The sequence below is a fragment of the Culicoides brevitarsis genome, chromosome 1 (genome assembly GCF_036172545.1).
Source record: "Culicoides brevitarsis isolate CSIRO-B50_1 chromosome 1, AGI_CSIRO_Cbre_v1, whole genome shotgun sequence".
Taxonomy (NCBI): Eukaryota; Metazoa; Arthropoda; class Insecta; order Diptera; family Ceratopogonidae; genus Culicoides; species Culicoides brevitarsis.
In genome coordinates this window covers 6,663,545-6,880,776 of record NC_087085.1, presented here as the reverse complement: position 1 = coordinate 6,880,776, position 217,232 = coordinate 6,663,545, and the positions used below count along the sequence as shown (strand labels likewise).

The following is a 217,232-nucleotide window of genomic DNA, read 5'->3' as shown; positions in this document are numbered from 1 at the left end:
ATTTGAGACACATAATAATGAGGATTTTGAAAATTTTTTTTCAAATCAATTTTTTTGCTAACATCTTTAAATGGCTCCTGTACATTTTAGAAAAAGTCCAAAACAAAAGTTGTTTCTAAATTCAATTTGAGACGGAGAACGGTAATTCAATTTCATGCATCAAATGGGCTTCATAATAAGAGGATTTTGACTTGAAATTTTTTTTGCTAAAATCTTTAAATTCTGCATAATAAGTAAAACGCAAAATTTTTTTTAACTCAATTTTCAAAAATGTTTTTTTTTTGCTAACATCTTTAAATGGCTCCTGTACATCGAAAACGCAAAATTTAGAAAAAGTCCAAAACAAAAGTTGTTTCTAATGAAAAACCTTCAAAAAAGAACCATTAGACAAAAATTGAATCAAAGATTTTCAACTTTGAAAAATCAAATGGCCCTTAAAAGAAAATTTTGAAAAAGTCCAAAACAAACCTTCAATTTTTTTTAACTCAATGCCAAAAATGGGTAAAACATTCTAATAAGAATTTTGAGTTTAAAAACATTTAAAAATTCCATCAAAATTTTTTCTAATGCCACTACCTTCAAAAAATTTTCAAAAATTAATAAGGATTTTGACTTTTAAATGGCTCCTTTTCAAAAAAAAACAAAAGTTTTTTTAAAAATTTTACATGAGCCCTCATAATTTTTGACTTAAATTTTTTTTGCATTTTAAATGGCTCCTGTACATCGGCAAAATTTAGAAAAAGTCCAAAACAAAAGTTGTTTCTAAATCAAAACCTTCAAATTTGAGACGGAAACTGATCTTTAAAAAATTTTCCATGTAAAATTTTTGCTAAACATACTTTAATTAACGTTTAGAAAAAGTCCAAAACAAAAGTTGTTTCTAAAAAAATTTTGATCTAAAATTAAATTATTGAATTTTAGAAAAAGTCAAAGGAAACGGTTTTTAATCTTAAAAATGACATGAATTAAAATTTTGACTTAATTTTTTTTGCTAACATCTTTAAATGGCTCCTGTACATCGAAAACGCAAAATTTAGAAAAAGTCCAAAACAAAAGTTGTTTCTAATGCCAAAACCTTCAATTTGAGACAAAACCTTCATAATTGAGATTTTTGAGAACCGTGATCTAGCTTAATTTTGAAAAATCATTTTTGAGACGAGCCCTTAATAAGAACTTAAAATTTTTTTTGCTAACATCTTTAAATGGCTCCTGTACATCGAAAACGCAAAATTTAGAAAAAGTCCAAAACAAAAGTTGTTTCTAACATCAAAAAATATTCAGAATTGATAAAGAAACATTTTAATTTAGAAAAAATTTTGACCTTAATTTTGAAAAATTTTAACGACCCAAAACAAAAGTTGAGATTCTAACAATTTTTCGGTACATGAATAAAAGAGGATTTAAATTTTTTTTGCTAAAGTTTCATGTAATCGAAAACGCAAAATTTAGAAAAAGTTTTGAAAATAACATCTTTAAATGGCTCCTGTACATCGAAAACGCAAAATTTAGAAAAAGTCCAAAACAAAAGTTGTTTCTATATAATTCAATTTGAGAAGAACGGTGATGTAATTCATAATAAGAGGATTTTGACTTAAAAATTGATTTTTTGTTTCTAAAGCCAAAATTTTTTTTCGCTAACAAAAAATTTACATGAAAAAAAATCATTAAAAAAAATGGCTTGTACATCGAAAACGCAAAATTTAGAAAAAGTCCAAAACAAAAGTTGTTTCTAATTTTCAATTTGAATCCTTGAAATAGTTCGAAAACGCAAAATTTAGAAAAAGTCCAAAACAAAAGAAAAAAACCTTCAATTTGACAAAAAGTGATCTAACCAATTTTCAAATAATTGGATTTTGACTTAAATTTTTTTTGCCAAAATTTTTTTTTAGTAAAAATCTTTAAATCTTGATCGGAAACGCAAAATTTAGAAAAAGTCCAAAACAAAAGTTGTTTCTAACATCAAAACCTTCATTTTGAGACGGAGAACCTTTATCTAGATCATTTTTGAAATATAGGTATGTGAGCCCTCATATAAGTTGATTTTGACTTAAATTTTTTTGCTAACATCTTTAAATGGCTCCTGTACATCGAAAACGCAAAATTTAGAAAAAGTCCAAAACAAAAGTTGTTTCTAAAGACAAAACCTTCAATTTGAGACGGAGAACCGTGATCTAACTCAATTTTCAAAAATTACATGAATAATAAGAGGATTTTGACGACATTTTTTTTGCTAAATTTACTTTCGATTTTTTTTTGCCAAAACCTTGTTTGAGATCCAACTCAATTTTATCCGAAAATTTTTTTGCAAATCTTGAAATGGCTCCTGTACATCGAAAACGCAAAATTTAGAAAAAGTCCAAAACAAAGGTTGTTTCTAATGCCAAAACCTTCAATTTGAGACGCAGAACGGTGATCTAACTCAATTTTCAAAAATTTACATGAGCTCATTTTTTGACTTTTTTTTTTGCTAACATCTTTAAATGGCTCCTGTACATCGAAAACGCAAAATTTAGAAAAAGTCCAAAACAAAAGTTGTTTCTAAAGCCAAAACCTTCAATTTGAGACGGAGAACGGTGATCTAACTCAATTTTCAAAAATCGGTATGTGAGCCCTCATAATAAGAGGATTTTGACTGAAATTTTTTTTTGCTAACATCTTTAAATGTCTCATGTACATCGAAAACGCAAAATTTAGAAAAAGTCCAAAACAAAAGTTGTTTCTAATGAAGACGGAGAACGATTTAACTCAATTTTCAAAAATTGGTACATGAGCCCTTAATTTTTGATGAAATTTTTTTTGCTAACATCTTTAAATGGCTCCTGTACATCGAAAACGCAAAATTTAGAAAAAGTCCAAAACAAAAGTTGTTTCAATTGATAAATAGCTCAAAACATCTTCATTTGAGAAAACAAAAGTGGACAAAACCTTCAATTTGAACGGAGAACGGTGTAACTCAATTTTCAAAAATTTACAATCATTAAGAGATTTTGGAAATTTTTTTTGCTAACATCTTTAAATGGCTGTACATCGAAAACGCAAAATTTAGAATGCCAAAACCTTTTTGAGAAAACGGTGATCTAACTCAATTTTCAAAAATGGTTACATGAGCACTCATAATAAGAGGATTTTGGCTGAAATTTTTTTTGCTAACATCTTTAAAAAGCTCCTGTACATCGAAAACGCAAAATTTAGAAAAAGTCCAAAACAAAAGTTGTTTCTAATGCCAAAACCTTCAATTTGAGACGGAGAACGGTGATCTAACTCAATTTTCAAAAATGGGTACATGAGCCCTCATAATAAGAGGATTTTGGCTGAAATTTTTTTTGCTAACATCTTTAAATGGCTCCTGTACATCGAAAACGCAAAATTTAGAAAAAGTCCAAAACAAAAGTTGTTTCTAATGCCAAAACCTTCATGAGACGGAGAACGGTGATCTAACTCAATTTTCAAAAATGGGTACATGAGCCCTCATAATAAGAGGATTTTGGCTGAAATTTTTTTTGCTAACATCTTTAAATGGCTCCTGTACATCGAAAACGCAAAATTTAGAAAAAGTCCAAAACAAAAGTTGTTTCTAATGCCAAAACCTTCAATTTGAGACGGAGAACGGTGATCTAACTCAATTTTCAAAAATGGGTACATGAGCCCTCATAATAAGAGGATTTTGGCTGAAATTTTTTTTGCTAACATCTTTAAATGGCTCCTGTACATCGAAAACGCAAAATTTAGAAAAAGTCCAAAACAAAAGTTGTTTCTAATGCCAAAACCTTCAATTTGAGACGGAGAACGGTGATCTAACTCAATTTTCAAAAATGGGTACATGAGCATTTTAAATGAAATCATAAAAACACTAAAAAGAAAAAGTCTTTGGATTTTGGCTGAATAAGATCTCGAAAAAATTTTTTGCTAACATCTTTAAATGGCTCCTGTACATCGAAAACGCAAAATTTAGAAAAAGTCCAAAACAAAAGTTGTTTCTAATGCCAAAACCTTCAATTTGAGCTGGTGAACCGTGATCTAGCTCAATTTTCAAAAATTGGTACCTAATTCTTAGTTATTTGAGGACCCTGAAGGTCTGTGGGCAGTCTCTTGGGTTGTGAGGTGTATGTAACCGTGAAATGGTCATGAGGAGTACATAAATGTGAAATGAGAGGAATGAACATGTGACTTGAGGAGTATGAAAATGTGACTTGAGGAGTACAAAAAAGATCGAAATGCGGTACAGTATGTCGTTCTTTAGACGACTACTTTGTCTATTTTTTTTATTTTTTAATATTTTAAATATTTTTTTTAAATATTTTTTATTATTTTTTTTTAAATATTTTTTTTTATTTCTTTTTTGTGTTTGTTTTTTAATTTATTGAAACCAAAGTACAAATGAATTTTTACTTTAAGTTTACAGAAAAATGTCAATTGAATAGTAAAAGTATTATTAATTTGAACGATATTGGATACAATAATACATGTAATTAACGAAAATGGATCTCGTTCAGGTATATTTACGAATAAAAGACAATCAACTTAATCATCTAAATGAATCGGTCTAATTATTTGTCTGCATCTCCATTGCCGACGTCTTTGATTGATTTTGATTAGAATTGAAAGTTTATTAGATAATTAATTTTAATTGGCCTTATAATGTTGTCTTCTCCATATAAGAGAAATTGAATTCAGTCTCAAATTGACAACTCATCCAAAAGCTTCGAAATGGATTTGTGGAAAAATAAAATTGCAGTAGTAACGGGCGCTTCATCAGGTATTGGAGCTCAAATAGCTCTGGATTTAGCAAATTCCGATGTAAAAGTGATTGCTTTAGCACGTCGAAAGGAAAGACTCGATGAACTTGCGAAAAATTCAAATATTTATCCGCTCGTGTGTGATGTTTCCGATCAAAAATCCATTGAAGAAACATTCAGTTCCATACAAAAAAATTTTGGAAAAATTCATATTCTTATCAACAATGCTGGACGAGTTCGTGACGGAACGATTTTAGATATGTCAAAATCGAATGATGATTTTCGAGGTACAATCGATGTTAATTTGACTGCTGCGGTTATTTGCACACGAGAAGCTTTCAAACTAATGGAGACACATGAAGAGCCTGGATTTATTATCAATATCAACAGCGTTTTAGGTCAAATGACACCGCAAGCTAAATTTTTGCCTTCGAACGTATATCCAGCTACGAAACATGCCTTGAAAAACTTTACTGAAACAATAAGATTGGAATTGGTAGCTAAAAATTTGAAGAGAATACGGATTTGTGTAAGTAGAGTTTTTTTTAATTTCTTAGGCCGCTCCAAATTTTTTTCGAACTTTTTGTCCCAAAATCTTTTTTTCAAAATGGGGGGGGGGGGCAAAATAAAAAAAAAAAATTTGAAATACTTTTTCATACAAAATGACAAAATTTTAACAGTTTTTTGTCATAAATCAATATTTTAGTTGATTTTATGGTATCTACATTTAGATTTGATAATTTAAAATTTATCTTAGAGTATTTCAATTTAAAAATTTAAACAAAAAAATTTCGTAAAAATAACTGTCAAAAAATTTTGAAAAATAATTTTTTTTAAAAAAAATTTAAAGAAGAAAATTCATGTTAAAATACGATTTTTAATACAAAAATTCTTAAAAATTGAAAATTTTTTAAAAAATTTTGGGAAATTCCTTGAAAAAATATGAAAAAAGACCAAAAAACGGTCAATTTTGATGAAATTTTTAACTTTTTTTTTTATTTTGCCCCATTGGATTTTCGACTTTGAAATGGGGCATGGGACAAAAAGTTCAAAAAAAATTTGGAGCGGCCTTACCATATAATTTTTATTTTTAGAACGTCACTCCGGGACTTGTGAAAACCGAAATAACAGAAGCAGCAGGACATCCAAAGGAATTGTGTGAAAAAATCTACAAATCTTCGTTGCATCTTATGCCATCAGATATATCCGCAGCAGTTCTCTATATTTTAAGTCAACCGAATTTCATCAATATTACAGAATTGACTATCAAACCAACGGGAGAAACCTTTTAATTAGAGAAATAGATATTAAAAGTAATGTTGTGTTAAAAGTAAAAAAAAAAAAAATAACTTAACGACCTTCACATGAAATTATTTAAATATACTATTAGAATAGCGTGTTTGCCATTTTTAGTATAAACAATACTTATCTTATTTTGTTGTATCATTGCTTTCAGGAAACTATTTATTTGTTTTGAATCTTATTTTTCACTTCAGTCATTTTTCGAATTTCACAGTGAACACATAAATAATTTCCTGAAAAATGTTTACTTTCATCTTGATAAGTCTCATATTTGGACTTGTGTCATATTTATACTACTTTTTGTTTAAACAACAAACTTATTGGAAAGATCATAATATTCCTTATGTGGCGTCTCCATTATTACTCGGGAATTTCTTTAAAGCTACAATTTTAAAAGAAAATGTAGGAGATACCTTGACACGAATTTACAACCATCCAAATGTTTTGAAAGAGCCTTTTGTTGGTTTTCATCTCTTTCATCAGCCTGCTTTGATGATACGTGATCCGGAATTAGTCAAACAGGTACTAATTAAAAATTTTCAACACTTTTCCAATCGTTACACGGGTGCAGATCCCGCCGTTGATCCGATCGGAGGCTTAACTATGTTCCAAATCAAGAATCCCGCATGGAAACCAATTCGCACGAAGCTTTCGCCCGTATTTACAAGCGGAAAAATGAAGCAAATGTTGTACATGGTAGAAAGATTTGGAAACGACCTTGTAGATGTTGTTACGAAAATTGTTGAAACCGGAGATGGAATTATAGAGACTCGACATCTTTTTGCTATGTTTACCGTGGATTCGATATCATTAGTAGCTTTTGCCACAGAAGCGAATTGCTTGAAGGATCCGACGAACTCGGAATTTTTAAAAAATGCAGAAAAGGCTTTTCAAGTGACATTTCGGGACAAAGTTTCCGGTAATTTGTTGTTCTTCTTGCCTCCTTTGATAAGTTTTTTAAGAGTAAAAACTTTCAATTCTTCCTTTAACAACTTTTTGCGACGATTATTCAACGAAGTTATGACTGATCGTGAAACAAATGGAGGCAATCGTAATGACTTGATAGATTTTCTCGTTGCTCTCAAACGTCAAGAAGCCTCCAAAAACGAAGGAATATTCACGGAAGATGTAATGCTTGCACAAGCTGCAGTTATTTTCTTTGCTGGTTTTGAAACGAGCAGTTCAACTCTCGAATTTGTCTTTTACGAACTTGCGAAATATCCGGAAATTCAAAAAAAGGTTTGCGACGAAATTCGTTCTGCCATTGCTGTTGATGGAAAAATTTCGTATGAGATGATCACAAATGGTCTTCCATACACAACTAATGTTATCAATGAAGTTCTTCGTCTTTATCCGATTTTGCCGTTTTTGGATCGTGTATGCGATAATCCTGAAGGCGTTACTCTCGAAGCATCCGGAAAATCTGTTCATATTCCTCGAGGAATGCCAATTTATATACCCGCCTATGCAATTCAACGTGATCCAAAGTACTTTTCAGAACCGGAGAAATTTAATCCAGACAGATTTGATGCTGAAAAACGCAATTTTAATGAATATACTTACATGCCATTTGGAATTGGGCCGCGAAATTGCATCGGAGAACGATTTGCAATGATGCAAATGAGAGTCGCAATGGCAATGTTACTTAACAAGTTTAATGTTGAAATGACGGCAAACACTCCAAAGTCCTTAAATTTGGATAAAACAAACATCTTGTTGCATCCCGAACACAGAATCTCGCTGAAATTTGTGCCTGTGTCAAAAACGATGAAAGTAAAAGGATAAGCTGTTGGGTTAAACCATACGAGAATTTATTAGCAAATAAGCGATAAATTGAAAGTGAGGGTAGGTCTTTCGCAACACCTTCGCAAGAAACTGAAATGGCACAAAAGATAATATTAAATGCAATAAATTACAAGAAAATCAACCAACAAAGAAAATATTTTTCTCCTCGATACTTTCTCTGAAGTTGAAGCTCTGTGTTAATCGACGTTGTTGAGATTTAATTGAAAAAGTGAACTGTTATTTATTACTTCGTTCGCCATCATCCCCCATAAAGTGACTCGTTCGTTAGCAGTATCCATAATAATCGTATGAAAAGGGGATTATTATGTATTTTGTTTTGTTTGTCGTTTCTTTCTTTCACTGATTTTTGCTAACCATCTTCGTGTTGTTGTTGTTGTCACACGATAAGACAAAACTAACGAGCAACAAAATCAATTTCCAAATAGGATTTATGGAATAGCCTATGAACATTGATAATAATAATTAGCAGAGTTCAATAGCTACTCGTTTTAGGGTTACTGCAGGTGCATATTGAAAATTAGATTATACTCTTAATACATATTATCAAATGAAATGTTATACCTCTGTCTGTTGCATTACTCTATTGATTTTAGAAGATGCATGCAAATGTAGATGAATTAAATTGTATCTATAGTTTTCAAGTGTCTAATTGTTAGATAAGTGAAATTCGTCTAAATTTTCTCGAATTTTGGATTCTGATTTGTATCATTTTTCATACAAAAATTTTTTGCTTCCAATGGTTTTTTTTTTTTGCATTAAGGCCGCTCCAAATTTTTTTCAAACTTTTTGTCCCAAAATATTTTTTTCAAAATGGGGGGGGGCAAAAAAATAAAAAAAAAGTTTTGAAATACTTTTTCAAAATAAAAAAAAAGTTTTGAAATATTATTTTCATAAAAAATGACAAAATTTTAATAATTATTTATTTATTAATATTTTTGATGTTTTTTTTCTATTTGCTTTGAATTTTCATAATTTAAAATTGATTTTAAAGTATTCAAAAATTTTCAAAAAAAAAAAAATTCATAAAAAATTTTCCAAAAAAAAATTTAATAATTTTTTTTGAAAATATTTTTATTTTTTATGATAAAATATGATTTTCAAAACAAAAATTAGAATAAATTGAAAATTTTTCAAAAATTTTCTTGAAAAATTATAAAAATACACCCAAAAACGGTCATTTTTGGTTAAATTTTTAACTTTTTTTTTTATTTTGTCCCATCGGATTTTCGACTTTTAAAATGGGGCATCGACTTTATTTTTGATTTTCATTTGGAGCGGCCTAACAAAGCATAAAGAACTCGAAAATAGAAGAAATATTGTTTTTGGTGAAACTTAAAAAATTTAGCTTTCAGACCATTTGTATGCATATGTGTGATTTATCACATTAGCCCTTCATCTGATACATGAAAAATTTTGAAGAAATATTTAGTTTAGTGTATTTTCATATTTTTTAATTTTCAAGCTTCAAACATCATACAAACATTCAAAAAAAATTCCGTATTTTTTACGTATTTTTTTACTTCTTGCAAAATCAAAGTTTCACTCGAATCAGTTGAAAATTTCGAAATGGATGTCAAAATTAAGCAAATGAAGGCTTAAATTAATGCTGCTAACAAGAAGAAGTCAACTGAGTGAATCAAATAAAAACTAAAGACAGAAAAATTGAAGAATTTGCTTGAAATGGGAAATTTTGCAATGTTATAAAAATTAATGTTCTGTAACAGAAAGTCATCTGGTTTGAACTTTTTTTTTTCTTCTCAAAAAAGAAATTATTCAAAATACTCTCGAAGTTAACAGCGACTATTTTTTGATATGAAATTCAATTTTAAATCATTAAATGACCACAAATATTTAATATGAAAAAAATTTTTTAACCTTTTTTTGAAAAAGTTTCAAAGGATAACTTTATAAACTAAAAACTGGAGTTTTCAAGAGTCCTTAACTAATTAAGATTTTTATCTAAACGACAATATCATGCCTCATTTAGTGAAAATTTGTCGTTTATTGCTTTTATACACATTTCGTAAGATGAATGTTAAAGCTAATTAAATACTGCTTGCCAGCATTTCGAAGACAATCGCATTAAAAATAAAATATATATGTTTAAATAAAGTCATTTCTCGTTGTTGTTATATTGCAAAAATGGCTTCCGATGCGGCATGCAAAAAATAATTAAAATTTCTCTCGGACTTTTGTAACGCCAAGCATAACTCGTTTTCAACAAAAACTCATGAAAAGAGCAAAAACTGCTTTTAATCTGCTTATTTAAATTTATTTTACTTTCTGCCAGCATCCATCGCATTTTCCATCGCCCGTTTGACGACACGTAGTGTGAATCCGATCCCGCTTTAGATTTGAATGAGAATATGAGGGTAAGTACGCGAGGTGTTGCAAAACAAGAATTTGTAAATAATAATAATATTTTGTTTATTCAAGTTGATTTTCATCTCTATTTGAACGACGATTCTCGTGTTTTGACATGTTTTAAACATCAAAGTGAATCATTCCCCCTAATGATATTTCGGTTAAAATGGATCAAAATTTGTCCTTTGTGTAAATTGATACTTTTAATTATCTTACACGGCACTCTGACTTGAACAAATTGAAAAATGAAACGCAAAAAAAAAAGATCTTATTCATCAATTGCTGAAATGAAATTCCTTCCTATTTCAAGTGCACTGCTTTTCTCTTTGCATCGGTAACTGCTGCAAGAAAAGAATTTTATTTTAATGAATTGAATTGAACTTTTGTGTAAATATTCAAGATTTTATAGATAACAACATTTTATTTGAATGAGTGTTGTTCACTTGGAGAACGAAGAAATGGAGAAAAATAAATTGGCTTCCTCTATTATAATGATTTCCTTCATATTTTTGCTCTTTTTTCAAAACTTTTTTCATGTCTTTCATTCTTGGCATTTGAAAAAATGAAGAAGAAAAGAGGACATTCGGCAAATAGAAAGAAAAACGAGTTAAGTGTATTTGCATATAATTTGGCTGTAATAAAATTATTAATAGATAAAATTCTGCAATTTTAAGAATTTTAAGATGATGATAACGAAAATCATTCAAAACTTGCAATGAAATGTTTAATTTAACAGTTCATTGGTTTCTTTTTAAAAAAAATAATAATATATTTACTTTTTAGGCCGCTCCAAATGAAAATCAAAAATAAAGTCCGATGCCCCATTTTAAAAGTCAAAAATCCAATGGGGCAAAATAAAAAAAAAAGTTAAAAATTTCATCAAAAATTATCGTTTTTTGGTGTATTTTTATAATTTTTCAAGACATTTTCAAAAAATTTATAAAAAATTTTCAATTTTCAGTACTTTTTTATTAAAAATCGTATTTCAACATAAAATTTTCTATTAAAAATAATTTTTATAAAAAATTATTGAATTTTTTTTCAAATTTTTTTGACAGTTATTTTTTATGAAATTTTAATTTTTCAATTTTTAACTTTAAATGTTCTAAAATCAACTTTTAATTTGAAAATTTCAAAGAAGATTATTAAAAAACCAACAAAAATGTTGATCAACGATCAAAAATTGCTAAAATTTTGTCATTTTGTATTAAAATAAATATATAAAAAAAATTTTTTTTATTTTGCCCCATCATTTTTTTTCAGAATTTTGGACTTTATTTTTGATTTTCATTTGGAGCGGCCTTACATCGATTTTAGTCATTGTTATTGTTCATCAACATCTGGTCAAAGCAATTTCCTTCTGCTTCATTATTCATCAGCGGCGCAATTTGCATATATGCATCACATGACTGTCATTCATTTTACAACAACAACAACTTAACGACGCCGGCAAAGTGTATAAAGTCAGACAATTACCTGCACTTTGACTGCCTTGATTGCTGTTTTGCTTGCTACTGTCACTCATGAAAAGCGTTGTATGGAGAGAAAACATAAAACACTTAAGGCGAGGGCAAAAGGAAGCACAAGCCGTTGTTATGTAACCCAATATTCTATTCAATTATGCATGTGATTGCATTATAATCGAGGCACCTTTTGACGAACAACACAATTTATTAATGACTAATATGAGTAAATGAAGCGTGTGGCAAGTTTAAATAATTAAATTTTGACGAAAAACGAAGAATCACAACAGAATCAAATTTCCATCGCACATTCTTTATGACCGAACATAAGTAAAAATTCATGCATTGCATTGTATTACAGTAATTTTGCATTTTACAAAGAGTTCGAAGAACCAACGTCACGTTCGTCGAGTATGTGTGTCTTGTTGTGATATATCAAAGTTATATATTATTACATGTATTGAAAAATGTGCAGCAGTAAAAAAAAAACTTTTAATTTATTACCCAAGCACTGGACTGTCGAGAGAGTATATTTTGCCGCCGCCGTCATGCTGACTTAGTATAAGGAAGAGTATTTTACGAGTTTTTCGAAAATGTAGAACAAAGCGATGTAAAACCCCACACGTCACTTACACAACACGAAACTGAGCAAAATCCTTTTTTTTAGGTTAAGAAACACGACACGAGAGAGAGCAATATTCTGTTTTTCATTTTTTTTTCTCATTTTTGTGTGTTCTTGAAACATAATCTTCTAGTTTTACGGGCAGTATACTCAAAAAAATATACACTAACAGATTTTTATTATTTTTTGTTGTTGGTTTAAAAAAGGTTGAGAGCTTATGTAAATCGAATTGAATCTTCGCCAATCAATCTGGATTTGAATTTCATTAAGTAGTATTCAAATTCGTTACAAAAATGTTATATTTTAAAAATATCTCTTTAAATTTAAATTTAGGCCGCTCCAAACGAAAATCAAAAATAAAGTCCGATGCCCCATTTTAAAAGTCAAAAATCAAATGGGGCAAAATAAAAAAAAAAGTTAAAAATTTCATCAAAATTGATCGTTTTTTGTTGTATTTTCATAATTTTTCAAGACATTTTCAAAAAAAAATTATAAAAAATTTTCAATTATTTTAATTTTTGTTTTGAAAATCATATTTTAACTTGAATTTTCTTCTCTAAAAAAATTTTTTCATAAAATTACTGAAATTTTTTTTTCAAATTTTTTTGACAGTTATTTTTTATGAAATTTTAATTTTTCAATTTTTAACTTAAAATGATCTTAAATCAATTTTTAATTTGAAAGTTTCAAAGAAGATTATTAAAAAACAACAAAAATGTTGATCAACGATCAAAAATTGCTAAAATTTTGTCATTTTGTATGAAAATAAGTATTTCAAATTTTTTTTTTATTTTGCCCCTTCCATTTTATTTTCAAAAATTTTGGACTTTATTTTTGATTTTCATTTGGAGCGGCCTAAATTTAAATTAAAAAAAAAATCGAAAAAAGTCACGTGATCTATCATACAACACATAAAAAGCCTAAAGCCATTGCAGATATAAAAATTTAATAACTGAATCCTTACTGAGATACGAAAAGTATAAAATTCAACACTGAAGTTAATATTTGGCGTCATGTTTGCTCGAAAGCATGCCACAAAAAGAACACCGATGATGAAAACTGATCAATATTTTGCGTGTGCAAACTTCGTTTAAAACATAATAAAAATAGCTGTCCATTTTTTCTCTCTTTCTCCTCATTCCTCATCCTAAATTTTTAAAAAATCAGACGCTATTACCGTGAAAAAATGCCGACTTCCTTACAACATCGTAGTTTTTTTTTATGTGTTGTGTTACTTTTATAACACCTAGAAGACTCGTTCGGATGCGATTCATCATATCCTTGTAGTAGAAGCAAAGTCTTGTGTATATATGCTTTGACAAGGTTGTGGGACGCTGAAATTTATGACGAGGGGGAATAGGTGCGGCGACGATAGAACAAGACAAGACGACGTGCTAAACTAAAGCACAAGCAAAAAAAAATTGAAGTAATGAAAATAAATGTCTGCATTATTGTCTGAAAAATGTCTGATAGAAGTCAACTCATTATGATGATGTATGGGAAATGAATGAGTCTTTTACCTTCTTCTTCTTCTTTAGTCTGAGCGAAACTTTTCCAATGTTTAGATATTGGGCTTTAATTTAGTTATATATGCATATTTATCTAAATAATGATATAAACATCGAACCGACGAGTGAGATATGAATATTTTATGGCATTCCTTTTCGCGCTTTCGGATTTACATGACATTATATAGATAAACTATTAAGAATATAAGAATTGGAATCCATGTGACACACAGTGACAAATGAGAATGTCTTTGATATTCATAACTCTTACACGAAAAAGACGACTTTAATGACTTAATTTATGCTTTTTGATTATATTATAAGACAACCAATGATGGTATTTTACATTTGAAGCCCATGTTCCCTCGCAAGATATAGAGATAAAAAATATCAAAGTTGACGGCCTTAATTTATTGCTGTTTGAATTAAAATTGTTATTTTCCGTGATAAGAAGCTTCAAGGAAAAAAAATTTTTTTTTTTCAAAATAGGCTCGTTTCACAGCAAGAACGAGGAAAAACTATTGTGATGAAAATTTTGTAATGTCATCGGCGCACCATTATTACTACAACTCCCATAGTTTCGTGTACATTGCGAAAAAGTTTTGTGTTGTGTTTGGGAATAAAATGAAAAATGATTTTCACAGTCGGTAAACTTATTATTTTCATGTCCTTCGGTTCAGATACATTCTGTGTGAAAGTTTATATTGTTTGGCTTTTGTGTAAATCATTATTTGATTACTGTCTGGTGTTTGTACAACTTTTCTTTTGCAAAATCCCACACAATATGTTTATATGCTGCAAAATGTTAGCATAAATTGGATTAGACATTGGACAGAAATGTTATTTGCACAAAGCTTACTTACCCTTTAGAATGACACTAACACATAAGCCTTTCTCTGGTTTGTTTCCATTTAAAGTTTGTCTGATTTATTTATTTCTACATGATTTTGATTTTAATGAAATATTTCATTAAATCAACAAATCCATTAAGAAGCATCAATTTTGATTTAGTCTTCTTGACGATTTTGATCGCGCGATACAAGATACCCCCTACCATGTGTGAGACGCTCCTTCTTTATATCTCAATGTAATAAAATAAAACTAATCATGAAATTCGAAAATTAGCCTCCTGATAAATTTTTTTGTATGTGTCGATATATGATGGGGTTATAAATATTTGAAATTATTTCCAAGTCATTAATTTATTAATTCTTCGTGATTCCTTTTAACACAACAACAGCTTATACAAAGTTATGATTATTCGGTACTAATAACGATAATAATAATCATAAACGAACATATATATAAAATTAAGAGGTAAACCCTTCAACTCTCGTATATTTTTATTTTTTCTCTTCTCTATCATTAATTTATTTTTATTCATTTTTTTATACCTTTTGGTCTAATATGCGTTCGGAAAAAAAAATATAAATTTATTATTTATTCGGTCTGACCAATTTTTATACAACTCTATTCAAGTGTTGTTGGGACAATGGCTCTCGTCGTATATAATAATCATAAAAAATGAAATAAAATTCATTATTACTTTTTTATTGGGTTTATCTTTAAACTTTTTTTTTCTCCGAGTTTCTTCTATTTTAAGTACAAGTTACTTGCATCTTTAATTTTATTTAAGCTTAAGGCCGCTCCAAATTTTTTTTGAACTTGCACCATTTCAAAAGTCGAAAATCCAATGGGGCAAAATAAAAAAAAAAGTTAAAAATTTCATCAAAAATTACCGTTTTTTGGTCTTTTTCATATTTTTTCAAGGAATTTCCCAAAATTTTTTAAAAAATTTTTAATTTTTAAGAATTTTTGTGTTAAAAATCGTATTTTGACATGAATATTCTTCTTTAAATTTTTTTTCAAAAAAATTATTTTTTTAAAATTTTTTGAGAGTTTTCTTACGAAAATTTTTTGTTTAAATTTTTATCTTAAAATATTCTGAGATATATTTTAAATTATCAAATACCATACAATTTTATTTTATTTTGCCCCCCCCCCCATTTTGAAAAAAAGTTTTTGGGACAAAAAGTTCGAAGTTCGGAGTTAACTTAAGCAATATGTATGAATCATAACAAAAAAATATTACATTCGTTATTAAAAAAAAATCTTGTTAAAAGCATTCCTTAAGGGAGCTTCAACTAAAAATGACACTGTAACCAAAGAAATTGAAAAGAATTTGACATTGACAATGGAACAATTAAGGATTTGTTCGGCTTTTCATTAATTTTACATTCTTTCTTAAAATCTCGCTTAAAGGACGTCTATCAAATCCAGAAATTAATATTTTCATTGTGTATCTTTCTTTCGTTCAAAAAAAACAGTTTCAAGTGAACAATTTAATAAAAAAAATTATTCTATTTAAAGGTCATCGGATTAACAAACAGAGACCATCAATGAAACGGAAACCAAGACGGATATTTTCTACCTTCTTTTCACAAAATAAAAAAAAATATTTGATTATATTTTTCTTTCGAGATTTATAAGATTGCTTTTATTTTTGAATTTTATTATGGTTAAAAAAAAATCCATTCATATTCAGAAATCTTGAGTAACATTTCAAAACCATTTAGATTGCTAACAATTTTTTTATTAATTTAAGGGGAAAGAGATTTTTTTGTATACCTCAAGTATTGAACGTTTTTTGCATGGAAAAAAATAGGTAGGAATGCTTAAAATTAAATGAAAAATTTGAAAAATCTTTGTGGGGAGCAAAATACAAAAAAAAAGAAAAATCTCGTCTATAATGATGACTGTAAAAACTCCGTATTTTCACTCCTTACATCATTTATTCGATTTTTTTCCATTTAAAAAGGATTGTATTGAAATAAAAATCTACGAGATATTCAAAAAGTTTGAAAGTACTCAATCCATTTATCGAGTCGAGAGAAATATTTTCAATTTCATTATAAACGAGTACGTTCTCCTTTTTTATTCATTCCGAGACAAATGACGATTTTTCAATATGCAATGCACGAAATAACTTTAAAAGCCAGACAGTGAAAATACTGAAGATGCCATTTTTGCATGATTTCTGAATGTCTGAGTGGTTTGCCTTATTTATAATTTTTTTTTTATTCGAGGAAGAGAAGTACAAAAAAGAGGATATTGAGTTTAATTGATCATTTTTTGTTGTTGACCACAAAATTTAGAGCAGAGAAGCATTTAAACAGATAATAATAATAATAGTTATTTCCTTTACCATAACAACAGCAAAAAAAGAACACCACAAACATTTATTATCTTTCATGCCATCCTTTCGAAGAAACCAACGAAGAAGACAAACAACACAACTACAATGCTACGATAAGTTAAGTCAAACAGGAATCAAAAAAACGAGTCACAAGGATATGAACATTGTACATGGTTGCATATATTGCCTTAAATCTCTCTATTGTGCAAATGTTATAAAACACAGCAATTAACATGCCACAATAATGGAAGACGACAAATTATTTTGCCATTCTAAAGGAAAAGCAGAGCAATGTCTTCTTGTGTTTCTCGTGTGTCTTCTTATGTGTCAGAGATATTGTTGTGTGCAATCATGTTGATTGTGTCTTTTAATTTTTCATTTAGAAGTAAATATTTTAAATTGGAAGAGAAATTAGCTTGGAGACTTTTGTTGTTGTGTTTTATTGTGAGCAGAACTTTTTGTCAACTTTTATGACTGACTGTCATCTGTTTGAAAGGAGGGCGCTTGATATTAAACATTATTATTAAAGACATTATCGCAATTAACGTTTAAACAGGGGCAACTTTGACATCTGGACATATTTATTTATTATTATTTTAGTTTGTGATAACGAGAAATGTTTAATCGATACTCCAATTTTCTTCGAATGCTGTGTCAAACGAACGAAAAAAATGGCAAGATTGCATTTATATTTAGGTTTACACAAAAAAAGAGAGTAAATAAATTGTTCGGAAAATGAATCCCTTGTGTACGATGAATATGTTGAGCTAAATAATAAAGGTAAATCTTTCTTTTTTCTTGCACTACCGCACTATTCTATTCTATTCATTCGCTCACTACCGACATTAAACCCATATTTTTACACAAACAGCTTTCCTTCTTTTTTTTCTTAACAAAGAAACACATTTTTTATTGTCTGTGAATTTAAAATTTATCAGGTGTGAATCCCTTATGAGAAGATAAAGCAACATAAGCAAAGGAAATATTTTTTTTTTACTTTTTGTTACTTTTTTTTACTTTTTCGCTTTCATTCGTGACGCGCACTCAAAAATAGATTAGCAAGGTGCGTTTATCAGATCGTTTTGGTTAATTACTCCATGATTAGAGATTTAGTGACTCATTTTTCATTTCCGCGTGGCTTTTTATTTCATTTTCATTCAAGATAAATATCAAAAAGCTGCCCTTTCCGTCGTTTGATTAATATTTTGTGTTGACAAAGTTAAATGTATTTCAACGGAACGGAACGAGGGTGCATTATTAATTCGGACTAATGCACTTTATGTTGATTTGTTTGACAAAATTGTGTGCATTAATCAAGCTAAGGTCCCTTTTTTTAAAATTAATTTTCCTCTAAAAATAAACCTTGAATAAAATTTATGATCTAAAGTCCCTCTAAAAGTAATAATAATATTGGACAACATTCAAACACATGACGAGACGAACGATCAATAAACAGTGGCACGCTTTTTTACGAAAATTACTGCTATTAAAGTTAATATGAATAAACAACTTATTCACCATATTAGCGTTCTTCTTCTATGTGTTCGTTTTAAATATTATGTATATTTTAAAATAATAGCAACCAACAAAAAATACAATCGAATATGTTTAACCGAGCGTTGAATTTTTGCGGGACACATTGGCAAAATTTTACGTTTTTAAAATCTTGACATTTTTTTTTTTGCTTTTTTATACTCAAAATTCTTTTCAGATAAAAATACGAAGCATAAAAAACTCCAATTTGATAATAAAATATTTTTAACTTCAAGTAAGTTAGCTTCATTAATGAGTTCAGTTCATGTTGCCGGCGAAGAGAGACATTGTAGCTCCCTCTGCTTCGTACATTCGTCATACAAAAACCTGTTTACCGTGTTTTGTTTACTTTTTTCAGACTTGACTCAGCACTGTGGAAACATTATACATCGTACGAAACGAACTGCTGAATCAGAATTGTACTCTCTTTCGTTTTCAGACCTTTTCTCTCTTTCTCATGTTGAGTGTGTCAGACAAATTTTTCGAAAAGAGACTTATTCAGACACCAATAATAAACAAATAAAGACGTGAAAGTTAAAAGTGTGCAAAATAATTATAAATAAAATACAAAATATCGCCATTTTAACATTATTTTTCATCAAAAAATTGTTCAGGTTCGTATTCTGCGCATTTTATAACAGTTTTTAATGTTAAAAATGCTAAAAAATATCAAAATTTGTTTAAAATAGAACAATCTTGTGGGACCCGGAACTGAAGGAGTATTTTCAATGTTAATCGAAAACTGTTCTTTTGGATAAGAGCTTTTGGATCTCCTATATGATTGCATCTTTTGTGATACCATCAAGGATCTGGAATGCATTATTGGTAATAAAAAAGTCTCCTGGATAATTTAATAAGCAAGTAAAAAATGTATCTACGCCAGACCATGCACAACAGATGAGTGTGGGAAACAGATGTTCGTCAATTCTCTCTCCCTTTTAGTAAGTTCAATTCTCTCTCACATTGAATCGAACGGTATGCTCGTGCAATTTAATTCAGCAACCTTTCAGTAGAGATTAAATTGTCGGGCAGCTAACACGTTGAAAAAGACGTCGTTTTACTACTACTTCTGTCTGTAGTTTACTCAAAATAATAAAAAATTATAATTAATATATGCATGAGTAATGAATAAACACACGCGTTAACAATTCAGAAGATAAGAAAATATTTTATGTCTCAGACCTTGAAAAGGCACATCGTAAGAAATTAATTTGTGAATAAAGCGGAATTTAAATTCTGAAAAATATAATCAATCAGAATTAATTAAATGTTAAAAAGTGTACAAATTTCATTTAATAAAAAAAATATGATTACATCCAATGTTACAAAATAAATCAATATAAAAAAAAAATTAAATTTTGAAAATTAAATGCAAAATGATTAAATTCAGATGAAAAACATATCAAAATAAAAAAAAATAATATTTATAAAAAAACAAAAAAAAAATATGTTATATTAGAAAAATAATTGTGAAAAAAAAAATTAAATTAAAAATTGCAAAAAAATTTCAACTAATAGAACATAGCAACAACATAAACAGGATTACAATTGCACCTTTATTCCGAATAAATTCGCTAAGAGCAAATTTAAAATATAAAATATCAACCCTTTATTATTAATAAAAATATTATAAAGGTACGTAAAAAAAATATATGAAAAGCAAATATCACGTCATAAATATTAAGCATTGTGCATTCAACCGCATAAGCAAAGGGTTCGTTGCGTTTATATATAGTAAAAAGGGCACAGTGCTTTATGCGGATCGGCGATGAAATTCATATTTTTTTTCGTTGTATAAATGAAAACATAACACAATATGAACTATTGTTCTAAAAAACGTTATTATACGTGACGACTTTTTAGAGTTAGAACTTTTGACCCTCCGATGACAATATTTTGTGCAAAATTTGAATATCAATAGAAACTTGTTTTTTTTTACGTTAACATCAGGTTTACATTGCTTTATACTTCTTTATCGAAAAAAAAAGATATGACAAGTTGTTAGAAATCTTAAATAGGACAAGTGAAATATTTTAATATAGAACGTAGTTAGCTCTCACGTTTCAGAATGGATGACGAAGCCATAACTGATAACGCTACATCTATCTCCGCCACAAACTTAGATAATGATACAATAAATTGGCAGCGCTTTCATGAATGGCTACACTGTATCTGCGTTGTGACTTTCGATTTGGAAATTGGCCAAGCAATGGAGGCAATTTATCCGGAAAACGTACGACTTACGGAAACGGAGAAAATGAACATTTGCTATTTGGCGTTCCCGGACTCGAATTCGGGCTGCATGGGCGATACACAATTTCATGTAAGGCTAAGAGTTGCTCCCAATACGCCAAACACTTACCTCAATGCAACACATGTAGCCTTTAACAAAATTTGTCTTCCAGCGGTACGAGCTGATGCAGGGCACTATTGGGGCTTTGTGTTTTTTCGTCAAACAAAAGACAAAAATCTCAAACGTGGTTACTTTCAAAAGTCAATTGTCTTGTTAACGAGACTTCCTTTTATAAATTTATTTTATCAACTGACATCGATAATTGCTCCGGCTTTTTTCGACAACGACGCGACAATGTTGAATCATGTTTGTCATGAAATTAATGCATGGCCCTCGTTACAAGTGAAAGAAACACTCACACTGAATATTCTCAAACAAGCTTTTCAAATTCAAATTCCCGCGTGGAATTCAAAGTTGCAAGTGCATGGATTGAAAGACGATTCGCCTACATATCAAGAAGTTAGTATCTTGAGTGACAGCCCGATCCCAACGAAGATTCTTTCGTCAGTTTATGAAATTGATATTTTTAATAGTCTTTATTGCGTTCTAAACAATTTGCATATGCTTTGGGAATTAGTACTGATTGGCGAACCAATTGTCGTCATTGGCACGTCCCCAACTGATTGCTCACACATGGTACAAAGTCTCGTATCATTAATTTCTCCTTTAGTTTACGCTTCTTCATCAAGACCATATTTTACTATCCATGACAGCGAGTTCAAAGAATTCACTCAACGAGCAACGGGTCCTCCAAGTATCATTTTAGGCGTAACAAATCCATTTTTTGCAAAAACTTTGCAACAATGGCCTCATATCATTCGATTATCGGATTGTTTGATGAATTACAACAAACTTCTCGCCGATGCTTCGGGAGGCTCGGGAAATATGTCGCGTTTTGAGTTGTCAAAAGTCAAAAGTACGACAATCACAAGCAAATTTCTCGACACATCGCCCGGCGTTTATACACAATACAAACCATTCTTAAAACGCGATGGAAATTTAATCAAGAAAATACTCTTAGGTGTCAAAACAAAACGACCTGCTTCAGTACAATCAGCGCTCCTTCGACGACATTTGGTAGAATTAACGCAAAGCTTTATGATACCACTCGAACGATATATTGCTTCGTTACTGCCATTACAACGTGATATATCGCCATTCAAATCAACTCCCGTGCCTAATGGTTTCAAACAAGACGATTTTATTGCGACGCTCGAAAATTCGGGACCTCATCTCACATCTACGTGCAAAGGAGATTGGGAAGGTCTTTATCGGAAATTTTTCTTGAGCAGCAATTTTCGCGAATGGTATCTCAATCGACATTTTGAACTTACTCAAACACTACAAGCACATCAATTACAAGCTTTGGCTGAAGCTGATCTCCTTACATGGACCCAAAACAAACAAGAAGTCGAAGTTGTCGATATGATCCTCAAACTCAAAGATAAACTTCAAATTTTCGACGATACACAAGATAATCTCACACAACCCGCTTCCGTTGTATTGAAAAAAGAAACGCGAGAAAACCTACTGCGACAAATTGATGGCATAAAATCGACACTCCCCGATGATCTAAAGGCATTAATTGACCATAATCTAAAGAAAGGAAAAACTAATTAATTAGATTTATTTCTTCGCGATTTTCGAAAAATCAAAGATTTTTTATCTACTTTAAGAGATTTTTTTTAACAAGACTTCATAACAATAAGATGAACTTGACCGTGAACGATATTCTCTCAATTTTTGCGTCAGTCAGCAAGCAAGCAAGCGTAACATCTGTAAGCTTAACATAATTATGCCATCTGTTTTTCTTCTTTTTTTCCTAAATTCTCGACGTATTATACGTAATTCATCTCTGATCCATAGGCATTAAAGATGGATTCACATAAAAAAATCTATGTCAGATTTGGACCACATATTGAAAATCTCTTTTTTTCTCTCTCTCAAACACAAGATAAGATACGATAATTAATTGTGATGCTTTAGAAATTATATTTCCTGAAACAGTGCCAAAAACATTCACTCGAGGAACTGGAAAACTCAAACCATTGAGAGAGTTAATTTTTGTTGGTTGCTTTTTGAAAATTTAAACGATATTGATTGCGAACGACAAGGCATACATGTCTCTTATGAATGAAAAAAAAAAATAAAATTAAGTAAAACGAGAGACTGGTTTGAAAAGATATAGAGACACGTTAAATTTTGCCTTAAATGCGAAGAATCGCTTTAATGTACGAATAACAAAAATATGGCAGCCACGAGAATGATAAAAATGTGTTAAAAAAATAAAAACATGTTAAATTTAGCGTTATTACCCATACATTATAATTTATGTGGCATGGCAGTCTTTTATAAATATATATAATATTTATACGGGAAACCGGTTCTCATCATACTTCTTTGCGCTGATAAAGAAAAAAAATGCTAAAAAAATTAAACAAGGAATAGCATTTTACGTTTAATTTAAAGAAAAAAAAATATCACAAAAAGATGACTTTAAGTTAAGGTTGGTCAATAACTCCCATTTCATTTCAAATTATACTTCTTCTCATGTAGCATAAGAAAAACAAGTCAAAAAACGAGCAAGGTGCACGATATTAAATTATATTTATTTAAGTGGTTAGATAAGAAAATATATATGTTGATATAATGATTAAAAATTTAATTCATACATATAAAGAATGGTATGTCATTCATTGATAAAAAAAATTTTTAATGAAAACTTTTATAATAAAAAAATGATATGATATGTAAGTTACTCAAACACACAGAAAAAAAATTTCTCTGTAAATTTGATAGTTTTAAGTAATTCTATAGTTAGCAATATTTGTACAAGATAAAAAAAAAGTTAAACTATATTTGATTAAAAATAAAAAAAAAATTAAAATAAATTGTTCTTTTTTGTATATTTTTCACTTTTAACAACATTTGGTATTGAATCGAAAAAAATAATCAATTCACTGACAAACTCATTATTATATCAGTTTTGGTCTATTTTTGTCCCGATATTTGTTTAAATAACTAGTTTACTCGCCGATGATATCATAAACTTTATAATTTTGTTTTCGCCTTGGCCAGTTACCCTAAAAACCTTCCAAACTATAATATGTATGTTAATTATATCAAAAAAAATTTATAATTTAAAAAAAATGAAAGTGTTTTCTGTTTGTGATTAATTTGTAATCCAATTTCGATACAGTTGAATTGAATGAGTTGTATGCAAATGAAATTTTTGGGTTAATTAATTTGACGCGCTTGCTGCAGCTTCAAAAGTAATTATTACTGATTATTGAAATTTTTATCGAAAAGTCATTGAACATGAGCTCAAAGTGTTTAAATTATGATAAAAAAAAAGGTTGTTTGGTGTGAAATTATTTTAATTACATAGAGTGCGGTTATCGTCTCACGTAAATAACAAACACATTACAAGCTTTATTTATGACCGTTTGACAGAATTAACCCAAGCCCCAAAAAAGACATTAAATGAACCATAAACTGGTCAATTAACACAATAAATTTATCGCATCATCATTATAAATATTGAAACAAGAGCAAACCCATTTATATGATGTTGTGTTTTCTAACTATCTATCTATAGCTGCAAAATTCACGAGACTCGATCTCTCGATTTCTGATATGGATACGAAGACGTGCTATTTTATCTAAACACGTAGCAGCAATTATCCGACAATTGTTTTCGATAAATATGTTTTCGCTGTTAACTCTTCATTTCATTCCTGAGCGGCAAATATATAGCAAAATGTGTATTATGCGTGTGGAAAATTTAGCAGCGCATATGGAGCAAGACTAATTAACAATTAATTTTGCGCAGAGAGAGGAAGATATTCGTGCAAGGATCCAATTCTTAGCTATTTTCAGCAGATTGAGATAGTATTTAATTGTTTTTAAGTGCTTGCTTGAAAGAACCCAAACTCGACACAAATCAATTTCAAACAAGATTTAAGACTTGCTGTCTGTGTAAAACATTTATTTCGATATGTTGCGACAACGTTAGGTACACAAAAAGAAAAATTATATATAAATGTGTGTGAGAAAGTATTTTGAAAATCAAAATATTAAAACGACCAAAATTTTTCTTAAATAAAATAAAAGTAAAAAATAAAAAAAAACAAGTTTTGAAATATCATACAAAATGACAAAGAAAATTTTAGGTGGCTTATTTTGAATCGTTTAAATAATATTTTTGATGTTTTTTTACTATTTACTTTGAAATCAAAAATTGCTTATTTAAAAAAATTTGGGAATATAATAAAAAATTTAAAAAAATTTCCGGATAAAAAAAAAATGTCAAAAAATTTTGAAAAAAAAATTAATAATTTTATGTAAAAATATTTTTAGCCAAGAAAATTGATATAAAATTTTTCGATAAAAATTGATTTTGAAAACAAAAATTTAAAATAATTTTTAATTGAAAATTTGAAGTAAATTTTCAAATTAAATAAATCTTTATTATTTACCGCTCAAAAATTGTCATTTAATTGGTTAAATTTTTTTTTATTTTGCCCCATTGGATTTTCGACTTTTCAAATGGGGCATCGGACTTTATTTTTGATTTTCATTTGGAGCGGCCTAAATGTGTGTGAGAAAGTATTTTTCCTAAACCAAAGTCATATTAAAACGACTCGTAAATCTTTTCTTTTTGTAAAAATAAAAGTAAAAAATAGACAAGAAAACAAGAAATATTAAAAAGAAAAGAAAATGTAGGTGGCTTATTTAATCGTTTATATATATGTGTATGCAATCAAAGTCTTACATCTTTGTGAGACAAGTAGGTTTTCTGTTTGTTTTGTGTTTTGCTCGTTTCTGGGTGATTTCGTATGAGAAACAGAGACACAATGCATCATGATCATCATCATTATAAATAATTGTCTAAATGTGTGAAATAAACAAGATTGATAATGAACAAAATATTTTGAACAATTTAAGACAATATGTTGTGGGATATGTACATGAGTTGTATTTATTTTGACCATAAGCTGCAATAAGCTTGCCATCGAACAATATTAATCATTGTTTTGGGGCACGTGACATTTGGCAGACCATAATAGCTATTTTGACCAAAAATCGTTCTTCTATTGTACGAAACAAAAATCACTCAGTAAATAAATAAAGAGAATCGGCAATCAAATGCAAGTTTTGCAATGAAGCAGAAGAGAAAGAAAAAATGCTTTGATGGCATTTATTGTTGAGTTCGTTTTTCTCCATTCGCATCATCAGTCGTCTGCTTATAAAAATAGTTTTAATGAAGAAAAGGTCTTTATAGATACTTATTTACTCACAAACTGCAAATAGTACAATAGTACAAAGAATGTAATGCTGAGTTAAGTGCAAAGGTGCACACGTTTCAAGAGTTGATTTATTTTTATATTTCCAACAATGATCACTTTTCACATTTTTTTTTGCTAACAACATATTTTTATTTTATTTTACAAGAGAAAAAAACGAAGGAAAAAGCAAGGGAAAGTTTCTATATTTTTATCGAAAAAGTTGTGAAAATGTTTCAAAAAGTTATTGAAGTTGTCGTCGCATTATTATTAGTTTGCTCGAAAAAAAAAACGAGTAAGAAACGGTTCTTGTGTGAAAAATTGTTGTCAGACACAATGAACTAACAATTCAGACAAGTTTCCTTTTTTTTTTGTTAGATATTTATTTATTAACTCGCAGCAAGAAGAACACAGATTCAATTACTTAAAAAGCTCCTCACCTAGTTTCATTTCTGCGTTCGCAATTCATCGAGGGAATAAGCAAACAAAAAAAAATAATCTTTCGCAAGCAATCTGCCTACCAAAAAATTCACATATATCACTCGCACGACATTCGCACGCAAATACACATGTGACCTTGTTGTGAGCGAAATTTTGTGTGAAAGAAACGAAAGAGACAATATATTACTGTTTGTCTTCCTTTCATTCTTGAGTTGAGCTAAGTTGAGTTCTGGTTGTTGTTTCTGCCATACTTTTTATTAAAATAAATTTACCGCACATCAAGATATTTCTCTCATGACGATGCGACGACTCCGACTGAATACACATATATTTTATTCAATTTTATAGCAATTTATATTTATGTCCTTAGCTTCCTCCCATGACACGTTGAAAACTTTAAATTCTCCGAGTATATAGTTTTTAAAGCTGATGAACTGCTTTTCATAATTGAAGCACGATAAAAGCAAAGTCATATCTCACTTTGTGCGGTAACACAAAACTTTAAATATTTCTTGAAATTATCTCTTCTCGTGATCGATTAAATAAATATTAGAGTGCGCTTTATAGTAGAGCAGAAAAAACGGTTAATGGAAAGAAGAACATTTGTAGCAAAGCAAATGAAACGAAGAAATGTAATAATAAAAAAAAACGTAAAAATCAACAAAAGATTGAACGATAAGTCTTTCATTTATAACTATAACTATACACGTCTATTTTGAGAAATTTTAAAAAAAAACTCAAATTCGTGTGTAATAATGGTCACTTTTAGAAGCATGATTTTTCGATATTTATTTGGAGCCATTAAAATCAAAAAAAAACGGTTAATAAAAATTCATTAAAAGCAAGCAAACGAAATGAAACGAATAAAAATAAAAAAAATTAAAAAATTGAAAAATTTTACAGCATTCTCTCCGAATAAAATTAAAAAATAGCATTCTCAATGATGATGACGACGGGAACACATGTTGAAACAACCTAATCGAACTTCTCTTTTCAATAAATTTGTTTGTAATTATTATCGTACGTTTTGTGTATTTCGTTCGTTAGTAACTTACTAACCTTTTAATAATAAAGCTTACGAGTATGAATGACTGCTCTTTGAAAATCCATCCAGATAATAATCGAGATCAATCATGCTTTATTTTTTTTTGACGATCTCGTACAACATTATTATTATTATTATAACATTATATATAGAACGGATTTTCAAGCAGAACGAACATTTTATTCCATTTAAATTTATCAGGAATTGAATTTCTGCATGACATTCGTACATTTTTTCGTAAACTGATCTATATCGCGTTTGCTTCGTCATGTCATCATCGCACCGCCATCGTTGAAAAATCTTTATTTATTTATTTTTTTTTTTTTTTTTTTTTTGAAATATTGTATTATTGGCTCATATTTCGTCGACAAACAAAACGCGATAAAAGAATTTGCATACCAAAAAATAAACAAACAGTTGACAACATTGTAAATTTTGAAAAAAAAAATTCAAACCGAGAAAAAACCAATGTTCGTGGTCACCATTTTTTTTTTGCATTTTGCAAATCATCATATCGCGTAATGTAATTGGAGGCCAAAAAAAACATGAAGCACGTTGTCAACATTAAAAAAAAAACAGAGTAAACATTAATTATTCAAGTCCTTTACGTGGTAGGAAGATGGCTTGTTAGTGGTTGTGTCTCGTTAAAAAATATCTCTCTTTGCGAAAATATGATTATTATTATTATTGTACACAAAAAAAGCCACGGCAAGGCAATTTAAAGGTTTGACATGTTTTTTGTACATCAATAAGCTCACGAAATCATTAGAAGCACGAAATTTCGGACAGGAAATGCAAGGTTTCTCATGTCATTCATTTTTTATTTTTAAAAATTCCAAAGATTTTTTTTAAAAATTGTGATGAATTCATGAGAACAGTTGCATTTTCTGAACAACAACTTCGAAAAAAATTCACACATGTTAGACATGATTTTAAATACAGAATAGACAAACACACGCAGCGAAAGAAACTTGGCGCATCTAAATACCTGTTCAGTATTCCAAAAAGTCAGTGTAATAATTTTAAATTAATATTTAATAGTTTTGTGTGAAGTGTTATCAAAATTCGAAATCTCTCCTGAAACGACTGAATTTTTGACGGTCTGATGCGTCTAATAAATGAACGAGCAAACATAATACGAATCCCATCACATCTAATTAGAGGTAACAACACACACACATCGGATTCTCATTTTTGTGTCATTAACAACGTTTTCGTATCACGATGACCTGACGAATGATCCCTTTTGCATGTTTAAAAAAAAAGGGACTCGTGATTGTTATCGCCCTTTTTTTCCTCGTAATAAATAATCATCATAATTATAATTATTGTTGTCATTATTCCAAGAGTTGGATAGAATTTTGCTTGTCCTCGTGTATATTAATGTAAAATAATTATGAATTCATGAAAAGAACAAACAAAAACCGAGAAACAAAAATGCTGACAAAATATTTTTTTTTCTCGTTGAAATACTTGATGGAATAACGGAATAACGAAACAAACGTAAAAATTTCCTATAAAATACAAAAAAATATATGATAGATAAAAGATTTAAAGAAGAAGATGTCCAAAAAACGCGCGTGTATCTTGTATCGCATACAATGGAAAGTTAAAAAAAAAATAAATTTATGTTATGTCTAAATAAACAAAAGGTGCGACTTTTATGAATATAAATATAAGAAAGAAAAAACTGATGGTTTTAACTAAAATTGTTCATGTTTCAAATTTGTTTAAATATTTCATGAAGAACGAGAAAAAAAAAAGTTTTTATCGGTAAATTTACCTTTTTTGTGTAAAAAAAAAAAGAAAAATTGTGCCGCCGCGCCGTCATGATTATAAGCACAATAACTTGAGAGAAAAGAAGTGATAAGCTTGATGTTAAATCTCTTTAGAAAACAAAGGTTTAGCACGTTGTTGCTTCTTCTCCGTATCCGTTAGAAAAGTGTAGTTGGCAAAGTTTTCGTGGTTGTGGCAGGAAAATAACACGTCTTCCAATTTTTAGTTGAAAAACAAGGATAAGCCTTGATTACTTACATTCTTTTACATATACATAATTAAGGCCGCTCCAAATTTTTTTTAAATTTTTATTCCAAGAATTTTTTTTCAAAATAAGGGAAGCGAAAAAATAAAAAAAATTTTGAAAAGTCAAGATATACTTTTTTTTTCGACAAAATTCGTTTTTTTATTATGAATATTTTGGTTTTTTTTAAATTTTCAATATTTAAAAATATTTTTAAAATTAAATTTAATTATTTCAAAATTTTAATTTTTGTTAAAAAAGTAAAAAAAAAATTAATTTTTTTAAAATTTTTGAATTTTTGAACGTTTTTAATTAAAATTTAATTTTTAAAGAATTTTTTTATAAAAAAATATTAACATGAAATTTCAAAAAAAAAATTTTTTGAAAAAAATTTTTGGTCAAAAAAATTTTTTTTTTTTTCAAATTAATTTTTAAAATTTTTTTCAAAAAAATTATTTTAAATAATTTTAATTTTTAAAAAATTATTTAATTTTTTTTAATCAAAAAGTTAAAAAATGTCAAAAATTTTTTTTTTTATTATTTTTATTTTTTCCTCTGAATTTTTTCATTAAAGTGAAATTTAAATTTAAAATGGCCTCAAATTTAATAAAAAAACAAAATATCAAAAATGATCAAAAATTTTTTTCTGGAAAAAATTTTGTTCATGTTACATTTTCGTTTTTAATGAAAAAGTTTTAAAAATTTTTTTTAAAACTTTTTTTTGATAATATTTTTTCATTTTTTTTTTATTTTGCCCTATTTTGACTTTTGAAATAAGGCATGGGACAAAAAGTTCAAAAAAAAAATTTGGAGCGACCTAACTGATGCATATCAACATTGTAAGATGTCTTGTACATATAATTTAGATTTAAAATCAAAGTAAAGCATATAAGAGGAAAAGTAAATAGTTGGTAATGATGATGCCATTTGCTAACTTTGCTTTTTACATCCAACGAGAATCGTATAAAAGTGATACAGCAAACCTGGTCATTATAAAAGTATTTTGATTGATTACGAGTTGGAGATAAATATTTCTTTTAATATTAATAATAACACGGAACGCTGCTCGTTGATGATGATGATGATTTCAATCTTATAGAGCAATGTTCAACGTACAAGCAAGCAAACTAATTGTCATTTCATTTTGTATCAACTTTTGTATTTTCAGTCGTCCTCTACTTTTTCATCATCATTACATTATTAATCATCTCTGCGCGTAGAATTGTAAGGCAACATTACCACAGAAAAACTAGAGAGAGAATAAAAACCATAATTAATGATTGTCCATTCATTTTGAATATGTTGAAGGCACACTTGCTGTTACGTATCACGCCACGCATTATTATTAAGACAAACACTATGATTATTAATATTATTATTATTAAATATTTTACCACATTTGTAAATGTACGAAGGCAAGACAAGACAAAAAAAAACGTAATAATGATAATAAATTAAAAAAGTACACGCACATTATTTGACGTTGTGTTCCGAAATATTTATTAATGACAAACATTTTGATTTCAGTCAAATATATAACTAAAATGTATAATTTCCTCCCTTTAACGCCCTTTTTCGTTCAACGAATTGAACTGATTTTTAGGTAATTTTTTTTTCTTTAAAGCCAAGCTTGAATAATTTTTAAAGATTGGATAGGATTACGGAAAATGCAAACTAATAAAAAAAAAGCAAGCAACACATTTGCCTTCGTCTCTGTTTCCTTTCGACGCCTCTCATACAAACAACCAACAGATTAATAATGATGGCAGCAAATTTTATGTCAAAAGCCTAAGTGCCAAAAATCATAAAATAAAAGGCAAGCGAAACATAAAAATATTTTTTACGACTTTGCTGGATAAACCTTTGATATTACAACACGAGAAATGGAAAGTTACGGGTTAAGAATGGCGAAACCACAGTTCGCAGATAGAACGAATGTCATGCGAGCAAATTTGAGAGATAATTTGTCTACAGCAAGGATTACACACACACGTTCGACGAAAATGGCAAAACATAAAAAGAAATTACGAAAGAAATAAAATTTTCAATTACTGTCAATTATCGTTCATAACGCCGCCGCCGCCGACGCGCACATTGTTGCGGAAATGCTTGAAGAAAACTGTCTATTATAAAGAAAAAAAAAGTTGATAAGAAGAGAGAAAGAAGGTTAAAAATTATGTTGTTAATTGAATGAAAAAGTCATTAAATTAAATGTTTCTAGTTTGTTCCTGATTGCTTTTTCTCGTCTTTCCGTTTCTCAAACAGGTAACAACAATCAGGGTCGAAAAAACTGTCAGTCAAAAAAAAACTTAAAGCTTATTAAGTTTATTTACTTTTACTTTAAGTCAATTAAGTCAAGATTAAAATCTTAATTTAAAAAAAAAATCAATTTTTTCATGAAAAATTGTTTGAAATTCAAAAAAATTTAGATTTAGGCCATTAAATTTAATTATTTCACTTTATGTCGCCCGCCCCTCCGATTTTGCCGAAAAAATTCAGGGGGAAAAATAAAAATAATTAAAAAAAAAGGATAATTTTTGACATTTTTTGGTACTTTTTGATTAAAAAACGATAATAATGTCCAGTAAAAATTAAAATTATATTAAATATGAACTTAACTTGCTTTAAAAACGCATAATCTATCGAAAATTTGATGAAAAAATTTTTGAGTCACGTGACCAAATTTTTTATTTTTTTTAAATTTTTATTTTGTGAAATTTTATTAAAGTTTTGACTTAAAAACTTAAAATAATAAAAGTAAAAATTATTTTAATGTCTTCAATCAACGATTAACGTTCAAAAACGTCAAAAAAGTAGTAAAAAAAATTAAATTTTTTTTTTATTTTTTTTCTCCCCCCCCCCCTTCATAAAAATCCACATGCGACATAAAGTGAAATAATTAAATTTAATGGCCTTATTGGAAAAATAAAGTTTTTAATTTTGACTTAATTGACTTAAAGTTTTACTTAAGTAAAAGTAAATAAACTTAAGAAGCTTTAAAGTCAAAAGTCAACTTAATTGTGACTTTTACTTAAGCAAAAGCTTTAAGTTTTTTTTTTTGACTGAAAGTTTTTCCAACCCTGTTTAAAGGTCATGAAACGACAACATCCTGTATGTGACCTACTTTAGACTTATTGTGACATTTCTTGGATTTCAATTAAGCTAAAACATGAATAGACTCATCATTATGAGATTTGAAGCAGCAACAACAACAACCGAATCGCGGGAGGTCCATTCTTCGTTTGAACTAAACTCAACTCTTCACAAATAAACATGTGTAACTTTTTCACACTTTAAATCATTTAACGCTTTTGAAATGACTTCACGACTGAACGAAACGAAGACTAATGAATGGAACTGATTGTTGTCTATTTCATCTCTTTTCTCGTGTAAAGTTGAAAAATATGTTTGTCAATCCATTAGACCTCATTCAGTGCATTGTCAACAGCACGATTCAAGGGGCAACGAGACGAGTTGAAAGCAATCGAAAGGCACGTGAAACAAAATCTTTGTTTTTGCAATAATTTTACGCACGTCTAAGCAATTCGATCTCCGAAACGAAATTTCTTCACAACTTTCGGAGAAAATATTCGTCTGTAAGAAAGAAAAAAAAACTTCAGATAAGGAGAAAGGAAAAACAGAAGAGAATAATAATCGAAATTTCAAACCACAAGACATTATTTAAATAAAATGATAGAATGAATCAAAGCAAAGTCAGATAGGATTGGATGAAATAGGACTGAAAACCAAAGTTTAATACCGACATAAAATTATTGTGAAAGACGAAGATTGATTGTGTGAAAAATTAAACTACTTTTCTTTTGTTGCTCCGTTTTTGGGCTATCTTCTTACTCAACGTTTCTCAAGGCAAACACAAAAGATGTGAAAATAAATCGATTTGTTATGGTTAGAACCTTTATTAGAGTAATTTTCATGTATTTGCCTACTGTCTCTAATGTACCTACCTGTGACCAAAGTCATTATCATAGAAGCTCATATACAGGTTGAATAAAAAAAAATTGTCATCCGGTAACTCAAGCATTATCGATATAATCCGGTCTCGTTCCGCCCCTAATCTCTTTCACAATTTTTCTTCGTCTCCCACACTTTCGAGCTTTTTTTTTGTGTAGATATCGACACATTTTACCGGACATTATAAAGCGACATGACCTATGACGACATTGTCAATTGATATTTTTACGCACGATCTAACATTTGGTTGCCATATCTTGTGTACATTTCGAGAGAAAGAGTCATTTATTGAGGATTGACCACATCGTGACATTTTTTGTTGTTAAAATAAAAAAAAAATAGAAGGAACGAAGAGTGAAGAAGGTCCCAATCATCATGATAAAAGTCATCATTTATAATTTAAACACGTTCGTTTTTTTCCCTCCTTTTCTGTTCTTCGCCTTGAGTCGAACTGAGGGCATATGCTTGCACAAGTCAAGCTTTCAAGATAACAACAACAACCATCTTTAATTTTATTTTTTTTACATAAGTCAATTAAGAATGTGCCTGCAGGTGAAAGATACTCAGATGGATGGATATATAAATATATAAAGGTACCAATTAGTTAGAAGATCCAAAATCTTTTGTTTATTATTTCGAAACATTTTTCACAACATTCCTGACTCGTTTCTTGCTCACGTTCTCCAAGTCTTTGGTGCTAAATGAACAGCACTTATTGAAAATAGAAACGAGCCATAAGTTGCTGTCGATCCGAAAATAAATTGTTTGTAACTGGGTTTGGCATTGAATACAACAACAGCGCGAAGACGACAGGAAACAAGAAATTTTATAAACAAGAAACAACAAGGATCTGCGATGAAATGAAGAAAAGTATAGAAAGAAAGTTTATTACAAGGAAAAAAAAAAGTTTGGGCACACTCACAAAAAAACATATTGTTGCGATATATTTCTTTCGTTTTTCCTTTTCGCAATTTTTTTTTTGCAATCATCGTTCGAACTCTTTTAAGAGTGAAAATTGAAAACAAAACTGGTAAAACATGGTGTTGACATTATTTTTGCCTATCGACACACTCGATACGTCGTCGGTATAATAGGATTGAGCTCTTTTCTATCTCGCAGCAGCAAGCAATACCGAAATAAATAAAACGAAACATGTCTTTATGTGTTTTGGATACCAATAAAATTCGAATGTCGATTCGAGCCAATTTTGACTTTTCAACGTTAAATAAAACTTTAGTCGCCAATGTTTTGCCATACCACAATTCCTCTCTCTCTCTTCTCAATTAAATATGAATAGAATGTTTGAGATAGATGTCAAACAAACCTTAACTCTCGTTGCTCGCCTCTTGGGAGATGAAAGAAGAAAGGCTGCGATAAAACTTTAATAGGAGATTCCAACGAGTTGATTTTTTTTTGCGATGTGACAAAAATTTATAATCTGCTCGTTCAGGCCGCTCCAAATTTTTTTTAACTTTTTGTCCCATGCCCCATTTTAAAAGTCGAAAATCCAATGGGGCAAAATAAAAAAAAAAGTTGAAAATATCATCAAAATTGACCGTTTTTTGGTCTTTTTTCATAGTTTTTCAAGAATTTTTCAAAAAATTTTTTAAAAAATTTTAATATTTAAGAATTTTTGTATTGAAAAACGAAATTAAACATGAATTTTCTTCTCTAAAAATTTTTTCAAAAAAATTATTTTTCAAAATTTTTGACAGTTTTTTTTATGAAATTTTTTTTTTGTTGAAATTTTTAACTTGGAATACTCTTATATCAATTTTAAATTATCACATCTCAATATAGACCATAAAACCAACTAAAATATTCATTAATGATCAAAAATTGTTTGAATTTTGTCATTTTGTATGAAAAAGTATTTCAAATTTTTTTTTTATTTTTTTGCCCCCCCCATTTTGAAAAAAAGTTTTTGGGACAAAAAGTTCGAAAAAAAATTGGAGCGGCCTCATGATAAAAAAAAATAAGAAAAATATGCGTTCAAGTTGTGTTCTCCATAAATGAATGAATGAACAGATGATCATCGAAACACCAGAAGCAACGTTATTTATTATATATTTTTTCACACACGCGTGAGTCACGCTCCATCTCTAAAACTATCTAAAATTCCGACGCGACACCAAAAACTTTTTATAAATGCAAGCACACACATGGAGAAAAAAAAAGTATAATTTAAAATGATTGTTCGCTTCATCAATGCAATGACACTTATTTTATGACAATTGTAGAGATGTGACGCGACGCGAGCCCTGAATTTGTTTTTCTGCTGTTTTCTGTTGTTTATTCAATTTAATTTAATGTTATTGTTGTGTGTGTGTGTTATTTTTGCGCCACGGCTGTGATGTCATTTGAATACAAAGAGCGACTACTGTTCGGCAACATAATCAACTGGATGAACGCGTTAAAAATTCTATTCGGTTTATTATCAAATCAAAACAAATTAAACCGACAAAACACATAAATTTTGTTCCCTTCTGGACCTTTTTTCGCATTGTGTCATTTCTCGCTCGCTATCTCTTCAACTGTTCGAATCGTCATCGTCTATCTACGTGTTACTAATGACAACCGATTTTTTATATCACTTTCAATACGAACGAGCGCTATACAATTAACATGTTCCGATTCGAAAAAAAAAATCTACTGAAAAGATGTCAAGTTAGATCATCACGTCATACAGATTTGATGAAATACAGAACGAAAAGAGAAGAAATAATACAGGAAAGTCTAATTTTGCCTCTAATATCGATTCGATGCATGTGTTTTTATTATTTATTATTGAGTTAATTTCAATTCATTAAACAAGAAGCGCTCAATGGCTGTCTATCTTCTACATTCAAGTAAGACAAGCAGCAGATATTAATTATTATAACGGAGGCAAGGCAAAGAAGATTACCTAATTGATTGTCACAAATTTAATAATAAACTGTTCACTGAGCTTTTTAAGACTCTTACGCACTTAGCTCGAAGTCATCCGTTGATACTGTGTAAAATGTCGAAACAAAAAAAAGTTTTACCAAAAATACATTAGATAGCAGTTAGTTTGCTATGTTGGTTTATTCGTCGGTTTTTCATGTTAAGTGGCTTTTTTGTGTGTGTTGACGTTCGCATCAAAAACTTTTTGTTGTTTGGCAAAAAAGGGGAGAATCGCACGAGTTTTGTTGCATTGCTGCGAGCAGCTTTAATAAACACATTATTAAAGCCGTCAAATAAGTCAATCATGTTATTCGATTAAAATACATCGAAAAAATAACTGGTTTTGTTCCCTCTCTCTACTTAATGTTGCTTTAATGCAGAAAACAAACAAAGTGTCGGAACAAACAGACATATTTGACGGTAACTTGTTTTCGCGTGGCATGGCACTTTTTGAATTAGATGTCAAAAAACGCGAATATTAGAACTATTCGAAACAACAGGCACCGGAGATAGAAGAGATTTATTCAGGTCGTTGTACGACACAAGCGTGGTTGTTAAATAATGATCAATTATTTACACATACGAGTCAACTGGATTTCTGTTGTAATGTAACTAACTTAGGACGATACAAATTTTTTTTTATGTTTTTGTCCCAAAAAAAATTGAAAAATTTCAAAAGTCGAAAATCCTATGGGGCAAAATAAAAAAAAAAGTTGAAAATTTCATGAAAATTGGTCTTTTTCCATATTTTTTCAAGAAATTTTCAAAAAATTTAAAAAATATTTTCAATTTTCAAGAATTTTTGTATTAAAAAACGAAATTTAACATTAATTTTCTTCTCTAAAAATTATTTTAAAAAAATTATTTCTTAAATTTTTTTGACAGTTATTATTATAAATTTTTTTTTTTAAATTTTTAACTTAAATAAAATTTTTTAAATTTTTTTACTACAAATCAAAAAATTTTCATTAATTTAAAAATTTTAAAATTTTTTATTTCAAAAAAACGAAAAAATTTGTTTTTTAATTTTAAAAATTTTTATTTCAAATTAATTTTTTTTTAAATAATTTTTTCATTAAAATATTTTTACAAAGTTTTTAAAATTTTTGGACACAAAATAAAATTTTATTCTTTTTTTGATATTTTTTACATTGATATTTTTATATTTAAAGTTGCTTTAAATTGAAAAAAATTAATATCATAAAAAATAACTGTAAAAATTTTTTTGAAAAATAATTTCAGTAATTTTTATGAAAATTATTTTTAAAAAAAATAAATTTTTCAATACAAAAATTTAATAATTGAAAATTTTTCTTGAAATATTTCAAAAATTATGAAAATAATGGTCCTTTGATCAAAAATTGTTAAAATTTTATATAAAAAGGTATTTCAAATTTTTTTTTATTTTGCCCCATTTTGAAGAAAAAAATCTTTTGAGACAAAAACATTGAAAAAAATTGAAACGGCCTAACTTACTCACTGTAATAAATAATATCCTCTATAGCGTTCAATCAATCAATCATATTATCTAAACGTCTATTATTTATACACGAAATATGCTTGTTATCAATATTTACTTTATCACAGTCACCCGTTCCTACATGCTGCACTCATTGGCGTTCTCGGTAATGCTATGAATAATTCATTATCAAAAGCAAGTCAAGTTTTAAATGAAACCATTTATCTAATATAACAATCGTATAGATGACACATTTACGTTATTCTGTTATCATTTGATATGAAAATGACGAGCGACGCTTGAAAACTTAATTTGTAACGACGTAAAATTTTAATGATTACTTGAAATGCATCTGGACTTCGTTTGATTATAATTTGCGTTATCACAAGAGCACATTCCTCGTCAAACTACTTCTTTCAAGTATGTATTAAGTTACACCTTTTACTTTGTCTCTATGTTCCTCTTCTTCTTGTTCTTTTGTCGAGAAACACAAGCCATTAACAGGCATCGTCGTTATAGAGAAAAGTTTATTTATTATCCTTTAATGCACTTTGCACTGACACCGATTTCCATTAACACCGTAGCACAATGGAAAAGAGTTCTTGTTCCTCGAGAGCGAGAAACGACACATTATTGCTGTCATTTTCTCACGTAAGTTGATAGCACTCAGCCCGTTCTCTTGTAGAAATATGACAAAATATGCAATTTCCTAACATCTTGAACGAAAAGAAAGGATTCACGTCTCAACAGAAACAAGAAGAAAAAATAAAAAAAGATAAAAAGAAAAGTTTCTGTAATAATGAAAAGGAAGTAATATCTCTTTGACATCACTTATGCGGCGTATAAAATATTGAAACTTTATCGTTCTCATCCTTTTTACAAAATACGCTCGTAATTAACTACATTTCGTTCCCAAACAAACATCACGTGAATCGGCTTTTCACTGTAATTGATTTAACAATTAAACATTCCCGAATTCAAATTGAATCATGAATAATTCAATTCGAGCACATTCATACAAAATTTTGGGAAATTCCAATCTCCTACTAACCTAATATACTGATTAGAGAGAGAAATTTAATTACTGCGTCAAACCACTGACTGACCATTTTCTATTCAAAATTCCATAGACACAACGGGACTCTCCTCATTACATTCCATCCCAAAAATTTTATTGTGATTGATTTTACGGAAAATTTTATAATTATAGCTTGTAGCAGTTTTATTTAATTATCGATATATTTTACACAACAAACAATGCCTCCTTTAAAGCGATAAAATTTTGATTTTTCATAACACACAAAAACTCGCCAATTTTGTTTCAATTTGTATTTTTGCAATGTACGACGACTAATTTCCATAAATTTAATTCAAAATGCATTTTTATCGTTCTCACTCGTTTCGTTAAAATTGGAGTGCAATTTTTCTGTGCCAACATTCGATTTTTATTTTTTTTACAAAACAATTTATGATTTTTTTTCTCAATTCCAATTCAAATGTCCATGTAATAGAATTTATTATCCATATTTAATGCGTAAAACAGTCGAAGGTTGGGAAATTGTTGTGTCAATCGATATTTTAAACAAAATAAAATTTTTCCCGAAATGTTTAAAATTTTTGTCTCATACAACGAAACACGCAAGTGCACGACGATGTAAATTAAAAATAAAACGAATTAACAAAATTAACAAATTAAAGATCTGTACTTTAATTTAATGGTTGTCATCATCATTTAAAGCGGATAAAAAAGTACGTAACAAAGTTCATTTCGTGTCTTTTAGCTATATACGAATGTTAACTTGCACTGTACTACAGTCAGATGCTGATAATAAAAACCAGTTGGAATTCTGTGCGATTGTACAGAAAGAAATAATAATAATAAGACTCGTTCGTGAAGCAGGCAGGCAAACACAGAGAGTGAAGGAGCGAGCGAGTAAATGCTATACACTACTGTGGTTAGTTGATTAACTTCCTGTAATTATATAGGTGATTTTTGTGCAAATCTCACAGTTTCTGCACGTTCCCATTTTTATTCGTTTTCTCTCGTTCTCTATCTCCTTTTATTCGTTTTATTTTTATTTCAGTTTTTTTTTCTTACAGATAAAAATAACCTGCAACATTGTGACCGTATTAAAGAAGAAACTGCATTTTTGAAAAAGCCACATATACATAAAGAAAAACAGAGCATTAAGAATTAACAAACATTTATTTAAAATTTCAGTCCAGTTTGTGAAACCACAGAAAGCTTTTAGTTTGTGTTTTTTAATTACAGAATCCTAAACGGGTTCTTTAATACCGTAATGTGGATAATTCTTAAGGAAAAAATACGTAATTATATCGGTAATAATTAAAATTCGTTCTATTAACATTTTTACATTAAATTTTTTGTCCAAAATTTTTGAAAAATGGGGGGGGGGCAAAAATAACCGTCAAAAATTTTTTTTAGCAAGAAAATTACAAAATAATTTTTAGGAAATTTAATGAAATTTTTGTTTTTTTTTTACTTTTTTACATTGAAGTTAATAAAAATTCATTTAAAATTTTTTTAGTTAAAATTTCGATTAACTTCAAAAATTTTTTAAAACAAAAATTCAATAATTTTTATAAAATTAAAAATAAAAATTTATGTTGAAATTTGATTTTTAAGACAAAATTGAAAAATTTTCTTAAAAATGTAAAAATTATGGAAATACACCAAAAATCGGTAATTTTCGATGAAATTTTTAACTTTTTTTTTTATTTTGCCCCATTGGATTTTCGAATTTAAAATGGGGCATCGGACAAAACTATTAAGTTTCATTTGGAGCGGCCTGAATAAAACTTTTGAATTTTTATAAAAATTTCGAAATTTTTCGATATTTGTAACAAAATTTTTGAGCAATTTTTTAGACAAATTTTAAATAATTTTTCATAAAATCAAAAAATAAATTAATAAAAATTCATTAAAATAATTCATTCTCAAAAATTTTGTTAAAAATATTGAAAAATTTTTGAAATTTCTTTAAAAATTCAAAAATTTTACGTAAAAATTTTAATAGAACGCATTATTTTTTTTCCATAAGAATTATGTACATTACGGTATTACGAGTTTTTCAATGACATTTTCCGTAGCTGGATTAACAAATCAACGACAAACAACAATTTTGATGGCTCATGGGGATGCATGTGCGGTGTTATTAAACATCACTCAACTAAACACACAAACGCAACTTTGGAAAATTAATGAAATTTTTCATCCATCCAGGCCTTACATGGTTCGCCAAAATAACCACAAATATCACAAAATTATTGTTATTCTGTTTTATCTCTCTGCGCTATATGCATAGAGCGTCACATTACTCATAACGTCGTTCGTTCATTCGTTAACCAATTGCACAATTATGTGTTTTATATTTGTACGGATCTCATCTACCTTTGCTTCGTTTGCTCTGATATTCACACTAAATTCAATGAACTAGCAAATTAATTTGGTAAACATTTGCATTTCATAAATTGAACCGTACCGTACACGACGATTATCTACCTTAAATTATTATTTTCTACGAAATTTGTGAAGCAAAATGATAATGACAATGATAAATTTGATAGTTTTAAAGGTACAAAAGGTTGATCGAAAATAGTACAGCAAAATTTGACCCATAAATGATTTGCTCTCTTTGTGTTTCGTCGTTGCATAACCAACATTTGTTATTAAAATATAACTCAAACTCATTGTTAGTGAAAGGATGTTGTTACATTTTTTCTTTCAGATATAAGTGTTATTGTAAAAAGCGAAAAATATAAACTTTTACAAGCAAAAAGTACAAAAAAAAAATTGAACCTACCGCAGCAAGCATTCTCTCTATATTACATAAGCTGCGAATAGTAGTTTTTATTTTCTTCTCCGCAAAAGCTGTTACAACTTCACACAAAAAAGAAAACAATAATATCAAATGTAAATAAATACTTACATTTTTCGAGACAAGTAAGCGTTCCAACAATAAAAAAAAGAGTGTTCGAATAGAAAAAAAACATCTGCGATATTCTCCCGACTTGACTTGACTTTCTTGCCAATAGTACGACAAAGAGCGTATAACGAGTTGTAGTTCCAAGAGATTGAATGTTTTCATACAACACAACACTATATACTTCAGTTGTCGTCGTCGTCGTCTTTTGTTACACAATAATAACAATAATACCGATAAAAATGGATCTCGTCATGACAAGAGTTCATGACACCGTACTTATAGCTCTTTAATGTCTAATATAATAATATGTAGCAGTTTATTTTTTCCTCCTTCTTTTTCTCTTTGCTACTCGGTTGCTGAAGTTGTCATGCAAGAGGCAAAATTTTCTTTGTTACAAGAATGGTGTATTTGCAAAATAACGAGGAAAAAACGTCTATTGATAGATGATAAGAGAAAACGTAAAAACAGGAAAATTTAGTTGTATACTATTCTAAGCGAAAAAAAAAGCATTACATACATAAGTATTTCAAGAGACATTCTTATTATTCGTAAAGTATAGAAAATGTTATAAAAAGGGACAAAATGTAATTAATGAATGCAAGGTTTACGAAGGTACCGAGAAAAAATGTTTGTTATTACAAAGCGACAAAAAAATAATTTGAATTAGCAAACAAATTCGAATTGAAGTATATTTTTGTAGTTTTTCGTTTTGAGGGTTTTTGAAAAAATGATTTCTGAATATGGATTCTGAACTGATATATCAAAAATTTTGATGAAAGAAAATTCCGTATTTTTTACGGATTTTTTTACGTATTTTCATATTTATCAATTTTCAAGCTATACAACCATTTATAAACAATTTTTGCAATTTCAGAATTAAAATCATGCAAAATTAAAAAATGTAATTTTTTGTCATTTTCATTAAACTTCGTTAGGCCAAATTTTCCGATGTTTTTGTCCCAAAACATTTTTTTCAAAATGGGGGGGGGGGCAAAATAAAAAAAAAAGTTTTGAAATACTTTTTCATACAAAATGACCAAATTTAAACAATTTTTGGTCCTTTATGAAAATTTTGATTTTTTTATGGTATACACATTAATATTAGGTAATTTAAAATTAATCTGAAGGTATTTCAAGTTAAAAATTTGACAAAAAAATATCATAGAAAAACTGTCAAAAATTTTTAAAAAATATTTTTTTTGAAAATATTTTTGAGAATTAATTTTTTATGTCAAATTTCTTTTTTCAGTACAAAAATTCTTGAAAATCGAAATTATTTTAAAAATTTTTAGAAAAATTATGGAAAATGGCCAAAAAACGGTCAATTTTGATGAAATTTTTAACTTTTTTTTTTTTTGCCCCATTGGTTTTTCGACTTTTGAAATGGGGCATGGGACAAAAACATAGAAAAAAATTTGGAGCGGCCTTAATAATTTTATCAAATTTTCGATTTTTTATAATAAAACCCAGAAACAAAATAGTAAATATATGGAACATATACTACAAAAATGTTTAAAAGGGCTTTCAAACAAGAAAAATATCACAAAATTGTAGTTACAGCCTTATCTCAAATGGATATCCAAATGGTAACGGAGACACACCTAAATAGGTTAAAAGTTTATTTCTATGTGACAAGTTTATGCTTTACTTTTTTTACGGAAAAATACAAGATCCGTTGAAATGTCAGTCGACGAGATGACGATTGAAACGAAAATTATGTTGTTGTTTTTAAAAGCAAATGGCAGAAATACACAAAGAAAATGGCCCGAAGTAACTTTGACATTTACGATCATCCAGGCTATATGCTGAATCCCAACTAAAATTGTACAAAACTGAGGAGAAAAGTAAGATAAAAGTCATAAAATCAATTTAAAACAATTTTCAAAACATAAAGTTTTGTCCTTGTTTTGCCGTATGCCATTGATGTTCCCTTAGCTGGCATTTGTACATATACATACATATTTACTATTATCCGAATGAACTGAAGTGAAGTGAACAAGAAACGGATTTATACTTTATTTTTTAATATCTTGTTATTTAAAATCCAATTGACTATCATCATCTCGAACGTCTACTGTGAGTTGAGCAATCCATAGAAAAGGGTGAAAATTATTTATTTTGAGCCTTATTCATTCAAGTAGTGAACACTCGAAGCTAAAATGAAAAAGTTTTTGGCACCTTTTTAAGTGAAAATCATAAATATATACAAGTTTTGCACACCGAAGTGAACTAAACATTGAACAATATTTTACAGAAAATTAAATTATCAGCTTATCTTCTCCTCTTCGCTACTACTACCTGCTTGCATTATTGATGTTGTAATTTTATTTTGCAGTCATCACTATTTGCTTTGCTTGTTCTGATAGGATTTAATTAAACTTTTTGTTGTTACGATATTTGTTTTGAGAATTAATAATAAACCGATAAATTTGTCGGTTTGACATGCTATAAGAAAACTTTTTTTCATAATTTTTCTCAACTCTCATAAAATATTTTTTTAATTTTTATTTGTTTCATTATACGTTTCGCTTATCAGCGCAAAACCAAAAGCCCGTTATCGATCCAAAAGCAAGAAATGAACAAGAATTTAATGATGATTCAGCTGAAAATAATAGAATGTTAACTTTCGTACTCTATCTATAAATATTTTCTTGCTTTGCCACAGTATCCAATGTTCTGAGCAGAAATATAATTTTTGTACAAATTTAATCTCTATAACATTAAACAAATATACAGAAGTTACTTGTGATACTCCCTCGTGACATTCAGAGACGGGAAATGGAAAGTTGGCTTTTTGTCATGGTTAGTTATCATAATCTGTCGTCACTGAAAATAAATCTTCTTTTTTGTGCTGCCATCAGTTTTTCAGACGATAGGGGCTCTACTCACACCAAATTCCATTTAATAATAGTAGAGAAAGTAGAAATTTAACACAAAGCAAGATATAACATTTAATTAGGTGATCATTTAGAAGGTTATTTGTAACGCAATCTCATGCTAATTTTTACTCTGCGTTCGTAAGAACAGTAGAGATTACTGTGTTCCTTTTGATTATAAAATTGGGGAGGATTATGTGGTGATGATAATGGTTTATTTTATAAATATAAGTTTTTGTGGATTATATGGTGTGTAGTTAAATACTGTTTTAATATATTTTTCATGTTCCGAGCTCTTCTTCCTTTTGCATGCTATAGCGTGAACAAGACTAAAAAGCAATTTGTCACACACAAACACGGTAAAAATACATGAAAAAAAAACGAGAGAATAACAAATCGTCACATAAACGCCTATAAATATGAACAATAATATTATTAAAAGGTCGTCGCATGTTTACCAAAGAATGCCCAACCTTATACAATCAATCTTCCGAACAATCTTCACTTGTTATTACTTTTATTATTATAATGTAACATGTTCACATGCTAACACGATTTGCCCATCGCACAGAGGCAGTTAATGGATTCTTTCATCACTTCTGCGTTGTATATCAATAAAAATTGGCTCATTTAGTTTTAGTTGTCAACGGGTCTCCTCAGTCTATTTATCAGAAATTCAACAATAAACAATAGTAAACGGTGTTACATAAGACTTTTGCAAAAAAATTTAAGGAGACTAAACTTTCAAATAATACATAAAGTAATAATAAAAATCGTGCACATAGATGTTTATCGGGATTTTGACTTGAATTGACTTAAAAACGTCTATAAATACATTAAAATGCATTACATGAAGCGGAGTAAAAAAAGGTTATAGTTTGTAAATTTGTACATACTCAAAATATATTTAAGGCCGCTCCAATTTTTTTTTGAATTTTTTGTCACAAAAACTTTTTTTATAAAATGGGGGACAAAAAAAAAGATTTGAAATAGTTTTTCATACAAAATGACAAATATTCAATGAATTTTTGACAGTTGAAATATTTTGTTGTTTTTAAAACATTTATAATTAAATTTTAAAATATATCAATTTATTTTACAAATAATTTAAAAACATTTTTTTAAAAAATAAATTTAGGCAAAAAATTTTTTGAAAAATTTTTGAAAAAAAATTAAAAATTCAAAATTAATTTTAAAATTTCATTTTTTTCATTAAATAAATAATTTATTATTGAAAATATTTTTTTTCGCAATAAAAAATTATTAATTTAATTTTAATAATTTTTTTTGAAACTTTTTAAATATTTTAATTTATTTTAATTTAAATAATTATTTTTTTAATTAGGTATGGAATAAAAAATAAAAAAAAATAATTTTTAATTGTTTCAATTTTTCAAGTTTCCCGCACTTTCCAGTTCAATTCAAGATATATAAATAATTTTTTGTTTAAAATTGATTTTAAAGGAATTAAAAAAATGAAAATTAATTTTTCATAAAAAAATAATATTTAAATTTTGAAAACATTACCTCGAAAAAATATTTTTAGAGAAGAAATTTTTTGTAAAAATATCATTTTCAATACAAAATTTTAAAAAAGTTAAATTTTTTTAAAAATTCCTTGAAAAATTATTTTAAAAAACCAAAAACGGTAATTTTTTATGATATTTTTAACTTTTTTTTGGATTCTCGACTTTTGAAATAGGGCATGGGACAAAAATTTCAAAAAAAAAAAATTGGAACGGCCTAATATGAAAAAAAAACGTTGAGTTATGAAATAGTTTCCATTCCAATTTTAGTTTTTTTTTTCGATAGTCATTCTTGTCTGCTTGTTAAATAAATAAGGAAACTTGTAATTGATCTTCGGAATAAATACTACTACAAAAGACTTGAAACGTCATCATCGTGACAAATTTCGACTTTCATGTCCTGACTTCGTGTTAGACAAACATTAACTGAACAATAAAAGTTCTTTAGAGGCACAAAAAAGAGATAAAATTATGCGGGTCAGTCAATCATAAACGTATCGTGGTTTGGTTATGCTTAAGGAATGTCAGTTTTTATATTTTTTTATAACATAAAAACATCCAACAAAACGACACTCATGTACCTTATAACAAAACGCATAATATGTATCAATCTTGACTTTAATTTCTCACTACACACAGCGAATCAAAAAAAAAAAAAAAAGAATGATAGCGAACACATGTATCGCTATTACATTAATATGAAATATAATGAACTGCCTGCTTCGCAGTAGAGGACAGCGAAGAACGGAGACAAACACACAATTACATGCTGTGCTCCATTTCAGTATATTTAATAATAATGGAATGGAGCGTTCATTGCACTTTTATGTTATTCCTTCATTCATGTACCTCATTTTTTCTTCGTATTATTTTTTTTTTTTTTTTTTCTTGAAAGAATAACGACAACGGAGACAACGAAAAAAAAAGTATGAAAAAATTGTGTAAGATGATGGTCATGATTATGACTGGCAAAAGATGAGTGAAGCGGATAACTTGTTTTATATTATTAATGCTTTAATTTTTCTACGTTTAATTTAACAACGCACTTACTAACCATACCATCATCATCATGAGTGCTGTGAAGAATATTCACTGAAGATGAATGAAATGAAGTGAAATGGAGGAAATTGTAATATAAATGCAATTTATGACAAGAAATAAAATTGCAAGAAGAAAAACGCTTTTTGAAATGGATGACATGATTATAAAAACACTTACATATATTGAATGTATAAAGCCAAAAATGAAAATTTCATTAAGGCCGCTCCAAATGAAAATCAAAAATAAAGTCCAAAATTTTTGAAATAAAATGGGGGGGGGCAAAATAAAAAAAAAAAATTTTGAAATACTTTTTTCATACAAAATGACAAATTTTTATCAATTTTTGGTCTTTAAATTCATAGTTTTTCAAGACATTTTTTTAAAATTTACTTTAAAATTTTTCAATATTTAAAAAATTTATTTAAAAAATTTCATATTAAAAATTAAAAAAAAAAAAATTCATAAAAAATAACTGTCAAAAAATTTTGAAAAAAAAAATTTTTTTTATGAAAAATTTTTTGAAGTTTTTTTATGAAAATTTAATTTTTCAATTTTTAACTTTAAATGATCTAAAATCAATTTTTAATTTGAAAATTTTTCAAAAATTTTTAAAAAACAAAAAAACGTTTTAAAAATTATGAAAATACACCAAAAATCGTTAATTTTTGGTATGAAATTTTTAACTTTTTTTTTTTATTTTGACTCCCATTTTATTTTTTAAATATTTTGGACTTTATTTTTGATTTTCATTTGGAGCGGCCTAAATGCAAAATTTGGAAATCAAATTTTTTTGTTGCTTTTTGTATAAAACGCAAACTCACTTCACGACAAACACATAAAAAATATAAAGAAGAAGCAGTGGTTTATATTTACACACAACTACATTTTATTTACCTTTGCACACATTTTAAATCAGTTGATCTCTTTCTTAATATTTATTTTTCTTTTTATTTTATTTTATTATTATATGGTCTTTCTTGGATTAACTTTTTCCGTTCGAGTGTACATAAATTTTGTTTTAACGTTTTATTTCATTTCTCAAAGCACTTCGTTCTCTCTCTCAGACTCTTGCAGTACGAAAATAAAAAAAAAAAAGATGAAATGATATACCTTTTGCACACGATTGTTTCTTTCGTTTCGTGTCTGTTTAGCTGACTGCGTGTATTTTAAAATATAACAAATAATACTCGAAGCTTTCTCACCTGACTATTTATTTGCCAAGGCAAGGCTTGCAACATTGTTCACATGTTAAATGTTAAGATTTATGTTACGAATATATGTTTAAGGTTTTTTCGTTGTTGTTGTTCGGATTTCATTCAGCTAAGCTAGCTAGCACGAATTGTTGGCAAGGTAAAGGTATGAAGAGAATTATGTATGGAAAGAGGAAGGAATACATTACAATATATTTACTATAAAATAATTTTTTTTTTTTAGAAAAGACCGACGAATACGACGCAACGTAACAAATATGTATCAAATATGTTCTCTACCACTGAATAGCAAAATACAGTATTAAACAGCAAGCAAAGTGATAAGGGTCAAGAAACTAATAAATTTTATTTTTAATTTTGCCTGCATAGTCGATATCTGTGAAAATCTTCTTCCCTCATTAAACAGCAAATTTACTACTTATTTTAAGTTGTGTTTAAGAATTATGTGGAAAGTCTCAATTAGAACACTTTACTTCATACGAACGAGGCGACGATAAAATACTATCAAAGAAAATGCAATAAAAACTAAACAAAAGGAAATTATCCAATCTAACATCTTAGAAGAAAAAAGTCTTGTCTGGCAAAGTACAAAAAGAAAAGGCACGCATTGCATTTATCTTCGCTCATCTCAGGAAAGGAAAGAAGAAAAAAAGAAATTTTATACACAACAGCAAGCACTATCATCATCATTATTATTATTAATGGTCATATTATGTACTCTTTTGTTTGCAAATTAAATGGCACAGTTGTCGTTTTTCAACGCAACTTACTACAAGGCATAAACTACGAGAGACACAACAAAATAGAAAGATAATAACAATCATTCAAATAATTTTCGCAATAAAATATACAATTTTGTAGTATATACAATGAACATTTTTACCTTATTTTCCAAAACAGACAGATTTCTTGTTGTCTCTGATACCCTCGGGACGAAACTTGAGATACGTAATGGACCGTGTCTTACACAAATTATGATTCCCATGACAATATTTGAAGCAATCCCATTGACAGAAAGGTGTTTCGAAGAAATTTTTTTTTGTCGAAGTCATCGTGCTTGTTGTCAGTAATTAAATATGACACATCATTTTTGTGTCTTTTATTCCCTCATAATTTTCATACACACGCAAATGTTCATATTTTCGTTAACAAATTTATATTTGAGGAAGAATGATATATATCTAACAAGAAACGACTAATTTATTACTTAACTCTCCATATCCAAGTTTACATCTAGCATGAGAGAGAGACAAAATTACTACATCATTATTTTCAGATAATTAAGTCTGTAGTAATTTATATCGTTAATTATTTTTTTGTTCTTCTCTAATGTGTAAAAATTAATGACCAAAATGATCCAACAAACGTAAAAATATTCCATTTCATGTCAAGTTTAGGAATTTAATTCAGTAAAAAAAACTTTTTAAGTAAATAATATTCTTTTATGTATAAAAAAGTAATAAAGTTAATGTTCCTTCAATACACAGAACTTTTCTATGCTATATTTGACTTTAATTATTTGCGTTGTTGTACTTCCATTAATATAATTATTTATTTTTATTTTATCATGAATACACATCAGACATCAATAAATTAATTTAATAATAATAAAATACAACAACCCAATAAAATTTTGATATAAATTCAATTTGGTTCGGTGATAAAAACGTGTGTAAATATTTTTTTTATCCGAAAAATGTAACAAATTATTATGAATTTTATGCATCGCGATAACAAGTTTTTGGCAGTAAATATTCAAAAATTTAATTGGATTAATTATGATTTTGTTTTGCGGACGACATGAAAACACAACGACGTGATTGTAAATGACGTTATTGACTCACCAATTGATGCGTGTGATACTAATGGCGAAATGTGATATGTGCTTGAAAATATAAGTGCGCAACTCACTTTACTTTTAAGCAAGCAACTACTATCCGTCGAAGCACTCATAAATACTCTTGACTTACATAACATTCATACATTATGGAAATAAGTTTTTGAAGAGGCAGATAGATTACAAAATTGTGGTTGAGATTGTAATTTCCGCAAGTATCAATAAAAAAAAAAATCAAAATATTTAATAAAAAAAAATTTTTTTTTTGAAAATTTGGAAAAAAAAAATTTTTTTTTCGTCAATAGCCTCCCCATGAAACTTGTCCTGAACAAGTTTTTTAATCAAAAAAAAAAAATTTTTAATTTTAGTTTATATTATTTTAAAATTTCGTCAAACGTTAAGAAAAATTCCCATGAAACTTGTTATTTCCCCCCCCCCTTCCCAGAAAATCCTCATGGGACTGAAAAAAAAATTTTTTAATCAAAAAAAAAAAAAAAAAAAATTTTTCAAACGCCTTCCCATGAAACTTGAAAATCAAAAATATGTTTTTCAAAATTTTTTTTTTGAAAATTTGGAAAAAATAAATTTATCTCTTCGTCAAACGCCTTCCCATAAAACATGTCCTGAACGATGTTTTTCATAAAAAAAAAAAAAAAAATTTTTTTTGAAAATTTGGAAAAAAAAAATTTATCTCTTCGTAAAACGCCTTCCCATGAAACTTGTCCTGAACAAGTTTTTTAATAAAAAAAAAAAAAAAAAAAAATTGAAAATTTGGAAAAAAAAAATTTTTTCTCTTCGTCAAACGCCTTCCCATGAAACTTGTCCTGAACAAGTTTTTTAATCAAAAAAAAAAAAAATAAAAATCGACAGCTTTTATAATTTCTGAATGTAATAATGATAATAACTGATGAAAAAATGATGATGATAACATAAAAATAAACAATATTATATGACATGAGAAATGATATTGGAAAATTATTGTTATTATTTTAACCATTTATACAAATTTTTTTCTTTCGGTTTTTCTTACTCGGGTAAATATTTGAACAAATAACTGCTTTTTTGAAGTGTCATGCTTTTGGGCGGATTTGCATATTATTTAAAATATGTTACAAAAGACAACGTCTTCTTCTTCTTCTTTTTATTTGCATTACATATTGTAAAGAATGTTGATGTGCCGTTAAATCGACAACTACGCTTTTTGCAAAGTCATTTGATGGCTTCATTCATCGGTTCGCATCGCAGAAAGGGAAAGAGAAAAGTTCTTCTTGCCGATCGATCATTAATGCATTTATAAGGCTATAGAAATTATTTATAATGAAACTCGTCAACAATACACTTTTTATTCGTTTCATAATTTAAATATGTTTACCGCAAACAAAATATAAAAAATCAATTTATGATATGATATTTTTGCATGGCCTCATAATAGCATGCAGTGCGCGTTGTTTTTTCTGCAAACAACGTATCAGTAGGTAGAGATCATGTTTTATGATAAAATAATAATTATCGTGCCCCAGATATAAGTTCATGGAAAAGAATCGTTGACATATTGCGGAGCAGCAGATATTCGGTCAAATATTTGAATCATTTATATTAAAAAATAATTGCATGCTGGTTGTATATCGAGAGCAACGAAATAAAAGCGATTGATCAACACGAGTAATTTATTTTATTTTTATCAAAATGCAAGTCAAGTGTGTTACCGTTTTGTATAATTCGCTACATATACTGACCATTTTGTCGTTACCTAATACGTGAAATGAATATTTTATTTGTCCATTCCATGTGATCAATGACACCCATTAATCAGTATTAAAAGACAATCAAATTAAAAAGTAAATTGTGCCCGCACAATACATTTTCTGTAAAAAAAAACTGATCCATAATTACTCTCATTTTACGCTGCTGTGCTATTGATACTGTTGTTATTGTAGGTCGTCGATGCATGAATGGAAACAACGAAAAAAATAATGTAAAACATAATCCAATGGTAAAATAATAATAAGTGTTATAATGAAAAAATAAATGTTAATTCAATTTAAAGTAATTTACTTGTTGGAATGGCGTTTAAATTCTACCTTATTTTTTCAGTTAAGAAAAAAAAAGATAAAATTAAAAGAAAGCACGAAATTTAACCACTCCTTGATGTTGTCTTAATTTTTATCAAGACATCCAACGATGTCGACGATGAATTGTGCACGATTAAGATTAATTTCTATTATAATTATTCTTGGGTTTTGGTGCTCGTTTCTTTTACATCAACATACAACACTTGCTAAATGAAAGCAATTACGCACACACACACAAGAGAGATTTGCCGAGAACGAGAGAGCACTTAATTTTAAACACAGTTCGGCCTCATTTCAGTTTTAATTTAATACTAAAGGAAGATCTTTCTGAGAAATATACCTTCGTCTACGCTAACTGAGTGAATTGCAGCGATTGTGTAACGAATAATATAACAAGTAAGGCTGATGCAAAAATCAAAAATGTTTTCGATTTCATAAACTTCCTGAATTTTGAATATTTCAAGATTTTGCAATTTTTTTAATGTTTGCAGAAAATAAGTACATTTATCATTAAAAGTTAAAAAAATAATGAAAAAATGAATTTATAACGTATTTCAACAAAAATTTTGAAAAAAAAAAATTTTTAAAAAAAATTTTTTTTAATTAATTTTTGTATCTTAAAAAAATTTTTCAAATTTTGTTTCATTTTTTGATTTTTCTTTAAAAATTTTGAAAAAAAAAAAATTAAAAAAAATACGTTTAACGAATTTTTTTTAAATGCCTTTAGGCCGCAAAAAAAAATTTTTAAAATTTTGTCCCCTGCCCCATTTTTTTAAAATAAAATTTTGGGGCAAAATAAAAAAAAAAAAGTAAAAAATTTCATCAAAATTGACCATTTTTGGTCTTTTTCTTTATTTTTTTAAGAAATTTTAAAAATTTTTCAAAATATTTTCATTTTTTACATTTTATTTGTGTTTTAAAATTTTCTCATTTTACAAGTTAAAAATCTTAAAATTTTTAAATATTTCGTAAAAAAAATTCAAAAAATTTTTTTAAAAATTTTTTTTCACGGTTATTTTTATGAAAAAAATTTTTTGTTAAAATTTTTCAACTTAAAAATTTTTAAAAAAAAATTTTTAAATTTTAACATTTTTTAAATATTCATGAAAAAATTTGGCCAAAAAATTTTTGTTAAAATTTTGGCATTTTGTTATGAAACAGTTTTAAAATTTTTTTTTTATTTTGCCCCCCCCCCATTTTTAAAAAAGTTTTTGGGACAAAATTTGACTCGGAAAAAATTTGGAAATGCCTTTAAGTGATTTAAAATTTTTCATCTGATAAATTTTCTAAAAAATTAAAAAAGTAAAAATCGAAGACATTTTTGAATTTTCTTTTAGCCTAAATCTCGTTTTTAATTACGTTAAACTACGAGGACGATAATGTTAGATATGGCTTTATAGCTTAGCGAAATGGAAATATTTTTGCACATGTATGTAATGTTCCAATAAATCATCATTATTACACAATTTGCCACAGTGTATGTCCAGCATCTATCTAATGCCATAATATCCTGTACTTACAACGATTGAGCGCCTTGCTTTTGTAAAGACGAAACTTTAATATTAAAATTGTTTTTCATTATTCGCATTATTCTGGATTATTATTACATCGTTTAATCTCGGCAGGTTACATCGTTGTTATCATCTTAATAAAACAATTTAAAGTTTGTGTTTGAGCGAGATTTCAGATTAAAATAGCTGCTTGCTCGATGTTAGACCAGCTTTAGTATAATAATAATAATGTCTCAATATATGTTGGAAGTTGTTTTGGAGTAAAAAAAAATGTATATTTTTATGTTCATATCTGTTTTCATTGCCTCCGGCCAATATACAGACTCTCCCCATATCATCATCGCACAAACATTTATTTAAGTAGAGATTGCTTCTGTTTCATATTCTACCGAGCCCGGTTCTTATCTACCATTCACTCAATCAAATTTTGAGCTCGTACAGGCAAATTTTTCATGTTTTATGTATATTTATAAATAATAAAAGTAGTGAATATTTCACAGAGACAACATATACATATTTATGACGCAGGAGATGCAAAGTATTTGTCTGTATTTGACAATTTATCAATGCAAAAAACATGAATATTGTTTTGTTTATTTTTCTAAAATAAATGTATGGTAATATTATTGTTATTGTTATGAGTACCTGCTTTATTATTATTAGCATCATCATCATCATCCTCCTGTGTATATGTGTCGCAACGTGGTTTGAATTGCGCAAAAATATTCAATTCAGAATATTAAAAGAGATCAAAAAGCTCTATTCATCGCATTCACGTCCCTGAAACCGTGAAACGAACGACAAAATAAAATGTCAATCCGAAAGCTTCAGTCTGCCGTCATTCAAGAAATAATAAAAATAAAGACGAACAATAAACTAACTTGTTTGCGAAAAATATCTGGAAGCTATGTGTGTTTTCTATATAAGAAACGAGCAAAAATAATTTTCATCCTTTTTATCATAAAATATATTACACAATGAGAATAAGTGTAGCAACAGTTCTATTCTGTTCATTTTTTCACAATTCTTTCCATTTTTATCGTCGTTTTATCGAACCAATTTTTTATTTTTTTCACATTTTCTCTGTATTTTTACATCAAATAACGTGCTACTCATAACTCACATCATAAATTGATTGTCAGAAACACCCAACTTGTAATTTTAACCGATAGAACGATAGTTTTTATGGAATTGCTTTTGTGCAAAAATAACATCAATAACACCCATTGTTTTAAAATTAATATTTTTTTTTGCAACAAAATTCCGATAATGATTGTTGAATAATATTTTAATCGATTTTTTTTTTATTTTTTCTATTTTCAGAAAACTTTACAGAAAACATTACAGAATATTGGAATTTTGCGAAGGTAAGATAAACAAATAAATTCCGTCACATATATTAATACATATTTATAAGATAAACATTATTTATATGTAATAAAAATAATATTATGTTATTCTGTTCAGAAATGTTATGAAAAAGAATAAAAATCGCTGATGCACAAAGATATAAAAAAAAAGAATACAAACTGTACAAATGCACAAAGAATGCAAATCCATGAACGTAAGTGAGAACAAAATTGTACAAAATTTATTCAAACTAAATGCCAAGCAAGACCTTGTAGTGTAGATACAAAAAAACATTCAAAAGTGTACCGAGTTATAAAATAAAATAGGCATCGCATTGGGATTTACATGAAAAATATGGTAAAACAGTAAAAAAAGCACAAGAAACACGTCGTCGTCGTCGTTATAATAATAATCATAAGTAAGAAGCATGATGTAGTTAACATACAGAAAAAAATATTATTGTTCTGTTTATTTTATTTTATATCACATGATAAATGTGTGCATTTTTGCATTCGAACGGTATACGAGAAACAGCAGCAGCAAAAAAATTACAGTGCTTAGAAAACCGTAACAAATTTATGAGAGATAGGCAAGCGATAAAAAAATATGATCGTTAGACATGGTAATTAATATACAGTATTAAGGGTGTTCTTCAGAGACAGGAAAACTCTCGAGTCTCGAAAAAAAAAAGTCAATTCCGATTTTCATTTTTAATTTTTCATAACAACTTTAAAGTATTAACTGCATTATTATTCAATGTGCACTCAACTATAAATTTAAATTATGGTAGAAGATATATTCCTTGGCATTTTCGCTCTGAAGCTCTTTTTGCAATTTTAAAATTCCTATTTATTTTATCGTTTCCCAAAGAACGCATGTAAGAGCGTCGTCGTTCCTACTTCGTTAAAATTCCGCATTTATACAGCAAATTTTTAACAAATTTAATAAAAATCCAATTCCAGCCTCATTTTTTTTTTTCAAGGGAAAAAATCATCATCATCGAAAATCATATTTTATAAAAATATGAGGAACGCTTGAGTGAATTTTCGCATAGAAATATAAATAAAAAAGTTATCTCAACCAATATCGGGTTAAAGATCATTAATGGGCTCTTAAGTGATTCTATTCTATGAGCCAATATAAAAAGTAATAAATAAAAAAACATATATTAAAAAAATATATTAAAAAAATATATTTAAAAAAAATATATATTAAAAAAATATAAAAAAAAAATAAAATAAATTAAAAAATATATATATATAAAAAATATATAAAAAAATATATCAAAAAAAAATATATAAAAAATCTGTTATAAAAGAAGTTTTCAACTTCAAAAATAAATCTTTTTAAGATTTTTTTATGTAGCCACTTTTTAAGATTTTTTTTCTTGAGAAAAAATTCGATTTGAGCCAAAAAATGGTTGTGATTAGAAATCAATTACAATGCACAAGCCACATTACATACATAATACAGATTCACATGAAAAATGTGAAAGAAATGGCAAAAGGTATTTTTATAGTTCAATAAATTTTAACTTTTAAATTGAATTGCTATGTTTTGTATTTTTATTTCATTTCCACAATTGCATTTCTTTCACATGCATTATGCATTATTTTTCCATTTTCTGAAAATATTTATCTTTTTTCTGTGTGTTTGTTGTTGTTGTTCAAAGGAACGAGAATGAGTCAAAAGTATTTATTTTTCTAAGCAGATACACATTGAGATTTTCCTTTAAGGCATAAATATGGAAATCATGAAGAGAAACGATATTTCACTTTTATTGTTGAATACTATTAGGCAAGATGAAAAAAAAAAGTTTCACAACAAAAACAATAAATTTCGAAGTAAAAAAAAAGAACAACAAAATCGATTATGGTGTATTGAAGAACATTTGGAAAAATTTCAAGTTTTCAGCAAAAAAAAAAAAAAAATTAAAGGAATACCAAAGATAATCTCTTACAAACCGACAAAAAATGTTCAACATGTCATTCATTAATCGCATCGCACCTACAACTACATAATAATTTCATCTAAAGTTCATATTTATCAAACGAAAATAACTTAATGGGCGCCGCCTTTTAAAAGACCATAGCGTGTGTGTGTCAAAAATGAATGAGTGCATATTTATTATTTTTCTCTCAAATATTTTCCAAGCATAAAAAGTCAATTTTTTTTGGGCGACTATATGAACGGAACAATTTAATGAGTATAGTGTTTGTGTTAACTACAACATAATGTTTAATGAAAGTCCATTAGAAGTGATTTCACGCGATCATCTCATTTGTTATACAAATGTTTTTTCTGTTCAAAATATAAATTTGATGTTTTTTTTCTTGTATTTTATTAATGTTACTGTTATTTTGAGAGCATCTTCATCGTCTATTCATCTTATTGTTGACGTTGTCTTGTTCTTTGATCGTTATCTTGGGCAATTTTTAATAAAAATTGAATCCATAAATTGAAACTGATGTCTCTTTTATAGAGTATTCGGCTCAATTTCACTATTTTCATTGCATCAAATGAAAATAGAAGAAGAAGAAGTAACACAAACGTGATCCAAAAATTTTGCAATTTTAACAATGAGAGAGAATAAAAGAAGCAAATTGTACTTTTCCTCTTGTTTAATACTGAATAATAATAATAATAGTTAGATAGCAAAATATAACTAAAATAGTCTTAAAATAGGTCAGAGACGAGAAACATAATGTTCAACACATGTTCCCTGCTATGAGCTACAAAATTTTTATCTTTTCACTCTAAATTTGGACAGGAAGACATTCGATATGATGTTGAATGTTGTTGATGAAGATGATGTACAAATATGTAACAAAAGTGACATAATTCTTGGGTGTTCTTGTCATGTAAATCCATATAAATGAAATAATTGATGCATGTTAATGTCAAGATTTTCGGCTCGAATATAAATCAGCAGCAGCAGCAGCGACTGTTTTCATTGTCCCACACAAAGTTTATATTTTAATTCACTATCACGCAAAGCACGACGATTATAAAAACATGAATTTCAATTATTTACTTTTCTACACTTCGCTTTGTAAGTGATAAATTGTATGTTAAAGAACCGTTTTTAGCTCTTTTTCTAATTCTCTCTGTTGCACTTTTTCACGCGTCGTATAAATTTACAGTAGAAAAAGCACACAAAAAAGTATGTCAAGTATTTCCGCTTTTTCTCACGTGTGGTAATCAGAAGAGTACAAAAGGGGTAGAGAATTTAGTGTAAAAGTGAGGCAAATGTAAGAGGGAAGGAAGTAAATATTATTATGAAAAATTGCGGAATAAATTTTAGAAAAAAGTCTCACTTCATCTAAATGATAATAATAACAAATTATATTCTTTTTGTTTCCTCAATATTTATGTTCATTTAGGCCGCTCCAAATGAAACTAAATTGCCCGAAACCTTAGTTAAAAAAAAACTAAAAAATTTCATAAAATATTTCCGTCTTTCGGTCTTATTTCATAAAATTTTAAGAAATTTGAAAAAAAAAAATTTTAATTTTTCAAAAAATTTGTATTGTAAATTGCATTTCAGCATTGGTTTTCTTCTTCAAAAATATTTTTCATAAAAATCGCTGTAATTTTTTCTTCAAAAAAATTTTGAGAGTTTTTTTTTATAATATTCATTTTTTCAAACTTAACTAAGGCCGCTCCAAATTTATTTCGAAATTTTTGTCCCAAAACTTTTTTTTCAAAATGGGGGGGGGGGCAAAATAAAAAAAAAAGTTTTGAAATACTTTTTCATACAAAATGACAAAATTTTAACATTTTTTTGTGATTTATCATTATTTTAGTTGTTTTTATGGCATCTACATTAAGATTCGATAATTTAAAATTTATCTCAGAGTATTTCAAGTTAAAAATTTAAAAAAAAAACATAAAAATAACTGTCAAAAAATTTTGAAAAATAATTTTTTTGAAAAAAATTTTAAAGAAGAAATTTCATGTTAAAATACGATTTTTATTACAAAAATTCTTAAAAATTGAAAATTTTTTAAAAAATTTTAGGAAATTTCTTGAAAAAATATGAAAAAAGACCAAAAAACTATCAATTTTGATGAAATTTTCGACTTTTAAAATGGGGCATGGGACAAAAAGTTCAAAAAAAATTTGGAGCGGCCTAAAATGTTCTTAAATCAGTTTTAACTTAACAAATATCAAAAAAACAACAATAATATTGATAAACGGTCAAAAATTGTTTAAAATTTGGCTTTTTGAATGAAAAAAAAATTTCAAAATTTTTTATTTTTCAAAATTTTGGACAAAACTACTGAGTTTCATTTTGAGCAGCCTTAATATCAGGCACAAAAAATTCTTTGAGGCAAATTTTGGAGTGTTGCTATCTAAGTAGTCTCTTTCTGATTATGACACACTCAAAATCTACAAACGAACAATTATTTATCATACATAAGAGGATGACGATGATCGAAACGATGAAAAAAGGTACCAACATTAACAATAAACGGCACTTAAGTATAATAAATAGCAGCATACCGTGTTCGTGTCTGTCGTCCTTTTCTACTTCAGAATGAAAATTTTTATCGCAACCAACTCATTCACTCACTTATTTCATTTCCACAAAATTTGCACATCAAATAAAATGTGCTCAATGACTGGTAAAGTAATAAACAATAAATATTTTTGTTAAGTGAACGCTGTTGTTGAAACGAGCACCTTTATAACAGCGCGCGGCAAACAGCACAATGATGATAACAATGCGAACAAACGAGGCTTTACCTGAATTGATGCAAAGTGTGTTATGTATTCCATAAAATGTATAACAAAACAATAACAACTGTTGTTCTCCAATATGCAAAATATAACGATGTTTCACGGAAAAGATCTGCGATAAGGCAGTAAAATAATAGAAAATAGCGGAATAATGATGATGATGAACTGAAACACTTTATCGAACGTCGACCATTATCTCAACTAACACATGTTTAACACTATTTTCAGCTGGATTTCCAAATCCAATCATTCTTTTGACGCGGTTATGATGCAATCCAATAAATCAAGACCATCTTACAACGCATTAAACGACTCATTTAATTTGTAATTAAGACATTCAACGGAGAAAGAGAGAGGAAAAGATAAAATGCATCTCATCGCCGTCGCCATTTTACGTGATAATTTGCATAAAGCACAACATTTGTGGTGCATTCGCAAGCAACCATGAAGAAGATCTTAATCACACTTTAATATATTTAAATCTGCTGTTAATTAGCCGTTGCCGTTTTTTCCTCAGTTTTTTTTTCTTGCATACGATTTCAGCGAGTTGGAGATTAGTTTTATTCCATTTTTTTTAATCCGTTGCATCATAATAACATTTTTTTTTTCGTTGTAGGAGGAAAACTCCAAAGGAAGAAGGAAGTTAAAGTTAATTAAGTTCACCTTCTATTGTCTTCTTAACATTGTCTTGAAGGAACGTTTGCTTGACTTGACAAGCAAAAAAAAAACAACAACGCAACGCGCTTTACCTCATTATTCATATTTAACGAGACTCGGTGAATTATTTATGAAACGAGTCTCTTAGCTGGTTCGTTTTTTACGTGAGTGAGATGATGACGATGGTTGTTGGATGGAATAGCAAAAATTTTGTGAAAAAAAAACATTTTTTGAGGAAAATCAATTCCTGAGGAGTATCCTGCGTCACGTGGAAACTATATTCTTGATTTATACGAAAGAGGCAAGACAAGAGTATTGTCATACCATTTTAACTCATGCATGAATGAAACTCTATTCTTGATTCGAAATTGAATGGAACTGCAAAAGACGATGAAATGACACCAATTCGATTTCACATTTTTTTTTTGCCCTGTCTTTTTCTCTGATATGGCATGTGCTATCTTCATTCGATTCGCTGCTATGCTGATCCCAAAGTCAACCTACGACTCAGACATTTCATTTTGTAACATTCATTCAATTCACATCAATTTCGCTCTAATGAATTTGAATATAAGCAGAGAGAGAATTTTCTACTTGTCACACAATGAACATTGCACATGCTGCTCGATATCTGTGTTGGAATGGCATAAATATAATGATAATAGAATAAATTTATGAAAAAGGTGAAAAAGGATAGAATGATGATGACACAGTGGTTCTCGCAGACGATTTTCAACCAATATCCATTGATTTAGATTTGGAGATTTGTAACTGTATGACATTTTACCGTAATGTAGATAATTCTTATGGAAAAAAATAATCCGTTCTATTAACATTTTACGTAAATTTTGATTTTTTTTTAAATTTTTAGAAAAATTTTTGAGAATTAATAATTTAGATGAATATTAATTAATTTTTTTTTATGAGAAATAATACAAATTTTTTTTAATTTTTGCTAAAAAAAATCAAAACATAAATGAAAAATTACTTTTTTAATTTGTAAGGCCGCTCCAAATGAAACTCAATAGTTTTGTCCAAAATTTTTGAAATAAAAATGGGGGGGGAGCAAAAAAAATAAAAAATTTTGAAATACTTTTTTTCATACAAAATGCCAAATTTTTTTTAAATTTTTGATCGTTAATCAATATTATTGTTGTTTTGAGTTTGTACATTGATATTTGTGTATTAAAAATTGATTTAAAAACATTTGAATTAAAATTTTAAAAAAAATTTTTCAAAAAATTTTGTCAAACTTTTTTTGAAAAAAAATTTCAAATTTTTAACTTGAAATATTCTGAGATATATTTTAAATTATCAAATCTCAATATAGACCATAAAAACAATTAAAATATTGATTAATGACAATAAACCAGTTGTTAAAATTTTGTCATTTTGTATGAAAAGTATTTCAAAAATTTTTTTTTTTATTTTGCCCCCCCATTTTGAAAAAAAGTTTTTGGGACAAAAAGTTCGAAATAAATTTGGAGCGGCCTTATGAGAAATAATTCAATTTTTTGCTAAAAAAAAAAATAAAAAAATAATTCGAAAATTACTTTTTGAATTTGTAACTGATTTATTTCTATAAGAATTATCTACATAACGGTACTGTAAAAATGCCAATCGCACTCAGTTATGTTAAAATATTTTCAAATAAATAAGTAAATATTGAATTTTGTGACACATTTCATTTGCAGAAGTTATCTTCTTCCTTTTTTTTCAATGTTCAACATCATATTCATTGTAGATATCTTGGAGATCAGTGAAAGAGATAAGTCACGCAATATACAATCCAACTCTTTTCATTTTTTGGGGATTTGGGCATGGTTTGAGCAAAGCATGACTTTGATTTAAGTTTTTGTCCTTCACGACGTGAAGACACGATGAAAAAAAAACTAATTTAAAGGTACAAGAAGACTTTCTCTCTTAGCACGCTTTCAGCTTGGAAATAAACTTGTCACATTTATCGTGTGCTAAAGAAGAGTTACAGAAAGAGAAAGAAGAAATCAAATCAATAAAACAAACTTACAAAAATTTCAATATCTGTCAAGCTCGTTTTTTTTTTTGGGCAAACTATGAAGAAAGAACGAAAAAAAAAGTGAGCGAACTTACTCAAATTGCCTGCCAAGATGTCACCCATAATTTTTTATGGCGAGATATTAATATCTGCTTGCAATGCAAAGCAAGAAGTTTTTTTTTGTTGCTGCTACTTGTATTTATTAGAGCGAAGGACATATCCTAAAGCATTTATCTAAAGCATGCGTATGAATAATAAACAAACAATTTCTCATCATAAAAAAATGTGTGGCGCACATAAAAAATGAGGACAGGATTAAAATAAAAATGGTGTATGAAATGCATTTGCAGCAGTTTCAGTTGAACCATAAAACAACTTTATCGTACAGGAAAAAAAAATAGTATAACTCATTTCAACATCAACCTAATTAACGTAAAAACACTCGTTCTCGAGGGAAGTCATTAGAAATGAAATAAAATCTAATCTCTCTCCGGAATTGTTAAAGTTGTTTTTTCCTTTTTCATGTCTTTTTAGGATTAAATTGGAACTTTTATATTTAAATTTATTCAATTTACTGAACAAAAAAACGTTAAATCATACTTTACACACATTCATGAAAAAAACCGCAATTTATTTTTAACAAAATTTCGTTGTATTTTTTTTCTGTGTCAGCAGTGTCAAGTTATTACAATTCCTCGCGTGCTTTTCATATTTTCCAGCAATAATTATAATTCATTCAATGAAAAAAAAAAAATAGTTCAATATATGAGAAAAAAAATGGATATTGTTCACTGTAACATATTTACTATGTGTCCTTATACTTTTATTATTATTATTTTTTTTTGTTAAATAAAAAAGAGTAATTTATTGGGAAAATATTGATTGAAATGCGGAAACGACTGGGCGCATCTGTTTTTCAGCTTTTAAGCCTATCGCTCTATTGTTGCTCGTACACTTTTTACAACAACCCGAAAAAAAAAACGCGAGAACAATTGCAAGCAAGAGCCATTATTGAAATGGGTCGAATTTTTTGTCAGATGACTGACACTCTGACAGTGTGCGTTCTTTCCCGTTCATTCTCGAAGAAGAATAACGGTGCATTGTTTATTTGTTTATTATTGCGTTCTGCACAACACATATGCAAACAAACAGCAAAACTATCGAAAAAAATGTAAATACAAAAAAAAAATCGGAAAATTGGCAACTACAAACAACTTCTCTCTGTGGCATCAAAAATATGGAAACGCGTTGTCCATTCAGATGCCAACTTACGTGACTCAAGTTTCAATCTCCATCATTATTATTATCGGGTACTATCAATGTTTGTCCGGTTAGTTAGTTAGTTTTGTTTTCCTCTCCTTCCTCTTTTTTTTGTGCTTGTTTTTATTTTTTTTTTTGCATAAAAAACATAAAATTGAATATTAAGAAAATTTGCATATCGGAATGGATGTTGATTTTTTTTTATTTACCGCTTGCTTGATGAAGCTGATTGATGCATTGCGTACCGATATGTCGATTGAAAGCGACGTTATCAGAAAAAAAGCATTTATTTTCTGTGGCAAAAAGCGGGTTTCGCGTTCAAGTCTTCGTTGCAATTAAGTCGAACAGCAACGAATTTAAATATCAATTAAAAGCGGTATGCACACAAAGTGCACAAAGTAAAGTGAAAGGGCAAAGCATGCACATCAAATATGCATCTCTGACAAAATTTAGAGTGCAGCAGAATCATGTTGAATTAATTATTATTATTATTTTATGAACAAAGAAGAATTTATAATTATTTACCGAGAGCATTATAAATATTTTTTTATGAATAAAAGTTTAACCAAAATATTGCGATACAGAGGAATTTAATCGTTTTTCCTCTTATTCAAGTTAGGCCGCTCCAAATGAAAATCAAAAATAAAGTCCAAAATTTTTGAAAATAAAATGGGGGGGGGGGGGGGCAAAATAAAAAAAAAAATTTTGAAATACTTTTTTCATACAAAATGACAAAATTTTAGCTATTTTTAAGCGTTAAATAATATTTTTGATGCTTTTTTTTTTAATTTACTTTAAAATTTTTTATTTAAAATAATTTTAACGAATTTTTTATTTAAAAATTTTTTCAAAAAAATAACTGTCAAAAAATTTAGAAAAAAAAATTTTAATAATTTTAGGAAAAATATTTTAGAAAAGAAAATTTATGATAAAACATGATTTTCAATACAAAAATTAGAAAAAATTGAAAATTTTTCAAAAATTTTTTGGAAATGTTGTTGAAAAATTATGAAAATACACCCAATAAAGGTCATTTTTGGTTAAATTTTTACCTTTTTTTTTAATTTTTTCCCATTGGATTTTCGACTTTTAAAATGGGGCATCGGACTTTATTTTTGATTTTCATTTGGAGCGGCCTTATTCAAGTTAGTAAAAAGGAAAAATGTTGTATGTACAAATATATCGTGAGCAAAAAGGTTTATTCAGGCAAAAAAACAGGTTGGCAAGGAATAACACAGAATTCCTTTCATAAATGAATTATCCATGGAATAAACGCAAGACTAAACATTTATCAGAAGCTGTGTGTCTACCTTTCTGTTGATTATTAATAATAATAATAATTGTGTGTATACCGTTGCTGGTTGCTATTATTTATTCCTGAACATTTAATATATTTTACAAGCAATATTCGCATTATTATTATTCGTACAATAAGTTATAACCATCAGATGTTTACTTTGAAATTGCTTTGTTACTATGTTTCTTTTCACATGCCCAACAATAGGGCAAGATACATGTACATTGAGAAGAAAAGAACAAAGTAATAGAATTCATTCGAATTTTCTCTCTGGCAACGCAGAGAGAAAAGCTTTTGTTACGTTATTCCCAAAACAAAACGAAACGAAACGAACGTCTGGAACTTTGTTCTCCGGAATGCAATTGATTATTATTAATTTCTTAGACAAATTCATTGAAATACCTTTAAAATTTTAACATAACATACCATAACTGGAAACGGGGATAAGACAAAGTTTGATAAATTTTAATCTAAAATTTTACAAGAAATTGCATCCTCTTGCAAGTATTTTACTTCTTAGACAGTTCTCGTTTTCTTATCAATTTATTTCCAATAGAAAACTCAAAATTTGAATTGAAAACTTTTTTCTAATGTGGCTGTGTTTGTCTTGTCATGCAATGCAATACACAGGGAAAATCTTATCGTTTCATAAATTTAAAAATTTCATAAAGGCTTGAAGTTGTTCTTGCATACAACTGTAACGAATAATACGTTCGAGAGGAAAGTTTCTTGTTTATATGGAAAATTTTACAAGGTAATTCAAACGAATTTCACACACACATCTCAAATAGTATCAAGCAAAGAGATTTATGGTCCATATCTCATCAGAATTTACGTATAAATAGTTGTTTATTTCCAAAGGGTTTTATTTTCCATTGTGTGCGGCAAATATTTTAATGCTTCGTTGTACATTTTAGACTTACGAACGCATACTCAAAGAAACAGGAACAAAGTAGGCAACTCAAAAGATAAAGTTTCGTGTTTGGAAAAACTGTAGAACTTTCGGATATATGTTATATTATGATCTATGGAAACATAAGTGATTGAATAGAATTGATGGCATACGTGTTAGAATTGAAATTAAAACTTGGACACGTTACTTGTCTACTCTTTTCAGTTTTAGGCTTAAACGAAGAGATTTTTAAATAAATAATAAACTCAAACAAAATATGCAAACGCAAAAAAAGAGGAATAAAGCGATGGTTAGAGACGTGTGTTGTCAGACAGCTTAATTAAGGCTATTTATTAAAATGACACCCTAAACGATCATTTACTTGACTCTCTCTCTGAATATTTTCGTTTTGAGCAACACAATTTTCATCCAAACAGAGAACATCAGATAAGAATTCATTTAACTTATAACACTGTCAGTCGACTGTCGTGTCATGTCTGAATATTTTTCCGAAAAAAAAAAACAATGAAAAAAGTTAAGTCAAAATTAATGCAAAAATGTAAAAATAGAAAATCTCTCGTAGATAGATAAGTTTTATTATTGTAACCCGTTTTGCGTTTCAGTGTACAAAGTAGTATTCAACTGAAAACTTTGTGCAGAAATTTACAATCACCTACCATTGCGCTGACGACTAACTAGGTTAAAAAAAAAAGATGGTGTAAAATGTTAAACTTGTATATATTATCATTTCTTTCTCTCTACATGCTACTGCCACAGGAGGGATGGATATGCATGGTATATGCATTATTTAATTTGAACACAAACAAAAGTGTTGATTAAAATATAAATTGCATTAAAAACTTTTACCACAACCATATTTGTTGGAGTTTACAGTTTTATCAAATGACTTTTGCGCATACCACTGTTCCTGAATGATTTGAAGTTTTTGCATTCGTTAGGAGTTGATGCTTTTTGTTAAAAGTCAATAAGAAGATCAAATGACCATTTTTAATTGAAACACTGAAACTTTAACTAAAAATTGTCTTTTGTGGTTTTGAGTCATTCACTTCTCGTTTTTCTTTTGAAAACGACACACGGCATTTCAAGACAAAAGAACTTCAATTAAAAATAAAACTCTATCGAAATATTTCATCGACATCATCATTAAATTTTGACAGAATGGTGATATTTTGTTTGTTTTGTTGCCATTCATCGTCATCGACGATGTCAGAAGATATTCAATGGAAGAGAGAGAAAATAGTAGGAAGAAAACCACTTTTTAAAGAAAACCACAGACGAGAGAATTTCGAACAACCACAATGTTTCGTCATGCGTCATCGTCATTATTCTTTCGGAGCACAATTCACAACACAAGGCGAAAATATTTCTCACATCAGTCACAACTTGAAGCAAATAATTGAGAGCATGAGAAATGTTCATGGTTTTCATTCAAGATTATTAACGGCGAAAAATTGCACTGTACCAATGGAAAAAACATTTGTCATTAACAACGAGCGATAATTTTCTTTATTATTATTAAACATAAAATGCCTTTGAGACATAAAATGCACATGTTAACTCGATTTTGCAAACAAAAAAAAAGGCATAAAAAAGCGAGTGCACTTTGTAATTTGTGCGATGATTTTGAATTGTTATTGTTATTATTACATTACAATAACAACGTACACGATTCAGTGATGTAAATAAGAGTGTCTGTAGTTGTCGAAATTGTAAATTGAAAAACACCTTAAGGGACTTATGGATTGCATGTTTCATGCTCTCTGTCATGAGATCTCTCGTTTGTGTAAGCAAACCAAAATTAACCCTAAAAACTTTTTTTTTTTGAATGAATCATGAAATTGCCTTTAAATTGGATAATGAGATTTCATTCATTTTTTTTTCGTACAACTTTAATGAAAAAGTGATTCATTAACGAAGGAACGTCGTTTTAGGTCATTGTGAATGTTAGCCACAAATTTAACAAATTCTTCAAATGGAGGGAAAAAAAAGAATGTTCCCTATTTATCGGTTCTCTGTTTGTCTTTCTTCTTCGTTTGCTTCATTTTCCCGAATAAGTTCAAGCAAAAAAAAAAAAAAATCTCCGTAGATACATTAAAAAATGCAAAAAAGGAGACGAGGCACAAAAACCCCAATTTAAAAAGATTTATGTCAATCTAATTTTGTATGCATGACTTGTACCTCTATATACATAAGATATCTAGCACCTCACTCTTCTTCTTTCTTTTTCCTTCAACTATTTCATTCTGTGTGAGTCTACATATAATTTATTTTTCTCGAGTAAAAATCTTTGCCATTCATTCCTTTCCGTCGTCGTGCCATGTGCGAGTTCAAGATGTAAGAGACACCATAAATTGCCTTATATGCTCTGTTTTTTTCCTACTTTAAATTGTATTATGGCCCTCTCACCGTCAAAGTGTTATTGCATTTTGGTTGCAACTGTATGTGCTTGAGTGTGAGAGATATTCAAATGTGAAAGAAAATCCTTTTCTTCAAGAAGAAGTTTAAGGCGATCATATACAATGCGATGCGACTCAGATTCACATCCAACATGGAATGAAAATAAACGAGAATCTGATTATAGGATTTAAAATACTTGTGGGTGAAAGTTGGTCAAAAGTTTTTGTTATAATTTTCCATCTATCTGACAGATTCTCTTGTTATCAACTCAACTCACTCAGATTTCTTTTTTTTTCGATTTAAAGAAATTTTATAGAATTTAAGCGAAAATGTTGTCTTTAAACATCAGATATATTATTAATAATGAGGGCATTACAATTTGTGTACGTTCAAAATTGACGCGCGACTTTTCTTTTTATCGTTTGTTATTTTCTTCTTATCTCCCATTCATTTTCATCGTGCACTTTCCGTAGAGCATGCGAAAATCTTCACAAAATAAGAAGCTTTACCGCAACGCTTAATTCCATTCTTATGTCCTATCTTTATTCTTCTTTCTCGTCTGTCAAGTCACGACACAACGCGCGCAATGATAACCATCATCTCATCTCATCACACCATACTTTTATTGCAAATTGCCTAAAATTAATTTTATTAGTTTTTTTTTGTCTTTCTTCATCTCGCTTGCCGTTCTCTTTTATACAAAATCTCATAAATCTGTTTTATTAAACTGTTGTTACATAACATTCCAAATCGCACACCATACCATCGATGTTTTAGAATCAGATTGATTTCCATTTTATGACGCGGAATTTTTCAGATAAAAATATAAACAAATTATGAGTTATAAAATATGCTAATTTATTTTATATTTTTTCTTTTTCATTTCAGCTGTTATTGACAACAAAAATCAGCTAAATGACGTACCGTCTTCGGAAAATTTTTTAAATAAAGGTAAGTTTCGTCTTCAAAAATTTGCAATATGAGGGAAATAATTCCCAAATACTGCTGACAAAAAGTTCTTTCTTCACTTTTTGAAAGAACCTAACTAACCTGAGCTAAAACGCACTTTTCTATTTCCTGCGATAACTTAAAACTACCTAACGCTCTATAGCAGAATCCCTTACATACTATTGGGGAACACAATTCCCGTTACAAAAACAATTGAAGCTTTCCCTGACTTAAAAAAAAATAAAAAAAAACTTTCCCTATAGAGCGACAAATGCTCTGAACTTAATTCTAGCTGAAAAAAACTTAAAAGCTACCCTAACGAAAAGTGCGTGAAATATTCTACTTAAAACTAAAAAGATTCAAGAACTTACTCGTTTTCCTGTCGATGTCAATTTCGTTGATCCTAATGCTTCCTGTCTTTTTTTGCGTCTTACTTCCTGTCAAAGTCGTTGATCACGATGCGATTCTCTCATCTTTCCTCTTGTATTTTATTTTTGCTAAAAAAAAAGATTTTCGGAACTCTTTTTGACAACGCAAATTGTCGCAAAGAGTTCCAAATTACAATGTATTCTATTGAAATTGACAACTTACCCTAAATTTCTGTGATCTCCATCATCTTGATCCATCGTGTCATCATATCTCCCTCTTTTTGTCTGTTTTCTTTGATTTTCGTCTCATCCTTCATCTTTTCCTGTTAGTCCTCTGTTTTGTCTTGCCTATTTTAATGAAAAAATATTTTAAAAAAGCCTTTAATATATTTAAAAAGTGAAAAATTATACGAACCTCGTGTTTATTGTTTTTCTCCCAAAACCAATATGGCGGATAACATTTGTTTAGGCCGATACAAATATCAAAAACGCTTCCGATTTCACTATCTATAAAAATAACGACCTATAAAAAGGAAAAAATTATAAATGATTCTAAATTTTTGAAAAATATTTTATAAAAATTTTGAAAATTAGAAAAAATAAATACTTCTTCTTAACAAATAATTAAATTAATTAGATAAATAAATAATTCAAAATTCACAAAAAAAAAATTTAAAAATAATTCTTTAGTTTTTGAATTTTTTTACAAAAATTTTGAAAATGAGAAAAATTTAATATTTTTTTAACAATATTTAATATTTTGAAAAATCAACAATATATAAAATTAATTTTCAAATTTATTATTTCAAAATAAAATATTTATCTTACTTTTTCTAATTTTTGAGAGCAATAAAAAATTATAATTCAATATAGCTATTGTGACAAAGAAATTTCGATATTAACATAAAAATGAAAAGATGCTTCTTCTGAAACTTCGTCTTCTTTCAACATCAGTTCGTTTTTGTGATGATTAAATAAATCCCGCTTTAATTTTTGGCATTTTATTGAATTTCCGAGCAATTTTGCGCTCTTTATTTATGTTAAGCGAACGTTGAGCAAACAATAATTCCATTCCTTCGTCGAATACGAAATAAAAAAAAAAGTTGAAAATATCTGCATAAATATTATAATAGAAGCGACAAAAAACCTTGACATGATATAAAAATAAATTGTATAAAAGGCAAAATGAGCGTAAATGTAGTAAGAATTCAAAAACCTTTTTATATGCATTTCTGTGTTTGAATTTGCAAAGATTGCATTGATTTGAAACAACATTCGTTGTTGTTGCATTGTATAGCGATAAAAATTCTTGCATGTGACAAGTTTACAAAGAAACTTGTTTCTTGAAATATTTTTTCAAAGGAATTAAAGGAGGAGACGGACAATGAAGTTAGATTGAAATCTTTTTGAGTTGACGTCTTCGACAGTTTTAATTAGTGTCAATGGACTGTCATGAATTTTTGAACATTTTTTATTGCTGCTCGGAAACACTTGTCGTTTTATTGATTTCCATCCTTGAACAACCTCAGAGAGCATTCAACAAGTAAACACACTTCGCCCAATCGAACAAAAAAAAATTTGAACAATTAATCCATTGAAAAGTAATTAATCAACCTTGCCCTCATCTTTTGTTATTTGCTATTCATGCCAAAGCACCTGAATCATTTAATGATCCAATGATGTATTAATGCAATATTTATAAGAGCATGATTCATCAATCTACTTACGTTACAAGTGTTGCCAACACACAATGTTGAGACAAAACATGGTTGGTCTGTCAATTTTTATTGTAAATTGGTTTCCTTTTTATCTTTCGTGTGTCTTGATCGACATATCATGTTAAAGATGATTGGACATCAAAGTGTTTTATTTGTGATTTTATGTTATTTCCTCTACCTATTTTCTTTTTATTTTCGCAACTTTTCATTTGTAGCGCAGTAAAAGGTTTGAGATACAGGAAAACTAATAAAAAAGCAAACAAATTCTCATCTAAATTCATGAAAAACTCATTTTATTATATTTTTTTGTTGTTTGTAACTCTTGGAGATAATATATAAACGCTATTTAAGGTAATAAAAATCAGTAAAAGTAATCAAGAAGATGAAAGTTTGTCCAATATTTCCGTGTGTGTTTTGCTCTTTCACGTATCGAACAATAACAACAAGAACGTTCGTTACTCAAAAGAGGGCAATCAAAAGTAACACGTGAATTGAATCAATAATACGCAGCCATGTATGTGATATCTACCTGGTTGATTAACTTTACTTGACATAGGTCTCTTGTCGTAAAAAAAAACGAATACGAAAACGGAATTCGCGTAAAATATTTCAAACTGACAGTGTTCTATGACTACACTAAAGTAAACTAATACAAATCGTGTCTTTTCAATTAAACTGCAACACTCCGTTATTTTTTATGAGTTCTTATATTTCATTTAAAAACTTTCTGTCTAGATAAATTTCGCATGTAATTCTATTGGAATATTTTCTTGTGAATTTATTTCATGAATATGCCCTACAAAATAACTGTCCGCTGTCAGCCTGTCATTACTTTTTGCATCGCATGTACTTGGTTTGTGTAACATTTGCATGTAAATGCAATTGAATTGGATATCCAGCAATATTAAATGCAGAGAAGCTGCCTCAGAGATGATTTCTAATCAATATATGAAGTGTGTTGTAATAATAATTGAGGTTACAAATAATTTGCCTATCAGCGTTATTGTTACATTTATTTTATCTGTGAAACGTTAGAGACTAAGGGGAGGGGTCATCAAATTTTCGAATTTTATGCGCATACAGAAAAATAAAAGCTCAAAAGATTTTTTTCAAAAATGTGTTAGAGAATTTGGGGAAAGTTATGATCGTTTTAGTAAAAAAAGTCATTTTTATGAATGTGCCCCAACCGTGGGGTTAAATTTACGACGGATTCCGACGAGGGGGGTAAACAGAAATGTACGACGTCGTAAAAATATGCCATATTCACGGTTTAAAAATTTTTCGTTTTGAATTATTTAAAATAATTTTTGAAGTATTTCAGACTTAGTAATCTTTTTTTTCAAATTTTCATTTAATTGAGTTTTTCTTTTCAAATTTTTCACGAGCTTTCATTGAAATTTGATCTGATACTAAAAATTTCCTTTTCAGTGAGGGGGGGGGGGTCATGTTAAAAAACACGTCGTTAATTAGGGGGGTTGGATTTCGACGGTTTACGATTATAGGGGGGGTAGGGGTCAAAAAATGTCCTTTTTTTGCCGACGCCTTTAATGGATGACGCCAAATGACATTTTAAATTTATTCATTCTTTGTATTGAAGTTTTAACTAGTTTTATGACTTCATAAAAATTTACTTTGAGGTCCGAAAAACAATTTTTCTCGATTTTCTCCGAAATGGCGAAATGCCTTCTGTGTATTTAAAGTGCGTGAAAAACTGCACCTTTCATAGAACAAAATTTTTTGATTCGCTCTTTGTAAATAGGCGAAAAAGCAATTTATGAAGTAGCCCCAGTTATGATTTGGCCCCACTTCCCCCTATGAGTTAAAATCAAGGGAGGAAATGAAAGCACAAGTAACAATAATAAGCACATCAACAGCAGCATTTAAAAGTTAACTCATGAAAACTTTTACCTTTTAGTCGCTCAAACTATTTAGACGAGAGAGAGATGATAGTAATGGAGTTAAGATGTTCTTCGTTGTAAAATATATATTGAATTCGATAGGATTAAGTACCTACAAAGTTATGCTCACGATATACAATTAAAATTGTTTTCAACTAAAGAGGAAACATTACTCTCGAAACAATTTTAAAAGCAGTAATTAAAGACTGTACCTGTGATTTTTACTACTTTGCCTTACTTTACTTCAGCAACGAACTAATATTAAGACAAGGCAAGCATAATAACGTAACACATATTCCGCTTAAAATATTCCTTTGTTCAAACACACTCGAAATGCAATTCATTCAGCTGTGTGTTGTTCAAATTCAAAATTGAAACCAATTTCTCATTTAAATAAAAGCAATGATGTTGTGGTTTGCCTTTTTTTATTCCATTTTTCCGTACGATGCCATGCCACACAAAACTATTTTTCTTCTTGTTGTTAGTTTTTTATGCTTTTTACCTTATTTTTTATTTATTCGTTTTGCACACTCAGAGAGACGGAGAAAAAATAGTACAAAGGAATTACGAACGTTTTTTTTTTTTCTATATTTACAACAACAACTACAAATACATTCTTTCTGATATGAACACACAAAAAATAGACGAAAAAAGATGCATTTTTGCATATTATAGATTCCCCGCAACAAACAACAAATTACCATTCCATTTACGGTCTGAACTCGTTTTTGTTGTTGTTTATAGTATTGTGTGGTGTGTGTGCAGCAAAAAGAGAGCTATATTATGCAAGGCACCGCATCATGACGGAAATATGACTCTATGTGCATGCAACGTACGGTAAAGAGGCAATCAAAAAGAAAATGTTAAATAAAAAAAAGTCGAGAAAACGAAAAAGCAATTGCTTACAAAACTATTTTTCATTGTTATGTTTCTATTATTTGACTTGTTGTTTGATTACGATTTGAACTTTGGCTTGGCTTGGCATGCCATAACATTGGCTTTCTCAAAAAAAAAAAAAAAATACAAAAAATGCATTGCATGTTTGTGAGACAGGTAAAGTAGTCCATAGGTGACTTACTGGAAGTGATTTAACAAAAAATTTATGAAAAAAAAATATATGGAAAATAACACCCGTTAGTTTCTCATACTTTTTTTTTATTCAAATTGAAAAACAAAAGTTTAGAATTTTTTTTTCTAAAACTTGACTAAATAAATTTTAATGAGCTTGAAAATTTTTATTTTAAGTTTTTATGTATAAAAACTGAATTTAATTGAAAAATTAAAAAATCATTCAAAAAATTCATTTTTTCATTTTTCGATTAAGTTTAGTTTATGCATCTGATAATGAAAACTTTGAAAAAAATGTCAAGATCATTTAAAATTATTTAGTCAAATTTCAGACAAATATTTCTAAACTTTTGTTTTTCAATTTAAATTTTAAAAAATGTATGCGAATCTAACGGGTGTTATTTTCCATATATTTATATAAATTTTTTCTCAAGCTTAAAATTTATTTAAAAAAAAAAAATTAAAAAAAAATTTTAAAAAAATATTTTAAAAAAATTTTAAAAAATTTTAAAAAAAATTAAAAAAAAAAATTTATTAAAAAAAATATTTAAAAAATAATATTTGAAATAGATTTCAAAATTTTAAGAAAATTTATAAAATAAAAATTTTAAAAAAATTTTTCTAAAAAGTAAAAAATTTTTTTCTTAAAATTTAAAAAATAAAATAATTTTGTTGAAAATCTTTTGTTAAAGTTCTTTGAAATAGTTATCAAAAATTTTATCTTTAATAGTAAAAATTTTGTCAATTTTGTTATTTTTTTTTAAATTTTGGGAGGGTCCCATTTTATTTTTTAACATTTGAAAGTTGATTTTTAATTTTGATGAGCGTACCTTTAAAAAATTCCATGTATGTTTTGAATCTACGGAGCCCTTATTTTAAAATAAAAAAGTTTTGGGACGGAACAGGATTAAAATTTAGGAAAATTAAAAAAAAATATAGAGATTTTTTGAAAATGAATGAAAATTTTTTTGATGGTTCTTAAACTTTAAAATTTATAAAAAAATAAAAATTTTACGTAAAAAAACGTGAAAAAATATTTTATGGTTTAAAATTGAATAATATGAAAAAAATATGAACCTTTTTATGAGAAATTTTCTATAAACTTCTATTTGTTGATTCTTGAAATTTTTTAACTGCTATATCAATAAACATATTAATAAAAATTATTAATACACAGAAAAAAAGAAAAATAAACATACGAAACGGATTTCCATCCGGATTTTTCTTCCATTTGTTACTCATATGTTCTTCTTTGTAAAACTTCATAATTGTGCAATAATTTAATATTTGTTTGCTTTTGTTTTAAATTCCTCTTTTATTATAAAAAAAGAAGCTTATAGTCGCTTGTACTTAAAAACAAAATACTTGTTTATAAAAAAAATAACACAACAAAAACAATGAGCATGTATGCTTCTAAATCTGGAGTTGTTTGCATGTACAAAACACAATTCAATGCAATTTGAATGAATGAAAAACGTGATAAATTGTTTGTTATTTTTTTTCGGAGTCAAGTTATGATAATAATTATTTTTGCATACAATTACAAGGTAAATTATTGTCCATTAAAGGTTAACAGCTTCTGGCACAAAGTTTCCTTCTGACACTCATTCGACGTTGTACTGCGCGAAACATGCACAACTAATACTATAAAGCAATATAGATTTTAATGGTACTTGCGGGGACAATCGACGAGCATTTAAATGTTGATGGTCGCCGAAAAATTTGCCGCAACAAATGAGCAAGTTGGATGGCAATCTAATGGGACCATCGAGAGACATTTAAATTTTTTGTCGTCGTCGTTTCGTATTTTAAGTTTATTTTAAACATTTTACAAGCCCCAAAGTTGAGTTTTGTGTTTTAATTGGAAGTATAAATACATGAATGATTGAAAATTACAGCTTCAGGACTGAAAAGCTATTTCATGACAAATGCAAAATGTGAACAAAGAACACAAATGGAAGCAATGTAAATATTAGCAATTTGTCTGAAAATTGATGACATGTACCTACTTTTTGGTTTACTTTGCGCGCGCGGAAATATCGTCATCATCATTACCATTTTTTTTTCACGATTTCTGAGAATTTAATTATATTTAGATTAGGTTAGGAAACAAAAGTACGTCGTCAGCTTCAAACTAATATAATAATAATAATAATTTTTCGCCCAAAAAAAATATTCATGAATTTACTTTATTATTAATGATGTCTTTCGTGTTTCTTTGCAGGTCTCAACACACAAACGAAGAAGATGACAAGGATGAATTCGTTTAGCATTGCATTGTTTACTGTTTGTGCGCTGTTGCCGTGTTTGGTAGTTCACGCATTAGCGAATTGCCCGTCGTCGTGTGAGTGTAACGACGATACGTTGGTTGTAACATGCGGTCAAGGCGGCTTAGATGTATTACCAATCGCATTAAATCCGTCAATCACGCGACTCATCATCAAAAATAACAAGATTAAAACGATAGATTCGTCAATCCAATTTTACGCACAACTTGTTTACATGGATTTGAGTTATAATCATTTATTCAATATTCCGGGACAAACGTTTGCATATCAGAAAAAGTTGACAGAATTGCATTTGAATCACAACAAAGTCGGCTCGATCAGCAATCGAACGTTCATTGGATTGGAGTCCCTTAACATTCTGAATTTGCGGGGAAATTTTCTCGATGAACTCGACAACAACGTCTTTCAGATGTTGAAAAAGTTGGAAGAACTCAATTTGGGTCAAAATCGCATCAATAAAATTGAACCAAAGGCATTCGAGGGCTTACAAAATTTACGAGTTCTTTATTTGGATGACAACAACTTGAATGTTGTCGATCCGAAAATTCTCATGCCATTATCTAGTCTTGCTGAACTCTTTTTGGGCATTAATTCCTTTTCAACGATACCGAAAGATGCGTTCAAAGAACTCAAAGGTTTGAATAGCCTTAATTTGCAAGGCGCAGCATTAGCTAACATTACTTTGGGATCATTTTCTGGCTTGGAAGGTTTACGAAATCTTGATTTGTCGGACAATCGCTTGATACGAATCCCAACAGAAGAGCTGCGGCAAATGACGAGATTAGAAGAATTATCTTTGGGTCAAAATGACTTTGAAGTAGTTCCAAATAATGCGTTTGAGGGTCTTTTGAACTTACGAAGCATCATAATTACGGGATCAACAAAGTTGAAGAGAATTGAGGCAGAAGCTTTCGCATCAAATGGAAATCTGGAAAGTATTGTTATTGCAAAGAATAAAGTGCTTGTCGACATTCAAGATGGAATATTCAATGGCTTGACACATTTGAAAAGTATTATATTAAAAGACAATGCTCTCAGCACATTAAGCGAAGGAAGATTTTCATGGAATGACTTGACAGTTTTTGATGTAAGTGAAAATCCATTCGTTTGTGATTGCAAAGTTTTATGGCTTCGCAATGTGCTAATGGGACGGAATGTAAGCTCAAATGAAGGAACTGTAATTTGTGCAAGTCCCGAAAGTTTGCGCGGCGCATCGTTAATTAGTGTCACAAGCGATTTGCCGGGTTGTCATCACACAGATCCAAAGAGACAAGCGATGATTGGAGCTTTGTTAGTTGCCATTGCAGCAATTGGAACAACACTTGCTTTGTTGATATTTCGTTGTCGAAAACGCATTTGGGAGTTTTTAAAAGGGGGTTTTGGAAATGGCGAGAAAAAACGGAAGGAACGTGAATATCAAAAAACATTCTCCGATGAAGAATATATGGCGAGACATCCGCATGTTTTGCGAACAACACTGAATAATTGCGATGTTCAAGCAGCTGCACACATCTACAATGCTTCTCCTTGCGGTGTCAGGGCGATTCCGGTAACGGAACTATAGCTAGAGGCCCCTCCGCCATTTCGACGAGGCGGAGGCGGTAACAGCGGTTTTCAATTCAACAACATCAATGGGACTCTTACAACGACATTCCTTCAACAGCAAGCGTCTCCTTCGACATTGCCTGCACAAACGCATCAACAATACCCCAATTATACCCCACCGATGCCTCCGAATTTGCATCAACAGCAATCCTATAACACACAAACCCTTGCCCCTCTTCGTCTTAGTCAGGAACACTTTGTTCAGTCGATGAACAACAAAACAAACACACTTAACGGACATTACCCGCATGTTCATAGCAGTAATAGTAGTAATAAATTGCCTCATGTTCATCCGTCGAGCAATCGTCGAGGCTCGTCGTCGCAGCAACAGCATCATTATGCCGAGGCAGATAACAATAAAAATTACAGTAGAAGTAATTCTTGTAGTAGCAATAATAGTAATAGCACATTGAGTCATGATAATAGTCTCGGAAGCACAGCAAGTCCCGATTCTCCGCCGGAATTGCCGATCCGAAATGGACTCAATGCGCGTAACAACAACCATAATAGCATTCACACAAGCAACAATATTAGCAAAAAGCGCTATTATTGATAACAAATCGATGTAGAAATTTTACGATTTTAGAGTCATTGTATATATATAAGTTATATGAAAAAGGATGTGATCATGATAATTTTTTTAAAACTTTCCTATTTATTTTCACTCATAATTTAGGTCAAGAGCATGTAATCATAATAAATAATAACCCGTTGTTCACACCAACATTTGACAGATAGACGAGCAAGCGACGCTTTTATTGCAACTTCACAGATAATTTATTGCCATTAAAACAAAATAAAATGCATTTGCGCATCTCATCAAAATGTAATTTTATCTATTAAATATGTGTGGCATCGTGCTTATACGAGCGACAAATATATGAATGCTGTGAAAATTTTAATAATAATAATAGTTAGCAATGAAATTTATTATTTAAAGCCGAGATAATTGCGCAAAAATTTCACACTGATACACTTTTTTGTTTTGTTAATTAATTGAAATAGAACACATTTTTCACACAAAACTGCTCTTTTTTAATCTACTTATGATTTGCCTTTTTGACTAAATGAATTAAAATTGTTATAAAAATTTTTTGTACCTACTTTTTTTTCTTTATTAAGTTCTAAAAAATTATCGAATGAAAAAGAACAAATTATATATTAAAATCATATCAAAGAATAAATTATAAAAACTGTAGATATTTTTTTTTTTTGTTAAAATTTTATTACAAAAAACGTGTAAATATTATATAAAATTAAAATTCAAGTACTAAAAACAACTAAATTATAAGCAATATAAAAAAGTTATAATAATGATAAACAAATATTTCGAATTGGTTCCTTTTTTAATAAATTTTATTTTTATTAGACTTATGATGTTCTGGCGATAAACGCCGAAACTGTGACTTGAGTGACTTTATTACTGTACTACAATACTTACAGAACAAAATAGATAAAAAAAAATGTAAATTAGTTAGCGTTTTATTAGCAACGATAAAAAACGACGAAGAATTAGTAATGGTGTAAATAGATTTTATTTTACGTTAGAAAATAATAAAAAAAAACTGATCTAAATAAAATAATAAATAAAATATCGAAAAATGTTTATTTTCATTATTTTGCGTTAAAAAAATTTAATGGTATGTTATTGTTTACTTTTTATTATTTAAAATTTTTTTTACTCTTGATTTTTTCATATGATAAACTTTCCTTTTATTCGCTTTTATTTTGTTTAATTCACATCTTTTGTATGTTCAATCAATTTGATGTGTTATGTTTTTATATTTTTTGTTTTATTTTTTTCTTATGTTTTATTTGAGAAAAATGTAACAGTTTGGCATTTTAATCAAATCATTGAACAAAAACTTATAAAACAATAAGCAGAAAAAAATAGAAAGTTAATGATGTTGTTGATAAACTTACAGTTTAGTTAATAAAAAAAGACTAACAAAACTATTGTTAATAAAATTAAAAATAAAATAAAAAATTATACGAGATCTCATTGTATATACCTTAATAATTACAGAACAAATCAATCGTAGTTAGATGAAAAATATTAAAATATATCTACATTTTTTGCACACTAAACGAGAGAAAAAAATTCTTCTTATCACTGTATGTACTAAATAACATTAAACAAAAAATATTAAAATATTAAATATAAAAAAAGGCGAAAAAACAGGAATTGTCAGATGAAAAATAATAATAATTATTATTGCATTTCAAGACTCTATTTTTTACATTTTCCATTCTAACGTATTGAAAATTATTAAAAAAAAATGTATTAACAAAACATATTGACTACATAAATACAAAAATTGATAGAACTTTTAACATGCTTTTGAATGAATGAAAATAAATAAAATATTTGGTAAAATTTTGAACTTTGTGTCTTTTCTTGTGTCTGAAAAAAAAACGGTTTTTGCTCCTCATATGATAAAATCGTACTTTTTTTTATTTGATCAAAAATCGATCAGATATCAATGAAAATCAACTTTAGAATGAATATTTATTAACTTTTAGCTTTGAAACCCATCAAAAGTTGGTTGAAAATTTACTTGAGAAAAAAAGTACGATTTTTGCTCCTCATATGATAAAATCGTACTTTTTTTTATTTGATCAAAAATCGATCAGATATCAATGAAAATCAACTTTAGAATGAATATTTATTAACTTTTAGCTTTGAAACCCATCAAAAGTTGGTTGAAAATTGACTTGAGAAAAAAAGTACGATTTTTGCTCCTCATATGATAAAATCGTACTTTTTTTTATTTGATCAAAAATCGATCAGATATCAATGAAAATCAACTTTAGAATGAATATTTATTAACTTTTAGCTTTGAAACCCATCAAAAGTTGGTTGAAAATTGACTTGAGAAAAAAATTACGATTTTTGCTCCTCATATGATAAAATCGTACTTTTTTTTATTTGATCAAAAATCGATCAGATATCAATGAAAATCAACTTTAGAATGAATATTTATTAACTTTTAGCTTTGAAACCCATCAAAAATTGGTTGAAAAGTGACTTGAGAAAAAAAGTACGATTTTTGCTCCTCATATGATAAAATCGTACTTTTTTTTATTTGATCAAAAATCGATCAGATATCAATGAAAATCAACTTTAGAATGAATATTTATTAACTTTTAGCTTTGAAACCCATCAAAAGTTGGTTGAAAATTGACTTGAGAAAAAAAGTACGATTTTTGCTCCTCATATGATAAAATCGTACTTTTTTTTATTTGATCAAAAATCGATCAGATATCAATGAAAATCAACTTTAGAATGAATATTTATTAACTTTTAGCTTTGAAACCCATCAAAAGTTGGTTGAAAATTGACTTGAGAAAAAAAGTACGATTTTTGCTCCTCAGAAAAATCGTACTTTTTTTATTTGTCGATCAGATATCAATGAAAATCAACTTTAGAATGAATTTTTATTAACTTTTAGCTTTGAAACCCATCAAAAGTTGGTTGAAAATTGACTTGAGAAAAAAAGTACGATTTTTGCTCCTCATATGATAAAATCGTACTTTTTTTTATTTGATCAAAAATCGATCAGATATCAATGAAAATCAACTTTAGAATGAATATTTATTAACTTTTAGCTTTGAAATCCATCAAAAGTTTGTTTTTTCAACGTTTTATTCAGCAATGATAATTTTGAATTTTTTTTCTTTCAGAAATGTTTCATGGGTCATTTTTATGGCAGGATTTTTTTTGCATGCTGGGGCACGTCAGCTGATGGTCAGAACTGTCAAATGCCATAACAAAACAACATTTCACAACATAAAAACTTCTTTCTTTAAAAATCTTTTAATTTCAATAAAAAATAATGGAAATTAGTGACTTACCTTTGGAGATACTTGTAGAAATTTTAACATATCTTCCTGTTGATCGTCGTCAAAGTGCATCATGGCGAATTAACTGCTTTTACGAGGCATCTACTCATCCACGATTCAAAAATGATTTTCGCTTGAATTTACGAGCTGCTCATTTGGATGAAAACACAGATCCTGTTCAAGTGTTCGAAGGAAGTCATCGAGTGTTTGGAGAAGTTGTATTTTATGACACAACTTTCGGAAATGGTTATGAAGATTTTCTCGAAGGAATTTGTAAATTTGCCGAAACAATTTCGCTCAAATACAAATGCCGGAAAGTTGAAACAAAAAACATTGTCGCTGTCATTGGTTCGTGTTGCGATTTGAAAACACTTTCCATTGAGCTCGATGAGGGATTTGCTGTGATACTGAATGCAAGTGATAAGGAAAAGACTAAAATTCGTCAAGGCTTAAAAACAATCGAACATTTGAAAATTTCCGGTCCAATTGAGGCACGTATCGAGAGTTTTGTTGAATTCTTAGATTGGATGCCGAAACTAAAAGTGCTTGATTTACGCAATTTAGATGTTTTTCGCTCCGAGGAAAGGCAATTTTATGATGCTTTACTGCCTTATATCGAACGACACTCTGCCACGCTGAAAGGGATTCTCTTCGAAAAAGATTACAAACCTGAAAATTTAGAAAAGTACAAAAGACTCGTTCAAATGAGTGATTTGTGTCTTACCCAATTTGCCGGAACAGCATTGCAAAATTGGAAATGGAGTGAAGCTGAATACGATTGTTTCCGAAAATTCCTCCAATCGAAATGTAAGCTCGACGAATTGCGACTTAACACTGCCCAACAGCTTGAATGGGGACACTTGATTGAAATTATTAAAGAACAGAAAAATTTGAAACGGCTTGAAGTTGATAATTTTTCGTTTTTTCCATCAGTTGAAGCAGGTTTGTTACATTTGCTGCCAAAGATAGAGTCGATAGTCTTTCGGGATTCGATGGATCATCAACATCAGGTTTGGCCTCTCGTTAACGAAGAAAATCTTGTACCTGCCATAAATTATACGCTCAAAGAACTCGTGATAAGTAAATTTTATGGTCTTTATACGCCCGTTTGGTTAAATTGTGAATATCGAGCCTTAACACGTTTGGAGATTCGAGATTGTGAGCTTGAAGACGAACATGTGCATTTAATATGCGAAAAGCTGCCAAAACTCGTAGATTTTACAATTACAAGCCCAATGGTGAGTTTTTTTTTAAATTTTCCAAAATTTTTTTTGAACTTTTTGTTTCAAAAAAAAAAATCGAAAAATTTTAAAAGTCGAAAATCCAATGGGGCAAAATAAAAAAAAAGTTAAAAATTTTATCAAAATTGACCGTTTTTTGGTCTTTTTTCATATTTTTTCAAGAAATTTTCAAAATTTTTTTTAAAAAAATTAATCTTTAAGAATTTTTGTATTGAAAAACCAAATTCAACATGAATTTCCTTCTCTTAAATTTTTTTGACAGTTATTTTTATTTATTTATTTTTTTTTTTTATTTTTTTGGTCTAAATTTTAACCTTGAAAATATATTCTGAGATAAATTTTAAATTATCAATATTTTCCATAAAATCAACCAAAATATTCATTAATGACCAAAAATTGTTTATTTTTGTCATTTTGTTTGAAAAAAATTTTTTTTTTCTGGAAAATATCTTTTGGGACAAAAAGTTCGAAAAAAAAATTGGAACAGCCTAAACTAAATATTTATTTATGATTTTTTTTTTTAGATAACGGATTTCGCTATCACAGGAAGACCTCGACGAAAATCGAAAGCTCAAACGGAAAAATTAAAAACAGCAATTGTTGATTTGCATCAATTGAAATATCTTGCCTTAGATTACGATTCGATCACAAAAGAAGCTTTCGAGGAACTCAAACTGGTTCATCTCCAAAATTTGAGTTTAGAAGGTTGTGAACGCATAAATCACGCCGCAATTCTAAATATTGTCAGTAATTGTCCTAATATTGAAGTGTTGAATGTTAATTATTGCAACAAGTTAAAAGACGAGTCTATCGAAGCAATTTGTAAAGGCTTACGGAAATTACGGAGACTTAAAATTAACGAACTGCCTGCTGTGACAGAAAAAGTGTTCGAAAAAATTGGAAATGCCTCAAATTTGAGATATTTGCATATGAAGGATTATGTTAAGATTAAAAATAGACACGAATTGGCTTCGTATCTTTTCAAACAGTTACAAAGTTTGAAAATTGTCAAGTTGGGAGTAAGACAAGAAATTCACCGAAATGATGTTTTTTGTTAAAATTTCTTTGTTTCAATAAACGGTCTTAATTTTTGAATGTTTCATCGATTACGGAATGACTTGTGAAGTGCTTTTGTAATGTACATTCGAATCGCTTCAAAATTGTGTCAAAAAGCAAAAGAGCTCTGACTAATCGTTCGCAAGTCCTCTATTTAAAGCTTGAAATTTCTCTTCACATTTTATCTCAGTGAACATCGTGTGCTCATCTCGCTACCCAAATAAATTTTGAAGAATCAATTGTTGCATTTGTGCATCGCAGAAATTATTAAATTCGAGTCAACGTTGATAAATCGTATGTCCAACATCCAGAATTTACAAACTTTTGATCCATTTGCAGACGCAAGTAAGGGATCCGAGGATGATGTGCAAGACGGGTTGGTGCACATAAGAATCCAACAACGTAACGGCAGGAAAACACTCACAACAGTTCAGGGATTATCCAAGGATTATGATCTAAAGAAAATTGTTCGTGCATGCAAGAAGGTAAGGCCTTGTGAAATCATGCGTTGGTGTCGTGTCTGACCTCTTTTTGTGCTCCGAAACCTACTTTCTTCGATTTTTCGAGTGAGAAAAGTCAAATTGCGTCGCAAAATGAATTTTCTCAAACTACGAACGTAAGAAAGTACAAAAAAGACACAAAAAGGAACTCACATCGCCATATTGGATTACACATTTTTTCACGACATACGTCATTTCACATACATGATATATATGTATTTACTTAAATACTAACCTATGACTTCATTCTCAACCTTGCAGGAGTTTGCTTGTAACGGAACTGTAATTGAACACGCCGAATACGGTGAAGTGTTGCAATTACAGGGAGATCAACGCGAAAATATTTGTCAGTGGCTCACGAAAGCTGGTCTGGCAAAATCAGATCAACTCAAAGTTCATGGTTTCTAAATGATGCACTCGTATTCAAACCCAATAATAACAACAAAAATAACATAATAATATCAAAACAACAAAAAATAATATCCAGAACGTGCATAAAGTATCAACAACAAAGAAACAAAACTTATCACAGCTTCAATTATTAACATGACGAAATTATTTGATTTATTTTGCGGATGAGCAAAGACAACAGAGATTGTGTGACAAACGCTTATAAAAAAGGAAAAGGACAAAGCGGAGATATTTAATTTACCAAGTAGAGAGATTAATATTTAGTGACATAGTCGATTGATTGTTAAACGTTCATAGAAAAAAAAGGCAGCAATCAAAATTAATTTGTCAGTCGTGTTATTTCAAATTTTCAAAAAAATATATATAAAAAAAATTGTAAAAAAAAATTAATAAAAACGATTAGCCAAACTCAAGAACAAATGATCAGTAGGAAGGTGTAACATTAATTTTATTTAAAAAAATGTATCTGAACACAATCGATATATTTAGGAATAAAATAATAAATACCTCCCTTCTTTGTTTTCGGTAGACTTTCTTTGTTTCTTGTAATGGCAAATCAATATTATTATTAAAAATAGTCTTTTATTTCATTTTCTTCTTATCATTATTTCAGGTCAGTATGGTTATTTAATAGCTTTTTCGAAAGTAAATCGTTCGTGTACAAAAGGTAATTAATTTTTTTTTTATTGAAAAATTGATAGAAAAAACGCAACGGAACGCTAATTTTATATAAATGAGTATTGAAAAAATATTTAAAAAATTGATATTTTTTAATTTTTTAGAATTTTATTTTCATTTACATGTATAAATGCGTCATTAATGACATTATTAAGAGAAAAATTATTTTTTTTTATTTTAATTTTTTTATTATTTTTCCATCATTTTTTTTATTACGCGAAAAATTAAAACTTTTTTATATTTTTTTTTATAATTTTATCTATTATTTTTTTTTTAAATAAAATTATTTTTAAGAGAAACATTATTTTTTTTTATTTTAATTTTTTTATTATTTTTCCATCATTTTTTTTATTACGCGAAAAATTAAAACTTTTTTATATTTTTTTTGATAATTTTATCTATTATTTTTTTTTTAAATAAAATTATTTTTAAGAGAAAAATTATTTTTTTTTTTATTTTAATTTTTTTATTATTTTTCCATCATTTTTTTTTATTACGCGAAAAATTAAAACTTTTTTATATTTTTTTTTATAATTTTATCTATTATTTTTTTTTAAATAAAATAATTTTTAATTTAAAAATTTTTAAGAAAAATACTTACCTCATTTTATTTTCAAATAACTTTTTTTTTCTTTAAAAAAATAAAAGACAGAAATTTAGTTTTTTTCTTAATAAAATTACTCAAGTTTATTAAGTATCCAAAGTAATTTTTGTTCATATTTTGCATAAAAACGTTTTTCATTTTGTTCAAATCAAAATTTATGGTAAATGATTATATTTTGATAGAAAAAAAAGAAAAGGTTATAATTATCTTCACTTATAACTAATAAATATATATGATTTTGTGATAATAAATGGTAAGTAAATATATTTTTCAAAGGATACAAAAAAATATTTACACAAGTTATCAATCATAAGAATACCACGCGTAAGATTTCATTATTTTATTCAACAAAATAATAATAATTTTTAAATTATAATATATTAACCTTAAAGAAAAATTTTTAATAGTACAGAAATGGAGTCGTCATCGCGTTGCGAATATAAAAATTTATAAATTTTAATTATTTTTTCATTATAAAATTTAATTTTTTTTTCAATTATTATGAACCAAAGAAAGTTTTTTTTAGTACGAGGCACTTTATAAGGCCCAAACTTTTGGAAAAAAACTTAGCCAAGCTTAAGCTCAAAAACTTATTCAATTTAAGATTATTCTTCGTACTTTCTATTTTAACTTTACTTCTTATATATTTTTTTAAGGATATATGATGATTAAAGTTTAAATTGATAAAAAAAATGATTGATTTTGTCATAAATGCGAAAGTAATATAATGATTTCATGTACGATCTTAAATTGTTTTTTTTTTTGTACTCGCTTTTGATATGCGTTTTTGAATAATGGAGAGGAAAATTTTAAATCGGCGGAGGACCACGAACGTATCTCAGTTGAGGATTAAAGCTATTTTGAAAGTTGTTCATGCGATCGCACGAATGAGGCTCGAGCCCGTACATTGCCAAGAGGAAAGCAAGCAACGCAAGTTGAATCGGCACAGCATATTTGAAGAATTTCATCCAACAACTCGATTGTGTCGATGGAACAGCAGCAGCTACAACGGCGGCGCCATCTGTTTCATCTGTGAGTTCTTCAACGTCGAAATCTGCGCCAGCAACGAGACTATTTTGCGGCGAACGCTTTCCTCGATTCTTTTTCTTACCTTTCGCCTTTTGTTTGCCAAATGCGATGATGGGGATTTGTACGTTTATCGGAGAACGAGCGTTTTTGTTCATCGATTCGATGAACTGATTGTGAGACGCCGTCGTTTTGAGAATGAGATCTCGGCAAGTTTCTTGTAAGGTACGTAATTCGGCTTCAGCGGATCGCATGCGATCAGCAATTGTTTTGAGAGCGTCGCTACCGGGCGTTAAATCACTCTCAAGTTGTTTTGCGAGACGACGTAATGTACCTAAACGACGTTCACGTTCAGATAATCCTCCGTCATCGGAAATTCCGCTGTCAGAAGAACAACCTGCACTCGGAGGACGAATTCCATATTGCAAAATTGCCGGGGGAAGAAGAGGATTTTCAGCAAGAATATCCTAAAAAGGAAAATTGAACATCAGAAAATTATTATTAAAAAAAAAATTGAAACTTACTTTCAAATCATTGTCAGGATTAACTTGCAAAAGTTTCGCAATAGCTTCTGCATTACTGACAAATTCACTTGGAATAGCACTTCCTGCTTCCAAAGCGCCTTTAAAGCCAAAAATAGCTCCTCTGTCTTTGTCCAACGTTTCTTTCAACTCATTCAATCCACTCTCAAACTGTTGCCATGTTTGTAAAGCGGATTCCAAATCATCCAAACGTCTCGTCAATCGTTCATCTGTTTGATCCCAAATGCCATACATCTCCGTAATGCTTTCCTTCAGTTGTTCATGGAACTGCTCATCATCCGCTAATTTGACTTCCTTTTCCTTCTTTTGTTCCTCTCCCATTTTCTGCTGAATTTCTTTCTCTTTCGCCATTCGAGTCTCTTGATGCGTGATCCATCGCTGAACAGAAGCATTGATCTTCAACATCTTCGAACGATAATAAGCCAATCGAGTACGTTCATTTTTCAAATCTTCGATTGCTTGTTCAATGGACTCTTCTGAATCGAAACAGTAAGATTGCGAGCCGAGACGCAATAAGGAACCTTTAAGTACATCAATTTCTTCTTGCAATTGACGAATAACGGAAGTATTTTCACTCCAATCTAACAAACTTTCCCAAATTGAAAGCAATTCTGAAAATAAAGAGAAAAAAAATTTTTTAATAAATTTGTTTAAAAAAAAAATTAAAATCTCGACAAAACAAAGGACATCACAAAAGTGACGAAAATTAGTCAAATATGTATTATTCCAAGTCTTAAAAAGATGTCAAATATCAAAAAAATTTTCAAAAGTTCAAAATTTTTGAAAATTAAAATAAAAAAAAAGTTTTGAAATACTATTTTCTTACAAAATGACAAAATTTCAATAATTTTTGAGCGTTAAATAATATTTTTGATGTTTTTTCAACTATTTTTTTTAAGATTTGCTAATTTCAAATAAATTTCAGAATATTTCATATTAAAATTTTTTAAACAAAATTTAATAACAAAATAATTGTCAAAAAATTTTGAAAAATAAATTTAATAATTTTATGGAAAATATTTTTGGAGAAGAAAATTCATGTTAAAATATGATTTTCGAAGTAAAAATAATTTAAAAAAAATTGATTTTTTTTAAAAATAGAAAATTTTTTTTTTAAATTGAAATTTTTTTTTTAAATTGAATTTTTTTTTAAAAATTGAAATTTTTTTTTAAATTAATTTTTTTTTAAATTATTTTTTTTAAGTTGAAAAATTTTAAAAAATTTCTTTTTTCAAGTAATTTAAAATCATTTACCGCAAGTTTCCATTTTTTTCGTGTCTTTTTCTATCACAGACTGTTTCAAACTTCACATCAGTTTTACTTTAAAACAACTTCAGTAAAAACATCAGAAACTTTTGTTTTCACTCATTTCATTCCATGTTAAATTAAATGGAAACTTCATAGGCACAGAGAGAGATCATCAACTTGCATTAACTGATGTGAAACACGTAGTCTATTTATCAAAGTTTTTGCAAACAGCAAACATTTATTTGTGAAATTTTTTAATTGCCTTTGTTTTTTTTTTTTGTTTTGTTCCGTTGCAATTATTTGCAGTTCGAAGTTAAGGTGTGTCAAATAAATTATTCGAGCATATTATTACGTCTCAATTGGAATTTGTCATGATGTTAAGAAGGCAATGCAAAATGATATAACACTCAATTTGTCTTTGAATTTTCTCTCTTGTACTACTTAGTTCAAAGATCTTCGTGCTGCTGATGTAACAACTGATGTAAAAATAACTCTTCGTGTGGATTCTTTTCATTGCCAAAAAAATGTTTTATTTTTAAAAGTCATTTTTTTAACACTATCGATTGAACTTGATATTGACTTTCGTATTTTAAACAGTTTGTATAATTAAATTATTTTTTTTTCTTTTATTTTTTTTACAGTGCATGCAACTATTTACCATCCGCGCGCAACGAGTTTCTTGTCAATACTGATGGGATATTGCTTAGTTCAATTGTAATGTTTGTAACGTGTGTAGGAAATAATAACGAGATAGTGCGACAAGTAATAATAATAACACAACAAGACGCGACGTCGAAGATTTTCTCTGTTAATCTAATTATAATGTTTCTCTGCTCTCTTTGAACGTTGAGTTGAGCTGATTGAAAAGTGTTTGATTGATTATCTATACTTATTCGTGTACATGTTTTGGACTTGCATTGCACTGCATGATGCACACGTACAAAAAAAAGAGAAGTTAATACGCGTAGGAAGAGTTCCCTCACGCAACGATTTTCATTGAAACGACATTCTTTCAGTAGTTGTTCAAAATCTGGTATTTAAATCACTTTTTATGGTTCAATGTTGTTACATGCGAACAGTTGTTGTCGGAGAAGCGAAGAAGTTGCCTCGCAATGAACGTTTAAAGTTATTGAGCTATTATAATTTATAGTGATAATTTTATTGAATATAAAATTCAATTGAATTATTGCCATAAATGGAGCTTCAGCGATGCATTATGGGAAAACTTGTTTTATCTTCACATATGACAAAGTCTCGTGTATTTGATCGGATTTCAGCTGACAACATTTGAGATGACGCGAATGCATTTATAATAAGGCCGCTCCAAATGAAAATCAAAAATAATGTCCGATGCCCCATTTTCGAAGTCAAAATCCAATGGAGCAAAATAAAAAAAAAATAAAAATTTCATGATAGTTTTTTGGTAAATTTTCATAATTTTTCAAGAAATTTTCAAAATTAAAAAAAAAATTTCAATTTTTACTAATTTTTGTTTCGAAAATCATATTTTGACATGATTTTTATTCTCTAAAAATATTTTTTATAAAATTACTGAATTTATTTTTCAAAATTTTTTGACAGTTATTTTTTTTATTTTTTTTTTAAATTTTTTTAATTTTTTTTTTATTTTTTTAAATTTTTTTTAAAATATTTTTTTTAAATTTTTTTTTGTAAAATTAATATAAAAATAGCAAATCTCATAGTAGATAGTTAAAAAAACATCAAAAATATTATTTGTAAATATTTTTCATCAAGGGCGGATCCAGAGGGCTATCAGCGGACCACGAAGGGGGGTGCAAATCTATATAAAATCACCTTTTTTGTTAAATTTTGTGTCATTTTTGTGATTTTTAGTGCTTTTTCAGCTTCAAAGGGGGGTGCAATTGCCCCCCTTGCCCCCCCTCTGGATCCGCCCTTGTTTTTCATAAAATTTTTTAATTTAAAAAAAAAATTTTTTAAAAATTTTTTTTTTTTTTATAAAATTTTTTCTTAAATTTTTTAACTTCTTTTTAATTTTTTTTTTTATTTTTATTTTTTATAAAATTAATTTTAAAATAGCAAATCTCAAAATTTTAGACTTCATTTTTTATTTTCATTTGGAGCGGCCTAACAAGAATTCAATTTGCATTTTAATCTACTTTAAGCACGAGTCAATATCTTGAAGAGAAACTTAAACCATAAAACGACACATCACAAAATGACATAAAATTACATAAATTTGGTCTGTTTCTTCTTATCTGGACATGTAAAGTCTGTTAGTTCACCTTCACCCGTTATATCTGTTAGCGTATTATTGACCATGAAATGAAACGGATCGTGCATTACTTTCGTATTGAAGACTTACCGATCGAAGCGTGTTATTGTCATCCTCCATTGAAAGAGGATACATGTGAAAAGTGTGTGTAAGTACAAGTTGAAAGTAAGCCAACGATAGAAGAATTTAGTGCAAAAAAGTAAAAAATATGGTTATTTCATATCATAAAATGGTAAAATTTATATTTTTTTTTTGATATTTTGTCTTTTACAGACTTTGTTATTTTTTAGAATAAATATTTGCATCTCGCGACAGATCGCAAGCCCTTACCAACGTAACCAATCATACTGTAAAATTTCTGTAATACGCTAACAAAATAGCGGTACAGTCGAAAATTTCGGAAAATGTTCGTGTAGTCGAGCACAAAGTCAAGAACACGTGCAATAAAGGCGGTAATTTGGGAGCACCGACATTCGCGATGAATGATGATGATGGTTTTTTCATTTTTCCGCAAGTCGTTAAAGATTGTCTCATCGTATTCTTCGAGTATGTTGTCCAACTGTTTTCTTCTAACTAATTGCTTACCTCGAGCTTGTTGGGCGCGAACTGCTGATAATAAATGATGATTGCCAGAATTTGATGGACCTTTGAGGACTGTTTCCAAACACTTGATGTTCTCTGTGCAAGTAGCAATTATTTCCGCCTACAAAAAACGAAAAAAATTAATAAATCGAAAAAAAAAATCGTTTATGTGCGAAAATTATTACAAATCACTCATGCTCAAACACCTACTTGCAAAAAAATATAAATAAACGAACAATCGGTTTTCAATTTCGTTTCGCGTTCGAGTCACAGAGCATACACAAACACCTTTTAATGATACTTTTTTTTTATGTATACACATTCGTTTATGGTGACGATCAACGATTTGTGTTGAACTGCCTTTTAAAAATGATAATGAAGTAACGAGAAAAAACGAATGTTACACAAAAAAAAGTAAGGCAGTGAAACCTGCATCGCGAAACGAAGCACACGTAAAAATTAGTATAGGGTTTTATTAAATTTTTATAATTGATCCATCAACAAAGAAATTCACGAGAGGAACATTTATTAAATTTTTTAGGTCGCTCCAAATGAAAATTAAAAATAAAGTCCGATGCTTCATTTTAAATTGAGCAAAAAAAAAAATAATAAAAAAAATTAAAATTTTATCCAGAATTATAATTTTTGGTGTACTTTCATAATTTTTCAAAAAAAAAAAATTTTTTTAAATTTTCAATTTTAATTAATTTTTGTTTCGAAAATCATTTTTAACTTGAATTTTCTTCCCCAAAAATATTTTTCACAATATTACTCATAAAAAAATATTTTTAAATTTTGTTACAATTATTTTTATGAAATTTTTTAACTTTTTTTTTTAATTTTTTAATTTTATTTTTTTTTGTAAAATTAATTTTTAAATAGCAAATCTCATAGTAGATAGTTAGGAAAACATCAAATGCTCAAAAAATGTTAAAATTTTGTTATTTTGTATGAAAATAGTTTTTAATTTTTTTTCTTTTTAAAAATTCTTTTTAAAATATTGGAATTTATTTTTGATTTTCATTTGGAGCTGCCTAAAAAAATAAAAAAAAAAATTTTTTTCGACTATGATTCAAGTTAACATTCTTTAGCGAAAGATACTATGAAAAAGAGGGGAAATAACGTTCTCCCCTCTCCTCATGTTGCGCGTTTGACTTTTTTCAAAGGAAATGGACTGAAATGAAATCAAAACTCTAAAAATATGACTAGATTTGTTATCTTATTTGACAATAAATATGGATAAAAACAAGTATAAATGTAAAAATTGTTATCAAAGACATACAAACGACAAATTTAACATTATTCGTAAAAACAATTACAGGTCCGCACAAATTAGTTTCATAGAAACTCGACTGTGAATGTGTGCTTGTGCGTGAACTTCTAAGTGACTGAGCTCTGCGACGACGAATCATATTCGGTTTCTTACGAGAACAATTTTTGCGTTGAATTGACGGACAACTTTTCGACAACAACTCATTCTTTTTCGGCACACAGTATGGAAGACAAAAACTACAAAGAAATAAATCGGTTCTTACATAATCTTCGGGACGAAGGAGATGATGACGAACACGTAATGCTTCGACATTTTCAACGCGACTTCTGCTTTGTGAGAGTAAATTACAGATATCCTGATCGTTATCGGAATCCGAGTCGGCAGACGAGCTTGAAGCACTTTTGCGTTGACGTAAGGAACGACGGCGAATGGAAGAATCACTTTCTTTACGATTTCCCTTTTCAGGAGACATTTTCGGAAGAGATGCACGATCTTCGTCTTCGTTAATTGGAGCACAATCTAAAGATTTTCGACCTTCTGTAAAACAAAAAAAAAAATTTAGAATTTTTTTTTTTTTTTTTTTTTTGTGAAAACTTACCATCATACATTTTGTTGAGATTTTTACGACGTCTTTCAAATTCAGACAATTCCAAAAGTCGTCGTTTCTTCACTTCCAATGAGCTATCTCCCTTATCGGATGGAGTTTGTGCTCCTCCGATAAATCGTCTGTGACGCGGAGGCGAAATCGAATCCAATCCTTGTGCCGCGGAAAGAGATGAACACGCATCCGATTGTGAATCCAAGAAATTACGATAATCGTCGCCGAATTCGAGTAATCGTTTAGCAGCATCTGTGTCACGATCTTCCGAATATGGTTCTGACATGTATTTTTCCTGATAATTATCCCACATTTGTTCGAAACTGCTCAATTCTTCAGTACCTGATCGTTGCGACGAATCAGGCATATCCGGAGATTCTTTAATTGGCGTATCGCCCAAATTATAACGCGACAAAGCAGCTAACGGGCCCAATGTTTGGGCATAAACTTTTGTAACAGATCCAATTTTGAAGTCGGGCTTTACAACATCATCTTCTTCTTCTTCTTCGTTACATTTTGGCGTATCAACGGAAGACAAATCAATCGATTGGGTCATAATATTCTCATGTACTTCGACTTGACGTTCGTTTGTCACGAGATTTCCGAGAGCGACTTGAACTGCAATATTCGCATCGAGTTTTCGAACTGCTCGTTTTCTATTCCGAATACGACGTTTGCGCAACGTTCTTTTGTGTACGGGAGTCGATTCTTCGCTCTTAACTCCTCCAGCTGGCATGTTTGGCAGTGAAATTGTGTCTAATGCACTTTCGCTAATGCTGAAGTTGCTATCTTGATTGCTACTTGTGAGCGGAACGGCAGTTTCGAGTTGCGATATGCATGAAACAGACCATGGGCGGTTTGTTGCTCTCTTTGAGTTCATTCGCAGCTCAATTGTTTGTGATTTTGTTGTGTTTGAAGTACTTGAGGTTTCTTTTCCGCTTGAATTTGTCAATAAATCGCCCGAAGAAGCGCCCAAACAATTGTCGACACTTGTTGCTTGACTATCATGTCGCATGAAAGTCACTTGCGAATCTGTAACTCCCAAGGAATTCGAGGTATCGGAATCTTCTTGTCGAATATCTTCGTCCGTATCGTCAGATGCTTCGCCAGATGCCTCGCAATCGGTACTCAATAATCCTGTAACAGGCATTACATTGCCCGACATTGATATTGGTTGATGTTCCAACCATTCTTGAACGCGACGAATTTTGGGACTTTGTAAAAGACTTTCTTGTTTATGGATTGTAGCAGTTGCGTGACTCATTCTTCCCGAAACACTTGCTTGGAAATTTTGAGCTTTCATGATAACTTCATCTCGTACTAATGATTCTGCGCCAAGCACTAATTTTTGAATGGATTCTTTAGTTGCTTTTGTTACACAAATGTAGGAAATTTTGCTCGTATGCCCGCTTTCTTGAACAAAGTTCGTTTCTGTAACTGCTCCTGTTACAGTACTTGTTGCTACTTCAACTAAATTACTGTGAGTTTCGCTATGCGATTCAATTATTCCATCATCTGTAAAACTCAAATGTCTCTTGAAATTAGGAATTTTCTTTTCTTCGTTTTGCTCTTGCTCGTCATCCTCGTCTATGGGATTATTTTCATCATCTACTTCTCCCGTTGTAAAAATCCATTGTTCATCTTCTGTTCCCGTTTCTTCGCCGCCATCAGTTGTCGTGACGTTTGTATGGTTTCCCTCATTATCCGTATCTGCATGTTTGAAATAAAAAGTTCCGCAATTCTTGGATTTGCGGTTTGAACGATTGAATTTTGCCGCTGGATCTGTTTTTTTCGGGCGTTTTTTCACTGTACAAAGTTTGGGGCTATCGAATTGCGGCGAACTAACTGTTGTTGTATGAGTAACTGACGTCGTTGTCGATTGCCCGATCGATATATCAATGTTATCTGTTTCCGTTGTGTTTATATCTAAAAACAAACAAATGAACAATTTAGCGAATTTTTTTTACTTTTGATAAAAAAAAAATTACCTTTCTCCATTTTGTCTGTTACAAATTTAAAATGAGGACTCATGATAGTTGGCGGGCCATCGGAATTTGTACTTGTTGTTGAACTAATTGCAATTTTAAGCAGTTGATCATTATCACTGCCCTCAGAATCAGCTTCAAACGCGTCGGTGTTTGAGATGTCTGTTAATACGTTTTTGTGTCTTAATGCAATCCAATCGTCCTGTAATGATCAATAAATTATCATGTTATTTTTTTATATAAAATAATTTTGAACTTTTTGTCCCATGCCCAAAAAAAATTCAAAAACCGAAAATTCAATGAGGCAAAATTAAAAAAAAAAAATAAAAATTTTATCGAAAATGACCTGTTTTTGGTAAATTTTCATATATTTTTAATAAATTTTCAAAAAAAAAAATTTAATTTTTTTAAACTTTTGTATTGAAAATAATATTTTTACAAAAAATTTCGTCTCTAAAAATGTTTTTTTAAAATTATCGAACTTATGTTTTCAAAAAATTTTGTTTATGAAAAATTATTTTTTAATTTTTTTTATGAAAAATTTTTTTAATTTTTTTTTTAATTTATTTTTTAATTTTTTTTAAAAATTTTTTTTTTTTTTTTTTTTTTTTATGTAAAATTTTTTAGTTAAATTGAATTCTGCTGAAATCAATTTTGAATAAGAAATTCATTGAATATTTCTCATTTTGTATGAAAAAGTATTTCATTTTTTTTTTTTAATTTTAAAAAAAAGTTTTTGGGACAAAAAGTTTGAAATTAATTTGGAGCTGTCTAAAACACTTACATCTGATTGAACGTCACTAAAAGCTCCCGTTAAACGTACGTGTTTTGCTGCGGGTTCGTCGTTTTCGCTTGAGGAAGAAGACGATGTTGATGGCGTCTGTAAGAGAGATAAAAATTAAAAATTTATTTACTATGCTGGATGATAATTCTAATCTATTAGAAGACACATATTCAATTAACCTTGAAGAACTTGTTTATGAACAACGAAACTTTTCCTCTAAACAAGCAGAATTTGCTAAGTTTTATTAGCTCGTGCTTTTCGCTCGTGACTCGTTAAATAATTGCCGCTTTAGATAAGAATATAATGAACAAAAATTATTATTTGTAGAATTGCTAACATATGATCGCCGATCATGTTCCATTACTATTGAAAACTATATTATTAAAAATCGACCGTATTTTTTTGCACCTTGTTTTACCATAATTCGAACGTTCATGTTCAAAGTAGGTATGTGGGAAGTAAATTGTACAAAAAAAGCTCTGTTAATCGATTTTTATTGCATAACACGATTAAAAGACGCTAAAAATGTTCCATTTAATCCGTTGCTAATCCCAATATATGTTTTAAAAAGTGTCAACTGAACATGAACCAAAAATTTGAAAGTGAATGGAATCCGCTTAAAACATAAAACTAAACATTGTTGTAAAAAAATAAAAAAAAAATAAAACAAAGAAACTAAGATGTTGATAATTTTTTTTTATGGAAAATGTTCATGACTCTGCCGATTAAATCATAAACCTCAATATAGCTTTAGTGTATTAAATTCTCATAAACATAAATACTGTCGTAAATTTTTTTTAGTGTACAAAAGTTTAGAGCCCACGAAATTTGCATAAAATTTTCCACAATTTTATTTAACCCAAAATTCTATTGTCTTTAAAAGCATTTTTTTAATGCATGAGTAGGCAATAGTAACGTTAACTTTGGTTAATGTGTGTACAATAAAACACTAAAATCTCCATTTTCAGTAATTTTTTAAGCATTGATGTACGACATAACAAAAGGTACCAACATGTTCATAAGTCAGAGATTAGTTGATGATGTCACAATATTGCATTGTTAAAAAATAATGTGTTTTTTATGATTTTTTGACACACAAATTGATATGGAAAAAAATTTAGATAATTTAAGAGAAGGCTAATTTTGAAGTTAAGAGAAATAATTTTGAAGTTCAAAAAACTGAATTGAGTAAAATTTTAGATTTTGCATGATATTTTAATTAAAAATACGGAAATTATCTTTTAATGTCTCGTTGATCGCTTGAAAATTAAAAAAAAATAAAAAATGTAAAAAATACGTAAAAAAAATTTAATTAAAAAAATTAAATTTACTTTAAAAATTTTTTTAAAGATTAATTAAGGCCGCTCCAAATTTTTTTTTTCAAACTTTTTGTCCCAAAAACTTTTTTTCAAAAACGTAATTTTCTTATATAAAGGTTTTAAATTGAAAAAAATTTTAAATTTTTTTTTTAAATAAAAATTATTTTTTTTTTGTATCAAAATTTTTTCCAGACTTTGAATCGAGTCGCTTTAAAATAAAAAAAAAAAAAAAAAAAAAATTTTAAAAAAAAAAATTTACCTAAAAAAACTATAATTTAATTAATTAAAAATTTTTAAAATTTTTTAATTTTTTTTCAATATTAAAAAAAATGTAATTTTCTTTACATGATTGTAAATTGAAAAATATAAAAATAACTTTTTTTCAAAATTTTTTATGTATCAGTTCAGAATCTAAATTGCGGAACTAATTAAAATTGATTTGCTTAATTTTGACATCAGGAACAGAAATACAAAAAAATTGCAAAAATGTTAAAATATCGAAATTTGTCTTCTACTTTCGTTAAATTTTTTTTTCAGAATTATTTACAATACGGTATAACTTACGGGTGATTGTTTTCTCTCCAACAAATTTTCCAAAAGGCACTGTACTTCGATTGCTTTTAAGTACAACAAGTGATATCGACGTTCTAATGCATTAATTGGAGGTTCGTCTTTATTCTTGCTGCTATTGCTTGGCGATGGCGAATTTTCACTCTCGTTTTCAGCTGATGCACTCGACGAACTGTTGGATAAATTCTGCTTGATATTGTCTTTTTCAGAAGCTCTAATACTCGCAGCTACAGCTCTTGCTTGTGATACAATCTCACGATGTAATTCCTAAAATTAGAAAAAAAATAAAAAAAAATTAATAAATGCAAGAATTCTTTAAATAGTCGACGTGTGATTGCAAAAAACGGATTTTTGAAGCATGAAGGTTTCTGCGAAATAAACAATAGTTACAGAGAATAATTCGAAAAAAAAAAAGAATTGTTGAGATTCTCATAATTATTATTTCAAAGTAATGGTTCCAAAATTGAGAAAATTATGTTTTCAGCTTGCAGGTAATATATGTTCAATTGTAACATAACTCTTAACAAGCAGCGTTACATAAGTTGCTAAGTAAACAAAGCAAACCAAAACCGTGTGTTATTTATTTTTACACTTTTTGAATGAAAAAACTGCCTCGAGCCGCTCGCTCAACGGGCAGTCAAGTGTAAAAATGATCAAACATTGATCTAACATAATTCATGTTTTATGATTTGTGTTTGAATTATGCAAACTTTATTATATTTTGTGTGGTTTTTTTTTAAAAGTTCAATCGTTCGAAACGCGCTGTTGTTGAAGGACTTTACGTCTTCATAAATAACGAAATCAATGAACATACAAAACTTTTAAAATAAATCAAAGTTCGTTCAACTAAGTCATAAATTACGACAAATTCGAACATATCACTTGCACTTTCATTTTGTATTTCATTTACAACTCTCGAACAATAAAGTAACGTTTTCCTTGTTCGTTCTCACTTTTGCCGGAACACTCAACATAACAATATAACTAATCTTTCAACGTCTTAAATCAATTATGATTTACGATTACTTAACGCATTTCATGTTTGAATGTTTCGAAAAAAAACACGCTACTTGAAATTTGAGCTCATCTTCCGTTTGTCAGTTCTATTATTGGATGATTCGAAAAATCTTGATTTTTTTTTAACAACCAAAAAAATCTGCGAAAACGTTCTTAAGTGACAAAATAATTGACAATGGTATTTCATCATTAGCTCTTGACATTGCTTGTCAAAAAATGATTGAAAAAGTTGAAAAAACTTGTTAACAAAGTCCAAATTGATGAAGTCACCGTTTTTTGTCATCCAAATGTTTCGAGCAACCTGTCGACGTTGTTTTTCTCTAATTAGACATAAATACATAATTAGACAGCTCGACAACGTTTTGTATCATATTCCGCCGGAGTAAAAAGTTAAATTAACGTAAAATCAGAAGCCACGGCGCAGCGAGAGAGTACAACATGGACATTTAAGATTAATTGATTTGCAATATCGATGAATGTAAATGATAACTGCTATTAACAAGATAGGAAACATCTTTATACTGTGCATGAAATGAGTGTGTAAAGAGCATTGAAACGCGATACGACAACACAAGACAAGACAAATTACATAAATTATTCAGGTATTTCATAGATTTTCATTGCTGCATGCCTTTTACCTCTTTGGTGCACTTTTTATATCTTTGTTTTGCATCAAAACACATAAATAATAATAAGTACTTGTTAAACTCGCACAAGATTTATTACCCGAGTTATCTAAGTATCAAACAAAAAAAAAAGTGTGAACACTTGTTTAAAACCCTTTCCCTTTAAGCATCCATTTTATGACCTGCAAACACAATCGTGAGAACTTAAATTGGATTGTCCCAATGACACACATTTATTCGCGCCCATCATCATCTTCTTCTTCGTTTTACGCACAAGAAAAAAAAACATATTGCACTACCTGCTTTACTTTTTGATTCATAACATTCGTGTCGTGTTATAGTTTTCTCTCTAATGTTTATGAGAATTGCATTCCACGCATTCCATATCGTGATGCGTATTTTTTTTTCTTCTCTTTCGCTAACATCTAACGACTTACTACTGAACAGGAAGCAACGTAATTGCATTAAAAAAATATTTAAAAAAAAAAATAAAATTAAAAAAAAATATATTTAATGAACTTTTCAACTTTATAGTTTTTTTTACTTCTTTTTTTGCTAAATAAATTTTTTTAGAAGTTAAAAACTTCATTAAATATATTTTTTCAATTTTATTTTTTTAAATTAATTTTTTTTTTTTTTTTTTTTTTTAAATATTTTTTTTTAAATATTTTTTTAAATATTTTTTTAAACATTTTTTTAAATATTTTTTTAAATATTTTTTTTTTAATATTTTTTTTAAATATTTTTTTTATTTTTTTAAATATTTTTTTAAATATTTTTTTTAATATATTTTTTTAAATATTTTTTTTTTATTTTTTTTTTTAATATTTTTTTTTATATTTTTTTAAATATTTTTTTTTAATATTTTTTTTTATATTTTTTTTTAAATATTTTTTTTTATATTTTTTTAAATATTTTTTTAAATATTTTTTTAAATATTTTTTTTTAATATTTTTTTTATATTTTTTTAAATATTTTTTTAAATTTTTTTTTTATTTTTTTCAATTTTTTTTTTTAATATTTTTTTTAAATATTTTTTTTAAATATTTTTTTTAATATTTTTTTTTTTTTGTAAATTGTATGAGTGAAATTTTTTTTCAAATTTCTTCAAATTTTTTTTTCGCGAAAAACATCGAGCCAATCATAACTAACATTTTTCTCCATGAAACATATGCTCTGAGACGTATAGTTTTCGAGATTACCTCTCATGAACAAATTTTGTAGAGCAAAATCAATATAAAAATTGTAAAAACATACAACATGAAAAAAAAAACATAAAATTGATTAAAAATTAGTGTTGGAAGCGTTTGTTATCTATTTTGTGGTAGCAAATGGAAGCACACATGCAACGTCATCATCAATTTATGATTATTTTCACTTATGGTAGAAAATTTACTGAACTTTTTGCCATATATTTAGTTATTCAAATTTGAAACGAAGACAACTTATTTATGTTCAGAGACTCGAGTTACCGTCGACTTACAATGAAATTACGATTATTAATAACAACAATAATGATGATTACACAATAAATGAATGTAATACAAAAAGAGCTATTAACCGAAGTGTGTTCTCTATTAAAATAATGAATAAAATCGTGTTTCTCTATTATTTTAACACAAAAAAAAAGAGAAGTAACAAAAGGGTACTGACGCCGTTTTTTCATATGTTTATTTACGAACATTCTGCTTTTTTACTATTATGGGGAATGTCAAAATATCACATTCAAACACACACAGAAAAAGAGGTAATAAATGTTATTAATGAAACAGGTGTGGTATTATTAGCCTTCGAGTAATATTATCAACTCGCCATATAGCACTAAAGTTAGCTAAAGTTCATTAGCATGAATATCGATCGAGAGTCTTACAAAAAAAAAAGTCCTTTTACAAAATCACTTACGAATGTCAAGCAGTTTCAACTTGAAGGTAAATGACGTTTTAATGATAGTTTTAAAGCAAAAATCACGTAAATAAACATCGAAAGTTGGCATCACACGACGACGCGACGTTAACTTCATACTTCTTTATCATTAATTATATTCATTTTGATCGCATTCAAATGCTTCCATATTGTCCAAGTTGTTTAAACATTTTTTTTTTTGACTTGACTTGCGACTTTACATGACGCGACGCTTCTCTTTTCCGTTACTTTACTAACTGCACGAAAGCAAATCACAGCAATGGCTACTGAAAATCCATCTATTTGACTCGTAAAGCTGTCTCTGATGGCTCTGCACGAAAATTATAACGGTGACCAACCATTGTAACACTTGACATGCGAAATTGCTTGAAATGGTGAATTGAAATCTGTTCACAAAAAAAAAGAATATGTCAGAAACGATTAATTATAATGACAGCTTTGGAACATTGCATTGTGAAATTCGAGTGAAATTGTACAAAAAAATTTTTTTTTTGCATGAACCTTTTGTTTTGATTGACATTCATCGTTCCATTTTTAGTTTTTTATAAAATTATAAAATTTATATTGTTTTTGCCTTACAAAAGTTGAAACTAAACACTTGTGGCAAAAACTATGCGTTTCCGAGCATATGTTTCATGGAGAAAAGTGATTCTTATGACTCAAAAAATGTTTAGCGCGAAAAAAAAATTTCAAAAAATTTTACTTCATTAAATAAATTTTTTTTCAAATTTATATTTTTTTAAATATTTTTTTTTAAATTTTTATTGACTTTTTTTTTTGTGGCAAAAACTATTTTTTTTTACATATTTTTTGATTTTATTTTTTTAAATACTTTTTTTAATTTTTTAAATATTTTTTTAAATGTTTTTTTTAAATATTTTTTTAAATATTTTTTTTTTAATATTTTTTTATATATTTTTTTTTGTTTATTTTCAGATTCAGAAACTAAGTGAAATTATGAATATGGAAATTACTCGAACGGAAACAATTTTGGTTTCCCCCTGCCTAAATATTTAATGTTAAATTTAAAAAAAAAAATACATGTGACATACGATATTGGGAAATAATTGTTCCATGTCGATGTGTGTAATACATAATTAGGCATGTCAGAGATCGGATATGGAAATGATGGATAAGAACGTGATATTAACTCAACTCGTTAATGACGAGAGGAATCAAACACGTGAATTTTATTATTTTGAATACACTAATGACGGAAGTTTCAAATGTTTGATGCGCCTTACTTTATGACTATGTATGAAAAAAAAAATCAAAAGAAACGAAAGTAAACAAATGTAAAAACGATTGTATGCAAATTATGCTTAAATGCTCATTTAATACTGTAAGAGGCTTCCTTTGTTGTCGTTGTTGCATGCCTTATCATCAAAAATAATGTAAAAATATTTTCTCTCTCTCGGCATATGGGTCGAATATATGGGTTTGTAATAGCAAAGCAAATAGCAATGAATGAGAGAAACAATGTTTTATCGATTGTTTGTTTATTTGTTTTTATATCATAAATATTTTCCATGTGACTTGAGTTGAATCAAAAGTGGGACACCGACACTTGTTATTCATGCCGTCGTCAATCTTTGATCATGTTAGAAGCCATATTTGATAATGCGTCAGTAGTAATGAGGTCACGAAAACTTTTCTACATTTAGAAGTAGGAAAGAATGCGAAGAGAAAAAGAAGAGAATTTGAGGCACTTATTGTTATATAAACGCGAAAAAAAATACGATTTCTCCCATTATTCAAAAAACCAGCAAAAGCAATCATCATTCAAAACAGACAATTGTTCAAAAAATAAATTGTTCAATTAAAGCTATCTCCTCTCCCAAAAAGAAACATTTCAACGAAAAAAACGGTCATCCATCGTTGCGCTGTCAAGAAACAAATTTTTTAGAGTCATTCACTAAATTAACCATAAATTGTTACAAACTTTATATATTTGATCATTTTTTTTAGTAAGTAACTGTACAAAAAGTATTTTCAATTGCCTCAACTCTTGCCTTTAACATGCATGCCCCAAAATTGATGGCGCGACATGATAATTGTATTTGAGGAAGCTAATGCAAAAGGAAGGCAATTCGTTCGACACATGCGTGGGTCTTCACTTAGCAGCTCCCCGAGTGCTGTTGTGAGAACGCAACAAAAATGAATTTATTCATGAATGATAAACTTTCGTATATATCTTTTTGATTAACAAAGTTTCTTTTAACGGTAGTTGGGTTGCGTGCAATACCGTTTCTTCTTTTGTTCTATGTACCTTTCTTCGTAGCATTTAACTAAAAAATGAGTAGGTTCAGAATAATTTTCGTTAATTTGTTGAAATAATAACTTTTATTGTTTAATGTACAAACATATTGATCGTCTTTAAATGAAATGTTTACAAACATTTTCGTTTGTTGGGTCGTTGACGTTAAGCGTAACCCACAGAAATGCCAAGAAAATACTAAATCAATGTAACCGGAAACATTTTCAACAAGAAATCTAAAAAAAAAATTAGTTTTGATGAAAAATTACAAAAAACATAAATAAATCACTGAAAGCAAATTACACTTACAACCTCGACGATACATAATTTAACAGTTATTTATGATACACGCTCCCGAATTTTTGTGAATTCTTCGATGCCAAAATTAGCTCGTGTCTCAGGGTCGAATCTCTGAATCATTTATATTTTTACGTCAAAACGAAGTAAAAAATACAATAATCTTCTCGTTGTCTCGTTTTTAGAAATTTATATTCAAATATAAGTCGAAATTTATTCATTAAACGATCGTTTTTGAATAAAACTCATGTTTTCACTTTAAATTAGGCTCTACAACATTTTTATCATTCACATTATTATTTGAGTTCCATTAGATTTAGGTCACTTCAAGCTTATATTTTCATATTAATTTCAAAGAAGTAACGAAAAATATTTTAATTGCCCGTAATTTGATTCATTCGTAATTATTTATCGCGTCACTCATTCCGCATAACAAGCCATAAAGTTAATTATAAATAAAAAAAAATTATAAAAAAAAATATTTTAAAAATATGCTTTTTTATTGAGGGCCTTTAAAAGTTGAAAAGAAAAAGCAAGAAAAAGTACAACAATTTTATTTTAATTACTTTTCATTTATTTTTAAAGTTTTGAAAATAAAAAAAAATCATTTTTAAATTTTTATTTTAAAAGTTTTTTTTAATCGACCTCTCATAATTTTTTCTTTTGCTTAAATTTTGAAAAATAAAGTTTATTTTTCAAAATGTAAAATAAAAATTTTTGACAATTTTTTTTAATTTTTTTTTAAAATTATTTTTAAAGTTTTTGCTTAATAAAAAAAAAATTTCTATCATTTTTAAATTTTTATTTTAAAAGTTTTTTTTAAATCGATCTCTCATGATTTTTTCTTTTGCTTAAATTTTGAAAAATATTGCTTTATTTCCAACTTTTTAGAGCCCTCAATTTTTTAATTTTTTTTAAACATTTTTTTTGTTTTATACTTTTTAGTTACATATTACAAAAGATGTCCCCATGTCTCCATTACCAAATACGTTAAAAAGTTACAGCGCCATCTGAATTCTCAGTATGAAACTAAAAGTGTGACACGATGACAGACAAAATTGGAATTTCAATAAAAAGCATATAATGAAGCAGTGTCTTGTTTCTAAAGGCGATTAGCGAGAAATGTTGCGACAAGAGAAGAAACCCAGAATTCGTTCCAGCTTGATGTCTCTTGTCTCAAGATTTAATTCGATTCGCTTTACGAAATAACACAAGGAAATAGAACAATGGATCATAAATAAATTTAGTTGTGGGTCGTGAATTGGCAACATAATTTTATTGCAATACCGTGCTCTTCGTTAAAGTTAATTATTCGTACACACACATCAATAAGTAATTTTTTTTTGTAAGATGATGCCACACTCACGCGAAAAATATCAATTCTCAAGCATATTACCTACTTTTTATTGAACATGTCTCTCTCTTTTTCTTATTCGTTACAATGTTGTATTGTCGTCGACGTCGTCAACGTGACATCGTAAGAAACAAAAAAAAAACATTGAAGTGTAAATTACTGTTTTAATTGGGCTAAAAAGCCCAGTCATGTTGAAATTTGAGTGTATGTAACGATAAGACACTTCAACACACAATTTTTAATTTAATTTACCGTATTCTGTACCTCCATATTGTAATGTTTGAAACGTGACTGCTATAAAAGTGTGATAAAAATAATAGTGCACTCTCGGATCAATTTTCAACAACTTCTCTTGTGGTCTGTGCTGTAATTTTCTTTTTGCACACAATTATTTTAGTACATTATGAAAAAAAAGGGAATGCAATAACCGAACAACATACGTTGTTAATAACAATCAACTTTAAATAATATAATAATGTAATGAAGAACGGAGAGGTTGCTATGTGTTAATCATATAAAAATTATCGGAGTTGTTAACCCAAGAGACTTCTTTGACGACCTTTTTGAACCTGATTGTTCGTTCTCTGCGAATCATTTGAGAGACATGCAAAACTCTTCTACGAAAAAAAAAATTATGTAACTGTGCGACAAAAAGTCACCGCAACGAAAACGACAAAAAATACATTTCCTTGTTCGATGCGAATGAAGCAAGTAAATTAATGTAGATATAATGTTATAAGGCCGCTCCAAATAAAAATCAAAAATAAAGTCAAAATTTTTTAAAATAAAATAATTTTCAAAAAATAAAAATAATTAAAGTTTAAAATAAATAAATTTTTGATTAAAATTATTTTAAAAATAAAAAAAAAATTTAGGTAGAAAAAATTAATTTATTATTGATATTAAAAATTAATTGTTTTTCAAATTAAAAAACAATTTTTTTTTAAATAAAATAATTTTTAAAATTAAAAATAATATTTTTTAAATGTATAAAATACAAAAAAAAAATTTTTGAAATACTATTTTCATACAAAATGACAAAATAAGCGTTAAATAAAATTTTTGATGAAGAATTTGATAAGAATTTTTTGAAAAAAAATTTTTAGAAAAGAAAAATTTGTGATGAAATATGATTTTCAACCCAAAAATTAATAAAAATTGAAAATTTTTTAAAAAATTTTTTCATCAAAAATGACATAAAAATTTTTTTGAAATTTTTTTTGAAATTTTTTTAAAAATTTTTTTCATAAAAAATGACATGAAAATTTTTAAAATTTTTTCATCAAAAATGACATAAAAAATTTTTTGAAAATTTCTTGAAAAATTATGAAAAGCTACCAAAAAATTTTCATAATTTTTTAAAACGGTCATTTTTGATGAAATTTTTAACTTTTTTTTTATTTTGCCCCATTGGATTTTCGACTTTTGAAATGGGGCATCGGACTTTATTTTTGATTTTCATTTGGAGCGGCCTAACGTTATTAGAATTGTGGTAATATCCAATGAAGCTCGCTGCCAAAGAAATAAAATAATAACAATATATAGCAAAATAAAAAGTGTAGCGCTATTGTTCGACATCGTCGTCGTCGTCGTGTGGCAAGGCAAAAGTAAAATAGATTAATTTTCTATACAATTCTGCCTTAATAATAAAATAGCGTAAAAAAAAGTTATAATAATGAATGGAAAAAGGAAGATTGATGTAGTGTAATGCAAAACACATGCAAGAGTTCAACAACCTGATTTGTATAAGCGAAAAAAATCAACAGCTAGTTGCCAACAACGCTTTACTTTACGTTTCATTAATCGATAAATCTATAATTTAATGATAGTTCTTTGGCGCAAATCAGATCATCTTGTTACTATTTCACTACCGCTAACTCGCTGAAAGCTTTTTTCATTCGGTTTGTGGTAAATTCCTCGCACGGATGCACTTATTCATTAATGTTTATAGCTCGAGATATCCTCCTTTTGTTGCTCGAACATAACAATAAATAGCTGTTGCTGTGATGATAAAAAGGTTTATTATGCGAGATATCATCTTCTACTTTCTTTGGCGTGTTTTAGCGCAAATAAAAACGCTCATTGTTGGAAAAATTGCATATGTGTGTAGGATGTTAATGAAATACTTTTTAATCTAGAAGAGAAAAGTGTGTGTTCATCTACTTAATGATCTCGTACTTGAACTCACGTAGCATTTCGAGAATGCGTAACATTCATTATTATTTTTTTATGATATGAAAGATAAGAAAAATGGAATGTTCGTTATTGGTGATTCATTTCCAAATGAGGAGATGCGGAAATGTGCATACATTTTGGTCACAATTTATAAACAAGACACGGCATGATGTATGTTACCAAGATAAAGCATTGAAAAAAGACCCCGGCGGAGTATATTTTGCAAAAATATAATAATAACATTGATATGTAAAAATGTCGGACTAAATTTATTATTTTGGATGAAAAACTTTCTTTCCTTTTTTATCTCGCAACTCGATTGTATTATCTATAGTGCGACATTTTCATAAGTATATTTATTAATAATAATGTTGAGATCGAAGAAAGAAATCTCGTTCACTGCCCATAAAATATGATATTTATGAGCTATCAATTATGTCACTTTATTTGTCCATTCGTTTTTTTTCTGTTTAGGCTGTTACAAATTTTTTTCAATGTTTTTATCCCAAAAACTTTTTTCCAAAAAAAAAATTAATTTTTTAAATTTTTCACAGAGTATTTCAAAAAATAAAAAATAATAAAAAAAACTGTCAAAAAATTTAAATAATAAAAAAATAATTTTTTTGAAAAAAATTTTTAGGAAAAAAATTTATGTTAATTTACGATTTTTAAGACAAAAATTCTTAAAAATATATTTTTTTAATTTTTTTTTTGAAAAAATATGAAATAATTTTTGATGCACTTTTCAAATTTTCAACTAAATTTTAAATTATCAAATCTCAAATACCTTAAAAATCAACTTTAAAAGGTACACCTCTCACGCCTTAAAAAATTTGAGTTCGAAATTATAACAAAAAATAAACGAAAAATTCAAATAATTTACGATTTTTAAGAAAAATTTTTTAATTTTAGGAATACAAAATGGCAAAACTTTAAAAAAGTTTTTATCATTAATAAATATTTTAGTTGATTTTAAGGTATTACAAATTTATTTCGAACTTTTTGTCCCAAAAAATTTTTTTCAAAAAAAATATTTTTTTTTATTTTTCACAGAGTATTTCAAAAAATAAAAAATAATAAAAAAAAACTGTCAAAAAATTTAAATAATAAAAAAAATAATTTTTTTGAAAAAAATTTTTAGGAAAAAAATTTATGTTAATTTACGATTTTTAAGACAAAAATTCTTAAAAATATATTTTTTTAATTTTAGGAAATTTTTTGAAAATATATAAAAAAAAAAATGATAAATTTTGATGAAATTTTCAACTATTTTGCCTCATTGGATTTTTGACTTTTAAAATGGGGGACAAAAAGTTCAAAAAAAAAAAAAAATTGAAACGGCTTTATTCATTTTTTATTAAAAAAAAAAATGATATCATTATTGAAGCAAACGTCACGCAAAAAAGTGATTCAATTTATTTAAATGGCCATGTTAATGGTCTTTATCGCGCTTTGTAAAGCATTGAACTTTACCTTCGTCATATTTTTATTTGTTTTAATTTTTTTTTATTCACTTTGATAAAACATAGAAACGCAACAATAGATCACCCGCTAAGACGTTGCTTTAAAACGGCATCAAATGATAATTAAAAACAACACGATGCACGATCTAAGTTTTTTTTTTTAATTTTTTCTCTTTTAATAAAAACAACTCTGCCCGACGTATAAATTAATTATTCGTGTGGCGTTAATTATAGGATTTGCACTAAATTTCCGAGAATCCCAAGCATTGCTTATGCAAGACTTGTTATTGCTGCAAGAAGTTGGCTTTTGTTCGTAACTTTGATAGACGTCGGAAAGAAAAGTGTTTGTAGGAAGGGCGCTTGTCTTACGCATGTAACAAACTGACATCTAATGATTTCTCGGCATGTATAAAAAAAAGTTATTGTTCAAAAAAAAAAAAAATTAATAAAGTATTTTCACTTTCAAACTCAATTTTTGTAATAATAATTACTTTTTGGTGATTATGCGTTTTTTTGTGGTTTACGAAAAGAAATCTAGCAGATCGTCATTAAAAACGTAACTTAACCGGTAATTGTTATTTTTTTGAACAATATCATTAAATAAATAAAATGCGTTTATGACCTTTTGTATCCGGCGAAAGATCGACACACTTCTTATTATGTGTTTTTAATATTTACAACAACAAAAATACATTCACTTTTTTTGCCCATCTCACGTACATTTTGAACTAGATAATGAAGAGTGAGTGATGAAAGAAAGTAGCTTTTACAACTAACAGCTACTTCGATTTGAATCGAATCCCTGAAGGCAACGAAACTTTTATTCCCGAATGTTGTTTAACAAAAAAATAAAAAAAAAACGCGATTGTTTCAAAAACAAAAATGAAACTTCAACACCTTCACTCTACATATTTTTTTATGATACACAACCGATCATAAATTATATTACCTTCTCCAATTACAATTCGAACGCTATAATTGGATGTATCAATGTAACACTTATTATTTTTTTATTTTATTATATACCGGCTAATAAACTTAAAAAGCGGAAGAAAAATGAAGTTGTTGCTTGAAAATCGTTCAATGTTAAGTATGTTAATAGTGTTATAACGACGCCTTATGTGAAAATCTTGACCCTGAAGGGTTTTCGGTACAAGTGAATTAGATTAGTGTAATTTTGTGGAGAATTCCTCTTGAAAGTCAAGATTTAAGTAATTTCGTGCAACGAGAGACAGACATTGGTAATTACATGAAGTGAAATCAATCACTTTGATATGCTCGTGACTTGACTGAATATGTCTGATCTACTTCACTTTCATTTCTTTTTGGGATCATTCTACCTTTTGCACATCGCATAACGATTGAATTGCATGTTCTGCCCAGATGAACAAGCAAAGCGAGCAATTTGACAGTCATTTTCAAGGATAGCAGAAGCATATCTGTGACGTTTATTACAAGTTGGAACAAAACCAAATGGGTTTCTCCCCTTTTTCACAAAGCTAACTTGTGTCTGCGGAGAAGCAAGTAAGCAAAGTAACGTAAAAGTAGGCCACAATATTATTAATGGTTCTTCGAGTCATGCAATGTGAAACATTGTGTTAATGTGAAGAAAAAAACAAGAGCACATGCATTGAAATTACAGCAGCGTTTGAAATGAAAGGGAAAACAATTGTGGTTTTGGGTTAAAAATTATACAGGAAGAGATTTCGGTTCGGTTGTTCACTTTTTTCGCTTGAAAACTTTAAATGTCTCAGAGAAGAAAACATTTCCTTATAGTAGTCACACTTTTATGTTGATTTCTTGCCTTAAACACACACTTTCATTTGACGTTAAACAAACCCACAATTCTTAATTGGCACAGTTCAGACATAGATGCTGAATTACGCCTGTGCGTTTCGACATTTACAACCAAAAGTAGATCATAGACAGTGCTTTGGAAATTATTAATGGAGCAGGCAGTAGCAATATTATTGCTGTTTTCTGTCGTATAGTATAGAAATAATAAAGTGTGCATAATAAGATGGAGTCGATTTGTCTACTTGTTTCTACAACTCGTGCTTCTCAAACACCTACAATGGCAAAAGCAGTGCGCATAAAAAATGAAAGCTGTTTTGCATTGTCCAACATTTACTTTGTCTTTCGAATGAAAGGACAATAAAGAAGATCTTGAAGCAGAAAATTATTATTATCGTATGAAATATTTATTTTTTTTTAAATGGAATTTAAAATTTTATCATCAAAATTATTCGGAAGGGCTGAAAAAATCAAATTAAGTGAGATTTTTAACCTATTTGTTTATTGTCAAAACCATCAAAAAAGTATAAAGAACACAAAAAAGTTGAAAAAAAATTTGAATTTGAAAATTGAGTAAAATTTGTATGGCAAAAATTATTTTAAGTCAAATTATTTGACTTAATTTACCAAATTTTTCAAAAAATTTTTGAAAAAAAAATAAATTTTTTCCAAAATTTGGTCGAAATTTCAAAAAACATTTGACTTTTGACTTAATTCAACTTTTACTTAAACTTAAGCTTTAGTCAAAAGTCAATTAAGTCAAAAGATTCTTAAGTTAAACCTTAAGTCACATAAGTTTTTGAAGCTTAAATTTAAGTCATAAGTTTTTGCAGGGATAATATTAGCCAATTTTTTTTTAGAAAATGGCAGGGCTGCAAAAACTTATGACTTAAACTTAAGCTTCAAAAACTTATGTGACTTAAACTTTAACTTAAGCCTTAGTCAAATGAATATTTTGACTTAATTGACTTTTGACAAAAGCTTAAGTTAAAGTAAAAGTAAAATTAAGTCAAAAGTCAAATGTTTATTGAAATTTCGACCATTTTTTTTTTTTGGAAAAAATTCCAATTTTTTTGAAAATTTTTTAAAAATTTTGGTAAATTAAGTCAAATAATTTGACTTAAGTCAAACTTTTGTGACTTTTACTCAAGCTTAAGTCATAAGTCAAATGGATTCGACTTTTGACTTAATAAATTTTTCAGCCCTGGAAAATGGAAAATTTTGACAATCATTTGTTATTATTGTCGTGGAAACCTCATGCATATATTGCGTTGTTGAAAAATTAAAACTTTTTTTTTTGAAATGGGAATAAACAGATGTTCTACAACTGTTATGATTATTAACGAGTTGGATTGTTTATTCCATACGAACATTAATTTCGTTGCGCACGATAATGTTATTTTTCATAAATAATATGATTGTTGTCAAAATAAGATAATGGTTGAATGAACACTCAACTGCATTCGTAATAAAAATTTTTTTTGTTGTTTCTTGACATGCGCTGACTCGTTTTGCATTCATATATGGACCATATTGAAAGGATATGAATAACAAAAGATTTCGACGATTTGCACAAAAGGAAGGAAACCCACATTTTACCTTCCTCAATGGACAAAAAAGATGTTAACTCAATCAATCTTTTTTTTTTTATTAAAAGGCCAACGTCAATATCTCACGTAAATTCTGACGATGATCGCCATATATGACATCATCTTACTGTTAATAAGCAACTTATTTTGAAGCCATGTCAAAAGAGACAACTGATGATGTGATTGCTAATTTTGGTTTCATGAACATAATGCGTGAAAAAAAAACCGCATGAGATATTTATAAAAGGATTATTCTTGACATGAGCGCCGCCGTATAAAATAAATTTGATCTGATATGAAAAATTATATAATTATCTCTCTTTCTCAGACGACGTGACTTTGTGGCAATTTTTTTTTCTTTTGTAGCATAACGGTTGTGTTAAATTTATGACAACTTTCTCCAAAAAAAGAAAAAAAAACCAATATGAAAGAATGACACACGTGAAAAATTAAAAATTGCATATACATATGAAGGTATGTCATTTTTTTCGTATTACGAGTTAATGGGCACAAAAGTAATAATATTAATAAATTTTGTGATCTCTCACGTTTTATGCCTTGTTTATCACTTTTTGGCGGAGGCTGTTGTTGTTTCCATGTAATTATTATGATTATCTTTTTAAAGTTATATTTCAGCAGTGTCATTAATGAAGGGCATGTAATCTTTTTGTCGTAATTAATTTGCAATGCGCTGTTATTTTGTTACTCAACAATGTCTTCTGTATTGTACTTAAAATTTATGAACATTTTATGGATACTTTCTAAAGGATATCGACTTCCATGTACATTGAGGAAGATAAAAAAAAATATGAACGTTACGCATGAAAATTAACATCTAACTTAAATCTCGCTTGTCTGACATAACCTTTCACAGTTCCAACACTTTTACTGATTGCGCTAACTGATATGATAAATCAAAGAGTGTTTGTTGTCAGTGAGTAGCGACACGTCTTACATTTATCTACAATATAATTTCCTGTATCACTTTGCTGCAAATCGGCTTGGCTTTACATAACGCAATGCATTCGTCTTAAAATACTCCGTCAATGTTTTGTGGGTTGATTAAATAAATTTTATATGCTTTGCTGGCTAATCTTTAATGATATGTTTCTGTAGTTTATTGCGATAGAGATTAATTAAGATGTTTTGAAATTATAGTACATGATCGTCAAAAGTTGCGGATTTTGTTGCCAATCAATTTTCTTGTAAAAGAAAATTTAAAAATTTCGTTCTTGTCAAAAAGAAATATTTAAAAAAAAAATTAAAAAAATATTTAAAAAATTAAAAAAAATATTTTGAATAAAAATTTAAAAAAAAAATATTTTAAAAAAAATTAAAAAAATATTTTTAAATATTTAAAAAAATATTTAAAAAAAAATATTAAAAAAAAATATTTAAAAAAAATATTTAAAAAAATATTTAAAAAAATATAAAAAAAATAAATAAAAATTTAAAAAAAAATATTTTAAATAAAAATTAAAAATATAAAAAAAATATTTTTGAAGTTTTCAACTTCTAAAATCAACTTCGCGAAAAACATCGGGCACGTCATAACTAACATTTTTCTCCATGAAACATATGCTCTGAGACAAATAGTTTTCGAGATTACCTCTCAGGAACAAATTTTGTAAGGCAAAATCAATATAAAAATTTTAAAAAATTATTCTAATTGTTTATTATTCATTAGATTCACGAAAGTTGTATATCATAAATAAGCGGATAACGCCCCCAAACTTTTTTGCTGCAAACATAATTTTTATGCGAAAAACTGGGTCAAAGCTATGATGACGCTTTCGAGTTTTTCGCGGGGAACGAAAGAAAAGAATAACGAACCTCTAACGGTAATAAATTGATTTTATTATTATTTTGTTTCCTCCCACAAACTGTTCGATGTAAAAAAAAAAGTCTTGAAAGTTACTTTTTATTCAACATTTTTCATTCTCTCACTCAATGCAATTACAATTTTATTATATTTTTGAACTATCATCAACAGTAATGTAATAATAATTCAAATTGAAAAAAATAACTACAACGGCGGTAGTAGACGGCATAAGGCACGGAGACTAAAAAGGGTGCGTTTCTAACAACAATCATTCATTATTTTACGTATTTCACGCAAAAAAAAGTACTTTTATTATTATTAAATTAATACAAAAATATGCGTAGGCAATGCAAACCCATGTTGCGATGAGACACAAAACATTTCTTATATGGAATACAAGAGTATACCGAAAGGCAAAAAGCAACATAAATCGAAATAAACATCGACTTGACAGATCCTTTGCTACTTTTTCATGTTAAAGATACGAATATCTAATATTAACGGTGTTTCTTATGAATGAAATGTTATTCAATTTCCACAAACATGACAAAAGCAATCAGATGAGAGAAGCGACAATAGGAAGACATTATCGTTAAAAAATGTCTTACTTAATTAAATTTAAAAATGATCATTTGAAAAAATTGCAAAATGAGATCAATTGAAACATTAACATAAATTTAACGATGATCGCCTCTTCTTAGTTGCTTCGTTATTCACGATTCGTCAAGTAACTTTGTTTCTGCAAAGTGAACGTTTTTGCAGTTACAGTTCTTTTTATTGGCATGATAAAGATAAAATGAATCGAATTCTATAAATACTCGAGTGACTCAATGACAGTCACAACAATCGCTTATAACGGTGCAATTGCAGTTTGGATCTCTGTGACATTTTATTATTTTTGTACCCATGAAAATTGAGACAATAGAAAATTATCGATAAACTCGATCATTCATTTAAATAACAAGTGAAGTGACTTGAGTCTTGTACCGAGTTTTACTGATTGATTTATTTTTATAACACAATATCGTGCTATATCATGCCAATTATAATGCCAACATATGACATTATTTGAAATATCTTTGATGGCACTTCATTACATGTTAAGAGTATCGCGCGCCAAATGCATTCATTGAATATTTGGCGTTAGATTACTTTTCTTCATATACCATGTAATTTCTCGCTCGATTTAATTACAACATTAATGTCCATTTAATATCGCCGCAAGCCCGGTTTACTGCTCCACATTAGTAATTTATTCATTTCCATTTAATGATATTTAATATTAATTTGCGTTTATCAGCTATTCATAATAATAACAATAATGGCATGATGGAAAAACCTGATCGATAGAAAGCAATATGTCGATTTTATAAGATAAATAAATCATTATTGTAATCAGATAAGCGAGTATAGCCAATAATGATGGTCATAAAGAAAGCAAAGCTTTTAATAATTCTCTGATGTTAATAAATTTAAATTGTACACGAGCCATTTTTTGCTTCACTGACGTCGATTTCTACCTTTGGACCTTTAGTTGAGAAATTCATTCAAAATCAGTACATACCTGAAACGAAACAAAAATAAAAAAACATTAATTTCAATTTATTTAAAGGTTCAAAAAAAAAAGAAGGTAAAATACACAAACAAAGTCATTATTCAAAATCTGCGATTTTTAAACATTAAGTCATTCATTAAAGCAACACGTTTTATATTTCATCTGGTTTGAAGGTTACTAAAATAGTGCAAACAAAAACAATGGTCAAGCATGTCTAATCTCGCTGTCACTTTTTTTCTCGCGCGTTCTTTTTTGACAGTTTTCAGGAAACGAAAAGTCACGTATTTCGATACAATTTAAGTAAATTGTTATACAATACAAGCAACAATTTGGAATTGAGTCAAATCAAACTATTTATTTATTATTAGAAACCTTCGAGCATTTCGTTTCATCTAAATCTGTTATTTTTATTACGATTTTATTGTGAGTGATTGGAGATTTATTATTGGATTTTCATTATTTTTCGTTCAATTCATGTTGTTATACAATATAATTTGGGAATTATAAAATAGCTTATGCGTGATTATTTTGCAATTTTTTATTATGAAAAATGTGAAAAGATTATCGTAATGGTTTCATATTTCACGCAAGGTATTGACAAATTTCGTAATTTGGGTTGAAATGAAAGTAAAATATGATGGGCAGGGTTCAAAAAACTTTCAGTTAAAAAAAAAACTTAAAGTTTTTGCTTAAGTAAAAGTCACAATTAAGTTGACTTTTCACTTTAAAGTCAAAATTAAAAGCTTCTTAAGTTTATTTATTTTTACTTAAATAAAAGTTTAAGTTAATTAAGTCAACATTAAAAACTTAAATTTTTTCAATAAATCCAATTTTTTTTAATTTCAAACAATATTTCATGAAAAAATTGAAATTTTTTGAATTTCAAACAATTTTTCATGAAAAAATTGAAATTTTTTGAATTTCAAAAAATTTTTTATGAAAAAATTGAAATTTTTTGAACTTCAAAAAATTTTTTATGAAAAAATTGAAATTTTTTGAAAAATTAAGCTTTTAATTTTGACTTAATTGACTTAAACTTTTACTTAAGTAAAAGTAAATAAACTTAAAAAGCTTTAACTTTTGACTTTAAAGTCAAAAATCAACTTAATTGTGACTTTTACTTTTAAGCAAAAGCTTTAAGTTTTTTTTTTGACTGAAAGTTTTTTCGACCCTGATGATGGGAATTCAAGTCCTTTTATTTATAAGATACTCGAAGACATTGACCCGCATCAAAATCTTCATATCCGGAAATATTTATCAAGTATCTTACATTTGTTTGACATAAACGTTCTTTACAAGAGAGAAATTTACAGCGGAGGAAGCATTGACCTAAAAATAGTTTATCAAATTTCATGTCAATAGACTTCATCAACTTTAACGAGGTTCTTACACTTTCAGTCTGTCAACTGAACATGTACACTTGAATGACCACACACATGTAACTTGATCTCATTCTTGATAATATTTCCTCCTACATTACGTTGTCACTCAGAGCTCGCTCAATGATGTGTAACAAAAAACATATTCAATCTTCAAGTCATTTAAATATTTTTCGTAGGTTTGGATTTTTGCCATAATTGATGATTAGCAAAATTTTATTTGTATAGAAGATGTTAATGATGAAAATATTCATTTATCACTTTCATGTTTAAAATTTTTTGCTTGTCTTGTTTTTTTTTCAGCTGTCCCTTGAAGGTGTCTAAAAACCCCATTATATAAGGCTTCGAATTCATTTATGGTTAACTTTCTGACAAAAAGGAAAGAAACGGTCTATCACAATTTTACAAGATTGATTTTGAAAAGCAGCCTGCAGCATTTGTTTCGGATGGAAAAATAAACATACAAGTAACATAATATATGGATATATATTAATAATAACAATCTCATGCCAGTTACAAAAAAAAAAAAATGTCTAAATATCTCTAAATGGATTTCTGTCCTATATCGTACACACACATGACGTGCATTAGAAACAAATTGCATAAAATGTGCATAAATTACCTCAATCGAAATGCAATTGCCTTATTTTGCATTTTGTTTGGCATTTCGCAAATAATTTAAATATTTCATCTGCCTTTGCAATAGTACATACAACAAACGGAGGATCGATTTCCATCAATTTATTTTCTTCATCTCGCATGTTGGGAATAAAATAGTCAACTATGTTACTTTTTTTCAATTTCCACATAAAAAAAAACATTTTTTTAGAAGTGAAAGTATGCTTTTTCTCGTACATTTTTTTTCTGAATTAGCCAAGCTTTAATGTTAGTACAAGTGATAGCGTATTAAATTCAATCAATACAAAAATGTGCTTCATTGTTATTTCTTTTTCCTGATCCAATCAAATTCTCATCATTTATTTTTGTATGTTTTCAGAGTCGGAGAAAAAAAAACGTGTGTCTTTGCTGAGAGAATGTTTTGAGGTTATGATTGATGTCTTATCGCAAAACGCGATGCGGAGATTAATCGCCGAGTAAAAGTTCATGCAACATCGTCACAGTGCACTAAAACAATTAGCATGACCGTGCAAAACAAATGTCATAGTACTGTTAACCACTTGATGTCTTTTCTTCTCTCTCTACACATTTTCACATTGTAAAGATCTTGATTTTGTGTCGAAAAACCAAACAATATTCACGACATGTTGTTTAACATTTATTTTAACAATAATGTGTTACACGAATATAATAATAATAATTTCTGTTTTGTTTTGTGGTAACATAATAATACTAAATATATATATTTTGAATAAAGGTAAATAAAAACGTTTATTAACGGCATGACACTCTATGATTTTTTTTTCGTGTATTTTACAAAATAACAATATAGAAAACTTAATAAGAAAAACTATTGCCTTTACAAAAGATTCGATCAAAATTTTTCATAAAATATTGTTATGCATGTTAAAATTAAATATAATAATATTAAATTGTGATAACCATGCATATCATTATTTATTTATGTTGCAAGCTTATGTTTGTTTAGGTAAATTTTTTGATAACTATCGTCAAAATTAATGCATTCGAAAAAAAATTTAATTGCATTCGGTATCATGTTCAGCTTAATGAACAAAATGAGTGAAGGTAGCAACAAAAAGAACTGTTAATTGTCATTTTTATGACCATTAAATATTATCATATTAACTTGATTAAACACTCGAAGATTTTAAACCTTTATTAAACAAATTTATATTCCGAGTGCATTGAAAAAATTTGTATGTTAATTAATTTCAATCATATTTTTTTATGAACTTACATTCATTTATTTGAGTATATGATGACTATTAAGTAATTTAATTACAAATAAAAGCAAAAACCGACAATAGTTGTAAAAAATCCAATGGGGCAAATTAAAAAAAAATTGAAAATTTCATCAAAATTAACAATTTGGTCTTTTTCCATATTTTTTCAAAAAAATTTCAAAAATTTTTTTCAATTTTTTAAATTTTTAAGAATTTTTGTATTCTAAAACAAAGTTTAAAATCAATTTTGTTCTCTAAAAATATTTTAAAAAAATTATTTTTCAAAATTTTTTGACAGTTATGATTTTTTTTTTGTAAAAATTTTCGAAAAAACAGCAAAAAAATTTGGAGCGGCCTTATTGAGTAATTTAATTACAAATAAAAAGTTAAAAAAACCGACAATAGTTGTAAAAAATCCAATGGGGAAAATTAAAAAAAAATTGAAAATTTCATCAAAATTAACAATTTGGTCTTTTTCCATATTTTTTCAAGAAAATTTCAAAAAAAATTTTCAATTTTTTAAATTTTCAAGAATTTTTGTATTCAAAAACAAAATTTAAAATGAATTTTGTTCTCTAAAAATATTTTTAAAAAATTATTTTTCAAAATTTTTTGACAGTTATGATTTTTTTTTGTAAAAATTTTCGAAAAAACAGCGAAAAAATTTGGAGCCGCCTTATTTTAATTACAAATAAAAAATAAAAAAACCGACAAAGTTGTAAGTAATAAATTTATCTTTATAAATTTTGTATATTATAAGGTGTAAAACATGGAAAAGAGACATCATTTGGTTCGCCCACGAGATCAAATTACCTGACATTTACAAAAATTACGAGATCATCATCTGTAAAAAAACGGGTTTTTGTTCTTTTTATAATTTTTGGGATGGATCGATTGAAATATGTTCTTTTTTAATGAATTCTTACATCTTTTGTTCCGTCTTTAATAGACCTTTAATGATATGCAAAAAATAAAAACAGAATAGAGGATGGTAAATTGTAAACTAATACAAACATGAACAAAGATATTTTCCAGCAACGGTAAATTCAAGAATTAATTGAAGATTACCTTAAAGTGCAAAGCAAAGCACATGTTCATCTCATACTTAATTACATTTCATTATTATTGTAATGAAGAGACACAGAACTTATCTGATAATTATAACTTTTTTATATGAAAATAAATAATTCGTCTTCTATCTTTATTATTAGTACAAATCTTCTAAATAACTCTCAGTGCAGTAATATGATGAACATTAAAATTATTATTATTTTTTTTCCTGTTAAAAACAGGTTTTTTGTTGCAATTCTGATGATTGGTATTCAATCATTCAATCAGTATCTAATAAAATTCTTCTTTTATTATATTTTGCTACTATTACTTGTGTAAAAATATATGTTCTTCTGTTGAACAATGTACTTGTGCATCGAACATCAAAGAATGCGGTTTGGCTTCACTTCTTACGACGCGCGAAAGAAAAAGAGATTAAATGCAATTTGTACACACTACTGTGTTATATCAATTATTATCATATATATTATGATAGTGCGAAAAGCAAGTCAATTATTTGCAATATGAAGGATAATGACCTTTCCTATTCTGTTTCGTTACTTCAAAGAAGTATTATTAAGAATACATATTAAAAAGTTTTTCAGTAACGGTAAGTTAAGATTAAAAATTTTATAAAAAGAAAACAAACAAACACTTTCATATCAATAATGAAGATTTTTTTGATTAAAAAAAATGCATAAAGGCAACTTAATCGTTTGTACATTAAAGTTAACCTTTTGACACTTGATGTGTAATAACTTGTAATGTAAGTCTGTTGCTGCGAGCCAGAGCGGAGTGTATAAATTAAATTACGACAACCAGATTTTCACTTTTTATTCATGTTGCTGCTGCGTTGATGGGCAGCGCGCAAAATATATAGCTTGTTTTGATATCATTTGTAAAATGCTTACTGTTGAATAAATATAATTTAAATGTTATTTTAATTTGTACGCAAATGTACAAATAATTTACAAACATAAATAAATAAAAAGGAAAGTAATTTTGTGTTTACTTCCTCCTAATTTAAGCTAAAAATTATTTAATTATTTTTTAAATAAAAATCAATCAATTTATTTCTCTTTAAATTTTTTTTTTAATTATAACGTCATGAATGGAATACATTTCATCATCGTTCGAACGTCATGAAATTAAAATCGAGAAAAAAAATAACTAAATTTATGAAGAAACCAAAGTTCATGACAATTTAGGAAGAGAAATATACAATTATTTGAGATTGCCTCGTAAAAAGAAGAAAAAACTGTATTATTATTATGGAACGAGAAAAAACTTTCGAATTTATTTATTTTTAAAATTAAACAACATAATATCAACAAAACATTTGTTATTTCATTTTCTCCAAAATACAAAAAAAAACGGCATCTCGACAATATTGAATGTTCAATAATGTTCATTAATTAGTAGAGTAACGTGAATAGATGGTCATTGCTTGCACACTAATAATTACTTTTTAAGTTATATAACAAAAGTGTCTTACATTGTGTCTCTTGGGCTCGTATTTTCGAAACCCGATTGATTTTAAAAATTCATTTTTTAAAAAAAGTTTTCGTTTTGAATTTTTTGTAAAGATTTAAAATAATTTTTTGAAGTAAATTTTCAGATTTTTCAATAAGTCTTTTTAAATTTTTAAATTTTCATTTAATTGTTTTTTTTAATTTTAAAATTATTTAAGTCTTATTTTTCACATTTTTGATGTCGTGACAGGGTTTTGGGAAATTATCTTCACTAAAATTTTACTGTTTTTGTCATTGTTTGAGAAATTTCGCTTTTAAAGGTTTAAGTAAAAAAAAATTAATTTTTCTTTCATTGCTTATTATTGATTTCCATCTCAATTTTTTATTGATTGTTTCAATTTTATTTAAATTTCATTACAGGGGTGGGGGTCAAAATCAATAAATTTTATTAATTCAAAAGTGTCTTACATTGTGTCTCTTGGGCTCGTATCGATTGATTTTATTCATTTTTTTTTCTCCGCAACGGGAGTTTCAGCACGATTTTAATTGTAAATATCGTTTAATTATTGTCAAACCACGTAAAGTAAAGTTAGTTTCCTATCTAATTATTTTACTTTACGTCTCATTACTATTGAGATTTTTCAAACAGTTAATTATTATCATTTCTCTACATTGTCCTATTGTTTATACTTTCGCTTTATGCTGCCGTAATAGTATCATTAATGTAATTAATTGTCGTTTCCTAATACAAATAGATACTTTGCCGAATAATCTCTCTTCGGAGCTCGGAGTGATTGTTCAATAAAGGCGCTGTTGTCATGCTCATTTATTTATTTAAAAATAGCAAGAAGCCACATTAGCTACTGGCTCAGAGACATTCAGGGTTATGTTAAAAAAAAAACATTACAAAACAAAAATATAATGACTTGATTCGTCATCCTTTCAAGACGTAAATTACATGTTTGGCAATAAAATAATGAACTTGCGTTATTTCACGATCGAAAGTTACTTGATGGAGAAAAAATTGATAATAATGTTATTTATTTCCAACATGGCACAAAAATTCCTGCAATAGTTTTCATCGTTTTAGTCTTCAAAACCGACGATGTTTTCACAAACTGTGATTGACAGAACTCCCATTTAGGGGAACTCTTATCAACATCTTCTTCATACATGCATTTTTGTAAAAATTTTTCTAACTTACACGACGACGACGATGATGATCGGAATAAGTAATGAGAGTGAAAGTAACGAGCTATTGAAAAATTATTAACTTTGTAATTTTGTGTCTCTTGATTTATTTATTATTTTATGTATTTGCAGGCAAACTAGATGCGCGCGTAACATCAATGAACTGTTGCATGACTCAGGATGAATATTTTTCAGAAGACGATGAGAAACTTCGTAACTTTACTTCCATCCATTCAGAAGGAAAAATGTAACATTATGTTGCTAAATGCACGCAAGAGACACAAAATCAAGATGCAGAAAAGAAAGCACCTACCACACAATGTTAATCGTGTAATCAATTAATCAAAACATTAGAGTTTAAAAACAAGCTTGTAGCAACACTTTAAATAGGCAAATGCTAATTTCTCAATTCCATTGAGCTTTCTTTGAAATGCTTTGCTGCGACATCGTCACTGCTTATGGACAAGAGAAAAACATTAACACTTTACTAATGACTTTTTCCAACTGCAGAAACGTTGCTTGTTGTAATTTATGGACTTTTAATTAATCAGGCATTGAATTGGGAACAGGTATGCAAATTACAACGAAATATATGCCGAAGAACTGTGTGAAAATCACTTATTAACATTCGGAATTGGAAATATGTCGCGTCTTTGATCTTTTCCTCTCGAAAAAAAATATTTTAAAAAATATTTAAAAAAAAATATATAAAAAAATATTTGTAAAAAAATATAAAAAATATTTTTAAAAAAGAAATAAAAAAATATTTTTAAAAAAAATTTAAAAAAAAAAAATAAAAAAATTTTTAAAAAAATTTAAAAAAAATAGAAAAAAAAAATTTTTTCAAAATTTTCAAAAAAATATTTTTAAAAAAATATTTTCCAAAAAAAAAAAAAAATTAAAAAAAAAAAAAAAAAATAAAAAAAAAAAAATTTTAAAAAAAATTTTAAAAAAAATTTTTAAAAATAAAAAAAAAAAGAAAAAAAAAATTTTTAGAAACTTTCAATATTCTAAAATGATTTTTATATATTTCTAAAAAAAAGAAAAACAAACTATAAAGTATGAAAGAAGACAAGAACGAAAAAAATTGTGCGTTAAAAATATAAAAATTTTGGAAAAAAATTTTGATTTGAAAAATTATGCGAATAACATCGGGCACGTCATAACTAACATTTTTCTCCATGAAACATATGCTCTGAGACTTATACTTTTCGAGATTACCTCTCACGAACAAATTTTGTAGGGCAAAGTCAATATAAAAATTGTAAAAAAATATTTTTAGAGAAATAAAAGACAAATTGTTTTGTGGAATTACAAGATTGAAAAGTAACTTTGTAACATTGACTTCATTTACACGCTAATTTTTATTCGTTTGTTGTAAAGTCGTGATCTTGATAGTCTCGAAAATTTTAACTCGAGAGACCTCACCTTAATTCATGTTTTACTAATTTATCTTCAAACCTTTGTTGAAGCATTGGAGAGTGATCCGTCTTCACGAAAACCAAGAGTATCAAGAGCGAATCATGAAATATTTTCATGTCAGTCGTAACTGAATAAATGTTACAATTGATGATCGTTGTTAAGTCATAAAGTTTATGATATTTGAAATATTTCTGACATTCGAACACGTCTTTATTTTTAGCTTTTTGCGAGACGACGTCGTGAAATTTTATGTTAATTGAATAATGTTGGAGATGGTTCACTCATGTTTGAAATTTGAATGTACGATAATTTATGACCTTTGTATATTTTTCGATACTCAAGAAAAAAAAACATTGACCATCTTTGTATCATTCCATATCTTTGCTGATAAGCTTGCAATATTTGCTCAAATAAGAGATAAGAAATGTTTTGGCAGCTTTCATTCTATTAGAAAGAAAAAAATACAATGGAATGAACAAACAATAATTCCTTCTTTTCTCATTCTTATTGTTCAAATGGACATCACAAAACAAACATAGAATGGCATTAAACATAACTTCTTATGTAATGTAGGACATTTTGAGAATTGAAACAACACACATGAACATAACAGCCCAAAATGGAATGACCAAAAAAACCAGTCTAACAAGTATTTTTGTATTCATAAGCATAAATGTTGTTGTCGAAGTCACTTGCCGGGAGAGAATGTGCTGATTTTTTTTTTTGTTAATTTAAGGAATTTGTTGGCAACATTAATCAAGAGTTTGTTACACCTGAGGATTAATGCGAAATTGATTGAACCGCATAACGATGCATGAAATTAACGAGTTTTAAAAGGATTACATGACTGCGGTAGCGAATTTAACTGAATTGGAACTAATTTGGAGATTGGATCATTTTATGTTGATCAAATCAAAGCGATTTCAATACGCAATAAGAACTTTATTATACTTTGACGAAATGACTTTAACCCATTTTCCATACAATTATTCTGTAATTTTTGACAAAAATTAGATTTTGATTGTTATTACTTTAATATTGCCACATTCAGTCAAATTTTTTGAAGTCATTATGAGTTCTCATACGTAATTTTCTTCACAATTGGTCATAAAACACGCGTCATTATCCAATTTTTTTCTATGTCATGAACTTCAGTGTTGTATGTATTTGAACTTGGTAATGTAAAAGCGTCAAAAGTATGTTATTTTGCATCGAATTCCACGGATTAGAAACGATTATTGTCGTAGGTAAGACAGAATCCATACAACTTCAAAAAAAAGAACGTCACAACTTTTGTTGACATGATTTTACCCCTAATGTAATTGTGCGGTTGCATGATGATGTTCACTTTGCAACGTCAAACAGTTACATAAGGGCATCAGAAAGTTCTTTGTTTGCCTTTAATTGATTTAAATGAAAGAAGTTGATAAAAAAAAATATTTATCAAAATGTTGTCTCGACGTTCTAATTGGTTAGTTAAAAGAATCCGACATATTTTTATGATATCAACAACATCTGTTTTCATTTTCATCATAACATAAATGGACTTTAACAAAAATTTTATCTATGATATGAGAGTGTTACAGCGCAATGTATCATGTTTCGAGTTGATGTTGATGTAAAAATAAAAACCAGTTCGTTCATTCATTCATTGAACTAATTTAAATTTTTTTAAAAATTTTTTGACGCGATACAAGATTTTTATGTATGATTAATATTACACTCAAGTAAAGAGTTACTTTGACATAGAGAAGTCGACAAACAAACAATTAAACAAAAATTAATTGAAGTTAATAACAAACCCTATTTTTACAATTTTTATATTAATTTTGCCTTACAAAATTTGTTCCTGAGAGGTAATCTCGAAAACTATACGTCTCAGAGCATATGTTTCATGGAGAAAATTGTTAGTTATGACGTGCCTGATGTTAATCGCGAAAAAAAATCGGCACAAAAAAATTTAAGCAAAAAAAATATGATTTGAAGCTTTCTTTTTACCAAAACATTAAAATAAAAGTAAAAAATTAAAAAAATAAAAAAGAATATAAAAAAAATATTTAAAAAAATATTTTTAAAAAAATATTAAAAATAATATTAAAAATAGAATATTAAAAAAATAGAAAAAAAAATTCTAAAATAATTTTAATATTTTCAAAAAAAAAAAAAAATAAATAAATAAATAAAATAAAAATTTGGGCAAAAGTTATTGATTTGAAGTTCAGTATATATGTATTTATTTTTAGAATTTTTAATTTTTTTTCTATTTTTTAATAAATTTTTTTTTAAATATTTTTTTTTTATTTTTTTTAAATATTTTTTTAAATATTTTTTTTAAATATTTTTTTAAATTTTTTTTTTTATTTTTTTAAATATTTTTTTTTCATTAATAAACAACCAATTTGAGTGTTTTAATACATGAGTGTCTTTGATAAATTAAACATAGAGAACACTTATTAGCAATAACGAATTTAATTTAGCACCAATCAACTTGTATCACAAAGAGCGATTATATTTTCCGAATAATTCACAATCAAGAGGGTATTCGTATCTGCGCCATTCAACGTCAACAATCTAGTTTATTTTTATATTTTGATATTTTTTATCGAAAATAAATCACTGAACTCTTCACAAAGCAAACGTCACATACACGCACACAGTTAAATGGTACTTGAGTTGGTTTGATATTTTTTTTTTATTAGTTTTCACATTTCAATATCAAAAGTTTAGCGTGAATAATTTATTCCGTAAAATTCATCAATCTATGAAAATTTGCATTTACACTCCTCTTAATGTACTCTATTGACGCGTTGTTTTTATTTTATTCATTTGTATTCAATACAGGTAATTCATTTAAATTGTCGCATTTGACTTCCAGATGTTTTTTGTTGATATTTTTGTTATCGTTATGACTAATTATTATTTATTGCACTTAACGTTCCGTTACCATTGCGAATGATATTATGGTATGCATGATGACTTTTCGAAAATTTTGGACCGTAACAAGTTGTTTTCTCAAACTTAGAACATGAATAATGTTGAAAGACATTAATAACTTCTTGCCTCGAGACCTCGAGCGTATTTTTTAAAAATAATGTTACACATCAATTAACATTTTTTTTTTTGCGAGACACAGGTCAATTCTCTCATACTTGTAAAAGAGAATGAAACGACAACGTTGTTTATTTTTATTACACACAAATGCAATATTATGCACGACGACGATGTTCTGTTCCCCGTTGCATCATTCACTAAAGTGAACAGACTAATTTTTTCACATTCCATTTCTCTCTCCCTGAGACAGTTCTTTCGCGACTACTAAATTGATGATGATGTGAACCCACATTTATTTAAACACAACACAGCAATAAAAAAAAGACGGAAAAAACTTTATTCTTGACAATATTGAATAATGGATTCTTGTTCTTCTTCCTCTTTGTAGATAGTAGTCGTGTTTTCGTATGAGAATATTTGTTTATTTTTTTGTTTTACTACTAAAATACACAATCGACACTCTTCTATGCTCTCGAAATGTGCATTCACAATATTTTACATTGAATGTTGTTATTACCTCACAATATAATCGGTGTTGCTCACTGTGTCGTAACTATTTTTAGCACGAGTAATGTTATGTCAGGCAAGTCGGTAGAATTTTTGTTGTTATATTTTTGTATTTTATAGCATATCACTTTAATTTCCGACAAAAATGTTTGATTTGTAGTTGTTTATACGTTTCACTGAAGATTATTTTTTATTTTATGATTTTTTTCTCTCTTATGAACGTTGTCACAATAATTGTTTTCTTTTCTTTTTTATATTTAAAGATATATTTTGCAATCACTTTTGATTCTTCTTGTGTTATATTCTTATACGATCTCTCTCTTAAGACATTTATAAATATTTATTTGACTCGAGACAGACGTAAATCATGTAAAATTCGTACAAAAATCCAGTCGTAGTATTAAAATCCTATATAATAATAAAATATTGTATAAAAAACTTCGCGCAGATGGATAAAATGTGTACTTTCAAGGCGAGTGTACGTTATAAACTGAAATGAATGTTTCATTTTCCAAAGGCAGCTGCGGCAGTTTTGTCAGCCAGACTCAAATAATACAAACACAAAACGACGTTCATTCATTTTTTTTTACATGTGTGCGTTTTTCATTCATTCAACGATGAAGTCATTCAAGTCGATGACGATAAGTTTTGTCTGCTTATGTGTTAGTTCGTATTCAATAATGTACAGAGTGATTCTAAAATCTTTCATCATACTTTATTGAACTCTATTAAACTCGTTTAAACTTTATTAAACATTGTTAAACTTTATTGAACTTTTGAGATTTTTTTTAAATTTTTTTATTGAACTTTATTGAACTTTTGAGATTTTTTTTAAATTTTTTTATTGAACTTTATTAAACTTTTGAGAATTTTTTTATAATTTTTTTCATTGAATTTTTTTTTTTTGAGAATTTTTTTCATGAACTTTTTTGAGATTTTTTTTAATATAAATTTTCAGAATTTCTTTCTTTTTTTAAGTTTGAAATAATTTAATTTAATTTATAGAATTTTATTACATGATTTAATTTTATTTCATGATGTCATTTCTTTTCATGATTTCATTTCATTTCTTTCTAATTCAATTTTTTTTCACAAAATATGAAATGCTCAATAAAAAAAATTCTCTAAAGTTCAATTAAAAATTTAAAAATTTAAAAATTTAAAAAAAAATCTCAAAAGTTCAATAAAGTTCAATAAAGTATGATGAAAGATTTTAGAATCACTCTGTATATTCACATAAAACTACATGTTCAACAAAAATATCGTTTTTATCGCTTACTCGAAAGGAGCATGAATTGTTCATGCTTTTTTTGCACACTTTTGATTATTATTAATAGTTCTGCTCTTTTTATTTCAGTTAAATTATTTTCTTGCACAATGGAAGTTCAGACAGGTAATAAAAGGATGCTCAAGGGCAAACACTCCTCAAAATGAAAAATAAACTAAAAGTCTTATGACATCACTGCTTTTAGCAGAATAATGATTGCAATAAAATACCGCTTGTTCGCGATTTGAACGTACATCGAGTAGCAATTAACAATTAGTTTGATTATAGAGTTGTAGGTAACACAATTACGTAAACATTTCAATTCAATTTTTTCGGAATTGTTATCTTGTGCAAGAAATCTTGTTGATTCTTATAAGTTTTCTATGAGGATTTACGACGGCGCTACACACGTCTGAAATGAAGGAAGGTTTTTTACAACAATTCCGGTTTCTCTTTTGTTCCTTATCGTTTAAATTTATTTTTTTTAGTTTTTTTTTTTGTAAAAAAAAATTTTTCGTTCTTTCCTTTCTACATTTGTTCCAGTTTATGTTATAAGTATGTATAAGCTGTTGCATTAAAAATTGAGTTTTGAATAAGTAAATTGTTTTTCTCTCGTCTAACATCTGCACAAAATATGGCACGTTCGTAAGTGCATTGCTTTATAGAAGAAGAACAATGGAATTTTCTTGCATATTATTTGTTACCTGATCAAAATATTTTTTTATGAAGAATTTTTTTCAATGCAAGCCCTCGAGTAAATGGGCCTTGACTTGTTCTCTTTACGGGATCATTTCTATCCTCGAGTAATGTACTTGACTTGTCTTAACATCTGCTACTGTGTAATTGGTTATGGCGTGACATAAAGTGCAGTGTGTGCCTTAAGCCAATTTATCTCGCTTATTTATTTGTATTTTTTTTTTGCAATAATTACGCAATCTAAATTCCGTAAAAGTTATTACTGCAGTTAAAGTTGTTGCGATGAAATGCATTTTGTTCTTCTTCTTCTATTTCTTTTGCTCGTGCTATTCTTCATTAGAATGATGATTTCTCAACTGATGGTAATTTCCTTTCATTTCATTATTTAGTTTACGTTAGACGTCATAATATTGCCCATGAGGCGAGAGATGACGAGAAGAAAAAATGAAAAATGCGTTTAATAATAATAATAATTTATAATAATTAAAAAAATCTTTTTTTTACATTTTTCAAAAAAAAAAATAAATTAAAAAAAATTTTTTTTTTTGAAAAAAAAATATTTACAAATCAAATTTAATAAAAGAAAAATTATTATAAAAATAACATAATTTGATTTATTAATTTTTTATGAATTTTTCTCTTGATTGTTAAAAATAAGCAATTAAAATCTAATGAAATTTAATTCATAATTCAATAAAATTTTTTAAATTCTTAAAAATATATTTTTTTCAAACTGAAAATAAAATAAAAATAAAATTTTAAACCATAAAAAAATATTTTGAAACAAAAAAAAATGTTGGCATTAAAAAAAAATATTTTTCTGAATTTTTAGTTAAAATTAAAGATGCACAATCTTCTACTTTAGAAATCAAAATTTCTTAAATCAAAAAAAAAAAAAAAATTTTTCAAAATTGAAAATTATATTTTGCTAAAATTTAAAACAGTAATTAATTTTATATTTTATAATTTATTAAATTAAAATTTAATTTAATTTTCAAGTAAGATTTGAAAGCTCAAAAAATGTCATTTTACTCAAGTTTTTGATCTTAAAGTTCAAGTCATAAGTTTTTGAAGCTCCGAAATTTTGAAGCTGTTTGAATTTTATTCAAAAAAATGTAAAAGATGAATTTAACAATCTACAAATGTTAAAATTGTAATAACTTTGAAAAGATACATCAACATGAGTCACGAAAAGGAAGCAATGTTATCATCGTTTTACAACGACACATCATTCCTTGAAGGAGAAATGGGAGAAGTTTGTGGTTTTGCATTATTAGCCCGGTTAGGGGCGATCAAAAATTGCCGTAGTGGACGGTATTTCACGTCCCCATGGCGGGTAATTGGTGTTAGTTTTCAACTAGCAATAATCGCCACTCGGATAAACCTCATTGTGTACGATATCGCCTCTGCGCAAAGCTGACGATACCTTCGCTACACAAAGTATATCAACATTTTTCGTCGTCTCGTGTTTGCGAAATACGAAAATCACAACACAGAAAACGTAAACGTTTGCTGAACGTATACGAAACGGAATGCATACATGTAATATTTCCCCTCTGTATGTTTCGTATGAAACGATCATGTTTTAGGGGAAAAACGAGAAACACAACAATTCCATTTTTGGAAACTTTACAATTTCAAATATTCAAAAGAGAATTACGTTAAAAAACTTACCGTGTGATCTCTCAGTAACTTTTGTATCTCTGCTGTTTTCAATTTTCTTCCTTCTGAGAGTGTTGGAACCTTTTCCATGCGCGACTCCATTTCACGTAACCATCTTCTGAGTCTACGAGGATCTGATAATCCAGGTCCATGTGATCGAGATGATTGATTTTTTAGCTAAAATTAAAATTTTGTATTGAAATATGCGATCAATGAAGTTAAAATGTTTTATTTTAATATAATATAAAACAATATAGATAAATAAAAAAATTGAAAGCTAATTTTGAAATTAAGAGAACACAATTTTTCTTAAATTTTTCACATTTTTTAATAATTTTTAGTTGTAAAAAAATAAAAACTAAAAAAAAATAAATAAAAAATACAAAATTTCTTTAAAATTTCAAAACATTCAGTTAAAAATAAAAAAAAATTTAATAAAAAAAATAAATAAAAATTTAATTAAAAAAAAATTAAAAATTAGAAAAACAAAAAATTTTAATATAAAGAATTTTTACTTCTTATTTCGTTAAGAGAACAGATTTTTAAATCCTCTTAGCATTATCATTATTTCGATAATATTTAATATTATACCTTTTTACAACAATCCGATTCCTGTACATTTGGAACAATATTTCCTTCGATCTCGCCTCGAGCTTCTTTGCAGCTTTCCAACAAATGTGTATCCATTATGAAATTGTAATTTGTCTGTAATGCTGCCCAAAAGTCATCTTTGCCCGTGCCTGATCCTGTAGCGTTTGTCGCGCTACTTTGCAAACTGCAAGAACTGTGTGAATGCCCGCTTCCCCATGATCGACGCCACATTTCGACTTCAACGTCGCGTTTTTTCTAAAAAAAAAAAAATTTCATGAAAAAAAATTTTTTATGAAAAATTTGAAAACTTACTTTCAAACTGTTATAAGCTCTATCAATGACAATTTTGTTCGGTGACAAAAACTCATTTGCCGCTGCACTCATATCTGTACTTTGCTGTAACAAAGTAGAGAATGTCGTGTTTGTGTTATGTTGCGGCGAAGGAAGAGACGTCATTGATACGGACATTGCATGATGCTTCAATTGGGGAATATCCTTGCCTTGATTGCTGCACACGGAAACATTCGTGCTCGAAGATTGCATCGAAGGGGCTTGCGTAAATGTTGATGTATTGTTACTACTGGCACTTTGGAGATTTGGATTTGATGCCGATGTCGAAGTATTTGCTTGATTGGCAGTGCAAGCCAGAGTTTTGTTATTGTTTGTTTTCATCCTTAAATAATTAGCGAGTTCCTTAAATATCTTAATATGGTACAATTGTTACTCCTTAAGTCTTTTCTTTACGATTTACTTATCCTAAGCGTAATTGGGTTAGTAAAATAATTTCTGAACAATGATAAAGATATAAAATAAAGTAGTAGTTTAGAGTATAACTGACAATACAAACACGTTGTAATGGCGTTAAGTTGCGTTTGTTTCGTTAAGTGACTTAAAATTAAGTTGCGTTTATGTTTCGTTCAGTTCCGTAAACCAATTGATCAGTAGCGTGATTGAATGTGAGGAGCCAAAGGTCAAAATCCAAAATTTAAACGACAAAAGAGGCTTTAGAGATTTGCATTATTTGCTCTTCTTGATGACTCTAATTTTCGCCAATTTCCTGTTTTTTTTGATAATTTGTATTTTTTTTACATTTCAATATCTGCCTCTTGAAACTAATTAACGATTCTCGTCACATTCGTTGAGTCAAATATCTAAATATTTATAGATGAGTGTTTTTTCTGCGTAACTTTACTGATTCAACGTCGCCGATGAGTTCTAAGCAGTAATACAATCAAGTGTATGAAGGTCGTTGTTTCACCACAGTGAGGCGTCAAGAACAATTTCTACACGATTTGATATGTAGAAATGTTTGATGCGATACGACAAACTGCCTTTACTTTGCTCCGATAAACTTCTTGCTCAACATTTGTATTTTGTAATGTTACCGCACACAATAACGTGCGCAAAATGCGCCGAAATGCCCTTTTTGAAGTATCAACCAATACAGCTTGTTGTCATTTATTTATCTGAAAAGATACAATAAAACAATTTATTAACATTTTTATTGATATGAGAATATTTTTGAATTGTTTTGAATTAGCATATAAATGTCATTCGATGCGATATGCGGTGATGGCGAACCAGTTGAAACATACATTCAATAAATAAAAATTTATGATTAATAATTGATGATTTTGAAGAAAAAAAAATGAAATATCAATAAAACCTATTGATTAAAGACATGTAAGGCCGCTCCAAGTGAAAATCAAAAATAAAGTTCGATTTCAAAAGTCGAAAATCCAATGGGGCAAAATAAAAAAAAAATAAAAATTTCATCAAAAATTACCGTTGTGTATTTTCATTATTTTTCAAGAAATTTAAAAAAAAAAATTTTTTTAATTTTCAATTTTTACTAATTTTTGTTTAAAAACTCATATTTTAACTTTAATTTTTTTCTCTAAAAATATATTTTTAAATTTTTTTACGGTTATTTTTTATGAAATTTTTTTCTTAAATTTTTTAATTTTTTTTTACCGCATTTCGAAGAAAAAATGCGGTATTAAATTCGACTTGTCGTCTGTGTGTGTCAGTAACGCTGTGCCCCAAAAAAAAAATGTTTTTTATTTATTAAAAAATTAAGGAGGTTTTGATGGAAATGAAAACCAGAATGAATATTTATTAACTTTTAACTGAAAACCCATTTTTTTCTTACTTTATTTTTAAATTTTTTTTTTTAAACTTATTTTTTTTTATTTCTTCAAAAATTTTTTTCATCTTTAGAATTATTTATTCAATTTTAGCTTTGAAATTTTTTTTTTATATTTTTTTTAATTTTTTTTTAAATTTTTTTAAAATATTTTTTTAATTTTTTTTTATTTTTTTTAAAATTTTTTTTTTAATTTTTAAAAATTTTTTTTTTTTAAAAATTAATTTTAATTTTTTTTTAAAATTAATTTTAAAATAGCAAATCTCATAGCAGATAGTTAAAAAACATCAAAAATATTATTTAACGCTCAAAATATGTTAAAATTTTCTCATTTTGTATAAAAATAATATTTCAAAAATTTTAGACTTTATTTTTGATTTTCATTTGGAACGGCCTAAATATCATGAAGTAATGTTGGGACAGAGATAAAAGAATTTCATAATAACGATTTTCTTGTAAGAGTTGGTTAAAATGTAAAGGAATTCAAGTGAAGTCGTTCATTTCATTTATTTTCCGCGAGTTGTAATTTATTGCCGTTGTTGGCGTATTGAAAGTGAAATTTAACATTGATAATTAAAACGCAGACAGATCCTAATGATAAATTTCGCACTGCACAATGAATGGTACAAACACCGAAATTTCTTCTCATCTACATGCCAACCATTCAATAGAGCAAAAAAAAAAAACAAAATTCACGAATACACATATCACAAATGAAAATCTTTTACTTTTAAAATATTATATCAATTATGTCGACTTTTTTTCTTGTGTTTTTGTACAAAATTACAGGCTTTTAACACCATGATGTCGAAAACTTTTGCACTAATGACAATATCGTTCAGCTCATCATCGCAAAATAAATAATATGAAGGTTAGTGCGCTTTTGTTTAACATAATACGAGTCGCAAAAAAATAAATTAACGTGAAAAGTCTTAATTATTGCATGTGATGAGTGAAAAAAAACAACTTAAGGATAGATGTGAGAAAAAGCCTCACGATATGGGTCAGTTAGTTATGTAAAAAAAAAATCCAAACCAGCATATCGCTTCACGTATCTTCGAAACAGATTCAGGGACAGCGAAACTGTGTCAGTAGTAAGTAAGTAAATAATACGTTATTGACTCATTTTTCATCTCCGAGTAAAATCTATATGAATACATAGTTATTTAGTTGGTCATATTATTTTTCTAATCTATTTTTTTTCTTTCTTTCTTTTTTTTCAGTCGCTCATTCATCGCGCATCGCCTGAAACCGTATAAAATAGCTCAGGTAGGTATCAGCATTTTTTTCACTCAATCGTACAAAAGACAGCACGTCAAAAACTATTAATTTATCGAATACACATTCAATTAACACATTCCGTTAAACAACATGAATGAATGCATTTTTTTTACGATACACTAAATCATTTAAAAAAATATTGAGAAAAAATGAAAAATGTTTAAGAAATTTAGAGTGGGTTGATATAAATATTTTTTTCAGAAGAAAAAAATTTTTGTGATGTATGACAAAAAATTTTTGGTCTCAAGATGTCTTTATGAGAAATTGAAACAAGAGACACGACAACTAAATGTGTTGTAACAGTAATTGGCTGCAATTAATATTAGAGCGTTTCTTCTGAACAAACGCAGGGAGTTGCGGGAATCTTCAAATTAAAGAGTAAAATAAAAAAAAATCGCAATATCAAAAGAAAACATTTGTAAAAAGTAGAAAATTAGCAAATATCATACTTAAACATGTTTTTCAAATTTCGAATTGAAAAAATTGGGAAAAATTAAAAAAAAAATTTAAATTTATTTAGAAATTGTCAGAAAATATAAAATTTATTTGATTTTTTGAATTTTAAAGATTTGAAAAGTTCAACTGCTTTTTGGTTTCAAAAATTTGGTTTCAAATTTGAAATTTAGGTTTTCAAATTCAAATTTGAAAAGTTCAACTGCTTTTTGGTTTCAAAAATTTGGTTTCAAATTTGAAATTTAGGTTTTCATCTGTAAAATTCAAAATATTAAATAAATTTTATATTTTCTGACAATTTCAAAATAAATTTACTAAAATTTTATAAATTTTTCCCAATTTTTTCAATTCGAAATTTGAAAAACATGTTTAAGTATGATGTTTGCTAATTTTCTACTTTTTACAAAGGTTTCCTTTGAGATTGCGATTTTTTTTATTTTTCTATTAAATTTGAGGATTCCCGCAACTCCCAGTGAAAGTATTGTGCACTTTTGAGACACTCTAAAAAACTCACAGGTCTTTCATCATTTTACTTGTTATTGAGTTCGTGCATGATTTTTTTCGGCCACACACTAAAACCGTTGATCGTCTATTTAATAACATCTTTTCGACTCATCTTTCGTACTTGATATGGAAAACTATTAATTACAACCTGATTACAGCAACAAGATAATTAACATTGTTTAGTGTGTTGTTTGTTTTGATTTGCTTGCGTTTCTTCCTCTCATCTTTCTTTCTCTTCACTCACGTTGCGATGTTTTTAAACTGGGGCTAAAAGTTACGAATATATATAAATATGGACAAGATGATGGTATTGCATGATAAGTTGTTGAGTTGATTCTATTACATGATTATACTTTTTGATGTAATACGTTGTTGATAAAGGTGTGAGAAAATTGCGCGAGTTGTTGAACTCTACGTTGACTCTTTCGCTTAAATATTAATGATGAGCAATAGAATTTAATTTTTACACGCGCCTTTTTTTATTTTTTTTTTTTTGGCAAACCTCTTTTGAAGATTATCGCTGAAATTGCTGATTCATTATTTTTAAAATGTTAACTTGGGGGTCAGTTCATTAAAAAGAAACTCATTTAGGAGAAATTAACCATGTCACGACAAAAACAATTGAAATCAATAATAAATAATGATCATCATTTCACTTTTCTTTGAGCATTTTTTTTATCAATCATCGCAACGTATCAATTTTCGTACTTATGACTCAGCATCTGACGAGCGTTGATTAATTCAATTACGGCTAAATTCAAGTAATTTGGAGGAATAAGTTAAATAACCACGTTACCATTCATCATTTAAATGATCTTTCTTGAAATGAGGGGGCTAAAAAAAATCAATTGTTCAGAAATGTAAATAAAAATGAATAAGAAGGTTAGTAGGTGAGATTAGATGCTAATGTTCGTCAATGGAGGAAAGGTCGTTAGTTAATAAATTTACCAGTTTATTGATTATTTGTTCTACTTTTGCCATAGCATGCCACATTTTTTCTTATGATTTATCGGATAACTATTTCAACATAGTTCTTTTCCTATGTTTCTAAAGATTATATTATTTAACACGATGTGACTAATGATAGCTATATAAATATTAACGTAACAAGTAAATAAGCTGAGTTTCAGACAACACAACAACTCATTAAATTAACTGTACAAATAATAAATATTACTTTACTTTGCTATTTTTGTGTTCTGTTTGTTGAATATTTGTTACTAAATATTGTTAAATTGGTTAAATTGTAACGAAAAAAAAAATGAATAATAAAACGTTGTTCAGCTGTTTCTTGCAAATATTTATTAGTATAACACTATGTTGCTTTATGTTTTAATAATAATAGTGCGAGTCAGTTGGATAATACATAATAAAAACTCACTAACATTGCCTTTTTTGAAAGATTTACTGTCAACTTCCCCGAAAAAAATTCAAAACAAAAACATTTTAATAAAATAATAATTAAGCCATAATTAAAATAACATGAGATTTGTCAGTAATGCGACAGATGGTTGTTAAAAGCGGTTCATTTTTAAAACAATGCTTCGATATAGGTGTAAACATTCACAAAAAAAAGTATCGAAAAGGAACCGATTACCTGCTACACGATATTGAAAAGTAAGTAGGAAACTCAATGCAAGAGTCAATGAATAATAATAAGTAAAAAAATATATTAAAAAAAATTAAAAAATTATTAAAAAAAAATATTTAAAAAAATATTTAAAAAATATAAATAAAATATTTAAAAAAAATTAAAAAACATAAAAAAATTATTTAAAAAAAATATAAAAAAAAATATTTAAAAAAATATTAAAAAAATTTTAAAAAAATTTTTTTTTTTTTATTAAAAAAAATATTTAAAAAATATTTAAAAAAAATTAAAAAATATTTTAAAAATATTAAAAAATATTTAAAAAAAATATTAAAAAAATAAAAAAAATTATTAAAAAAATATAAAAAATATTTAAAAAAAATATAAAAAAAAAAATATTAAAAAAAATATTTAAAAAAAAATATTAAAAAAAATATTAAAAAAAATATTAATAAAAAATTAAAAATATTAGAAAAAATTAGAAAAAAAAATTAAATCATAAATTTTTTTTAAATATTTTTTTTTAAAATAAAATTTAAAAAAAATATTAAAAAAAAATATTAAAAAAAATTTTAAAAAATTTAAAAATAGGTATTTAGAAAAAAAAAATTAAATCATAAATTTTTTGAAATTTTTTTTTTGAATTTTTTAAAATTTTTGAAATAAAATTTCATGGAACATATGCTCGGAGACGCATCGTTCTCGAGTTATAAAATCACAACAGATCTTGTAGAGCAAAGTCAATATAAAAATTGTAAAAGATTGTAATAAACAATAACAACATTCCATATCGCGCAAGAATTGATCATATTTCTCTGCATTAAAGAAAAATTATAATATCATGTTAAAGGAAGCGCAATAGATCAAATGGCCCGATTATGACCTACTGTTATAACACTTCTTAAGAGCTATCATATTATCGTCACGAAATCACAAATTTTATAACTTCATAGTTCGATGAAGTTTATGAGAAATGGTACGATGCAATGGCGCGATGAATGGATGATGAATTGAGTTAACCTAACTATGCATTATTATTATCATTATCATAAATAGGCAATTATTTCTACCTACAGTCTTCTTCTTTTCCAACTACTTCAAGGGAAAAAAAATAAAAGAAAACAACAAAAAATGTCTGATATTATGATAATCAGATGTAAATATTGAACATTGTGATATTTTGTTGTGTTTTTGTGATTTACTCAACTTCATTGCGGAGAAACAATGAATTGAAACGGAATAATGAATAAAACGCAGTGTGAGATGTTGTGTAGGACGACATTTTGTCGCAACAAGTCAACTATCAAAGATTTCCCCAAAAAATATTACTCAAAATTAAATTTGACATTAATGGATGTTCGATTAGATTTATTGATCGACTCTTTTTTGTTTTCTCACGATTAAACTCGTTTAAAAAAAATTTTTTTTTTGCGATCCATAAACAAAACGCAAACAGGGTATCTTTTAAGTCTTGAGGGTAAGAAATTCGAATAATAAATATAAATTGAAAATAGAATTGACCTTTGAATTGTCAACATTAACAACCATCGGGCAAGTAAAAGCCCGAATAGAACGTGATTCTGATTTCACTTGCATGCCCTAAAGACTAATTGAACGAATATATTTTGTTGGTTTTATTATGAGACAAAACACTTAAAAAACTTTTTTTTTTCGTTATCACGATTTTACAAATTAAATATTGACAAAGCGACTATGAGCAACTTTTTTTTTTAGCGAAATGCATTTTTTGCGTTGTTTCATTCATATTTATTCAAATATTCAGAGTTAGTTAACCCTTTTTATAGGTCTATCTGTCAAAACTCAACGTTAAAAGTTATTGAAAAGTAAAGAGAGTCCGGTAGTGAAAGGGTTAGAAACATTATTTATTGCTAAATTTATGTCCATAATTTATTTTTTTTTAAAAAGTAATAAACAAATGCGAAAATACATAATTTTGATAAAAGAATTGACAACATTTAATTTCCATGTACAATCTAAATCGTTAACATTTTCATGTTTTTTTTCTTTTGTTGCATTGCAATGATCTGTTGTCATCGAACACAATTTTTTATGTGTTTTTTCCTCTAAAACTTTAGTCATAAACGTTAGATTGGTTGAGAAATTGCTTTTTTGATTCTTTTTGTTGTTGTTGCACACAAAAAATTTCACGCACCCACACAAAACTTGTAAATATTTAACATTTAGGTTATCAAGAACGAAAGACTAACAGCAATAAATATCAATTATTACATGCGCAAACAGGAATTTTCTTGCATTTTATTCAATTTAGGCCGTTCCAAACGAAAATCAAAAATAAAGTCCGATGCCCCATTTTAAAAGTCAAAAATCCAATGGGGCAAAATAAAAAAAAAGTTAAAAATTTCATCAAAATTGATCATTTTTTGTTGTATTTTCATAATTTTTCAAGACATTTTCAAAAAAATTTATAAAAAATTTTCAATTATTTTAATTTTTGTTTTGAAAATCATATTTTAACTTGAATTTTCTTCTCTAAAAAAATTTTACTGAATTTTTTTTTTTTTCAAATTTTTTTGACAGTTATTTTTTATGAAATTTTAATTTTTCAATTTTTAACTTAAAATGATCTTAAATCAATTTTTAATTTGAAAGTTTCAAAGAAGATTATTAAAAAACAACAAAAATGTTGATTAACGATCAAAAATTGCTAAAATTTTGTCATTTTGTATGAAAATAAGTATTTCAAATTTTTTTTTTATTTTGCCCCCCCCCCATTTTATTTTCAAAAATTTTGGACTTTATTTTTGATTTTCATTTGGAGCGGCCTAAATGCAAAACTTCATAAGTCTCCTGTTAAGACGATTATTACAAATTTGGTTGATGACAACTACTGTGAAATTGTTTGTTTGATAATAATCACGTTACATTACTCCGTAAAATGTTTTAAAAGGTAGGTTTTTTGTCAATTTTCTCTCTCGTTGCAATATATTTATTTAAGTTTTCGTTTTCTTTTATATAAGTGCAGCGATAAGTGTAAATTACAAATCACATTCGTTTTCTTTTTCTAATTGTTTACCACTTTATTTAGCTGTATATGTGAGTAATGGGCTCAAATTCAACCGAAACCTACACACAAAATTGCGTCTGATATGGGAAAGGAAGGCGTCGCGTCGTCATTTATGCATTTTCAATGGCTTACCGACCGACACAACAATCATCGAAGAAAGCAATGCTCGAGTCTCGTTGCGTGTGCACTTTTTTTTGCATTTACTACCGGACATTTTCATAAATTGGAATCGAGTGACAATCGTTGAGCGCAAACAAACTCAAAATAGAAAACCATTAAAATAATAATAATAAAATAAAAACCGCCGAAAATGGGCAAATAATCCCCCTTAATTATGCGTTTAACTCTTTTTTTTTCAACGAGTTTTCACGCGTATTTCGCTTTTGGCTATTTAATTTATATTTATATCTGTAATGCTGTAATGACTTATGAAAATGTTCACCATACCTCAAACTACTAATTGGCATAAGTGATGATATTTTTTAAGTACGTTCGTTTGATTTACACTAATGATGCTAATCGGCTATGAACCTAAATCTATTTTAAGCTAAACGGAACGTCATCAAGAGAGCCTCGTTTATCGTAAGGAAAGTGAAATGATTGCCTCACATTTGGCTCACGTTTTGTTTCTCTCGTAATAATAAGTTATTTTGTGCGTCTTTTTTTAAAAAAAAAAAAGGGAAATTGATATAGGCAAGTATACATTGTGGTAAAGTGCCTTTATATGGCTTCCTTGGCAATATCAAAACAAATCTAATTTATGAGTCTTTTAAACACAATTTTATAATTTCATGTATCGCCCTATGGGCGAAAAACGGGTCAGATTGATTCTTTAAGGGATCAGGTCGACCCCTCAGAAGTCAAATTGATCCCTTAAAGAAATTTTATGCATCCTTAAGGGATCAATTTGTTCCATTAAGGGGTCAATGTGATCCCTCAAGAGATCAACCTGATCCCTTTTCGAGAAAAAATGGAACCCTTCAAGAGATTATTTTGATCCCTTAAGAGTTGACTTCTAAAGGGTTTAAATTGACCTATTAAGGGATCAAAATGATCTCTTGAAGGGTTCCATTTTTTGAGTCCGCGGATGACAAACTCGAAAGGGGATCAGGTTGATTTCTTAAGGGATCAGAATTTGACCTCTAAGGAATCAATCTGACCCGTTTTTCGCCCATAGGGCGTATCGCAACGTAAAATTTCATTTGTTCGAACGCATGACTCAGAACCTTTGTCGGCAAACAGTTTTTAATCGATAACAATAATTATTAGCATATTCATAAGTGAGCTTCTGTCGTTTCGTTTTAGAAAATTGTCTGTCACTTTCATGCTGTAATACAATTCAAATGTCTAAAACATTTTGTTATCTTAATTTTTCGCATTAAAACAATATATAAATACTTTCATTATTTTTTTTTTTACAAAAATGACTTGGCAGTTTTTTAATTTGAATCACACTTCATTTCATTAAACAAAACAAACCAACAAAATGATAAATAATTGTTTACTCATTCATAATTTCTGAAAATTATTCGTTAACTGTTTTACGGCAATTACGAGTTTAATCTTATAACACCTCGGAAGATAATTGAAAAACGTTTTTCGAACACTTAATATGACATAAGTAATCGTTCATCATGCCTTGACCTTATCGAGAGTGTTGAGAGGATCAAACATTTACATTTTTTTTATGTCCTTGTCTTTGAAACTGATTTACTTAATTCGTGATTTTTTGTTAACGATCAAAGTGTTACAATGTCGCAATTTTTTGTTTTCAATCTTTTACGTGCAATTAAGGATCATCTTAACGGAAGAAGAATCGAATCAGGTAATGTTTTAATAATTATAGAAAAAAATCTTTGATCATGTTCTAATTTTCAGTTAATTAAGACATTTTGTGAGGCGCATCTAATCTAATTATGATGTGAAGAAAAAACGGTAAAAAAAACTTCATAGTCAAGATTATCTTTTTTTTCATTGTTTTGTTTGTTTTATATGCAGAGTAAATAGAAAAGACATGAAAATTAAGACATGACAAGTGCTCACTGTGAGAAACTTCACATTATGACGCGAGTTATTTTCAAAAAGTCACATTTTTCGATATTTATTTCTAAATTGTCGTAAAAAAAAAATACCTTGTCAATATATTCATGCTTCTCTGATTTTAACATGCTGCTTACTTTACTTACGAATCGCTTAAACAAACAATCAATTGGATTTCTTTACATGTAAGTCGCATTGTCATTAAATCTACTACTTGCATCGCAATTATTTGTCGTGATGAAGTGTTTATTTAGGTATTAACAGAATTTTTACAAGTGATCTCCATCCAAGTAATTCACAATTGTTCGACAAACATTTTTTTTTTCAATCAAATGTTAGAACACGAAAGATTTACGACAACTTGTGTCTTTTTTATGACTTGCAATATGCAATTAGAATTAGGACAAACTGCAATGGACATTTAAAAGGGCGGGTTCTGCACGATTACGAGTTGACTGACATGTAAGAGTTCAAGGTTTTAAGAGATTTGTACTTTTTTTCGAGTCAATTTTTGTGTCAGTTAGGCCGCTCCAAATGAAACTCAATAGTTTTGTCCGATGCCCCATTTTAAATTCGAAAATCCGATGGGGCAAAAAAAAAAAAAAGTTAAAAATTTCATCAAAAATTACCGATTTTTGGTGAGTTTTCATAATTTTTCAACAAATTTTCAAGAAAATTTTTCAATTTTTAGTAATTTTTGTATTCAAAATCGTATTTTGACATTAAATTTTCTTTTAAAAAAATTTTCATAAAAATTATATATTTTTTTTTCAAATGTCAAAAAAATTTTGACATTTATTTGTATGATATTTATTTTTTTCAAATTTAATTAAAATTTTTTTAAATAAAATTTTAATACACAAGTATCAATGTAAAAAACTCAAAACAACAAAAATATTAATCAAAGGTTAAAAATTGTTTGAAATTTGGCATTTTGTATGAAAAAAAGTATTTCAAATTTTTTTTATTTTTTTTGCCCTCTTTTAAAAATAAAAAGGCGTCCCCATAATATCCCATGTACAAAGTATGAAAATTGATTTATTCTATTTCTATCTTGATCGAACAAAAATTCAAAACATTTTGTAAACCAGATAAATTCTGATTAACTCAAACACTTTTAACAAGATAAGCCCCATTTAATTCACAATAATAAAAACATTTATAACTCAAAACAACGCGAGATAATCAAATAAATAAAAGCAAAGTATCTTAAAATTTTATAACATTCGCAGTAACACATTCAAGTAATAGAGTAATTTACACGACAGTAATTAAAGTTTTGCCTCGTACCTTTAATATTAAGTGTTATATTCCTTTTAACGTTAGACCAAATAAATAAACATTCTTTTTATGTTTTTTTTTTTCGTGTACGGTGAGAAAAATTTACATTTAATGTATTGGTAACTTTAAGATATTTTTGGTGTCTATTTATTATTTCACTTTATTTTATTTTATTAATTTTTACACATTAGTAGTTTGCATGTTGTTGTGATTTTTTAATTACTTTTGACACTGTTGCTTTGTTTTTATTTTCAATTTTTGCATTTATTTAAATTAATTTTATCCGCAAATCTTGGCGATTATTTTAATTGCTTCTGTTTGCCATTATTATCTAATAAATTGGTAAACAATTAACGAACATTGTCGATTACTCAATTTTTGTAATATTTATTTGTATTTGTCATAACACACTCACTTTACTTCCTTATCAATTTATTTCAAATATGTTGTTCTTTTCATAGAAAATTGCTTTATATACACTATTTGTTACTATCTTATCAGTTAGACAACTCAAGGCACTTTATTTAAAAGTTTGAAATTCTTGTCTTGTATTAAATTTTATTTTTTTATGATATTTTACTTTAATATTTTTTTAGACTCGAAATTTATTCCATAACTTCGGTGAGTGACCGAATAATGTGCTGAATTTTAACCCAAAATATCATTCAAGGCACACAACTTCTTTTTAATTTTAATTATCCACAGTAAATCCTACGTACAATTGCGAGTTATAATTTTACATGAATTTTTGTCATTTATTTTTTTTTTTATTTTAACAACATGTTGAAAAAATGTTGATTTTTTGATTTAAATAACTTTGGTACTAAAATTCTTTCTTTGTGACGGATTTATTACACATTATTTAGAAACACTTGACATTCTGAAGCGTTTTTATAGATTTAATTTCATGTTAAATGCTTTAACAGCGGATCTACGAAAAAAAAAACTTTAATCTAACTTTAACATGCGAGTTATTTATATTTTTCTCTATATTCTTGTTTTGTAAAATTAATAAATTTACATTTTCTTACAGACATTTTTTTTTCTTCACTTCTCGATGCGATAGATGTTTAACGGTCAAAATACCCGCGATTACTAAACATATCTTACAAGAAATTTTACGGGCATGTGAAGTGTATACGAGACAAACCGCGTATCGTCTACTACAACTCGATGTTTGTTATGCGATTTATGTGCTCTTTTTATATTTTGTGTAGACAAAAATACGTTGTAGATCGACCCAAACAGAGAGAGACGAATATGAATGAATACACGTGCTATGGATTTTTTTTTATGAAAAACTTACGCGCATAGGCGCATATTGTTTTGGTTACAAGTTCACTTGCAGCGGAAAACTGTTGGGAGGTCTCAAGGGATTTCCTTCCGTGCACATAAATTTTTGAGAACATGAAAAAAATTTTTAGTAAGTTATGTTGCTAATTTTATAAATTTTTATGCATATTACAAAAAAAAATATAAAAAAAAAATAAAAAAAAAAATATTTAAAAAAAATATTTAAAAAAATATTAAAAAAAATATTAAAAAAATTTAATGAATTTTTCAATTTATTTTTGTTTTTTTTAATTTTTATTTTATTTTAATTTTTTAAAATATTTAAAATATTTTTTTTATAAAATATTTTTTTAAAAATTTTTTTGATACATGAAAAAATTTTTATTAAGTTGCTAATTTTATAAATTTTTATACATATTACAAAAAATATTAAAAAAGTAAATTTAAAAAAAATTATTTAAAAATTATAAAAAAAAAAATTATTTGAAAAAATAAAAAAAATATTTAAAATTTAAAAAAATATATTTAAAAATATATATTTTATATTTAATGAAGTTTTCAACTAAAGATAATTTTTTTAATTTTTTTTTTAATAATTTTAATATTTTTTTAAATATTTTTTTTTATTTTTTTTAGAACATGAAAAATTTTTAGTAAGTTATGTTGCTAATTTTATAAATTTTTATGCTTATTACAAAAAAAATGTTAAAATAAAATAAAATAAAAAAAAATTATTAAAAAAATTAAAAAAAAAAATATTAAAAAAATATAAAAAAAAAATAAAATTAAAAATATTTATTTAATGAAGTTTTCGACTCAAGATAATTTTTAATTTTTTTTTAATATTATTTATATTTTTTTTAAAAAATATTTTTTTTATATTTTTAAATATTATTTTATAAATGAAAAATTTTTTAGTAAGTTGCTAATTTTAATAATTTTTATTAATATATTACGAAAAAATCTAATGTATGATATTTTCTTTGTAGGAGACTATTAACAACATATTATTAAAAATCGTTTGTGACAACAAATATTTAATTTTACTGCGGATCTGAGCATCAGAAGGCATGAAGAGAACACAGTTATGTATCAATTTTTTTCGCATATAAGAATTAATTCACATGTGAAGCAGTTGACTTTTGTATGGCCGTATCGTATACAAGAAAAGGAAACAAAATATAAATATAATGAGATATGTATGCAAATGAAGCGCAACCCAAACAAATACGAGACACACGTCGCTCTATTATTAGCAAACAATTTTTCGCGGTATGTGAACAAAAAATGATATTCGTCGCGACGCGACATGTTTGAAGCATCAAGTTCTTATATGGATCTCTAATTTCGGTTGACAGCCATTTTAGATTCTTCGTTTGCTTTCTTTAGCACTTTTTTTTGTTTATTTTATAATTAAGTCTTTCAACCAAATATGGAAGGAAAAGAACATTTATCGAGTGTTGTTACAAAACAGAACACCTATAAATCTTGTCAATTATCGAACGAACTTTTCATGGAGGTCAATTAATGTTTTTCGATCAATTTTCACTTGATTAGTTCACTAACAAAGCTAAATTTTAACGACGTATCGGGTTGCATTGTTTTACGTGACACATTTCTGACTTCTCAAGTCTTATTCACACAATAACTCACTCGCGCTACGTCGTGCCGCACACCGTTATTATTGTTATGATCCAACATAAACTATTTCTCAACCTAACAATATGGTCGTTTAATTTAGAGCAAAGCAGTTCTAAATAGACTCAACAATAAAAATGTTACATGAATCATGACTAAAATCTCGAATCATATAAAGTTATTACGCCATTCAATTGTCTTAATGGTCAAAACATGTCCTCAAGGGTATTTTATACAGAGTTGGAAACTCTCAAACTCTTTGACTGACATAAATTTTCATAAATATTTATGGAACGCGATACTAATCAGCCCTCTGGAGAATTTTTCCTTCTTCTCGCATGCAACGTTACAAGATGACGACTAACAAAAAAAGTTGATTGTTTTATCAATCACTCTCGCAACAATATAGCCCGAGCAGCAAAGTTTCGATGTTCGACAACCACACAGACAGACCTTTGACACGCCATTTTTATGCCGGAATGGATTGCATTCAACTGATTATAAGAAGCGAAAGTTGTATGGTAAAAAATCAGTACTGCACTTTTTTTTTTCGAAATTGACAAGACTTAAAAAAAATATGCTGGCTCGATCAACGGGCTGAAGAAAGAGAAACAATAAAAAATATAAACAAATCAATAAATGCGCTTGCCAAAGCATTACTTTGTATTGTCGTAGCGGCTCATAAGTACCAACAAAAAAAAATCGAATTGATTATAAACAATTTTGTTCGTGTGTCATCGAACGGGTTGCAAAACAACATGAATGACTGTTGACCCATTTTAAATTGTTTTAAAGCACTTCTGCATTTCGATATCTAATCGAGTACTGCACTTAACGTTTATCTCCGTAAAACAAAAGCATAAAGTTAACAATGTTGGCGCATTTGCATGAATCGGGTCGCTAAAGGTAAACCAAAGTACGTACAACTTCCCATTTAATGAAACTGCTATATAGCGAATGTGCATTGGGACAAAGGTATTTAATGTGAATTGGGGTAAAAATTTTAAAATGTTAACTGGGGTGAAATTTTTAAATGTGTTTTGGGTAAAAAATTTCAATTATGCATTGGGTCAAAAATCTTGAATGTGCATTGGGCTAATTAAATTAAAATGTCAAATGGGGCAAAAATGATGAATTTTCATTAGGTCAAAGTTTTTAAATGTGCATTGGGTCAAAGTTTTTAAATGCGCTTTGGGTCAAAAATCTTGAATGTGCATTGGGCTAATTAAATTAAAATGTCAAATGGGGCAAAAATGTCATTAGGTCAAAGTTTTTGGGGCAAAAAAAATCTTGAATGTGCATTGGGCTGATTAAATTAAAATGTCAAATGGGGCAAAAATTTCAATTATGCATTGGGTCTGAGTTTTTAAATGTGCATTGGGTCAAAGTTTTTAAATGTGTTTTGGGTCAAAAATCTTGAATGTACATTGGGACAAATATTTTAAAATGTCAACTGGGGCAAATTTCGAGTGTATAATACTTTAAAAAGTTAAAATATGCACTGGGATGAAAAATTCAATTGTATAATGGGTTATTTTTGAAATTTCGTGAACACAAACCGATTCGTTGAATAGGAAGTTGTACGTATTTTACTATAATGAAAGTGAAAATAATTTCCCTTTTCATATGAATGTGAGTGACAGATAGACTTATGACTGACTTGAGGTTAATTGCTTTGGAGTTGAAGCTTAAATTCTATTAAAACTTTTTCCATTTATGCATCAAGGACAGTTAATGCCCTCACACATAATAAGATGACTCACGTGCACAAATGGAAGCAAAATGGAACGTGTTAACATCAAGACGATGAAAAATGATACCAATTTTCTGCTTCTTTTATTTAATTTTCATGCAATTTTACATGTTTGTTGTGCACGATGATGGCGCGCAATATGAACCCATTTATTTTCTTCAATTCTGTCAAAAAAATGCAATAATTTTCCCTTTCACTATTTTCGTATTGGATCGTCGTTGAATTTAACTTAGCATATGTTCGAATTTTCAACATTTTTGTTCGCGCGCCGTTTCGTATGTGATGATAGACGTTATGACAAGTGCTTCGAATGTTTTTCTCTATGCGTAATTTATTGTGTTTGTCTGAATTGTTTTGAAATAGAATTCCCAAACGTGCAATATTGCACCGGAAATAGGTCATTTCAACTCTTTTCTTGTATTCACAGAAACTATAAAGCATTTCCATTAGAAATAAATCAAATGAAGCATTTCCTTTTAAGATTTCCATTTCAGGAGAAACATCGCCAAAAAGTCTTTTTTAATTAGTTTATGAGTTGAGTGATATATGTATCTCGATTACCTTCGGGCAATGTTAGGAAACATTTAAAACATAATAAAATATTTTAAAATAATAGCAACAAAGAGAGATTACAAGTCTCGCCGTTACGCAGCTAATAGCCATTTCGATCAATTTTGTTGATCAGGACATAAAAAACACTTTACATAAAGAACTCATAATTGATACGAGATCAGGTTTCTGCTAAATTGAATAACTCCTTGTACAATGACTGAACAAAGAAAATGAAAGAGAAAGATAAAGTCGATCTGTAACAATTGAATTTGCATATTAAAAACGCGCCGCTAATGGAAAACCGTCAGAATTAATGAGTGTTAATTATTTTTATCCATATCCATATCATGGCGATAATTTTTCTAAAAATTAAGGCCGTTCCAAATTTTTTCCGATGTTTTTGTCCCAAAACATTTTTTTCAAAATGGGGGGGGGGGGCAAAATAAAAAAAAAAGGTTTGAAATACTTTTTCATACAAAATGACAAAATGTTAACCAATTTGGGCTCTTAATGAATATTTTAGTAAGTTTTGTGGTATTTACATTGAGATTTGATGATTTAAAATTGATCTCAGAGTATTTCAAGTTAAAAATTTAAAAAAAAAAAATTCGTAAAAAAAACTGTCAAAAAATTTTGAAAAATAATTTTTTTGAAAATATTTTTAGAGAAGAAAATTCAAGTTAAATTTCGTTTTTTAATACAAAAAATTCTTTAAATTTAAAAAAAATAATAAAATTTTTTTGAAAATTCCTTGAAAAAATATGGAAAAAGACCAAAAAATGGTAAATTTTGATGAAATTTTTAACTTTTTTTTTTTTTGCCCCATTGGATTTTCGGCTTTTGAAATGGGGCAGGGGACAAAAACATAGAAAAAAATTTGGAGCGGCCTAATGCATGTTTAGCTTAAGTGTCGTGTCTCGCAAGATTCGCATAATAACAAAAGATTAAGGGCGTTTTGTGCCAAAAGAAATGAATGAACAAATAATTTTAAATAGAAAGTAGCAATAAAATGCCGGGTGATAAAATGTGTGACTATCTTTGGGGCAATTAGAAGAAAATGAAAGTTGATTCGTGTCGCAATATTTTTCTGTCGTGTATCCAGAATGGAATGCGTTTCCGAGAAATATTTCACGATTCTAAATTTGTAATCAAAACAAAACAAAAACACGCCAAATGTTCTCATTCATTCTTATTTCATTAAAATTTTTGTGTTTTTAAAAAAAAAATAAAATAATGAATGAATAGAAACCGCATTCGATGCACGCATGCAGTGTAGAAGAAAAATGAGAGATAAAGATGTCGAAACATAATAATTATTTATGAAAACGATGATGATGATGCCTGTTAAACATCTATTTATTTTTATTTCTAATGCCATTAATCGCTACTGTTCAAGAGATTTTACCGTTGCACACTTGAATGAATGAATGGAAACGGCTTTCGCGTGTCTTGTTTCTTCTTCTTCTAAATTTGTTGTTGTTGTTGTTGACTGTTGGGAATCATGCAGAATGATGTGAGTGCAAGATAAATAAATACGATGAACTGCAGCTTTTCAGAATTAAAATTTTTTTAAATAATTTTTTTTTTATTTTTTTCAGATATTTTAAAATGATGTGATGTGACAGAAGGATTATTTCCCAATTATTTACATGTCGAGCCATAAATCACTCTTAATTTATTGTCAAGATAACGATCGGACATTTCTATTATTAAAATATTAGTTCTTTTCTCGATATTTGTTCAGATAACCGGCGATGCGGTCTTTTCAGAGTCAAATCTGCAAGAAAAAAAATAAGAAGTGAAGAAACTCACGCACGCACATGACACACATTCATTTTAATTTTACATGATTATTATTGACTTGCTACTTAATAACAGTACGGCGTTGCTGTGGAAATAAAAAAAAATAAAGAAAACAATGCATCGTCATAAATAACAACTTTAAGCTCCATCCACGAGAAAAAGAAAACAAAACAAATAAACAACATATTAAGGCATATTCACGTTTTTCTTTTGTGCTTTTTGCATAAAGTCGAAGAAGAAGTACCTGATGGTCGTCTATTGTATTAATCGCTAAGTCGCGTCTCTTTGCGCGATATACTTGTTTTGTTTTGTTTGCTCATAACTTTCTGCCATCAACAAACAAACAACACAAAGTAATTGTTTTTTGAACCCTCAAGTCAAACTTCTTTCTCTTCATGCGCTCTAACATTATTATCATCAATAATTAAAAAGGTGTATTGCCCGCCAATTCAAACATTATTCATACGTTTTAAAATCGAATAATGGTCACTTGCGATTGTCTATCTATTCACGTCTCTTTGCTTTTCTACAAATGTTTTGTGGTTTTTACTTTTCGCAAAAAGATGTGTCTTTGTTTTCATTCACAACTCACAAAGACACATGTATGGAAAGAGACATGAACTTTATTTATTTATGATTATTATTATGTTGGTTTGATAGTTGATTCATTCAAACGTCTGTCTGTTAGCGTTCGCTCAAACAACTTTTATGTTTTCTTTCATCATTAAGCCGTTCTAAATTTTGTTTTTGTCCCATGCCCAAAAATCCAACAAAATTCCCAAAATTCCATCAAAATGGTCAATTTTTATTATATTTTTTCATATTTTTTAAAGAACTTTTAAAAATTAAAAAAAAATTATGAATTTTTTTTGTGTTGAAAATTAAAATTTAACATATATTTTTTTTCTCTAAAAATATTTTCAAAAAAAATTGAATTTTTTTTTTTAAAATATTTTTTATAATATTTACCTATTTTTATTTTAAATATTTTTTTTAATAGTTTTATTTAAACAATTAAAAATTTGACATAATTATTTTTGACATTTTTAGTTTAAAAGCAGTTGAAAATATTTATTTTTTTTTAAAAATATTTAATTTTTTGAAAATTATTTTTTTTTAAAAAAAAATTAAAATTTTTTTTTAAAATATATTTTTTTTATAAAAATTTTTTGTTAAAATTAAAATTTAAATTTTTTTTTTTAAAATTGTAAAAAATTTTTTTTTATAAAATTATTAATTTTTTGAAAATTATTTTTTTTTATACCTAAAATTATTAATATTTCGAAAATTATTTTTTTTTATAAAATTATTAATTTTTTGAAAATTTTTAACTTGAAATACTCTGAGATCAATTTATATTCATCAAATCTCCAAAAATTGTTTAAAATTTGTCATTTTGTAAAGAAAAAAGTATTTCAAAACTTTTTTTTTATTTTGCCCCATTTTGAAAAAAATCTTATGGGACAAAAACAAAATTTGGAACGGCCTAATGATCGTAAAACATTTCTTTCGCTTTATTGGAAAAGTCGTAGAATCATCAAATAACGCCCCGAAAATGGCATCAATCATAATATTTATTATTAAAGAATTGGAGGAAATAATCGTCTACACGCCATTTATCCATCTATTATACTGCCATAAAGAATTTGTGTAACAATAGGTTACATGACACAAAAGGAATAATCTGTTCGGGGTTTAACATTAAAAACATTGAGGAAAGATTTATATGAGCTTGTCTTTCCTTTCAAACTTAATTTTACTGTTAAAAGTTATAATAAAAGTTAAAAATTAATAGTAAAGATCACATAACACGCAAAATGACTCAACTTCTGTCTTCCAAAGCAATTACCGCCTCCTACATTTAGCCGATAAAACTTACGATGAATTCGCGAAATAAAAATGGCTAAAAATTAGCTTATAATGGTAAGGAAGTTGTCATTGCACAGTCAATTATTGCGACAGGTTGTGTGTTTGTTATGAAAGTACCGCTAATTTGTGATCATGTTCTTCCTAAACTAAGTAAAATATACGATATGTCTCAATGATGTTATAAATTTCATTCATTGCACGACAAAAGAGAGCTTTAATGAGTGTTGTGACGACGTACGGTACCTTGAGAAGGCCATTTAAAGTAATTTAAATCTCTTGTGATGCATAAGAATAAATGATCGTGGAATTGAAATGGAGTTGAATTGTTTTATAACATTTTTTTCATTTAGTGAAAGAAATTCCAAACACACCAAAACAACAACGCAGCAACATAAACGAAAGTAAAAATATGAGACTGTGTCTGTCTTTCGTTGCTATTGATACAGTAGCGATCATAAGTTTTTTGCAAAAGGCTTTTTTTCATACAAAACCCTCAAAATTGGGCTCCTGCGAAAAATATTAGTTGCAACCGGAAAATTTTTTCGCTTATACGTTTTTGTTAAAATTCCGTAGGAGAACATTTTTCGCTCTTAAAAAAATTTTTACTTCACGGGTTTTATAGATATGAAGATTTATTTGAAAAAAAAATCAATTTTTTTTTATATCTATGAAACCCGTAAAGATAAAAATTTTCGTAAAAGCGAAAAATGTTGTCCTAACAAAAACGTATATGCAAAAAAATTAACCGAAAGCAAATATTTTTTTTCACAGGAGCCCAATTTTGAGGGTTTTGTATGAAAAAAAGCCTTTTGCAAAAAAACTTATGATCGCTACTGTACATACATCGACATTTCTATCAGTTATTTTACAATTCTGATTTATTTCGCATTGTCTTTGAAATGTTGTGTCTTGTTCGCAAATCATCGTGTAATTTTGCGCTGTGAACATTTTCATGTTCCTTTTATTTCTTTCTTCATGATACCTACTGATACACAACAAACACAATTAAAAGTCAATTTATTCTGCAATTGCTTTTTTTGGACATTGTAGATATGTTGTGTTTTACTTTCTCTACTACTACTGCCGATATTTCGAGATATCCGTATAAATTTCGCATATTACGTCAAAAAATTGAAACGAGAGAGAGATACGTTATTATTTATGGACTTGATTCAATCAAATCGGAGATTGATAAATTCTTGGCAAGCACGTTTGATGGTTTACGTGCATTTTGTGATATGTGCAATTCTTCGCATATTGTTCAATGACCCATATTTATCTACATGACAATCGCTAATCAGTATTTGACAGTCGATATGCGAGAAAATCCAAATGAAATAGAAAGTTGATATATCACCGAGCCAAACAGTCCTGACTATCATTATAATCTATCAATATTTATCCGCGAAAAAAAAAATTCTGCAACAACAACGCTTTAATGAATTTCCTAAACAATATAAAGGTACAAGACACGAAAACTCCATTGAAAACGCAAACATTGTAGCTTTTTTTCTCTCTCGGCTCTTGTTTTTTGTTGAAATGGCGATGAATGAATCTTTGTCAAAAAGACCATTATTTGATATATTTGAATTAAAATTTAATGTTTGCCAATTTCAATTCACTTTTGCCATTACTTACTCCTTTCCATTATTTCATCGCCGTATCATAGATGTGCACGAGAGAGCCATTACAAATAAAACAACATGAAATAAATATTAATAATAAAACAAATAAATTCGAATGCAAGCGAGCAACAAACAACACAGGAAGATTTAAATTACTTTCAAACGCATTTTACTTCGCGACGTCGTCATGAACGATGATTAATATGTAAATACGTGTGCGCGATTTTCGTGTTGTTATCCATAAAATAGTTGGAAAACATTCGTTAAACATGATGATGAAGCGATGAAGTGCGATCATCTATTTTTTTCAGTATAGATTTAAAAAATGTCATTATTGATATATATATTTTTTTTGCCCCATTTTAAAAGTCAAAAATCCAATGGGGCAAAATAAAAAAAAAAAAGTTAAAAATTGCATCAAAATTTACCTATCGTTTTTTTGGTGTATTTTCATAATTTTTCAAAAAAATTTCCTTAATTTTAAAATTTTTCAATATGTTTTATTTTAAATTTTTCGTATTTACAAATCGTATTTACATAAATTTTCCTTCAAGATATTTTTTATAAAACTTATTTTTTTTTTTTTTTCAATTTTCTTTTTTTTTTGACAGTTATTTTTATGATTTTTTTTTTATCAATTTTTTAATTTTTTTTTTAAATCAATTTTTAATAAAAAATTAATATTATGGAGAACTATTTTTCAAAATTCAAAAATAATTGATTTTCAAACGTTCAAAATTTTTAAAATTTTGTTCTAGATTTTGTATTAAAAAAGTATTTCATAAAAAATTTAAATTTTTTTTGCCCCCCTCCATTTTTATTTCAAAAAATTTGGACAAAACTATTGAGTTTCATTTGGATCGGCTTTATTGATTTTTTATTTGGATTCTGAACTGATACATTAAAAATTTTGAAGAAATAATTTGAAAGTTATAGTTTTGTTAACGATCATATTCAATGTGAAAATCATGCAAAACCAATATGACATCAGTCGAATTGTTTAATGTTAACAATGAAAATCTTTGTGCAAAGACATTTTCGAATCACTTTTTGAAGTGTTACATTTCTCCCCGCATTCAGACATTTCCTTTCGCTCTCAAAAGTCCTACTTGAATTTAAGAGCATTATATGTAAATACTATTTATATCAAGCACTTGACATCTTTATATGATTTATTTCGTGTTTAGACTATTTCGGTTGAGCTTGAGATCTCATGACGCGCGTTTTTTTGAAAACTTGCTCTAAGCTGCCAATAAAAATATTGTTATAGCGTCTTTTTTTTACGGTAACAATAATAAATAGTAATAAAGTGCTTTTCGTTCTCGTGTTTGATATTTTTTTTCTCAACACATAATTTTTTGATGCCTGAAGAAATGTGGGCAGTGTTGAATTATTTATGTATAATAATATTCATCAACGAAAAGAAAGACATAATCTGATAATTTATTTACTCATAAAGGACAGTTTAACGGTAAAACTGGGTCGATCTTTATGCTTCAACTAAACTCCGATGTCTGTCTATTGACTGACAAATTAACCTACTTCGTTATCGAAAAATTGCTCTTGAGGAAAATTTTCGAATGTTTTTTTTCATGTAAGGCCACTCCAAATGAAAATCAAAAATAAAGTCCGATGCCCCATTTTAAAAGTCAAAAATCCAATGGGGCAAAATAAAAAAAAAAGTTAAAAATTTCATCAAAATTTATCGTTTTTTGGTGTATTTTCATAATTTTTCAAGACATTTTCAAAAAAATTATAAAAAATTTTCAATTATTTTAATTTTTGTTTTGAAAATCATATTTTAACTTGAATTTTCTTCCCTAAAAAAATTTTTCATAAAATTACTGAATTTTTTTTTCAAATTTTTTTGACAGTTATTTTTTATGAAATTTTAATTTTTCAATTTTTAACTTAAAATGATCTAAAATCAATTTTTAATTTGAAAATTTCAAAGAAGATTATTAAAAAACAACAAAAATGTTGATCAACGATCAAAAATTGCTAAAATTTTGTCATTTTGTATGAAAATGAGTATTTCAAATTTTTTTTTTATTTTGCCCCCCCCCATTTTATTTTCAAAAATTTTGGACTTTATTTTTGATTTTCATTTGGAGCGGCCTAAATACAAAAAAAAAATTAAGTTAATTGTTTCTAAGCAGCAATAACACTCGAAAACTTCCTGTGCTCACTTTTCATTACCATTTTTGTACATAATTTTTCATTCTTTATGGCTTATTCAAAGTGTGTACTATAATACCATCATTAAATCAGATTATCGCGTATTTCACTTTTATTTTGGTTCAAATTTGTGTACCTTTGCTGTTACCCACGGAAATATCATAACTGCGTAAGTTTAACAATGGTGTGGTCATTATCACCCCAAATCTCCCATTTGTGTGTTAAATATCACTCTATTAAAAGCAATAATCAGAGTATACAATTACAAAAAATATTTCACTGCCAATGTTATGAACTTTATGTCATCGGTCGACGTGTGCCGTGTTATCGAACTTCTGGATACAACTAATAAAAAGGGACGACGATATGAATCATTCCTGAGCATTTGTTTGTTTCTAACCATGAATAAATGTTTACGAGCGAAAAATATAAAATAAAAAGGGAAAACTCGAAAAAAAAAATACGAAACCCGCTAATGAAAAATGTTTACCATATAGTTTTCATGGGGGACACGATATGAAAGTTTGTTTGCAAGTCAAATAATTTTTTTTATAGTTTACAAATAATAAAATTTATGTTTAAGTTCTAATCAACTTTTGTCATGAGAATGTTTGAGAAGCATTAAAAATTGGGTATGGCGAAGAAATAATCAACACACCTCCTATTTTTTTAGAACTTTGATTAGCTCATATGCTCTTAAAAAATAATTCATTCATTAAAATCGGCTTATCTAACTTATTATGACTTTACTTCTTTCTGTCTCGTGGTTGAAACAAACACCTCTGTTCACAAAACTGGTCTTATCGATCTATTTATGCAAATATTTGTATAATTTTTTGTCTCATTTATGGAATTCGAACAACATGAGAAAGAGCGCAAATTAAAACAAATGAATAACATGAGGTAGCTTATGGTAGATCAGGTCATTTTGCATGAATTTTTCTCAATATTCGATAATAATAAAATTTTTCGCCTACACTTTGAGAAATGCACCTTCAGAATATTTCGCTCATTTCACTTCCTTCCATAAAAAACAAGCAGAATTCTTGCTGACTGAAACATTTTTTTAATTCACTTTAAAAGACATTTTGTTTTTGTTGCACAATTTTCGCGTGTTTGTTATTAAAACATTTAATTTTGTGGTAAAACTCCCGGTTTTATTGCAAACGCAAGCAGATTCATAACTTTTGGAACATTATTTTGATATTTAATGGAATATTGCCTTTCGACATTATTCGCGTCGTAATCAAGGCTAAATTTAATTGTCTCGTTTTTACACTTTTAAGGCGAATTTTCACTGAATTTCTTACACAGATGGTTAAATCGACAACAAATTAATGACTTACCGAGTAAAATAATATTATAACTGCTCCAAAAACACTTTAATTTACGAAAACATGGGACAGGTTTATTTACTTGCACCTTTTGAGGCTCGTGACTGAATTGCATGAGGAAATCCATAGTGACTCGCACCCTCAATTGAGTCGGCTGAAATTGATACTGTTATATGCTGTTATAATTGAGGCTCGTGACGACTTGCACGAGGAAATCCATAGTGACTATGAGGGGGAATTTGAGACGAATGAAATTGATACTGTTATATGCTGTCAGCTAAGTATACCAGTCTGTTATACTTAGCTGACAGCTGTATAACAGTTCACTTTCATTCGTCTCACTCAGTCACTATGGATTTCGCATGCCATCCTGTCACGAGCCTCCTTGTTTTCGTGTCGCAGATGGCGCTCAAATCTTTAAGGGGTTATCATTTTCATTCGTCTCATTTTAGTTCAAAAAGTTTTCGTATTTCCGGTGAGGGCGCCATGGACAAAAGAATTGAATTAGCATGAAGGCAAATTGGAACGTTTCAATTTCATTCGACTCCCCAACATAGCGTCATTGAAATTGTCCGGCATCTTGAGAAAGCCTCTCGTCGTGTGAAAAAGCAAAAATAATCGCCGCAAAACTGGCTAAAAAGTGCAAAATAGTGACATTAGAACCTGTAATTACCATTTTATCCTAAAACTATAAGTTGGAATCTGTCGAACGAAAGAGACGAACGTTGAGATTTTTTGCTTAAAAATTTTTACGAATTTTTCAGTCCGAGTGAACGAGCTTGTAGCGTGAAATTCGATAGAAAGAGAAAAAACGCCCCGAGAATTGAAAATAAAGAAAAAAAAAGAATATTGTGGTGAAGCGAGTGTTCTTTTAAATTGTATCTGCAGGTATTTGACGAGTAATTATTTCAGTGTCAAAGTAAATATTTTTCTTAGAAAATAAGTGCGTCCTTTTATCGATCGATATTTTGCTATGCGAAAATGCTACCGACAATACACACACATAAATACACAGACAAACAACAATTTCCTCCATTTGATGTGTGGAAAGCTTCCAAATACAAAATATTAATAAGCAAGCGAGCGAAAATGAAAATGCGAGTTTTGAGTTTTCGTATGCGAGTATATTATTCATCTTATGTCTCGTAAAGTATAATATCGATGATGAGAGCTGAAAAACTTTTAGAGCGTTCGAGTCTGATTTTTTAAAAAACTTTTTGTCCTTTGTTTTTTTTTTAATTTCCTTTAGGCTGCTCCAAAATTTTTTTGAATTTTTTGTCTCGTGCCCGAAAATCAAAAAAAAAAAAAAAATAAAATAAATTAAAAATTTCATCAAAATTGACCATTTTTTGGTGTTTTTCCATATTTTTTCAAGAAATTTTCAAATTTTTTAAAAAATATTTTTAATTTTTAAGAATTTTTGTTTTGAAAAACGAAATTTAACATGAATTTGTTTCACTAAAAAAATTTTGAAAAAAAATTATTTCTCAAAATTTTTTGACAATTATTTTTATGAATTATTTTTGTTTAAATTTTAAATTAAATTTATTTTATTCTATTTTTTTAATTTTTAATTAAATTTAATTTTTTTTTTATTTTTAAATTTATTTTTTAAATTTTAAAAAAATTTTTTTTAGACAAAAACATCGAAAAAAATTTGGAGCAGCCTTAGTTTTAATTTTTTAATTGTATTTATCGCATTTTCACGAGTCATTGCAAGATACTAATTCAACTTTTGCTCATTTAGAATGTCGTCTTATATCCTTGTCGTTGAACACGAACGAGATGATCCCTTGGAGTTGCCATGCGAAAACGATGGAAGCTTGTTGCTTTCGACTTTGCAAGGGCAATATCCAACAGCTACTGGATTAAAATACAAGAATCCCGAAACAGGAGCTTATCGTGCAATTCGTTTAGCTGATGGAAAACTTTTCCCTCCAACTGATGGCGGATGGGGAAATGCAAAATTTGTTGCTGTATTTCCGAAGCCAAGTAAGTTTTCGCGTCGCATTCAACAAAAAAATCATTTTTTTACCAAAATTTTCATTTACAGCTGCCGATTCAAAGCGCAAAGTTGATGATTACGAAGATCACGTTCCCGCAGCAAAGACAAAAAAACTCGATGTCAAAACTAAATGCACTGATTTGATCGCTTTGGGTATCCCATGGAAGACAACCGACAAATTACTCCGCGAATATTTCGAAAAATTCGGAGAAGTTGTCATGTGTCAAGTAAAATGCGATCAAAAGACGGGACAATCCAAAGGTTTTGGATTTGTTCGTTTCAAGTCGCCCGAAGTTCAGTTACGTGTTCTTGCTCAACGTCACAACATCGATGGTCGTTGGTGCGAAGTTCAAATTCCGAGCTCAAAGGAAGGTATGGTTCGTGAAATGCCATGCAAAGTTTTCGTTGGTCGAATTACGGAAGATATGACAGCTGATGACATCAAGAATTACTTTGATTCCTTTGGCGAAGTTACTGACGTTTATATCCCCAAGCCATTCCGTTCCTTTTGTTTTGTGACATTTTTGGAGCCTGATACTGCGGAGAAGCTTTGGGGCGAAGATCACATCATCAAAGGCGTAACAGTGCATGTGAGTGATGCTGCTCCCAAAAATAGCAACCAAAACAATCAACGTAATCAAGGATACGGAGGTCAAGGCAACTTTGGAGGAAATAATGGAGGACGTTACGATAACGGAGGTCGTAACAGCTATGGAAACAATCAAGGATACTCGCGCAAGAACAATTATTCTAACGATGATCGCGGTTACGGGCGAAATGACAACAGCAACGACTCATGGTCCAATCGTGGCGGAAACAATTACGATTCAGGAAACGGAGGAAATATGTCGAATATGCCAAATCTCCCTCCGGCAGTTGTTGCTGCGGCATTGAGTCAATACATGATGGGAGGAAATTTGCCCGGCGGAAACAGCAATGACAATGGTTACAATTCCAATGCACCAACTACAAACATGAATTCGGGATTCAATGGAGGCGCAGGCGACAAGGGAGGATATCGCAATGACAATTTCAACGGAAACAGCGGCGGCGGAAAGCCATGGAACAAACCGAAATTGGATCGCCCTCAACAAATGGATGACTTCAATTCGGCGCCACGAATGAACAAAGGATGGAGATATTAAAGACAGATTTTTACGCATAACGTCATCATCAACTCACACACTCATATTAAAAAAAAAGTCTCAATTTGCAAAATATATATTTATACACACAAATATATAAGATAAATTCTACAACTTGACCCAAATTTTGTACAGTCTTCAGCGTATAAAGTTGAAGACGTAGTTCTTAGATTTAAACTTTCATGATGATGAATTGTTTGACGGTGAAATAAAATATAAGAATAAACAATATTCCAATAATTCAACAAAAAAGCTTATAAATATGTAGTTCCTTGCATTTTTTCTAACAATCCAATCGATTTTAAACGTCTTTCTTCTCTCGAATACGTTAGTTTAATACCCAGCTTTGCTTCGTGTATTTTCAAATGTTTACGAAAACTACTGTGATCATTTAGTATTCTGTCACAATGTTCACATTTATATCCTACAAAAGAAAAAATTTAAAAAAAAAATAATTTTTTTAACTTTTTATAAAATTGTAAAACTGTACCTTGTCCTGTATGAACTCTCACGTGATCTGTATATGTTTGTCTCTTCGCAAAAGCTTTTTCACAGAATGTGCAAACATAAGGTTTCTCTCCTACATTTAAAAAAATCGAAAATTATTTATTTGAAGGTCGCTTCAAATTAAACTCAATAGTTTTGTCAAAAATTTTTAAAATTAAAATGAGGGGGTTTTGACTTAATTTTTCCTTTCCAAAAACTATTTTTGAAAAATTTTTCTAAAAAAAAAAAATGATAATTTAATATGTCAAAGAAAAATTTTTTTTTCAGTTTCAATTTTTTGGCAGTAAAAAAGTTTTCAAAATGGCTTTGACACAGTTTTTGAACTTGTTTTTAAAACAAAACTATTTTTTTTTGGCAAAACAAAACTATTTGAAACAGTTTTTTTGCTCTTGAAAAAACAAAACTTTTTTTTTTTCAGTTTCAATTTTTTGGCAGTTTTGAGTTATAAAATGATTAAAAATGATAAATTAGAGCCCTTGACAAATTTCTATCCATTTGGAGCAAGATTTGACAAAAATTGCTTTGACACAGTTTTGACAAAAATTGCTTTGACACAGTTTTTGACCCTCTGACAAATTTTTATCCATTTGGAGCAAGATTTGACAAAAATTTTTGACACAGTTTTTTTGCTCTTGAAAAAACAAAACTATGTCAAAGGAAAAATTTTTTTTCAGTTTCAATTTTTTAGCAGTTTTGAGTTATAAAATGATTAAAAATGATAAATTAGAGCCCTCTGACAAATTTTTTTCCATTTGGAGCAAGATTTGACAAAAATTGCTTTGACACAGTTTTTGACACAGTTTTTTTGCTCTTGATTTAGTTTTCAAAACAAAACTATGTCAAAGAAAAAATTTTTTTTCAGTTTCAATTTTTTAGCAGTTTTGAGTTATAAAATGATTAAAAATGATAAATTAGAGCCCTCTGACAAATTTCTATCCATTTGGAGCAAGATTTGACAAAAATTGCTTTGACACAGTTTTTGACACAGTTTTTTTGCTCTTGATTTAGTTTTTAAAACAAAACTATGTCAAAGAAAAAATTTTTTTTCAGTTTCAATTTTTTGGCAGTTTTGAGTTATAAAATGATTAAAAATGATAAATTAGAGCCCCTTGACAAATTTTTATCCATTTGGAGCAAGATTTGACAAAAATTGCTTTGACACAGTTTTTGACACAGTTTTTTTGTCAAGTTTTTTTGCAAAACAAAACTATGTCAAAGAAAAAATTTTTTTTCAGTTTCAATTTTTTGGCAGTTTTGAGTTATAATATGATTAAAAATGATAAATTAGAGCCCTCTGACAAATTTTTATCCATTTGGAGCAAGATTTGACAAAAATTGCTTTGACACAGTTTTTGACACAGTTTTTTTTGCTCTTGATTTAGTTTTCAAAACAAAACTATGTCAAAGAAAAATTTTTTTTTCAGTTTCAATTTTTTGGCAGTTTTGAGTTTTAAAATGATTAAAAATGATAAATTAGAGCCCTCTGACAAATTTTTATCCATTTTGAGCAAGATTTGACAAAAATGGCTTTGACACAGTTTTTGACACAGTTTTTTTTGTTCTTGATTTAGTTTTCAAAACAAAACTATGTCAAAGAAAAATTTTTTTTTCAGTTTCAATTTTTTGGCAGTTTTGAGTTATAAAATGATTAAAAATGATAAATTAGAGCCCTCTGACAAATTTCTATCCATTTGGAGCAAGATTTGACAAAAATTGCTTTGACACAGTTTTTTTGTTCTTGATTTAGTTTTTAAAACAAAACTATGTCAAAGAAAAAATTTTTTTTCAGTTTCAATTTTTTGGCAGTTTTGAGTTATAAAATGATTAAAAATGATAACTTAAAGCCCTCTGACAAATTTTTATCCATTTGGAGCAAGATTTGACAAAAATTGCTTTGACACAGTTTTTGACAGAGTTTTTTTTGCTCTTGATTTAGTTTTTAAAACAAAACTATGTCAAAGAAAAAATTTTTTTTCAGTTTCAATTTTTTGGCAGTTTTGAGTTTATTTTTTATGTTTTTTGACAAAACAAAACTATGTCAAAGAAAAAAATTTTTTTTCAGTTTCAATTTTTTGGCAGTTTTGAGTTATAAAATGATTAAAAATGATAAATTAGAGCCCTCTGACAAATTTTTATCCATTTGGAGCAAGATTTGACAAAAATTGCTTTGACACAGTTTTTGACACAGTTTTTTTTTTCTTGATTTAGTTTTCAAAAAAAAACTATTTCAAAGAAAAAATTTTTTTTCAGTTTCAATTTTTTGGCAGTTTTGAGTTAAAAAATGATTAAAAATGATAAATTAGAGCCCCCTGATAAATTTTTATCCATTTGGAGCAAGATTTGACAAAAATTGCTTTGACACAGTTTTTGACACAGTTTTTTTGTTCTTGATTTAGTTTTCAAAACAAAACTATGTCAAAGGAAAAATTTTTTTTCAGTTTCAATTTTTTGGCAGTTTTGAGTAAATAATAAAATGATTAAAAATGTCCCCTTCATTTTTTTTTTTTAGTTAAATTTTTGGAGAAAAATATTGAGTTTCATTTTAAGAATTATAGAATAAAATCAAACCTGTATGATCTCTTTCATGTTCGATTTTTTGGGAAACACTATTAAATCGTTTTTCACAATACTGACATTTGTGCTTTCTCTCTGATTTCGGTAAATGCGATCTCATGTGCGAACGCAAACAATACGCACTTTTAAAGACTTTTCCACAAATGTTGCATGTTGCTTGAGGCTCTTGCCCTTTGTCTCCTTTAAGTTTTTTCAATTCGACATTTTTCACGTGTTGTCGATGATGTATCAATCCATTTTTCGTAAATGTCTTATCACAATGATTACAAACGAATTTCTTGCCTTCATGCGAGTCCATGTGTCGTCGCCAATCGTTACTTTTCATGAAAAATTTTGGCTTTTCGCATTTCTCGCACGAATATTTACACAACGACGGAAAATGATGATGTCCCAAATGCTGCAACATCATCGTTTTTCGCGTGTATTTCCTATCACAATGAGCACATTCGAAAATGTTCGGTCGTTCGTGAATCGCCATATGTTGCTTTAGTTGCTTTTTACAAACTTTCTTTTCACAAATTTCACAATCGACATAAATCTCTTTTTGTTCCTTTTGAATTTTGACTTTTTCCTCCAAATGTTTTTCAAGCGAGGCATAATTTTGGAATTGTTGCTTACAAAGGTAACAAAATCCAACACGAATTTCTTTCCGTTTTCGACAGTACAGCGAATGACTTAGTGTAAAAGCCCCGAAGAAACGTTCGGAGCAGGCAGTGCATTCAGTTGAATCAGCAGGGAAAAAGTGAAAATCACGACGATGGCATACCAAAGACGTAATTGATGGAAATTTTTTTTCACACAAGTCGCATTGACGATTTGTCAAGTCGAAATTCGTTATCCAAAGATTGTCGCCCTGACTTTCTAAATAGGCAATTGTTCCATCTGGTTGCGGATGCTTCATCGAATATCGTGTCTCTCGCAATAAAGTCGTCGATGGTAATTCAACTCCTTCCGGCACAACTTGAAATTTTGCGATATCCGACAAATTCGCTTGATATTTCTCTTTTTCTATGATTTTTTGTTGGGCTGCCTTCATTTCGTTACGATGATGTTTCAAGTGCTCGTTTTGGTATCTCGTTCTGATCATTTTTCTGCACATGTAACATTTCGTTAGCAATTCAGCGTTTGGAAGAAATTCAAGAACTTTTTTGTGATTTTCTTTCAGATGGCGACTAAGCTTTAATTGACCGTCAAATTGCTTCGAACAAATGTAACAATAACCAGCTTTAATTTCCTCTCGTTTTCTACAATACAAAGTATGTCGAAGTTTTTCCAGATTTGATTGGCGAATTTCTTGACAAGCAGCACATTCGATGGAGTTGGGTTGAAAAAAATGTTTATCGCGTCGATGAACGCATAATCCGCCAATAGAAGAGAATATTTCGTCACAAATTTCACATTTTAATGCATTCAAGTCGAAATTTGTGATCCAAAGAGTGCCATTTTGGAGTTCTTGTGACACATATGATGTACTTCCATCTGATTGATTTACAGAGAAACTAAAGGGAGGAACAAATTTCGATAAATCTGGCAATTCAACACCATCAGGAATAAAAATTTGTTGAGTTTTTGCTTTTTCAATGACTTTTCGTGTGACTTTTGAGGGCAAAGATGATGTTTTTTCAATAATTTTTTCTGTTGTTACTTCTTCTTCAGCTTCCAAGTCGATAATTTCTTTTATGGGAGATAAAATTTGAACATCTTTTTCCTTCTCTACAGTAAAATTTTTCTCAGAAACTCTTTCTTTTTGTGATTTTAAGGCATTTACTGACGAGTCGGGTATTTTAACTTCGGGAGAAACAACAGTTTTCTGAGTATTTTGTACTATTTTAACAATTTTCAGATTTTTCAAGGATATTTCCTTTAAAGTTGTTTCATTTGGTTTGATAATTCGTTTAACAACAACATTTTGAATTGGAAGAAATCTTTTTTCTGGTTTTTTAATCGAAACAATCTTCGAAAAACCTTCAAAGGGACTCGGTTTCAAAACAATAACATTTTTCTGAGACACTTTTTGAGATACAGGCTTTTGTTCTTCGACTTTTTCTTCTTTAATATCCAACGGAGTTTCATTTTTAATGAAAACTGACTCGAATTCCGCTCCTTGATCTTCGCAAAACATTCTGATACTTATTGTTTCGAAGCATTGTTGACATGTTTCTTGCTCGCGACTCAAGGGATTCCTGCTAATCGTCTTGAAACGCTTTTCTCCTGACTGCATCTTCCATGCGAGATCCGTATTCGAGAGAATTTGGAACATATATTCCCCATTTTTGTCAATTTCCAACAAAATATTCACGTTTCGAGCCATAATAATTGTTTACCAACAAATCCGAATTGACATTTCCCCCACTCAAAATATTTTTGTTCAACGTCACAATTTTTTTTTAGTCGTACGATGGCAGTCATGGAAGTAAGATTTCTCTTAAAAAAATCGAATTTCCTTTGATTTTAAGTAAAATCCTTTTTTTTCAGATCGAAGTCTTGAATGCAAAAGATTCTCGTCCTATCGGGAAATGCAGTGTGCAGTCGAAAACGACAATCGCTGAGGTTAAAGTTCAGGTTCAAAAGTTGAAAAAAGCTTTGTATCCCGATCGGCAAAGTCTCCGTTTGGAAAGTCGAGGAAAAACTTTAAAAGATGAAGACACACTCGAGACTCTTGGGATCCGGGATGGCGGAAAGTTGTACGTGAAGGATTTGGGACCTCAAATCGGATGGAAAACTGTAAGAATTTAAAAACTTGAATTTTAGTTGATTTTTTTTTTTTTTGGGTGAAAGTCCAAATTTTTTTGTAATTAATATCTATACATACCTGTGTGTAATCAATTTTTATTGCACGTGTAATTATCGATGATTTTAGGTGTTTTTGGCTGAATATGCGGGACCTTTAGTCGTTTATTTGTGGATTTATACAAGACCTTGGTTATTCTATGGCGATAAAACAGGCCCCATTAGCGCTTGTACGCAGTAAGTATTTTTTGTCTAATAATTTGAACAATTTCGCATCTCATTATCATTTTAATTTAATCGTTTTATAATTTTTTTTCTACTTCCTTACGAATGTTTAGCATCGCAGCTGGTTGTTATACCTTGCATTATGTAAAACGTTTATTGGAGACAATTTTCGTTCATCGTTTTTCGCATAATACAATGCCGATGCTCAACTTGTTCAAGAATTGCACTTACTATTGGGGATTCACGGCATACGTTGCGTATCATGTTAACCATCCATTGTTTACGTCTCCAAGCACTGTTCAAGTTTATGGAGCTTTGGCTGCCTTCTTGTTGTGCGAATTGGGCAACTTTTCCGTTCATATTGCTTTGAGGAATTTGAGACCTCCGGGTACGCGAGTGCGAAAAATTCCTGTTGCCGATGGAAATCCATTGACTTCGTTGTTCAAGTAAGTTTTTTACAGAGAAATAAGGCTGCTCGAAATATAACTCAATAGTTTTTATGAAAATTTTTGAAAAAAAATTAAAAAAAAAAGTTACAAAATTTGAACAATTTTTGAATATTAATTAATATTTTTGTTGTTTTGAGATTTTTTACATTGATATTTGGTAAATAAATATATTTAAGGCCGTTCCAAATTTTTTCCGATGTTTTTGTCCCAAAACATTTTTTTCAAAATGAATAATTTTTGACCATTAATGACAAAATTTTTTTGGGCCCTTTATGAAATTTTAGTAGTTTTGTGGTATTTACATTGAGATTTGATGATTTAAAATTGATCTGAAAGTATTTCAAGTTAAAAATTTTAACAAAAAAATATCATAAAAATAACCGTCAAAAAATTTTGAAAAATAATTTTTAGGAAATGTTTTTATAGAAGAAAATTCATGTAGAATTTCGATTTTCAACACCAAAAATATTTTAAAAAATTTTTGAAAATTCCTTGAAAAAGTAAGGAAAATGATCAAAAAATGGTCAATTTTGATGAAATTTTTAACTTTTTTTTTTATTTTGCCCCATTGGATTTTCGGCTTTTGAAATGGGGCAGGGGACAAAAACATAAAAAAAAATTTGGAGCGGCCTAAATTGATTTAAAAATATTTTTAAAAAATATTTAGAAAAAAAATTAATATCGTAAAAAATAACTGTCAAATTTTTTTTAAAATATATTTTCAGAAATTTTTGTAATTTTTTTTTAAATTTTGAATTTTAAAACAAAAACTAAAAAAAAAAAATTAAAAAATTTTAAAAATTTCTTTTAAAAAAATTGGCAAATTTTTAAATTTTTAACTTTTTTGCCTCACTTACTTTTTGGATTTTTATTTAAAAAAAAAATTAAAATTAAAAAAACAATTGAATTTCATTTAGAGCGGCCTATTTTGACACTTTTTAACTAAAAATTTTCTATTTTTTTAGTTTTGTTTCTTGCCCTAACTACACATACGAGTTTGGAGCTTGGCTTTCTTTCTCGTTCATGACTCAATGTATTCCCGCATTTTTGTTCGCCGCCGCAGGCATGTATCAAATGACTTTATGGGCTCTCGGAAAACATCGCAACTACAAGAAGGAATTCAAAGATTATCCAAAAGGACGAAAAGCGATTATTCCATTTGTCTTGTAAACGGCATTCCGCATTTAGCATTTTGGTGAAAGGAGTTTGACAAACAAATATTTATTATTTTCTACTTTAACTCAAATGGTTTAGGTTGAATAGAACAAAAATTTATTTCCCACACACAATTTTTCATGTACTGAATAATTTTAAGATAATTTTCATTCGACTCTGAAAACAAAAAAAAATAAAAATCTTTTTTTTTTAAACATATCAATTTTTATCATGAAACAAATTTTAAGAGTTAACAAAAATTTTAAGAGTAAAAAAAGTGTTCAGACTCAATTTTTTACACAATTTGCACTCCATGTTGAGCACAATATTTCGTGAGAGCTTCTTGATGAGGAATTGGAAGTTGTAAAATGCGTGCGGGCAATACGCCGGGACGTGCTTGTGAAAGTTTTCCCAAATTTTCGACTAAAAATTTCCGAGTATCTGACACTTCAGGAAGCGGATCGTATTTTTTCGGTTGTGCAAAGTTCAATTGAGAATAGGCAACTTCATATCCAGCTGTATCTTCGATGTCAATGAATGTATCTCCATCAATGTTCGATTCATCGGGCGGCAATTCGAACATTTGAACGATTCCTTGAAGCAAAGGTGTCCACAGATGCTCGTACGATTGCAACATCAATCCAGATTCGCATAAAATGAGACTCGAACCAACACAAACGATCTTTTGATCCATCTCGCCGGAGACTTTATTCATGTCGAGGACAAAAACGCGTTCGATTACCATGCCAAAGAGTCTGAAAGTGAATTAAATGTTATTAATTAAAATTTTTTTCTATGTTTTTGACCCAAAATATTTTTTTTTCAAAATGGGGCAAATTAAAAAAAAAAAGTTTTGAAACACTTTTTCATAAAAAAAGACAAAATTTAAATAATTTTTTGTCATTAATCAATATTTGAGTTGTATTTATAGTTTATACATTAAGTTTTCATAATTTAAAATTTAACTTTGTAATAATGTAAAAAAGTTAAAAAAATTTTATTTTTTTTTAATTCCTTGAAAAATTTTAAAAATTAAAAACAAAAACGGTAATTTTTGGTGAAATTTTTAACTTCAAAATTTTTAATTTTAAATTTTTTTACAAAGTTATTTTAAAGTTAAAAATTTCACCAAAAATTACCGTTTTTTTAATTTTTAAAATTTTTCAAAGAATTTTTAATTTTTTTTTTTTTTTTAACTTTTTTACATTTTTACAAAATTTTTCTTCTCAAACTATGTTTTCAAAATTATTTTTTTGTTTTTATAAAAAATTGTTTTTAAATTTTTTTTTTTTGAAATAATTTTAAAATAAACAATTCTCATTGTAGATACATTAAAAACAACTAAAATATTGATCAACAGTCGTAAATTCATTGAATATTTGTCATTTTGTATAAAAAAGTATTTTAAAAAATTTTGAGAAAAAATTTTTGGGACAAAAAGTTCGAAAAAAAAATTGAAGCGGCCTTAAAAAGTTAAAAAAAAATTTTTTTGTGAAACTTACTTTGGTTGAATACTGTCAATTAATTCCATCAATTGTGATACTCCAACTTTAGCAGCATAAAAACTCACGAGAACGATGAAACATCTAACGAATTTTGTGGTTTTCGAATTACTGAGACGTTGAAACAGCAAAGAAAATACTTGACGCATGCAAGGTTGAAGTTCAGCTCTGTTGAAAAAGAAAAATTATTATTTTTAAAAACTTCAAAAAACAAAAAAAAACTTACGGATTATAATGTGAAATCAAATTCTGTAACAAGTAAAAACCTTCATGATCGTTCGTCTTGGAAGCCAACATTTTTTGAAAAACACCCAAAACTGCCATTAATTTGCCCTCAGCTTGAATCTTATCGGAAGCTTGTCTCACGAACGCACACAAAAGTCGAATAAGAGGCGTAACATTTCCCGGACGATCCCATAATGTTGGCGACAAAAGACACGGGAACAATGCCAAATACGGATCCGGTATAGCGCCTTTTCCTTCTCGAGCTTCCAATAACAACGAAAGCAATTGGAAAACATACGGCATGAACTCCAAAATATCTTGTTGTAAAATGCCCTGAAAAACGGGAAACAAAGCTTCTTCAAAGGCATCAACTGCTTTATATTCCGACTTGCAAATGATCCGAATGCTCAACGAGAACGTTTCAAACAAATAATGATTGAAATGCGGTTTCGATGGATTTTTTGCAACTTGTGTGAGAATTTCCGTGAGTTTCGGCAAAGCATGTCCCATGAACGGAATTGAGGCTTCTTGTAAAGTTGAAAAACTTCTCATAATCGCTTTCATCACATATTCGTTTTCGTTCGAACCGACTTTATCGAATGCCCCGAACAATCCTGCAAACAAATCATTCGAAAAAGGAACGAGTTGAGGGCCTGAAACAAGAGGCGATTTGTTATCAGCTCCTTTTAATATCAATACTTTATCGAGAGCACAAGCGGCGTAACTGTGCAACACAACACTATCGGCTTGCAAGTGTTTAATCATCAATGGGAGACTTGCCATCGTTATCTCAGGTCCCAATAAACTGCGAAAAGTCATGAGAAATTTCAAAGCATCCGCTTTCAATACGGGAATTTCATTAACATTTGGTCTTTGCAGCTCCGGCAAGATTTGTTGTTGACAAAATTGCGGCAACGGGACCAATTGTGACGTTTGTGTAACTCCCATCTTTTGCGTTGAGCCTCTTGATGCTAATGCCATGACTAAATAAATTGCTGTATCCTTTGCACGCCAATTCGCAACAGGATTTTCCGCATATTTGCCTAACAAAACTTCCAAATATCGTCCGAATATCTCCATTATCTTGGCTTCAAAGTTCTGTGATAAAATTTTAACGAGATCACATGCGGCACGTCGACGTGTATCGATATCGGACCCTTCGATGTCTCGTCGGATGTATTCTTCGGGATTGTCTTCGAAAAGCTCCTCATCGGATGCACGGAAATCCATGTTAGGGATGATAACTTTCTCACAAATGCTCGATAAAACGGCGGGATCTTCAAAGAGATGTCGATAATGATTACGATCAGCTACAGTACTTAAGAATTGCAAAGCGTTCGATACAAGAGCATCATATTTTGTTTGATTTCCCGTTGTACACAGCAATTCCCAGACATCCGTAACGAATCGTGTCATATAAGGACCAAATTCTTCATCGTATTTCGTGGCATACATGCCCAAATTATCACACACTTGAGATCGAAGTTGCTCCAAAACGCCGGCTTCTTCGTCATCGGGTGTCTTTAAACAGGGAACATCAGTTACGAGCAGCGTATGAAAAATATCCATCCATGTTGCCATATTATCTTCGAAAAATTCGGGCAAATCTTGCGCATTTAAGGAATGAAAAACCTTCGCAATCAAAACCAAAGATCCGTAAATGACTTTTAGCGCTTCTGCATTTCCCGCGTGATCTTGTGTGAGTTTCATTGTAGCTACAACGAGATCCGTAAGTGGTTTCGCAAACTTATCCAAGACAAATTTGATTTCCTCCCATAACGTTTGCGACTTAAATTCGAAGCGGTAACGTTTGAACAGCGAATGTGCCGTTTGAAGCACGCCATTTATGATGTAAAAGTCTCCCGTCGCGAATTTTTCAATCATTTCATCGATCAGCTGAGGCCATTTCTTCGGGAAATCATGTTTGCCAATTATTGCTACTGCATCGCTCAGTTGTTTTTGAATGGCTGGCGGTGCTTTCAACATCAATTGGATAATGAGGGTCTTGACTGTTTCGCGATCCGTGTCATGAATACGATTTTCACTCTCCTCATCTTGTCCCGTCTTCCAGTTTCGTTTGATGTAATTTTTGAAGGTTATTGCTCCCGCAACTCGTATCGTCAAATCTTGTTCGGGCTTGTCGATCAACGCAAGCAACAATACGGGAAAGTTTAAATTATGCTCGATACTTTGCAGAAAGTTTTCAGCTGAAAAAAAGGAAAAAATAGGTATAGATATTGAAATGTGAGTCATAAGCGGGAAAAAAATTTACCGGGTCTTCGAACATTGGAATCGGGATTTAGCGTGTCTTGTAAATGTTTCGCGAGAGTTTGGAAATTGTTGTCGTTCAAATCCATTTTTGATGTTTCAGCTCCTTTTTCGCACGTTTTTTATGTGATTTTTCGAGTTTTTTGTCGGTTTTTGATGCTAAAATACGATGAACAACTTTTTGCGTTGAGCAAGGTCTTTTGTTCGTTAAAATTTTGACAGCAAAACGTAGCCCAATGTTCAATTTCATCATGTTGCATTGACAACTCTGCATTTTTTGTTTACATCGCTTCAAAAAAAAAAATACAATAATTTATTTTTGTACATTTTAAGCTTAAAATTCGTCTTATAAACAATGAATTTGGATCCTGTAAGTAAAAAAAATTAAAATATTTTTAAAAGAAAAATTTTTAAATTTAAAAAATTTTTTTTCGCAGCAAGTAAAAACAAACATTGATCAAGCATGTCGCACTGCCGAAGATTTTACAAAGCTCTATTACGATTGTATGGACAAAAAACGACATGTAAGCCTTATTTTCTTCTAAAAACGATCTCAAATTAATTTTTTATATTATTTTTTTTAGCAAATATCTCGTCTTTATTTGGACAGCGGATTGTTGACATGGAACGGAAATGGAGCAGCTGGCAAGGAGAATATTGAAAAATTTCTGCAAGAGCTCCCAACATCAGAACATACGATATCGACGCTGGATGCTCAACCCGTAATCGATGAAGCTGTTGAAGCCCAACAAACTTTTATTATTGAGGTTTCGGGAACAGTTCGATTTGAAAATAATCCATCACGAATGTTCCAACAAACGTTTATGGTAACAGCGCAACAAGACAAATGGAAGATTGTGAGCGACTGTTTCAGGATACAAGATGCTCTTTGTGTCGAAAGAAAATAAAAAAATAAATAAAATAATTTTTTTTTAAATAAAATTCAATGTTCAGGTTATTTTTTTTTTTAACAAGTAAAAAATGCCGGTTCTTGAAAGAATCATTTTTGAAGTGATTTGACAGCGATTTCTTCATGTTTTTCTCTCAATAGACAAAAGTTGATATTTTTTATAAAAGTTTTCATATTTTATCTAAACGAAAAATTTTAAAAAAGATAAATTTTTAAACAATAAAATAATTAAACTGAGACAAAAATGATTGCTGGAGGTCATGGCGAAGCAAATCCAAATAAATCATGGGTAAAAATCAACATTTACGACGCATTTTTTTCAATAAAATTTATAAAAATTTTCTTTTTTTTAAATAAGGTAAATTCCCGTGGATTTTGGCTCGCTTACATTTTAGGAGTGACAATTTTGCATCTATGTCTCCTTTGTATCCCATTTCTGAGTGTTGCAATGGCATGGACTCTTACATGCCTTATTCACAATCTTGCCCATCTATTTTTCTTGCATTCTATTAAAGGTCATCCTGTAAGTTTTTACAACTTTTTTCAAGTTTTTCGAATGATTTTTTCATTTTTTTTGTTTTAGTGGATGAGCATTGATACAGGAAGTGCAAGATCTCTGACACATTGGGAGCAAATTGATGATGGACAACCTTTTACTGAAGCACGAAAGTTCTTGACAGCAGCTCCAATCGTCATGTAAGAAAGATTTCTTTGCTTTGATTTAAAAAAAATAATTATTTTTGTTTAAATTTCAGATTTTTACTTGCTTGCCTGTACACAAAAAATGATCAAGATCATTTTATTGCTAATTTCTTGTCATTGATTGTTGTTTTGCTGCCAAAATTACCACAATTTCATGGCGTTCGACTTTTTGGTATCAACAAATATTAAATATTTGCACTAATTGACATTTTTTCTTGAACGAATGAATTTTGTAAATTTTTGTAATCGAATACATTTGTTATCAACTTATTAACGAGACTGAAAAAAATAAAATTTTACCTTTAAAAAAAAATTAAAATTTTTAAATTATAAAATTTTAAAAAAAAAATTAAAAATTTTTAAAAAAAAAAAAATTTTAATTAAAAATTAAAAAAAATAAATAGGTAATTTTTAAATTAAAAAAAAAATTAAATTTAAAAAAAAAAATTAAAAAATTTGAAACTAAAAAAAATTAGAAATTTTTTAATAAAAAAAAATATTTCTTTTTGTTGGGAGATACGGGAAAAGCTATAAATTGACAAAAACTTTAAATAACATTTTAAATTTTAATGTATGACATATTTAGTAAATTTGAAATACATTTTTATTTTAATGAATTTTGAGGAAAATTTTGAATTTGCAAACTTGTGTCCTCAATAATCAAAATGATATATTCATATAAATTCACAAAAAATCATTTAAAATTTCAAAATATTTTTCTTTTTGAAAAATTTGCAATTTTCACATTTTCTTATAAAATTCTCATGTATTGCTACAAATTTTTGAAAATTTTTGCAAACTTTACGATAAATCTTTATTCTGCATCGAATAAGCAAAAAATTTCATTATCAATTTGTAAAGATTTGCAAAAAATAAAGATTATTTGCAAATCTCAATTTTTGAATGGATCTCCTGAAAAAAAATGATATTTGTGCAAATAAAAAAAATTTTGCGATTTTTTGCAAATTTGCGAAAAAATTTTTCAAAAAACATGACAGCTTAAACAAAATTTTTTTAAAAATTTATTTGCAAAGCTTTGAAAATATTTTCAAATATTTTTGCAAAAAATCTTTGCAAACTTATTTTAATTAAATTTTTTGCTCATTTGATACAGAATGAAGATTTATGGACAAATTTGTAAAAATTTTTAAAATTATTTCAAGTTCTTAAGGATTTACAAAGGAAAATGTAAAAAAGATAATAAAAAGTTAAAAACAAATAAACAATGTTTTCAACTATAAAATCGAATGTGTTACATATTGTTTGATGACCAATTTTTCAAAATTTAATAAATTACAGACAATCGATGTTTAAACCACTCTTAAAATTTCGATTTTTGTTAAATTTTATAAAACATCATAAAGTTCATAAAAATGTGAAAAGTGTTGAAATTTTGTCAATTTATTGGTTTTCCCGTATCTCCTTGTTCAAAAATTTTTTAAATTTAAAAATTTTTAAATTAAAAAAAATAATTTTTAAATTAAAAAAAAATTAAAAAAAAAAAATTAAAAAAATTTGAAAAAATTAAAAAAAAAAAAAAATTTTTTTAAAAATTGAAAAAAAAAATTAAAAATTTTTAAATTAAAAAAAATGAATAATTTTTAAATTTAAAAAAAAATTAAAAAATTTGAAACTAAAAAAAATTAGAAATTTTTTAATAAAAAAAATATTTTTTTTTGTTGTTCAAAAATTTTTTAAATTTAAAAAAAAAATTGAATTTAAAAAAAAATTATAAAAAATTATTAAAATTATCAAAAATTTATCTTACCTTTACGAATATTTGCTCTATAAGAAAACTCTTTGAAATTCTTTTTTTGAATTAACATTTATTAGTCAAATTTTCTATATGATTTATTTCTAATTATTTTTTTATCTACTTTATTTTTTTTTACACATTCATTAAAATAAATGTTCAAATTATAAAACTATGAAAAAATAATTGGCGGGAATCTTTGGTCAAGTTGTTTTTTCTCTCGATACTCTTCAAAAAATTCTTCACTTTTTATTTTAATACTTTGGCTATATAGCTGTACTTTTGTTATTTATTATTTTAATTTAAAAAAAAGAAAGAAATTTTAATTTAAAAATTGACTAGAAAACTAAATATGGCATCATTTTAAAAAATTTCACTTCCCTCTATCGAAAATTCGTTAGTTTTTTACTTAACTGAAAATTTGGGTTAATTTTAGTTTTTATAAAATGTTTGTTAGTCACTACATAGGTACTACATAACACATCTCTCTAATTTTTATGTGTATTTACAAGTCGATTGAAATCCCAACACCAATGAATTCAATCTTTGGCAAGAAAAAATTGTATACCTTAAATCTATATGAAAATTTCTAAATTTGTCTCTAACATTCATTCAATGAAACAAAAAAAAAAAACTTTAATTAGTCAATTCCTCAAGAATTTCTTCGGTACTGCGATGTTGTCGCTTAAAGTTTTCCATATACTGTGCGGGAACAGTCCATTCGAGAAACTCTTGCACATTTGTCTTCAAGCGTTGCGCTTCTGTCATATCCATCGATTCGCAAGCATTGCGTCCTGCACATTTGAGAGAATCAATCAGAACATTATCGATAAGACGTTTTTCGTAGCCAAGTTGTCGCAAACGTTCATCTGTCGAGATTTTCTTGAGCAAAATTGCAATCAAAAGACGCATTCGGGCGACGGGCATGGGAGGCTCAACACTTGCATGGTTGTTTCGAATCTAAAAAAAAACATAATTTTATGAAAAATTTTTTTTAGAGAAATAAAAAAATGCCTTACTGTTCGATCGATGAGCTCTTCAACACTTGCAACTGTCTCCTTTTTGACACATTCGAAAGAGTGTTGTTGAATATCGTACTTTGTTTTGAAAAATTCTTTGCAATTTTCGCACATATAGGGCTTATCTTGTCCATGAATTGACTTTAAATGTTTCTTCAAGTGTGGCAATTGGGAGAATCCAAGGCCCGTTTGAACCTAAATTACAAAAATAAAAAAAAAATTAATCATAGAAAATTTATAGAAAAAAAAATTTCTTACACAAATGGGACATTTGAATGGTTTTTCTCCCGTATGTTTACGTATATGCAGTTTTAATACGGAACTATGAGCAAAAGCTTGCCAACAAACTTGACATCTACAAAAAAAGAAAAAAGTAATGAAGTAAAAAGTTAAAATGAAAAAGATTCAAAAATTTACCTATAAGGTCTCTCTCCCGAATGAATTCTCTGATGAACAACGAGTTGCGATCGTTGAGAGAACGTTGCTCCGCATGTCGAACACCCATGTTTCTTGATATGTTTATGCGTGCGCTTATGTTGCGGCAAATGTCCTTTGAACATTTTATTGCAAATCTTGCAGTGAAAAGCCTTAATGTTATGATGATAGCACGAAATGTGTTTCTTCAAAGCATCAGGTCGATAAAACCCTTTTCCGCAAAGATGGCAAGTGAAATCTCTTTCATCTAAATGCGTCTTTTGATGCAATCTCAAATTAGCAGCTGACGAAAACTTTTGCCCGCAATTATCGCACTTGAATTTCTTCAAACCGGTGTGTGTAACCAAATGTTGCGTGAGTTGCCCGCCACGAGCAAATGTTTTTGGACAATAATCACATTTGTACGGCTTTTCACCTAAAAATATTTTTTTTTATTAAAAATTAAGAAATGAAATTTTAACAGAATTTTTATGAAAACGAACCCGTATGAATACGAATGTGTAATCTCAGGCGTTCCTTTATCGGAAAAGTCTTGGAACAATAATCGCAAGTGTAGACAGTATCAGTTCCATGTTGCGAAGCTATGTGATTTTTCAAACATCCTCCTTGACGGAATCGTTTATCGCAGTGTGGGCAAGAATAAGGACGTTCATCGCTTTAATAAAAAAAAAAGAAAAAAAATTAAATTTCTAAATATTTTAGAAAAATTTTCGAAGTCAAATTTTAAAATTTAAAAATCCAATGGGACGAAATAAAGAAAAAGTTAAAAATTTTATCAAAATTTACTTTTTTTGTCTATCAGAAATTTAAATTTTTTTTTTAATTTCTTAAAAAAGCATGAAATTAAGAAATAAAAAAAAAAAATTAAATTTTTGGTTTTTACTAAATTTCATTTTGAAAATCATATTTTAATACAAATTTTCTTCTTCAAAAATATTTTTCATAAAATACTTGAATTTATTTTTCAAAATTTTTTAACAGTCTTATTTTCTTAATTTTTTTTAACTTTTTTTTTATTTTTTTTTAATATTTTTATTTTTTTATTAATTTTTTTTTTGTAAAATTATTTTTAAAATAGCAAATTTCATAGTAGATTGTCAAAAAAAAATTAAAAATATTATATAACGCTCAAAAATTGTTAAAAATTTTATCATTTTGTATGAAAAAAGTATTTCAAAACTTTTTTTTATTTTGCTCCATTTTATTTTTAAAAATTTTGAATTTTTGATTTTCATTAAAAACGGCATAAAAATTAATAAAAAAAAATTACCTATGAATTCGAAGATGTTTTCTCAAATCATTAGATCCCAAAAAAACTTTCATACAAATTCCGCATTGATATTTTCGATCACTTTTCTTACTGGTTTCTGACAAGGTTTGACTTCCGCTGAATGGTCCTTTGGTTAACAAGCCATTACTTGTTTCATTGTTATTTTTTTCAATTGACTTTTCAACAACTTCAGCCGATTTTTCTGCTTCATTCTTTTTTGTTCTTGTTCTTGTTGCCGCCTTTGATGGCGAAGAATTTTCCTCTGAAGGAGCTGTTTTGTCGGATTTATTTTCTTTGGTTTGTAACACTGAGTTCGTTGTCTTTGGTTTTGTTGTTTCCTTCGATGGCGAAGAAAGTTGATCTTTCTTGAATGGCCTTCCGCGTTTTTTCCCTGTAGTTGTTGGTTTTACATTTTCTTTGGTCTTTTCTGTCGTTGTTTTCGCATTTTCATCTTCCTCGTTCGTTTTTGCGACATCTTTAGCTACTTTTGTAGTACGTTTCGATTTTTCCGCAGTTTTTTCAGAATTACGACGATTGATAACAGAGGCTCGTATCGCACGAGACGTTACTGCGGTATTTTTTAAAGCCGCATTTCTTCGTGTTAAGACTTTCATTGTGTTTTTTTAAAAAGTAAATATTTGAATGGCACACAGAAAATGTCGCGATTGTATTTTAATTTACATTTAATTATTCATCGAATAGAATATGGAAGAAGGTACGTTCGATACACTTTTTTTTTTAATTGTTAATTATTACAGAAACTTTTTTTTTTATCAAGTTTTACATTAATTAATATAATGTCCAAAACCATGTGTGTTTGTGTATTGTTTTATTTACTTAGAATATTATAATTATAGTACTTGATGAAAACCTACACCAAAATGATTAGAAGTATGCAGTTATAGTTTTCTACGTTAGAATGGCAAGTTTTTGGTTTAATATAACATTTTTTCTACAGTACGATTTGATGTTTCACTTCAGTTTTGGTGAAATTCTCTCCGAATTTTGTGATGCTAAATAACTGTAAATAACGGTCAAATTATCGTTTTTTTGTCCTTTTTTTCAAATAAAATTATATTTCACGTGAGCACAAACGATACAGAAAACTTTCACGACACAAAAAAAAAATGGATGCAAAAACGGCACAAATCAAAAGCAAATTAGAATTTAAAAAAATGCATTAAAAAATTTTTTTTGTAACTCTACTCGCTTGTTCACTCAACTCTATTGATTGAACTGTGAAGTAACACGCTCAAAAATAAAACTAATGAATGCCAGACATTGATGACACAAACGGGTAGACAAAAACATGTGTGCAATACATTTTTCGGTTCTACTTTAAATAATAATACAGCTGAAAAATTGTCTAAAGTAAAGAGACAAAAGCGCATTTTACTATTTATTTTAATTTTTTTTTTTAATAAATTAATTTTTTAATAAAATTTAAATAAAATTTTAATAAAAATTAATTTTTTTTAATAAAAAATTAAAAATTTTTTTTAATAAAAAATTAAAAATTTTTTTTAATAAAAAATTAAATTTTTTTAAATAAAATTTTTTTGAATAAAACATTAAATTTTTTTTTAATAAAAAATTTTTTTTCTAAAACTTAAAAAATTTTATGAAAACTTAGAAGTCAAAAATATATTATTTTTATTTAAAATTTAAAAATTTTATGAGAACTTTGAAGTAAAAAAAAAAATTTTTATTTAAAATTTAATAATTTTGTGAGAAATTTAGAAGTCAAAAAATTCTTTTTTTTTTTTGTTTTTTTGTTTTTCATTTAAAATGAATGTCTTTCATGAATTTTTGCTAATAGATGCAGTTTTGACTTCTGTTCATATGAATGATCAATAAAAAAAACGAAAGATTTCAACGGAAAAGGCAGAGTCATTAAACGTAAATGAACAAGAAAGAAAAGAAAATCACATCTGGCTTACACATGTTTGACCTTTAAATTAATTTTTAAAAAATTTTGCATATTTTTTCTTCTCAAAAACTTTGATTTTTATGTTTTATACTAATTTTTTTAAAAGTTTAAAAAAAATATTCTAATTAATTCCTCATCATGTTTACATTTTCTTTTATTACGAACAAAATAGAACTTTTGCATTTATTTACAGTGTTCGACAGTAGCATTTAAGAACAATGGAATCCAATTCTATTCTTCTGAGATGTGACATAAAAACATTCGAGACAAAGAAAAAGGGCCTTGAGAGCATTATCGGAACTATTCAAGCAAAAAATAAGGATTCAAAATTACGTAACACAAAAGCTATTCAAATTTTGACTCGTTTTGACCTCATTTCCGTACCAAAAGTCACTTTTCGATCGTTTGACGTGCGAACAAAAGGTTTCTTATCACAAAGTCATATCTTTTGAATCAACAAACTCATACACGTTTAAAAGAGATCGATAACGAAATGGGAAACTGTTTATTTGCTCATAAATACACATTTACAAAAATTTTACTCACGTCAAGAAACTGATAAGCGACGTTTTATTTATACCTTTCAGACTCGCTTATAGCTTGATAAGAAAGTGTGTTTATTTTTCGTCAATTAAAATTACTTTAAAAAAGGTAATAAAAGACTTCTCTGCACTTCTTGCTCGAATCGTGGCTTAGAATAAACTGAATGCTTGAATAGGAAACGAACGTGCTTTCAACTTGAAATTTCTGCTTCGCTATCAAAATTCATTCGATATAATTTAAAACAGAGCGCTACTATATGTGTAACATTCTAACGTATGAGTGATATATTGGAACGAATTTTGAATTGTTAAGGCCGCTCCAAATAAAACTCAATAGTTTTGTCCGGTGCCCCATTTGAAATTCGAAAATCCAATGGGGAAAAATTAAAAAAAAAAATGTTAAAAATTTCATCAAAAATTAACGTTTTTTGGCTATTTTTTATTAAATTTTAAGAAATTTTCAAAAATTTTTAAATTTTTTTTCAATTTTTCAAAAATTTTGTATTAAAATATGTATTTTAGCATAGTTTTTTTTTCTCAAAAAATATTTTTCATATAAATCATTGAAATTATTTTCAAAAAAAAAATTTGACAGTTATTTTTTATGAAATTAATTTTTTTCAATTTTATTGAAAAAATATCAATGAAAAAAAACCTCAAAACAACACAGTCAAAAATTATTTAAATTTTGGCACTTTGTTATGAAAAATTTTTTTAAAAAAATTAAAAATTTAAATTAAAAAATTAAAAAAAAATTTTTTTTGCCCCATTTTTTTAAAATTTAAAAATTTTTCAAAAATTTTTTTTTTCACAAAAAAAAATATTTTTTTAAATTTTTAATGTTTAAAAAATTTTTAACATATTTTCTTATTAAATAAAATTACTGAAACAAATTTTTTTGACAGTTAAAATTATAAATTCTTGAAACTATTTTAAATTAGCAAATCTCAAAGAAGATAATTAACAAAAAAATTTAACGTTCAAAAATAGTTAAAAATTTTGTCATTTTGTATGAAAATAGTATTTCAAATATTTTTTTTTTATTTTGCCCCCCCCATTTTTTTTAAATTTTGGACTTTATTTTTGATTTTTATTTGGAGCTGCCTAAAAAATTAAAAAAAATTTTTTTTGCCCCCCATTTTTATTTCAAAAATTTTGGACAAAACTATTGAGTTTCATTTGGAGCGGCCTTAAATCGCAATTTCACACAGAAAAAGGCAACAAAAAGGACTGTAAATTTCTCATTACAAAAAATATCATAAAACGCTTATACTATGTAAACAAACAAATCATCTTTGCTTCCGTTCGTGACACACCGCAGTTTATTTTTAACTCTTTGTATGAGATGCCCTGCTCAGAATTGATCTAATAATAAAGAGACGCCATATACAAATTGCACGGCAATTGCACAAATATCTTATGGAGTGTATCGTCAAAAAAAATGCAGAAGACACAAATCTTTTCCGAGTCATAAATAATTGGGTTTGGCCTCCATGCTTCCATTGTATCACGAAAAACTTCAACTCGATATCAAGAAGGGAACTTGAACGACAGCAGTGACGATGCGTGTACTATCTACTAGGTACATTCAAATTGCATTCAAATCTATATGGGTGCGGAGCGAAAAAAATTATGCTGGCAAGAAAGGAACTCGTTTAAATCTTTCTATTTAGTTGTTGGATATCTGCAAATTTAAAGTTTTTTCTGTAAAAACCCAACACCAAAGCACACAATAAACATTACAAAAAGCAATTTGCTACACTAACTACATGTTAAAAAAGATGAAAATTCAATTCCAAACCATCACCAAATAAAAAATGTTTCCAAAAAAACACAAAAACCCTCAAACCGGAAATCAAAAATGACACTTACTCAGATTCTTGACTAGATACGGAAAATCTCGATGGATGTTTTCACTTTTTAACTACATAATTTATCGCGAAAATCCAATGAAAAAGGATATTTGGAGAGAAATCAAAGATTTATCGATTTTGTTGTGACAGTTGCTTTGACGTTTGGCATGAGGCTCGTGACAGATGAAATCCAAAAGTGTGCTGAGGATAGTAACTCTTGTGAAATTCGTAAATCGCCGGCCTGTTTTTCTGAAAATCTGTGAAAAATCTCGGAAAAAGGATGGAATCCAAAATTTTGGAGTCTTTGGAGCTTGTTGGGTAAGTTAGAAGAGCTATTGACACAAAATTCACGAGGTTTTTCTTGAGTATAATTTTTTTATTTAATTTTATAGCTTGTTTTTATTTCCTCATTGTTTTCAATTTTTAACATTTTTAACATTTATTTTATTTTTAATTAAAAAAATCTATTTGATTTCGTTTTAATATCAATTTAATATGAAAAAAAATTTTTTTTCAGCTACAAGGGTGACCTAATCGACCAAAATTGCTTATCTCAAGCAATCTACGACGACAAAATCAATACTGAATTCCGTAATTTAGTCTCCTGGATATCCAACGAGATCGCAGGTTTGGGAAATTTTGATGAAAGAGTAAGTTTCTTATCAAATTTTTTACTTTTTTATTTTCACTTTTCATTTTAGGTCAGTAAAGACGACGACTTGAACACTTTTCTCTTGGAATTGTCGGGATTTCTCAAAGAAATCCAATGTCCTTACAACATTTTCATGGCAGGTCCTGTATCATCGCGTTTCAATACGGCAGAAACTCGTTTCCTGTTGCTTGAATTTTTGCTCGAGGAACTCATGGCACAAAAAATGTCGAATGTCTCTCGTACAAAAGACACAAAAAAAGATCTCGCCATCACATTACACGAAACTCCAACGGCAGCTGCATTAAAAGAAATCGCCATCACGCTTAATTTGGGAAAACCGCCAGATAACATCACGTCGAAGCAGCTTTTTGAAAAAATTAACAATAAATTTGACGAGATTATTGCTCGTACGAATGGCATGAAACGCATTGGTAAGCCGCTTTTTTGCCCGAAAACGCGTGTCAGCGACGAAAATTGGAACAAATTAGCGGATTTGCAGAAAAATTTAGATGCTGAATACGATTTACGTCGCAAAATGTTGTTGACGCGCTTAGATTGTACCGTGCAGAGTTTCCAATGGTCCGAAAAGATAAAAGGAAAGGAAGCTGAAATAACGGAAAGATTTGCAGCAAAACGACAAAAACTTGAGCAATTAACGACGGGAGGGCAACGAACAGGTATTCCAGCTTTGTTGGCAGCAAGAGATAATTTGGCGATTATTGAGAAAACGAGCAGTGCAAATGTCAGGAGAAACACTCGGAGTAAAATTCAGAGACATGTGATGGGAAGTGTTCCGGATCGGGGAGGAAGAGCGTATGAGCATCAACCTCCGCCGCCTGAAATGCCTTCGTGGCAGAAAAATCGAGCACAAGGCGGCGGCGGGCAAGGAGGAGGAAGAGTAAGGGACTTAATTTTGTATTTTTCTTTAATTTTTTTTTACTAACAAAAAATCTTCCGTTAAAGAAAAATCGACACAAATAAGGAAGAGGACACTAATTGCATGTTTGGTAGACCATTAGAAAAAATTTCTTATTATTTTTAGTAATATTTAGTAGAAACTTTTCAATAAAATTAAAAAAAAAGAATTAATTTCAAAAATTTTAATTTTAAAATTTTAATTTAATTTTTTTTTATTTTTTTAAATTTCAAATTCATTCAAATTTTTTGTGAATTTTTTTTTCAGAAAAAATTTGAAAAAAAAAATTAAAAAATTAATTTTAAAAATTTGAATTTGAATTTTAAAATTTTAATTAATTTTTTTTAACTTCAAATTCATTCAAATTTTGTGTGAATTTTTTTTCAATAAAATTTGAAAAAAAAAATTTAAAAAATTAATTTTGAAAATTTTAATTTAATTTTTTTAAATTTTTAATTCATTAAAATTTTGTGTGAATTTTTTTTTTGTAGAATTTGAAATTTTTTTTTCAAGGTCATTTATGGTTTTCCGTATAAATAGGCAAGCTTTTGATAATTTTAATATTTTTTGAAGATCTAAACGAGTTCTAAATTAGAAAAAATTTCTTTTTTTTTTACAGGGACGAGGAAATCACAACCAAGGCGGAAACCGCGGAGGATATCAAAATCATGGAAACAATCAACCTTGGCAAAATCAACAACAACAACAAGGATACAATCGCGGCGGTTATCAAAATAATCAAGGATACTCAAATCAGGGACAGCATCAACAGCAGAGAGACTCGTACGATAATCGCCAAAATTATAATCAACAAGGCGGATATCATCATGATAATAATCGTCAAAATCGCGGCGGAGGATCTCGTGTTCAAGGCGGATGGTCTCAAAGAGGCGCCAATAACGACTATAACAACCAACAATCTTACCATTCGGGAGGTAGAGATGATAATAGTTATCAACAACGAGGGCATTCGAATTACAATCGAGGAGGTCGTCGTTAAGAATTTAAAAAATCTCATTTTTGTATGCATTTTTGTTAAATATTTAAAAAAATAACCGAACTACATGTCTTCTGTTGAATACAAATACGCTTCTTCTTCGGTTGCCTTTCGCACGTTAATGGCTTCAAAATGACGTTTTTCATATCCATTTGATCGATCAACGCCATCCCATCGATATCCAGGCCGAATATTGAATCGATTGTCAGGAAAGAGTCCTTTGTAAATGGGTTTCATGGGAACTTTTTCCTTTACATCCTTTTTCTGTTTCTTTGAACGCATGTACTGCAACATTGGATCTTCAAGTCTCTCTTGTTCCTTCAAATGTCGTTCAACGTCTTCGTCTCCCGCATATCTGGCAAATGGTTTGCTCGCATCACGAGCTGCTTGTTCCAAATGCGCTTTGTAATCTTCAAGTTGCTTAACGCCCTTTCCCCATTTGTCGTAAACTTGTTTGCGTTCCGCGTATTTTTCCTCTTTTTCACGTTCTTTTGCCAAATTTGCCTCGAGTTTTCGACGATCAACAGCTCCCGTGGCACGAACTCTTGCTTCGGCATTTCTTCCTGACATTTCATCCGTCATATTTTCGTACATTTCAGACTCGCGTTTGCTGTGTTTCGCATTTTCAACTTTCAAATTTGCCGCATCTTGTAATCCAGCAACTTTTCCATCCATTGTGCGTTTCATTTTACCGTGAGTTGGAGGAGGCGAGTCACTAACTTGACGTTTTGATGGTTTTTGATAACGTCGTTCGGGCGAAAAATCTCGTGCACGTGAGCTACTTGGAGATTGTCTTCGATTTCGACGAGGAGAAAGGTCAGAGCTTCGTTTTCTTTCTCTTCTCTCATCTGCAGATCGATGATTTTTGCGAATGGGAGACAAATCTAAATCTTTACGAACTTTATTGGGACTTAGACTTTGACGTGTCGGAGAAGCATCTGTAAATCTTGATGGTTTGCGTCTTTTAGGCGACAAATCTCTTTCGTTTTTTCGTCGCGGAGGCGAGTTGTCGGGCGATCTGTTTCTTCGTGATGCTCTTTTTGGAGACAAATCTTCGTCACTGTGTCTATTTTTACGATTTCTCGGCGGCGATAAATCTTCATTTCGTTTCCTTGAACGCTTTGGCGATAAGTCGTCGTCACTTTCTCTTCTTTTCCGATGTCTTGGAGGTGAAAAGTCTTCGCTTTTATCTCGGCGAGATCTCTTCGGAGACAAATCATCATCATATTTGTTTTTTCTCGGCCTTTGGGGCGATAAATCCTCACTTTTATCTCTCCTCGATCTCCTTGGGGACAAATCTTCGCTTCTTTTTCTCTCCTGCCGTCGCTTCGAACCATCAGAATCTCTGCTCGTTTCATCAACTTCATTCAATCCTTTCCATAGTTTGTTTTTGTAATCCAACGCTTTCAATTCGGGCGGGCGTTCGTCAATGACACCAACAATTTGAGGAGCATCTTCGTTCATCAAGAGAGAAGCTTCAATCTCAGCATTGTCATCCATATTCTTAATTTTTGAAAAATCCCAATCATCGTCGACTACTGTAACGCTGCAAAATTAGAAAATTATGAGAAACGTTTAAAAATGTAAACAATTTGACGTGACTTACGTTTTTCCCTTGATTTCTTTCACTTTTTTCTTTTTCTTCTTCTTTTTGTCGTCTCCTACATCTCCTGAAAGATATTTTTTCAAATATTCCTTCTGATCTATCTTAATATGAGACATTTTTGATATTTTCGAGCGAATTTTGCTGAAAACATGGATTGTTTACGTTTGTGTATGACTCGTTGGAATAATAATATTGAACAGTATTTACAATATATTGCAATATATTGTCATAAATATTATGTTCTACGATTTTTTTTTTGCAAATCATTTTTTGGGTAATTTCAAGCCTAAAATTGAATAAATATTCATTGTAGAGATGATTTCTGTTCATATTAGATATTTGGAAAAAGTTTAAGGACGCTCCAATTTTTTTTTTTATTTTTTTGTCCCAAAATTTTTTTTTCAAAATGAAGAACAAAAAATGGATTTGAAATATTTTTTCATACAAAATGACAAAATTTAAACTGTTTTTCGTCATTAATCAATATTTTAGTAGATTTTAAGGCCCCATTTTAAAAATATTTTTTCAAATAGAATAAAGTCCAAAATTTTTTTAAAATGGGGTAAAATAAAAAAAAAAAATTTAAAATTCAGGGCAAAATTGTCGTATTTTTGGAATTTTTTTCAAAATAAAATAAATTTAAAAAAAATTTGACTTTTTGTTATTAAAAATCGTATGATTTTGGAAAAAAAAAATATTGTAAAAATATCATTTTTAATTTTTTTATTTTTTTTTTTTGAAAAATTATGAAGGTAGACCAAAAAAGGTAATTTTTGATAAGGCCATTAAATTTTTTTTGCAAATGCCGAAAAATTTTGGAAAAATTTCAAATAATAAAAAAATAAGGAAAAATTTTGAATTTTTATACTTTTTTGAATAAAAAACGATAATAATTTCTTTCATTTTAGTATTTGGAAAAAGTTTAAATTCAATTTTTTTTTTTAGAAAATAAAATGAACTTTTGAAATTTTTTTAAAAAATGACAAAATTTAAACTGTTTTTCGTCATTAAAAATTTGAGTAGAAAAAATTTTTGAGTCACGTGAAGAAATTTTCATTTTTTGTCCCATGAGGAAAATTCTTAAATTTTTAATTTTTTGTTTGAAATTTTTTAAAGTTTTTGACGTTAAACGAATTCTTAACAATTTATAATTTGGTTTATATTATTTTAAATTTGAACTTAAAATTAACGTTCAAAAATCAAAATAAAAATTAGTAAAAAAAAAATAATTTTTATTTTTCATTTTCAATAAAAATCCTTAATGCGAAATTTCATATAAGTTTAAATAATTAAATTTTTTTAATATAAAAATTCCCTTAAAAATTTAAATTTTTCCCCTTGAACAAAATCCGATTTCAAAAAATGGATAAAAATTTATTTGCCTAAAAAAAATTTTGAAAACATAAGTTTAAGTTTAATGATACACGAAAAAAAATTTTTAGAGAAAAATTCTTGTAAAAATATTATTTTCAATACAAAATTTAATAAAAACTATAAAATTTTTTAAAAATTTAAAAAATTTTTTTAAATTAAAAAAAAATTTTTTTTTTAAAATTCCTTGAAAAATTATGAAAATAGACCAAAATGTAAATGTAGAATGTAATTTTTGATGAAATTTTTAACTTTTTTTTTTTTGCGCCATTAGATTTTTAGCTTTTGAAATGGGGCATGGGACAAAAAGTTAAAAAAAAATTGAAACGGCCTAATTAGAAAAAAATAATGAATTATATCATAGACTCATTTATTCAATAACTCTTGAAAAGAACAAATATCGTAACAACGAGAATCAACAACCAATTATGTAATCTATTGAATAACGCAGCTACTCCATTCTTTACTTTGATAACAACTCCTGTGTCGGCTGGAATGCTTACACTATTTAAAGTGCACTCCGATCTAAAAAATCACAATTCGTTAAAAATTTTATTACGAATTTTCTAATTAACTTACCCTTCTTGCAATGATGACCCCAACGAAGCAACTTCTACAACGCCTGTTTTACCCAAATTGACAAAAGCATCATTAAAGTTGACATGTTCCATTTGTTTTCCAAAATTCAAAGCAATCACATAAGTTTCATTATTATCACTTCGAAGGTAAGAAAATACATTGTCATTTATGTAATTTGTCGGCACATAAATACCATTTTTGAATGCGGGACTTTTGTGAAGTGTCGTCAGTTTTTTAAAGATTTTCAGATGGCTGTTTGTGTCTTTCATCTGTTTTTCTACATTATATAAGGGATATTCTGTTCCCGCAGGAATCCATGGCGTTCCTGTAGAAAATCCCGCGTTTGTTGTTCCATCCCATGGAAAAGGCGTTCGCGCGGGATCTCGTGAATACGAATGATAAACTGTTCGATTTGTATTGCAAGCTTGCGGATCTTGCGTATCTTCCCAACTTACAACGACATTTGGCATGGCAAGTTCTTCGCCTTGATACGTAATTGCATTGCCGGGCATCGTTTGGAGAAAAATGTTGTACAAATCAGCGCGTGTTTCGCCCAAACGTGATGGGAAACGATGTTGATCATGATTGCCTAACACCCAATTCGGAAGATAACCTCGCCCCGAAGGAATGTAATTAAGGTAATTTTCCGCGATTTTCTTTAAATCACGTGCCGAACTGTCTTTCTTAAGTTTCGTCAACACTTCAAAGTTGAATGGTACTTGACTGCCATTATGTGTACTATTTCCATAATACTCGACAATGATATCGAGTGAAGAATAAGCTTCAGTCATCAAGATTTTTACTTCATCATGACGAAATTCTTCCAAAACGGCATGCCATTGGTACGCCATATCCATCGTTTCGGGCAGATTGGCAGTGTAAATGTGATTCAAATAGCAATGCGATTCAGGATCGTCACAATATCCGCTGGCAGGTTCATCCGGAAAACTTCCATCTTCGTTTACAGTTTCAAAAAGATTCGGGATTGTGTCGATACGGAAGCCAGAAACGCCTCGACGAAGCCAAAAACGTAAAACATCTTTCATGTCAGCGACCAAATTGGGATCTCGATAGTTTAAATCAGGCTTTAAAATGACAAAAATTTTGTAAAAAAAATAAAAATTCAATATTCGGATGAAAAACTCACCTGTCCTTCGACAAATTGATGCAAATAATATTCTCCTCTTTCTTCATTCCATTTCCACGCACTGAAACGAAAAACGCTTAACCAGTTGCTCGGGGGAAGATTTTGTCCGCCATCAGGATCTGGCTTTCCGGGATGCCAAACGTAATAATTTTCATATTGTGGATCACGTGCAACGGATTTCTTAAACCATTCTGCTTCATCGGAAGTGTGCTAAAAAAAAAAGAAAAAAAAAATTTTTTATTTGAAAAATTTGAAAAAAATATATTTTTTTTTTTTTTAATTTTTTTTTAAATTTTTTTTTTTTTTTTTTTTTTATTTTTTTTTAGTTTTTTAATTTTTTTTTATTTTTTTTATTTTTTTTAATTTTTTTTTTAATTTTTTTTTAATTTTTTTAATTTTTTTAAAATCTTTTTTTTTTAATTTTTTTTTATTTTCTTTTTCAAAAAATTTTTTTTTTAATTTTCTTTTTCAAAAAATTTTTTTTAAATTTTCTTTTTGAAAATTTTTTTTTAAAATTTTCTTTTTGAAAAAAATTTAAAAAAAAAAAAAAATTTTTTTAATTTTTTTCTCTTACATTTGGCACAAAATCGAGAATCAAATGCATTCCATGTTCTTTCACCGTAGCTAAAAGTTCGTCAAAATCTTGCATAGTACCAAAAATTGGATCAATCGCTTTATAATCGGTAATGTCATATCCGCCATCCTTTTGCGGAGAAGTATAAATTGGAGATAGCCAAACACCTGTAATTCCAATTTCCTTCAAATATGGGATTTTTGAACGAATGCCTTGTAAATCGCCGTAACCATCACTAAAAAAGTAAGAAAATTTATTTTTTTTTTAATTTTAAAAAATTAACATTACAAACCCATCGGAATCTTTAAAGCTTTTTGGATAAATTTGGTAAAAATTCGCTCCTCGCCACCATTCTTCTTCTTCTGAGTTCACGAATTGAATAGAAATTGACAATAAAATTACCAAAATGGCAGTTTGTAGCATTTTCAGAATTAAATTCGACAAAATTTCAGAGAGAACTGACTTTTAAAAACGATTGCTGAAGAATTTATAAGCTACTGTTGTTTGTCGATGATGTAATTCAAGCCATCGAGAGTCTCTTATGATATTTTATCGCTACAATTTGACATTCATGAAATCAAATAAATTTATCTAAACTGAACAAGATCGTCAAATGCAAATAAACAATTAATAACCAATTCAGCGATAACTTAATTTTCAGTCACAAAGTGATCGTCAAGATGAAAGGTTTGAAGTTTTTGTTTCTCTTTACGTTTGTTTTTGCTGACGATCCATGGTACAAGAACGCAAATTATTACCAAGTTTATCCCCGAAGTTTTAAGGATTCCGATTCTAATGGAATTGGCGATATCCGAGGAGTTATCGAAAAACTTCCGTATTTACATGATCTTGGCATGGATGGAATTTGGTTGAATCCCATAATGAAAAGTCCTCAAGCAGATGCGGGATACGACATTTCCGATTATCGCGAAATTGAATCGCTTTTTGGTACAATGGAAGATTTTTTGGAGCTTTTGAATGAAGCAAAGCAACTTGGAATGCATTTAATTATGGATTTTGTGCCGAATCACACGAGCAACGAGCACGAATGGTTCATCAAATCTGAAAATGGAGAAGAAGGATATGAGGATTATTACATTTGGCATCCGGGGACGAGGGATGAGAATGGCGATTTGAAGCCGCCGAATGAATGGGTCAGTGTTATGGTTGGAAGTATGTGGGAATGGAGCGAAAAGCGACAAGCGTTTTATTTTCATCAATTTTTGCCGCAACAAGTACGTTCAAGATAAGATAAAAATTTTCAATAAATGACATTTTTTTTATTTTTAGCCCGATCTTAACTATCGCAATCCAAAAGTAGTTGAAGAAATGAAAAACGTGATGAGATTTTGGTTGGAAAAGGGAATCTCAGGCTTTAGAATCGATGCTGTGCCTTGTCTTTTCGAAGTTTCGTCAGATTCTCCTGAATTTTATCTTCAAGAACCTCCAAGCGGGGAATGTGATGAACCAACATTAAGTTGTTATTACAAGGTAAGGCCGCTCCAATTTTTTTTTATGTTTTTGTCTCATGCTCCATTTCAAAAGTCGAAAATCCAATGGGGCAAAATTAAAAAAAAAATGTTGAAAATTTCATCAAAATTTACCATTTTTTGTGTTTTTTCATAATTTTTTAAGAAATTTTAATTTTTTTTTTCAATTTTCAAGAATTTTATTTTGAAAAATGAAATTTAACTAAAAATTTCTCTAAAAATTTTCTCTAAAAAAAAGTTTTCAAAATTTTTTCAAAAAAAAATTCAAAATTGTTAAAAAAAAAAATTTTTCAAAATTTTTTGACAGTTATTTTTATGATTTTTTTTTTTTAAATTTTTAAATTGAAATTATTTGAAATCAATTTTAAATTGTTAAATTTCAATGTAGATGTACCATAAAAATAACTAAAATTATCATTAATGACCAAAGATTGTTAAAATTTTGTCATTTTGTATGAAAAAGAAATTCAAAATTTTTTTTTCATTTTACCCCATTTTGAAAAATAAACCTTTTGAGACAAAAACATCGGAAAAAATTTGAAAGAGGCTAAAATATTTTATGACAATTTTCTGTCAATATTTGAACAATTTAAACATAAAATATTATTTTTAGCACATTTATACCCAAAATCAGAGTGAAACTTACGATATGGTTGCTGAATGGCGCTCCGTTTTGAACGAATTTTCCTCCATTGAACCAAAAGTCATGATGTTAGAAGTTCTCGTGTCTCCTGAAGATCTTCGTCGTTATTACACACGCGGCGCAGATATTCCTTTCAACTTTGAGCCCCTTTATACTTGGAAAGAAAATCGATCGGCTTGGGAGATTCGTGTATTTATCGAAAACTATTTGAATCACATTCCTGATGGAAATTCTCCAAATTGGGTTCTTGGCAATCACGATAATTCTCGTCTCGCCACGCGTCTCGGAGAAAAGCGAATCGATCTTTTTAATATTTTACTTCAAACATTGCCCGGCAATGCTGTTACTTACAACGGCGAAGAGTTTGGAATGACAGATGTTTTTATTTCGTGGGAAGATACGCAAGATCCTCAAGCTTGCGCAACCAATCGAACTTTTTATACGCAGCGGACGAGAGATCCTGCTCGTACGCCTTTTCAATGGAATTCGAATAAAAATGCGGGATTCAGTGATGCTGAAAAAACTTGGCTACCTGTAGGATCAAAATATGTTGACGTTAATGTTGAAAAGGAGCTCAAATCAAGTAACAGTCATTTGAAAATCTTTAAAAAACTCGTGAGTTTACACAAACTTCCCGAATTTCGTGATGGAAAGTACGAAAGTTCTTCAGATACAAGTCAAAATGTCTTTTCGTACGTCAGAAGTCATCCTGCAACTGAAAATATCTACATCATAGCATTGAACTTTGGAAAATCAGATGTTACATTAGACATGAGAGAGCAATTTCGAAACTTACCTTCTAACTTCAAAATTGTAGTTGCTTCGTTGCATACAAATCTTTCCGAAGGGTAAGTTAAAATTTTAAAATTTTCGTTAAAAAACTCATTTTTTTTTACAGAACAAAAGTCTCTATTAAAAAAGTGACGATTCCAGCTGAGGCGGGAGTAGTTTTTATCTCCAATGGAAATGTAATTTTTCTTTCGACGTTCTTGCATATTTTCCTAATGATTATGTATGGAAATATTTTGTCGCAAATTAAAAAAAAAATTTTAGTATCTATTTTTATTATATTTTAGCATTTTATAGAATTTCAAGTTCTTAAATGTAAAATATTCAAGTAACAATTGTTTCAAATAAATATTACAAATATGGTTTTTTTTTCATTTGGTTAATCACAGGTTGCATAACTTTTACACGTTGCGTACAAAAGCTCCTAAAATCCAATTCAATTCATCTAAACAATTTTTATATACGTTTCTTTATAAAATTAACTGTCCAACAAGGCAAACACCTTCGATCAATTAGAATCTAATTTATCGTTTAATTTTGTCAATCAATCACAAGTACGCTTAAATCTTAGATAATATTATTATGAGTTTTCATATAAAAACTTAAGAGACGAAAAATTTTTTAAATTTTTTTTAGAAGAGTCTTTTTCCATTTTATTTTCGATTTTTAGTTCAGATTATGATTTTATCGTATGCTGGAGGCGGAGTCTCATCAGGTTCTTCCTTTGAGTTATCTGCGAAATAAGAAAAGACTTTTTTTTAGTTTTTACAATTTTTTAAAAATAGCCTGAAATGTTTTTGAAATGGTTTGAATAATAAAAAAAAATTATGTTTAGTAAAAAATTAAAGAAAAAAAAAACAAATTTAAGAAAAAATATTTTCTTAAGGCCGTTCCAAATTTTTTCCGATGTTTTTGTCCCAAAAGACTTTTTTCAAAATGGGGGGGCAAAATAAAAAAAAGTTTTAAAATACTTTTTCATACAAAATGAAAAAATTTAAACAATTTTTGGTCAATAAAGAATAATTTAGTTGTTTTTATGGTATTTACGTTAAGATTCGGTACTTCAAAAACAATCTCAGAGTATTTCAAGGTAAAAATTTAAACAAAAAAAAAATTCATAAAAAAACCGTCAAAAAATTTGAAAAATATTTTTTTTGCAAATATTTTTGAGAATGGATTTTTCATGTAAAATTTCGTTTTTCAATACAAAAATTCTTGAAAATTAAAAATATTTTAAAAAATTTTTGAAAATTTCTTGAAAAAATAAGGAAAAAGACCAAAAAATTGTCAATTTTGATGAAATTTTTAACTTTTTTTTTTTATTTTGCCCCATTGGATTTTCGGCATTTGAAATTGGGCAGGGGACAAAAACATAGAAAAAAATTTGGAACGGCCTTATAAATTATGAAAAAAAAATATATAAAAAATATAAAAAAATAAAAATTGAGTATAAAAAATAAAAATGAAAATTTTTACTTTTAATAATTTTATGTGAAAAAAATTGCTTTAATAATTACCTGGAAGTAGAATGGCGATATGATATGGGGGAGGAGGAGCAATCGCTTGTTGATGATGTACTTGAGCGACGGCAATAGCATCGTAATTACTCTGTAAAAAAATGACATAAACTTTTTTAGATAAGATGCAAGTAATAAATCAATAAACAGTTTGCACTATTTTTTTTATAGGAGTTGTTGATAATGAAAAAAACTTTCAAGTAAACAAAAACTGACCTAACGTAATTTTTTTTATCTCCGGTCAATGATTTTTTAAATTATTTATTGAAAAAAATCGTTCTTTCTTGAAATAAGGAACACATACATTTTTATGACGCATTAAATAGACAAGAGTAGACAAAAATCCGGCAAGAAACAAAAGATAATCAAACGAAAAAACGACACATAAACATCTGTGTTGATAAGTCTCTTGTAAAAATATCGTCTGGAGGCAATTAACCTGTGCTTTATTGTGTCACAGTCCCAAAAAACAAACCGTATCATCTTAGGTCTTATGAATAACAAGTAATAGAATATTTTGGTTGTGTATTATCACATAAGCTATTTATTTGCTTCAATTGTGTCATTTATAAATTAAATGAAAAATAAAAGGGAATTGCTTTTTGGACTTGAAATTTATAGATTTTAAAAAATTTTTCATTGTTTTATATTGCAATCAGGGTCAAAAAAACTTTCAGTCAAAAAAAAAAAAAAACTAAAAGTCACAATTAATTTCAAGAATTTTAAGTATATTTACTTTTACTCAAGTAAAAGTTTAAGTCAATTCAGTCAAAATTAAAAGTTTAGTTTTTCAAAAAAAAAAATTAATTAATCTTAATAGAAAATGGACGCGATGGGGGATTTTTAAAGATGGTTGAAATTTTCCAAATACAAAATGGATTCTGTTTTAATTTTAGATTCTTAGTTTTAAGTCACAAAATTGTCTTATTTGCATGTACCTATTTTTAGAAAACTTAATTTTAATCAATTTCTTAATAATAATTTTCGTCAATTCCTCACCTAATTTCAGAGAAAAAAAACAGAAATACGTCTTTTAACATCTAACATCTCTCTCAAAGTGAGGAGCAATTATCGAATTTGTGACTTTTACATTTAAAAAATTTCTTAAATTGTTACTCGGGTGTGTTTAAATTTTTTTTAACGTTTTTTTCTTGTTCAATAAATAAACCCAAAAAGCTTTTACTTTTGAATTTAAACTTTAAGTCAACTTAATTTGGATTTTTACTTAAGCTTTACATTTTTTTTACTGAAAGTTTTTTCGACCCTGATTGCAATAGAAAATGTAAATTCTAAAAAAATAGCAAATTGTGCAATTTCAAAGCATTAATGTGAAATATTGAACTTAGTTTTCCATTTCCAACAAAATCATCAAGTACGAATAAATTCTTTTGTATAACTGCACAAATGTATTTAACGATAACGATACTCTTCCGCCAACTGACAATCGATCAGTTTTCTGCGAATTACCCAAAAAATACGAATAACTTCTTTTATTCTTCATATCCAACAAATACCACGGAATATTCCAAATATCATCCAACAATTTTTCGAATTTAATTTCAATGATGGTTCCGAGCACATTAATTGTAAAAAGCATAAAAGTTGTAACAACAATTACGGCAAAACCAAGATACCACGAATATTTGATGATCGAATACAGCGACAAGCAAATTTGAGCTGCTACTATAAAGTGATCCGATAAATGTTGAATCGAAAAAAGTTCTTCGCAATTGTCTGTATAGGTGAGTAAATGATCATGATCCTCAAAGATTTCCTTCAAAAGTTTTGTAATTTCCTTCGAATTTTCGTCTGGATCGTTATATTCTTCAATCATGGAGTTCAAGGTTCGGATTCTGCCGCACAAGATATCGATTCTTGTACAAATCATGATAATTGTGATCAAAACGAAGCCAACTAAGGGTGTCAAAGCATCAACAAACAAAAATATTGGAATTGAATGGAGAAAAATATGGATCTCAAAACCCGGATGTGTCGTGTAATCCAGATGAGGAACGTACATTTGATACACGAGTTGCAATCGACCAGTAACGATGTAAATAATTATCGGCATAAGAACGACGATAACTGCAGTAGTGAAGAAAATTGCCATGCCTCCAATGATTAAAGTTTTGATCAGGTTGTAATACCAAACGAGAATTCGATAACCTTCGGTTCGTTTTTCCCATTTTTCCGTAAAAACACGAATATCTTCGTTGCACAACATTATCAGATGTCGCTGTTGGATAAACTTGTAAAAGCGTTGAATGCTCATGATATTGAACAACTCGAAGATCAAGCTCAGAAACATCTCGTCAGTGTTATGCCGAAATTCATAAGCGTTCAAGCTATAAAGTATGCTGGTCCATAGGAGAAGGAAACAAGTGTGAAAAGTTTGTAAATTCCATTTCCAATTTGATACAAAAAAGTTTCCAACAAGGGGAGTCGCAAAGATGTGAAAACATTTCATGATAAAATGAAACGTTAAAAGAGGCTCACGCCCGTTTTTAGGCTTCAATAAAGCCAATTCTGTCACGCCAGCTTCGAGTTTTTTTTCAACCATTTTGAAGTTTTCGATTTGAAGTTTGCTAAAGGACTGAATTGCATTTTATTTGCAATTCGAAAAAAAGTCGCTAAATAAATCGAATTAATCGATTCAAGGAATCATTTAAAAAAATTCTGTGTCAAGGATAAAAAAAATTATCGACTTAAAATTACTTTTAGGAAACATAAAAATAGTTTTCCGTATGCATTTGCACAAAATTTTTTTATTTCGAATGCGAGAAATCTTTTTAAATTACACAAAAAAAGGTTTTTTTTTCAAATTCCTTAATTTTTTTACAAATATAAGGCCGCTCCAAATTTTTTTGAGCTTTTTGTCCCATGCATCATTTCAAAAGTCGAAAATCTAATGGGGCAAAATAAAAAAAGTTAAAAATTTCATCAAAATTGACCATTTTTTGGTCTTTTTCCTTATTTTTTCAAGAAATTTTCAAAAATTTTTTAAAATATTTTCAATTTTCAAGAATTTTTGTATTGCAAAACGAAATTTTACATGAAAAATTCATTCTAAAAAATATCTGCAAAAAAATATTTTTCAAATTTTTTGACGGTTTTTTTATGAAATTTTTTTGTTTAAATTTTTACCTTGAAATACTCTGAGATTGATTTTAAAGTACCAAATCTTAACGTAAATACCATAAAAATAACTAAATTATTATTTAATGACCAAAAATTATTTAAATTTTTTTCATTTTGTATTTTTTTTATTTTGCCCCCCCCCCCCCATTTTGAAAAAAATCTTTTGGGACAAAAACATTGGAAAAAATTTGGAACGGGCTAAATAAAAAAATTTAATTTAATTTAATTTAAAATTCAAATTAATTTTATTTTATTTTAAAATTAAAAATTTTTGTGTTTTTATTCGTAAAATAATTTTTAAATCAATTTAAATTTGAATTAAAACTTTTTGTGTTTTTATTCGTTAAATAATTTTTTAATTAATTTAAATTTGAATTAAATTAAAATTAATTTTATTTTTAAATTAAAAATATTTTTTTTGTTTTTATTCGTATTTATAAAAAATTTTGAGCAACTTAAAAAAATACTTTTTTTTGAACACAAAATTTTTTATTTTTAATTTTAAAATAAATTAATTTTATTTTATTTTTCGAGAAATTCAAAAAAATAAAGACTTTTTTGTGTAACATATTCATTTGATCTATTTAAACATAGTTTTTTTCCATTGAATAAAAACTGAAACTCATCGAGTGAGTAACACGTGTTTGTCGCACTTCTACCTCGCATAATTTTTTTTAATAAACGAATAAGCTGATAACTCTTATCTATGTTTATTAATTTTTTTCTGTTTGAATTTATAGAAAATAGAGTCTGCGAGATTATGTCGCTTCAACAAATACACGACGAAACAAAAAATCAGTCTGCATTCAAGTGTCTCAAAGTCAAGTTGTATTTTTCAAGTAAGTATTGAGCAAGAAATTTCAAAAAAAACTTACCTGTACAATGGGTTCTACCGAAGAAAGTTGATCAGTTTGTGTTTGAATTGTGTGTGCTGTGCTTTGGTCTCTACTGTGTGCGGGTCTCCTGCATATCGAAACTGTACAAGCGGCAAGGAAGAAAGTTGCCGAAAATGCACAGAACAACAAAACTTCTAAACCTGTTCCTTGATGATCGAAGTAAAATTTGGCGCTTGTTACGAAAATTGTGGCAAGTGCGAGAGATGCCCACATTCCAAACTTCAAATGTGTCGGCAAAAGTTGTGATTCTTCGGATCCGCCAATGCGACTTCCCGCTGCCAGAAGTTGCACATGATGCGATGGACGAGATGTAATTGCGGAAATCATTGCTGTATTGCTGCTACCTGTTGCGTTTTCGATGACAGGATTTGATTGTATGCTACGAGCCAAAAAAGTGTCAAAAGTGTTTTTTTAGAGAAAAAAAAAATCGATGACTTACGTATTGTTGTTGTTGTAAACGCGATGAATGTTATATTGATTTGTCGACGACGAAGACGAGTTCGAGTGATGATTATTGTTCGTGTGATGTGAAGATCCGCTGGTATTAAAATTAAAATTATGTGAAGAGTTTTGAGTTGAGGGATGCGATTGATTCCGATAGAGATGAGGACGAGTGCATTCAACAGTTGGAAATCTATGGATCGGCGTTACCATTGATTTTGTAGCTGTTCGGGGTATGCGACGTCCTGTCGTTAGTTGACTTAGACCGAAATTGTTGCCGTTAGTACCTAAAGAAGCAGCTACGCGTGATCTACCGCTATAAATACAAGCTTGGGGTGATCTTTTATCGATCCAAAAATGCATTTCCGGCGACTTTCGTGCCTAAATTTCTGTTCATCCAGAGACTTTGCGACAAAAGAATCTTTTTTTTTATTTTGACACTTTTTGTATTGATTCTTTTTTTTTTTTGCTCTTTAAATTATTCAACTCTTGATTGATTCTCTACGTCTACAGACACACAAAATGATTTTTTTACTTTTGTGTCCCCATTTTTCACAGTATTTATTTTTTGTTTGAATTTTCTTTTACATGAAGACTATCTGACGATGCTTGCCATTGGGGTTTTCTTTGCTAAATAGTGAATAAAAAGAAGAAAGAGAAATAAAATATTATTTTTTGCAAACCAATTGTTAACAAATTCAAGGGAAGATTTAAAAAGCAATGAACTCAATGTTGGTCATAAGCACGAATAAAGTCATAAGATAAAAAAAATATTAAAAAAATATTTAAAAAAAAATATTAAAAAAATATTAAAAAAATTTAAAAAAATTTAAAAAAATATTTAAAAAAAATTTAAAAAAATATTTAAAAAATATTTTAAAAAATATTTAAAAAATATTTATATTTAAAAAAAAAAATATTAAAAAAATAAAAAAATATTACAAAAAATATTTTAAAATATTTTAAAAATATTTAAAAAAAAAATTTTTTAAATTTTAAAAAAATAAAAAAAATTTTTTTTTGAAAAAAAAAAAAAAACAAACTAAAATTTGACTGAAATATAAAATTTTTGAAATTAAAATAACATATTTAGTGAAAAAAATAAATTAATCATATTTTTTTAAAACCTAAAAAAAAATTTTTTTAAACTTTTTTTAAAGGTTTTTTTTTAATTTTTTTTGAATATTTTTTTTCAAATATCTTTTTTTTAAATAATTTTTTTTTAATATTTTTTATTTAAATATTTACACATTTTTGAATAAAAATGCAATATAAAAATGGTTATAACCATAAATTTAAACCTAAATTTTCAATCGTTATGTTGTCGTTCTTTAAATGATTGCTGTTTGTAAAAAAAATTCGCACAATATTTACTTCGAGTTTCAATAAATTATTAAAATCAATATTATTGTCAGATTTCTCACACTTTTCGAGATCTTATAAATTTGTTAAATATTGATCACAAACAGATAATTATTTGATTTTCAAGTTTTTTTTGAGTATCTTCTCGCCTTTCATGATTTTTTTATTGAAAAAATTTCAGAAAATTTTTCTCATATGAATTTTAAATCGCAATATTCAATTTTTTTTAAGTTTATCAGTATCACAGATAATTTCACTTGATCATTTTGATAACCTTTTCTAATCAAATATTCTAATAATAGTCCTTGAATTGAATTATCATCATCTGATCGATCATGAAACTGCGAATGACGACATTCCAAACGATCGCCTTTTTTAAAAAAATTTAGAATGAACGATACAACTGGAATATTTCATGGATTTAACACATACACGTAAATTATTTGAATGTATTTTTATCGTCTCGTCACACAAAAACTGAATGAATTGTTGAATGAACTGCATACTGGAATGTTATTATTAACACATATGATGTGTCGACTATCATTCAGTCATTTTCTTACGCTTAAGCCAACCGGATCAAAATACTGACAATAACAAAAAATAATAAAAATAAAGACAGAATTCAATTTCAAATATTGAGTAAAGTAAATCTCTGTCAATGTGAATAAAGAAAGTCAAACAACTCAAAATTGTGGACTTTTTAAATAAAGATTAAAAAGATTTAGAAAATTGACTTAAATTTGTGAAAAATAATTTCAAACAAATTAAAAAAATACAAATTAAATTTCACTAAAATTTTATATGAAAAAATATTTTAAAATTATTTAATAACTTTGAAAAAGCTTTAACGGAAATTGGTGAGTAAAAAAACATTAAAAGCCAAATTAAAACTCTCAAAATAATTGAAATGAAAGAAAAAGTCTCTCGAATGTTCTTTTTCTTCATCTAAGCGATATTGTGTTGTGTCTTCCATTCATTTCCAATAACGCGTGTGTGTGTGTGTACGGAATTTATCGGCGGTACATTGACCAAGAAGGCACCTTTATTTGTCTTTCAAAACAAAAACTACTTAAATTTTTCTCAATTTTAAATCTTTTTTTTGTGTAACGTCACTCGTCTTATCAGAAGAAAAAATACTTACATGCATTTTATCACCTCTCTCGAGTAAAATTATATTGCTTGACAAACAAATAAACAAGTGCGGATTAAAAACTTTTCGATAAAAGAAGGTAAAATGCATGATCACGCATCCAACGCGTGACAAAACTTCAGTAACCAGTTTAGTAAATAGTAATTGTGTCGCTTTTTCTCTCGTTCAATCTCTTGCACGGAAAGTTTGCTTAGAATACAGAGTAATGCTATTTATAGCTCAAAGGGTCTACTCTAATGAGTATTTAGGTACTTATTGAGTAAATATAAATAAACAGTAACACAACGACTTTTAATTGCGTATTTATTTATTCAAAAACCGGCAAAAGGTTACGTAATTGTTTGTTTGTTTTCAAATGCAATTTTGCATATGAATTGTAAAATGTTACTTCTAACTGATAAAATTTTATCTTAAGCACAATTTAGTTTTATCAAGTAAGGCTGCTTCAAATTGTTTTTTTTTCCTTGCCCCATTTTCGAAGTCAAAAATCCAATAGGGCAAAATAAAAAATTAAAATTTCATCAAAAGTTACAGTATTTAGTATATTTTTATAATTTTTCAAGAAATTGTCAAAAAAAATTTTTTTAAAAATTTTTAATTTTTAGGCGAATAAATTTAATATATCCATTTTTTGTCACCCCCACCCCTCGGATTTTGTCGAATAAATTTAGGGGGAAAAATAAAAATTAAATATAAAATACAAATATTTTTGACATATTTTGGAATTTTTATGTTAAAAAATCATAAAAAATTACTGTTTATCATCAAATCATATAAAAAATTAAAGAAATTTGCTTAATTACGACATTTTATATTGAAATGTTGAAAAACATTTTTTTGAAAGTCACGTGACCAAAATTATTTTTTTTTCAAAAATTTTTATTTTGGGAGATTTTGTTGATTTTTCTTTACTTTTAAGTTCAAATTTTTAAATAATAAAAACTAAAATTAAATAAATGTTAAGAATCAACGTTTAACGTCTAAAAACGTTAAAAAATTACTAACAAAAAATTCAAAAATATTTATTTTTTTATTCCCCCCCCTCGAGAAAATCCTCATGGGACAAAAAATGAAAATATTTGATTTATTCGCCTAACTATAATAATTTTTTATAACTTGTCAAAAATTTTTTTTTTTAAATTTTCAATTTTTACTAATTTTTGTTTCGAAAATAATATTTTAACATAAATTTTGTTCTCTAAAAATATTTTTCATAAAATTACTGAATTTATTTTAAAAATTTTTTAGTCATTTTGTTATAGATAGTTGAAAAAGCATCAAAAATTTGATTTAACGCTCAAAAATTGTTAAAATTTTGTCATTTTCTATGAAAACAGTATTTGTTTCTTTTTAAAATGTATTTCATGGAGACTTTATAAAGAGTGAAAGAATTTTTCGAAAATTACAATAATAATAACGTAATAATAACCAATATGAATCATATGTAAAAAAAAAAGTTTATATCGCAAAAGAGCACGTCCTCGTTGTGTATTTTACGATTTTTCTGAGATGATGCCGATATATTTGAATAAAGTGAATACAGACTATATGAAACATTATTTTATTATTACCACAATAACAAACATGTTTTTAATTTAAATTACGCTTTAGAAAATTAGATTTTTGTATGAGTCATTTCTCGTATGATAAACTTGGCTAATGGAAAATTTGTAATCAGCTTCAATTAAATAATTTGTGAAACATCTTTAGATAAAAATGTCAAAGTTCACTTCCATTCACTAAATTTACTTAAGATAACGATACACGAGCTGAAAAGTTCAATGAACATCTGTTATTCAAAATAGTACATGAAAATAAAATCCCGGGTGAAAAGGATAAATCGCATAATTGTACAAAATTTCATATAAAAATGAGATTTTTAAAGTCTTCGAATTTTAAGATTTTTCCAAAGTTTTAGGTTCAAATTGACTTTTTATGCAATAACAAAGCATAAACAACACAAAAACATGAACAAAAAATAATTTGGGCTAATTTTAAAATTCGTCATTAATTTTTATGGCAATTGTGCGATTTATCCTTTTCACCCGGGAAATAAATTTCATGAAAATTATAATGACAAAAGATAGAAAACGTTCTAAAAAAAGTGTCTGATAAGGCCGATCCAAATTTTTTTCTATGTTTTTGTCCCCTGCCCCAATTTTTATGGCAATTGTGCGATTTATCCTTTTCACCCGGGAAATAAATTTCATGTAAATTATAGCGACAAAAGATGAAAAACGTTATAAAAAAAGTGTCTGATAACTCAAAAAGGAAAAAAATATATTTTTTCACGAATCGCGTCATTGTTGCTAACCATACACTGTGTAATCTGTATCATTATCCAATTTTTATTTGATTTTCTGTGAAAAATTTTCTGTATTGTTGCTTCTGATTATAATGAAGACACGAGCCGTAACGACATTCATACAAAAAAGGTGTGTCGCTAATTTGGCGCCATCAGAGAGAGTGGGTGTTAAACAATTTCAATGAATAAGAAATCAGATTGATTTTTTTCTTTTGATGTTCTATCAGGCGTTATCGCCTTGTCACTTTCAATACACAGGGATGAGATTTTCATTGTTTTGCTGCTAATGACAATGAACTTTCTTTACGATATATCGATTGTTTGATCTTGGACTTTCTATTAGATATCCCGTTAACGTACATCTTGTTATGAAAGGAAAAACACAAAGTCACTAACAAGGACGACATCACATTATAAATCGTGACACATAATCTTTTGTTGTTTTGTGTATGATAAAAACCACTCTTTTGGCATCAATTATTTCATCATAATTCAGAAGCAAAAAACATCACGTCCTTTATTTATTGATTTTCTCATTTTTTTTTATCTCACTTCCTTATCATTTTATTTATGCTTTGCTATTCTTTTTCCTGTTGGTATTCCTCGACATACGAATGTTATGTTATTCTTCTTTTTATCATTCATTATTTGTTGGCACATTGTATTTGTCTTTTTTTTGTGTATCTAAGGTGCAGTTTTTGTTGAAATACGTGTGTGTGATTCGACGAAAGATTTTTAACCTACGGCAACGTTCGCAAATTTGATTCAAAGTTTTCCGTGAGAGAGATTTTTCGAATGCATTTTACACTCAAAGCTGCACAAAAATTTTAAATTTTCATTCTTTCATGAAATTGTAAATTTTTGATGCGTTTTTACGAACTTTTTACGTACCTTTGCTCGACAATCCTATATTTTATTTTCTTTTGTATTCTTTTTTTATATAAATGTTTTTTTTTTATTTTTTTTTTCTACATGACTAAAATGACCGACTTCTTTACCGTTACACGATTCACACTAAACTACAAAATTCTCTATTTATGTTAAAATTGCAATTTCTCGTCAGTTGTGTGTGAGAGGAAGAGAAAAGGTGAATATTCTCACAAGAAAATTGTAAATAGAGTGGATAATGTAAACACAGATGTTTGTGAAAATAACGCAGGCATCTATGGAATTCGTGTTGATGCATGGAAATTAAAATGGTTTAGGCCCGATGAGGAATGTTGCTGGCTTGTCTGGTTATCAATTCGAGAGAGAGTTTGGCGAGAGAAAATTGTGAAAACGCATGCGTATACATAAGAGGAAAATATTAAAAAAAAAAGAAAATTTAATCTCAATTTTGGGTTTTTGAACGAAAAAAAAATTGATTTTGTATAAAAAATTAATAAAATTTTTTATTTTTTTACAAATTCAAGACATTTGTATTACAAAAGTGTTGAATGTAAATTTTATTTCCTGTATTTAAAAAGAGACATGTTGTCACCGTAATATTTTTAACATAAAAAAATACTTCAGGTTTTAATTTAGGTCACTCCAAATGAAAATCCAAACCCCCATTTTAAAATCCAAAAGTGAAAATATAAAAAAGTTAAAAATTTCATCAAAAATTACCGTTTTTTTGGTTTATTTTCATAATATTTTAAAAAAATTAAAAAAAAATAATTTTATTTTTAATTTTTTTAAATTTTTTGAAAATTGTATTTTAGCATGGATTTTTTCCTTAAAAAATATTTCTCATAATTATTTTTTAAATTTTTTGAATTTTTTTTAAATCAATTTTAAATGTACAAATATCAATGTAAAAAGCCTTAAAAAACGAAAATATTGATTATTGGTTAAAAATTGTTTAAAATTTTTTTAAAAAATATTTTTGGAAAATTTTACGATTTTGTCTTTTTGTTAAAAGCTAAATTTAATTTTGTCAATTCGAAAATTCTTCTGTTCAATGAAAATTAGGTAGATGTCATTTATGAACATGCCCATAAATATTTACAAATGTTGTGTCTTGTCAACTTATAATCAATATTCCTTCCAGATTGTTTCCTTTCTCGCAACTTCTTTGAATTAAAGACATCTGCGAAATTTAATGTCAACCTTTTCTGTTACTTGCAGATACTTCAAGGAAATTGAAACCTGAAGAAAATGCCTGAGCAAATCAGTAAAATTTTCGGCGGTGAAATTACCAAAGACTTAATTTCGGATACGGCTACACCATTTTGCAAATGTAGCAAACGAATGCTGGATCGACGTTTATCCACAAACGATGTCATCAAGAGTAGTTGTACTTGCGGCGAAGAACACAACGAGAAAATTTGGAATTGGGATGTCACAAAAGAGCGTTCCGACGTGCTCCTGCAAAACGACAACGTATTAACTTTCCATCCGATTTACAGCCAGGGAACAGCAGTTGTGAAGGGCGATGCTCCGTTAGAATTGGGAAAACAACACTATTGGGAAGTGAAAATCATGAGCTTTTTAACGGGAACGGATTTTGTAAGAGATTTTTTTTTAAATCAAAACTTAAATCAGATATTTATTTAAATTTTCTTTTCTTTTTAGATGATCGGAGTTGGCACAGATAAAGTAAACATTGACTCCCATCATTATCAATTTACGAGTTTTCTCGGAAATGACGACCAATCGTGGGGATTTTCGTATCGGGGACTCATTCAACACAATCACCGTGTCAAGTATTATGGGCAGAAGTATTCACGAGGCGTGATTGTTGGAGTGCATTTAGATCTCGAAGGACCTATGGGAATAATAGAGTTTTACTTGAATCGTCGCCCACAGGGCAAGGCTTACTTAAATATTCCAATAGATCAAAATACGAAAATTTATCCCATGGCTTGCTCAACATCGGCAAAAACCTCAATTAAACTCATTAACTCGACGAGTGTCAAGAAGAATTTGCAATATCATTGCATGGAAACTATTGCTAAAAATCCGGAAATGTTAGAGGTGAGTTTTGAAATGTTTTTTTATGCTTCATTAGATGTTATTGAAGATATTTCCATTTCAGCTTGTAAAATCGATTCCCGGATTCAAACGTCTTTCGCATGAACTGTGGTTCTTGCAATGCAAACAACGTTACCAATATCACTCGGATTTCGAGAAGAACAATCTTATGCTTGAAGATGAGGCAATTCTGAGTTCCAAGAAGAAAAAGTTCATCGAAGAGACTGACAGTGCGTATCTCCTTATAAACACGAATAAGAAGAAGAGTTGCAATGTTCCAAAGAAACTTCCGACTTCTGCTTCTATTCAAAGTGCATTGAACACTCCTCAAAACTAACTCACATATCCTTCCGAACTTTTAGACGACGACGACTCTTCGTTGGATTCACTTGAAGATCTGTACAAGAATGCGCACCGAATTAAGCATTTCAAGCGTGCCATCAACACAACAACAGCTGAACGAAGCAAAAGTGATACGAGTGACGACAGTGAAATCGACGAAACACCTTTAATATTTTTCTGTAATCATTATTGATGGTTTGTAGCGCCATCATGTGAGCTGTGATGCATTTACACAATTATTCGTACCGATGTACTTGACTTAAAAATTAGAACAGAATAGTTTTTCTGAAAACTAATTAATGTTAAGAGTTTTTTTTTTAATTTTTCAATTCTGAGATCACTGACTGACATAATATTAATTGTTTCAATTTGTAGAAATAAACTAACAATTATTTAACAAAACAAATATTTTTAATAAATATAAATAAATAACTACCTTGTTAAGTCAAAATATCGAGTTTTAAGAGAAAAAATCCTAAAGCAACAAAAAACCTCATCTTTTCTCATTTATACTTAATTCTAACATTTCTTTTTAATTCATTTTTAATTAACTATTCTCCTATTAAGCGCGTTAAAGTCAATATCGTTAGAAAAGTCATTATAAAATCTGATGCAGCAAGAAATGGGAGCACTGTCGATGTATTTTCTTGTTATAGTTGATTCTTGAAGCGGTCTCGGTTTTCTAATGTCATATTGATGGTTCCTTTCGACAAGTTTGCTTTTACTTTTTTTTTTTGTTTCTTTATTTTTTTTTCGACTTGTTATTGAAGATTGTCAAACAATTCCAAATAATCACTGCATAATGATATGAATGGAAGGTAACTGATTAGAATATTCATTGATAAGCGTATCGTTTTTTTTTTGTGTAATGGTTTTTTTTTTATTTATCTTTCAATGTCTCTTTGCTCAACTCTTCGAATTTAGTCTGCATCAAGTTCCAACATTTCTTCATTAAGTCATCCATATGACTTTTGTCCATGCCTTTTGTTGAAACAGCTGGCAGAATCTCAATAATGGCTCTCCCCCTACCGAATTCGTAATTTTTGTGATCCAAAAAGTGATATTTTGACACTACAACTGGATAAATATCGCAATTAGTTTCCAATGCAATAAAGAAAGCTCCTTTCTTGAATGGCAACAATTCATTTCCTGCATGTCGCGTTCCCTCTGGATAGATGAGGATTTTCGTTTGATTTTTTCGGATCTCTTCACTTTCTCTGCTAATGAAATTTCTGCCCGCTTGTTTGCTCTGACGATCCAGATAAATTGTACCCCATAACCATGGGAACGGAAAAACGTAAAGGATCGATTTTTTGACAACAGTTGCAAATTTTCCGATATATTTTGATAGTTCACTGCATACAATGATATCTAAGCCACTTTGGTGATTAATTAGCACGACACCGCCTTGCGATTTTTTGATATTTTCTAAGCCTCGCACTTCGTAACGCACACCAAGAAGGCGTCCCAACAAAATACAACCACGAGCAGGGAAATATGTGTTGCGATGATCTCGGGGCCAAGGAAGCATTAACGGCACGAAAGGTATTGTAACTATTTGATTGCCTAAAAGAAAAATGACGAATTTTGTGTAGTATCGAATTTTTTTGGAACGATTGTATGCAAGAATAAAAACAAATGTCAAGGTTAGTATTAACACGTTCATTTTTTTTAATTATTTTTTAATGAGTGATGTTTTTCGAGTAACGGTTTTAGTGAAACTAAAATTGCAAGGCAAGTGTATAAACTGACTTCTACAACAGTAACAATAAAAGATTTCATTGTACGAACAAATTATCTATATAGATAAAGAGTTTGTTAATCCAATCGTACGATAGAGTTCAGGGTACACGACATCCATAAGTTATTAAGTAAAAAAATTAAAATAAAACGAAAAAACATGTGCATTTAAATTTACAATTGTTTGAAGGATATGATTCAAAGCTACAAATTACAATAGGTCTTAATGCCTTTTGCGCAAAAATAAATTTACAGGAGCCCAAAAACAAATTTACGTATTTTTTACGTATTTTTTTACGTATTTTTACGTATTTTTTTACATATCCTAAAATTTTATATTTTTAGCTTTGCACTTATCGTAGACAGTCAAATTCACATTCGTTTGAAAGATATGATTCAAAGCTACAAATTACAATAGGTCTCAATGCCTTTTGCGCAAAAATAAATTTACAGGAGCCCAAAAATTAGAGCCCTCTGACAAATTTTTATCCATTTAGAGCAAGATTTGTCAAAAATTGCTTTGACACAGTTTTTGACATAGTTTTTGACACAGTTTTGCTCTTGATTTAGTTTTCAAATCAAAACTGTGTCAAAGAAAAAATTTTTTTTCAGTTTCAATTTTTTGGCAGTTTTGAGTTATAGAATGATTAAAAATGATAAATTAGAGCCCTCTGACAAATTTTTATCCATTTAGAGCAAGATTTGTCAAAAATTGCTTTGACACAGTTTTTGACATAGTTTTTGACACAGTTTTGCTCTTGATTTAGTTTTCAAATCAAAACTGTGTCAAAGAAAATTTTTTTTTCAGTTTCAATTTTTTGGCAGTTTTGAGTTATAAAATGATTAAAAATGATAAATTAGAGCCCTCTGACAAATTTTTATCCATTTAGAGCAAGATTTGTCAAAAATTGCTTTGACACAGTTTTTGACATAGTTTTTGACACAGTTTTGCTCTTGATTTAGTTTTCAAATCAAAACTATGTCAAAGAAAAAAATTTTTTTTTCAGTTTCAATTTTTTAGCAGTTTTGAGTTATAAAATGATTTAAAATGATAAATTAGAGCCCTCTGACAAATTTTTATCCATTTAGAGCAAGATTTGTCAAAAATTGCTTTGACACAGTTTTTGACATAGTTTTTGACACAGTTTTGCTCTTGATTTAGTTTTCAAATCAAAACTGTGTCAAAGAAAAAATTTTTTTTTCAGTTTCAATTTTTTGGCAGTTTTGAGTTATAAAATGATTAAAAATGATAAATTAGAGTCCTCTGACAAATTTTTATCCATTTAGAGCAAGATTTGTCAAAAATTGCTTTGACACAGTTTTTGACATAGTTTTTGACACAGTTTTGCTCTTGATTTAGTTTTCAAATCAAAACTGTGTCAAAGAAAAAATTTTTTTTCAGTTTCAATTTTTTGGCAGTTTTGAGTTATAAAATGATTAAAAATGATAAATTAGAGCCCTCTGACAAATTTTTATCCATTTAGAGCAAGATTTGTCAAAAATTGCTTTGACACAGTTTTTGACATAGTTTTTGACACAGTTTTGCTCTTGATTTAGTTTTCAAATCAAAACTGTGTCAAAGAAAAAATTTTTTTTCAGTTTCAATTTTTTGGCAGTTTTGAGTTATAAAATGATAAATTAGAGCCCTCTGACAAATTTTTATCCATTTAGAGCAAGATTTGTCAAAAATTGCTTTGACACAGTTTTTGACATAGTTTTTGACACAGTTTTGCTCTTGATTTAGTTTTCAAATCAAAACTGTGTCAAAGAAAAAATTTTTTTTCAGTTTCAATTTTTTGGCAGTTTTGAGTTATAAATGATTAAAAATGATAAATTAGAGCCCTCTGAATTTTTTTTTAGTTTCAATTTTTTGGCAGTTTTGAGTTATAGAATGATTAAAAATGATAAATTAGAGCCCTCTGACAAATTTTTATCCATTTAGAGCAAGATTTGTCAAAAATTGCTTTGACACAGTTTTTGACATAGTTTTTGACACAGTTTTGCTCTTGATTTAGTTTTCAAATCAAAACTGTGTCAAAGAAAAAAATTTTTTTCAGTTTCAATTTTTTGGCAGTTTTGAGTTATAAAATGATTAAAAATGATAAATTAGGGCCCTCTGACAAATTTTTATCCATTTAGAGCAAGATTTGTCAAAAATTGCTTTGACACAGTTTTTGACATAGTTTTTGACACAGTTTTGCTCTTGATTTAGTTTTCAAATCAAAACTGTGTCAAAGAAAAATTTTTTTAGGTCTTTAAGTCTTAGGTCTTAATGCCTTTTGCGCAAAAATAAATTTACAGGAGCCCAAAAACAAATTTACGTATTTTGTCAAATTCTATATGCAACACTGTTGCATGTGAAAATTGAAATATCATAAAATTTGATATATTTTTTTATTTTTAAGGTGTATATTTATGATTTAAAGCTAAGAATTTAAAATTTTAAAAATTGGCTTAAGATATTCAAATTTTTCTTAAAATATCTCAATGAAAGCTTGAGAATTAAAATTGTATAATTATTTAAGAATGCGTGTTGTTTATTATTGAATTAAACTGATACAAAACTGTTAAGTATCAAGTACCTAAATTATTTTAATAAGATAAATTAAGTTAAAAATTAATGTAATTAAAATTCTAACATCTAGCTTCCTTGTACGACACACAAAATTGATCAAATTTGTCAAATTTGAAACCTAACATGCATCTTTGGAGACTTGAAAAACCATCACGACAGAAAATAAAGTACTGACAATTAGTTGCATGCGAAAAATAATGTGTACCACTTTGCGGACAAATAACGCCATTATGATCTGTCGTTGTTTCAGGCTCAGAAGACGATGTTGAAATCCATTCAGTTGTTGTTGTTGTTGAAATGGTTGAAGACGGAGATGTTGGCATCATCGTTGTTGAAGTCATTGTTTGTGTGCTTGTACTTGAACTTGCTGTAGGCTTGTGTGTACTCGAGGAAGTTGTTGTTGAACTGCTTGTTGTAGATGAAGTCGCCAAAGTGCTCGATGGATCGTCGATCTTTTTAATGAAATGAGATTAACATTTTTTTTTTATCTTTTTTGCCATCAGATTAGAAATACCTGACAGTTTGCATTTGCAGGTATATCACATTGAAATTTCTGCTGATTCCAATGGTATCCAGGAGCGCAAGTCAATTTATATGGCCTTCCTCCGGAACACAAATAGTACCAATCACATCGAATGATGCTCGGATAAAAAATTAAATTCGTTGGATCATCTTCTGGCGGACAATACATTTCAGCTTCAGTTGGTTCGTCACGCTTTTGTCGAAATATTTTCTGATGACACTGAACATTTTCCGGATAATCGCATTTAAGATTTTCTGCATTGAATAAAAATCCATCGGGACATTCAAGTAAATGAGGTATTTCTCCGCTACAGAAGAAATATTTGTTACATTCATTCAAATGAGGAAAGACATGTCCTGAAAAAAAAATTAAATTTTAATAAAAAATTTTTTAAATAAGAAATTTTTTACCATCAGGTGCTCCATCACAAAACTTCTGAGCGTTACAAAATTTTACGATAATTGTTAAAACAAAAAATTTAAGCTGCCATAAATACATTATCCTAATTGTTTTTTTTATATAATTTACTCGTTCAGTGCCTTTTCTTTACTAATAATTATTTCAGAAGTCACAAGCTGTTATAAATAAACTACAGTAAGACAATTAAAATGTCAAAAGTAGCTCATAAAAATAAATAATTAGCCTTATCACGATGATCAGTCAAAATTATTGTCTATTATGATTCACTTTCTACGCGACAGCAAGTAAAAAATTAAAAATTATCGATATTTTCAGGAAATCAAAAGAGATTTACTCATCAATTACAGTTTTCAAGGACTTAACCTTCGGCAAATTGAAAAAAATATTGTAAAAATTACATTTTTAAATTTATTATGGATTCTGACGAAAGGGGAGGGGGTACACGGCAATGTATGTATGAAAATATCCTATATTCAAGACTTTAAAAATTTTTATTTGGAATTCATCAAAATTCCGACTTTGAAAGCTTTTTTCGGTCAGTTTTTTATTCAAATATTTTTTTTCAAATTTTCGACGAGTTTCCATTGAAATTTGAACTAAGGCCGCTCCAAACGAAAATCAAAAATAAAGTCCGATGCCCCCTTTTAAAAGTCATCAAATTTGATCGTTTTTTCATAATTTTTCAAGACATTTTCAAAAAAATTTATAAAAAATTTTCAAATATTTTAATTTTTGTTTTGAAAATCATATTTTAACTTGAATTTTCTTCTCTAAAAAAATTTTTTCATAAAATTACTGAATTTTTTTTTCAAATTTTTTTGAACAGTTATTTTTTATGAAATTTTAATTTTTCAATTTTTAACTTAAAATGATCTTAAATCAATTTTTAATTTGAAAGTTTTAAAGAAGATTATTAAAAAACAACAAAAATGTTGATCAACGATCAAAAATTGCTAAAATTAATTGCTTATTAAAAAATAAGTATTTCAAAATTCCCCCCCCCTTAAAATTTTTGGACTTTATTTTTGATTTTCATTTGGAACGGCCTAATATTAAAAATTTTCAGTGAGGGTTAATTTTATCCGACGCCATTAATGGATGGCGCCATAGGTATCTTATCTGTTTGAGGGAGCCTTAAATATTTTTGATAAACGGAAAACGAATTTGTGAATGAAGAATTTGTAGTTTTTAAAGTGTTCGATCTTTGTTGGATGTCAATTTAAGTCAATGACTCAAGGATGATAAATGTATTTTGAAATTTAAAATGAAATTTTTTTTTCATGAGAAAAACTTTTTAAATTCTCCTTTCAATATTCATATAAATATTTTGATATCTAATTTTTTTTCTTGATTTTTTTTTATAATTTTTTTTCATAATTTTTTTTTTAAATATAAAAATTATTTTAGAAGTTGAAAACTTTAAAAATAATTTTTTTTTAATATTTTTTTTAATTTATTAGAATGAAAATTTAAAAAGAAATAGCTATTTATCTATTTTAAATCCTTTTTTTAATTATATGTGTTCCTATGATAATGACAGCATATATTTTCCATATTTACAGGAAAAATCTTATCATAATTGATTGTGATCGCAATCTCAATTTTTATTTTTCAATGACGCAATCGATCATCAAAACCGTTCAAAAGGTTCGTAAATTTTTATTCACAGAAATTATCAAAAAAGAAGATAAGTAAAATTTAATCCAATTTGTCATACTAAATCATTGTCTCTTTTTTTGCTCATTTTCGATACGCGTATCTGAAATAAATAGTGTGGCAACACATCGTATCAGTGTCAGTTTAGTCTTGAACTTGATTCAGCAAAGAGACATCTCGAACAAAAAAAAATATAATGAAGTCGATTTTGTGCTTAATTGCGTGCTCGTTGCTTTTCTCAGCCGTTGCTACCGAAAGCATCAAAGAGATTTGCGCGGAAAAGGGCGAAGGATACCATTTAAAGGAAAAAACTGGATGCAAAAACTACTATTCATGCATTAAATTAGGAAATGATTACGATGGCAGAGAATACGAATGTCCCGATGGTTATTTGTTCAATGAGGAAGTGAAGGCTTGCGACAAAGCAGGAACTTTTGAATGCGAATCTGTCATTATTCCATTGTGCCCGCAAGAAGAGGGCGTCAGTCAAATTCCTGCCAAGGGAACGAAATGTCAAAAGTACTTTTTGTGCATTGATGGCGAACCTTATATGCAATCGTGTGCCGACGGATTGTTGTTTGATAAGGAAACCGCCAAATGTGACATTCAAGAGAAAGTCGAATGTTACGAATGTCCCGAACACGATGATCCATCGAATCTTGTCTTCTATGCCAACAAGAAGAATTGCGCCGGATACTTTATCTGTTTGAAAGGAGTGCCTCAACCATTCACGTAAGTACAAAACTTTTACAATACGAAACATTTCTATAAAAATAAAATTCAACAGTTGCGTCGAAGGATTACACTA

General features: G+C 28.2%; 21 protein-coding genes and 1 non-coding gene across 28 annotated transcripts; 13 read left to right on the top strand and 9 right to left on the bottom strand.

Annotated features, from left to right (window-relative positions):
- The first annotated feature begins 4,700 nt into the window (after positions 1–4,700).
- LOC134827131 (farnesol dehydrogenase-like) lies at positions 4,701–6,092 on the top strand. Its single transcript, XM_063839680.1, has 2 exons — positions 4,701–5,265; positions 5,831–6,092. The coding sequence occupies exons 1-2, from the start codon at positions 4,708–4,710 to the stop codon at positions 6,026–6,028; spliced, it is 756 nt and encodes a 251-aa protein (XP_063695750.1). The 5' UTR covers positions 4,701–4,707; the 3' UTR covers positions 6,029–6,092.
- Positions 6,093–6,267: 175 nt separating this feature from the next.
- LOC134829633 (probable cytochrome P450 6g2) lies at positions 6,268–7,948 on the top strand. Its single transcript, XM_063842819.1, has one exon. It carries the CDS (start codon positions 6,279–6,281, stop codon positions 7,821–7,823), a length of 1,545 nt encoding a protein of 514 aa, XP_063698889.1. The 5' UTR covers positions 6,268–6,278; the 3' UTR covers positions 7,824–7,948.
- A 12,253-nt stretch (positions 7,949–20,201) lies between these two features.
- On the top strand, positions 20,202–23,521 carry LOC134837053 (protein DENND6B). Its single transcript, XM_063852366.1, has one exon. It carries the CDS (start codon positions 20,599–20,601, stop codon positions 22,441–22,443), a length of 1,845 nt encoding a protein of 614 aa, XP_063708436.1. The 5' UTR covers positions 20,202–20,598; the 3' UTR covers positions 22,444–23,521.
- Positions 23,522–40,203: 16,682 nt separating this feature from the next.
- LOC134827133 (leucine-rich repeats and immunoglobulin-like domains protein 1) lies at positions 40,204–80,073 on the top strand. Its single transcript, XM_063839682.1, is given in 4 exon segments — positions 40,204–40,221; positions 55,315–55,358; positions 69,511–69,573; positions 76,847–80,073. A coding segment is annotated over 1 exon segment (2,199 nt). The 5' UTR covers positions 40,204–40,221; positions 55,315–55,358; positions 69,511–69,573; positions 76,847–76,869; the 3' UTR covers positions 79,069–80,073.
- Positions 80,074–82,291: 2,218 nt separating this feature from the next.
- LOC134828013 (uncharacterized) lies at positions 82,292–84,748 on the top strand. The gene is made up of 2 exons (XM_063840948.1): positions 82,292–83,596; positions 84,124–84,748. Exons 1-2 carry the CDS (start codon positions 82,352–82,354, stop codon positions 84,655–84,657), a joined length of 1,779 nt encoding a protein of 592 aa, XP_063697018.1. The 5' UTR covers positions 82,292–82,351; the 3' UTR covers positions 84,658–84,748.
- A 50-nt stretch (positions 84,749–84,798) lies between these two features.
- On the top strand, positions 84,799–85,912 carry LOC134828016 (eukaryotic translation initiation factor eIF1). Its single transcript, XM_063840962.1, has 2 exons — positions 84,799–85,140; positions 85,417–85,912. The coding sequence occupies exons 1-2, from the start codon at positions 84,952–84,954 to the stop codon at positions 85,561–85,563; spliced, it is 336 nt and encodes a 111-aa protein (XP_063697032.1). The 5' UTR covers positions 84,799–84,951; the 3' UTR covers positions 85,564–85,912.
- Positions 85,913–87,191: 1,279 nt separating this feature from the next.
- Positions 87,192–159,541, bottom strand: LOC134827499 (klarsicht protein). Its single transcript, XM_063840170.1, has 12 exons — positions 159,451–159,541; positions 133,364–134,517; positions 133,052–133,306; positions 132,473–132,637; positions 99,024–99,296; positions 97,141–97,236; positions 96,360–96,558; positions 94,372–96,297; positions 94,036–94,310; positions 92,504–92,621; positions 88,399–89,027; positions 87,192–88,341 (listed from the first exon to the last, which is right to left on the bottom strand). Exons 2-12 carry the CDS (start codon positions 133,721–133,723, stop codon positions 87,658–87,660), a joined length of 4,980 nt encoding a protein of 1,659 aa, XP_063696240.1. The 5' UTR covers positions 133,724–134,517; positions 159,451–159,541; the 3' UTR covers positions 87,192–87,657.
- On the bottom strand, positions 132,076–132,216 carry LOC134828258 (U4 spliceosomal RNA). Its single transcript, XR_010161888.1, has one exon. It is a non-coding gene; the product is annotated as a U4 spliceosomal RNA (small nuclear RNA).
- Positions 159,542–159,999: 458 nt separating the features above from the next.
- Positions 160,000–162,840, top strand: LOC134828569 (TAR DNA-binding protein 43-like). 5 transcript variants are annotated; one of them, XM_063841572.1, is made up of 4 exons: positions 160,022–160,103; positions 160,203–160,326; positions 161,186–161,430; positions 161,492–162,840. In XM_063841572.1, exons 3-4 carry the CDS (start codon positions 161,187–161,189, stop codon positions 162,586–162,588), a joined length of 1,341 nt encoding a protein of 446 aa, XP_063697642.1. In that variant the 5' UTR covers positions 160,022–160,103; positions 160,203–160,326; position 161,186; the 3' UTR covers positions 162,589–162,840. The 5 variants fall into 5 exon arrangements, with proteins under 5 accessions (XP_063697619.1, XP_063697627.1, XP_063697635.1 ...); XM_063841549.1 differs by having other exon boundaries at positions 160,000–160,326; XM_063841557.1 differs by having other exon boundaries at positions 160,000–160,337.
- Positions 162,828–167,961, bottom strand: LOC134828558 (zinc finger protein 11-like). The gene is made up of 3 exons (XM_063841537.1): positions 165,664–167,961; positions 163,079–163,168; positions 162,828–163,012 (listed from the first exon to the last, which is right to left on the bottom strand). Exons 1-3 carry the CDS (start codon positions 167,927–167,929, stop codon positions 162,843–162,845), a joined length of 2,526 nt encoding a protein of 841 aa, XP_063697607.1. The 5' UTR covers positions 167,930–167,961; the 3' UTR covers positions 162,828–162,842.
- A 94-nt stretch (positions 167,962–168,055) lies between these two features.
- Positions 168,056–170,442, top strand: LOC134827710 (very-long-chain enoyl-CoA reductase). Its single transcript, XM_063840476.1, has 5 exons — positions 168,056–168,082; positions 168,145–168,393; positions 168,530–168,636; positions 168,738–169,070; positions 170,039–170,442. The coding sequence occupies exons 1-5, from the start codon at positions 168,068–168,070 to the stop codon at positions 170,241–170,243; spliced, it is 909 nt and encodes a 302-aa protein (XP_063696546.1). The 5' UTR covers positions 168,056–168,067; the 3' UTR covers positions 170,244–170,442.
- Positions 170,412–174,426, bottom strand: LOC134827709 (exportin-2). Its single transcript, XM_063840474.1, has 4 exons — positions 174,228–174,426; positions 171,957–174,162; positions 171,731–171,898; positions 170,412–170,983 (listed from the first exon to the last, which is right to left on the bottom strand). Exons 1-4 carry the CDS (start codon positions 174,310–174,312, stop codon positions 170,524–170,526), a joined length of 2,919 nt encoding a protein of 972 aa, XP_063696544.1. The 5' UTR covers positions 174,313–174,426; the 3' UTR covers positions 170,412–170,523.
- A 40-nt stretch (positions 174,427–174,466) lies between these two features.
- LOC134838150 (NTF2-related export protein) lies at positions 174,467–175,182 on the top strand. Its single transcript, XM_063853621.1, has 3 exons — positions 174,467–174,593; positions 174,661–174,747; positions 174,808–175,182. The coding sequence occupies exons 1-3, from the start codon at positions 174,579–174,581 to the stop codon at positions 175,129–175,131; spliced, it is 426 nt and encodes a 141-aa protein (XP_063709691.1). The 5' UTR covers positions 174,467–174,578; the 3' UTR covers positions 175,132–175,182.
- A 93-nt stretch (positions 175,183–175,275) lies between these two features.
- On the top strand, positions 175,276–176,129 carry LOC134827093 (ORM1-like protein). Its single transcript, XM_063839633.1, has 4 exons — positions 175,276–175,422; positions 175,492–175,656; positions 175,717–175,829; positions 175,889–176,129. Exons 1-4 carry the CDS (start codon positions 175,378–175,380, stop codon positions 176,022–176,024), a joined length of 459 nt encoding a protein of 152 aa, XP_063695703.1. The 5' UTR covers positions 175,276–175,377; the 3' UTR covers positions 176,025–176,129.
- A 1,585-nt stretch (positions 176,130–177,714) lies between these two features.
- LOC134835170 (zinc finger protein 436-like) lies at positions 177,715–181,011 on the bottom strand. Its single transcript, XM_063850044.1, has 6 exons — positions 180,313–181,011; positions 179,525–179,697; positions 179,025–179,457; positions 178,866–178,962; positions 178,608–178,802; positions 177,715–178,548 (listed from the first exon to the last, which is right to left on the bottom strand). Exons 1-6 carry the CDS (start codon positions 180,924–180,926, stop codon positions 178,225–178,227), a joined length of 1,836 nt encoding a protein of 611 aa, XP_063706114.1. The 5' UTR covers positions 180,927–181,011; the 3' UTR covers positions 177,715–178,224.
- Positions 181,012–184,845: 3,834 nt separating this feature from the next.
- Positions 184,846–187,260, top strand: LOC134827211 (protein FAM98A). The gene is made up of 4 exons (XM_063839789.1): positions 184,846–184,955; positions 185,155–185,287; positions 185,339–186,187; positions 186,825–187,260. Exons 1-4 carry the CDS (start codon positions 184,918–184,920, stop codon positions 187,203–187,205), a joined length of 1,401 nt encoding a protein of 466 aa, XP_063695859.1. The 5' UTR covers positions 184,846–184,917; the 3' UTR covers positions 187,206–187,260.
- Positions 187,191–188,939, bottom strand: LOC134827210 (BUD13 homolog). The gene is made up of 2 exons (XM_063839788.1): positions 188,809–188,939; positions 187,191–188,748 (listed from the first exon to the last, which is right to left on the bottom strand). The coding sequence occupies exons 1-2, from the start codon at positions 188,922–188,924 to the stop codon at positions 187,266–187,268; spliced, it is 1,599 nt and encodes a 532-aa protein (XP_063695858.1). The 5' UTR covers positions 188,925–188,939; the 3' UTR covers positions 187,191–187,265.
- A 1,578-nt stretch (positions 188,940–190,517) lies between these two features.
- On the bottom strand, positions 190,518–192,923 carry LOC134826941 (maltase A3-like). Its single transcript, XM_063839452.1, has 5 exons — positions 192,772–192,923; positions 192,480–192,714; positions 191,906–192,115; positions 190,759–191,843; positions 190,518–190,704 (listed from the first exon to the last, which is right to left on the bottom strand). Exons 1-5 carry the CDS (start codon positions 192,900–192,902, stop codon positions 190,554–190,556), a joined length of 1,812 nt encoding a protein of 603 aa, XP_063695522.1. The 5' UTR covers positions 192,903–192,923; the 3' UTR covers positions 190,518–190,553.
- A 208-nt stretch (positions 192,924–193,131) lies between these two features.
- On the top strand, positions 193,132–195,760 carry LOC134835766 (probable maltase). Its single transcript, XM_063850758.1, has 4 exons — positions 193,132–193,714; positions 193,770–193,970; positions 194,583–195,460; positions 195,511–195,760. The coding sequence occupies exons 1-4, from the start codon at positions 193,160–193,162 to the stop codon at positions 195,686–195,688; spliced, it is 1,812 nt and encodes a 603-aa protein (XP_063706828.1). The 5' UTR covers positions 193,132–193,159; the 3' UTR covers positions 195,689–195,760.
- Positions 195,713–202,043, bottom strand: LOC134836021 (uncharacterized). The gene is made up of 4 exons (XM_063851180.1): positions 201,392–202,043; positions 200,932–201,331; positions 196,919–197,009; positions 195,713–196,134 (listed from the first exon to the last, which is right to left on the bottom strand). The coding sequence occupies exons 1-4, from the start codon at positions 201,754–201,756 to the stop codon at positions 196,073–196,075; spliced, it is 918 nt and encodes a 305-aa protein (XP_063707250.1). The 5' UTR covers positions 201,757–202,043; the 3' UTR covers positions 195,713–196,072.
- On the bottom strand, positions 198,261–199,478 carry LOC134827953 (putative odorant receptor 83c). The gene has a single exon (XM_063840867.1). The coding sequence runs from the start codon at positions 199,476–199,478 to the stop codon at positions 198,261–198,263; it is 1,218 nt and encodes a 405-aa protein (XP_063696937.1).
- Positions 200,866–209,945, top strand: LOC134835853 (SPRY domain-containing SOCS box protein 3). 3 transcript variants are annotated; one of them, XM_063850962.1, is made up of 5 exons: positions 200,866–200,895; positions 208,323–208,703; positions 208,770–209,171; positions 209,233–209,406; positions 209,536–209,945. In XM_063850962.1, the coding sequence occupies exons 2-5, from the start codon at positions 208,353–208,355 to the stop codon at positions 209,701–209,703; spliced, it is 1,095 nt and encodes a 364-aa protein (XP_063707032.1). In that variant the 5' UTR covers positions 200,866–200,895; positions 208,323–208,352; the 3' UTR covers positions 209,704–209,945. The 3 variants fall into 3 exon arrangements, with proteins under 3 accessions (XP_063707032.1, XP_063707121.1, XP_063706946.1); XM_063851051.1 differs by lacking the exon at positions 200,866–200,895 and adding an exon at positions 203,330–203,615 and having other exon boundaries at positions 209,233–209,398; positions 209,531–209,945; XM_063850876.1 differs by lacking the exon at positions 200,866–200,895 and adding an exon at positions 203,330–203,615.
- Positions 209,946–217,232: the final 7,287 nt, after the last annotated feature.

What these genes read in the sequence shown, in the direction of transcription:
- LOC134827131 (XM_063839680.1), top strand. Translation starts at nt 4,708, where the DNA reads ATGGATTTGTGGAAAAATAAAATTGCAGTAGTAACGGGCGCTTCATCA. An exon ending in TGAAGAGAATACGGATTTGT is followed by an intron (nt 5,266 to 5,830) that starts GTAAGTAGAGTT and finishes TTTTATTTTTAG; the next exon opens with AACGTCACTCCGGGACTTGT.
- LOC134829633 (XM_063842819.1), top strand. Translation starts at nt 6,279, where the DNA reads ATGTTTACTTTCATCTTGATAAGTCTCATATTTGGACTTGTGTCATAT.
- LOC134837053 (XM_063852366.1), top strand. Translation starts at nt 20,599, where the DNA reads ATGGATGACGAAGCCATAACTGATAACGCTACATCTATCTCCGCCACA.
- LOC134828013 (XM_063840948.1), top strand. Translation starts at nt 82,352, where the DNA reads ATGGAAATTAGTGACTTACCTTTGGAGATACTTGTAGAAATTTTAACA. An exon ending in TTACAATTACAAGCCCAATG is followed by an intron (nt 83,597 to 84,123) that starts GTGAGTTTTTTT and finishes TTTTTTTTTTAG; the next exon opens with ATAACGGATTTCGCTATCAC.
- LOC134828016 (XM_063840962.1), top strand. Translation starts at nt 84,952, where the DNA reads ATGTCCAACATCCAGAATTTACAAACTTTTGATCCATTTGCAGACGCA. An exon ending in TTGTTCGTGCATGCAAGAAG is followed by an intron (nt 85,141 to 85,416) that starts GTAAGGCCTTGT and finishes TCAACCTTGCAG; the next exon opens with GAGTTTGCTTGTAACGGAAC.
- LOC134827499 (XM_063840170.1), bottom strand. Translation starts at nt 133,723, where the DNA reads ATGAAAACAAACAATAACAAAACTCTGGCTTGCACTGCCAATCAAGCA. An exon ending in AGTTACTGAGAGATCACACG is followed by an intron (nt 99,297 to 132,472) that starts GTAAGTTTTTTA and finishes TTCTAATTTTAG; the next exon opens with GAATTACATCGTGAGATTGT. An exon ending in AACAGACAAAATGGAGAAAG is followed by an intron (nt 96,298 to 96,359) that starts GTAATTTTTTTT and finishes GTTTGTTTTTAG; the next exon opens with ATATAAACACAACGGAAACA.
- LOC134828569 (XM_063841549.1), top strand. Translation starts at nt 161,187, where the DNA reads ATGTCGTCTTATATCCTTGTCGTTGAACACGAACGAGATGATCCCTTG. An exon ending in TGCTGTATTTCCGAAGCCAA is followed by an intron (nt 161,431 to 161,491) that starts GTAAGTTTTCGC and finishes TTTCATTTACAG; the next exon opens with CTGCCGATTCAAAGCGCAAA.
- LOC134828558 (XM_063841537.1), bottom strand. Translation starts at nt 167,929, where the DNA reads ATGTTCCAAATTCTCTCGAATACGGATCTCGCATGGAAGATGCAGTCA. An exon ending in ACATGAAAGAGATCATACAG is followed by an intron (nt 163,169 to 165,663) that starts GTTTGATTTTAT and finishes TTTTAAATGTAG; the next exon opens with GAGAGAAACCTTATGTTTGC. An exon ending in GAGAGTTCATACAGGACAAG is followed by an intron (nt 163,013 to 163,078) that starts GTACAGTTTTAC and finishes TTTCTTTTGTAG; the next exon opens with GATATAAATGTGAACATTGT.
- LOC134827710 (XM_063840476.1), top strand. An exon ending in CTCAAATCGGATGGAAAACT is followed by an intron (nt 168,394 to 168,529) that starts GTAAGAATTTAA and finishes CGATGATTTTAG; the next exon opens with GTGTTTTTGGCTGAATATGC. An exon ending in CCATTGACTTCGTTGTTCAA is followed by an intron (nt 169,071 to 170,038) that starts GTAAGTTTTTTA and finishes CTATTTTTTTAG; the next exon opens with TTTTGTTTCTTGCCCTAACT.
- LOC134827709 (XM_063840474.1), bottom strand. Translation starts at nt 174,312, where the DNA reads ATGGATTTGAACGACAACAATTTCCAAACTCTCGCGAAACATTTACAA. An exon ending in TTCCAATGTTCGAAGACCCG is followed by an intron (nt 174,163 to 174,227) that starts GTAAATTTTTTT and finishes CCTTTTTTTCAG; the next exon opens with CTGAAAACTTTCTGCAAAGT. An exon ending in ATTGACAGTATTCAACCAAA is followed by an intron (nt 170,984 to 171,730) that starts GTAAGTTTCACA and finishes ATTCACTTTCAG; the next exon opens with ACTCTTTGGCATGGTAATCG.
- LOC134838150 (XM_063853621.1), top strand. An exon ending in GTATGGACAAAAAACGACAT is followed by an intron (nt 174,748 to 174,807) that starts GTAAGCCTTATT and finishes TATTTTTTTTAG; the next exon opens with CAAATATCTCGTCTTTATTT.
- LOC134827093 (XM_063839633.1), top strand. Translation starts at nt 175,378, where the DNA reads ATGATTGCTGGAGGTCATGGCGAAGCAAATCCAAATAAATCATGG. An exon ending in CAAATCCAAATAAATCATGG is followed by an intron (nt 175,423 to 175,491) that starts GTAAAAATCAAC and finishes TTTTTAAATAAG; the next exon opens with GTAAATTCCCGTGGATTTTG. An exon ending in ATTCTATTAAAGGTCATCCT is followed by an intron (nt 175,657 to 175,716) that starts GTAAGTTTTTAC and finishes TTTTTGTTTTAG; the next exon opens with TGGATGAGCATTGATACAGG.
- LOC134835170 (XM_063850044.1), bottom strand. Translation starts at nt 180,926, where the DNA reads ATGAAAGTCTTAACACGAAGAAATGCGGCTTTAAAAAATACCGCAGTA. An exon ending in TCGGGAGAGAGACCTTATAG is followed by an intron (nt 178,963 to 179,024) that starts GTAAATTTTTGA and finishes CTTTTTTTGTAG; the next exon opens with ATGTCAAGTTTGTTGGCAAG. An exon ending in CATTCAAATGTCCCATTTGT is followed by an intron (nt 178,803 to 178,865) that starts GTAAGAAATTTT and finishes TTTGTAATTTAG; the next exon opens with GTTCAAACGGGCCTTGGATT.
- LOC134827211 (XM_063839789.1), top strand. Translation starts at nt 184,918, where the DNA reads ATGGAATCCAAAATTTTGGAGTCTTTGGAGCTTGTTGG. An exon ending in GAGTCTTTGGAGCTTGTTGG is followed by an intron (nt 184,956 to 185,154) that starts GTAAGTTAGAAG and finishes ATTTTTTTTCAG; the next exon opens with CTACAAGGGTGACCTAATCG. An exon ending in TGGGAAATTTTGATGAAAGA is followed by an intron (nt 185,288 to 185,338) that starts GTAAGTTTCTTA and finishes TTTTCATTTTAG; the next exon opens with GTCAGTAAAGACGACGACTT.
- LOC134827210 (XM_063839788.1), bottom strand. Translation starts at nt 188,924, where the DNA reads ATGTCTCATATTAAGATAGATCAGAAGGAATATTTGAAAAAATATCTT. An exon ending in AAAGAAATCAAGGGAAAAAC is followed by an intron (nt 188,749 to 188,808) that starts GTAAGTCACGTC and finishes CTAATTTTGCAG; the next exon opens with CGTTACAGTAGTCGACGATG.
- LOC134826941 (XM_063839452.1), bottom strand. Translation starts at nt 192,902, where the DNA reads ATGCTACAAACTGCCATTTTGGTAATTTTATTGTCAATTTCTATTCAA. An exon ending in AGCTTTAAAGATTCCGATGG is followed by an intron (nt 192,715 to 192,771) that starts GTTTGTAATGTT and finishes TTACTTTTTTAG; the next exon opens with TGATGGTTACGGCGATTTAC. An exon ending in ATCAATTTGTCGAAGGACAG is followed by an intron (nt 191,844 to 191,905) that starts GTGAGTTTTTCA and finishes GTCATTTTAAAG; the next exon opens with CCTGATTTAAACTATCGAGA.
- LOC134835766 (XM_063850758.1), top strand. Translation starts at nt 193,160, where the DNA reads ATGAAAGGTTTGAAGTTTTTGTTTCTCTTTACGTTTGTTTTTGCTGAC. An exon ending in ATCAATTTTTGCCGCAACAA is followed by an intron (nt 193,715 to 193,769) that starts GTACGTTCAAGA and finishes TTTTATTTTTAG; the next exon opens with CCCGATCTTAACTATCGCAA. An exon ending in CATTAAGTTGTTATTACAAG is followed by an intron (nt 193,971 to 194,582) that starts GTAAGGCCGCTC and finishes TATTATTTTTAG; the next exon opens with CACATTTATACCCAAAATCA.
- LOC134827953 (XM_063840867.1), bottom strand. Translation starts at nt 199,478, where the DNA reads ATGGTTGAAAAAAAACTCGAAGCTGGCGTGACAGAATTGGCTTTATTG.
- LOC134836021 (XM_063851180.1), bottom strand. Translation starts at nt 201,756, where the DNA reads ATGCATTTTTGGATCGATAAAAGATCACCCCAAGCTTGTATTTATAGC. An exon ending in GTTTACAACAACAACAATAC is followed by an intron (nt 201,332 to 201,391) that starts GTAAGTCATCGA and finishes TTTGGCTCGTAG; the next exon opens with CATACAATCAAATCCTGTCA. An exon ending in TATCGCCATTCTACTTCCAG is followed by an intron (nt 196,135 to 196,918) that starts GTAATTATTAAA and finishes CTTATTTCGCAG; the next exon opens with ATAACTCAAAGGAAGAACCT.
- LOC134835853 (XM_063850962.1), top strand. Translation starts at nt 208,353, where the DNA reads ATGCCTGAGCAAATCAGTAAAATTTTCGGCGGTGAAATTACCAAAGAC. An exon ending in TTTTAACGGGAACGGATTTT is followed by an intron (nt 208,704 to 208,769) that starts GTAAGAGATTTT and finishes TTTTCTTTTTAG; the next exon opens with ATGATCGGAGTTGGCACAGA. An exon ending in AAAATCCGGAAATGTTAGAG is followed by an intron (nt 209,172 to 209,232) that starts GTGAGTTTTGAA and finishes TTTCCATTTCAG; the next exon opens with CTTGTAAAATCGATTCCCGG.